General features: G+C 43.2%; 1 protein-coding gene and 1 long non-coding RNA gene across 3 annotated transcripts; one reads left to right on the top strand and one right to left on the bottom strand.

The window, feature by feature from the left end:
• Positions 1–53,772: 53,772 nt before the first annotated feature.
• Positions 53,773–257,294, bottom strand: LOC138763037 (macrophage-stimulating protein receptor-like). 2 transcript variants are annotated; one of them, XM_069936567.1, is made up of 20 exons: positions 255,864–257,294; positions 232,056–232,223; positions 203,762–203,878; positions 199,347–199,517; positions 131,561–131,721; positions 127,570–127,708; positions 121,388–121,524; positions 118,524–118,694; positions 116,182–116,275; positions 109,387–109,602; positions 105,545–105,688; positions 100,799–100,955; positions 91,002–91,094; positions 84,087–84,296; positions 81,652–81,729; positions 78,144–78,334; positions 66,818–66,927; positions 65,252–65,417; positions 59,192–59,328; positions 53,773–55,860 (listed from the first exon to the last, which is right to left on the bottom strand). In XM_069936567.1, the coding sequence occupies exons 1-20, from the start codon at positions 257,055–257,057 to the stop codon at positions 55,653–55,655; spliced, it is 4,062 nt and encodes a 1,353-aa protein (XP_069792668.1). In that variant the 5' UTR covers positions 257,058–257,294; the 3' UTR covers positions 53,773–55,652. The 2 variants fall into 2 exon arrangements, with proteins under 2 accessions (XP_069792668.1, XP_069792669.1); XM_069936568.1 differs by having other exon boundaries at positions 78,144–78,325.
• Positions 214,267–214,879, top strand: LOC138763039 (uncharacterized). The gene is made up of 2 exons (XR_011357294.1): positions 214,267–214,463; positions 214,576–214,879. It is a non-coding gene; the product is annotated as an uncharacterized lncRNA (long non-coding RNA).
• Positions 257,295–288,358: the final 31,064 nt, after the last annotated feature.

Here is a 288,358-nt window from a genome sequence, read left to right as displayed (position 1 = left end):
TAAAACACCTTTTTTTGGTCTTCCACCGGTGCAAAATTTACGAGTCAATCCCTAGACGGCTCCGGAAGACATCACCCAGATCTTCGCCAGTGGGTCTCGCAAGTAATTCACCGGCCTGCTTCAGAGCCAAGGTAGGCCCAGCTTCTTTCTTTCTCTTTTCTCCCGATCTTGTCCTCATGGTCGACGTAGACATTTTTTCTTTTCTTTCAGCGACGTGCATAAAAAGTAGTTAATCACTTTATACCTATTTTAATTTATAAAGCTTTTCTAATTAGGTACTTTTTTTAAATTAAATCTCATGGGAGTGGTGAGACTGCGTGGGCTGATGGTGGGTGGTTTGGGAGGGGGTAGGGAGGGAGTTAGATTGTTGTTTTTTTTCTATATAAAATGAACATATATCTAAATTTTTGTAACATTGTGATATACAAAAACTGTATTTTTACGTGTTTATTTATAAATAGAATATTCAAAAAAAACACTTTTTAAAAGTTATTTATTTATTATTAATTATTATTTTATAAATAATATAAAAATAAATAATAATTTGTAGCTAGCTGCTACAAGCTATGGCTCTGTGGAGCCTATAGTGTAGGAGAGGTTATAAGTGTCTGCAGGTTAGCTCAGAAAGAATGACACAAACCCCAGTTGAGTGTAGTTAACACTGAGCTTTATTGGGCTTACATTCTTGCTTTTATTCTCAAGCTGATGGGCGTGGTCAAAGCCCCCTCAGCGCTGATTGATGCATTTGCGATCTGCTTTCCTTGATAGGCCAGTTAGGCTCCTTTAGTTGAGGCCAATTGGAGGGCAACGCTGTGGGCCTCATGCACCCTGCTCGATCGTTGCGTTGATCCTTCATTTTGTGCGGCACCCCGAGGGGACTGTGTGGTGATACGCCCGCCAGCCTACTGCAGGAAGACCACCTAAGGGGCTGACTCCACCTGGCCAGCTATCAATCAGCCAACCTGAATATAAACCTGAGCCAGCCCCTCCTGAGCGAGTCACAGGGGGAGCCACCAAGGCTTGAACTGGTGTTCAGACTTTTACTGGAATAAAGCCTGTTATACAGTCTTTTGAGTTTTGCGCTTGCTTGCTGCTCCCTCAGCGCGCCACAGGCTGCAACGGGCCAAGACAAATGACTATTTTATTGATTATTAATGAAGATCAAGATTGTTTGGATGGAATGACTTGAAAAGCCTAAAGTTACAAGCCCCTTTTAAAGCCCTTTTCTTACATTTAATTCCTTCTTTAATTTCGTCTCTAATCCATATTTGAACTATGCTTTAAAGAATTATACTTTTTTTTAACATTGCATTGACTTCCTTAACCTCCTATCCTCTACCATTCTCTTTGATAAAGCTTCTTAATGTGCTTATCGCCTCGTACCTCTTTAAGTTGAAAACTTATCAGGTTGAACTACATTTCATATTGTTATTCCCCTTTCCCTTTGACTTCAACATTATTGATTAACTATTTCCTTTGTGCAGCTGCGTGACTAAAATAACCTCTCTGTAGTCAATTAATGTTAATCTAGAAATCTATCTTCTCAACATTCATCTTCCACATTGTCAGTATTAATTTGGCTTCCCCAGTCTATATGCAGATAAAGAGCTCCTTTGATTATTATATTGTCCCTGTGAAATGCATTTCCAATTTCCTCATTTTTTACCAGAGTCTGCATTGCTGTTGTTTTGTTTCCTCCCATCCAGTGGTTCTCAACTTTTTCTTTCCACTCACACCCCACCTTAAATACTCCCTAGGCCATTGGTGCTCTGTGACCAGTAAGGGATTGCTTCAGGTGGGATGTGGGTGGAAAGAAAAATGTTTGAAAACCACTGCTTTAATTGTACTTAATTGACTCATTATGTGCACAGTTTCATAGCTCCAAAGGAAATTAACCAATGACCATTTTTCTCAAGCAAATTATTTCAGTCACAATTGGGTCTAGAGCAGTGATTCTCAACCTTCCCTTCCCACTCACAACCCACCTTAAGCCATCCCTGACTAATCACAGAGCACCGATGGCACAGGGATTACTTAAAGTGGGATGCGAGTGGAAAGAAAAAGGTTGAGAACCCCTGCAAGTCACATTAATACTTTCAGTCCCTTCTGATTCCAGTTACCTCAATCTGACAATCCCAGTTTTATTATCAGTCTGCCATTGCTTCAAGAAATGTCCTATCTCCTCTATTCTTCTCAAAGGGCATCGTACCTAAATCTTCACCATTCCTTTTGGTTTCTTGATGATAATGAAAAATCAAGAGACAGAATTCATTTAAATCTTTCAATCCAATGATGGAAGTTAATGATTAAAAACAGTTCCAACTTTCTGACTATCAACTTGTCCCTGTGTGAACATTGCACTTTGATTAACATGCAGGATGATTCGCTTCGCTTTTAACTGTTTTAGGGCTGCAAGGTTAGGGTAGCGATTAGCACAACGCTGTTACAGCGCCAGTGGCCTGGATTCAAATCTGGCGCTGTCTGTAAGAAATTTGTACTTTCTCCCCATGTCTGCGTGGTTTTCCTGTGAATGCTCTGGTTTCCTCCAACCCTTTGAAAACCTACCTGGGGTGTAGGTCAATTGGAGTATTTGGGCATCACGGGCTTCCTGCAGGGCATTAGAATCATAATGCAGATGATCTTAAACTTAAGATACAGCTTTGCATGTGCTCAAACTGAAAACAATCCAGCAAAAATTTACAGTAATGTCCTATCCAGCTCAACGGGCTCAAAGCTCATTAAAACTATTTCACTCTTCATCTTTCTGGTTTGTTCGAAAGCAAGAGGAATTTTAAAGAGCAATGAGAGTTCACCTTTCATTTCTAATGTTTCGATGTCGTGGAGACTGCAAAGACATGACAAAAGCAGTGAGCATGAAACAGCAAGGCAATACAGATCGCATTGCTCCAGCATTTTACAGAACAGTAATGGAGAAAATGTGCAAAGAGAGTGGAGACTTTGGAAACAAGTGGCTGTGGCAAAGAACTGTTTCTAAAGTGCTCCATCCTAGCCAAAATGTAAAATATTTCCGATTACTCCTACAGTTGATGATGATCCAATAGTTAATATGTTTCTCTGTGGGAGCTCATGCTTCTGCCTTTCCATCCCATAGGATGATGATGGTTCCTTTCAGTTAGTTTGTGGGGCTTGATATGAAGACACCCCATTCCCCAAAAAGGAACAGTGTGTGCGTGAATGAACCGAGAAGGGTCCAGACCCACCCCCTTCTGGATCCAGTGGCATGGTGAGGTCCAAGACAGCTGGGGAAAGTTCTGTGGCAGTGAATGGCCAGACCAAGCTTCGATGCAAAGGATGCCCTTTCCGCGTGTTAGCTCGAGAGGGTTCGTCCGCCTTTTGACGGATCTTGCTTTTCATCCTGCAGGGTGTCGAGCGCCCTTCTCACCAGGCAGGCCTGGTGGGGGAGCCGATTGAGTCACCGACCACCCGACAGATGGTACTGGATTACATGATAGCAGTGGCACCCAGACGAGTGGCCTGACCATAGGGAGCTTATGCCACTCAAGTTGAAACCCACCTCCAGAATAGGACATGGACATTGAAAAACATCCACTTCTGGTGGTTGTGTATATATATATATATATATATATATATATATAGAACTGTATTTCTTTGGCTTGGCTTCGCGGACGAAGATTTATGGAGGGGGTAAATGTCCACGTCAGCTGCAGGCTCGTTTGTGGCTGACAAGTCCGATGCGGGACAGGCAGACACGGTTGCAGTGGTTGCAGGGGAAAATTGGTTGGTTGGGGTTGGGTGTTGGGTTTTTCCTCCTTTGCCTTTTGTCAGTGAGGTGGGCTCTGCGGTCTTCTTCAAAGGAGGTTGCTGCCCGCCGAATTGTGAGGCGCCAAGATGCACGGTTTGAGGCGATATCAGCCCACTGGCGGTGGTCAATGTGATTTCTTTAGGCAGTCCTTGTACCTTTTCTTTGGTGCACCTCTGTCACGGTGGCCAGTGGAGAGCTCGCCATATAACACGATCTTGGGAAGGCGATGGTCCTCCATTCTGGAGATGTGACCCACCCAGCGCAGCTACCCATTTCTTCTGGATTTCAGTTGTGGTGTGATTGTTTCCATGTGCCTCCTTCTCCACGGCAGAGTGCAAACAGGTTTAATTAGCTAAGAGTAAAGGCTGCAAACATCTCTCCGTGGAGAAAATGTTTTATTTCATTTTGGGGGTTCACTGCTGTTTATTAACTGAGTAAAAGGCAGTTGTCTTTGGTTATAAATGAATGCAAATGCATGGAGAGGATTGATATGGACACAAAGGGAGAGGGCGACTTACCGTCGTCCAGAGCAACAGGAGACATGAAGCTGGTCTGAACAAGGTGCTTGTACCTGGAGGGTCACCTGACCAGGAAGGTCAAATGTCACTTCCGCCAGGTCAGCCCACCGCAGGTCAGGCTCGGGTGCGCGGCTGAGCTGGTCCCAGGACGAGGCCCAGCAGGTGTGCAGCCGTTCTGTCTCATTGTATATTTACTTTGTTGGATACATTATTAATGCCTATGTACGATTGACTTGGAAAACACGACAAAAATGTTGAAAAAGGAAACAATGATAATATGTACGCTGTTGAATCCTTCTGGGAGAACCTGGGGGACATCCTGAAAAAGATTACAAAGGTGGATTCTCCACAGGATCCATAATTGTACCTTCTGGGAGACATTGGGGATGCGAGTTTTAAACTGTCTGAGGACCAAATTCAGTTTGTGGAGGTTTTCTTGTTGATAGCCAGGAAGTGTATAGCGATCATGTGGAAGTCTGACTCCCAACTAAACATTACACGATGGAATATGGAGATACACAGTTGTATTCCCCTGGAGGAAATCACGTACGATTTGAGGAAATATAACACATTCGTTAGGTTATGGCAACCCTATCTGAAACATGTGGGTGCACAGATACAATTTCACCTCCTTGGAATGAAGGAAATGAAGTAACCCATCCCAGCAGGGAAACAATAGGGATCAAAGAAGTGGGACGTGATTCAGATGGCATCCTCTTGTTTATTTGTCCCTTACCCCTTTTTATTTAAGTATCTAGGGTTTTTTGTGTTTTGCAAGGGTTGTTAACCTCAATGTTATTTTATATAACTTTATTCTCAGTTGTATTGGGGCATGGGGGATCAGGAGGGGGAAATTGACTCTATTATATATAAGAAAGTGTATTGTTTGAATCTGAGTCTTTGAAAATCTAAAATAAAATATGCAAAGAAAAATGTGCATTGTTGGGTGGACACAGTTCTCTGCAAGTTGGGATTGGAACATCCTCGAACAAGGGCACATGTTGACTTTTCCAAGGTACTTCTGCACATTTCCCATTCGCGTGTGTGCTAATATTGCCCAACAGTCACACATCCATGAAATAAACCTCCAGACCTCGCCTCAGGTAGTAAAAACGCTCAGAAATGCTGGAGGAACTCGGCCAATTTCAGAGAAATCTTAGGAGGTGCCTTCTGTGGATGTGGTGAGACCGGCTGAGTTTCTCCAGCATTTACTGGATGCTTTTACTACCATCCCAGCATCTGCAGATGTCCATGTTTTACTCCAGTTAAGAGCTAATTTTGCATCTTGAAGATATCAAAAGAGCATCATTATCAGCCACTACTGATTGGCCAGTGTCATCATCTGTTGACTAAATTTTGGAGTGCTGTATAAAGAAAAATAAATCACTTTGAGTTCTCTTTTCACAACGGATGAGATAACAGCAATTAACACTTGGCTCTTTAAAAGACAATGTCGCTTCAAATACCGACAGTAATTGGTCTTACACCAAGGAACAGTATAAAGAATTATATAAAATCTGATTAATGTTGGATCACCAGCTGTCAAGAGATCAACTGACCAGGTCAGTAGTGTTCTGCAGTCTAAGGCTTAGGGACATGTATGGGACAGAATGACATCATCTTGGCTCCAAGCTATTCACAGTACATTGTTTCTCACTGCATTTAAGTGGAATTGCAAAAATGCCTAAATAATTTACAAGCCAACATTCACACTGAGTTTCTGTCACAATAGAAAAAATTACAGATACATATAAAGAAAGTTATGTTCAAGACATTTTACATGAAACCAAACTACTGAAGATATCAGGGTGGAAGGAGATGCTAAAGGAAGCTGAAGATTTTGCATATATTGTCAGAGTACATCCATGACGTCACACTCCTTTTTCCTGCGGGTGAGGCTGAAATACCACTTATTGGTAGTGCAAAAAAAGCACAGTGTAAACAAAGGACTGTAAACAGATAACAAATGCAAACAAACTGCAACACAGAAAATAAAAAACCCAATAAAGTGCACATATAATAGTCCTTAAATGAGTTACTGATTGAGTTTGTTGTTGAGGAGTCTGATGGTGGAGGGGTAGCAGCTGTCTCTGAACCTGGTGATGTGAGTCTTGTGGCACCTAGATCTCTTTCCTGATGGCAGCAGCAGTGAGAACAGAGCGGGTGGTGTGGGTCTTTGATGAATGCTGCTGCTCTCTGATGGCAGCTTTCCATGTAGATGTTCTCAATAGTGGGAGGGTTTTGCCGGTCCGTGTCCACTAACTTTTGCAGGGCTCTATGCTCTGAGGTATTGGGTCCCCATTACCAGACTGATGCAGCGGTCAGCACACTTTCCACCACACATCTGTAGAAATTTGCTGGGGTTTCTGGTGTCATACCAAACGTCTGCAAACTCCTGAGAAAGTAAAGGTGCTGACGTGTTTTCTTCACGATGCCATTAGAGTGTTGGGTCCAGGAAAGATCCTCTGAGATGGTGATTCCCAAAAACTTAAATTTGCTGACCCTCTCCACCTCTGATTTCCCCCCCACCAATGATTACTGGATTGTAAACCTCTGGTTTTCCTTTCCTAAAATCAACAATCAGCTCTTGGTTTCGGTGGCATTGTGTGTGAGGTTGTTGTTGGTGCATCATTTAGCCAAGTTTTTGATCTCCCTCCTGTATACAGACTCATCCCCTTCCTTTATACAACCCACTACCGTGGTTTTGTCAGAAAATTTGTAGACATTATTGTCGTACAGAGCCACACAGTCGTAGGCATAAAGTGATTAGAGCAGGGGGGCTAAGAATGCAGCCCTGTGGTGCTCCGGTACTGATGGAGATGTTCTTGCCCATCTTCACTGATTGTGGTCTGGAGGTAAGCAAATGCATGATCCAATTACGCAGTGGGGTTTAGTCCCAGGTCTTGAAGTTTGCTGATCAGTTTTGAGGGGATGATGGTGTAAAATGCTGAACTGTAGTTGATAAAAGAGCATCATGATATATGCATCTTTGCTGTGCAGGTGTTCCAGGTCTTGGTAGAGATAATTATGACACTTAAGAACATTTGGACAGACAAATGGAAAGGAAAGGTTTCGAGGGATATACATCAAATGGGGCTACTTCAGACAGGCAACCTGTTCAGCATGAAAGGCTTGAGTCAAAGGGCCTTTCTCCATGCTGCAATTGCTGTATTACTTGAACTCTACTAATCAACACTGTGTCTTTAACATAACTAAATGGCAGTGGACTGAATACAAATCACTATCTGGTTTATTATCATGACCATGTGTCTTAGGGTTGTTTTGTGGTAGCAGTACTGTGCATTACAGGTGAAAAATTGCTATAAATTACAATTCTGTAATTACAAGATTTAAAATAAATACATAATTGATGCAAAAGAGGAAAAACGAGTTGGTGCCCATAAGTTCATTGACTGTTCAGAAATCTGACGGAGGAAGGGAAGTAACTGTGTTTGTAATGTTGGGTATGCCTTCAGGCTCCTGTATCTCCTTCCTGATGGAGCAGTGAGAAAAGGGCATGGCCTGGATGGTGAGGGTCCTTGATGAGAAAAGCTGCTTTTTTGAGGCATCGCCTCTTATAAATGCCCTTAATGGAGTGGACTCATTCCCATGATGGTGCTGGCCGAGTTTGCAACCTTCTGTTGCCTTTTCCTGCCTGTGTATTGGCGTCTCCGCACCAGAGAGTGTTGGAACCAATCCGAATACTCTCCAGCTGGAGAAATTTGCGGGAGTCCTTTGGTGACTCCTAAAGAAATGAAGCTGCTGGAGTGCCTTCTTCATGATTGCAATGGCATGATGGCCCCAGGATAGGTCTTCAGAGATGTTTATACCCATGAATTTGAGGTTCCTTACCCTCTCCACTGCTGCACCCTTGATGAGGATTGGACTGTGTGCTCCTCTGATTTCACCATCCCGAAGTCCACAATTAGTTCCTTGGTTTTACTGACATTGAATGCAAGGTTGTTGTTGGATACCACTGATCTTTCTCACTGCTGTAGAGTTTCTCATTGCCTTGTGATTTTTGCCAATGACCATGGCGTCATCGGCAAATTTGTAGATGGCATTTAAATTGTGCCCAGCCGCACAGTCATGGGTGTAGAGAGGGCAGAGCAGTGGGCTCGGCTCGCATTCTAAAACGAAATATGGCATGAAACGGAATAAGGCTCGAAATGCAGATGAAAACTTTTGTCGGAAAGTTAGATTTTAGGGGCACCTTAAAAAGGAGGAAAGGGAGGGTCAGCAAGGTGAATCCCATTGTTCAGTGCCTAGTCTGCAGCAGATAAACTGCCAGATGGTGAGGAGATTAAATTTTTTTCTAGGGCTGAAAGCCTGTAGGACTGCAAGAGTTCAAAGGGATGGCAAGGGATATCTCCGGCATTCTTCTTCTGCTTTCAAGTTTCAGCAAGATCACTCATCTGAATTTCAGCTTTAGCTTGTTTTCTTTCTTTACAATTTGTCTCATTAACTGATTAAGGTCACCCTGGCATCTCAAGCAGAAATACAGTGAAACCCCTGGTATTTGGCATCTATGGCGTTTGGTAGATGCCAGATAGGTGAATTTGCCAGTTGGCTTGAGATTGATTGTTGCATGCTCGGCTAGGTGGTGCCAATTTAAATTTTTTTACCTATTTATTTCATGCGATTCTTTTGCCGGTTGCTTGAATTCTGGATAACAGAGATTTTACAGTATTATCTTTGTTCTATCCCTCTATCCTCTCAGAATTTGAAATTAACTTGTTTTCCTGCTTTCCATGGAGAGTGGTAAGACCACCTTTGTCTGCAAATGCTGCCTAACTTGTTGAGTGTTACAGAATTTTCCATTTATAATTCTGTACATACTGGTTTACTAACAACCTCCCTCTACAAGGGATACTGATCTCCCGTTTCTCAAACCTGTACACCTTGCCGAATCTTGAGTGAATGCAATCAAAAATTGGCAAGTGAATAGCTTGTAAATGAATGGCAAATGAAATAGATTGTCGGAAAATAGAATGCACATTCGTAGAAAAAAAACGAGCAGACAATTTTTTTAATAGGGAGAATATTGAAAATACTCAGGTGCAAAGGGACCAGGGAGTCCCTGTGCAGGATAGTTGGAAGGTACACGCGCATGTTGAAGAAACAATGCTGGCATTCATTTCAAAAGGAGTAGAAGACAAGAGTAGGGATGGGATGTTGAGGCTTTATACCAGTGCCAGTAAGACCTCACTGGGTACTGTGATTTTTGGATCCTAATTTAAGATGTGCTGATGTTGGAGACGATTCATAGGAGGTTCACAAGAATGATTGTGGGAATGGAGGAGTTATTGTATGAGGAATATTTGACAGCTCTTGGCCTATATTTGTTGGAATTTAGGAGAATGAAGGAGGAATCCCATTTAATCATTTCAAATGTTGAAAGGCATGGACAGAGTAGATGTCATTGAAAGGTTGTTTCCCTATGGTGGGAGAGTCTACAATTCCACTTCGAACAGAGATGCATAGAGATTTCTTCAGCCAGAGGGTGGAATTTATTGACGGAGATGGTTGTGGAGGGCAGGTCATCGGGTATATTTAAGGTAGAGGTTGATAGGTTGATTAAGCAGGGCATCAAAGGTTATGGGGAGAAGGCAGGACAGTGAAACTGAGTGATGGGTGAGTTTATGATTAAATAGTGGGCCAGACTCGATGGGCTGAATAGTCTATGTCACAAGTCAGAAGTAAGAGAACTCAAACCTGATAAATTTGAGAGAGAGTGGGGGGTTGGGGATAAAAACAGCTTGGGAAATGAATAGAGGCAACCGCTCGTTCATTGCTGAGCTCAACAGCCTTCCTTTATTCATCATGAATCAATAGTGTTGAATTTGGTACAGTTATTGAACCTGGGTTATAACCCTGGTAGACTATTACTATAGATCATGTAAAACATCACTGATTACTGTCATGACACTCTCAAATGCTCAACACATTCAGAAAAAAACATGAGATATTCTAATTTGATAAGATCAAGTTTATTTGTAATCAATTATCCATCAAAACTTTGAATACTGTAATGACAATAGGTAATTACCTAAAAAGAAATTAATGGAAAGTTAGATTGTTAAGTAATCAAATTGATTGAATCACTTATTCTGTTGCAAACTTTAAAGCCAGCTGGCATCAGAGATGGAAAGCTGAAACCAACTTTGCATATTGGGCCTAGAGCAGTGGTTTTCAAACATTTTTCTTCCCATGCACATACCTCCTTAAGCAATCCTTTACTAATCACAGAGCACCGATGGCATAGGGATTACTTAAAGTGGTATGTGAATGGAAAGAAAAAGTTTGAGAACCTTTACTTTAACCCATCCAGCCTGTGCTGAACGATTGCCTAGACCCATCGATCTGCACATGGACCACATCCCTCCATGCCCCACCCATCCATGTATCTGTCCAAATTTCTCTGAAATGTTGAAATCGAACCCACGCCCACCATGACCACGGCCATCCCCGTCCCACACTCTGAGTGAAGAAGTTTCCCCTAACGTTCCCTGTAAACTTTTCGCCCTGAACCAATGTCCTCTAGTTCTTGTCACCCAACATCAGTGGAAAAAGCCTGCTTGCATTTACCGTGGCATGAACCTGTCGTGAAGTCAGCTGGATGCTTGCTGAAACTCAGACCTCTTTTTCCCCCCCCACCCCCTTTGATAGTGAGCGTGGAAAATAGAAAAGGACAGTGGACCATCGGTTGGTCATTTTTCAGGGCACCCTTTCATATAATTCTTTAATATCTACATGCCACTAAAGTGTAATTAAAAACAATACAGTTCTGTCTTGTAGCATGTGGTGAATAGTTTCTCCATTCTGTTTTTGTTGGCAGAATTCTTTGAAACATCCCGAGACAAGAGACCTATTGTACCTTGTATCTGCCCTGTCGATTAACACTGGCCATATCTGGCACTTTCAGGGAATTGTTATCAATGGAATATTCAGTCATATATTTCATATTCATTTTCCTTTGTTTTTTTGAATATTTAATGTTTAGTTAAGTGGTTTCACAATCTAAATATATAATTAATCATTTACATAAATTACCACCATTATCTGAGTTTCTGATTACCAATAAGGCAGCAAAAGCTTTTATAGGCAGCTCGAGTGGATGGAACCCTTTGATACACCAAGGTCTGGTGGCGTTGTTGCTATATTTTTCATTTTTTAATTTTAATGATACAGCACCGTAAAAAGCCCTTTTGTCCCATGAAACATCCAATTATCATATCAGCCCTGTATGTTTTGAAGGGTGAAACCAGAGGACCTGAGAAAACCTTTACAGGTCATGGGGAGGACACACAAACTCCTTACAGGCCACGCCAGATTTGAACCTGGGTTGCTGGCGCTGTTATAGCGCCGCGCTAACCGTGCCGTGTGTTCAATAGCGGCGTGCTCCACTTCCAGGACGGTTTGAGGAACTGAGGGCCTGATGTGGTCAGGAGCAACATGGCTGGAAATGGTTGATCAAGATATTTTTGGCTGCTACAGAGGGCTGATCCAACCCAATAATACTTAGCATAAACATGACAGCCTTTTTACTTGTTCCTCTGAGCCCAAGCATGCAATTAACGATTTGTTACATTAAAAATAGAGCAGTGCATTGTACCCAGAGAATAAATATACCTAGGAAGCCCACCTTAGCCCATTCATCCATTTAAAAAAAAATGCTCGTCACCTGATCAAACCAGGTCCTTAAAGAAAGGTAAGCATTGCTCACTCAATATTAAAGTCATCCCCAAATCCTACTTTTAGCAGAAAAGATCTCCTATCATTATTCTATTCATGGAAGTGCATTCGCAGAAAGCCCACAGTGTAGCAGTTAGCGCAACACTCTTACAGTGCCTGTGACCTGGGTTCAAATCCGGACCTGTCTGTGAGGAGTTTGTACATCCTCCCCGTGACCTTCATGGGTTTTCTCTGGGTGCTCCAGTTTCTTCCCACCCTCTAAGAATGAACTGGAATGATAGGTCAATTGGGTGGCACTGGGTTTCATGGCCAGAAGAGCCTTCTACTGTGCTGGTCAAACAGTATCCTTTGTATAGCAAAGGTTTAAAAAAAACATAACTGATGTTTCGGGCTTGAGCCCTTCCCTGAAAAGTCAGTTATCTATTTTCACCTTTGATTTATAAAGGACGCTGTTTGACCAGGTGTTTCTCCAGCATTGTGTGTTTTTACTTCAGCCACGGTGTCTACATCAAGTTTTACTTCTACTGTGAGATATCGTCTTAAAAAAATTGTAACTTGTTTGAATTTGTGTGATGATATTAACATCGCTCCTTTGTCCATTCACATTTGGGGCATCTACATGCCCTTACTTGGTGTTACCTGTAATACATTTGTAGTCTGAGGTTAACCAGGAGCAACAGTTTGGGTTCTTTGGTGCCATTGTGGATATCATAATCCACCAGCAATGATTATTATGCACAATAAAATTTTGGGGTCTTTAAACCTTCAGCAATAATCCATTTCTGGTGTTTTGATTTTTTTTTTCACTCCTCTTACATATAGGGAAGATCTGTGTGATTCGGAATGGCATTTCTCAATGTGATATCTGTGCCCAGTTAACAAACAGTAAACCTTTCTTTATTTAAAAAAAAGATTACTATAGCAACAAATCCGGTTTCATGCTTCCACGGAGTCATCTTGAATTCAAAGAAACAACCATTAGATCTTTTATAGGTTATCACTGTCAATTTTATGAAGGAAATGCAATATCCACAGACTAGCACAAAAAAAATTAACCCTCACTGTTTCTTCCTGCAACATGCAATAATTATAGTTAATTACTCATGCTGAAGTGACCCTCTCATTAACATGCTGTGCACTAAAATCACCACCACTCACCAAAAATAATTGACTGCTCAGGCCAGTGGTTCTCGATCTTTTTCTTCCCACTCACATACCACTTGAAGTAATCCCTATGCTCTGTAATCAGTAAAGGATTGCTTAAGGTGGGATGTGGGTGGAAAGAAAAAGTTTGAAAACCACTGTCTTAATCGCCCCTCATTGACTCGTTATGTGCAGGGTTTCATGACACCACAGGAAATGGGCCAATGACAATTTTTCTCAAGTAAAATATTTCAGTCACAATTGGGTCTAGAGCAGTGATTCTCAACCTTCCCTTCCCACCCACATCCCACCTTGAGCAACCCTTACTCATCACAGAGCACCGATGGCACAGGGATTACTTGAGATGGGATGTGAGTGGGAAGGAAAAGGTTGAGGACCACTAGCTCAGGCATCCAGTCAGACAACCTTTCTTCACAGGTGTCAAATCAGACTCATCGATTGGAAAAGTAGAGGCTGATTAAATGGTTCAGTGATTTTTTTTTTAATGAGATGCGCAATCTTTAAGTGACTGCCGAGTGAATCCAGTGCACTGAAGTAATTGGAATACATGTTTGAACAAACCACACAGACAATTTTAAATGAGCTTCCTTCTAAAACTGAGGGAATGAGAAAGGCATCTAAAAATTGTGGAAAGACTTGGAAGTAATTTCCAAAAAGAACAACTTCCTGCCCAAAAATCAATCCATTGTTGGCAACCTGTGTCTTCAGCAGATAAGAAATTGTATCCCCAAAATCCGCCAAGAATTTTCTCGAAACCTAGGTCCCAGTCAGAACTTTTGCCCGCCTCCCCATTATTTTGCCACGTAGTTTGGAGGGGGATTGGAGGACACTGCCATTAGTTCTTGAGGTTTTCTTCATTTTCTTGGTTCTTGATCCTTCAAACTATTTTATATGGAATTGAAACTGGAGGTGGGGGAGGATGTGCTTAAGGAGGAGATTTTTGAAGAGCTGTCTTAAATTTAACTGGGTCTGGTTGTATGAGTATGGTAGGAGGAAGATTACTCCATGTTTTAATTGTATGGGGAAAGAATGAATTGCTGTGCACACCTGTGGAAGATGGCACTAAAATTTGGGTTGCGTCCCCTTGTCTGCTCCTAGCAGGCTTGGGTTCATTGTTGGGTTGGTAGTCTATATTGAACTGTTAGTTTAGTATTTTGTTAAAACCGGTCAGGTAATGTGCTTTCCATCTGTCTTGGGGAGAGCCCCACTTACTGAATCCAAGAGCTTCTCTTCCATATGTATTTGTGACAAATCGAGCAGCCTGTCTCTGTACTCGTTCGATGGTAATACATTTTTTGTTTGTGTATGGGTCCCAAGCAGCTACTATTCCAAATGTGGAATATAACTTGTCCTTGGCAGAAGTTGGACAGTCATGGAAGTTGCAACTCAGAAAATTTAGGTCTCCTGTTGCCTTCACCGTCTGATCACTCCAATGCAGGTCGTTCTGGATCTTGATACCAAGATACTTGGTCTGTTTGGTTTTATCAAGGGTGACACCCAGGATTATGATGTTTTGCCTGGTTTTCTTTTCCTGGTGACATGCATGGTTTTGCATTCGGAAGGATTGTACTGTATCCCCCTTTTTTTGACCATTTTACCATGCCATCAAGATTTTTTTGGAGAGTATCCTCGTTATCAGCTGACTTAATTTGACGGTGTACTAAACAGTTGTCCGTGAATAGTCTTGAGGTGCTTGTGACTTTTCCGGGAATGCTGTTGATGTAGAGTAAAAACAAATGTGAGCCCTGGGGTGGACCATTTAACACTGAGCGCCATTCAGAACTTTTTCCATTCAAGCAGACCCGCTGGGAACATTTCATCAAGAAAGTGGAAATCCATCTTTTAGTGTTGGAACGAATACCATAGTAGTCGAGCTTCTTAAGTAATCTATGGTGGGGAATGACATTGAATGCTTTGGAGAAGTCGAGCACTGCTAAATCAGTGGTGACATTGTTATCAAAGTTTATGGCCAGGTCATTTGTTGTGAGGATAAGCTGGGACTCGCATGATCTATGGTTCCTTAATGCATGCTGATTATCAACTGCTTTACACATCTCATAGATGGTTGCTGATATTCTAAGCTTGGGGTTTTGCGTTTTGAAGGAGTCCTGCCAAGGAGGAGGTTAGGAAGGTAACTGCCATGAAATTTAATGTGGCATGATATATTTTGAGATGATAAGAGGATCGATGAATGCTGATGAAAAAGATGGAGAAATGTGGAATTAAAGATAAATATTGGTGAGTTTTGAGAAGTACACAGAAGTCCCAATGTTCATTACAATTGTAATGGATCTGTGTTAATATTAATTGGTAATTTAGTGGGTTTGGAACAAGGTTACACACACCCATACAATACATTCAGAAGTGAGGTCATTTTTTGGAGTCTTAATGTCTGCAAGCCAGAGTTGTGAAGGTCACATGGTTTCTGAGAAACTGGAGCTGGCAGTAAATGATCACATGGTTTCCAGGAATTGAGACTGATGTCAATTTAAGAAATCTAATGGCAAATTCAGAGATTTTTGAGGCATTTCAGAAGTCAAGACCCCATGGAACACGTGTGTTTTTCCTAATAAAAGGGGAATACAAAAATGTGGATTTTGAAAGGGAGACAATTTCCAACTGATTTTCTTTTGAAAATAAAGAGTGCAGACTCGTATTGGAAGAAAACTGTGACTCTTAAGAAGATAAGACTGAGTTAAAGATGACTAGTGTGAGAGATTAAGAAGAAATCTCTTCCTGGAAAGTAGCTCAACAAGATTTGAGAGTTTTGGAAAATCTAAGCATTTGAATGTTATTGCTTTTAACCAACAATTTAAAGAAATTAGTGCTGCATTCTTGCTTTATAATTACTTCTGAACCATGATTTAAAAAGGATCCTCAAAGCTCAATAACATGTTTGAAACTGGACTTTAAAATTGACTTTTTCAGCGTCAACCTTAAACTGTAATGGTTTTTGACTTTAACACACACGCACACACATTTGCATTTGTGCAAATGTGGGGTTTTAAAATAGGGTTGAGAGATAAATAAGAAATGCTATGTTATTAATGGTTTAATAACTATTATTTTGAATTTACCATTGTCTGGTGAATTTTCCATTGCTGTTCCTTTGTTAGTACTAATGAGATTTTATTAGTTCATAACAATACATTGGTCTGGATCATTTATCAGGACTAGATATTCGTCAGAGATGTTGACTGGCCATGGGTGCTATGTAACCTTCTGAATTCCGCCAGCAATTCTTCATCTGTTTATTGATTTTTTTTATAATTTTTTTTCACACTGAACCATATCAACCAAAATACATACAAATGTTTCTCTTTTAAATATACACAGTGGCATTTTCTCCCTTTTTTTCCCCCCTCCCTTCCCTCCCCCCTTCTCACCCCACTCCAAACCCATTAAACGTTCAACATATACAATACAATAAACCCATTAAACAATGTCATTACACAATGAAAATAAACAAGAAAAATTGTGTCATCTACTTCTACACACTGGATCAAGTCATTTTGTCATCTTATCATTTTAGGGGGTGGAGGACCGAGGAAATTCCTCTCTGTTGTGTTCCATGTACGGTTCCCGAATTGTTCAAATAATGTGACTTGATTTTTTTAATTTATGTTATTTCTTCCAATGGAATACATTTATTCATTTCCATGTACCATTACTGTACTCTGAGGCTCTCTTCCGATTTCCAAGTTGACATTATACATTTTTTTGCTACAGCTAAGGCTATCATAATAAATCTTTTTTGTGCTTTATCCAGTTTGAGGCCGAATTCCTTACTTATATTACTTAGAAGAAAGATCTCTGGATTTTTTGGTATGTTGTTTTTTGTGATTTTATTTAATATCTGATTTAGATCTTCCCAAAACTTTCTCACATGCCCAAATTGCATGTACTGTTGTTCCCATTTCCTTCTTACAGCGAAAACATCTATCTGATAATGTTGGCAAGATGGTCTGGAGGGATCGTCCAGTGAGGCTGTTTCGATGGAATTGAGGGGTGAAGGAGACATGAGGGTGCTAATAGGGGTGTATTACAGACCACCAAATGGGTCAAGAAAACTAGAGGAACAAATGTGTAGAGAGATAACGTATATGTGTGAGAATCATAAGGTAGTGATCATGGGAGATTTTAACTTCCCTCACATTGATTGGGATACCCATACAGTTAGAGGGCTGGATGGGCTAGAGTTCGTTAAATGTGTTCAAGATTGTTTTCTGAATCATTTAGTAGAAGAACCGACTTGGGACAGTGTAATACTGGATCTCCTGTTAGGGAATGAGCTAGGTCAGGTATCAGACATTAATGTTGGAGATCCAATTGGGTCTAGTGATCATAATTCTGTTAGTTTTAAGGTAGTTTTAGGGAGGAGCAAGGAGGGGCCTAAAGTTGAGGTTCTGGATTGGAGAAGAGCAAATTTCGAAGGAATAAGAAGGGATTTGGGGAGTATTGAGTGGGACAGGATATTTTCAGGTGAGGGTGTAAATGAGAAATGGAGGATATTCAAAAAAGAAATTTTGAGGGTACAGAGTAGTTATGTCCCAGTGAGGATCAAAGGAAAGGCTGGAAGTCATAGGGAGGCTTGGTTTTTGAGGAATATTGGAAATTTGGTTAGGAGAAAAAGGGAGGTGTACAAGAGGTAAAAGAACAGAGAGCTGACAATTTGAAGGAGGACTACAAGGAGTGTAGAAGGAATCTTAAGAAAGAAATTAGAAAGGCCAAAAAAAGGCACGAAGAGGCTTTGGCAGACAGAGTAAAAATAAATCCAAAGGGTTTCTATAAGTACATTAAAAGTAAAAGATTAGTGAGGGATAAAATTGGACCCCTTGTAGATAGTGAGGGTAGGCTGAGTGAGAAGTCAGAGGAAATGGGGGAAATTTTAAATGATTTCTTTGCCTCAGTTTTCACTAGGGAAAAAAATATTGAACCAGTTGAGGTAAAGAAAAATAGTGGGGAGGTAATGAAGCATATAAAGATAACCGAGGAGGTAGTGATGGCTGTGTTGAAAAAGATAAAGGTGGATAAATCTCCGGAACCGGACAAAATATTCCCAAGGACACTCAGGGAGGCTAGTGGACAGATAGTGGGGTCATTAGCAGAGATATTTAGGATGTCACTAGCCACGGGGGTAGTGCCAAAGGATTGGAGGGTGGCGCATGTGGTTCCGCTGTTTAAATGTAAACCTGGGAATTATAGGCCTGTGAGTCTGACGTCTGTGGTGGGCAAGTTGATGGAAAGTGTTCTGAGGGATGGTATTTACAATTGGAGGTACAGGGATTGCTAGGGAGTAATCAGCATGGTTTTGTCAGGGGTAGATCATGCTTGACAAACCTGATTGAGTTTTTCGAGGGGGTTACAAAAAAGGTTGATGAAGGGAAAGCTGTGGATATTGTCTATTTAGACTTTAGTAAAGCTTTTGACAAAGTTCCCCACAGGAGGTTAGGAAAAAAGGTGGAGGAATTAGGTATAAATGAGGAGGTAGTGAAATGGATTCAGCAATGGTTGGATGGGAGGTGTCAGAGAGTAGTGGTAGAAGATTGTTTGTCCAATTGGAGGCCAGTGACTAGTGGAGTTCCTCAGGGATCGGTCCTGGGTCCACTATTGTTTGTTATATATATTAACGATCTGGAAGTAGGGGTGGAGAATTGGATAAGCAAGTTTGCGGATGATACAAAGATTGGTGGTGTTGTGGATAGTGAGGAAAATTACCGTAGATTAAAAGGTGATTTAGGAAGGCTGGAGGTGTGGGCTGAGAAATGGCTGATGGAGTTTAATACAGATAAGTGTGAGGTGTTACATTTTGGAATTAAATCTGCATTAAATGGTAGGCTATTGAGATGTGCAGAGCAACAAAGGGATTTAGGAATTGTGGTAAATAGTACCCTCAGGGCTGATGCTCAGGTAGATGCTGTGGTGAAGAAGGCATTTGGAATGTTGGCCTTCATAAATCGGAGTATTGAATTCAAGAGTAGGGAGGTTATGATGAAATTGTACAAGGCATTAGTGAGGCCAAATTTGGAGTACTGTGTACAGTTTTGGTCACCAAATTATAGGAAAGATATAAATAAAATGGAGAGAATGCAGAGAAGGTTCACGAGAATGTTGACAGGATTTCAAGGTTTGAGTTACAGGGAAAGGTTGTGCAGACTGGGGCTTTTTTCTCTGGAGCGTAGAAGATTGAGAGGGAACTTGATGGGGTGTTTAAGATTTTAAAAGGGACAGACAGAGTAAACATGGATAGGCTTTTTCAATTAAGAGTGGGGGAGATTCAAACTAGAGGGTATGGTTTAAGATTGAAGGGGGAAAATTATAAGGGGAACATGAGGGGAAATTTCTTTACGCAAAGGGTGGTGGGGATGTGGAATGAGCTTCCGACAGATGTGGTCGAGGCGGGATCATTGGTTACATTTAAGGAAAGACTAGATAGTTACATGGATAGGAGAGGACTGGAGGGGTATGGACCAGGTGCTGGTCAGTGGGACTAGGAGGTTGGGGATTTGTTACGGCATGGACTAGTAGGGCCGAACTGGCTTGTTCTGTGCTGTAAGTGGTTATATGGATCCCATTCTTTTAACTTTTGGGGTGTGATATATAACCTGTGTAACCAATTATAATGTATCATATGTAACCTTGTGTTTATTATATTCTTCATAGTTCCAGAACATAAGTTTTCCCATGTTTCATTTTTTATCTTTGTTTAAATTCTTTTCCCACTTTTGTTTGGGTTTATAGCTTATTTCATCATTTTCCTTATCTTGCAGCTTGATGTACATGTTCGTTATAAATCTTTTAATTATCTTTGTGTCTGTAATCACATATTCAAAGCTGCTTCCTTCTGGTAATCTCAGCCTGTTTCCCAAATTATCCTTTAAATAAGCTTCACTTGATGATATGCAAACATTGTACCATGAGTTATTCCATATTTGTACTTCAATTGTTCAAATGTTAATAAATTATTTCCCAAAAAAACAATTTTCTATTCTTTTAATTCCTTTTCTCTCTCATTCTATAAAGGAAATGTTATCTATTGTAAAAGAGATTAGTGGATTTTGCATCAATAGTAATTTTGGTATTTGGTCATTTGTTTTTTTTCCTTTCTAAGTGAATCTTCTTCCATATATTGAGTAAATGATGCACTACTGGTGAGCTTTTATATTGTACCAACTTTTCATCCCACTTATAAAGTACATGTTCCGGTACCTTCTCCCCTATTTTATCTAGCTCTATCTTAGTCCAGTCTGATTTTTCCCTTGTCTGGTAAGAATCTAATAAATACCTTAATTGTGCTGCTCTATAATAATTTTTAAAGTTTGGTAACTGCAAACCACCTTGGTTGTACCTCTCTGTCATTTTGTCTAACGCTATCCTCGATTTTCCCCCCTTTCCACAAGAATTTCCTTATTATTCTCTTTAGTCCATTAAAGAATTTCTCTGTTAAGGGAATTGGTAACGATTGAAATAAGTATTGTATCCTTGGGAAGATATTCATTTTAATGCAATTTACCCTCCCCATTAACGTTAGCAGTAATTCTTTCCAATATTCTAAGTCTTCCTGCAATTTTTTTATTAGTGGATGATAATTTAATTTGTACAGGTGGCTTAAATTATTATCTAACCTAATACCTAGGTATCGGATTGCTTGTGTTTGCCATTTAAATGGTGATTCTTTTTTAAATTCTGTATAATCCGCATTACTCATTGGCATCACTTCATTTTTATTTGCATTGATCTTGTACCCTGATATTTCTTCATACTCCTTCAATTTCTTATGCAATTCTTTTACTGATATTTCTGATTCTGTTAAGTATACTATGATGTCATCTGCAAATAAACTGATTTTATACTTCTTCTTTATTTTTATCACTTTTATTTTATTTTCTGTTCTTATCAGTTCTGTCAATGGTTCTATTGCTAAAGCGAACAGTGAGGGGATAATGGACATCCCTGCCTAGTTGACCTACTTAATTTAAATTGGTTCGATACATATCCATTTACTGTTACCTTCGACAATGGTCCATTATATAATACTTTAATTCAATTAATATATTTTTCTGGCAGATTGAACCTCTGTAATACTTTAAACAAGTAGTTCCACTCTACTCTGTCAAAGGCTTTTTCTGCATCGAAAGCAAAAGCTACTGTTGGCTTCTTATTTCCTTGAACTGCATGAATTAAATTAATGAATTTACAGACATTATCCGCTGTTTATCTTTCCTTAATAAATCCAGTTTGATCTTGTTTTACTATTTTTGGTACACAGTTGGCCAATCTGTTTGCTAATAATTTTGCAATGATCTTATAATCTGAATTAAATAGAGATATTGGTCTATATGATGTTGGTGTTAGTGGATCCTTCCCTGTCTTTGGTATTACTGTAATTATTGCTGTCTTACATGAATCTGACAAGTTTTGTGTTTCTTCATTCTGATTCATTACTTCCAGGAGAGGAGGAATTAATAACTCTTTAAATGTTTTCTAGAATTCTATTGGGAATCCATCCTCTCCAGGCGTTTTATTGTTTGGCAGCTTTTTTAATATATCCTGTACTTCCTCTATTTCAAATGGTTTTATCAGTTTGTTTTGTTCCTCTTGCAATTTCGGCAGTTCAATTTTAGTTAAAACTCTTCTATTTTATCATCTTTCCCCTCATTCTGAGTTTGGTATAATTGTTCATAAAATTCCTTAAAGTTCTCATTAATCTCTGTTGGATTATATGTAATTTGTTTGTCCATTTTCCTTGATGCCAATACAGTTCTTTTAGCTTGTTCTAAGTTGCCAGGCTAATATTTTGTGTGTTTTTTCTCCTAGTTTATAATACTTTTGCTTTATTTTCATTATGTACTTCTCCACCTTGTACGTTTGTAATGTTTCGTATTTTACTTTTTTTGTCCGCCAATTCTCTTCGCCAAATATCATCCCTTGTTGCTAGTTCCTTTTCTGTACTTACTATCTCCCTTTCCAACTGTTCTATTTCACAATTGTAGTCCTTTTTCATCTTAGTTACATAACTTATTATCTGCCCTCTAATGAAGGCTTTCATTGCATCCCATAATATAAATTTGTCTTTCACTGATTCCGTGTTTATTTCAAAATACGTTTTAATTTGACGTTCAATAAACTCACTAAATTCCTGCCTTTTAAGTAGCATAGAGTTTAACCTCCAACTATATGTTCTTGGTGGGATGTCCTCCAGTTCTATTGCTAATAACAGGGGTGAATGATCTGATGGTAGTCTAGCTTTATACTCAGTTTTCCTAACTTTCCCTTGAATATGGGCTGACAACAAAAACATATCAATCCTTGAATAAGTTTTGTGCCTACTCGAATAATATGAAAATTCCTTCTCTCTTGGGTGTTGCCTCCTCCATATATCTATAAGTTTCATTTCCTGCATTGATTTAACCATAAATTTGGCCACTTTATTCTTTTTGCTAGTCTTTTGTCCAGTTTTATCCAACATTGGATCCAAATTAAGGTTAAAATCCCCTCCTATCAATATATTTCCTTGCATATCTACAATCTTCAAAAAAATATCTTGCATAAACTTTTGATCCTCTTCATTAGGTGCATATATATTGAGCAAATTCCAAAATTCTGAATATATCTGACACTTTATCATTACATACCTCCCTGCTGGATCTATTATTTCCTCCTCTATTTTGATTGGTACATTTTTGTTAATTAATATAGCTACACCTCGAGCTTTTGAATTATATGATGCTGCCGCTACACGCCCTAGCCAGTCTCTCTTTAATTTATTATGTTCCACTTCAGTTAGATGCATTTCCTGCACAAATGCTATATCTGGCCCCACCCTTTACACCCATGGTTTGTGTGCCGTGGCCAAGCAAGCTGGGACGTGGCAGCGAGGTCCTTGGGTCGTAGGTTTTATATTGGAGTGGCCTTCTCCTGTGCAGGTTTCTTACCTGGGCTGGAGGGGCCTGCCTCCCCTCCTAGGTCAGACCATACTGCCCAGACAGGGGCCGGGGCCGCCGCTGCTTTCCCTGTGCCCGGTCCGGGGCCGCCGTCTCCTTCTTTCTGCCCGGACCGGGGCCACCGACTCCCCCTCGCTTCTGCCCGGACCGGGGCCTCCGCCTGCCTCACTCAACCGAGGCCGGGTGCAACCTCCTTTGAAGAAGACCGCAGAGCCCACCTCACTGACAAAAGACAAAGGAAGAAAAACCCAACACCCAACCCCAACCACCCAATTTTCCCTTGCAACCGCTGCAACCGTGTCTGCCTGTCCCGCATTGGACTTGTCAGCCACAAACAAGCCTGCAGCTGACGTGTACATTTACCCCTCCATAAATCTTTGTCTGCGAAGCCAAGCCAAAGAAAAGAAAAATCTATATTTATTTTTTCTTTTTTCAGTAAATTTAATAGCCTCTCCCGTTTAATTTGGTTATGTATTCCATTAATGTTTATAGTCATATAGTTCAACATGGCCATCTCCTATCCTGTTTATACATACCTCATTTCCACTTCCTCACCACCACCATCCCCCTTTTCCCCATTTTCATCTGTTTTTTCTTTTTAAACTCAATGCATGACAACACATTTGAAACATAAAGTACTTCATCAACTCCCACATCCAATATTCCCTTAACCCCAAATATTCTCCTTCCCCCCCCCCCCCCCCCCACTCTGAGTTGCCCCTTATCCCTTTCCGGACAATCACAACTCCCCTTTCCATTTGGATTGCAAACCCACTCGCAAGCATCAACTGATTTTGCCGTGACAGTTATTCTCTCCCCAACCCCCCCCAGAAAAGACTTTTTTTACACATATAACAAAGTTCACCCTCTTTTTTTCCCCTTACTTCCTTTCTTCCCTTTTCTTTCCCTTCTTTAGTTATTTACATATACATTATTTTTACATCTTTATATATATTTTATCACCATTCTTATTACATCTCTTTATCTCTCTTTCTATCTTACAAGTGTTCTGCAAATTCTCGTGCTTCCTCCGCATCCGAGAACAGTCTGTTTAGCTCCCCAGAGATAAATATTTTAAGCATTGCTGGATGTCTTAACATAAATTTATAATCTTTTTTCCGTAGGATAAATTTTGCTGTATGAAACTTCCTTTAAGAGTTCAAAACTTGTGTCTGGGTAAAAAAAAATATTTTTTGACCCTTGTATTCCAATGGTTCATTGTCTTCTCTAATTTTATTCCTTGCCCGCTCCAGTATATTTTCTCTTGTTGTGTATATCTCAAAAATTTTACTAAAATGGATCTTGGTTTTTGATGTGTCTGTGGTTTCGGGGCTAGTGTTCTGTGTGCCCTTTCTATTTCCATTTCTGTCATTCCCAGGACCTTTGGGATCCATTCTTTTATAAATTCCTTCATATCTGTGCCTTCTTCATCTTCCTTTAGGCCCACTATTTTTATGTTGTTTCACCTTCTATAATTTTTCAACATATCAATTTTCTGAGCTAATAAACTCTTGTGACTCTTTAACTTTTTTATCACTTTCTTCCAATTTTCCTCTTAAGTCATTTACTTCCATTTCTGTAGCTGTTTCTCGTTCTTCCACATTTTCTACTCTTTTCCCTATTTCTGTCATGACCAGCTCTAATCTTTGCACTCTCTCTTCTGTTCTTTTCATTTTTCTTTTAATTCCACTAAATTCTAATGTTAACAATTCTTTTAATGCTCTCATTTGTTCTTGAAAAAAAGCTTTATCTATATTCTGTCCATCTGTTTTACCTTCTATTTCTCTGTGCAGGTGTTGGTCGTCGTCTTCCTCTTCTGTGGCTGTACCTGTGTTTGTGTCTTCTTCTTCTTCTCTTCTTTGTATCTGTGTCTCTTCTGACTTCCTGATGAGTTGCTTGTCTCACTTTGCTGGGCTACTTTTTCCTTGGCCTTTTGCTGTTGGTCCTCTTCTTCTGAGCTGCTCATCTGAGTCTCCTGCTGCTGCTCTTCTTCTCTTTCACTCCCTTTCCTGTCGCTTTCCTCTTCTTCCAGCTGAGAGCCCTGGTGTCAGGCATCCCTCAGCTGGTCGCGCTGTGGTTGCCCGCTCCTTGGCTGAGCCCCCCTCCCGTCAGTCTTCTCCTTCTCCTTCTCCTTAGTTTGTGCACTGCACACTTTTGTTTGGCTTGGAGAGCCATTTTTGCAGTCCAGCAGTTGGGAGGTCGCGACTCTGCGGGGCTGTCACCAACTTTGGAGATCGGGCGCTCTTCTCCACGATGGCTCCCTTTTTCTTCATGCAGGTAAGGCCTTCTCCTTTCTCTTTCAGCATCTTTTTTTTCCCCATTGCTTTTACTTTTTCCTTCTTGGGTGCCAACTCCTTTATAACTTTATCTTTCATTTCTTATATTTTGTGTTTCTTTGTATTTTCTTCACTTTATTTCTTTTCTGGAGAGGGCTGGTATTCCCCTACCGGACACTACTCCATCACGTGACTCCCCTCCTCTGTTTATTAAATTTGAGCTGAGTAAGATTCTGTGGATTGTGTTGGTTAATGAGACCTCACTAAAACTGACAGGCAGTGGAGCCAGTGTGATTGTCAACCTTCTGTAAGCCAATAGGCAGTGTAATTGCAGGAGGAACTGGTTCTGTTTGCCCCCTATTGTCTCTGAGGGAAAACGTGGGTACAGAGGACCAATTTTGTACAGCAAGTCAGCAAAATTAATTTGTGTTTGACAGATTAGTTCCATTACTCTCAATTAGTGGAGATTACTGGAGCAGATGCAATAATGAGCAGATGGAGCCTGTGCAGGTCACTTCACAGTTATCAAACGCAAGTTTCAAGAACACCTCAACAGAGATGGATCTTAGTTCATGTGAATATGGCAGGACTTCAGTCTCCAGAAGCAATATTCCATTGACTAATATTCCAGAAAAAAAAATCCTCACTTCATTGAAAGTTTCCTTCAAGCAAATTGGAAAAGAATGAAAAATGGGTTGAAATGATTCATCAGTAGGAATGAAGTCATTTCGATTTGAACTGAAAGCACTGTTATTTATTCTGTTGTTCCTCTCATTCCTCTGCCTGCCCTTTCCAACAGCATCGGCTGCTTCTTGCTAGAAGTGTTCCATGCTGTAAGCTGACAAAAATAAATGCCATCTTTTACTGTTGCACCTTCCTGACGAGTGAGGAGATGTTGAGTGTCCACGATAGGTCACTAGTTTATGTGAACCATATAATATAACCATATACAGCACAGAACAGGCCAGTTTGACCCTACTAGTCCATGCCCGAACAAATCCCCACTCTCCTCGTCCCACTGACCAGCACCTGGTCCATACCCCTCCAATCCTCTCCCCTCCATGTAATTATCCAGTCTTTCCTTAAATGTAAATAACGTCCTTGCTTCAACCACCTCTGCCGGAAGCTTATTCCACATCCCAGCCACCCTTTCTGTGAAGAAATTTCCCCTCATGTTCCCCTTATAATTTTCCCCCTGCAATCTCAAACCATGGCATCTGGTTTGAATATCCCCCACTCTTGATTGAAAAAGCCTATCCATGTTGACTCTCTCCGTCCCTTTTAAAATCCTGAACACCTCCATCAAATCCCCCCCTCAATCTTCTATGCTCCAGAGAAAAAAGCCCCAGGCTGCTCAACCTTTCACTGTAACTCAAACCCTGACATCCTGTCAACATTCTCGTGAACCTTCTCTGCACTCTCTCTATTTTGTTTATATCCTTGGTGCTCTCCATTCTCTCCGCTACAGAGTTGCTGCTGTGTAGTGGAGGGTTGTCGTTTTCATTCCCCCTGGAGTTCACGATCATCTCCTTCGTCTTGTCCATGTTGACACTCAGGTTGTTCCTCTCGCACCGTATCACGAGATTTTCCACCTCTTCTCTGTAGTGCGACTCATCATTGTGGCTGATGAGCTAGGATACCAAGACACCATTTCTTGGAAAACTGGGGGAGGGGGAAGGAAGGGAAAGAGAGTTCACCTGGGTAACAGCTACCAATCGTTAGCATCAGGAATTTGAACATGTGCCTGAATTAAATGATCAGACAATCTGGCTGATGGTCGAGTGACTTAAACAATTCACTGTGGTATCCAAGCAGCATGGAAAAATACAGTTGGTGAGAAAAATGTGATAATGAAGCGAGGTCTGGTGCACATTGGAGACCAGGGGTGCTGGAGGTACAGCTCAGAAATTAATAATATAGTCAAATAATAATAACGTATTTAGAACATTTTTCAAATGGATCGTAAAGAAGGCATTTGGAACACTTTAAAAACCCAAAAATGCTGGAGGAACTCAGCAGGTCATGCCATATCCATAGGATGTAAAAATGTAAACAAACATTTTGGGCCTGAGCCCTTTTAACCATATAACCATTTACGGAGCGGAAACAGGCTATGTTGGCCTTTCGAGTCTGCACTGATTTTGTGCGCCCTCTTCAGGCAATGGTCGCAGTAGATCACGTCGATGGGGGAGGGGGTGAAGGGAGATCTAGCACTATCCTCAGTTCCCCCCCCCCTTTCCATAAGAATTTCCTTATTTTTTTTAGCTCCTTGAAGAATTTCTCTGTTAGGTGAATTGGTAACGATTGGAATAGGTATTGTATCCTTGAGAAGATATTCATTTTAATGCAATATATGTTGAACAAATTCCAAAATTCTGAATATATCTGTGACTTTATCATTACATACCTCCCTGTTGGATCTATTATTTTCTCTGTTTTAATTGGTACATTTTTGTTAACTAACATGGCTAACACCTCTAGCTTTTGAATTATAGGATGCTGCCCTCCAATTGATGTCCACCAACAACCTCTGGCTGTTGGGCTGTGCTCCTACCCCTGTCCCTTCTTCCCTCCTCCCTTGCCTTTATTTCAGGCATCTGTTTGCTCTTTGCTCATACATTGGTGAAGGGTGTATGCCCAAAACGTTAGTTACCCTGTACTTCCTATGACATACCACTTTAAGTAATCCCTATGCCATCGGTGCTCTGTGATTAGTAAGGGATTGCTTAAGGAGGGATGTGAGTGGGAAGGGAAGGTTCAGAATCACTGCTCGAGACCCAATTGTTACTGAAATATTTTGCTTGAGAAAAATTGTCATTGGCCTATTTCCTTTGGAGTTATGAAACTGTGCACATAACGAGTCGATGAGGTACAATTAAAACAGTGGTTTTCAACCTTCCCTTCCCATTAACATCCACCTTAAGCAATCCCTTACTAAACACACAGCACCGATGGCATAGGGATAACTTTTTTGACTTTAAAAGTTTTACCTGTGCAACTGGAGTAATAATTCAGGTCGAACCCATGAACATGAGGAGGTGACTGTCATTCACAGGAGGTTAGACGGTCCCAGGACTCAAGGATAACTTAAAGTGGGATGTGTGTTTTATAAAAATGGTAGCCCATCCCTAGTATAAAACCTTGGTTAGGCCAGTTCTGGTCAACACATTTCAGGACAGATATGCAGACTTTGAAGAGGGTGCAGAACAAGTTCACTAAGATTTTTGTCAGGATGAGAGAGTAAGGTCTGTAAGGAGAGGTTGGATAAATTTGGCTTGCTTTCTCTGGATCTGCTAGTGGAAAGGGGATCAATGTTGACACTGGGCCGGCAAGGTTGATGTAGCAGTTTGTGCAACACCGTTACAGTGCCACCGATTGGGACCTGGGTTTGAATCCCCTGCTGTCTGTGAGGAGTTTGTACATTCTTCCCGCATCTCAGTGAGTTTCCTCCGAGGGCTCTGGTTTCCTCCCACCCTTCAAAACATGCCAGGGGGGTGTAGGTTAATTGGGTGTATATTGGGCAGCGCTGGCTAGTGGGCTGAAATGGCCTGTTACTGTGCTGTATGTCTAAGTTTAGGCTTGAACTTAAACTTGATTCAACAAATCAGTATTCTTTCCATCGTGCTCTTGTAGAGTTTTTGGCAACATGCCAAATCTCCACAGACGACTTAGAAAGTAGAAACATTGGTCCACAGTTGTTTTGATGTGCTGGTTCCAAAAGAGATACTCCCAAGAACTTGAACTGTGATATTGGCTCGTACCCACTCTCTCCATTAGTTCTGCTTCAAGTTCCTTATGGTGATGTCGACATGCTCACCTGTTTCCCTATCCTGATTCTCTCCAAAAGCAAGCCATTCAATCACACCATGGCAAACAAGCTAGTTAAACTCTTTTTAGCAGACAGACGCATACAACACTCAAAAACACATGCACGTACAATAACTCAACAATACATATACATCAACACCGATATACATGCACGATTATCTACATACACTCACTTGCGCCTGTGCGTGCACACACTCACACCACATACGCCCCTCCAGAATGCTATCAGTGTAAACACATGGAGGTACTATCAACCCATTCCATCTGATGGAACATGACAGTACAGGCCATTCAGCCCACAGTGTTGTGCTGACTTATGTCATCCTACTCAATCTAAACCTTCCCTAACTGACACGCATAATCTATTTTTCTAAAAATCTTTGAAATTGTTCCTAGTGTTTCAGATTCAACCACTACCCCTTGGGCAATGCACTCCTAGGTACCCACCATTGGGTAAAATATAAAAAAAAACTTACCTCTAACATCTTCCTGAAACATTCCTCTATTCACCTTAAACAGATGTCCATAGTATTGGTCATTTCTGTCCACACTATCTGGACAACAATAATTGGACAACAAAGATTTGGACAACAAAGATAATTGGACAATAATTGGACAATTATAATTGGACAACAAAGATCTTCCTTCCTTAACACTTTTGTGTGTATTTTATGGATTTTGGGCTGCTGATCATGAAAAGAACTTTTAAAATTTTCCTATTGCATACAATTTTTAGATATAACCTATTGTTGTGATTTCCTGTCATGTTCTACATCCACTTCAAACATACAAACACACGACGTGCAAAATATCATCAAAAATTCACTTTCTGCATTCACACTTGGACGTCTTCCCTGCTGATCTTGGCGCAGTCAGTGACGAGCGTGGTGCAAGGTTTCACCAGGACATTGCGATCATGGAAAAGCGGTATCAGGGCAACTGGAATCCATCAGTGCTGACCGACTATTGTTGGGGACACTGACATGAGAGGCATCAGATGCTGAGTGCAAATGAAAATCAGCGGCAAAACATTTTTAGGTCAGTTGAACTAACGCAAGTGTCAGCGTCATGATGCGATTAAACACGCTAAATTCAGTAAAAGTTTTTTTTTTCTAACTTCACATATAATACAGCAGATCTGAAATGTTCATCTTGAAATTGTCTCTCATATCTTCCATTTTTTTTGTTCGGGAAGCAGACCTTTTGAAACAATGTGTTGTCCATTATAATCTTACACACCCCTACAATGTCACCTCTTATTTTCCGTTGCTGCAAAGGGAAAAATGCTAGCTCACTTAACCTTCCCTCATACGGCATGTTCTCTAATCCAGGCAACATCATGGTCAATCCCCTCTCTAAAGTTTCAATCTCCTTCCTGGAAATGAGGTGAATAGAACATGTGGCCTAACCAGAGTTTTATAGAATTGCAACATTACCTCTCAGCTCTTTAACTCAATTCCCTGACTAATGATTTAATGCCACTGTCTCTCTGTTCCTCCAAGACTTGCCAAAGAAGTTGCCGTAATTACTTTGCTCCTGAGGGAGTGTCCTTGTGCAATATCCCTGGTGTTTAATTAGCCAGGAAAGAATCCAAGTAATCCACTATCTCCATCTATTTAAACCTGGTCCTTTATTTGTCATTATATATGAATTTTCTTGGTGGGTTACAGGATAATGGAGAATTTAGATATCCTCAATCATTCTCCATTGCTCGTCAACTTAATTCATGAACACCTCCAATTAGAGGAATTGGCCGCCAAGGAGTTAAGTGCTCATTTGCCAGCAGCCCGCCCCTAAAATCCACTATTCCGCGGGGAAGGAAGAGTATTCAGTTATCTAGTCACACTTGAGACTTGTTAATTCTGTGCATGTTCCAGATCCACACTCCTCGTTAACGTTAAATGGTGTGGTACAATAGAGCTAATCAATCACAAGTGATGTGGGACAGATGGTATCTGGAAGGCTTCCACATTTAATTGTTCACTTGCCTGCAGCTTTGCTGCAAGCTCATGTCACAATTTTCAAGTTGATTATTTTTCTACTGGCTAAAGATATTAGGAATTAGCTTCAAGAAGCAGCCAAGCAGCACGTGGGATGGTGGAACTGGCACGAGGAGCAGAGGGCTGTCTGTTACTCCTGTTTTCAGTCACTGAGGCTGCATCCAAGTCAGTAGACCAGCCACGTTCACAACATTGCTGGAGAAACTCAGCTCAGCAGGTCATGCAGCGTTCTTTAAAAAGCAAAAATTCCCAACCAAAGTTTTGGGCCTGAACCCTTCGACAAGTTATGAGATGTGATTATAGTTGCGGAGCTAACCGTTGGCCAGCAGTTGTGGACATAACCGTTGAGATTCTTGATTGGAACAAGGCTAATGTTAAGGAGATGAGAAAGGATTTAGAAGGTGTGGGTTGGGATCATTTATTTTCTGGGAAGGATGCAAAGGTAAATGGAGATTATTCAAAGGGGAAATTCTGAGAGTACAGAGTTAGTCTGACCCTGTGAGGATTAAAGGTTAGAAAATATAGGGAGCCATGGTTTTCCAGGGATATTGGGAAGTTGGTTTGGAGGAAGAGGGATGTGGACAATAGGTGTAGACGGCGGGGACTAGAAGAGGTGTTTGAGGAATGCAAGGAGTGTAAAAAAAAAAATATGTTAAAGAAATTAAAAGGCTAAAAGGAGATGAGGATGCTTTGGCAGGCAAGGTTAAAAAAAAAAATCCAAAGGGTTTCTACAGGTACATTAAAAGAATAGTGAGGGATAAAATTGAGCCGCTTGAAGATCAGAGAGGGAAGCTATGTGAAGAGATGGGGAAATTTTAAATGATTTTTTTTTTCTTCAGGATTCACGAGGAAAAGAATATTGAGCCAGGTGAAGTAAGGAAAACTAGTAGTGATGTCATGAATAATGTACAGATTAAAGAGGAGGTAGTACTGGCTATTTTAAGGAGAATAAAGGTGGAGAAATCTCCAGGTCCTGACAAGATATTCCCTAGGTCCTTGAGGAAGATTAGTATTCAAATAGTGGGGGGGGGGAGATCTGACAGAAATATTTAAAATGTCACTGACCACCAGGGAGGAGCCGGAGGATTGGAGGGTAACTCATGGTGTTCCACTATTTAAAAAGGCTCCAAGAGTAAACCGGGTAATTATAGGCCTAGTCTGACATCGGTGGTCGGTAAATTAATGGAGAGTGTTCTTAGAGATGGGATATACAATTATTTGGATAGACAGGGATTTGATTAGTAGCTTTGTACGGGGCAGATCATGTTTAACGAATGTTAGAGTTTTTCAAGAAGGTTGATGAAGGGAAGGATGTTGTCTATATGGACTTCAGTAAGGCTTTCGACGAGGTTTTGCATGAGAGATTAGTTAAGAAGGTGCAATCATTAGGTATTAATGTTGAAGTAGTGAAATAGATTCACCAATGGTTGGATGAGAGATGCCAGAGAGTAGTGGTGGAAAATTGTGTGTCATATTGGAGGCCAGTGACTAGTGGAATGCCTCAGGGATTAGTACTGGGACCATTGTTGTTTGTCATATATATTAATGATCTGGATGATAGGGTAGTAAATTGGGTTAGTAACTATGCAGATTGGTGGTGTTGTGGACGGTGAAGAAGGTTTTCAAAGCTTGCAGTGGGATATCAGGCTGTTAGAAGAGTGGGCTGAAAGATGGCAGATGGAGTTTAATACTGAGAAGTGTGAGGTGCTACATTTTGGTAGGACTAATCAGCAAAAGTCATACAAGTTAAATGGTGGACAATTGAGGAGTGCAGTAGAACAAAGGGATTTAGGAATTCTGGTACATAATCCCCTGAAAGTTGAGTCACATGTAGACAGGGCAGTGAAGAAAGCTTTTGGTATGATGGCCTTCATAAATCAGAGTATTGAGTACAAGAGTTGGGATGTTGTGTTGAAATTGTATAAGGCATTGGTGAGGCCAAATTTAGAATATTGTGTGCAGTTTTGGTCACCGAATGATATAAACAAAATTGAGAGAGTGCAGAGAAGATTTACAAGAATGTGCCTGGGTTTCAGGGTTTGTTACAGGGAAAAGTTAAACAGGCTAGGACTTTATTCCTTGGGGTGTAGAAGATTGAGAGGTGATTTGATAGAGGTCTTTAAAATTATGAGAGGGACAGATAGACTAAATGTGCATGGGCTTTTTCCATTGAGAGTGGGGGAGATTCAGACAAGAGGGATGATTCAAACAAGAGGGATTGAGATTGAAGGGGGAAAGTTTAGGGGAACATGAGGGGGGAATTTCTTCACTCAGAGGGTGGTGGGAGTGTGGAATGAGCTGGCCAAAATGGTAGATGCAAGCTCGATTTTAATATTTAAGGAAACATTGGATAGGTATATGGATGAGAGAGGTGTGGAAGGTTATGGGCTGGGTGCGGATCAATGGGACTAGGTGAAAGAAAGTGTTCGGCATGGACTAGAAAGTGCTGTAATATCTGGTTATATTTTTTGAAATTGAAACTTTATATCTATAATGTTGTATCTAATTTTCTCCAAGCTTAAATGGGGCATTACATCATGTAACCACTGTGTACGAGTCATATTTCCATTTCAATAAAATTGTCCGTCTGTCTATCAACATGATTAAAGCTAAAACTTTCTCTTGAGATGCAGACACAAGTGTATCCAGTTCACGAGAAAAACTAAACAAGGCAATTAAAGGGTATGGTTTTGTTACGGAGTCCAGAGGACCCCAAAAACCAGCAACAATAGATATGCACCACAACACAGGGTTACTTAAACAAAAGTGTTTTTAATTATATTTGATCAAGAAAACAGAATTACCTTTAACTTATTACTTAACCTTCCTAACTACTTAATCCCCCTCTAATTCTAAGCGCAGGTGCGTGTAATGTATATTTAAGATTGGAAAACTTATTTGGATCACAGTCCAATCTCACTGATTGCAGGCAATTCTTCTACTGTGCACAGAAGTTAGCATTAACAAAGTTCACCAGTCTTTGGCGCTTAACAGGCAAATGGTTACCACTCAGGAGGGTTCTTGCTGGTTTTCAGAGAGAGATTCCTTTTCCAGGACATCCGCAACTGATTCCTCCTCAATCAGTCTTGCTGACAAAACTTGCCCCCTTCAGGGTTCTCCAGATGATTCTCTTTCATTTAGGTCACCTTTCACACCACCAGTCTTCTCCTTTGACCAGACAGGCTTCCAAAGTTTGCCAGCTTGTCCCTCTAGAATGGATTTCTGTCTCTTTCCTCTCTGTTTCACACCCTCACTCTCTGAGAGCAAAACCCTTCTCCTCTGCCTGCAAAGATCAATGCTCTCCCAGGTAATCTGCTGTCGACACTTTGTTGCCTCCTGCAAAAAACATTCTCCAAAAGTCCTGCAAATATTCTGTTTTTAAAATGTGTGTGTGCAAGGTGCTCCAACAATTTCTCCCAAACCACCTCTAAATACTCTGTCACAATTCTATTTAGTTCTTAAAAATTGTTGATAAAGATTGAAAAATGTTTTCCCAAATCTTCCTAAATTGGGACATTCCCAAAGCATATGGATCAATGTCTGCATAAAAATGAGATAATTCGAGTTTGGATATGTGTTCAATGTACCACCTTTAAAGTGTAATAAACAATGCCTTGCACAAAATGAGGAACCATTAATCAAACTAAGAGCAGAGAACCAGACTTCATCTGAAAAAGTTGTATTGATATCACGCTCCCAATCATTCTTAATCCCAGACATTGAGGCTGATCTTAAATCCAATGAATCGTTATAAATACATGATATTAATCTACCATAAGCAAACTATCAAAAATACATCAAGAATATTTGATTTTGCTATTTGAGGGAAACCCTGTAATTTTGACCGAACAAAATGGCTAACTTGTAAATATCTAAACAAATATCTATTAGCAAGATTAAATTTAGTTGATAATTATTCAAAGGAGGCAAAGATGTGTCAAAATAAAAAGATCTTTATAACATTTGATACGCAATCTGTACCATTCTTTAAAGCCTGACGCAGACCAACACAGACGGCTGGAAAAGATGGTTATCAGTAATGGGACTAGCCAGAGAAAAACTGTTATAACCAAAATATTTCCTAAATTGAGCCCATGTTTTCAACCTATTTCTTGTTATCAGATTATATGTCAGTTTAGAAAAGGAAAATGGTAAAACAGAACCTAAAATTGCCAACGTAGATGATATTTTTAGAAAATCTGTTTCATTTCTACCAAAGAAGGGCAGATTCACTAATTTATTGAAATGTAATAATAAAAGTAAATTACATATATTAATCGCTCAATAATAAAATCCAATATTTGCAGGTGATTACCCTGTTCCTTCGAGAGAATAATTAATTTTCCAGTGATGTCGGTGTATGATAGGAAACACAGCCCCAGTATGTTTCAAGGGTGCATGGGAAATGTGAAGAGGACCAGGGAACAGGGGTTGCAAGTGCCAGAGGGAGTTTGAGACCTCTTTCTGTTTCTCAACAGCAAAATTATGTTGCCTTTGATCCATACCAACTGATTTGACTCGGAAACCCTGCCCTTTTACACTGCGGCTTTCTTGTACTCTGCATGGGATGTCTAGCTTTGGTATGCTCGCAACACAATCCCTATCACTGCATCTTTTGTACATGCGACAATGAACCTGAACTTGTGGAAGTGTTGGATCCAGGGTCCCAATGAGTCTGAGGGAGTCAGGAGCAGGGCCCAGATTGTCAGAGGGAGTGCGGGTGTCCCAAATGTCTGCTGACTTCCCCAATGGGACATTTCCAGTGGCAGAGAAGAGTCTTCCTGCCATGTGACCTGAGGACCTGTCCTCAGCTCCTGTGTCATGTGGCATAGCTTGCACGAACACAACTATTGGGAGGAAAGAAGGCAAGTTGCAGTTTTATTGAATTCGTCAGGACATTTTAAGGTCATTTTATTTTATTGAAAACAGCTGGACAGGCTTGGCCCAATTTCATTTAGCAGAGATTTTGAATGTCACTTAGTACCACTGAGAAAATGTGACCACTTTGACAAATGGCAAGTCATTGGCTCTCAAAAGCTACGACAGTGGTTCTGTGGACGGGGTTTGCTCTTTCAAGCCTACATCAATTGATGACATCAAGCGAGCCCCTGAATGCTCCTTGACAACTGGACAATCAAGTCCGGATACTAATGGTAAAACACTTCAATCTGCAGACACCGTGGTTAAAGTAAACCACTTCATCTTTAACATCTCCCTGAGAAGCGCCGTGATCCCAATGTGCTTCAAAGCTGCCACCTTTGTCCCTGTGCTGAAGAAGTAGTCTGTGTCCTGCCTCAATGATGTCTGCCATCATGAAGTGCTTCGAGAGGCTCGTCATGGGTTACATCAAGCACCTGCTGCCCCGTCACTAGAACCCCTGCAGTTCACAGGTTGATCCAACCGTTCTATGGACGATGCCCTTGCCACTACCCTCTATCAAGCCCTCACCCAGCTGGAAAATAAGAACTTATATGTTTGAATGCTGTTTATTGGCTTCACTTTGGTACTCAACACGGTCATACCTCAGGACCTGATAAGGAAGTTGACCTGCTGGGTTTAAACGCCTCTCTCTGCAATTGGATTCTCGACTTCTTGTCGGGGAGACCTCGGGCAGTCCGGATCAGTAACAGCACTTCCAAGACCATCACACTGAACACGGGAGCACCCCCCCCCCCCCCAGGGCTTAGTCCACTGCTGTTCACTCTACTGACTCATGACTATGCAGCTAAACACAGCTTGAACCACATCATCAAGGTCGCTGAGACGCAGACAGTGGTGGGCCTGATCAATAAGAAATAGGAAGCAGCATAGAGAGAGGAAGTGCAGACACTAACGAACTAGTGCGGGGTCAACAACCTGTATCTGAACATTAAAAAAAAACAGAAGAGATAGTTGCCAACTTCAGGAGGGCCCAAGGGGGGCCATACTCCACTGACCATTGACGGGCTCTACTGTAAGAATGATGTCCATACGTCATTGTAGAAAGGGACCCGTTAAAACAGGTTCACACATGAATCTTTTTTTTCCATTTAAAAACTGCAAAACAGGTACTTGCTGAGGAACTCGGTGAAAGAAAGTGAGCCATTGGCGCCCTCAACTGGCAACTGTGTGATCTGCAGGATACCAATCAGTGTTCACTGTTCTGCACATCACATCAAGTTTGAGTTCTTTGTCACATACACCAAGGTGCAGCGATAGATGTTGTTTTACAAGCAGCCCAGCTCGACATCTCAAACACAGTGCAACAAGCAAAACACAGTACATGTGCAGACCATGGAGAAATTGGATGGTGCAGAGCGAGGGCCATGTAGTCTTACTGGAGTAAGGTTCCTTCTGTTGCCATCAACCCTTACTGACCGAAAGATCCAAGTTTGCTCAGTAAGTGTTTGTTATGGAATAACTCAAAATTCACCAATTCAACAAGGAGGCATGGCAGAAAACATTCCCACTGTAAAAAAAAAGTTGCAACACAGAAAGGTGCAGTTGTTATTTTTTACTCATTAATGTAATTCCCAGTAGTTATTTCCCAACAACAAAATTGCACCTTCATTTCAGTAGTTGTTATTCTGACTCTCCCTGTTCATGTTTCTAGCTAAGCCTGTTTAGCAATGATTTTTCATGGGAACAAAGGTAACCTGTTAAATGAACTCCGTGAAAGATCACCAGCCAAAACAACCCACTTGGTCCACGAAAGATTCAGCATTTGATCTTTCTGTTCTGTCCCTACTATACGGTAGTCCTCAATTTCCAACCTATGCGAGTCACGTCCACCCGCACATATGACCGAATTGTTTTTTTTAAATCTTTATCAAAACTACTGTACGTTCGTATTTTGCATTAAAAGTACTGAATACACTGGTCCCCACTCAAAGTCCCTGCTCCCCATTTCCCGAGGTCCCGCATTCCCCAACGCAACCAAACCCGAGTTACAACCAATCCTTCAGACCCATTAGAGTCATAAATCGGGAACTATCTGTAGTTTTCCTTAGAAAATCAAAGTACCGGCAAGCCACAAGGGATCAGTGAAAACTGGATCATTACTCTGAGGGTAAACACAAAGCTGGAGAAACTCAGCAGGTCAGATAGTGTCCTTTATATAGCAAAGATGAAGAAAAATAACCAATGTTTCAGGCTTGAGCCCTTCATATCTTGATCAAGCCCAAAATGTCATTTATGTATCTTTCCTGTATAAAGGACACTGTTTGACCTGCTGAGTTTCTCCAGCTTTGTGTTTCGACTTCGACCACAGTGTCTGCAGAGTGTCGTATCTTACTTCATATCACTGATACAGCCAAAAGTCCTGTTTGCACCTCAACTACTCTTTGGCTTCTGGCCGCTTGCTGTCAGAGTGTGACAGTACTTGGTGCTCCCCCAACATTCAAGGGTACCAGGCAATGCTAGTGGCATCCTTTTGTATGCCTTCATAGCAGTCAAAAGTTGACAAATTTTCTGTATCATTACATGACCATAAAGGAACCTTGAATCTTGGCTGCTATTTACAGTGGCCTGGGCTCGTATCACGGGCTGTGTGTAAGGAGTTTGTACGTTTTCCCCATGTCTGCATTGGTTTTCCCCAGGTGCTCTGGATTCGTTCCACATTTCAAAGAGGCACGAGGTTGTCTGGTTAATTGGTCACATGGGTATATTTAAACAGTGTGGGCTGGAAAGGCTTGTCACTGTGCTGAATCTCTACATTAAAACTTAAGTTCCACCTGCTTTGGTGCATAAATTGCACCATGAAAACAGATGTAAAACTTTTTCTCAAAGTGTGCACCCCCATTCCGGGCAGCAGTCTCGTCCATTGTGCACCTCCATTCTGGGCAGCAGTCTCATCCATTGGTGAGCAAGCTACTGGTATACGCCGCATATTTTTAAAAATTTTTAAAAACAGGCCATTTCGGCCCATGAATGCGTGCCATACAATTTGCACCCAAACTTAACATCTCCAGTACATTTTGGACGGTGGGAGGAAACTGGAGCCCCTGGGGAAAACCCATGCAGAGACAGGGAGATGGTGTAAATTCCTTACAGACAGCATGGGAAAGGAATGCCGCTGGCGCTGTAAAGGCATTGCGCTAACTGCCACACCAACCATGCCACAGTTGATTTCCTCCTTCACTGTTGATAGTAGATCTGTTATTTTCACCCATCTCTTGTGATGTTGTGATGCAGAGTTTAGTGCTGCTGTCTCTCGGGGCTTTGAAGACCCAGGCTCGATCAGTGGCGAGAGTATTTGTGGGAGTTCCCCTGGATGCTCCGACATCCTGGCACCACCCCAAGGAAAAGCTGGGATAATTATCTGCTGTAAATTTGCTCTTGGGTGGCAAGAGATGATTTATGGGGATGAGAGAGAGTAGAATATAGTACATTACTGAACATTATAGGCCATTCGCCCATTATATTGTGACGACCTATTCAAATCTACTTTATAACAATCTAATTTTTCCCAACCTCACACCCATAACCCTCTATTTCTTTCACATCCATGTGCGTCTCAAAAAGTCTTTTGAATGTCCTTATTGTACCAGCTTCTGACATCGCCTACGGCAATGTTTTCCAGGCACCCACCACTCTCTGTGGGGAAAAAAAAAACTTGCCTTTGCTCACCTTAAACCAGTGCCCTCTGGTATTCACCCCAGGTTAAAAGTAGTGGCTGTCCACCCTGTTAAAGCCTCATAGATGAATAGGATTGGTGCTTACTGGACAAAGTAGGCTGATGGGTCTGTTTCCGAGCTGAGTGGTTTCACAGATACAAGGCCATTCTATGTTCACAGCCTTGTATCTTTAACTCAATAGTTCTCAACTTTTTTCTTTCCACTCACATCCCATCTTAAGCAATCCCTGACTAATCACAGAGCACAGATGGCATAGGAATTACTTAAAGTGGTCTGTGAGTGGGAAGAAAAAGGTTGAGAACCACTGCCTTCACTAGATCTCTTACTTTATACACAGGAACACAGAACAAAATACAAAAAAAAAACAAAGCATAAACTCAAAATCAGCAGATTTAATATCAAACAACTCATTTTATTCATTTTTTAAAAATCATGTAATCATATTCACAAGGAACAGTTGTGGTGGTTACCTAAATACTGCCACACAGTGATACACCTCCATATATACAGAACATCACAAACATCCCTGTGCCCAAAGTTCAGAATTAAGTCTATTCATTTCACCAACACCAACATTTTTATTTTGTAATTCAAAACTTTTAATTAAACTTTTATCAAAAAAATGTATCTTATTTGGCATTTTATATTCTGTCAAATCTGCCAATGTTACTGAACCTGGTTTGATTTGAAATCATTTTCCTTTTTAGAAAGCAGTTCACACTATAAGAGGTAAATATATTGTCACTTAAAGGTTGTTGCATTGAAATGGGTCCTTTTTATAGTCTTTTTATGTAAATAATCCTATTTCAGTCATTACTCTTCAATTAATCTTAAATGCAGAGATGACCTGCATCATTCACAAGCCATTGAAGTGATTCCCACTCATGTCAATTCTTGTTGGAGGCACAGATCACTCATGATTGCAGGAACCTCACCCTCATAACTCTTGCTACTGGGGAAGGGATGCAGCGAAGGTTCAGTGGACTGATCTCTGGAATGGCAGGGCTGACGTATGAAGGAAAGAATGGACAGGCCAGGGTAAAAGTCATTGGAATAAAATTCTGATGGGAGTGGACAGGTTAGATGCAGGGAGAACGTTCCCGATAATGGGTGGGGGAAGAGGGGGAGCCTTTTATGACTGAGGAGAAATTTCTTTTTGAGTTGTGAACTTGTGGAACACCCTACTACAGAGAGCTGTTGAGGCCAGTTCATTTAGGCGTATTCAAAAGGGAACTGGATGTGGTCCATTGGTTAAAGGGATCAAGGGTTTTGGAGAAAAAGCAGGAATTGGGTCTCGATGTCACATGATCATCTACAATTGCATTGAATGGTGGGACAGGATCGATGGCCTTCTAGTCCTGGTCTTTGTCCAAAAGAAAAGATTTTTCTTATTCTCCATTAACATTTCTACTTATCTTGGTATACCTAGAGTAGTGGTTCTAAATTGTTTTCTTTCCACTCACATCCCACTTTAAGTAATCCCTGTTCCATCGGTGCTCTGTGATTAGTAAGGGATTGCTTAAGGTGGGATGTGAGTGGGAAGGGAAGGTTGAGAATCACTGCCCTAGATCCAATTGTTACTGAAATATTTTGCTCAAGAACAATTGTCATTGGCCCATTCCCTTTGGAGTAATGAAACCCTGCACATAACGAGTCAATTAGGGACGATTAAAAGAGAGGTTTTCAAACTTTCTTTTTACCCACATCCCACCTTAAGCAATCCCTTACTAATCACAGAGCACCTATGGTATGGGGATTACTTAACATGGGATGTGAGTGGGAAGAAAAAGGAACCACTGACCTAGAGCTTGTCATTCCCAAATATTGTGATTTAATTTTCAAACCTTCCACAGCATGAACATTTATTTTTTTAGTAAAAAGACAAAGATTAGATTCCCTCTGTAATAACTTTGCATAACTGGATTTGCTCCAGACTCTGACCGTGACTCATTCCGTGAGGACATTGCAACCCATTCTGACTGTTTCTTTGGGTATTTCTGAATGTCACCCTCTGGTCTCTCAACAACTGCTTCTCGCACAACACCATGTGACTCAACACCGTTCCTCAAATGACCAGGCCTCTGGGGGTTGGTGGGGGGGGGGGGTCGGGGGTCCTCTCTCCTACACCACTGCTACTCCTCACGAAGCATGCACTTCAGTTTGTGTGAAGTTGTGAGGGAGCAAGAGTGTATTGATAGTCCGTTCCAGATGGGAAGGTAGCAACAATTTGCCTTTAATATATAAAACCGAAAAACCCTTTGACACCACTGGAGCATTATTTGAGGTTAAAGTCCATAATTATTCAGTGAATCCATGAATTTTATACTGAGCCACACCAGGCTGATTAGAACTGGTGAAAAAAGGTGTGACAAAGAGCTGGACTCCAAAAGATGTCTGAGAGTGGGGTGCAGTGGAGTGAGGAAGGGAACTCCAAGCCTTGGATGACAAAGGCAGAATCAGCATGGTTGGCATAACGGTTAATGCAACGCCTTTACAGTGCCAACGATTAGGACCAGGGTTTGAATCCCATGCTGTCTGTAAGGAGTTTGTACACTCTTCCCCATGTCTGTCTGGGTTTTACCTGCGGGGTTCCAGTTATCTCTCCCCCTTCAAAATGTACTGGGGTGTAGGTTAATTGAGCAGTACAGACTCATGAGCTGAAAGGGCCTTTTACCATGCTGTATGTCTAAATTTTTAAAATTTAAAATCCCAACAGTGAAAATCTCAGCACAACAAATGGAAAGCAATGGAGCAGCGTAGAGTTCCCGAGGAGGTTATGGGGCAGAAGGAAGTTGACTCACATCCGGATCCTTTCACCACATGCTCACCAAGTAAGTAATGCCTCATTTTTTTAAATTCTCATTCAAATCCTTCCATCATCTCTCTCAGGACGAGCATGGGAATTTAAATTTTTGGAGAGCCACATTAAACACTTCAAACTAGACACGAGCCCCCGTCCCGCTGGCGCCCCGTCCCAGGAATTAACTGGGAATTTACTGCGGCCGGGTCCAGTGGAAAAGGAACATTGTCCGAACGCCGGCGTGAAATGACGTCATTTCATGCCGGGGATTAAGCATCTCTACCCCTACTCATATCCTTGGCGCTTGCTGATGTACTGATAAAACCAGCGGAAAAGGGACAGCAGAAAGTCACCTGTTCCCAGTTGAAGGTAGAACACTCCAATCCCTGGGATGAGTTACGTTCAGTGGAAAAGCAATTTGTGACCCAGTTAAGGGTGGCCCAGTGGAAACGGCACAAAGGGCTTCCTATCCCAGGACACTGCACGGCCAATTAACTGGAATGCCAGTGGAAAATGGGCAAGAGACATGAATAAAGACTATGGAAGGGTGAAGATTAGGGTTAAGATGCAGTAAAAGAGAAAAAAAATGGACAATAAAAAATTCTGAAACAACAACCATCAAATTAAAGGTCCAGAGAAGAAATCTTATCAATAGTTCCTAAATTCCAAATCCTTGAAACCAGGGAAGAATTTTGTTTTCAATTAAACTTGGGTATACAGCCTGGTATCTGGCCTTTCCAGCCCATGAGCTAAGGGGTTGGTAGGTGAACAGGGTGTAATTGGGCAGCATGGATTTCATAGGCTGGCATCAGCTTCAACCTCTAACCTGGGCAACTCCAGATTGTCACCCTGCACCACCTAATAAAAATTGTCATTACTGACCCAACTCAGGAGGTATATCAACCTCCGAAAATTCCTGATAAAATCATCCAATTCGATTGAAGTATTTCACAATGCCTAACATAAAATGAAGGATAACAGTGTTGCAGAATCTCTGAGCTATTTCAGCTCCAGTTTACAAACACCTATCCAATCACCCATGCAGTCTTTCCACAGTTCAATATGCAAGTCCACATATTCCTCAAAGAAGCTCATTGCAATAAAATCCAACCTGGAACCATTGATGGTCCATTTCTAGATAGTATTGAAACTGAAGGCTCTTATTCCAACACATCACGTATTGCTCACGTTGATCTCACGTTGGTTTAAAGAGGTTTAGTCATGTCTTTATGAGAATGTATCACATGATCCAAATCATTACTGAGAAGTGGGGTGATATGATTCGTACCTTCACTATCCAAATAACCACAGCAACTTTCCTTGTCTAATGAATATAATGAGGTGACCATGATATTGCATAAAGTCAGAGAAATCAAGTCGCACTCTTTCCTCTATAGCAGGGGTCGTCAAAGTGGTCTATATTGACCCCTGGGGGTCGATAAACGAATAGGCTATGGAGAAATTTATTATTGATTTGATTTGATTTATTTTACATGCTTGGGGGGTGGATGAGAGATCAAGGATTCCATGAAGAGGTCACTGGCTTAAAATGTTTGCCGACCCCTGCCCGATAGAGATCAATTCTGCGGTTAATGTCAATGGATTGCAGTGATCAGATTAAAATAGGTTGGCCACACGTCAATAAAATGTCTGACTGCACCCGTTTGGCCATTATTTTAACAATAAAACTCGGCGGTGAGGAGAGCATAGTGCTTAGCTCAACGCTGCTCCAGTGACACTGACCCAGGCTTCGAATCCAGCACCAACTGTAAGGAGTTTGTATGTTCCTCCCGCGTCTGTGTGGGTTTCCACCGGGGGACTCCGGTTACCTTGCACCGTTTCAAAATATACCGGGGGTTGTTGGTTAATAGGGTGTAGATTGGGCTGGAAGGGCCTGTTATCCTGCTGTATATCTAAATTAAAAAATTTAAATTTAAAGTAGGTTTTAGCTCATGTAATCCAATGCCTTGGTCAAATTGGCACGATATTTGGATTGCACTTGGGAATCACCCACTAAAAGTCCTTTCTGCTTGTAGTCATTCAGATTGACTGCATCTGCCAATCTTCCAGATAAATGTTGTGTACACAGCCTGGGTAAAATTGAACCAATAGAAATCTGCCTCTGATTATTGACAGTTGGCAACTTTCTTGTGTATGTCTTTCTTGGGAATAAGTCAAGCATGGCTGCTTTTAATATGATCTGTCACTATCTGCATTTCATCCAAGAGGCACAAAACTGTCCTAAATTTTAATATCAATTTTCCTGACCTTATTAGAAGTATCTTTGTTAAAGCCATCAAGAGACTCCCTGATATCACATCAACCAATTAATTTTATATTTTTAGCCTGGAACAAGTCGGAGTTAAACTTGTCTACCTCGGCCTTATCATTACCAACTTCTTGTGGAGATTTACAATGATCTTGGAAAACACCTGTTGACAATGGTTTTCAAACAACTTATTTCCACCTTAACTAAAGCCCTTTTTCCACTGGCATCCCAGTTAATTGGCCGTGCAGTGTCCCGGGATAGGAAGCCCTTTGTGCCATTCCCACTGGGCCACCCTTAGCTGGGACATAACTCAACTCCAGGGATTGGAATGCTCTACCTTCAACTGTACTTGGGTGGCACAGGCTCATGTGCCAGAATGGCCTGTTACTGTGCTGTCTGTCCAAAGTTTTATTTAAAATTCTATCACAGCTCATCACCACACAATGAGCCAATTAGCCAGGGAAATTCTTCACCACCACCCTTCCACTTCCATAATCCCAAGTGATAGGAAGGATATAATGTTGGAAGGGGCACAGAGAGGTTTATGAGGTTGTTGCCAAGATTAGGGATGTTGAGCAACCATGAGAAAATGGATAAACTAGACCTGTTTTTCTTGGAGCGCAGCAGGTCGAGAGGAGACCTTAATGAAGTCTATAAAATCATGAAGGCCATAGCTAAGGTGAATCATGTCAGTTTGTTTCCCAGTGTAAGAGAATCAAAAATGAGAGGGCATTGCAATAAGGTGAGGAGGTGGGATTTAGACGAGATGTGAAGAGACGTCTCTCAGAGGGTGGTGGCCATGTGGAATGGCCTTGTGGAATGAGATGGGTATGTTTGCTTCCCTTAAAAAACACTTGGATAATGGCGTGGATGGGAGGGGATTGGAGGGGTATGAGACTAATGGTGGCAAGTGGGACTACAGAGGAGGGCACCTTATTTGGCATGGACAGATTGTGGATCCTCGCTCTCTACCTCCAAGGGCTTGCAAGCTTTGATCTTTGTCCAAAAGGACAAAAGCTGCTATATTAGCAATGGCTTCTCCGTAGGATTATTCACCCAAAACTCTTTTGGGATCACGTTGCATTGGCTGCCTGAGCCAATATTTTAGAAGGAAATTCTAACCCACACTCAAAGCATCAGAAAGACCTTTCTGGTCCCTAGATGCTTGGAATCTCATGAGCGATATTAACCGTTGCACTTGGCACGGTGTTGCGTGGTATGTGTCAACGCTTCACGGGCATTTGCACAATCGTAGCGTGTTTCTGATCCCACTGCCCCCAACCCACGCATGCCTTCAACTGATCTCTTCCAATGTCTGTGATCTCCCTCACCTTCACAACTCTCTCATTTTTCCCCTTTCCTCTAATCCTGGCATCACCGCCTCTCTCCTCATTTAAAATGCTGCTTATAATCCATCCCAGTGGTTCTCAACCTTTATCACTCACATCCTACCTTAAGTCATCCCTAGGCCATCGGTGCTCTGTGATTAGTAAGGGATTGCTTAAGGTGGGATGTGAGGGGGAAGGGAAGGTTGAGAATCCCTGCTCTGGACCCAATTGTTACTGGAAATATTTTGTTTGAGAAAAATGGTCATTAGCCCTATTCATTTCCTTTGGAGTTATGAAACCAGGCACATAACAAGTCAATGAGGGACGAATAAAACACTGGTTTTCAAACTTCTTCCCACTCACATGCCACCTTAAGCAATCCCTTACCAATCACAGAGCACTTATGGTATAGGGATTACTTAAAGTGGAATGTGAATGGAAAGAAAAAGGTTGAGAACCACTGTTCTGCTACCCATTCTTCCAAACTTTAGAACAGACTTGTTGTATGTCTCCTTGGGACATTTTGCTGCACTAACACTGATCTTATTGGTGTTTTAAGAAAGGTGGCAAGCTTTCTGTGAAATAACTCCGGGTATGAAGGCAACTAATCACGCTGCCCAACCTGACGCCACTCCATATAAAACTGGTGCCGCTGGCGGAGCTACTGCAAGTCTCAGCCCTCCTCCGCAGGGTCCAACCACCTTCTGACTGCCATCAGGTCTGTACAGGCCAGTTAAAGGAGTCGACGGTATTTTTACTTAGAATCCCACAACTGCTGGGCCTGGGGTCAAGATGGTGGCACTTATGATCAGCGGCAGCCATGAGGGTTTGCAGACTCCGTGGAAACAGAGGACTGGACGTGCTCCTCTTCTCCCCCCCCCCCCCCAATTTGAGAAGGAGAAGCAGGGGAGATGACCCACAGAACAGTGACCATGGCAGCGAACCAGTGGGGGGCTCTGAATTTGAAGAACAGACAGACAGTGGGCTGTTTGTGACTCGAGGTGAGGAAACCCACGCGGGCTGCTGGCGACTGGTTTCCGGATTGTGTCGGAGGTTTGGATCTGGAGCTCGGGTTGGTTGATGGTTCAGACTGAAGGCTGTATGGCTACGTAGACTCTGGGAGCACTGGAGGTGAATCCATAGACACTCGGTGACACTGGGTGGGGGCTCTCTTTTGGTTCTCTTCCTCTGACTAAGGGGCACCAGGCAATTTCTGCTTTTAGTGAATGTTTGTGTGAAGGAAATTTCATGTAACATCACATTTTCTGTTTAATTACACAATAATAAAATAATCTGAAATAATAGCAGACTAACACAAACTACATTATAACAGCAGGAGAATAATACTTGTCAGAACTAGGATTTTGGACATCTCGCAGAGAACCAATAGATAATGTCTGGTTATGTGAGATAGTAAAACAAAGGTAGGATTATTTATTACCCATTGTCTGGAGAGTGTGTTGCATTAAAAATGAGGCTAGAACCTACACTTCAATCCAGCTACACTGGCATTTAGGTAACAGCCCCTTCTTGCCCATGAGCTGCTATGCCCCCCAGATAAGCCAATTAACCCACCTTCCTCGTATGTCTTGAAGGGTGGAGGAAACCCACTCAGACACGTGGAGAACGTTGCAAACTCCTTACAGGCAATGCCAGATTTGACCTCGTAATAGCTACATGAACTTTGCTGCCCTTCTTAAAATATTTCTTATTCAATCATTCACAGGATGTCAGCATCGGTAATGATGGCAGCACAGACAACTCATTTCCAAACGGGCTCGGAACTCAGAAAGCAGGTAAAAGGCAACTACAATGGGAGGTCTGGAGACACCACTTCCGGGACCATCTCCAACGAGGAGACTGCTGTGCAGCCTATTTAAAGTAGATGCTGTTCTGAAAAGAGCAGGGAATTGAGGACCTCCCACAGGAGTAAGAGGGACAGGCTCAAGGAGACGAGGGGCCTCCTATTTTCTCATGTCGTTAGGTTCACGCATAAGACAGACGAGATAAGGATGGGAATTTTCACTCACTGAAAGGAAAATGGGATTTTAACAACCAAATAAGTTTTGTAATCACTATTACCGAGTTTTGTTTAAATCCATATTTGGGTAAATGTCAACAGTCCAGAACTCTGGCTTCTAGTAACTTGATCACTATTCTACCATGTTACATTCCTATTCTCCACACCACCAGTGTTGTTAATCTTAACCTATTCATGCCCTTTCCCTTTGACAATCTCTGAAAGCAGCCGTTCTGAAGGCAATCAGCTGGTCACTGCCCTGCCACTTTCCACGCTGATAATGCCAGGTGCAGCAAGCCCTTCAAAAAGAGATGGTGGTGATGTTTCATAATTCCCCATGACACTAAGACAGTTGACTCATTCCTCAATTCCTCATTCATCCCATCAAGGTGGCCAGCTCTCAGACCAATTCCAGTCCTCTGGGCAATCTTTTCTCTCACACGGCTTTGGATGCCCCACCTGATTAGGATCTAGTATCTGCTGAGGGGGAGGGGGGGGGAAAGCACATGGACCACCCATCCCCATCAACGCGAGAACCTCAACTGGAGACACGAGAGGCTGCAGATGTTGGAATCTGGTCAGTGGAATGCTGTCAGGGTGGGATGGGTTGGAGAGAGACAGATAAGGCATTAGTGAAACAAAGAGGAGTGATGAAGGACAGTTGGGGAGGTGGAGACAGTTGATTTGGCAGGTACCAGGCAAAGGGGGAAGAGAGGCAAGATGGTAGAGGGGGTAGGGAGTCCCTCAACACTTGGCTAAATCAAAATGGCTCTGAGATTTTGAGAGTTAGGAGGAGATTCGGTGCTCAAGTCTGTTTCAAATTCTCCTATTTCCCCTGGCAGGCTAGATGCAGCTACAGTGTTAGCATAAAGGTCGTGTTCAGACACACCTTGTACTGATCAGCTCTGCAACTGTTAATCTACCATTCAGTCCAAATTAGGACGTCCTTCATAAAAGCAAACATTACAACAATTATTTGAAGTCATGGAACTCTTGTCCTTGCCAACAGGATTTCATAAACAGTTTGGAGATTGAGACAGGAAATGGTTACCTCATTTTGAAATTATTTAAAATTCCTTCTGAATGAATATCTGCAGTTCAGATTTTTTTAAACTATTTCACTTCTTCACGTCTGATTCGAGTGCCTTAAATGTAGGCTGTATTTCGTGCCCATTATTTTAGATTAATGTTAAATAGGAGATAAAGTATTTTGATACAAGTTCATTAAACGTTCAAGTAGTCCAATTTCAAAATCAATATTATAATGTAAAGATACAAAAAAATTGTACAAAAATAAATGCTGCATTATCACAGCCTGTACATATTTAACTATTAGCACAGTTTGATCACGAATTCCAACAACTACAGCTAATAATGGGCTTGGTTTCAAATATAACTCTCTTCCGTATTTATGATGTGAACAGGTCAAACTATTTCTCATTCACTCTTAATTCTGTAACTCTTTAACTCATGCAAGACATTAAATTTAAAAAAAAACACTTCCTTAGTTATCTGCATTTACAACATAAAGCAGTTCAATCAAGTTCTGGTCCAGTTCAGTCTGGAGACAGCAGCATGCCTTCGGAATAACATGCCATGGTTCGGTGTTTCTTGTACCATTTTAGTTTGCTTGCTAATTGGTTGTGTGACATGGATTAGCAAATCAAACAGTTGTACCCACAGTTCACAAAAATCCTAAGCAAAATCAAGAACGGCTCTAAGCCGAATTGAGCGGCCCTGGGGTTTTCTTTGCTTGCTTACTGAGTGAAAACATGAATCCAACAAATGGCCTGGCTCAAAAAAATATATTCATTGGAGATTATGCAGGGAAAAGTAACAAAATTAATTCCACACCAGTGAGGCCAAATCCAAAAATATAACGGCATCCTCTTCAGGCTTTAATGAAATGTACACAATATACAGACTAGAGAAATAGAAGGCTTGATTTTTTTTTTAATGGGTAACAGCAGCGCGGCAAGAAGGCAGGAGCTGCTGTAATGTCAGCGCTGCCACTGGTGTGGACCTGGGAGAGTGGAGACGCAGTGCTGCCCTACGGGGTCTAACCGCCTGATTCGAATGCCAGTGGTTCTGTACAAGCTTCCAATGGCCTGATAAAGCAGCTGCGGGATCTGTGCCCAAAGTGGCAGCACCAGTGGCCATGACAGGTTCCAAACTTCCTTGAGGAGCAGAGGAGGTGACCCCAGTGACTACGGCAGCAGACCAGCGAAGGGCTTGGTGGCTGAAGGACCCTACAGGACGGTCACCGTGCAGTGGACCAGTGAGGGGCTCAGCGGCTGAAGGACCAACACGGGCAGCAAGCGGTCAGTGACTTGCGGATGAGGGACTCGCAGAACTGGGATTCTTGAGGGTGCTGAAGGCTTCCTGATCATGTCGGAACTTTGGATCGAACAGGAGTCTATAGAGGCAAATCAATGGACACACAGTAACTCTGAAGGGACTCTCATTGGCTTCTCTCTTACTGTAAGGGGCACTGAGCAATACTAATGGCAAGTCTTTGTCTGCCTTATGGCAGTCAGAAGGAAATTTTATGTAATATTACATGTTCTGTATTATTACATGGCAATAGAGGAATCTTGAGTAGTTTTGTTTCCCATTCATTGATGCAAGCACCTCCTTGACCTTGAATGGACTTCTGGAAGTGGAATGGCTAGGTTGTCTTATAAGGTTAGATGGGAGCGACTGGAGTTCAGAAACAAAGATGATCTTTATTGGTTTTGACAGGGAGAATACAGACAGGATGTTTCCTCTTGGGGGTGAAACTGGAACTAAGCATTTCTGCTTAAAACTAAAAAGGGCCCCATTTAAGACTGCAGTGAGGCCAACATTTCTCACTGTGGGTTGTGAACCTTTCGAATGATCTTCCTTAAAAAGCAATGATAGCAGAGTCTGAATATTTTTTTGCTACAGAGGTCGACAGATTCTTGATTAGTGGAGTGATCAAAGGTTATCAGAGATTATAATCAGATCAGCAAAGGTCTCATTAACTGGTGGATCCATCTTGAAGACCTGACAGCTCTTCGTCCTTCTTCATACACTCCAAATGTCAATTACAGCTCAACCACTGGGGTGGCAGATTCTTGTCCCTGAAGACCACAATAATCACATCTTTATTAGGTCCAAAACTGGCAGTCAAGTTTGGATTTTCTCTGGTGGCTAGGCAGATGGAGGGACATTACCCTGCCTAATTATGCTCAATTAGTGACGTGACGTCATGTTTAAATCTAGGGAAGATTAAATGCTTAATTTCCGATTTGAATTCAAACACTATGGGAACCCTTCTTGAATTACTTTTATAATCATTGATTTGTTATTGAAGGTCGAATTGTTGACTAATGAGGTAATTTATCTCTCTGATAAGATTTCTGTCCTTTTTGTTGGCCAAACAGCTGCTTTCATGCAAGTGGGTTTAGATTTTTCTTTTTTATAATAATATATCAATATAATATCTGTTTGATTAAAATGTAGGGTACCTTGGATGAAATTATTTGATTTAAGGGCAATGTATCTTTTTGACTTTTAACATGTATCCATCCATCTGTATTTTTGGATGTGAAATTTCAATATTAATAAAAGGAAGAAAATAAGTTTGGATTCCATATTTATTATAGCCCACTGAGTAGGATTGGAGCTCTCTCTTCAGATAAAATGAGAATCAAATGTAGACGTTCAGGTACATTTCTTCACTCAATCAAGGGCTGTCTGCACAACAAAAGGGGAGGGGTACTGCATAATTAGGCAGGGTAATGTCCCTCCATCTGCCTAGCCACCAGAGAAAATCCAAACTTGACTGCCAGTTTTGGACCTAATAAAGATGATGTGCCTGAAATGATTTTGCAGCCTGAACCTTCAGAATGATCATTATTTATTGTTCAAGATCAGGAATTAACTGGTAAGTTGACACATTGTACCTGAGTGGTTCGTTTGATTCCCGCAGGAGGAGGTAAACTGTTGGGACGTTATGGACACACAACCTGTGAATTTGCACACGAGGGATTTATATTGGTAAAGAACTGCTTTACTTAGATGGATCTGACCTCCCTGCATAATCCTGCGATGGTCTTGGAGGTTTCATCCAGCCGGGTGTAGACATGTGCCCTAGGCCGATGGAGCAAATTCCTCTTACGGGGAGCCAAGTTTAGTTAGCTTTAGAATGGGTGCACATGGAGCTGTGAGGGCTGGGGGTTTATACTGTCTAGCCAGTGAGATCAGCCTTAGTGATCAATGGGTGTGACCAGTGTCTCTGTCAGATCACCCTGCGGTTGAGGGCGCTGCTGCTGCCTTCAAAGCGATGCGGTTACCTTGGCTGCTCGTAAAAATGGGAAAGGTGAGATTCACACAAGCCATTTCCATTTTTTTAAGTATTCATCATTTCAATCAGTAATCCTTTTTTACACTGAAAAACCATGTTATTGCCGTATACACGACCTGTCTCTGGAAGCCAGCTGGCTTGTACACACAGAAGAATAAAAGAAAAGCTGAATCAGTGAGTCCTCTTACACAGCAAGCCAGCTTGCCCAAAGCATAAGAGGTGGGACGTGTAGCACAGCTCCACTTTGCTTCTGACAATACCTTACCTTGGCGGATAAAAGCCGGGTAGGTATAGACCCCCCCCCCCCCCCAACTCCAATCCACCTTCAACACATTCTTACAGGTCGGTGAAGGGTTTGAAACGCAGATTATACCTGGTTTGAATCCTCTGAGTGAAAGAAGGGGAGTAGAATGACAAAGATCATCGGCAGAAAGAACAGAGTATGAACTAGGGCCTGGTATCAAATTGTGCAATGCATCATTTTTGCTTATTCATTTTGAAATGCAAGTTGTTGCCTGAAGTGAATGACATTCTTGAACTCTTCTGGCAAAGTCACTTCACAGAGCGAGTTCCTGGATTGAGTCCCAGTAATTGCATTAATTCCCAAACCAGGACGGTGTGGGAGTTTCGGAGGGAGGCCTGCAAATGCTGGTATTCCCCTGCGCCGCCTTGCTTTACCCTCCAGGTTTGGAAGTTCCAGTCAGGGTATCAGTGCATCAAATCACTTAGCCAACCAGGAGGAAACTTTGAAAGCAAATCCTTTACCTGTCATCGTCAGATCATTCAAACAAATAGCTTTTTATGAATGGTAGAATTTAGTATGGATGGATTTTGGACTGCTGATCATGAAAATCACCTTAAATTTTTTTTTAAGTTATAATCTATTTTTGTGATCTCCTGTCATATTTTAAGTCTACTTCAAGTGCACAAACCACGAAGTGCAATGTGTCATTGAAAATTCATTTCTGCACTCGCACTTGGACGTCTTCCCTGCTCATCTTGGTGCAGTCAGTGATGAACATGGTGAAAGGTTTCACCAGGACATTGCAACCATGGAAAAGCAGTATCAGGGCATGCTGGACGACTATTGTTAGACACAAGTCTGCAAACTAAAATCAGCGGCAAAACATTTGTAGGTCAGTTGAACTTGTAGACTACACAGGCAACGTGTCACCATCATGATCGGATTAAACAAGCTAAATTTAATAAAAGTTAATTTAATGTTTCTCCAACTTCACACGTGATACAGCAAATCTGAAATTGTGTTCAGCTTGAAGTTGTTAATTTAAACATACAGCATGGTAACAGGGCCATTTTGGCCCATGCCGCCAAATTACACCCAATTGACCTACAACCCCCAGGAAAAACCCACGCAGACACGGGGAGAATGTACAAACTCCTTACAGACAGTGCAGGATTTGAACTCTGGTTCAGATCACTGGCACCGTAAAGGCATTGCGCCAACCGTGCCGACCACATCTGTCATAATCTCCCATTTGCTTTTTGAAAAATTGTTGTCCAATGTAATTGATGCAGGCTAGGCAAAAAACCAAAAGCATGATATTGTGAACCTAAAGACATCTTAATTAACTGCGAAATGTTCCATTGAGAGAGCCGTGCCCAATCAAGATTTCATTACTATTGGTAGTTACTTTTGCCGAAGAGAGAACAAATGCAGTTGCCAAAAATTAGTGGACAGAGAACAAAGTGAAGGCTCAAGCCTTGCTAGAGTTGCACAGCACTTTTCATTAGCCTCATTGATCCGTAATCATTGGGCGTCCTTCAGTTTGAGTAAAAGGATGAGGAGCACCTTTCCTCACCTGGGTGTTCAGCGATCAGTGTGGCAGGTAAAGGATTCCACTGAAGCTCCGAATTCTCAGCAAGGACTTGTTGTGGAGCAGACACCGGGTGCATTCCCTTTCAATGCCCCCACAGGGAAACTATTACTAGAGTGCACAGATGGTGGAATCTGCAGCAAAAAAACTCCACTGGTCAAGCAGCATCCATTGGGGGAGTGGGAAGACATTGTCAGCTGATCAGGACCGGAAATGGAGAAGGATGTGAGGCTGGGGGTATGAGATGGGGGCCAAGTTGGTGATCAGTGGACCAAAGATGAAGGTACGTTCAAAAGGAGAAGGAAGGGGTGTGGAGCAGTGAGACAGAGGGGCGCTGTCAAGGAAATTAAAAACTAGGCAGATGGAACCAGAAGGGGGCAGGGCAAGGTGATGGGGAGGCCAATAAATATATGAAAGTCAGTCGGTTGCTTCCATGGGAGGGGGAGACTAGAACTAAGGAACATGGCTTCAAGATTTAGGATGGAGATGAGGAAGAATTGCTTTTCCTAGAAGGTGGTGAATCTGTGGGATTCAATGCCATTTGAAGCAGTGGAGGTGACTTCATTAAATATTTTTAAGGCAAAATTGGATAGGTTTTTACAAAGCAGGGGAATTAAGGGATACAGGGAAAAGGCCGATCATCAGATCAGCCACAATCACATTGAATGGTGGAGCAGGCTCAATGGGCAAAATGGCCTCCTCCTGCTCCTCTTGTGTTCTTATGATCTGCATGGACACAAAGGCAACCCAGGTGTGGGAATCTGTTAAGGAAGGAAGTTGGTGATGGGAACCATAAGGGAAAGGCTAATGGAACCAGATGGGCAAGGGACAAAGTGGGTGATAGGCGGGTGGAACCTGGACTAAAATAGCTGATGGAGGGACATGAAATGAAACCGAAATAGGATGACTGGAGGTGAATGGAAATGGAGAGAGACATGGGTGCACAGGTGGGGAGGGTCTCCTGAAGTTTCAAAATTCCTACCATTGTAGACTACACAGGCAGAAAAGAAGCTGTTGCTCTTAAACCATTATTGCCTGCGTTTCCAGAGGACCCCGACCACACTTCTTTACCAGGTCCTATCCTACCAGTAGGGGTGGCCACAGGAGGGAACAGTAAAGAGGGAGAGTAATGAAGTGGAGTTGTACTTTAATCAGGTGGATGGCTGCCAATGTTTAAAAACAGCATCCTCCTGAAATTCAAGTCAGTGTTCCAAACCGATTGATCAGTAAGTGCAGCAATATGTAATCAATCTGAATCCAGGTCCAGTTCATTATCAGTAGCGTCTATTGCAGGGTAAGGTTGATTGTTCTGTAAGTTGACATAATTTACTTGCAAGTTGATGTAGTGTTCTCCTTTCAATATGGACTGAATTTCTTGAATTTCGTAGATAAGTTCAGTAAATACTGGCCGCATTTCAGGCTTTGGATCCCAGCAACGCAGCATTATATCAAACCTACACCAGAAAAAGTAGTGTGAAAATAAAGTGCAGACTGTGGTCTGTGACACTGGTGCCTCATTCGGTTAAGAAGATTGCACACTAGGCCATTTGCACCACCTCTTCTTACAACTCATCCCAGACCTGTGCTCCTTCACCTTCCCATTCCCTCTTCCACTCCCAGATCTCAGCTGGAAACTCACAGACTTAGATGCAATCATTTCTGCACTCTCCCCAGAAAATCAGTTTAAAGATGACTCTTTCTCCTCTCATTCAAATACAGAAAAATTGTCTCCATGAGGAAAGAGCTTAAACGTATTTTATTTTTTTGAACAGAGGAAGACAATTAAGGTGGTAAAATTATGAGGGGTCTAGACAGAGTTATTAGGAAGGAACAAACACGTGTCTTAACTGAAGGGTTAAAACCCATGGGGCACCGATTTCAAGACATTAGTAGGATTAGCAGGGTGATATGGGGAAAACTTGAGTGTGTAAGTTTACTGCCTAAAATTCTCTTCATGTTCAAAAGTGCTGGGTTGTGTGGTTGAAGGCATGTGATCTCAGGATGAGAAGGGGGGGGGGGGGTGGTATTAGGATAAAATGTACCTAACTGAACCTTGGAAAACTGTGCTCAATGGACTACCTTAAATTGAATTAATGAATGCCTAGAACAAAGAGAAGACGAGTGAACGTGTTTCCAAACAGAATCCCATGTAGTTTTGGCAAATGGTTGTTGAAAGTCTTGTTCCCATAATTTCTTAATACCACCCAGGGAACTATCCCTAGATTTTGAGAGCAGTTCATAAAGATTAGATTTAAAATTAAATACTTCCCAAATAAGGTTGAAAGCCTCAACTCCTAAAGTTACCTCTAAGTGTGGTAAATGCATAACTGAGGAAGGCATGCTAACATAACAATTACAGCATTGAAACAGGCCATTAGGCCCTTTTAGTCCGCACCGCACCAAACACCCCTTTCTAGTCCCACCTCCCTGCACAATGCCCATAACCCTCCATCTTCTTCTCATCCATATACCTGTCCAACCTTTTCTTAAATAATACAATTGACTCCGCCGCCACTATTTCTCCCGGAAGCTCATTCCACATGGCTACCACTCTCTGAGTAAAGAAGTTCCCCCTCATGTTACCTCTAAACCTCTGCCCCTTAATTCTTAACTCATGTCCTCTTGTTTTAATTTTTCCTCCTCTTAACGGAAATAGTCTATCCACATCCACTCTGTCTATCCCTTTCATAATCTTAAATACTTCTATCAAATCCCCTCTCAACCTTCTATGCTCCAAAGAATAAAGACCTAATCTGTCCAATCTCTCCCTATACTCTAGATGCTTAAACCCAGGTAACATTCTGGTAAACCTTCTCTGCACTCTCTCCACTCTGTTTATATCCTTCCTATAATTAGGCGACCAGAACTGCACACAGAACTCCAAATTAGGCCGCACAAACGTCTTATACAATCTCAACATCACCTCCCAACTCCTATATTCCATGCAATGATTGATAAAGGCCATCATACTAAAAGCCTTCTTCACCACCCTATTCACGTGAGTTTCTACCTTCAGGGAATGATGTACCGTTACTCCTAAATCTTTCTGCTCTTCTGTATTCCTCAATGCTCTCCCATTTACCACGTATGTCCTATTCTGATTCTTCTTACCAAAATGAAGCACCTCACACTTATCAGCATTAAATTCCATCTACCATTTTTCAGCCCACTTTTCTAAGCAGCCCAAATCCCTCTGCAATCCTTGAAAACCTTCTTCATTATCCACTATTCCACCTATCTTATGCACCTGTCTGCATATTTACTAATCCAATTCACCACCCCATCATCTAGATCATTAATGTATATAACGAACAACAATGGGCCCAATACAGATCCTTGAGGCACATCACTGGTCACCGGCCTCCAACCTGACAGACAATTATCCACTACCACTCTCTGGCCTCTCCCTTTCAGCCAATGTTCAATCCATTTGACTATCTTAAAATTTATACCTAAAGACTGCACCTTCCTAACTAACCTTCCACGTGGTACCTTATCGAAGGCCTTACTGAAGTCCATATAGACAACATCCACTGCGCTACCCTCATCCACATTCCTAGTCACTTCTTCAAAAAATTCAATCAGATTGGTCAAACATGACCTTCCTCCCACAAATCCATGTTGAGTGCTCCTGATCAGACCCTGTCTATCCAGATGTTTATAAGTACTATCTCTAAGAATTTTCTCCATTAATTTACCTACCGCAGACGTCAAACTTACAGGCCGATAGTTGCCAGGCTTCCTCCTTGAACCCTTTTTAAATAACGGAACCACATGCGCAATGCGCCAATCCTCCGGCACTATCCCCATATCTAATGACATTTGGAAAATTACCGCCAGAGCCTCTGCTATTTCCTCCTTCACTTCTCTCAATGTCCTGGGGAAGATCCCGTCTGGTCCCGGAGACTTATCCACCTTATCCACCTTTATATTCTTCAAAAGCCTTAAAACTCTCATGGTTTTGGTTATGTCCTTCTCTCTTTAATTTTTTTGGCAAGGGTTATCTCTTACTTTATCGTTAGTTCTTGATATTAATTTGACTCAACCCTTTCATTGCTATTTTTGGAGTGAGTGGACCAATGGATTTAACAATCCCACACAGGGGCTGTTGCTTCCCTCATTGGATAGGGAAGGGGTCAAATATAAAATCATGAGGGGCACAGATAAAGTGAATGGTCTGTCTTTTTCCCCAGGGTAAGAGAGTCTAAAGCTGGAGAATATAGCTTTAAAGTCAGAGGTTGCGCAGAGAGGGAGATGGGAGCAAGTGCCCAGCGGAAGTGGTAGTAGTGGGTACAATTTCAGGGGCTGAAAGACATTTAGATCGGTACCAAAGATTTAGAAACAATAACAAGAAAATAGTGTTGAGGTAACCCAAATTGTTGTATAGCAGAGCAGGCTGAAGGGGCCAAATGTCTGACTTTGCTCATATTTCCTTTTGATGTCCCCGATCTACCATGTCTGTCTCTTTTAAATGAAGTTAATGGTTGATAGAACCATTAGGATAGAAAATTCCAAAGATCTGTGGTCCTCCGAGTGGAGAAATGTTTGTATTTTTAGCCATATATGGCCTACCCTGCATCTTGAGGCTGCAGGTTCCCCATTTTATTCCCTTTAGCTAGTGGATTCACATGCCTGTATCTACACTGATATGTCATGAAGGCCCTTCGGCCCAACAATTTTCTCCTATTTCTTGTTTTCCCATGATGCAAGAGAATTAATAGAGATGAACTCTGCCCTCAACGTTATGATGAAGCAAAGAGAGACCATATAAAAAGAAACACTCACAGCTCATCTGGGCAGTATTCTGGCTGAGGTAACCTTCGTCCCTTCAACAAGTATCTAGTGATGTCATATGGGTCGACCTCCGGATAGGGTGGTGCTCCCCGAGTTAGCAGCTCCCACAGCAGGACTCCAAAGGACCACTAAAGGTGACAAAGCCAACAGACATCAATGGTGCTGATTGAACCTCCAAGATAGGCCTACTAGATACACCTGACTCTTAAGCCGACGCCCCCATTCTTGCCCACCTGCCTACCCCTTGAGGAGTGGAAGGGACCAAGGGGGCAGCAGATCCTTTACCCTCAGGTGGGGCAAGTTTCCTCCTGGTGACTGGACCTCACAAGCCCCCTCTCTTTGAAGACCCAGATCCCTTGACAATTCACTACCTGTCAAAAACTTTGAACTATGTGCAAAAGGCTCAGATATTCAGAGACATTTAAGAACAGGCATTGAACATGTAGTTGGCCAGAGGCTTTTTCCCAGCACTGAAAAGGCTTACAACAGGCGGCCATAATATTCAGGTGCTTGGGAATAATTACAGGAGTGATGTAAGAGGTAAGTTCTTCTCACAGAGAGTGCATCAAATGTGCTGCAGGCAATGGTGCTGGAGGCAGATACACCAAGATATTTTAAGAGACAATTTGATAGGTACATTGAGCTGAGAAAAAAAATGGAGGGTTATGCAGTAGAGAAATTCTAGGCAGTTGTTAGAGTAGGTTATTAAGTCAACACAACACTGGGCTGAAGGGCCTGTACAATTCTGCAGATGTCTATGTTCCATTTAATAGGTCAGGTTTAAATACAGTGCATTTTTGATTATCTGAAATGTTTAGGACCGGATGTTTTTTTTTCACTTAACTGAATTTTTTTCGGATAACTGAGCAATTGCTTTAAGAGCCCAGTAGCACCAGCATGGTACTTGTATTAGTGATTAAACAACTACGGAAGGTTTTTCAAGCACGAAATGATGTTTAACTCTTACCAAAAAATGTGATCTCTGCTTACAAAATACATAGATAAATATAACAAATGATCCTTTTTTTCAACTTTCAAGATTTCAGATAACTGAGAATTTTGGTTGTGGTTTTCGGGTAATTTGGAAACGTACTGTAATACATCTAAATCAAAACCACAAAATGGTTAAAAAAAAATTATACATACAGCATGGTAACACAAGTCCAATTACAAACGATTGACTGACAATTCCTGTATATGTTTGAAAGGTAGGAGGAAACTGAAGCCCTCGGGGAAAACCCACACAGACACGGGAAGAACGTACAAACTCTTTAAAGGCAGCGCGGGTTTCTAACCTGGGTCGTTCACACTGTAACAGTGTTGCGCTAACTGCCAGGGATGGACATGAAAATTCAAACGAAGTTGCTGGATTAGAGACACTGATAGAGGCAAGGCATTGGGCCCTGACGGCGTACCTGGCAGGGGACTGAAAATCTGCGCCAACCAACTAGCCAGAGTGTTCACAGGTATTTTCAACCTCTCTTTGTTGAAGTCAGAGGTTCCCACCTGCTTCAAAATGCCATCAATCATTCTGGTACCCAAGAAGAGTAGTGTGAGCTGGCTCAACTTCTACTGTGATGAAATCCTTTGAGAGGTTGGTCCTGGTCAGAATTAACATGTACCTAAACAAAGGACTGGGCCCACTGTAATTCACCTATCTTTCCAATCACTCAACAGCAGACACAACAATATCGCTGGCTCTTCACTCAGCTCTGGATCACCTTGAAAACAGCAACTCATACATTTGGCTGCTTTTACAGCTCAGCCTTCAACACCATTATTCCCTCAGAGCTAGTTAAGAAACTCCAAACTCTGAGCCTCTGTATCCAACTCTGCAACTAGATCCTTGACTTCCCCATTGGAAGACTACAGTCATAGTAAAAACATCTCCTCACTGACTATCAACACAGGTGCACTTCAAGGATGCGTGCTTAGCCTACTTCTCTACTTGGTATACACCCATGACTGTGCCCAGGCACAATTTCAATGCTATCTACAAATTTGCCTATGACACCACAGTTGACAATGAAGAAGCGTACAGGAGGGAGATAGATCTGCTCATTGAGTGATGTCACGCCAACTACCTTGCACTCAACATTAGCAAAACCAAGGAGATGATTATAAATTTCAGAAGGAAGTCAGGGGAACACGACCCAGTCCTCATCATGAGCTTAGCAGTGGAGAGGGTCAAGAACGTCAAATTCCTGGATGTCAACAATTTGTCCTGGAGCTTCAATGTCGATGCAATCACGAAGAAGGCTATACTTTGTAAGGTGTTTGAAGAGATTCAGTATGTCAAAAAAGACTCTTGAAAACTTCTATAGGAGTTTCTGGAGATCATCCTGACTGGTTGACCACTGTCTGGTACAGAGATGCCAATGCTCAGGACAAGAATACACTCCAGATGGCTGTTAACTTGGCCTGCGACATCACAGGCACCAGACTTCACTCCATCGAGGACATCTACATTAGGAGGTGTAATAAGAAATCAGTCTCTATTATCAAGAACCCCCATCATGCTGTCTTCACTCTGCTACCATTGGGGAAAAGGTACAGGAGCCTGAAGATGAGGACTCAACGCCACACAATAAAAGCAGCACTTTTAACTGCTACATTAGAGGGAAGAAGGAGGTTTAGTCCATTTAGCAGGTAGGCCACCACTAACATCCACTGCGTTCCCCCCCACCACTGAGTGAATTGACGACTGTTGCACTGTGCCCCCCCACCCCCCCCCCCCAACACTTGTCCTGGTTCCGACTCTGGTTCTGCCCATTATTAACAACCCCTAATCTACCATCACTCCCCAACATCTGCAAATTTAAAACCTATTTCATGTCTTCAGTTAATTCTAAAACCCATGAATAGCACTTTTATAATTACTTGATTTAAAATTGGGCTAATGGTGATTGTACCCAGGTGTATTACATGCATAGGCAAAGACTTGTGTGCAGGAAAGTGAAACAAAGAAACTCCAATAGAAACTGGAGAGGAAGTAAAACATTAAAGTCTGCAGACATCGTGGTTGAAATAAAAATTGTGAATTGTATTGCACTCACGTGCACCTTCCCTCCCACACTGCCATCCCGGGCCCCAAACAAGCCTTTCGAGTGAAGCAAAATTTCACTTGTGTATCCGCCAGAGTCATCTACTGCATCTCGTGCTCCCTTTGTGGCCTTCTCTACATTGGAGAAACTGGGAAATCGCTTCACCGAATACCATCACTCTGTGTCAGTGACGGGGATCTCTCTGTGTCCCACTCGAGTCTATGGACTCGTGTCCTGTCCCATCCAGACCACCCTTGAATTGGAGGAACAACACCTGATTTTCTGTCTGGGCACTCTCCAGCCAGATAGCATTAGCATCGACCTCAGGTTACTACTAACCTGCTCTCCATTCTCTCTCCCTTCCCTTCCCCCTTGTCTTCTTTTCCTGAGCTTGTCACCCCCTTCCCTCTCTATTCCCCAAGCCATCTCTCTTCCCCCTGCTTGCCCCCTTCCCTTATCCACCTCAAGGCTTTGGGATCGTGCTCCTCCCCCACCCTTCCCCCTCCTCGCCATTTTGTCCGGACGCCTGCCGACATTTTTCCATACCTTGATGAAGGGCTGAAGCCCGAAACGTTGGTTATGTATCGTTATCTTTGCTATATAAAGGACACAGTTTGAACAGCTGAGTTTCTTCAGTGTTGTGTTTTTACTACAAACTGGAGAGGGTTGGTTTCACATCCCTTTGTGGGTTATCCGTTGGCTTGCAGAGGTGATCAAAAGAAGTCGTTTTATTTATAGCATTGAAACAAATCCCTGGAACCCCAATTCTGCAGCAACTGTCAAGCATCAAATTACACAAATCCATTTTAGATTCTGTACCTGCTCCTCAACGAGCCCCAATTCTTTTGCTCACCCCCCACCAAGGGAAATCTACAGTGACCATGTACCCTACCAACCTGCACGTGTTTGGAATGTGGCAGAATGTCAGAGCATCTCAAGCAGGGGTGGACAACCTTTCAATTTTTAATTTAGACTTACAGCATGGTTACAGGCCATTTTGGCCCACGGGTTCGTGCCGCCCAATTAACCTACACCCCCAGTACAGACTCGTGGGCCAAAATGGCCTCTTACCGTGCTGTAGGTCTAAATTAAAAATTAAACGTTTGGCCACCCCTGATCTGGAGGAATCATGCGGTCACTGGGAGAACATGCTAACCTCCACAGAGACAGGACCCGAGGTCAGGATTAGCTGTTCTACCCCGAGGAGCTCCAGGTATCCAATTTGGCAGCGAAGGAAGGCACAATCTTTGCAAAGGCAAGTAAAAGTGAATTTGAATTCTACCAGTCAATGACATGCAACCAATCTCCACATCTATGTCTAGCATCGTTGGACGTGAGGCAAACCAATGACGCTAACTACAGTAGAAGTACGAAAATCCAGAATGCTCGGGAATTGGGTCGGCACGGATTTTACAGATTCTAGGGCAGTAATTTAAAAATTCATATGTAGGGAGGAATGGAACACTTGCAGCTTCCACTGCCCCTGCTGCACGGCCTGCGACTGGGGCGCTTGAAGCTTCCACTGCCCCTGCTGCACGGCCTGCGACTGGGGCGCTTGCAGCTTCCACTGCCCCTGCTGCACGGCCTGCGACTGGGCCGCTTGCAACTTCCACTGCCCCTGCTGCATGGCCTGCGACTGGGGCACTTGCAGCTTCCACTGCTTCTGCTGCACGGCCTGCGACTGGGGCACTTCCAGCTTCCACTGCCCCTGCTGCATGGCCTTCGACTGGGGCGCTTCCAGCTTCCACTGCCCCTGCTGCATGGCCTGCGACTGGGGCACTTCCAGCTTCCACTGCCCCTGCTGCACTGATTGTCACTTCTTTTGATTCTTTTAATACTCTCGTTTTATTACCTTGAATACAATTTTGTCATTTTTTTGTGATAAGAATATTCTGCAACTTCTGCGCATGCATGAGGTATTGAAGACTGAAGCTAATGTTCTGTTCCACAACTTTATTAACCGTTTCCATAGACTTTAAAAAAAAAATTTTTAGACGTACATCACAGTAACAGGCCCTTTTGGCCCACGAGCCTGTGCCGCCCAATTACACTCGATTGATCTACAAATCCCCGGTTCATTTTTCTAAAACTTGGGAGGAAAACCTACGCAGACGTGGGGAGAACGTATAAACTCCTTACAGAAAGCACAGGATTTGAACCCTGGTCCTGATCGCTGGCACTGCATCAGCATTGTGTTAACCACTACATGACATGAAAATCCAAATGGCGTTGCTGGATCAGAGGCAATGATTTGCTGCCCTCATTTCCCTTTAATTTGTATTGCACCTTTTATGTGACTAAGTAACCCAAGGCACATCAGCTCAGGGATCTATTGTGTATAGTTAGTCACATACTCAGAAATTACAAGCAATGAAAATTCAGGAAATACTCAGCGTGTCAGGCAACCTCTGAAGAGAAACAAATGTAATATTCAAAGACACTTGTTTCCGAACATCTGTTCTGCTAGTGTGCTTCATCGCACAGAGAAGAAGAGGAGCGAAGAGAACAGAGTGTTTGTCTATGATAGGGCACACAGTTTGCCCAGGTGACAACTGTTTTTAATGGCGGAAGTCAGAGTGAGAACAATAACAAAACTGTCACCTGCAGAGTGTGACTGCAGCAGACCAGGGATGTATCTCGGGTCTGGCAGGCATGTGCCCGGAGCGCCACTTGAAGGAGGCTCCCTGTCCATCCCCCACTGAGTGCCATTGCGGCTATCCCGGACTTGCAAGTAACACACGTCTGTTTCTTCCACGCTCGGTACACCCGTCTTCCTTCCTTGTCCAAGCATTCGCTCTCAATTATACAATGCCAAATACACCAAGGCCAGCTCTCGTGAGACCCCCTTGTCGCCATTTGTTCTGGCGTGTTGGCCACCCTACCATAGGTACGCCGCTGCAGCAGACTCCATTACCAACAGATTGGCGAGGGCAGTCATCAAGGGTAATAAAAACCTTCACCTTTGCAAATAAGGAATTAACACCATAAACACCAATGACAGACCTACCACATCAGATTTAGTCGTGAACTTTTGGGTCTGAAGACTCTCAAGTGCCATCCATTTCACAGGTAGCTTGGCTTTTCGATGGTTTTGAATGCTGTAATATTCTTTGTCCAAGACATCACGTGCCATCCCAAAGTCCGCCACCTTAACCACGTAAGTCTCATCCAACCTGGAGCACCCAATTAAAACATGTCAGCAATGTGGAGGCATTCTTACTCCAGAGTGTGTGAAACTGTAGCCTTGACAAACCTAAATAATACTGCCTTTCCCCTCCCCCCAAAACAAAATGATCAACTCATAATAGTCTTATGCAAGCTACCTTGTGTGGGGAAATTGGTGGGCCAGGAAACTAATCCACGTGGATCCTGATGCTGAAAGGACATATTAATAATAAGTCGCTTGTCACTTATCTGACTCAACAAATTTTTGAGTTTGATCCCTGAAATGACTCTCAGCTGTCTTCCAACCTGTCTGCTGTTACAGGCAGTATATACATTCAGAGGGAGAGCAAACAAACTGCTTACCGACAGCATTGGATTCTAACCCTGCTCACTGGTGCTGTAATAGCATTGCATCAACCACTACGCTAACCGTGCGGCCCATTTTTCTCCCAAGCCTTTCCCCCTCCCCAATTCAAGTTCCCCTACCTGCCTCCCACCTTCAGTATCGTATCACCTGTTGGCCCCTCCCAAGCTCTCCTCATCCCCTTTGTCTGCTTGCTGACACCTCCACCCCCCCCCTCTCACATTAGTCTTGATAAAGAGGCCCAGTCCCAAGGATTGAGTGTCCATTTCTCTCCAACAGATGCTGCCTGACCCATTGAGTCTCTTCATTGTTTCCCAAGTGCCAGTAAAGTTGATTTGCAAGTTTTTGAGATACAACACAGTTACAGGCCCCTCCGGCCCATGAGCCCTTGCTGCCCAAATAGACCAATTAACCTACAAATCTCGATGTTTTTTGGAGGTTGGGAGGAAACCCACGCAGACAGACCCTCTGAGAGTGCGGCAGATTCAAACCTGGATCACTGGCATTGTGCTGACCACTACGTTAACCATGCCACAAATCCTCAACATTATCTCCAGACTACATTGAATTCCATGGTACCAGTCAAATAGGGACTGTCATATCACCTTGGAATCCTCTGACTGAATACTGTGCTTTCAAAACTAAGGAGTTTGACCCTTTTAAAAGGACTCATTTTACAGGATACTACTCAATTTTATGAACCTTCAAATTGTCACCCCACAGTCTCCAATGTTGCAGTGAGGATAAACCCAGCTGCCACTCTCCTTATAACTGCAGCCTTCTATTCCAGCCAACATCCTGGCAAATCTTTCCATCTCTCCTATGTTACTACCTGACCAGAAATGCACACAATACTCCCAAGTGTGGCCTGACCAAGGCTTTTCACATCTGCAACATAACATCTCAACACCTGCACTCAACATTATCAGCATGCCAAAAGCCTTCACCACCCCATCCAATATTGTGTCATGTCACATGATCTAGCCTAATTTTTCTGTCGCCCATATCATCAGCTTTCTGTGTTCACCAAAAGTATGTACTTACATGCAGTTTCTCGCTGCAAGATCTCGGTGAACAAATTTCCGTTGAGCAAGGTATTCCATTCCCTTGGCAACCTGGAGCCCAAAGCCTATTAAATCTTTTACCGTTGGATTCTGCAGGTGAAAAGGGAAAAGAGAAAACTGTCAAATTACAGCAATAAAGATCAATGATGGTCTTATGGAGGAAATAATCCCAATTGCTCATTTTAATCCTCTTTTTTTAAATGAATTTTAATAAGATCATCAGGCTTAGTAGCAGAATTAGACCACTTCATAGATCTTCACCAATGTTCAGGCCATGTTTTTGGACTGCCCAGGAATGAGTGACAACTTTCACTGCCCAGTACAACAAGGTTTCTTGCTCTCAATGAGGTCCAAGAAGTAGGGTCAGTGGAGGAGGAAGTAGATTGTTGAAGAACATATTATTCAAACAGTGGTCAAAGACAGTGGAATGGCTTCACCAATGATTTGGAGACAAAAGAGGACCAACATGTTTCGCTTATTGCCACATGTAGTAAAATCCCTAGTATCCAGAATTCGAGTAGCCTCAAGCAACCGACAAAAAGAGTCACAGAAAATAAATAGGTAAAAAATACAAAAAGTTTAAATTGAGGACCCCCCTCCCCCCACCCAAAAAAAAGTTCAAACACGCAATCTAAAGCAACCGAAAAATTCACTTATCTGGCCTCTACCGATTTCCATAGGTGTTGGATACCAGGGGTTTTACTGTACTTCATCATAGCCTCGGGAATGTTATTTACCATATATTTCGACATTTAAGTCAATCCCCATTTTTCAGGCTGTCTGGGCCTCCCAGGAACAACCCAATTTTTTTTTAAAACTCCCCAATTACAAGTAACAAAGGTGCAAATTAAGTAAGTAAAAAAGAATCTTCGGCCTGCTGATGGCCCACGGAGCTGGAGCAGTGACATCATGCTCCTGGCAGGAGCTGGAACCTCAGCCTGCCAGGCAGGACTGGCAATGGTGACCTCAGGGTTCCAGGTAGGAGTGGTTATGGCGGCGCCCAGCAGTGGGGAGGAGTCAGGGAGCAGCGATGCCGATGGTGGAGTGGTGCTTCCAGCATCGACTTGTATGCCGAATTGACGTCAATCTGGTTTTTTTTTTTAACTTATACGCCGAATTGGCAGGTGAATTTAAGATCTCAAAAAGTATATCTGGCATATAAGTCGAACCCCACAACCCCGAGAAATTTTAAAAGTTTTCACGACTTGACTTATGTGCCGAAATACAGTAAAACCTCGATAGAACGCAGTAGTTGGGGTCCAAGATTTCATACCACGTTACAGCCGAGTCACGGAACAGATGCATATACGTCATGATTCAGGAAGCAGTAAAACAGAACACTGTGACTCAAACCCTATAATAAGACCTTTAAACTCCACATATTAACATACACATCTTGTAAATGAGTCATATGAGATCATTTTTGAGTTTGTGGCTGTTAGCCACTGTTAGCCTGGCCTCCTAAAATCAATGTTTGGGGTCCACAGACACCCACACTATAGGCAATTCCGCGGATTAACGAATCGCGTTCTAACGAGGTTTCACTGTATATGGTATAAAACAACGTAAAACTCCAATAATCCAGCCCCATTGGGATTTCAACAGTGCCTGATCAGCAGATTTTTCGTGCTATGGAATATTATTCATATTAATATGCAAAAAAAATTGGTTTTTATTCAAAGCTATAAAGAAAAACTATTCCTGGATAGCCTTGCTAGTAATTGGAAAGAGAAACAGTCATCACTCTGGAGACTGGTACCAGCCACATATTCCTGATGCCCAGTGTTCCTGATCACCAGCCTGCCTGTCTGAATAGCCAGCTGACATTCGAGACCAGCTACAGCTTTGGACCTCTCTCTCCAACCATTACACTCTGGACCCCAGCTCACGTTCCAGAATAATGAATGAGTCAGATGCTGTTCCATCAGGATTTTCAAACAATCGGATGCCAGATGATTGCCATTTTGCCATTCTAGCATCTCATTTTTTTTTAGATCTGAAGAAAATAACTGGCTCTGCGCAGTTTAACAAAGAGGAGATGGTCAGGAAAGTGCGCTATTGCTTCGACTTTCTTGGCCAACTAAGGAATTTCTGCATGCTCCCCTGGTCCTTCAACCACATCTACAAGGGCACCATCGAAAGCAGACTTGCTAGGTGCAGCACAGCATTAGTGTGGGAGCTCCTCTGCTCAAGATCAGAAGAAGGTAGTGAATGCAACTCAACCTTCCCACCTCTCCAAGGAATCCATACACGTCTTCTGCAGCCCAAGAAAGATAACCAATGCACTTAAGGATCTATTGCACCCCTGACACAATCCAGGAGAAGGTTTAATTGTGCACCAAGAGGCTTCAAGACAGTTACTTCCTTACTGCCATGAGGCTCCATGACATGCTGCCCTTGGTTGGTGTGAATTGATCTTCCTTTTCATTGCACTCCCATACTCTGTAAATTAGGCTCTTTCTGAATATGTTAGTCTGCTCGCAGAGAAACCTTCTCACTGTATGAGGTATTTTATGAGAAATAATCTTAAATATACACTAAAGCCGTACACTTTCACTCGGGAACCTTTTCAAAAGGGTGATGGAAGACAAACTGTGTTGAAATCTTATTAACGGTTGAGGCGGTGACTGCTGCCCTTGAACACGAGGGAGAAGGAAAACTGGACATCAAGATGGGAAATTGGCCCATTTTACAGATGAGCAGAGATTTTGAGGAGGCTCTTGAAGCAGCAATCATCAAAGACCTACACCGTCCAGCACACGCTCTGTTCTCGCTGCTACCATCAAGGAAGAGGTATCGGTGCCACGAGACTCATCAGCAGGTTTGGGAACAGCTGCTACCCTCCACCATCAGACTCCTCAATAACAAACTCAATCGGGGCTCATTTAAGGACTCTTACTTGGGCACTTTATTTTTTTTAATTCTCTCTATTGCACAGTCAGTTTGTTTACATTTGTTATCTGTTTATTTGTTTACATGTATACACTGTGTACCGTTTTTTTGCACTACCAATAAGTGGTAATTTTGGCTCAGCTGCAGGAAAAGGAATCTCAGGGTTGTATGTGATGTCATGTATGTTCTGACAATAAATCTGAAATCTGAAGGAAGAAAAGATTTTGGAAGACAAAAAGTGATCAGAAAAATAACCTGGATTCCAAAATTTGACAGCTACATGTGAGAGCAATAGCTTGTCAATCCATGCTCACAATTATCCACAAGATGTGCTTCTGTCTAACTTCTCTACTGCATCTCAAACAGATCAGATCCTTTCATGGCCTGAGGGGATTAAATGCAACCAGAAGGAAATAGAGAAAAGGGAATTGAAGCCAAGTGTATATCGCCTGGTCCAATAGCAGAAAATTGCCACAACAGCCCACCTTTGCACAATGGTACTCGCTGCACCTCCCCACTCACATTGGTAAAGGGTGATTCCATTTAAGTTTTACACCACAGTAGCAAGCCCCTATTGGCCCATGAGCCCGTGCCGCCAAATGATACACAATAAACCTACAACCCCCAGTACTTTTCAAATGGCAGGAGGAAACCGGAAGCCCCCAGGGAAAACCCACACAGACACAGGGAGAGCATACAAACTCCTTAAAGACAGCATGGGATGGGGGGGGGGGGGGGGAGTCACGTGATGGAGTAGTAGCCGGTCAGAAAAACCAGCCCGCTCCAGGAAAATAGGAAAAAAGTTAAGAAAAAGTAAAGCAAAAAATAAAATATAATAAAGAGAAGAGAAAGAAGACGGCTTCCAAGAAGGAGAAAGTAAAAGCAACTGGAAAGAAAGTAGAAAAGTCGCCGGAGAAGATAAAAGAAGGCCTTACCTGCACGAAGGAATAGGACGCTGTGGTGGCGAGGAGCGCCCGACCCTCGAGGTCAGTGCCTGCCCTGTGGAGTCGCGACCCACCAGCCAGTGCACTACAAAAATGGCTCTCGGACCCAAACAAAAGTGCGCAACTGTGCAAGCAATGGAGAAAGAGGACACTGGCAGGAGGGGAGCTCAGCAGAGGATAGGGCTGTCACAGCTGAGGGACGTCTGACACCAGGGCGCTCAGCTGGAGGAAGAGGAAGTGATTAAACAGACGAGGGAGATAGACAGAGGGATGACCGACAAGAAGACCAACGTCAGGAAGCACAACAGACGAGCAGCCCAGGAGCGAAGGCCCAGCAAGAAGAGGCCCGACAAAGAGATACAAGCAGCTCATCGGGAAAAACAGAAGAGACACAGGCACAAAGAAGAGAAGACACAAACACGAATACGGACACAGAAGAAGAAAACTAAGATCTTCACAGAGAAATAGAAGGTAAAACTGATGGACAAAGAGAAATAAAAGGTAAAAATTATGAACAGAATATAGATAAAGTATTTTTTGAAGAACAAATGAGATCACTAAAAGAATGGTCATCATTAGTGATTAATGCAATTAAAAGGAAAACGAAAAGAACAAGATAAAATGCAAAGGTTAGAACTGGTAATGACAGAAATAGGGAAAAGAGTAGAGAATGTGGAAATGGCTGAAGAAATGGAAGTAAATGACAAGAGAAAAATTGGAAGAAAGTGACAAAAAAAATTAAAGAGACACAAGAGTTGTTATCTCAGAAAATTGATATGTTGGAAAATTATAGTAGGTGAAAAAACATAAAAATAGTGGGCCTGAAGGAGGGTGAAGAAGGTATAGACATGAAGGACTTTATAAAAGGATGGATCCTGAAGGTCCTGGAAATTACAGAAATGCAGGAAGAAATGGAAATAGAAAGGGCACACAGAGTACTAGCTCCAAAACCACAGGCACATCAAAAAGCAAGATCCATTTTAGTAAAATTTTTGAGATACACAACAAGAGAAAATATACTGCAACAAGCAAAGATAATAAACCATTGGAATACAAGGGTCAAAAAATATTTTTTTTTACCCAGACACAAGTTTTGAATTCTTAAAGAGGAAAGAGTTTAATACAGCAAAATCGATTCTATGGAAAAAAGGTTATAAATTCATGTTAAGACATCCAGCCGTGCTTAAAATATTTATACCCGGGGAGCAAAACAGATTGTCTCAGATCCAGAGAAAACTCAAGAATTCGCAGAACGTTTGCAGGACAGATGAAGAGATGTAACAAGAATGAAGAACGGCGATAAAGTATATATAAAGATGTAAAAACAATGTATATGTAAAGAACTAAAGAGGGAAAAGAGAAGGGAAGAAAGGGAGTAAGGGGGAAAAAAAGAAGAGAGCTTTGTTATATGTGTTTAAAAAAGTGTTTTCTAAAGAGGGCTGGGTAGAGGGGGAATAATCGTCACTGTAAAATCAGTTGACGCTGTGAACAAGATCGCAATCCAAATGTAAAGGGGAGTTGTGGTTGCCCGGCAAGGGATATGGGGCAACTCAGAGAGGTGGGGGGGACTTTTGGGGTTAAGGTATTAGTGGATGTGGGAACTGCCAGGGTACTTTATGTTTTAAATGTGTTGTCGTACATTAAGTGTAATAAGAGAAAACTAAGAGATGAAAAGGGGGATAGAGGTGGAAAAGAGGTGTATGCAAGATATAAGATGGTCATGTTGAACTATATGAGTATAAACATTAATGGAATACATAAACAAATTAAAAGGAAGAGGCTACTAAATTTATTGAAGAAGGAAAAAAATAGATAAAGCATCTGTGCAGGAAATGCATCTAACTGAAGTGGAACATAAACTAAAAAGGGACTGGGTAGGACACGTAACGGCAGCATCCTATAACTTAAAAGCTAGAGGTGTAGCCAAACTAGTTAACAAAAATGTACCAATCAAAATTGAGGAGGAAATAATATATCCGGCAGGGAGATATGCAATGATAAAGTGTCAGATATACTCAGAATTTTGGAATTTGCTCAATATATATATGCGCCTAACGAGGAGGATCAAAAGTTTATGCAGGATGTTTTTTTGAAGATTGCAGACACACAAGGAAATATATTGATAGGAGGGTTAATTTGGACCCAATGTTGGATAAAACTGGACTAAAGACAAGTAAAAAGAATAAAGTAGCCAAATTTATGGTTAAATCATTGCAGGAAATGAAACTTATAGATATATGGAGGAGGCAACACCCAAGAGAGAAGGAATTTTCATATTATTCGAGTAGGCACAAAACTTATTCAAGGATTGATATGTTTTTGTTGTCAGCCCATATTCAAGGGAGAGTTAGGAAAACTGAGTATAAATCTAGACTACTATCAGATCATTCACCCCTATTATTAGCAATAGAACTGGAGGACATCCCACCAAGAACATATAGATGGAGGTTAAACTCCATGCTACTTAAAAGGCAGGAATTTAGGGAGTTTATTTAATGCCAAATTAAAACATATTTTGAAATAAACACAGGATCAGTGAAAGACAAATTTATATTATGAGATGCAATGAAAGCCTTCATTAGAGGGCAGATAATAAGTTATGTGACTAAGATTAAAAAGGATTACAATCAGGAAATAGAGCAGTTAGAAAGGGAGAAAGTAAGTACAGAAAAGGAATTAGTAAAAAGGGATGATATAACGAAAAGGAGAGATTTGGCAGACAAAAAAATTAAATACGAAACATTACAAACAAACAAGGTGGAGTAGAACATAATGAAAACAAAGCAACAGTATTACGAACTGGGAGAAAAAACATGAAATATTAGCCTGGCAACTTAAAACAGAACAAGCTAAAAGAACAATATTGGAATTTTATGAACAATTGTATCAAACTGAGAACGAGGGGAAAGATGATAAAATAGAAGTTTTTAGCTAAAATTGAACTGCCGAAATTGCAAGAAGAGGAACAAAACAAACTAATAAAACCATTTGAAATAGAGAAAGTATAAGATATATTAAAAAAGCTGCTGAACAATAAAACACCAGGAGAGGATGGATTTCCAATAGAATTTTATAAAACATTTAAAGAGTTATTAATTCTTCCTCTCCTGGAAGTAATGAACCAGATAGAAGAAACACAAAACTTGTCAGATTCAAGTAAGACAGCAATAATTACAATAATACCAAAGACGGGGAAGGATCCATTAACACCAGCATCATACAGACCAATATCTCTACTTAATTCAGATTATAAGATAATAGCGAAATTATTAGCAAACAGATTGGCCGATTGTGTACCTAAAATAGTAAAACAAGATCAAACTGGATTTATTAAGAAAAGACAAACAGTGGATAATGTCTGAAAACTTATTAATCTAATCCACTGGAAATAAGAAACCAACAGTAGCTGTTGCTCTAGACGCAGAAAAAGCCTTTGACAAAGTAGAATGGAATTACTTATTTAAAGTATTACAGAAGTTCAATCTACCAGAAAAATATATAAATTGGATTAATGCAACCATTGGCGAAGGTAACAGTAAATAGATATGTATCGAGTCACTTTAAATTAAGTAGGTCAACTATCAGATCATTCACCCCTATTATTAGCAATAGAACTGGAGGACATCCCACCAAGAACATATAGATGGAGGTTAAACTCCATGCTACTTAAAAGGCAGGAATTTAGGGAGTTTATTTAATGCCAAATTAAAACATATTTTGAAATAAACACAGGATCAGTGAAAGACAAATTTATATTATGAGATGCAATGAAAGCCTTCATTAGAGGGCAGATAATAAGTTATGTGACTAAGATTAAAAAGGATTACAATCAGGAAATAGAGCAGTTAGAAAGGGAGAAAGTAAGTACAGAAAAGGAATTAGTAAAAAGGGATGATATAACGAAAAGGAGAGATTTGGCAGACAAAAAAATTAAATGAAAGACCTGAACAATTTATATACAGGGATGTCCACTATCCCCGTCATTGTTCACCTAGCAATAGAACCTTTGGCAGAACTGATAAGAGTAGAAAATAAAATAAAAGGGATAAAAATAAAGGAGGAGTATAAAATCAGCTTATTTGCAGATGACATCATCGTATACCTAACAGAACCAGAGGTATCAGTAAAAATTACATAAGAAATTGAAGGAATATGGAGAAATATCGGGGTACAAGATCAAAGCAAATAAAAGTGAAGTGATGCCAATGAGTAACGCAGACTAAAAGAATCACCATTTAAGTGACAAGCACGGCTGGATGTCTTACCTGGTGATCGGGTGAGATAATTGTACAAACTAAATTATTAGCCACTAATAAAGAAATTGCAGGAAGACTTAGAACATTGGAAAGAATTGCTGCCAACGTTGATAGGGAGGGTAAACTGCATTAAAATGAATGTGTTCCCAAGGATACAATACTTATTTCAAACATTACCAATTCCTTTAACAGAAAAATTCATTAAGGCACTAAAGAAAATAATAAGCAAATTCTTGTGGAAAGGGAGGAATCCAAGGATAGCGTTAGATAAATTAGCAGAGAGGTATAATCACCTTTGTTGACCTCACCAAAGCCTTCGACACCGTGAGTAGGAAAGGGCTTTGGCAAATACTAGAGCGCCTCGGATGCCCCCCAAAGTTCCTCATCATGGTTATCCAACTGCACGAAGACCAACAAGGTCAGGTCAGATACAGCAATGAGCTCTCTGAACCCTTCTCCATTAATATTAATGGCGTAAAGCAAGGCTGCGTTCTCGCACCAACCCTCTTTTCAATCTTCTTCAGCATGATGCTGAAACAAGCCATGAAAGACCTGAACAATGAAGACGCTGTTTACATCCGGTACCGCACGGATGGCAGTCTCTTCAATCTGAGGCGCCTGCAAGCTCACACCAAGACACAAGCGCAACTTGTCCGTGAACTACTCTTTGCAGACGATGCCACTTTAGTTGCCCATTCAGAGCCAGCTCTTCAGCGCTTGACGTCCTGCTTTGCGGAAACTGCCAAAATGTTTGACCTGGAAGTCAGCCTGAAGAAAACTGAAGTCCTCCATCAGCCAGCTCCCCACCATGACTACTAGCCCCCCCACATCTCCATTGGGCACACAAAACTCAAAACGGTCAACCAGTTTACCTATCTCAGCTGCACCATTTCATCAGATGCAAGGATCGACAACGAGATAGACAACAGACTCGCCAAGGCAAATAGCGCCTTTGGAAGACTACACAGAGTCTGGAAAAACAACCAATTGAAAAACCTCACAAAGATTAGCGTATACAGAGCCATTGTCATACCCACACTCCTGTTCGGCTCTGGATCATGGGTCCTCTACCGGCATCACCTACGGCTCCTAGAACGCTTCCACCAGCGTTGTCTCCGCTCCATCCTCAACATTCATTGGAGCGACTTCATCTCCAACATCGAAGTACTCGAGATGGCAAAGGCCGACAGCATCGAATCCACGCTGCTGAAGATCCAGCTGCGCTGGGTGGGTCACGTCTCCAGAATGGAGGACCATCGCCTTCCCAAGATCGTGTTATATGGCGAGCTCTCCACTGGCCACCGTGACAGAGGTGCACCAAAGAAGAGGTACAAGGACTGCCTAAAGAAATCTCTTGGTGCCTGCCACATTGACCACCGCCAGTGGGCTGATATCGCCTCAAACCGTGCATCTTGGCGCCTCACAGTTCGGCGGGCAGCAACCTCCTTTGAAGAAGACCGCAGAGCCCACCTCACTGACAAAAGACAAAAGAGGAAAAACCCAACACCCAACCCCAACCAACCAATTTTCCCTTGCAACCGCTGCAACCATGTCTGCCTGTCCCACATCGGACTTGTCAGCCACAAACGAGCTTGCAGCTGACGTGGACATTACCCCTCCATAAATCTTCGTCCGCGAAGCCAAGCCAAAGAATAATCATGGTGGTTTACAGTTACCAAATTTTAGAAATTATTATAGAGCCACACAATTAAGGTATTTATCAGATTTTTACCAGACAAGGGAAAAACCAGACTGGACTAAGATAGAACTAGACAATATAGGGGAAAAGGTACCGGAACATATACTTTATAAATGGGATGAAAAGCTGGTGCAATATAAAAACTCACTAGTACTGCATCATTTACTTAATACATGGAAGAAGATCCACTTAGAAAGGAAAAAAATGAATTACTATTGACGCAAAATCCACTAATCCCTTTTACAATAGACAACCTTTCCTTTAGAGAATGGGAGAGAAAATGAGTTAAAAGAATAGAAAATTGATTTTTGGGAAATAATTTATTAACATTTGATCAGTTGAAGTACAAATATGGAATAACTCATGGTACAATGTTTGCATATCATCAACTGAAAGCTTATTTAAAGGATAAATTGGGAAACAGCTTGAGATTACCTGAAGGAAGCAGCTTTGAATATGTGATTACAGACACAATGATAATTAAAAGATTCATAACCAACATGTACATTAAGCAGCAAGATAAGGAAAATGAAATAAACTATATACCTAAGCAGAAGTGGGAAAAGATTTAAAAAATGAAGTATGGGAAAAGTTATGTTCTGTATCTATGAAGAATACAATAAACACAAGGTTATGCATGATAGAGTATAATTGATTACACAGGGTATATTTTACTCCTCTAAAATTAAAGAAAATGGGATTCAACATTATCGGATAGATGTTTTCGCTGCAAGAAAAAAATGGGAACAACATTACATGCAACTTGGGCATGTACAAAAGTAAATATGTTTTGGGAAGAATTGAATCAGATACTAAATAAAATTTAAAAAAATTACATACCAAAATATCCAGAGATCTTTCTTTTAAGTAACATAAGAAGTCGAGAATTAGGCCTCAAATTGGATAAAGTGCAAAAAAAAATTCATGATATCCTTAGCGATAGCAAAAAAAATGTATATTGTCAACTTGGAAAATGGAAAAGAGCATGAGTATACAGCAATGGTACATGGAAATGAATAAATGTATTCCATTGGAAAAAATAACATATAATTTAAAAAATAAAGTCACAATGTTTGAACAAATTTGGGAACCATACATGGAACATATCAGACCTTGCTTGCGACCTCCATCCCCCAAAATGAGAATGAAAATTATAAGACAAAACTACTAGATTCAGTGTGTAATAAATAGATGATGCATTTTTCTTGTTTATCTTTCTTTGTGTGAAGATATTTTATGTTTTTATTGTATCGTATATGTTGAATATTTTGGGTTTTGGAGGGGGGTAGAGGGGAGGGAGGGAAAGGGGAAAAAAAAGCAGAGAAAAGACCACTGTAAATTTAATGAGAACCATTTGTATATATTTTGGTTGATATGGTTCATAGTGTGGAAAAAAAAACTATTTAAAAAAAGACAGAGTGGGATTCTAACCCCAGTCTCGATCGCTGGCGCTGTTGCAGTGCTGCGCTGGCCACCACACCAACCATGCTGTCCTAAGTATTCGTCAATACTTACTCGCTCTTCCTGACGGATGAAATGTCGAAGGTCTCCGTGCTTCATATATGGTAATACTACCAATGGCAACCCTTCCTTAGGAAGGAAAATTCCCAACAAAGATAGAACATTTTCATGGTGGAAATCCTTCATGATAATTCCTTCCCTCAAAAACTGCTCCACTTCTTCAACATCTGAAATTCCTGTTGAAACTCAATAGAGAAAACTAATTTTACAGAGATGCATATTTTATTATAACCATATAGAGCACAGAACAGGGCAGTTTGGCCCTACTAGTCCATGCCAGAACAAATCCCCACTCTCCTAGTCCCACAGACCAGCACCTGGTCCATACCCCTCCAATCCTCTCCCCTCCATGTAATTATCCTTTCTCTAACTCAAACCCTGACATCCTGTCAACATTCTCGTGAACCTTCTCTGTTTATATCCTTCCTATAATTCGGTGACCGAAACTGCACACAATATTCCAAACTTGGCCTCACCAATGCTTTGTACAATTTCATCATAACATCCCAACTCTTGAATTCAATACTCCGATTTATGAAGGCCAACATTCCAAATGCCTTCTTCACCACTCTATCTACCTGAGTATCAACTTTGAGGGTACTATTTATCATCACTCCTAAATCCCTTTGTTGCTCTGCACTCCTCAATTGTCTACCATTCAATGTATATGACCTATTTAGATTTGCTTTTCCAAAATGCAAACTTCACACTTATCCGTATTAAATTCCATTTTAATTCCATTCCAATCAGCCATTTCTCAGCCCACTCCTCTAGCTTTCCTATATCTTTTTAAGCTGCGGTAATCTTCCTCACTGTCCACAATACCACCAATCTTTGTATCATCTGCAAACTTACTTATCCAATTTACCACCCCTTCTTCCAGATCGTTAATATATATAACAAACAATAGTGGACCCAGGACCGATCCCTGAGGAACTCCACTAGTCACCGGCCCTCCAATTTGACAAACAATTTTCTACCAGTAGTCTGACACCACCCATCCAACCATTGCTGAATCCATTTCACTACCTCCTTATTTATACCTAATGCTTCCACCTTTTTTCCTAACCTCCTGTGGGGAACTTTGTCAAAAGCTTTACTAAAGTCTAAATAGACAACATCCACAGCCTTCCCTTCATCAATCTTATTTGTAACCCCCTCAAAAAACTCTGTAAGGTTTGTTAAGCATGATCTATCCCTGACAAAACCATACTGACTACTTCCTATCAATCCCTGTTCTTCCAAATATTTGTAAATGCCATCCCTCAGAACACTTTCCATCAACTTACCCACCACAGACGTCAGACTCACAGGTCTATAATTTCCTGGCTTAAATTTGGACCCTTTCTTAAACAGCGGAACAACATGAGACACCCTCCAATCCCCTGGCACTACCCCCGTGGCCAGTGACATCCTAAATATCTCTATTAATGGCCCCACTACCTGTACACTAGTCTCCCTGAGTGTCCTTGGGAATACATTGTCCGGACCCGGAGATTTGTCCACCTTTATCTTTTTTAACACTGCCATCACTATCTCCTTGGTTATCCTTATATGATTCATGACCTCCCCACTATTTTTCTTTATTTCAACTGGTACAATTTTTTTCCCTAGTGAATACCAAGGAAAAGAAATCATTTAAAATTTCCCCCATCTTCTCTGACTTTTCACATAGCCTACCCTCCCTTTTTACAAGGGGTCCAATTTTATCCCTCATCTTTTACTTTTTTTTTAATTTTTTATTTTTCACACCATAAATCACATTAGCCATGATATACACTTTTTAGTTTTCACACATATACAGTGACTTTTTCTTCCCCCCCCCCCTCCTCCCAAGCCACCCCCCCCCCACCTCTCATCCATTTTAGGTATACAATCTAGGTTTAATGTACCTATAGAAACCCTTTGGATTTTTCTTACTCTGCCTGCCAAAGCCTCTTCGTGCCTCTTTTTGACCTTTCTAATTTCTTTCTTAAGATTTTTTCTACATTCCTTGTAGTCCTCTTTCAATTTCTCAGCACCCTGCTGTTTATACCTCTTGTACACCTCCCTCTTTCTCCTAACCAAATTTCTAATATTCCTCGAAAACCAAGGCTCCCTATGACTTCCAGCCTTTCCTTTGATCCTCACTGGGACATATCTACTCTGTACTCTCAAAATTTCTTTTTTGAATATTCTCCATTTTTCATTTACATCCTTTCCTGAAAAAATCATGTCCCACTCAATACTCCCCAAAGCAACATTATTTGGAACAGGGGACCATTAACTGCAGGGAGAGGAGAACTTTTGTGTGTTTTCTTTTGCCAAGAAATAAGCTCCTGGGCTGCTGCTCTTACAGGGGCAAAGGCAGTGGAGTGGGGCTTTCATCCGATGTGGGCAATCTTAATGTCACAGGGATAAGAATGGTAAGGTGACAGCCAATATATATTCATCGTAGCAGGTTTTCCAAAGGTCCAGATAAGATGATTTTTTTAAATCTTTGGTTTTTTTTATTAATTAATATTTTTTAAAATTTAGACATACAGCACGGTGACAGGTCATTTTGGCCCACAAATCTGTGCCGCCCAATTTACCTACACCCCCACCCCCCCCCCCCGGTACATTTTTGGATGGTGGGAGTAAACCGGAGCCCCAAGGGAAAATCCACACACACAGGGTGAGGTGAGGGGGGGTAACGACGATGTACAAACTTCTCACAGACAGAGCGGGATTTGAACCCCAGTCCCGATCACGGGCTGTAAAGGCATTGCGCTAACACAATGCCAACCATGCTGCCCGGTTGGATATTTTAGAAAATCTTATATCCCTCACCCCAGCCAAGGTGATATCAAATCCCTTCAGCTGCCTGTTCTGGTCAAGATTCAGGTCTCTCAGATATATTTCAGCAATTGCCAAGAGCACAACGAGTGAGCATTTCTGACAATAGGCCAAGAATTCTCCTCAACATATCTCTGAAATAAGAATCTCCATCATGCATAGTGCACCACCCCATCTAAAGAAAGCACTCCCCATAGTCACCAACCATTTCAATAAACAAAGAAGTGGGGTGGAAAGATGGAATGAATTTGCATACAAAATTTCTTCACACATCGAGGATTACTGTCAAATGCCATCACCACCAAACATGTCAGGGGTCAAACAATCTGCTGGAGGAAATCAACGGGTCGAGAGGCATCAATGGAGAGAAGGGCTGGTCAACGTTTTGGGCCAGAACTCTCCATCAAGATTAGAAGTGCAGAGAGCAGTCCTGATGAAGGGTTCAGGCCTAAAATGTTAACCATTTTCTGCTGCTTGACCCGCTGAGTTCCTCCAGCATATTGTGCTTGACTTCAGATTCCAGAATTTGCAATCTTCTGACAGGGATCTCAGAACAAGTCAGTGCAGTAACCCCTGAATGTGAAGCAGTGGTTGGCCAGGTTAGAAGTTAACAAGATTCTAAAACAAATAACTAAGTCAGGACAAAGGGATAAGACATTCGTGCAACAATGTAGTTTGTACGTACGATTCAAAGATTTCACGGCACAATGAATTTCTTTGTCCTGATCTTTGTAAAGTCCATGGTAAACGCTCCCAAAATGCCCTACAACAAGACAAGCAATTTGAAATTTTCCTTCTGCTGTTGAGAATCTTTTAGTGCAACCTGCAACTTCATTCATAAATAAAATGAAACTCTTCTTTGTGACCAGCTGGAAAGATTACTAAATGCAAAAACACATCATGTGATGAAAACCATCCAAACATGGAATCTGCAAGGACAAGGTTGACTTTGTCTAACGAGTTTGCACTCTCATCCCATACCAAAGCCTCAGCTCAAAATACCAAAGCATTAATCTACTAGGTTCAGGCTTGGAGATTTCCAATGAAGAAGTTGATGGGTAAGAATAAATAAATTATTGCCACATGCAACAAAATATAACCAGAAGCTTTGTTTTGTGTGCATTCCAGGCAGGTTAGTGCTTATAATAAATAAGACAACAGTCCAGAAAGTAGTGTAAACATTGTCAAATAGTGCAGGGTATAAACATACAAGGTTAGTAGGTAAACTAGGTGCATGAGTATATTTGGGGGGCACAGGCTTGTGGCCTAGAGGGCCTGTTAATTCATTCAGGTGCCTTGCCTTTCGGCGTGGGCAATCATGTCTCTATCTGTCACGATCTCTCACCTTCCAAATTGTAGTTGTTGCCTCCCCTGTTCTCCTTCGGTGAAGGCTCCATCTTTGAGCTGAGACCGTAGTTGATGTTGAGTTCATGATTACACAAGGGGAAAAATACTGAAGTGGTTTCCTGTGTCCTTCTTCAGTTTTAGTGTCCGTACTGGATGGGTCACCCTGGCCCAGCGTTTTTAGTTTTACAACCATAAAATCCAAATTTGTAGAATCTGCTTGTAAAAAAACCACCCACCATCTGCAATCCATGGCTTCACATGGCCCTGATTGGGAAGCTAAACAGGTCCTACACCTTGCCCAAGGGTGACCTGTAGGCTATTGGATGGAAGGAGCACCTTCCGCCTTTTGCTGAGCAACTGTGCAGCTCTGATACTGTGGGCTAAAAAGGCCTGTTATCGTGCAGTATCTCTCTAAAAAAAAATCCATTAATATAGATCAAATAATGGATGAATCGTAACATCGATACTTGGACAAGGTGAGCTGAAACAGCCCATTCCTTGTCATATTCCTTTTTTGATTGATTTTACCTCCATGCAGGTTCAACGTCTATGAAACAAATCCACTCACCTAAAAATATGAACTGCCTTCTGAGCCTTAAGATCAAGTTACAAACATTTCTCCACGCCCAAAACGAGATAAAGTGAAGCAAAATAAGGGTAAGGGAAAATAAATTGCAGCAATAGTAGTTTCATATCTGAAATTCACTCTGACAGAAATCTCACCCTGTTTCACTGAAGCTAATATTTCTGGAAATTTTCTTTCCAATGTAAAGAAATTTTGCCTTGCTTGCAGAAAAAAAAAGAACCTCAGGGTTGTATGTGATGTCATGCATGTACCCTGACAATAAATCTGAAGTTTAAACTTTGAAGGAGAGCTGGGAATTTTGGAAATTATAAATTTTTTTCTTTTTATTCTTTTCCAAACCTCACAAACTCTGAACTCTTTGCAATGAAACAGACAAGAGTGCTGAAGACACAGCGTCTGCTGAGTTTCTCCAGCAGGTTTGTGTATGGCACTACATAACGGCACCAACAAGGAATTTTGCCACCACACGGGCAGCCTGAAAAGGAATGTGCAGGAATTGTGGGTCAATTCCTGCCCCACGATTTATCCTACAGGACCCCTACACCTTTTTGGAGGAAACCTGCAGTGTTAATTGTACCAGAAAAATTCATTGCCGATCATCCACTCTACTGCACATCCAACCCCCAGGACTTGCAGTCTAAAAAGGCGCCTAGTGCGAATGACCATGTTTTCCACAATTTTCCAGACGTTGCAGTCAAAAAACCAAGTGTCTGCAGACAACTCTTAGTACTGACCCATTTTCACTCACACAAGAGGAACAGGATATTAGCATCTGAGCTCCTTGGTTGCTTTATCTCACCCGAAGTGCAAGTCCTTTTATCTTTCTCCCTCGTGAGGAAATCCTTTTGTATTTGGGTATCAAAATATTCATTCAGGGCTGAAGCAATGGTGCAGAGCTGGAATGGCGGGAGAGAGCGGGTGAAGCCATCTCACCTAGTGTTGGTCTGGATCATCTCTACCTCCTGCAAGGACAAAGCAAGCTTTTCCCTCTGAGACACACATCATTCATGATTCAGATATATTGGCAGACAGGTGATCTATGTATGAGTGGCCAAGACAAATTTGCACGAGCACTTTTACAAGTGTTGGTGATTCAGAGAGAAAAAGAGCATTTGCAATTTTATGCCCTACTGTTCTAAAGGGTACTAAATCTGTTCCATGGAACATAATGTTTATGTCTCACTCACCTTTGCCAACCACCTGGTCCATGTATGCAGTTAAGCATTCATTTGGGATCAGAACATCTTTCACTTCTTCGAGCAGTTCTGGCCGTAGATTCTCTGCCGTAATTTCTCTGGGGCTGAGCAGTGGGACCATCGCACCATCCAAGGTGCTCTTGTAACCAGCTTCCCGAAATGTAATTCCACTTGATGCAGAGGTTGGAGTGTTAACAAAATCTAAAGAAGACATTTTTTAAGATATGTCAAGCAGCAGTACTTCCTAGAAATTATCAAATAACTAACAGTTATGATGTTCATCTCAGTCCATTTGCCATGCGTACCTTGCTTCAGTCACATGTACCTTGCTTCAATGTGTGATCATTAGAGCTGAAAGTAAGGGAGAGTACCAAATAGTTTCTTTGTGAGCTTATGTTTGTGTGTCTCAAACTTGGGTACTGCTTTTCACAGTCTCGGGATATCCCACGACACATTAGAAGAAACAGGGTCCCAAATAAATTTAATTTTTCACAAATTTAGACATACAGCACAGTAACAGGCCCCTTTGGCCCATTAGACCATGCTGCCCAATTTACACCCATTTAACCCCTGATACATTTTGAATGGTGGTAGGAAATCGGACCCCCATGGAAAACACACTCAGAAACGGGGAGAATGTACAAACACCTTACAGACAGTATGGAATTTGAGCCCTGGTCCAAATCACTGGCGCTGTGACAGCGTTGCACTAACCGCTACGCCAAGCATGCCACTGAGTTTTATTGTTAAAATAATGGCCAAACGGGCGCCATGTGTGTGGAGAGCTTTTCTGTAGATCCACCTCCAGGTCATTTTACTGCCCGTGACATGAGACGGTCCATGAGTGTGATCAAGGCAGTTACTGAAAAAGAGCCTCCAAGGCAGCACCAAGTATGAATGAAGTACCTGTCATCACTAATCACCAAGGTTCAGCCAGCCCCGAGACCAACACCACCAAAATGGAAAAGAATGGATGCCCTGCTGGACCAGCTGTAACAGCAGGGATACCGGGTGGTGCGGACCTGGGCCAGTGGGAAGCAGAGATAGAACTGCCTGGTCCTATGGTTGGTGGCTCCGTACAGGCTTTAAACGGCCTGTTAAAGGAGCCAACCATATTTTATTCAAAATCCTGCAACCGCAGGGTCTGGGCCTAAGATGGCAGCGCCTGTGCTTGGCAGCAGACATGAGGAGTTGCAAACTCCGGGGGGGGGGAGCAGCGGACCGGTGCAGGCCACTAGTTTTGGGGAAAACACTGTTGAGGAGGAGAAGCAAAGGAGACGACCCTAAGGATAGTGACCATGGTGGTGGATCAATGAGGGGCTCTGGCTGCAGGGTATGCACAGGCAGTGAACTGCTGGCGGCTTGCAGGCGAGGAACCCACACAGGCTGCGGGCCGCTGGAGACTGGCTCATAAGGACCAGGTATCGGAACCGGGATTTGAGAGGGTGCTGAGTGCAAGAAGGGCACTAGGTGCTTTAGGCCTCATCAGTGTGTCGGAGATTTGGATCGGGAGCTCGGGTTTGAACTGAATTGGACATTGGAGGAAAATCCATAGACACTCAGCGACTCTGAGGGGGACTCTCTTTTGCTTCTCCTCTGAGTGCTTCCACTGGTGCAGGCCCGAGGAGATCAAGGAGAGGAGACACAGCACTCCTCGTGGAGTCCAACCGTCCAGTCCAAATACTGATTGCTCAGCATAGGCTTTAAAAGTCCTGTTAAAGCAGCCAAGTGTGATTCATTTTAAAATCCTGTGACAGCGGGGTCTGGGCCGAAAATGCCTCGAGGGGTTACAGACTCTTTTACCTAAGAACTGGCGCAGGGCACCAGAAAATGGGGAGACCAACTCCCTTTTGAGAAGGAGGAGCAGAGGAGTCGACCTACAGGACGGTAGCCATGGCAGCAGACCAAAAAGAGGCTTTGTGGCAGTAGGCTATTGGTGACTCGAGGAGAGGAACCTGTGCAGGCTGCGGGCTGCTGGCGACTGCAGTCAAAGGAGTCGCACCGGGCTGTGGACAGCTGGACACTGGCTTGAGACAAGGAGTACCACAACCATGATGCGAGAGGGCGCAGAAGGCTTCCTGATTGTATCAGAGGTTCAGATCTGGAAATCAGGTTGCCAGTAGTTTGGACTGGAGTCTGAGTGGCTGCGAAGGCCGTGGGAGCGCTGGAGATGAATCAATCCACACTCAGTGACTCGGGGGGGGGGGGACACTCGCTTTTGCTTCTTTCTCTTACTGTAAGAGGCGCCCAGCAATTTCTGCTGGTCAGACCAAATCCAATTTTGTTTAATATTACACTTGTTTTATTAAATGACAATGAAAGAATCCTTGAATCTTGAACACTATCTGGTTTGAAAATGCAAGCAAGTTTTTAGACACACAGCACACTAACAAGCCATTTCAGATCGTGAGTCCAAGCTGCCCAATTTGCATCTAGCCTACATCCCCGGTATGTTTTGAACAGTGGGAGGAAACTGGAGCCCTCCCGGGGAAAACCCACGCAGACCCAGTGAGAATGTACAATCTCCTTAGAGACAGCGTGGGATTCTAACCCCAGTCCCGATTGCTGGTGCTGGAAAGGTGTTGCACTGACCGCCACGCCAACCGTGCTGCCCAAAAGCAATGGCAATAATGTCCAGGACATCAGTTTAATTTAAATGTAACATTGGTTGAAGGATCAAGTCTGCCATGAAAACTGAGGGACTCGTGATTTTCTCATAAGTGGTGGTAGATAAAATCAAAATAATTCGAAGAGATCATTCATCAGAATGCAAAATATCTCTGACCCATTGCACCTCATGTTGACATTGATGAATTTTCCATAGGGGCTTGTGTGGGAATGGAAAGAAACACACTTCACAAACTAAAAACTCCAGTTTCAACAGAGACAACTACTGGGGTCTGCCAGATGTCACGTTTTGTCAAAACATATATGCCCGCAAGCATTCATACCCCACAGGATTAGGAACTCCAAGACTTAACACTTATAAAGTTAATGTTTTCAAGATTCAAGATTATTTTATTGCCATGTAGTAAAACAGAAAATGTGATATAACATGTAATTTCCTTTAGTCTACCTTAAGGCAGACAAAGATTTGCTATCAGCAGAAATTTCCCAGTGCCCCTGACAGTCAGAGAAAGAAAAGCAAAAGAGAATCTCTCCCCCACCCCACCCAGAGTCACTGGGTGCTCCTCATTCCCTGCAGCCACACCTTTTCTTTCTGCACACATCCCACCTTAAGCAATCCCTAGGTCATAGGTGCTCTGTGATTAGTAAGGGATTACTTATGGTGGGAGGTGAGTGGGGGGGATAAAAAAAAAGGTTGAAGACCACTGGTCTAAACCATCAGCTCCAGATCTGAATCTCTGACACGATCTGCAATGACAAAACAAGATGCACCATATTCGCAAAAGAGATCTTTCCCCCTCCCCCATTTAATAATGGTAGCTTTGCCATAATTTTACAAGTCCAGGTGAACTCTTAGAAATGGCAGTAGATGGTCAGGACTGGAATCAAAAAGGCAGCAAGATGCTGTAAGACATGTACCCTGACTCAAGGATAAGAGCAAGAGTAGAGAGAAGGGACAAAACAAAAGCCCTGGAGGTATCCTGCTTAATAATCCAATAATCCACTTGTCTAAACAGATGAGGAACCCAAATGTTAGTATGCAATTATCTCCTTGCATAACTGCAGAGATTAAAACACACTGGGGTACATGCAAGAGACTGTGAAAGCAAATTGGGAGAGGAGAGTGAAGAAGTGTCCAAGGGCAAGAAAACTCAAATCCTCTGCACTCTCAGAGTCTAATTTAGCATTAATTACCATTGTCAGTGTTTGTTCAAAAAGATTAAGATAGAAAGCAGAAATCGAGCCCTTTGAACAAGATTCCCATTCTGCTAAATGGAACAAGACATAGAAATAAACTTCTATCTGGTATCTGCAACAATAAAGTCCAATACTCAAAAATGCTGGAGAAACTCAACAGACCACGCGTCAATCTTAGGAAGTAAAGGGTACGCAACGTTTCGGGCCTGAGCCCTTCATCAAGGTATGAGCAAAGAGGAGGCAAGCGGAGGGACAAAGGGTCAGGGGAACAGTACAGGCCAACAGGCAAGTTCATAGGTGGGAGAGTTAAAACCTTGTGCTTATTTTTTCATCTCCAGAGTAAGTTTAATGGGAGAGGAGGGAGGGGACAAATGATCGTCATGCTGCACCATCTTTCCTCCCCCTCCCTCTTTTTTAAATTTTTAAAAATTTTTCACACTGTGAACCATATCAATCAAAATACATACAAACATTTCTCTCTTGAATATACACAGTGTCATTTTCTCCCCCTTTTTCCCCCTCCCTTCCCTCCCTCCTTCCCACCCCCCCTCCAAACTCATTAAACGTTCAACAAATACAATACAATAAACCTATTAAACAACTTCATCACACAATGAAAATAAACAAGAAAATTGTGTCAGGTCATTTTGTCTTCTCATTTTATCATTTTAGGGGGTGGAGGTCCAAGGTAAGCCCTCTCTGTTGTGTTCTATGTACGGTTCCCAAATTTGTTCAAATAATGTGACTTTATTTTTTTTAATTATGTTATTTTTTTCCAATGGAACACATTTATTCATTTCCATGTACCATTGCTGTACTCTCAGACTCTCTTCCGATTTTCAAGTTGACATTATACATTTTTTTGCTACAGCTAAGGCTATCATAACAAATCTTTATTGCGCTTCATCCAGTTTGAGGCCTAGTTCTTTACTTCTTATATTACTTAGAAGAAAGATCTCTGGATTTTTTGGTATGTTGCTTTTTGTGATTCTATTTAATACCTGATTTAGATCTTCCCAAAACTTTTCCACTTTCTCACATGCTCAAATTGCATGTACTGTTGTTCCTGTTTCCTTCTTACAGCGAAAACATCTATCTGATAATGTTGGATTCCATTTATTTAACTTTTGGTGCGTGATATATAATCTGTGTAACCAATTAAACTGTATCATGTGTAACCTTGTGTTTATTATATTCTTCATAGTTCCAGAGGATAACTTTTCCCATGTTTCATTTTTTATCTTTATGTTTAAATCTTTTTCCCACTTTTGTTTGGGTTTATAACTTATTTCATAATTTTCCTTCTCTTGCAGCTTGATGTACATGTTCGTTATAAATCTTTTTATTATTGTTGTTTCTGTAATCACATATTCAAAGCTGCTTCCTTTTGGTAATCTCAGTCTGCTTCCCAATTTGTCCTTTAAGTAGGTTTTCAGTTGATGGTATGTAAACATTGTACCATGAGTTATTCCATATTTGTACTTCATTTGTTCAAAATATAATAAATTATTTCCCAAAAAACAATTTTCTATTCTTTTAATTCCTTTTCTCTCCCATTCTCTGAAGGAAAGGTTATCTATTATGAAAGAGATTAGTTGATTTTGCGTCAATAATAATTTTGGTAGTTGATCATTTGTTTTTTTTTCCTTTCTACGTGAATCTTCTTCCATATGTTGAGTAAATGGTGCAGTACTGGTGAACTTCTATATTGCACCAGCTTTTCATCCCACTTATAAAGTATATGTTCTGGTACCTTCTCCCCTATTTTATCTAGCTCTATCTTGGTCCAATCTGGTTTAAACCTTGTGCTTTTTGATTCTAGTTAATTTTGTGCCTGTCTCTTAAAGACAACTATTGTTTGTAGTGCTACCATAGTAACTATGATGTAATAAGTCGTAATATCCACCCAGCCACTAACAGATATGAAGGAAGCGTGAGCAGGAGAAATTTTTCTTTGAATTTTTGTCTATTTAAATACCTTTATGTATCTCTTTAAAGTTTAAGTATCACTATATATCTTTTTTATACAGTAAATGCTTTGTTATTCATTGTTATGAAAGTCAAAGCGAGGCTATACAAAATGTTTATCCGTTTTATCAACGAATTAAAGCCACAAAGCAGCAGTCACAGATTTGGATTTATTAGATTAAAGAGAGCTAAATTCGGGATATCGTAGCTTATGCTTTGGAAGATGATACTTTGAAATTAGGATATATTAGAAGAAGGAAAGTGTCATCTAAAAAGTGTAGAAGCAATAGTGATCCATCTCTCTCTCTGATCTCCTCAACCCGTCTGCAGTTATCGCATTGTTGTTTCAACACCAGCAATCAGGACTGGGGTTCGAATCCCATACTGTCTGTAAGGAGTTTGTACGCTCTCCTTATGTCTGCATGGGTTTTCTCCGGTGGCTCAAAACGTACCATTCAAAACGTAGCAGGGATGTAGGTTCATTGGGTCTAAATTGGACAGCACAGATGCATGGGTTAAAGTGGCCTGTCTACATTTTTTTTAATTTAAAAATTAAGGATTACAATACTGATTTTTTTAATTGCTTTTCATTTTGCACTGTCTTTTGTCTTTTAAACTGTTTATTCTTAATTCAGGTGTATTAGTTAGGCATTGTAAGGGTGAGTCTCAGGCAGCCGGAGAATGTGCAATCCCCTAGCTGCCGGACACTGTGGGTTTTACTGTACTGCTGCTCGGCAACGCCAACTAAACACTGTCAGTTTCCTCACAGTCAGTGAGATGTAGACTGGGTTGGAGCTGGGGGTGGATGGGGATGATGGCTAGATGGAGAAGTAGGGGAAGTGGAGCTGGGAGACTGCAGCAGGAGAGAGATGGGTGGTAGCCGACAAGACCGATAAAACAGCCAATAAAGCCAGGAGAGAGGAGGGGAGGGTGAAGGTGGAAATACCTGCAGAGGGAAGGAGATTGATAGAACACTATAATGGAGGGAAAGTGGCAAAATAGGAGCAACAGAGGTGGCTGTGCCACACATAAAACATTATTGAAAATGACTTGCAAATGGAGAATAAACATTGCTGTTTATGGGCACAGAACCCAACTTGAAACAGGACTTACAACTGGTCCTGTAATCACTTGACCGAGGTGGTACGGAATTGAGAGACATCATGTTAACTGAAGCTTCCAAGCGGCTCATTAAGTCTGCATGCTCTGAAATACAAGATAAATTTTTGTCAGACACCTTCTTAAGCCTTCACAATAAATTAACAGAATAAAATCCCCGTTATTGAGAATTCAAGCAACTGGCCGTCTCAAGCTAACTGGCAAAAAAAAAATTGCGGAAAATAAATGGGTAAAAAATATGAAAGTTTAAAATTGGCGCCCTCTAGCACTTAGTTGGCCAATCATACAACACGCAGTCTCAAGCAACCGGCAAGTTCACTTATCTGGCATTTACCAATCTCCATAGGTGCTGGATACCGGGGGGGGGAGGGGGGGTTTACTGAATAAACCGATACGGTGGTTCATAGTGGAGAGAATGGGTTAGTATTGCGGACGTCTCGGTGAAAAGTTTTCCCTGGCATTGCACTACCGATTATACTGGGTCCATAAAAAGGGCTTTTAACTGCCTCAGTGAACCCATCTCTTCAACCAGAGGAACGGAGACAATAATAAACAAGATATAAATGGAGGATTTTGCTTTATTTTAGCCCTACCTGTTGTACAAGTATGGGTTGACTTCCCCAGATAGCACGCAAAATAGTTTATCTTTGTATCGTGGCTCAGGAGGGCCTGTTACTGTTCTGTATCTCTGAATTAAAAATTAAGTAAAACCGAGGACAAAGAAGGTAGAAGAACAAAAGAGGATCTTTTGTTCCCAAAAGTGCTTCATAGCAAAGGAGGTATTATGGAGAGATTGTTATAGCTTGGGACATGAGGAGGCAGTTCAGACCCTTCTGGTCTCTTCTGTCATTGAATTAGCACAGAGCTGATTTGCACCTCAACTCCAACTAGTAACTTTGATTCCATAATCATTAATATATTTAATTCTACAATCTAGGGCAACATAGAAGCCATCTTTCATTTAATCGGGTCCCAAAATCAGTAATCAGATCAAAAGTTAATCTATTATTAATGGAAGATCAACGTCAGAAAAAATCTTTTTTTTCTCAAGTAAAATTGCAGAACTTTGTGAAGGACCAGACAGAACAAACAACAACTAACAAATGGTATAGAACAACACGAAAGTCTGCAGACCCCATGATTGAAGTCATCTGATACTGCCGGAGAAACTCAGCAGGTCAAACAGTGTACTTTATGCAACAAAGATAGAGATACATAAGCCACGTTTCAGGCTTGAGCCCTTCAACAAGGTATGAGCAAAATGTAGGCAAGGGCCCGAACAAAATAGTGGGGTGGAATCTTTCACAGAGCCATCCCCCTTCCCCCTGTTTGCTGGTGTGCCCTCCCTCCCTTATCCAAAATATTACCTCCTGCCCCTCCCCTCGCCATTTTGTTTGGGTGCCTGCCTACATTTTGCTTATACCTTGATGAAAGGCTCCAGCTCGAAACATTGGCTATGAACAAGACATAAAATTCACTGTTTGACCTTCTGAGTTTCTCCAGCATTGTGTTTCAACAACTGGTGTGTCTTGCGGATTTAGCTTGTAATAGTAGCCTGTTTATTTTGCCACTTTAATTCACAATCTTTGGTTCGTATCCATGAATCAAGAAGGGAAATTGGTGTGCAAAGGAAAAGAAAATTCTAAACACAGGTTCTGCAGGAAGACGAAGGGAGGAGTTTCCCCTAAGCCCTCAGTGGACAAGGAATGAGAAGCATCCAATGGACAAGATGTCGTCTTAATTTTGAGCCATCACGATTAGCTTGCTTGGAAACATGGGAAAGTATCAATCCACAAGCAACATCAAAACGCTTTCACGCAACCCATTTAACATACTAAAAACATGCTGGAAGCATCAAACAAAAATTTGGCACCATAACTAAGCACGTGGTCAAAATGCTCCATTTAAAAGCAGTTTAAACTAACTATAAATTTGTTAACTTCAGTTATTTGCGTCTTTGAGTTGTGGCAGAACGCTGACTTACGATACTCTAGCAATAAACAGAGATTAAGCTAAATCCTCTGTTCATCTGATATTTGCACTGGTGTATTTTCCAACGATGTTACTGGAATCAAAACTTTGGTTCACTCTTTATTTTGTTTTAAAATTTGTTGCCTAGTGCTGGGGCTGGTGGAACATTGATTTAGTACCAAGTGTGCTGTTTTTGATCAAGATAAACTGGCAAGGATTAGCAATGATGCAATAAAGCTGCGGCTGAGCCGCAGTGCCACCCCATAGTTGGAGACCTTAAACATCTTGCACCGATGAGACTGAAGGCTGACTCTCGTGAAGGTGAAGAGGCTGACCCACTTACTGATTGACAGCCTTATTAAACCAGCTGTCTCTGAAACCTCAGGGCATACGGTTAAAAGTGGGTTTCTGCTTTTTAGCCAGTGGCGCATCACTGAACTTTTCAAATAACTCCTGAGGAGGAATAGATTTGAGTCTTTTATGTGCGACCTCTCAGTCTCACTAACAAATGTTACATGGTATGGGAAACCCACCAGAGACAGGGGATATAATTAACTTTAATCTCTGGTTAGCCATATATTATTAATTTTCTCCTGATTTTTAAGCTGATGGAATGTTAATTCAGTATCTTAGGTGGTGTTTTGATTAAGATAAACTAGACCAGCATTGATCACATAAATAGAGCAAAAGCAAAAGTTAAAACAGAGAAACACAAGAGCAGAGGGGATAAAAGTCAAGAGGCAAATATTTTAAAAGCACAATGGGTATAAGGGCACTTTATCTGAATGCCCACAGTATTTGAAACAAGGCCAGCGAAATTGTGGCACAAATCAGTGCAAAGGAGCATGATTTAGAGGCCATTACAGAAATATCCAAGGATATCAGGTAACAAGGAAGGAGAGGCAGGAAGGTACGGGGAGGTGGGGGGAGCCCTCTCAGTTAAGGATGAGATCAGGGCAAAAGAGAGAGATGATATAAGATCTAAAGAGCAAAATGCTGAGTCCATCTGAGTAGAGATTAGGAATAGTAAAGGGGGGAAAAAATCTCTACCTGGAGCTGTCTATTGGCCACCCAATAATAACTTTACAATGGCACAGGCAATAAACCAAGAAACATCGGAGGCGTGTAAGGAAGAAACAGCATTTATCGTGGGGAACTTTAACATGCACGTAGACTGGGTGAAACAACTTGGTTGAGGTAGCCTGATAAAATGCATATGGGATGGCTTTCTTGAACAGAATGTTACTGAACCTGTAAAGGAACATTCCATCTTGGATCTGATCCCATGCAATGAGACAAAAAAAAATTGTGTCCTTGTAGTTAGGGATTCTCTTGGAAAGACTGTTCACAGAATCATTGAGTTCATCATACAAATGGAGGGTACAATATTCGGTCTAAGACAAGTGTGTGATGACTAAACAAAGGAAACTACAAGGGGACGAGGGAGGAGTTGGCCAGGGTAGACTGGGGGAACACAGGCTATATGGAAGGACGGCTGAGGAACAGTGGAGTACTTTCAAAAGAGATTTTTCACGGTGCTCAACAAAAATATATTCCAGTTAAAAGCAAGGACAGTAAGGGCGGGGACATCCAACCTTGGATAATTGAGAAAATCAAGGAAGGCCTCAAACTGCTCATGTGTTCCAAGTCCCCAAGAGCAGTGAGAAACCAGAAGATTGGGAAATCTTTAAGAAACAGCAAAGAACCATAAAGCAAACAATAAAGAAAGGGAAGGTAGACTTTGAGAAAAGATTAGCATGAAATATAAAAAGTTTGTATAATTATATAAAGCACAAAAGGGTGGCTAAAGTGAAGGTTGGTTCCTTGGAGGATGAGAAAGGGAGAATTGATGTTGGGTAATTAGGAAATGGCTGAAGCTTCAAATAACTATTTTGTGTCAATATTCACAGTGGAGGACATGTCAAACATGCCAAAGACAGATGTTATGGATGTGATGGGAGGTGAGGACCTGGATGTAATAGCTATCACTCAGAAAACATCAGGGACTAAAGATAGATAAATCCCCTGCTCCTGATGGAATGCACTCCAGGGTACTGAAAGAAATGGCAGAAGTTATAGTTGAGGCGGTAGTGATACTTTATCAAAATTCTCTGGACAGGTTCTGATGGATTGGAAGATGGTGAATATAACATCACTATTCAAAAACTGATCTCAGCAAAAGGCAGGGAACTGTAGGCCAACTACGTTTAACATCTGTAGATGGCAAAATGCTTGAAGCTCTCAATGAAAGAAGAAACAGTGAGGCATCTGGAGTGAAATGGATACATCTGGCATTCGCAGCATGGATTTAACAAAGGCAGGTCCTATTTGATAAATTTCTTTTTTTGTTTAGTTATTTCTATTGGGTTTTGTCGGAAAATAAAACAAATATATAATAAATCCATTGGATTGAGACTATTACACATTTAATAGTATTATATAGTGGCAAAGTCCTCCTCAGCGACAAGATCTCCATCCTCAACCGATGGTCAGAACACTTCCAATCTCTTTTCAGTACCAACCGCTCAGTCCAAGATTCCGCCCTGCTCCAGCTCCCTCAACAGCCCCTAAGGCTAGAGCTGGATGAGGTTCCCACCCTGGATGAGACATATAAGGCAATCGAACAACTGAAAAGTGGCAAAGCAGCAGGTATGGATGGAATCCCCCCAGAAGTCTGGAAGGCTGGCGGCAAAACTCTGCATGCCAAACTGCATGAGTTTTTCAAGCTTTGTTGGGACCAAGGTAAACTGCCTCAGGATCTTCGTGATGCCACCATCATCACCCTGTACAAAAACAAAGGCGAGAAATCAGACTGCTCAAACTACAGGGGAATCACGTTGCTCTCCATTGCAGGCAAAATCTTCGCTAGGATTCTACTAAATAGAATAATACCTAGTGTCGCTGAGAATATTCTCCCAGAATCACAGTGCGGCTTTCGCGCAAACAGAGGAACCACTGACATGGTCTTTGCCCTCAGACAGCTCCAAGAAAAGTGCAGAGAACAAAACAAAGGACTCTACATCACCTTTGTTGACCTCACCAAAGCCTTCGACACCGTGAGCAGGAAAGGGCTTTGGCAAATACTAGAGCGCATCGGATGTCCCCCAAAGTTCCTCAACATGATTATCCAACTGCACGAAAACCAACAAGGTCGGGTCAGATACAGCAATGAGCTCTCTGAACCCTTCTCCATTAACAATGGCGTGAAACAAGGCTGTGTTCTCGCACCAACCCTCTTTTCAATCTTCTTCAGCATGATGCTGAACCAAGCCATGAAAGACCCCAACAATGAAGACGCTGTTTACATCCGGTACCGCACGGATGGCAGTCTCTTCAATCTGAGGCGCCTGCAAGCTCACACCAAGACACAAGAGAAACTTGTCCGTGAACTACTCTTTGCAGATGATGCCGCTTTAGTTGCCCATTCAGAGCCAGCTCTTCAGCGCTTGACGTCCTGCTTTGCGGAAACTGCCAAAATGTTTGGCCTGGAAGTCAGCCTGAAGAAAACTGAGGTCCTCCATCAGCCAGCTCCCCACCATGACTACCAGCCCCCCCACATCTCCATCGGGCACACAAAACTCAAAACGGTCAACCAGTTTACCTATCTCGGCTGCACCATTTCATCAGATGCAAGGATCGACAATGAGATAGACAACAGACTCGCCAAGGCAAATAGCGCCTTTGGAAGACTACACAAAAGAGTCTGGAAAAACAACCAACTGAAAAACCTCACAAAGATAAGCGTATACAGAGCCGTTGTCATACCCACACTCCTGTTCGGCTCCGAATCATGGGTCCTCTACCGGCACCACCTACGGCTCCTAGAACGCTTCCACCAGCGTTGTCTCCGCTCCATCCTCAACATCCATTGGAGCGCTCACACCCCTAACGTCGAGGTACTCGAGATGGCAGAGGTCGACAGCATCGAGTCCACGCTGCTGAAGATCCAGCTGCGCTGGATGGGTCACGTCTCCAGAATGGAGGACCATCGCCTTCCCAAGATCGTATTATATGGCGAGCTCTCCACTGGCCACCGTGACAGAGGTGCACCAAAGAAAAGGTACAAGGACTGCCTAAAGAAATCTCTTGGTGCCTGCCACATTGACCACCGCCAGTGGGCTGATAACGCCTCAAGCCGTGCATCTTGGCGCCTCACAGTTTGGCGGGCAGCAGCCTCCTTTGAAGAAGACCGCAGAGCCCACCTCACGAACAAAAGGCAAAGGAGGAAAAACCCAACACCCAACCCCAACCAACCAATTTTCCCTTGCAACCGCTGCAATCGTGTCTGCCTGTCCCGCATCGGACTGGTCAGCCACAAATGAGCCTGCAGCTGACGTGGACTTTTTTACCCCCTCCATAAATCTTCGTCCGCGAAGCCAAGCCAAAGAAAGAAGATAGTGGCAATAGTACTTGGACTTAAATCCCAATCCAATATGCATTTATACATTGAGTTGTATAAGTAAAGAAAGAGAAAAAAGGAAAAGGAAAAGAAAAAAAAATCTAACCCAATGCCAATCAAAGTTGTAATTCATATTGTAACTAGAGATAACATCAAGCGAGATCTGAACAAAGACCACCCAATAACAACCTTCATCCCACCTAATTAGTCCAATTGTGAAAGTAAGCCATTTGCACTAATTCCCAACAATTAAAAGTTTTTAAATTACATCGAGGCATGAGACAGGGCTGACCCCTTAGCCCACTGCTTCTCGACTTAGGGCTTAGGGTTAAACTTAGGGTTTTGCGGGCACATGCTTCAAGGACCTATGGGAACATAAGCCATCCCTATAGGCGGATGGCCTTCTACTTTTTATTTCTGCCCCTGAGATAACTATACTTAGCATATTGTTGTTATTTTCACACTTTAGCAGACTCACAGGTTATAAACTTAATCTACATAAGAGCATACCACTACCATTGCAGGGCCCACTAGTTTTCTATTCTAACTGTCCATTCAAAATAGTGAATAAACAATTTAAATAATTACGTACTACAATAACCAAGAACTTTAAAAATCTTTTCAAAGAAAATTTTACAGTCTTAGTTAATTAAACCAAATTAATTCTTACCAGATGGTCACCACTTTCTTTAACTATGATTGGTCGCAATAATTTGGTTAAAATGAATATTTTACCAAAATTTTTATATTTATTCCAATCACTGCCAATATTTTTTTCTAAGTCCTTTTACTATAGCAAAAGAAAGAAACCTACACTGAATAAAAGGTATCTCCAGAATACAAGAAATAATGAGGGCTGGCATTACCCAATTTTAGATTTTGTTACTGGGCTATGAACTTGAGGAATATGTTATCGTTGTTGCAATGGGAAAAGACAGATAACTGCCCTAAATGGATTGAGATAGGATTGAAATCCCTTAAAAACACTTCTCTATGGGCAATATTGGGTTCATCTATATCTCTCTGTATTTGAAAACTGACATGTATCATTTAATAATGATACATAGACTGAAGATTTGGAGTCAAGTTATAACATTTTTTGAAATAACGGGATTGATAAGCATAAGTCCTATCCTATCTAATCATTTATTTCAACCTTCTATTTTAAACGCAGGTTTTCAAGAATGGAACCTTTCAGGAATTAAAGTTTCAAGGATCTTTTTACACATCAAAACTTCATATCTCTACAACAATTGATGATCAAATTTAATCTATCAAATAGACACTTTTTCAGGTGTTAACAAATTGAATATTTTGCTCATTCCAAGTTTTCAAAATGTCCAATTTTTCCACACCAAATTTTACTGATGAACTTTTTGAATTACAGCTCACTCATAAAAATATAGTATCTGCCTTATATTATAAATTATTGAATATGAAAACAATTTCGCTAATTGAGATTAAAACTGAATGGGAGAACGATCTTAATATCTCTTTTTCAGACAAAGACTGGATGTCAATTTTGGGCTTGATTTACAACTTACACTAGGCACCATCTGATTCAGTTCAAAGTGGTGCATCTGTTTGACAAACTTACTGGAGTTCTTTGAGGATAAACAAGCATGGTAGATAGAGGGGAGCATATGGACACTGTTTACCTGAATTATCAGAAGGCGTTCGATAAGACTTATACAGAAGATAAGGATGTTTTAGCATGGATAGAGGATTGGTTAACCAATTCAAAGCAGAGAGTTGGGGCGCAGGAGTGTTTTACTGGTTGGCAATCGGTGGTGAGCGGGGTGCTGCGGGAGTCAGTGCTGGGCCCGTAACTGTTCACAGTACACACGAATGATCTGGGAGGGAACAGAGTGTCGTGTATCTAAGTTTGCTGATGACACTAAATTGAGTGAAAAGGCAAATTGTGCAGAGGAAACGGAGAGTTTGCAGAGAGATATAGATAGGTTAAGTGAGTGGGCAAGGGCCTGGCAGACAGAGTACAATGTTGGCAAGTGTGAGGTTATCCACCTTGGAAGGAAGAATGGAATGTCAGAATATTATTTAAATGGCCACTGATTGCAGCATGCTGCCATGCTGAAGGACTTGGGAGAGCTTGTGCATGAATTGCAAAAAGGTTGGTTTGCATGTGTAGCAGGCTATCAAGAAGGCAAATGGAATGTTGACCTTCATTGCTAGAGAGATTGAATTTAAGTGAAGGATGCTGCAACTGTACACAGTATTGGTAAAACCACTTCTGGAGTACTGCGTCTCCTTACTTGATGAACAATGTAATGGCTTTGGAAACAGTGCAGAGGAGGTTCACAAGGTTGATTCCAGGAATGAAGGGGGAGAGATTGAGTTGACTGGGACAGTACTCACTGGAATTTAGAAGAATGAAAGGAGAATCTTTGAGAAACATATAAAATTATGAAAGGCATAGAGATAAGATAGAGTTAGGTAAATTGTTTTCATGGTTGGGGAGACTAGAACTAGGGGACATAACCTCAAGATTCAGGGTAGTAAATTTAGGATGCAGATGAGGAGGGTGTGAATCTATGGAATTCGCTGCGCATTAAAGCAGTGGAGGTGACCTCAGTAAATATATTTAAGATAAGATTGGATAGATCTCTGCATAGTAAGGGATATGGGGAAAAGGCGGGTGGGTGGAGATGGGCCCATCATCAGAACAGACATGATCTCGTTGAATGACAAAGTCGGCTCGACGGGCCGGATGGCCGACTCCTGCTCCTATTTCTTACGTTCTTATCACATTCAGTCATTGTATAATCCCATCCCAATTCAAGCCACCAGAAGGTGCTCTCTTTTTTCCCACCTTCAATCAGGAGAATATATGAACTTGAAAATTTGGACTGCTAGACTCAAGGACAGTTTCTTTCCTACTGTTTCAGACTCTTGAATGCATCTCTCCTTGGCACTCTCCATTATAATTGTACTTTTCTCTTTTCAATACCCTTATGTTTTAGTATTTTCTCGCCACCCCACTCACCACACTATAGCTTTATTTACTTCTTATTAATGCATGACCAGCAATATGAGTTGACTTACCTGGAAAGCACACAAAACAAAGCTTTTTAAATGAATTTCAGTACCCTGACAAAAAAAACCAATTCATATATTCTCTGTTTCCATCTATTCTCTCTCAGTAGCCATGATTTTGACCACCCAAGTTCACTGTTGTGAAAGGTCCACTCAATGTGGGTCATCTGTTTGCCAATATAGAAAGATTTATTCTTTCATTCTTCAGCTTCCCCTCTCCCGACTCAGCCAATCCAGCTTGATGAACAAATTATTTCTCAGCCCCAGCACTCCTCTTCAATCACCCAACCTGCCAGAGTTTGGCTGGCAACCCAGAACTGCTGTCATGGTAGAATCAGGCATCAAACCAAGGGAAAAAAGCCATTACCTTTGCTTTTCTTCTTGTATATCACAAGCACAACGGCCAGAATCACAGTCACCAGCACGAAGACAAGGGCGCCGATGATAATCCCCACAATGGTGCTGATACTTTCATCAACGTAGATGACATAGCCAATGAAATACTCCACGTGATTCACCCAGAGCTTGCAGAGCGGATGAAAAATATAAAGGGCAAGTTGAGAATCATCATGGCTAAATTTTCCCACGATTGACTGCAATCTCACTCAAAACCCTGGCAGGTAATCTACCAACAACAAAAACATCAGGGCAACTGGGACTACCATGCTACACTTTCACAGAAACACGCAAAAGTCTAGCACTGGTGTGTTCATGCCCCATAGGAGCCATCAATCACTTCCCTTTGTCCAAATCTATCTCCATGGGCTGCAACAGAGAATGCCAGAAAACACACAGCAAGTATGGCAATAGAAGGAGAAACAGAGATCATGTTTCATGCTGAAGACTCTCAATCAGTTCTGGTCATCTCATTATAGGAAGGATATGGAAGCTATAGAGAGGGCAGAAAGGAGATTTACCAGGATGTTGCCTGGATTAGAAAATAAGTCTTTAGAGACAAGGTTAGCAGAGCTGGGACTTTTCTCTTTGGAGCGAGAATTTTCTCTTCGAGGCTTAATAGAGGTCCACAAGATGATGAAAGGCCTTTTTCCCAGAGCAGGAATAGCAAACACCAGAGGGCATATGTACAAAGTGAAGGGAGGGAAGTTATGGGGAGACATCACGGTTAAGATTTTTTTTTTTTTTTTTACGCAGAGAGTTGTGGGTGCCCGGAATGTCTTGCCTGGGATGATGGTGGAGGCTGAAACACTAAGGTCACATGAATGGAAGAAAAATAGAGAGTTACAGGGTAGGGAGGGTCTAGTACTTTTTAAGGAAGAGATGGGTCGGGACAACATCGAAGGCCGAAGGGCCTGTACTGTGTTTTATGTTCTATGTTATGAAATGGGGAAGAGAGAAAACAAGTTAATTTTTTTTGTGAAACAAGAAAGTGTACAGGCACTGTGATTGTACTAAATATGCAAAAGCTCTGGAGGAACTCAGGAAGATATTTAACCAGCGTTTCGGGCCTGAACCCTTCTTCAAGATATGAGCAAAGGCAGGCATAAAAAGGCTGGGGGAGGAGGGAAGAAAAGACTGGATGGGGAGTAGTAATTTTTTCTCTCTCTCATTCCCACTTCTAATGAAAGGACTTCACCCTGAAACATTCCACTTCTTGTGGGTGTGCCTCTCCTAAAGATTGCTTCTGTCATTCATTGATCCATAGATAATGGTTGGCAATTTAATTACATGCTTCATATGACCTCACCCACTCAGGGATCAAACTTAAATTTAAATTTTTAAAATTGAGACATACAGCATGGTAATGGGTCCTTTCGGCCCAAAAGCCCATGCTGCCCATTTACATCCAATTAACCTATAACCCCCAGAACATTTTGAAAGATGGTAGGAAACCAGAGCCACCAGGAAAAACCCACAGAGACATGGGGAGAACGTACCAACTCCTTAGAGACAGCGCAGGATTCAAACCCCGGTCCCAATCGCTGGTGCTGTAATAGCATCTCACTAACTGCTACGCCAACCACATTGCCAAATAGGATGAGGGCTCAGCTTCCACAACTCTTTCAAATGTTGAATTCTGGACTTGCTATATTTAAAAAAATATATTTCCTAAACTCAAATCTGAGTCTTATTTCCTAACCTCATTGCTGAGAGATCCAACCTTTTCATCCCATCAATAGGTCTCATGATCTTACATAACTCAGTTCAGTTGCCAAGGAATGGAAATCCTCACCCTTGTGACTTACCCTCATTACTAAAACTCTCTGCTTCCGCCAATATCCCTCTTTGCCCACCCCATTCCCATGCCGACGTGCACTGCCACACTGAGACCACCTGCAAATTATAGGAACAAAGCCTCATATTCCAGATGGCATTAATATTGACTTCTCTGGTTTTCATTAGCTACCCACCCCATGTCTCTCCCCTTCCTCGATCCCCATTTCCCCTTTCCTCTAGATCTGTGTTCAGAGAGCCAACCCCTTCCCTCAATCAATTCTTACCTTTCTGTCCTCCTATCCATGACCAGTTATTGCCTTTTCCCTGTCGGCCTGTCCTCCACACCCCCCCCCACCTCCCCCCCTCACCCTTTCTTCCCTCCTCCACCTGCCTTTATCTTTAGCTGCTTGAATATATTCTTACAGGGGCAGCAAGCTTGGCGTAGCGATTAGTGATTGGAACCGGACCAGGGTTTGAATTCCATGCTGTCTGTACGTTCTCCCTGTGTCTGTGGGGGATTTTCCTGGAGGCTCCGATTTCCTCCCACCATTTGAAACATAGGTAAATTGGGCGGCACAGACTTGTGGGCTGAAATGGCTTGTTACCGTGCTATATGTCTAAATTCTTTTAAACATTGAAGAAGGGCTCAGGCCCGAAACATTGGTTTTATATATCTTTATTTCCTACAGACCCTGCGAGACCAGCTGAGCTCCTCCAGCATCTCTGTGCTTTTACTACAATCACAGCGCCTTGCAGACTTTCATGTTTCACTCCTTCCTGGTCCTCTTTTCACCGTCACCATTGCCTCTCTGTGCTGGAGTAGCCATTTCATTTGATGTCCTTAATTTGGATAGCACTACTCAGAGCATCAATTTTAAAATATATAGCCTTCTCTTGGCAATCAAAAGACCTTCTTTATAGATAACATAGAGCAAGGTATGAGAAATATGGGCAGCAGTTCTCCCTTAAGCCCTCAAGCCTACTGTGCTTTTCAATAAGATCGCAGCTAATCTTAAACCTCAAATACCATTTTCCTGCCCTACCTCCATGTCCTTTGAGTTTTTAAGTATCCAGAATCTATCAACACCCCCCACCACCCAAGGCAGAAAATCCCAAAGACATGCCCACATCCTCAGAGCAACAAATAAAATAGTAGAGGAACTCAGCGGGACAGGTTGCATTCATGGAAGGCAATAGGCAGGCAACGTTTCAAGCTGCAACCCTTCAGCCGGAATAGGAAGAGGACAAAAGCCCTAATGAAATGGAAGAGGGAAGGGGTAGGAACTCGAGCTGGCAGGTGATAGGTGAATACAGGTGGGAGGGGGGCAAAACCTGAACGTCAACAAGACAAAGGAGATGACTTCGGGAGAGCCCAGGGGGACCATTCTCCCTTGACCATCGAGGTAGTCAAGAGCACCAAATTCCTTGGCGTGCACCTGGCAGAGAATCTCTCCTGGACCCCCAACACCTGTTACATTGCCAAGAAGGCTCAACAATGCCTTTACTTCCTGTGGTCATTGCGTGAAGTTCAGCCTCTACAGGGGCTACACTGAGAGCATCTAATGTGACTGCTTCACTGCCTGGTTCAGGAACTGCACCATCCCAGGATGCATGTCTCTGCAGTGGATAGTAAAGACTGCTGAGGGGGATTATTGGGGTCTCTCTCCGTGCCATGATGGACATTTATAATGGCCGTTGTTTGTGGAAAGCCATAAACATCGTGAAGGACTCCATACACTGCCTCCTGCAATCTGTTCTCCCTCCTGCCTTTCAGGAAGAGGTACCGAAGTGTTTGGGCCCTCATAACCAGATTATAAGACATCCTTACCCCCAAACTGTGAGGCTTCTGAACTCCAGGGACACAGGGCTAGCATATGTAACATGATATTTAATGAATGATATGTTATTGATAAAAATTGTTTCTGGGATAATTTAGCCATATAAATAACCAGCTCCACAGTCCAGAGAAACGCTATCTCATTTTCACTGTACACTACAAGGTTTATGGTATGAACGACAAATAAACGCAGCTTGACTTGACTTGAAATGGGGAAAATAAGAAGCCAGGAGGTGCCAGGTGGAAAGGGCAGAGGGTGGAGGAGTGAAGGGAAGGGGGCAGGGATGGGAGAGGAAAGAGAAGGAATGGGGCTAGAAGAATCAGGGAAAGCAAATATGGTTGAGTAACCAAGGGGGGAGGTTACTAGAAATAGTAAATGTCGATGTTGATGGTGTCTGGTTGGAGATGGAAGGTGTTGCACAAGAAAATATGCAAATACCGGGGTCGAGAGCAATTCCAAAAAAAGGTGCTGGAGATCACATAGCATCCAGAAGAAGTAAAATGCAATCAACAGGTATAGCGCAGGCCCAAAATGTTGGTTATCCTTTACTTCCTATGGATGCTGCGTGACCTGCTAGGTTACTCCAGCACTTTTGTGCACTGCCTCAGGTGTTGTACTTTGGATCTGTGCAAGGCCTAAACTTGGCGGTGCAATAAACTACGGGCAAACCATGTCAGTTTGCCTTCATGATTCTCCAAGGGAATTTCCAATACAAAAAAAATAGTCGACCTCTTACTGTGAGGTTCCTCCATTCCAGGTTCTTAGCCAGGAAAATATCTGCCCCCCCCTATCTACCCTAGCAAATCCTCTTTCCATATTTGAATCAGTGATTCTGCGAGTTAAGAGCCCCCATGTACTCAGAGCCTCGCCACTGCTCAAGCGCTCCCTCATCTTGCAGGGAGAGGCAAGAAGAACTAGAGATTACAAAGCTCTCACCCCTGAAGATGAAATATTGAAACATACAAGAGGGAGATCCTTCCTGGTGCTCTTTACAAATGGAAATCATTAACCAATCTTACAAGAGAATACTTAAAATTTTTGCCAATAAGTTATCAGCAGAAAACATTTATCCCGCAGAGAGTTAAGTTTAAATTGTAAACCTTAACGGGAAGTCCTTCGCTGGGAATCAGTTCGGTTTGGATTCGACAGGTGATCTCTTGCATCAGTATTATTGCATCGCAGATGGCGTCTCCCACCACAAGAGTCACATTCAAGCAATCCTTCAGCTTAAGAAGCATGACATGCTGTCTCCATTGGAAGAAAAGAACATCTCATATTAGACAGGCAACCTCTCCCCAACCACACACCCAAAACAAGGGGAACGGGCAATTTTGAAAATATGTGCCTGCCACTCGCATCTCACAACGTCTGGGACCTCCACCTGTGTGGGGTGATCCCAGGTAACAGAAGGCCAATCATCAGTTTGTTGGACTGTCCACTTGGTCACCACTGACTCCAAAGATGCTCTGGCCTGCTACATCTTAGCTCCATGTTAGGGAGGAACAGTTATCCCATTCATTTAAATTTTAAAAAGTATCTATTTTACATAACTTCATTTTCCTAATTATTTACCATTGTTCTTAAACATCTAATTTTTTTGTTTGAATTTGATGAATTATTTAATGGCTTTTAAATGTTTCCAACTGTCAGACATTTAAATCTGCTAATAACACTTGGTGTTGGTGTTGCGCAATTGTTCAGCAAAAGGAGGTGTATAGGTCACACTTGGGCAAGGTGTAGGACTTGTTTAGCCTCCTAATCAGGGCCACATGAAGCCATGGGTTGCAGATGGTGGATGTTTTTTTTTACAAGCAGATTCTACAAATTGGAATTTATGGTTGTAAAACTAAAAACGCTGGGCAGGTAAATCTGCTGATCAATGGGCAGGGTGACCCGTCCGGTATGGACACTGCAACTAAAGAAGGCAACGGGAAATCACTTTAGTATTTTTCACTTGTATAATTGTGAACTCGGCATCGACTACGGTCTCAGCTCAAAGATGGAGCCTTCACCAAAGGAGAACAGGGGAGGCAACAACTACAATTCGGAGGGTCAGAAATCGTGACGGACGGAGAGACATGATCGCCTACGTCAATCGGCAAAGCACCTGAATGAATAAAGCTTTGACAGCTGACTGCAGCTTCATTGCCATTTGTAACCCCCCCCCCCCCCACACAGCTCTCTGGGCCCTTCTCAAATGGTCAGTATCAGTTCATTTGGGTCTCCGGAAATGGCCAGTGCATGCTTAGGAGAAGTCATTGGTAGAATGGCTGGAAAAAGTGCAGGGTCCAGACTGATCTTGCCCACTGTTTTCACCAAGACGAAAATTGACTTGTTGGTCCCATGTTTGAACCAGTCACTCTTGGAGCAGCAAATCAGCACCTGGGCCACTGGCAAACACTTTTCCTCCCTCTGTTGGAGACATCATCGTGTTTCAGAAAGGACAATCGAGGGGTGCCCATTTTGAAACGTTTGTGATGATCAAGGGAGTCACCAGGCAGATGGAGGGAGGAGTACGACGTTTTACAGGTGCATGATTAAGAGTGCACTGTCTGGCTGCATCACTGCGTGATACAGTCGCTGCAAAGAGCCGAGAAGATCACTGGAGACTCCCTTTCCTTCAGTGACAACATTCATCAGGAGCCTCAGAAAATTATTGAAGATCCCCAACGTCCATCACACAATATCTTTGACCTACTACCATTAGGAAGGAGGTACAGGAGCATCAAAATCAGGACATCCAGGCTGGGAAATAGCTTCTTCTCTCAGGCTGTGAGATTGGTGAAGAGCCTCCTGTAAACTTGGGTCTCTTAAAAATGAAACTGAGCATATGGTCCAGAATATCTATACATATTGATTTTGTGTTCTATTTTGGGTATGTGATTATTATGAGCTGTGTGAAAAATGTGTTATCTATGCATGTAAATTCAGAGAGCAGGTTGCATCTGTACAGTCAGATAATAATGAACTTGAACTTTTGGGTGAATCTGGAGGGAGAGAGGATCAGAACCAGGCCACATTACCAGAACACTCTCCTCCATCAAGGATAATGTTGCAGGGAAATCATTACAGACACAGATTCACATGTTCAGGCAACCCTCTGTGCAACATCTGTTAAGCCTCATGATGGGAGATGTGCCCCAGGCAACAAGGCAAATACATACAAGTATAAAACTCACATTTTGTAGTCCATATTTTAATATTAAATGTATGGTATCAACTACACTGATACTACTTTTGAGGGGCTAAAATTCACCCTAGAAACTACATCAGTAGCAGGTCCAAATTATCTCTAGACGAATAAAAACCAAAAGCACCAAGAATTATGAAATAATAGAGTCTGAACTGTACAGCACTAGAATACACATGTCCTACCATGGGGGAGGTTGGGACCGCGGTAAATACACGCGTCACCGGAGGCGTCAGAGTTCTGATTGGCAGGTGGCCAGGGCCAAGGTGAGGGACTAGGGACAACTTTTACATGAGATATATGGAAAACTCTGGAACTTTTTGGCCAAAAATAGGGGGTCAACTTTTCCATGAGATCAACTTTTACACAAGATTCATTTGCTCTTGTGGGCCTGTTGGTATGCTCAAAATGGAGAAATCCATTCCAATTTAACCTGAAAATATTTACAATACAAAAAGCATGTTTACTGTTTCTCGTGAGAACTGTACAATCGAAGTAGGAGAATCAGGATGGGTCATTCTGCCCTTAAATTTGATTGGTCATACAATGAGATCTTTCCAATAGAGTCGCTTTTATCCTAGAATTTCTTAATAGTTTTGGTGAATTTTACACCTGAAATTGGCAAGATGTAATTACTGATTCATGGCATTTCACTTGAGACACCTCCACAAGCCCATTGGAGTACATGGTTAATGGCAGAATTCTAACTGTGTGGAAGAACAGAGGGACATTAAGGTCCAAATCCATACATCTCTCAAGGTTGCCTCGCTAGATGGTCGGATAGTTAAGAACACTTCTGGTATGCTGGCCTTCATTAGTCGGGGAATTGAGGTCAAGAGTTATTAGGTAATGTGGCAGCTCTATAAAACTCTGGTTAGACCACATTTTGAATATTGTGTTCAGTTCTGGTCACTTAATAACAGGAAGGGTGTGGAAACTTTAGAGAGGGTTAGAGATTTGCCACGACGTGACCTCGATTGGATATGTGTCTTAAGAGGCAAGGTTAACAGTGCGAGTATTTTTCTCTTTGGAACGAAGTAGGATGAGAGGTGACTTAATAGAGGTCTACAAGATTATGAGAGGCATAGATAGGGTGGTCAACCAGCACCTGTTTCTTGGGGCGACTGTAGCAAATACCAGAGGACATCTAAATAAGGTGATGGGAGGAAAGTTCAGGGGAGGTGTCAGGGGTAAGTGCTTTAGGCAGAGAGCAGCGGGTGCTTGGAATGCATTGCTGGGGGTAGTGATGGAGACGGGTACAATAGGGAAGTCTCTTAGGCACATGGAGGCAAGAAAAACTGAGAGTTATGGGTGTGAGATAGGGAAGATTTAGATTGTTGAGTAGGTTTATATAGGTCGGCACAACATCGTGGGCTGAAGGGCCCATACCATGCTGTAAGTTCTACAGCTAACTCAAGAGGAAAATGACCCAGAGGAAGACCAGGTTGAGCTCCATCTCAAGAAGCAAATAGTTTCCACTGATGGTAGGGAGACTCTGCCACATCGTGGTCTTCAGGGGTTGGGCTGAGCTTGTTACTTCAGAGAGTGGCAGAAGGCCCCAACCAAGCATTACAGGCATATCAGGAGACAGAGCCAGCTCCAGATTCAAGATGGAAAGGCTTGCTTCTCAGAACCAAGCATCTCTCACTGCTCTCCAAACACCTCTGTTCAACTGTCACTATGCTGGACAGCCCTACCTGATATGTACTGCCATTTACGGAAGAAAATACTTTGCATATAAAATCAACTCACATGTAACTCAATTTCATCTTCACCCCTGGTTAACTTGCAAACCTTCTCCTCGTTTTCAAATGGGATAACCTTGTAGTTCTCCATGTATTCTATATCAAAGGTCTTTAGGTTTGGTACGCCATCCATGATCACGGTAAGCGTCCCCTCCTCTTCATCTTCCTCAATCGCAGGAGTCTGGCAGACCATCATCTCATTCGAGTCCGGCTCTTTGCAGGTCTATAGGTAACAGAAAGGGCATTTGCAAATGGAGATATTCTGACACATTGATTGGACTCACACAGATGTTTCTTAGAATGCACACAAATCCTGGGCAGTGGAAGCAAGGAGAAAGAGGCTGGTGTTGGAGATATCATCCCATTTAATGATCCTGCAAGAACTGGATTCACCAAGCATTTTCGAATCAAAGGATGGTGCCAAGGTGAGGGAACCATTATACTGTAGGCTTGTGAGAAATTTTCAAACAATCAATATATCTAATTCACAAAAAACTCAGAAAAGCTGACAATGAGTACCTTATTTAAAGAAAGAGACAGCATTGGAGTCAGTGTAACACATCAGGAAGTAGCTTGAACATGTGGATTAAGCATGAATTGAGGTGCTTCTGAGAAAAGCTGTACGGATCATTAAAAGAAAATGTAGGAGCTCGACTGAATGACAGATTGTGAATTCATGATTTGGAGGAGGTGAGAGACACCTATATAACCAGATACCATATAGGTACAAGTCCACTGAGATTGCACACAGTGCCTGCCAGACTTGGTTTCCTCCCTGAACACTGTGCGTCTTCCCCTGCATATTCGAAAATGAAGCTGATCAGGCCAATTCTCAGGATTTGGCCATCACTAAGAAGCCAGATGGACTGCCATGTCTGATTTCCCTTAATGGCAAGTACCAACTTGAACCACTAACATCCATCAATGGAGATACGATGTGCTATCTCCCTTCACTTTCCTGAAAAACTAGAATTTAACCTCTGATTCATTGTATGTCGGGGTGCAGTAGTTCTTAAAGCATTCAAGAACTTCTTCCATTGTCTTATTAGTGAGTCTGATTATTCAATAGAGCCTCAGTTAAAGATAGTTCTGTCATCCTGTCGAGGGAGGAGTTCCAGGATTTATGAACAATGATTTATTTTGAAGTCAGGATAGCAACTTGGGAAGGACCATGCAGGTGATGGTGTCTGCATGATGCAGACACCTGTAGGTGTCTCATCCATGTTTTGGAAATGACTGCCCGAGCAACCCAGGAGAGTGACTGTAGTGGGAAGAGCACAATGAAGTGCCAAAAAAGTGGAGAATCAGGAGACTCATTGGAGCTGTGCTCATCCAAGCAAGGCACACACCCATGTGTTGCAATGACACTCCAGGATGAAGACTCATCAATGGCGGAAAGGCTTTGAGGTGTCAGGGGGTGAGCCAGTCCTGACACTGCTTTGTGTTGGCCCAATTGAGATCCTGCTTCATGGTGCTGCTGTATTGATGGTGGGGGAATCAAAGAAGGTAGTGTGTCTGTAGGTCAAGGGTTGGTACAGAGTTGGGAAGCAAGTAAAATACCAAATAAGTGGGTGTAAAGGAAGGAGAAATCTTCCCTTTTCATCAATTCATGAAGAAATGGAAGCACCAGCTGAACCCTGAGGCTGAGGAATGGGGCACCGGTAGAAGATCCCATGGCCTTTCAGAACCTCTGCAAGGCTCCACTCAATGTGTCCGAGACATTCAAGCTTATCAAAGAAATGGGGAGAACTTTTGCATGTACTTGGTTGAAGTGAAGTTGCTGGCTCCAGATTGCAACTTCAGAAACCTACTGATCCACAAAAAGATCTTGGGTGTCATTTAAAATGCAAAACTGAGCAAGCATCTGTTAAGAAAAAAACAGACCAAAACCTGATAATGCATGTCAAAACCTACAAGCCTCAGAGTTGTGTAACCAGAGGGAAGGCGGACAAGCAGGTAACACAGTTCTGTCGATGTATCTATTTATTTATTTAAATTTAGACATACAGCATGGTAACAGGTCATTTCGGCCCATGAGTCCGTGCCACCTAATATTCTTCATTAACCTATGTTTTAAACAGTGAGAGGAAACCAGAGAACCCAGGGAAAACACATACAAACACGGGGAGAATGTACAAACCCCTTACAGACAGCGCAGGATTTGAACCCCGGACCCGATCACTGGCACTGGAAAGGCATTGCGCTAACCGCTACGCCAACCGTGCCATCCTACAGAACAGAAGCAGAGAAAAAAAAACAGTAAAAATTGAATTTTGGAGCTTGAGGTGAGACAAGAGCTAGAGGACAAGGGTTGAGGGTGAAAGTTGAAATGTTTCATTAGGGTGATCTTCAGAGAGAGTGGTGGGATTGCAGATGAGCTGCCAGCTGAAGTGGTGTATGCGGGCTCAATTTCGACATTTAAGAAAATTGGGATTGGCGCATGGATGGAGGGGATATGGAAAGCACCAGAAGAAGATGTCATGGCCTTTCAGAACCTCTGCAAGACTTCACACAATGTGTCTGAGACATTCAAGTTTTTCAAAGAAATGGGGAGATCTTTTGCATGTACTTGGTTCTCCAGGTGCAGGTCAATAGGGCTAGGGAGAATAATAGTTTGGCTCAGACTAGATGGGGCAATGGGCCTGTCTCTGTGCTGTTTGGCAAATACCAAGGGAGAAACACCAAGATCATGGGAAGGAATGGTGCAAACTCAATCAATTCATTTTTATCGAAGTGCAGGGGGACAAGACTGGTACCAAGCAGAAAAGTAAAGGGACACAGTGTGAGCATGAAGGGACAAAGTACATTGAGATCAGTCATGAGGTGAACCAGGGCAGAGAAGATGGGGAGATGCAAAATGACCCATCACAATTGGACAAATGCAAACTCAGCTGCAACAAGAACAGAAAGAGGAACGGGAGGAAAATGGCATCTCAGAAGAGAGACGAGACAAGTTGGGGTTGTCGTCCTCTGAGTGCAGGAGGCAGAGAAGGCACCATGGCAGTAGATCATAGGGAAGTTCCCCATCAGAACAATATCTAAAACAGAGATATTACATCAGGGTTTGTGGGAGGAGGGGGGTGGGAGAGATTAATAGGTGATCTGAGGAAGATATTTTTAACCGTGGTTGGTTGAAATGAGGAACACTTCGATGAAGGACCCACAACAGTTAAGTAGCTCAACGATGACTTGAATCATCAGGTGCAAGACATGAGATTAGCATTACTGTTTCAGGGTCAGCGTGGATGAGGTGCTCGCCATGATTGCTTCTGCACTTTTGTGACTCTGTACCGATCCTTGGTAACCAAGCTGCCCAGTCGAGGAACACAGACACCTGTTTCGGCAGATCGTGGGCCACCTTTTCAATCCACAAGCAGCAGCTGTTCATTGAATCTCTGTATGTGTGCCTGCTAGCTGGATGAAAAATAACTTCTGGAGCTGGAAGAGAGAGGGCAGCTGGGTGCACATCCTCTGGAACATGTTCCAGGGGCTATCAAAGAGAAGCAGAAAGCCGAGCTTGAAAGACTGAAGGAGCCAGAGGTGGTCATGTCAGTGAGCACACCTTGTGGAGGAGCCAGACATGCTGAGTGGAGTTAAGCAAGAAAGTCTGCAGATGCTCCGATTGTGGCAAGAGCGCGAGAGGAAATCCACAGGTCACGCAGCATCCATAGAAGGTAAAGATATATAATTAATGCTTTAGGCCTGAGTTATTCATCAAGGTATGAGCAAAAAGCAGGCAGGCACCTGAATCAAATGGTGGGGGGATTGTTTGAATTCATATCATAACAGCATAAGAAATAGGAGCAGGAGTAGGATTCAGCCTGTCGAGCTGCTCCGCCATTCATGGCCGAGCTGATGATCGGCTCATCTCCCCGACCTGCCTTTTCTCCAAATCCCTCAATTGCTCTACTTTGTAAAAATCTATCCAACCTTGTCGTAAATATACTTTCTGAGGCAGCTTCCATTGCTTCAATGGGCAGCAAATTCCACAGATTCACCACCCTCTGGGAAAAGCAGTTCCTCCTCATTTCTGTTCTAAATCTACTACACTGAATCTTGAGGCTACATCCCCTAGTTTTAGTCTCCCCTACCAATGGGAACAACTTACCTACCTCTATCTTATCTATGTCCTTCGTAATTTTATAGATTTTTATAAGATCCCCTCTCATTCTTCTAAATTCCAGCAAGTTCAGTCCCAAACGACTCAATCTCCCCTCATAGGCTAACGCCTTCATCTCTGGAATCAACCTGGTGAACCTCCTCCACACGCCTCCAAAGCCAGTAGATCATTCCTCGAGTGAGGAGACCAGAATTTTGCACAGTGCTGCAGATGTGGACTGACCAGGACCTTGTACAGTTGCAGCAGAGCCTCCCTGCTCCTAAACTCAATCCCTCTAGCAATGAAGCCCAACATTCCCTATTGCCAGATCTGAGTAGAGTTAAATCCTTCAATATGCTGGGTCACAAACTTTTTAGAGTGATATCACTGGCTGACTAAACAATTTAGGATCAAAAACATCTGTGAAGAGTTTCACAAAAGGATGCATCAGATGCTTGATAAATTTGATCAGATTCCTGCACTCTTGGTCTCCATACATCACTCTACATCACTCTGTGACTCATCTTCCACCTCCTGAGCCCCCTATTTATCTTGCCTTTCCCCCTTTGTCTGGCACCTGCCAATCAACTACCTCTCTCCATCATCCTTCACCCCTCCCTAGTTCATCCATCTGCTCTGGGCCCCCATCCAACCCCTCCCATCCTGTCCACATTATACTGGCTATCTCCCATCTCTACTCTCAGTCTCGATGAATGGTTTCGGCCAGAAACGTCGACCATTCTTTTCCCCCCACAGATTCTGCTCAGCCCTCCGAGTACCTCCAGCAGATTGTGCTCTGTTTGATAGACTAGCTGGCTTTGAAGTCCATAAGTGACCATCTGCAACTGGGTGCTGCAACCAAGATAAACCAAGACAAAAAGTTGGCCGCAATGGACAGTTGCAGAGCGAAGCTGTTGAAGTGAAGCCTGCAGAAAGCAAAACTCATATGGCAAAAGGCTCCACGAGCCTTCTGATCAGCAATCACGGTGATCAGTACACCATAGGAGCAGACTCTTTAGTCCATGATGTCCACGTTGACCATGATCCCAATTTAAACGAATCCCATCTGCCTGTGTATGGTCAGTATCCCTCCATTCTCTGCCCGTTTACATCTCTACATAAATGCCTCTCAAGCACTGCGGTCATATCTGCTTCCAATATTTCCGCTGGCACCCAAGTCCAGGCACCTCTCTGAGACGTGGAGTCACAGAGCTCGACAGCAAGAAAACAGGCTCTTGATCCTCCTGTCCATAGCGACCCAACTAGCCCTATTTACCTGCGAAAGGCCCATATCCTTCCAAATCTTTACAATGCAGGTACCTGTCAAAACACCTTTTGAATATTACAATTATCCCTGCTTCTACCACCTCCTCCAGGCAGCTCATTTCACCCTCTTCAGGCCCCATTTAAACCTCCCCTCTCTCACCCAAAATCTGTGCTCTCTTGTGATCGATTCACCTACTCTGGAAAAAGGGAACTAATATTTACTTTATTTGCACCTGTCATTATATTATAAACTTCTCCTACACTCCAGGGAGACATGTCCCAGCCTCTCCTTATAATTCAATTGTCCCATTCCTCCCCCCCCCCCCAACCCAACCTTCTTATTCGGGGCATCTGCCTGATTTTCCGCACACCCAAACTTCCTGTTGCTCTCCATGGATGCCGCATGGCCAGCTGAGTTCCTCCAACACTCTTGTGCATGGTACATTTTTGTGTGTCCTTCCTGCACCCCTTCCAACTTTCTGGTACCCAGGGACCTAAAGCTGGGCATAACACACCAACTGTGGCTTCACCATCATCCGATATAGTTCCATCTTGATCTCCTTGTTCCTGCACTCAGAGCCCTCACCAACTGAAGGCAAGCATGCCAAACACCTTCTTCACCACCCTACCTAACTACGTGGCTGTTTTCTTGAAACCCTGCCCCAATACTGCCTGCTTCTTTCTTCCACAACACTCCCCAGGGCCTTACCATTCACCATGCAGATGAATACTACTGAATTTTAAGAAAACAAAAGTAGTTCCTTTGTAGATCAGATGCGAATATATCAGTGCAGAATTCTGGCTGAGATCAGCAGATTGGTGTCCTGAGGGTCCCAAAGATAAACTATTATTGATCATAATAGTTGGGAATTATTTTTTTTGTTCTGATGTTATTACAATCTAGGGCGTATGAGAAAATTATAACATCATGTAGATTAACAGGATTCATATAATTTTCAACAGTAACCACCTAAAATTATTCCTCCCTGAATTTATTATCTCACAGAAGTAACCATCCAGTCAGAAACTTGGGATGTACAATGAACTCATCAAACAACTGCAGCACAGAAACAGGCCCAACTTCCCTGTGCCAAACTATTATTCTACCTCATCCTAATGGCCTGCTCCTGGACCATAGCCTCCACACCCCTCCTATCCATGTACATATCCAAATTTTTCTTAAATATCAATATAGAGCCCGCATTCACCACTTCATCTGGCATCTCATTCCACACTCGCACCACTCTGCATGAAGAAATTTCCCCCAATAGTCTCTTTAAATATTTATCTTTTACCCTTAACCCATGTCCTCCAGTTCCCTTCAATTTCGTATGATCTTTTCACATTGACAACAGAAAATTGTATTTCGGAGTCGGGTTACCAGAAGAGGTGCAGAACAGGAAATAAAGATGAGATATTTGCAACCCAATGGCCTACCTTTTCAAACACGTTATTATTTCTGCCAGTAAATACAAGCTTTGGCTGATACACAGAGTTCAGATTGGTCCCATATATTGTGACGTTGAGGCCTCTGTGGAAAATAGTAGCATTTAGGGTTGGGAAATGTAAGTGGTATACAAATGTGCACACATTCAATCAAGTTGATTCTCTAACTCAGTGGTTCTCAACCTTTTTCTTTCCACTCACATCCCACTTTAAGTATTCCCTATGCCAACGGTGCTCTGTGAGTGGAAAGAAAAAGTTTGAAAACCACTGTTTTAATTGTACCTAATTGACTCGTTATGTTCACGGTTTCATAACTCTAAAGGAAATGGGCCAATTACCATTTTTCCCAAGCAAAATATTTCAGTAACAATTGGGTCTAGAGCAGTGATTCTCAACCTTTCCTTCCCACTCACATTCCACCTTAAGCAATCCCTTACTAATCACAGAGCATTGATGGCACAGGGATTATTTAAAGTGGGATGCGAGTTGAAAGAAAAAGGTTAAGAACCACTGCTCTAGCTTGTCCATTTTTATTCTGTTTGCGAGAAGATGATTGTAATTTCCCACAGTGTGCAGAACATTGAAAAATGCTTCACCAGGAACCCAAACATTGACCCTTGACTCCATTGAGATGATGTGACAAGTTTTCCTATCGGGCGGCACAGTTGGTATAGTGGTTAATGCAACGCCTTTACAGCGCCAACGTCAGGACCAGGGTTCGAATCCAGTACTGTCCGTAAGGAGTTTGTACGTTCTCCCCGTCTCTGCGTGGGTTTTCCCCGGTGGCTCCGGTTTCCTTCCACCATTCAAAACATACAGGGGTGTGTAGGTTAATTGGGTGTAAATTGGGCAGCATGGATTTGTGGCTGAAATGGCCTGTTACCATGCTGTATGTCTTCATTTAAAATTCACAGATTCCATGTAGGAGCCAAAGGCTGAGGGACAGGCCAAACAATGGCTCAGCTGGAGGACAAGCAACCTCCTCATCTGCCATGGTTTGAGAACCAACATTGAGAAAGGGGTCTGATACATGGGCAAAGTGGCATTGCCAACAAAAGCTTTGTTATTACCGCAACTCAAACAATCAAGCAAAGGAAGAGAAAACCAGACGTGTACAATCCAGTGACCATGAGGGGATTGGGGTGGAGGTAAGTTCTTGGGAGTCACTATCTTGGAAGATCTTTCCTTGAACCCAAAACACTAATGGCAACGTGAAGAAAGCACCTCAACTTCCTCAGGAGTTTGCTGCGGAGGTTTGGTGAGACATCGGAAACCCTGGCAAATTTCTACAGATGTGTGGCGGAAAGCATGCTGACTGGCAGCATCACAGTCTGGTATGGGGAAACCAATACACCTAACACAGACGACTATCAAGGGTGCATTCAAACACCAACTGGTTACAGTCGATGTACTGATGGGGTAAAAGATCATACCCAAAAGTCCCAACTAATCACATCAGTCATTCAGTTTCAAGAGACAGTATACTTTGGTAAAGCGCAGCTGGTACATTACAATCCTTGTGCTTCAATCCTCATGCAAAAAACATCATTTTACAACACGGGGAGCAGAGGCAGACTTTGCTCAAAGTGATTGTTTTCTTTCAAATTCATAACGTGCTCACATCATGGAACAAGGGAAGGTCAGCACTTAATGTCAGGCATCAACCACACACATTCTTGAAGGAACAGACGCACTGCATAAAGTTTGATTGACATCTCCAACCAAATGCCTTTTTTAGATAATCTGGTGATGTCACAGTTACCATTATTGCTACCAACTTTTTTTTTAAACTATGAATTGTATTAACTAGATTTAAATTTTCCAACGTGTCTTGTGACTGAACCTAACTAATTCCCATATTCCTCCCCACTTGAAATTATCACATGAAAATCCAACTTCCTTTTCTTCAGTGCATCAAAACCTTTCATTAAAAGGACAAGGCAGCAGGCACCATCTAGCTGGAAGCAAGAAGGGATTTAAAAGGCTCCTACTTTCCACTCAAGTATTATTTCTCAGCCATTTTTTAAAATTTAGACACACAGCACGGTAGCAGGCCATTTCGGCCCACAAGTCCATACCATCCAATTTATACCCATTACCTACGTTTTGAACAGTGAGAGGAAACAGAGACCCCAGAGAAAACTCACACAGACACGGCAAGAACATGCAAACTCCTTATAGACAGCATGGGATTCAAACCTTGGTCCAGTCCCGATCACTACGCCAATTATGCCACCCTGTGACACTATTAGTGTCTTATGACGCTAACTGCAATGAAGCCTCTGGTCGCCTCACTACCCCACCTGGCCATGAGCTAGATGATTACAGCTTACCTTGTGATGCTGCATTGTGGCGTGATGTCATGGATGACTGGGTTCTTTCGATATTGGAACTTGAAATCGCCGTTAATCGGTACATTTGCCAAGTCTATCGTCAAAACAGGAAATTCCTCCTTCAACTTGTCCATTTTGGGAGTTATGCATTTTATAAAAGTATCATTTTGGCTAAGATTATATGGGCACAAAAGAAAGGGCGAAATATTACATCAGTATATGTTGCTCAAAAACATTTTCCCCAGTTACAATGCACCTTTGTACAAGTTCAAAAAGGTTTACAGAAGATCTTTTTATCCCCCGCCCTCCCCCCCCAGAAGATCCTTTTCTCAGAGGGATATCTTATTTGCAACCTACTGAAAAGTCTTTTGCTGGTTCAGCAACAAATTGGAAAACCCAATGACACACTAGCTTTTGCTGCAAGATCTTTTGAGCACAAGAGTATCTTGTTCCCAGGCTCCAGTGAGACCATATCTGGATCACTGTGTTCAGGTGTGATCTTCCTACCTACAGAAAGATACACTTGTAATATAGGAGTTGCAATAAAGGTTAACCAGACGGATTCCTGGGATGGAAGATATGTTATATAAGAGATTTAAATTGAATTGAGAAACAGTGGGGGGGGGAAAAAACTTTTTTTTTGCATGCTAATCAGGCACATCCACCTGAGTTCAAGAGGTCATGCTTAAAAACAACAAAAGTGTAGTGTATAGTAAGAAAAAGTACAAATAAAACAGTGCAAGGGCAGGATAATTTCACTAATGAGAGATCCACTCAGTCATCAGATAGCCGTGGGGAAGAAGATTAAAGAGACTGAACCAACTTTCTTAAGTTCAGAAGAATAAAAGGTGATCCCATTAAAATGTACAAAATCCTGACGGGACTTGACGGGATAGTCATATGCAAGGCAGTTCTTCTGGCTCAGAGGGTCACACTCTTTAAACGAGCCATTCTGGTCAGAGATGAGAAGAAATTTCTTCAACCGGAGGGTGGTGACACTTATTGAATGGTAGAGCGGGCATGAGGGGGAAGGAAAGAATTTTTTCCTGCTTCCGATCGTTCCTTTGTCACAGGCGATGTTCACCAAAGAATACAGGAAGCAGCTGCTTCACCTCCAGTGACCGAAAGGCCTTCACCCTTCTTGTACCTGGAAATGCCGTTGAGGCTGGGGTTCAACTGAAAAAAAAATTCACAGGACTACTTGTAGTCAATGGTGTTTGGGAGGGTGGAAGCAAAGACCAGGTTCTTCCCTGTTATTGAGAGGGACCGCCACGCCCACAGACCCAATATCTGGTGGACCTTTAGGATACACTGTGGCCAATTCCTCTCGCATGCCGTTGCTGCTCCAAACCAGATCCCCAATACCTTCAGGTAGTCAGATCTCAGAGGGGTGGTAGATAGGTCAGACCAGCTTCCAAAGAAAATTGCCTCTGTTTATCCTCGCACCGTTTCTACCCTCAAATTGCCCATAGATGCAATTTGACTGGATGTCTGAACAGAAGACGGTGACATTGTCCATGAACAGGGTGGCCTTGACCTGAGTGCCTCCACTGCCTGGCAACATCACTCCTTGTGCCCTCACATTTCCTGATGGATTCAGCAAAGTGCTCTATGCAGCACACAAAAATAGACTGGAGAGAGCAGGCAACCCTGCCTGACTCCAACTTGATGGGGAAACTAGCGTTGATTTGGAGTGGGCTACGAATGTCAGTGTAGAGCAGTTTCATCTAATTTCATATTCCCTCCCCAAAGCCCATTTTGGAGAGTGCATCCATGTTCATGTACTTGTGCGAGTTGAAAGCCTTCTCCTGGTCGAAGTTCCACCACCACCCCCCAACCTAGCATTGTAGTGTGGATTGTTGGTGGGGGGGGGGGTGTCATATGACCTCCTCATATGGAACCTGGCAGGAATATGGATTATGGAGGGTCCTGTGACCTCTCAGGATGCAAACTAATCAAAAATCACTTCATCTGCTAATAAAGGGTTAGATCTGCCCACTTGCGAGGTTGACCTGATTGGTCCGAGGAGGTCACGACCAGATTCTGAGCCTGCTCGATGCTGGAAATCAGGTTGTATTTGTTAATTGTAATTAATTTACTATTCATTAGTGTGCTGTGCCTGTGTGTTAACCCTTGCATTCCTATTTGGGAGTTGAAAATGTTTTGCAATGATATATTTGCACTCGATGTATAGTTATTTGTGTATTATTCCAGGTTTGTCTGTTAGTGTGCCCTTTTGTGAATTCCCCTGTGTGTAAATAAAGACTACTGTTTGTTTAACACATGTCCAGCTTTGATTCTCTTTGAACCCATCAAACTTATTCTGAACACAACATGCAGGTAGGCAATGGTATCCCCGAGCAGCATGAGGCTGCCAGAGAAGTCTTTCGACCAGATATCGCTCTCAAACGTGGATATGGATGCACCCGTCTGTGAGGATGTGGTTGAGCCATCCTCTTCCTGAAGGCTGTGGATCACAGAACTCCCTCTGTGAACCTTTTGGAAAAAGAAGTTTGAGCACGTCTCATCCTGCTCCACTGTGCAAAAGATGATCTTGGAGGACTCTGAAGTGAATAGCGAGGCTGGCCGGCTCTTCACCTAATGGAGTTCCCCCCTCACATTCACCACTCTCAACGACAGAAGGATGAGTTGCTGCAGGTCAGTCTGGAGTTGTCTCAATTCCCTCTGTCTTGTTCATGGTCCACATAATTCCTGGAATTTGCACCTTGACCAGGATTGAGGATCTCATGCAAAACAATGGCAACAGCCAGTGCCGTTAAACAACAATGCTGGAAGCCAAGTCACGTGTTTTAAAGATCAAAGGTTTAGAAATCTTACTCTATTTTCTATCCCTAAAACCTCACCTCTGTATGAGACAGTCCTTCCCTCCAATGGCCACCTTCTGGGCATTGCCAGCTGTCAGATGTTGCCCCAGTAATGTAATCAAAGTCCCGCCATCCAAGGGGCCGTACGTTGGTACCACGTGGGTTATAACAGGTTTCTAAGAGAAATATTGCAGAGGTTCAGCATTTGTACAAAGAACACACTACCTCCAATATTCAAATATATTCCATTGATTCCCATAGCACTTGATGGTCTGAGAAGGTGATGTTCAGGGAGGTTCTAAGCAAGCACTTGAAATTTCAATGCAGAGAAGAATATAGCCCAAGTGCTGATGAATGAAATGGGTATTTAATGGTCAGCATTGATGTGGTAGGGTGAAGGGACTGTCTGTGTGCTGGACTGGCCTGACCTTGTGAGAGGGTCTTGCACCAAGGATGGATTATGGACATATGTGGAATATGGCTGCTTCTGCACCAGAGCGAATTAGAGGGCCAGGAGATATGGACTTATCCCAAGGATACAAGACCATTTCATCCAGTGAGACAAATTCTAAGGAGGTGGAAATCATTTTGTGATTAGCCTTTCCTGAAGGGTGCATCTCCTCCCCACCTTGTTCTTTGATCTACGTTCCCGCTGCTCCTGCACTTATGTCTTAGTCAGAGCAGTGACATCAATGGTAGGTTATGTGCTGTGTGTAAAATGTATAATGTGTGAGAGGCATAGTGAAGATGGACAGCCAGTGCCTATTTCCCAGGGCAGGAGTAGCCAACACTAATCTATACAAAGTGAAAGAAGAAAAATTTAGGGGAGACATCAGGGGTAGGTATTTTTACACAGAGAGTTGTGGGTGCCGAGAATGCCTTACCGGAGATGATGGTGGAGGCTGGAACATTAGGGGCATTGAAGAGACTCTTAGATAGGCACAAGGTTGAATGAAAAATTCAGGTTTATGAGGTAGGGTTTAGGTTTTTTTTGGTAGGAATATATAGGTTGGCAAAACATCAGGGGCCAAAGGGCCTGTACTATGCTGTAGTTTTATATGTTCTAGGTGTATGGGTGTCTACCATTGTCTAGAGCAGTGGTTCACAACCTTTTTCTTCCCACTCACATCTGACTTTTAAGTAATCCCTATGCCATAGGAGCTCTGGATTAGTAAGGAATTGCTTAAGGTGGTATGTGAGTGGGAAGAGAAGGTTGAGATCCACTGCTCTAGACCCAATTGTTACTGAAATATTTTGCTTGAGAAAAATTGTCATTAGCCCATTTCCTTTGGAGTTATGAAACCGTGCACATAACGAGTCCATGAGGGACAATTAAAACAGTGGTTCTCAACCTTCCCTTCCCACTCACATCCCACTTTAAGCCATCCCTTACTAATCACAGAGCACCGATGGCATAGGGATGACTTAAAATGGGATGTGAGTGAAAAGGAAAAGGTTGAGAACCACTGGTCTGGAGAATTGCTGTTTTGTCTAGTTGTCTATGTACTGTCAGATGATAACAAACAAGGGAATAGTAGGACAGTCTCTTTTCCCAAAATGTCCACCCAACTGCCCCACCTCAAACATCCTTCACTACATGGGCAAGAGGCTGCAGGATACATGAACCACCTCAAAACCAGCAGATCTGGAGTGGAAGGAAATCATTCTCAATCCCAAGTAGGTGCCTATAAGTGTGAGAGAGAGTCAGATGTATTCCTTGCTCAGTGAGGATGGCAACAATGAAAATTAGTTTACTTTCAACCTGAAAGGTGCTGGAGCATGGGGTGGGGAGGAGACTGTACCTCAATGTGGATGCAATGTATACCTGAAACTAACCTCATCTCAATGAACAGATGTTTGCAGCCTCATTCAAAAATGAGATGGAATGCCTCAAGAATTTGTGGTCAACCACCTTGAGACCAAGGCAGCAATTAAAGTCAGAGTTAAACAAAACATAAGTAGGCCATTTGGTCCAGAAAATCTATGGCAACCATCAAGCATCCATCCACATCATTTCAGATTTAGAGTACATACATGATATCACATACAACCCTGAGATTCCTTTCTCCTGTGTTGTGGCAGAATTACCACTAATTGGTAGTGCAAAAATAAACTGTACACAGTGTAAACATATAAACAAATAAAAGAACTGTAAACTGATAACAAATGTAGACAAGCTGACTGTGCAATACAGAGAGAATAAAAGAAAATCAATAAAGTGCAAAAGTAAGAGTCCTCAAATGAGTCCCTGATTGAGTTTGCTGTTGAGGAGTCTATTGGTGGAGGGGTAGCAGCTGTTCCTGAACCTGGTGGTGCGAGTCTTGTGGCACTGAAACCTCCTTCCCGATGGCAGCAGTGAGAACAGAGCATGTGCTGGGTGGTGAGGGTCTTTGATGATTGCTGCTGCCCTCCAACAGGAACAGGAACGTTCCCTGTAAATGTTCTCAATAGTGGGGAGAGTTTTGCCTGCGATGTCCTTGGCTGTATCCACCACCTTTTGGAGGGTTTTGTCCCCAAACTAGACCGGAATGCAGCCTGTCAACACACTTTCCACCACACCTCTTTAGAAATTTGCCAAGGTTTCCGGTGTCATACCAAACTTCTGCAAACTCCTGAGGAAGTAGAGGTGCTGATGTGCTTTCTTCACAAGGCCATTGAAGTATTGGGTCCAGGAAAGATCCTCTGAAATAGTGACTCCCAAGGACCTGAATTTTCTCACCCTCTCCACCCCTGATGCCCCCAAAGATCACAAAGTCCGATACTAATCACAGCTTTTATTCTTCTCACATTCCCATCCATTCTTCCTAGATTTTACCACTCACCTATGTGCTGGGGGTGGGGGGGCACAACTTAACAGTGGTTATTTTTGGATGTGGGAGGAAACCGAAGCATCTGGAGGAAACCTGAATCATTGCAGAGAGAATGTTGAAACTCTGCTCAAATAGTATCAGGAGTCAGAATTGAATCTTGGCAGCTAGAGTTATGAGAAAGCAGCTCTACTCATTGCATCACTCTCCTTCCTCAAGTCGTCACATTTATTTATCATTCATATCTTGCTTTCACAGTAAAGACGAGATTGAGTTTCTCCAGGACCACGGAGCATATTTACAGAAATATAAATTAGAATAGAAGTTAAACACATTAAAATGTTAAGACGTATCCAGTAAAAGTCCATGGTACACTATCCACATGTGTTCTTGAAATTCAGGAGCTTGATAGCTTGGGGTAAAAAACTGTTTCCCACTCTGGATGTAAGGATCCGAGTGCAACGGTACCTCCTACCAGATGGTAGAAGGGAGAACAGTTTACATGAGGGGCGTGTGGAGTCCTTCACAATTTTTATTGCCTTTCACCTGTATTGAGTGTTGTGGATCTCCTTCCTGGTTGGAAGAGAGCCCCCAATGGTCTTTTCCGCTGACTTCACTATCCTCTGCGTCTTGCGGTGCGAGAAGGTGCAGATTCCAAACCAGGCAGTGATGTAGTTAGGATGGTGGGGGGGTGGGGGGGGTGCCATAGATGAACATTCCTCCACCTTCGCAGGAAGTAGAGGCACTGCTGGCATTCTTGGTACCAAGTGAGATTCTCCACCAAGTGCACCCCAAGGAACTAGTTAGTCGACGACCTAAACGGTCAAGCCATCAATGGTCTGTGGAGCGTGGTCCTCCCGGGCCCTCCTAATGAAGTGCATCAATAATGTATGTTCAACACCTCACACATCACTGTGATCAATTAGCAGCAATAAGTTCTTGCAGTGTGTAGTAGATCCCAGAGATGAGATAGAGACAACCACTCAAGGGAACAATTTTTCCCCTGATATTTAGCTTAGGATTCCACTATCTAAGCAAAAACAGGCTGCTGAAGGGTACAGCAGGATGAACTGCACGTGTGGAGACAAGGCAATTTTAGCAGAGACACTGATTTCAAGTCCGATGGCGAGTCTCGATGCAGGGTCTCGTCCATCCCTTTGGCTCCATAGATGTTGCCTGACCTGCTGAGATCCCCTAGCATCTTGTTATCTGCTCCGGCTAGTGAGGTAGTGCGACGTTATTACAGAGCCCGCGACCCGGGTTCGTATCCTCCTATAAGGAGTTTGTACGTTCTCCCTGCGTCTGCATGAGTTTTCTCCGGTTGCCTCCCACCGTTCAAAATGTACCAGGGTTGTAGGGCAATTTGGCAGCACGGGCTCATGGACCAGAAAGGCCTGTTACTAAAAGAAAATTGAGTATCTCCCTCTGGCCAAACAATTGGCCACCTTTTCTAACACCTCTCTGTGTGTGTCAATGTTATTTAGTCTTCGACCAATATGAAAGAGCTCAGTTGGTTTATGTCATGGTAGTGCTATCTTTACAGCCAGTAGAGTTGTGTAGTGCAGCCCTGCCTGCTGGTGGTGCATCTGTCCTACTCCAATCTCCAAGGGAGCAAGAACTGCCTCACAACGCACCTCTGGAGGTGGGGCGGCCAGGTTCGCTTTCATTGGTTGGGAAATATCAGGGAAACTGGATGATCATTTACAGAAACAGAGACCACAACTACTTCAGCTGTAATTATATGGAGTTGGAAAGCCAGGCCAAGAAGAAATGCAATGCATCCTTTTGTCAGTCGCCTGGAGAGGGTTCAGTCAGGTCACTGCAAGATGCAAGGGCTGGCAACACAGCAGAAATACTAAGTAGCAGATGGGAAACCAACCCGGAGCTGGTCATTGAGGAATGGCAATGGGAAAGGCCAGGGAGTTTGTGTGTGGAAAGGCTCAGGGCAAGTGGAGATAAACGAATCAGATTCATTAGCTACAGAGGAGCCTACTGCAAGATGTAAGAGGCGCTTCAGGCAATTCCTGCCGCTGGCGAATCTGTCTGCCTCGCAGCAGGCAAGAAGAAATTTCATGTAACAAGACACTCTTTTATTACTATGACAATAAAATTAATCTTGAATCATGTTCCGACTGGGCACCCTCCAACCAGATGGCATTAATATTGATTTCTCTGGCTTTCATTAAGCTCCGCCCCCCCACCCCGCTTGCCTTCTCTGAGCTCTGTCTCCCTGCCTCCTTTTGCACAGACATGATAAATTCTGATCTCTCCTTTATCCTATGCAATTGCCACCTTTTGGTCAGGATTCCTCTCCCAGCCGGCGCTGTCTGAATTCTGAGACTTTCTGAGATTTCCTGCTTCTGGCTTATTCCTTGAAGAAGGGCTCAGGCCTGAAACATCGGCGATGTATCTTTGCTTTTTGTGGATACTGAAAAGACCGGCTGAGTTCCTCCACCAATTCGGTCTGTTTTTATTGTAATCACATCGTCTGCAGACTTTAATGTTTCACTCAGCACAGCTCCAAGGACCCAGATTCTTTCTGCATGGCCTCTGCATTTCACCCCGTGACCCCAAAGATTCCTACCAGATGGTCTGCCATTCCCTCCCCCATTCCCAACTGGCAATTGTCTATTGTATAGGTGGGTAGTGGGAGAATTAAAGGAGCGTTCATGGGCACACAAAAGAGAATGGGTCACAGTGAAATAAAGTGGGGGAATATGGCCGATGGGAACATAGTGGAGTCATGAACTGCCACGAGAGTCACTGTTGTGGAGGTGAAATCGTGGCACTCCCTTGGCTGAAAGACATGGAGCGCGGGGGTAGGGGGTGCAGAGGACACAGTCGCCCAGCCTCAGTGTCACGTCATTTTACTGCTAAATAAGAAACTTGCAAAGAAGGATGATTGACTGCAGAGGAATGAAATTACATTTAACACTGCAGAAGCAGACAAGCTCAAAACCCGAGAGAGAAAAAAAGCTAGCACTGGCTCAAACAGAATGTACTGTCAGCAGCTTCTAGCGGCCAAGACACATTTCAAGATTGTACGAGAATAAGGACCATACTTATTGATTATATTGAAATGGATCACAACTCTTTTTAAACACATGGGGCAACACTTTTAATACCTAAACAGTCACTATTTTAAACACTGTTGACTGAGACCAATTGGGAGAAAAAGGATACAAGTGTCCCATGCTGCTCTTTGGCACAATTGTTATTTCATTACTACTAGTGCAATGGCTTAATATTTAAAAAGACACAGCCCACAGGGGTTCATTAATTATGGCTTACAATGTCAGGTTGCATAGCTACAGTACCCTTGGAGGTACTTAAGGTGAATGGGTATATTTCATCATCAATACAGCATTTTTTTAAATCAGGTATGTTTAAGATGGCAATGCAGCAGAAACTCACCACAAACTCAAATCCAGCAATTGAGGTGGATCCAACAATGGAGAACTCTCCGCTGCGTTTGGTCTCTTGGATTGTGATGATAATCTCAGTTGAACCAATGGGCGGAGGCTCTCCGGTAATTTCCAGCTTACACACCAACCTGCCGGAAGACAGACCCCCTTTTGTTTAAACCCTCAACACAGAAGTAAATTAGGCAGAACTTTCCACACAACTTTCTGACAGGCTGAACACCCTCTATGCGCGGTTCAATTTGGAAAACAACACGATGAAAAAGAAAGTCCCGTTCCCCACCGACAATGGGCCTGCTCCAGTTCGCCTGTCAGCCAAACCAATCCAGAGACGAGGCAATAGTCCTGTTTGACAAACTTGCTAGGATTCTTTGAGGATATAATGGGTGCGGTGGATAGAGGGGAACAGGTTGATGTTGTATATTTGGATTTCCAGAAAGCGTTTGATAAGGTGCCACACGAGACTTATGAGTAAGTTACAGGAAAGTGGAGTCCGGAGAAGTATATTGGCCTGGACTGAAAATTGGTTGTCTGACAGGAGGCAGAGAGTCGGGATAAATAGGAGTTTTTCAGGTTGGCAGAGAGTGGTAAATGGGGTGCTGCAGGGGTCAGTGTTAGGCCCACAACTGTTCATCATTTACATTGATGACTTGGAGGAGGGGACAAAATGTGGTGTAGCCAAATTCGCGGATGACACCAAATTGAGTGGAAGAGCAAATTGTAATGAGGATGTGGAGAGTCTGCAGAGGGATATAGTTAAGCTGGATGAGTGGGCAAAGGTCTGGCAGATGGAGTACAATGTTAGTAAGTGTGAGGTTATCCACTTTGGCAAGAAAAATAAAAGAGCTGAATATTATTTAAAGGGTGAAAAACTACATCATGCTGTTGTGCAGAGGGACTTGGGAGTGCTTGTGTATGAATCGCAAAAAGTTAGGTTGCAGGTGCAGCAGGTTATTAAGAAGGCAAATGGAATGTTGGCCTTCATCGCTAGAGGAATTGAATTCAGGAGTAGGGAGGTAATGTTGCAACTGTGTAAGGTACTGATGAGACCGCACCTGGAGTACCGTGTCCAGTTCTGGTCTCCATATTTGAGGAAGGATATACTGGCTTTGGAGACGGTCCAGAGGAGGTTTACTAGGTTGATCCCTGGGATGAAAGATTAAATCATCTAGGATTGTATTTGCTCGAGTTCAGAAGAATGAGAGGAGATCTTATAGAAACATATAGGATTATGAAGGGTATGGATAGGATAGATGTAGGAAGGTTTTTTGAGCTGGCCGGGGAAACTAAAACAAGAGGACACGGTCTCAAGATTCGGGGGAATAGATTTAGGACAGAGATGAGGAAAAATAGTTTTTCCCAGAGAGTAGTGAATGTTTGGAATTCTCTAACCAGGGAAGTGGTTGAGGCTGCCTCATTAAACATATTTAAAATTCGGTTAGATAAATTTTTACATGATAGAGGAATTAGGGGATATGGGGAGAAGGCAGGTAGGTGGAGTTAGGTCATAAATTAGATCAGCCATGATCGTATTGAATGGCGGAGCAGGCTCGATGGGCCATTTTTGGCCTACTCCTGTTCCTACTTCCTATGTTCCTATGTTCCTCTCTGTCCTGACCCACCTAGAGAACAACCCCTCATACTTCATTGACTTCAGCTTGGCATCTGAGACCATCATACCTCAGAGGCCGGTGTATAAACTGTCCTTGCTGGAACTTAGCACCCCTCTCTGCAAATGGATCCTGAAATTCTTGATTGAAAGGCTGCAGTCTGTCTGGGTTGGCAGCAAAATCTCAAGCCCCATCACTATGAGTGCTGGCGCACCACATGGATGTGTGTTCAGTTCACTGCTATTCACACTACTAACTCACAAATGTACCGCCAGGATCAGCTCCGACCAAATCATCAGCTTGCGGATGACACAACGGTCGTTGGCCTCATCAGCCACAATGATGAGTCATCTTTCAGAGAGGAGGTTGAAAGACTTGCACTGAGGTGCAAGAACAACAACCAGAGTCTCAATGTGGACAAGACAAAGGGGATGATTGTGGATTTCAGGAGGACGAAGGTCCACTTCCCACCTCATATCACTCCGTCGCAGTGAGAGAGTGTGGAGCACAATGTTCCTTGGTGTCCAGTTAAGGGATGAACGATCCTGGACCCACAACTCTTCCTAATTAATCAGGAAGGCGCAGCAGTGCGTACATTTCTTAAGGAGGTTGAAGAGGACAACACCACCCTAACAACAATCTACAGGCGCACAATAGAGAGGGCCTGGCTGACTGTATAGTAGTGAGTTATAGTAGCTCCAAAGCATCAGATTGGAGATCAGTTCGAAAGGTGATATAACAGTGTTTAGAAGATCACTGGGGTCTCCCTTCTCTCTTTCAAAGGGATCTACAGGAGTGGTACTTAAAGTGGGCTCAGGGAATCATTGAGGACCCTTAAGATCCAGGCCGCAATATCTTTGAGGTACTAACTTCCATGGAGGAGGTGCAGGAGCATAAAATGCAGGACCTGGCAAGCTGGGAGACACTTCTTCCCCCAGGCAATGAGACTGGTAATCAATTGTAGAGGCCCATAAAGTAAGTGTGTGTGTGTGTGTGTGTGTGTGTGTGTGTGTGTGTGTGTGTGTGTGTGTGTGTGTGTGTTCGCATCTGGAGATCTGTTTCAAAAATAAAAGTATCATCACAATGGCAATAAAAGTTTACTTGAACAAGAACCACAGCCTATAACGTGAACTCTTTTTCTATTGGAGTTACTTGTAGTGGTTTTCCTTTCTGATCTTGATAAACACAAGAGCAAAGTCTAAATTCTCCTCACAGCTACTGGAAGCCAGCTTGCTCTCACCCAGACCAGATCCGCCAGTGGAATCGGTGAGATGGGGAGTAGCTCACCCAATTCCACCAAATTTAAAGATGAACTACAGACCCTTCTGACTATGGCAAGATTCCAGGCTCTGTGGAACCCGTAGCTCGGCAAAAGGTTCAGTGTGTACCTCGGTTCCTTGCAATATGCAAATGAGCTGGAGAAACTCAGCAGGTCCCATAGCACGCAGGAGTGAAGGGCGACCCATGTTTTAGACCTGAGCTCCTTATTGGGTATAAGAAAGGTACCGGTTGATGCTTGAATAAAAAGGAGGGAGGAAGGGGAGGGGGAGGAGGGAGGAAGGGGAGGGGGATGAGTATGCTAACAGCTAAGATTTCATAGTTGGATACATGTGGGGGGGGTAAAAGATTTTTAAAAAGCTGAGATGTGATGGGGAGAGGCCATCTGACACAAAGGGAAGGGCGTGGGGAGTTGGAGGGATAGGGAAAGATAGGGAGACACAGGAAGGAGTTAGTGGAAATTGGAGAAGTCGATGTTAATGCTCTGGTTGGAGTCACAGGATGGAATATGAGAAGTTGTTCCTCCAATTTGTGAGTGGCCTTGGTTGGCAGTGCATGAGGCAATGGTGTATGGAATTAAAATGGTTGGTCACTGCGAGGGTTTCTTTTTCTTCTACTTGATGAAAGGCCCAGGTCCAACATGTTAGTTACCCTTTACTTCCTAACCTGTAGAGTTTCTCCAGCACACTTGGGAATTGCGCTCGACCCCAGCATCTGTAGATTTTCTTGTTCAACCCTCATTCAATTGATTCGCTGGGTTCATCATTTGAAAATCTCCCCATGGGAGCCGTTATTGTGTGCTGGAGAAAATTCCTGACATGGGCTCAACCATGGCCTACAAGCTCAGTGAGCTCACTTTAGACACTCCACGATGGAAGTACTGGAGATCCCAGGTGATTAGAACTCCCGTGACTTTTCCTTTATTCACATTGACATAAATAAACACAAGGAATAATTGACCACATTCCTGAATCTCTGCTACCTCCACTTGCATTGCTTTCAATAGCTCCAAGGGACTTGTTGCACCTTTGTAAAGAGAACCCTGTCAAAGGGACATTGACTTTAAACAAAGAATAGAAAATTGTGAAGTCGTACCTTTTGGCATTGCTGCTCTCAGGAATAACTCGGCAAGGTCGGGTTCCCACTGTCACCACGTGAGAAGAAGGTGTTATCGCTGGGCCAGTGGGAGATTTGAAGTCCCAGCCACACAAGGTTAACTTAGTCTTCCCATTAACAGGAGCGCTTTTGGGAAGAAACTGAAATGATGGAACAGGGAGAAGATGTTAAAATCTAGCATATTGTTCAGAGTTCGGCTTCACCTTTAAATTATAAAACCTACATTCGGGGAGGTAGAAGGGCCGGGGGGAGATCAACATAGCTTTTTCCCCTTTTCAAATCCAAATTTTTTTTTGTTTATTCACAAAATGTGAGATAGGAACATAGGAAGTAGGAACAGGAGTAGGCCAAAAATGGCCCATCAAGCCTGCTCTGCCATTCAATACGATCATGGCTGATCTAATTTATGACCTAACTCCACCTACCTGCCTTCTCCCCATATCCCCTAATTCCTCTATGTAAAAATTTATCTAACCGAATTTTAAATATGTTTAATGAGGCAGCCTCAACCACTCCCCTGGTTAGAGAATTCCAAACAGTAGAACTCCGAAAATCTGGACTGCTCAGCGATTGTGTCAGTCCAGAATTTTGGATTTTCCGGATTCTCGAGCAGTACTTTTAAAATTCATATTTAGTTTTCTTTATAATTTTAAATGTAGACATACAGCACGGTAACAGGCCATTTCGGCCCATGAGTCCGTGCTCAGACACAGGAGAACGTACAAACTCCTTACAGGCAGCGCAGGATTTGAAGGACTGTCCAGTCCCGATAGTTGGCGCTGTAAAGGAGCTACGCTACGCCAAAGGAGGAATAAAGAAGAGATGAACAGGTAAATTTTGATAGGTTATTCATTAGCAAAAGATCATGCTTCATTTATCAAAACGAGCAGCTTTAAAGAAAAATAAGGTGTCTGTTTGTTGCCACAGTACATCTGTGGCGCTTCCACACGCACACATGCAGGCAAAAGCCTGCAAAATGTAAAAGGTTCTAGAGTTTGCAGAATGCCCAGATCCTCGTGTGGTCTGGATTTCTGGCATCCAGATTTTGGGGGGTTTCAACTGTACCAAACTGGCCTCATCACTATGAGTGCTATGCTGTCCTGGATGAAACCAGAAGTGTGCATTACAGACCTAGTGAATTGTCTTTATACTTTTGGGAAGGGGTGGAATCTGGCACCATAGTCACAGCCAGCATTTATTTCCCTTCCCTGACTGTTCCTTAGTGTGGTAATGACCTGCCACATACTCGTGTGATAATGATCTGCCACATACTCGTGTGGTAATGATCTGCCACATACTCGTGCGGTAATGATCTGCCACATACTAGTGCGGTAATGACCTGACACATACAAGTGTGGTAATGATCTGCCACATACTCGTGCGGTAATGATCTGCCACATACTAGTGCGGTAATGACCTGCCACATACAAGTGTGGTAATGATCTGCCACATACTCGTGCGGTAATGATCTGCCACATACTCGTGCGGTAATGATCTGCCACATACTAGTGCGGTAATGACCTGCCACATACAAGTGCGGTAATGATCTGCCACATACTCGTGCGGTAATGATCTGCCATACTAGTGCGGTAATGACCTGCCACATACAAGTGTGGTAATGATCTGCCACATACTCGTGCGGTAATGATCTGCCACATACTAGTGCGGTAATGACATGCCACATACAAGTATGGTAATGATCTGCCACATACTAGTGTGGTAATGATCTGCCACATACTAGTGCGGTAATGACCTGCCACATACAAGTGTAGTAATGATCTGCCACATACTCGTGCGGTAATGATCTGCCACATACTAGTGCGGTAATGACATGCCACATACAAGTGTGGTAATGATCTGCCACACACTCGTGCGGTAATGATCTGCCACATACTCGTGCGGTAATGACCTGCCACATACAAGTGTGGTAATGATCTGCCACATACTAGTGCTGTAATGACCTGCCACATACAAGTGTGGTAATGATCTGCCACATACTCGTGCGGTAATCATCTGCCACACACTAGTGCGGTAATGACCTGCCACATACTCGTGTGGTAATGATCTGCCACATACTAGTGTGGTAATGATCTGCCACATACTCGTGCGGTAATGATCTGCCACATACTAGTGCGGTAATGACCTGCCACATACTAGTGCGGTAATGACTTGCCACACACAAGTGTGGTAATGATCTGCCACATACTCGTGCGGTAATGATCTGCCACATACTAGAGCAGTAATGACCTGCCACAAACTAGTGTGGTAATGACCTGCCACATACTAGTGCGGTAATGATCTACCACATACTCGTGTGATAATGATCTGCCACATACTAGTGAGGTAATGATCTGCCACATACAAGTGTGGTAATGACCTGCCACATACTCGTGTGGTAATGATCTGCCATATACTCGTGTGGTAATGACCTGCCACATACTCGTGTGATAATGATCTGCCACATACTCGTGTGATAATGATCTGCCACATACTAGTGTGGTAATGACCTGCCACATACAAGTGTGGTAATGATCTGCCACATACTCGTGTGATAATGATCTGCCACATACTAGTGTGGTAATGATCTGCCACATACTCGTGTGATAATGATCTGCCACATACTAGTGTGGTAATGATCTGCCACATACTCGTGTGATAATGATCTGCCACATACTAGTGTGGTAATGATCTGCCACATACTCGTGTGATAATGATCTGCCACATACTAGTGTGGTAATGTTCTGCCACATACAAGTGTGGTAATGATCTGCCACATACTCGTGTGATAATGATCTGCCACATACTAGTGTGGTAATGATCTGCCACATACTCGTGTGATAATGATCTGCCACATACTAGTGTGGTAATGATCTGCCACATACTCGTGTGATAATGATCTGCCACATACTAGTGTGGTAATGTTCTGCCACATACAAGTGTGGTAATGATCTGCCACATACTCGTGTGATAAAGATCTGCCACATACTAGTGCGGTAATGATCTGCCACATACTCGTGTGATAATGATCTGCCACATACTCGTGTGGTAATGATCTGCCACATACTCGTGTGGTAATGACCTGCCACATACAAGTGTGGTAATGATCTGCCACATACTCGTGTGATAATGACCTGCCACATACAAGTGTGGTAATGATCTGCCACATACTAGTGTGGTAATGATCTCCCACATACTTGTGTGGTAATGATCTGCCACATACTCGTGTGATAATGATCTGCCACATACTAGTGTGGTAATGTTCCGCCACATTCTCGTGTGGTAATGTCCTGCCACATACTAGTGTGGTAATGATCTGCAACATACTCGTGTGATAATGATCTGCCACATACTCGTGTGATAATGATCTGCCACATACTAGTGTGGTAATGTTCTGCCACATTCTCGTCTGGTAATGTCCTGCCACATACTAGTGTGGTAATGATCTGCCACATACTCGTGTGATAATGATCTGCCACAAACTAGTGTGGTAATGATCTGCCACATACTCGTGTGGTAATGACCTGCCACATACAAGTGTGGTAATGTTCTGCCACATTCTCGTGTGGTAATGACCTGCCACATACTAGTGTGGTAATGACCTGCCACATACAAGTGTGGTAATGACCTGCCACATACAAGTGTGGTAATGACCTGCCACATACAAGTGTGGTAATGATCTGCCACATACTCGTGTGGTAATGACCTGCCACATACAAGTGTGGTAATGACCTGCCACATACAAGTGTGGTAAAGATCTGCCACATACTCGTGTGGTAATGACCTGCCACATACAAGTGTGGTAATGATCTGCCACATACTCGTGTGGTAATGACCTGCCACATACAAGTGTGGTAATGATCTGCCACATACTAGTGCGGTAATGATCTGCCACATACTAGTGTGGTAATGATCTGCCACATACTCGTGTGGTAATGATCTGCCACATACTAGTGTGGTAATGATCTGCCAATACTCGTGTGGTAATGACCTGCCACATACAAGTGTGGTAATGATCTGCCACATACTCGTGTGGAAATGACCTGCAACATACTCGTGTGGTAATGATCTGCCACATACTAGTGCGGTAAAAACCTGCCACATACAACTGTGGTATGATCTACCACATACTCGTGCGGTAATGATCTGCCACATAGAAGTGCGGTAATGACCTGCCACATACAAGTGTGGTAATGATCTGCCACATACTCGTGCGGTAATGATCTGCCACATACTCGTGCGGTAATGATCTGCCACATACTAGTGCGGTAATGACCTGCCACATACTCGTGCGGTAATGATCTACCACATACTCGTGCGGTAATGATCTGCCACAAACTAGTGCGGTAATGACCTGCCACATATAAGTGTGGTAATGATCTGCCACATACTCGTGTGATAATGATCTGCCACTTACTCGTGCGGTAATGATCTGCCACATACTAGTGCAGTAATGACCTGCCACATAGAAGTATGGTAATGATCTGCCACATACTAGTGTGGTAATGATCTGCCACATACTAGTGCGGTAATGACCTGCCACATACAAGTGTGGTAATGATCTACCACATACTCGTGCGGTAATGATCTACCACATACTCGTGCGGTAATGATCTGCCACATACTAGTGCGGTAATGACCTGCCACATACAAGTGTGGTAATGATCTGCCACATACTCGTGCGGTAATGATCTGCCACATACTAGTGCGGTAATGACCTGCCACATACAAGTGTGGTAATGATCTGCCACATACTCGTGCGGTAATGATCTGCCACATACTAGTGCGGTAATGACCTTCCACATACAAGTGTGGTAATGATCTGCCACATACTCGTGCGGTAATGATCTGCCACATACTAGTGCAGTAATGACCTGCCACATACAAGTGCGGTAATGATCAGCCACATACTAGTGCGGTAATGACCTGCCACATACTCGTGTGGTAATGATCTGCCACATACTAGTGTGGTAATGATCTGCCACATACTCGTGCGGTAATGATATGCCACATACTAGTGCGGTAATGACCTGCCACATACTAGTGCAGTAATGACTTGCCACATACAAGTGTAGTAATGATCTGCCACATACTCGTGCGGTAATGATCTGCCACATACTAGTGCGGTAATGACCTGCCACATATAAGTGTGGTAATGATCTGCCACATACTCGTGTGATAATGATCTGCCACATACTCGTGCGGTAATGTTCTGCCACATACTAGTGCAGTAATGACCTGCCAAATAGAAGTATGGTAATGATCTGCAACATACTAGTGTGGTAATGATCTGCCACATACTAGTGCGGTAATGACCTGCCACATACAAGTGCGGTAATGATCTGCCACATACTCGTGCGGTAATCATCTGCCACATACTAGTGCGGTAATGACCTGCCACATACAAGTGCGGTAATGATCTGCCACATACTCGTGCAATAATGATCTGCCACATACTAGTGCGTTAATGACCTGCCACATACTAGTGCGGTAATGACCTGCCACATACTCGTGTGGTAATGATCTGCCACATACTAGTGTGGTAATGATCTGCCACATACTCGTGCGGTAATGATCTGCCACATACTAGTGCGGTAATGACCTGCCACATACAAGTGTGGTAATGATCTGCTACATAATCGTGTGATAATGATCTGCCACATACTAGTGTGGTAATGATCTGCCACATACTCGTGTGGTAATGACCTGCCACATACAAGTGTGGTAATGATCTGCCACATACTCGTGTGGTAATGACCTGCCACATACAAGTGTGGTAATGATCTGCCACATACTCATGTGGTAATGATCTGCCACATACTAGTGCGGTAATGACCTGCCACATACAAGTGTGGTAATGACCTGCCACATTCCAGTGTGGTAATGACCTGCCACATTCCAGTGTGGTAATGACCTGCCACATACTCGTGTGGTAATGACCTGCCACATACTAGTGCGGTAATGATCTGCCACATACTAGTGTGGTAATGATCTGCCACATACTCGTGTGGTAATGATCTGCCACATAATAGTGCGGTAATGACATGCCACATACAAGTGTGGTAATGATCTGCCACATACTCGTGCGGTAATGATCTGCCACATACTCGTGTGGTAATGATCTGCCACATACTCGTGTGATAATGATCTGCCACATACTCGTGTGGTAATGACCTGCCACATACAAGTGTGGTAATGATCTGCCACATACTCGTGTGGTAATGACCTGCCACATACTCGTGTGGTAATGACCTGCCACATACTAGTGTGGTAATGATCTGCCATATACTCGTGTGATAATGATCTGCCACATACTAGTGTGGTAATGATCTGCCACATACTCGTGTGATAATGATCTGCCACATACTAGTGTGGTAATGATCTGCCACATACTCGTGTGGTAATGATCTGCCACATACTCTTGTGTTAATGATCTGCCACATACTAGTGTGGTAATGACCTGCCACATACAAGTGTGGTAATGATCTGCCACATACTCGTGTGGTAATGATCTGCCACATACTAGTGTGGTAATGATCTGCCACATACTCGTGTGGTAATGACCTGCCACATACTAGTGTGGTAATGACCTGCCACATACTCGTGTGGTAATGATCTGCCACATACTAGTGCGGTAATGACCTGCCACATACAAGTGTGGTAATGACCTGCCACATACAAGTGCGGTAATGATCTACCACATACTCGTGCGGTAATGATCTGCCACATACTAGTGCGGTAATGACCTGCCACATACAAGTGTGGTAATGAATTGCCACATACTCGTGTGGTAATGATCTGCCACATACTCGTGCGGTAATGATCTGCCACATACAAGTGCGGTAATGACCTGCCACATACAAGTGTGGTAATGAATTGCCACATATTTGTGTGGTAATGATCTGCCACATACTAGTGCGGTAATGACCTGCCACATACAAGTGTGGTAATGAATTGCCACATACTCGTGTGATAATGATCTGCCACATACTCGTGTGGTAATGACCTGCCACATACAAGTGTGGTAATGATCTGCCACATACTCATGTGGTAATGACCTGCCACATACTAGTGTGGTAATGATCTGCCACATACTCGTGTGATAATGATCTGCCACATACTAGTGTGGTAATGATCTGCCACATACTCGTGTGATAATGATCTGCCACATACTAGTGTGGTAATGATCTGCCACATACTCGTGTGGTAATGACCTGCCACATACTCGTGTGATAATGATCTGCCACATACTAGTGTGGTAATGACCTGCCAAATACTAGTGCGGTAATGACCTGCCACATACAAGTGTGGTAATGAATTGCCACATACTCGTGCGGTAATGATCTGCCACATACTCGTGCGGTAATGATCTGCCACATACTAGTGCGGTAATGACCTGCCACATACAAGTGTGGTAATGAATTGCCACATACTTGTGTGGTAATGATCTGCCACATACTCGTGCGGTAATGACCTGCCACATACAAGTGTGGTAATGAATTGCCACATACTCGTGTGATAATGATCTGCCACATACTCGTGTGGTAATGACCTGCCACATACAAGTGTGGTAATGATCTGCCACATACTCATGTGGTAATGACCTGCAACATACTGGTGTGGTAATGATCTGCCACATAATGGTGTGATAATGATCTGCCACATACTAGTGTGGTAATGATCTGCCACATACTCGTGTGATAATGATCTGCCACATACTCGTGTGGAAATGATCTGCCACATACACGTGTGGTAATGATCTGCCACATACTCGTGTGATAATGATCTGCCACATACTAGTGTGGTAAAGACCTGCCACATACAAGTGTGGTAATGATCTGCCACATACTCGTGTGGTAATGACCTGCCACATACTAGTGTGGTAATGATCTGCCACATACTAGTGTGGTAATGATCTGCCACATACTAGTGCGGTAATGATCTGCCACATACTAGTGTGGTAATTATCTGCCAAATACTCGTGTGGTAATGACCTGCCACATACAAGTGTGGTAATGATCTGCTACATACTCGTGTGGTAATGACCTGCCACATACAAGTGTGGTAATGATCTGCCACATACTCGTGTGGTAATGACCTGCCACATACTCGTGTGGTAATGACCTGCCATATACAAGTGTGGTAATGATCTGCCACATACTCGTGTGGTAATGACCTGCCACATACAAGTGTGGTAATGATCTGCCACATACTCGTGTGGTAATGACCTGCCACATACAAGTGTGGTAATGATCTGCCACATACTAGTGTGGTAATGATCTGCCACATACTCGTGTGGTAATGACCTGCCACATACTCGTGTGGTAATGACCTGCCATATACAAGTGTGGTAATGATCTGCCACATACTCGTGTGGTAATGACCTGCCACATACAAGTGTGGTAATGATCTGCCACATACTCGTGTGGTAATGACCTGCCACATACAAGTGTGGTAATGATCTGCCACATACTAGTGTGGTAATGATCTGCCACATACTCGTGTGGTAATGATCTGCCACATACTAGTGTGGTAATGATCTGCCACATACTAGTGTGGTAATGATCTGCCACATACTCGTGTGGTAATGACCTGCCACATACAAGTGTGGTAATGATCTGCCACATACTCGTGTGGTAATGACCTGCCACATACTAGTGTGGTAATGATCTGCCACATACCAGTGCGGTAATGACCTGCCACATACAAGTGTGGTAATGACCTGCCACATACAAGTGCGGTAATGATCTACCACATACTCGTGCGGTAATGATCTGCCACATACTAGTGCGGTAATGACCTGCCACATACAAGTGTGGTAATGAATTGCCACATACTCGTGTGGTAATGATCTGCCACATACTCGTGCGGTAATGATCTGCCACATACTAGTGCGGTAATGACCTGCCACATACAAGTGTGGTAATGAATTGCCACATACTTGTGTGGTAATGATCTGCCACATACTAGTGCGGTAATGACCTGCCACATACAAGTGTGGTAATGATCTACCAAATACTCGTGCGGTAATGATCTGCCACATACTAGTGCGGTAATGACCTGCCACATACAAGTGTGGTAATGAATTGCCACGTACTCGTGTGATAATGATCTGCCACATACTCGTGTGGTAATGACCTGCCACATACAAGTGTGGTAATGATCTGCCACATACTCGTGTGGTAATGACCTGCCACATACTAGTGTGGTAATTATCTGCCACATACTCGTGTGATAATGATCTGCCACATACTAGTGTGGTAATGATCTGCCACATACTCGTGTGATAATGATCTGCCACATACTAGTGTGGTAATGATCTGCCACATACTCGTGTGGTAATGACCTGCCACATACTAGTGTGGTAATGATCTGCCACATACTCGTGTGATAATGATCTGCCACATACTAGTGTGGTAATGATCTGCCACATACTAGTGTGGTAATGATCTGCCACATACTCGTGTGATAATGATCTGCCACATACTCGTGTGGTAATGACCTGCCATATACAAGTGTGGTAATGATCTGCCACATACTCGTGTGGTAATGACCTGCCACATACAAGTGTGGTAATGACCTGCCACATACAAGTGTGGTAATCATCTGCCACATACTCGTGTGGTAATGACCTGCCACATACTAGTGTGGTAATGATCTGCCACATACTAGTGTGGTAATGATCTGCCACATACTAGTGCGGTAATGATCTGCCACATACTATTGTGGTAATGATCTGCCACATACTCGTGTGGTAATGACCTGCCACATACAAGTGTGGTAATGATCTGCTACATAATCGTGTGGTAATGACCTGCCACATACAAGTGTGGTAATGATCTGCCACATACTCGTGTGGTAATGACCTGCCACATACTCGTGTGGTAATGATCTGCCACATACTAGTGCGGTAATGACCTGCCACATACTAGTGCGGTAATGACTTGCCACACACAAGTGTGGTAATGATCTGCCACAAACTCGTGCGGTAATGATCTGCCACATACAAGTGTGGTAATGATCTGCCACATACTCGTGTGGTAATGACCTGCCACATACAAGTGTGGTAAATGCCACATACTAGTGTGGTAATGATCTGCCACATACTCGTGTGGTAATGATCTGCCACATACTCGTGTGGTAATGATCTGCCACATACTAGTGTGGTAATGATCTGCCACATACTAGTGTGGTAATGATCTGCCACATACTCGTGTGGTAATGACATGCCACATACAAGTGTGGTAATGATCTGCCACATACTCGTGTGGTAATGACCTGCCACATACTAGTGTGGTAATGATCTGCCACATACTCGTGTGGTAATGATCTGCCACATACTAGTGCGGTAATGACCTGCCACATACAAGTGAGGTAATGACCTGCCACATACAAGTGCGGTAATGATCTACCACATACTCGTGCGGTAATGATCTGCCACATACTAGTGCGGTAATGACCTGCCACATACAAGTGTGGTAATGAATTGCCACATACTCGTGTGGTAATGATCTGCCACATACTCGTGCGGTAATGATCTGCCACATACTAGTGCGGTAATGACCTGCCACATACAAGTGTGGTAATGAATTGCCACATACTTGTGTGGTAATGATCTGCCACATACTAGTGCGGTAATGACCTGCCACATACAAGTGTGGTAATGATCTACCACATACTCGTGCGGTAATGATCTGCCACATACTAGTGCGGTAATGACCTGCCACATACAAGTGTGGTAATGAATTGCCACATACTCGTGTGGTAATGATCTGCCACATACTCGTGTGGTAATGATCTGCCACATACAAGTGTGGTAATGATCTACCACATACTAGTGCGGTAATGACCTGCTACATACAAGTGTGATAATGATATGCCACATACTCGTGCGGTAATGATCTGCCACATACTAGTGCGGTAATGACCTGCCACATACAAGTGTGGTAATGATCTGCCACATACTCGTGCGGTAATGATCTGCCACATACTAGTGCAGTAATGACCTGCCACATACAAGTGTGGTAATGACCTGCCACATACTAGTGTGGTAATGACCTGCCACATACTCGTGTGGTAATGATCTGCCACATACTAGTGTGGTAATAATCTGCCATATACAAGTGTGGTAATGATCTGCCACATACTCGTGTGGTAATGACCTGCCACATACAAGTGTGGTAATGATCTGCCACATACTCGTGTGGTAATGACCTGCCACATACAAGTGTGGTAATGACCTGCCACATACAAGTGTGGTAATGATCTGCCACATACTCGTGTGGTAATGACCTGCCACATACAAGTGTGGTAATGATCTGCCACATACTCGTGTGGTAATGACCTGCCACATACAAGTGTGGTAATGATCTGCCACATACTAGTGCGGTAATGATCTGCCACATACCAGTGTGGTAATGATCTGCCACATACTCGTGTGGTAATGATCTGCCACATACTAGTGTGGTAATGATCTGCCAATACTCGTGTGGTAATGACCTGCCACATACAAGTGTGGTAATGATCTGCCACATACTCGTGTGGAAATGACCTGCAACATACTCGTGTGGTAATGATCTGCCACATACTAGTGCGGTAAAAACCTGCCACATACAACTGTGGTATGATCTACCACATACTCGTGCGGTAATGATCTGCCACATACAAGTGCGGTAATGACCTGCCACATACAAGTGTGGTAATGATCTGCCACATACTCGTGCGGTAATGATCTGCCACATACTCGTGCGGTAATGATCTGCCACATACTCGTGCGGTAATGATCTGCCACATACTAGTGCGGTAATGACCTGCCACATACTCGTGCGGTAATGATCTACCACATACTCGTGCGGTAATGATCTGCCACAAACTAGTGCGGTAATGACCTGCCACATATAAGTGTGGTAATGATCTGCCACATACTCGTGTGATAATGATCTGCCACATACTCGTGCGGTAATGATATGCCACATACTCGTGCAGTAATGACCTGCCACATAGAAGTATGGTAATGATCTGCCACATACTAGTGTGGTAATGATCTGCCACATACTAGTGCGGTAATGACCTGCCACATACAAGTGTGGTAATGATCTGCCACATACTAGTGTGGTAATGATCTGCCACATACTCGTGTGGTAATGATCTGCCACATACTCTTGTGTTAATGATCTGCCACATACTAGTGTGGTAATGACCTGCCACATACAAGTGTGGTAATGATCTGCCACATACTCGTGTGGTAATGATCTGCCACATACTAGTGTGGTAATGATCTGCCACATACTCGTGTGGTAATGACCTGCCACATACTAGTGTGGTAATGACCTGCCACATACTCGTGTGGTAATGATCTGCCACATACTAGTGCGGTAATGACCTGCCACATACAAGTGTGGTAATGACCTGCCACATACAAGTGCGGTAATGATCTACCACATACTCGTGCGGTAATGATCTGCCACATACTAGTGCGGTAATGACCTGCCACATACAAGTGTGGTAATGAATTGCCACATACTCGTGTGGTAATGATCTGCCACATACTCGTGCGGTAATGATCTGCCACATACAAGTGCGGTAATGACCTGCCACATACAAGTGTGGTAATGAATTGCCACATATTTGTGTGGTAATGATCTGCCACATACTAGTGCGGTAATGACCTGCCACATACAAGTGTGGTAATGAATTGCCACATACTCGTGTGATAATGATCTGCCACATACTCGTGTGGTAATGACCTGCCACATACAAGTGTGGTAATGATCTGCCACATACTCATGTGGTAATGACCTGCCACATACTAGTGTGGTAATGATCTGCCACATACTCGTGTGATAATGATCTGCCACATACTAGTGTGGTAATGATCTGCCACATACTCGTGTGATAATGATCTGCCACATACTAGTGTGGTAATGATCTGCCACATACTCGTGTGGTAATGACCTGCCACATACTCGTGTGATAATGATCTGCCACATACTAGTGTGGTAATGACCTGCCAAATACTAGTGCGGTAATGACCTGCCACATACAAGTGTGGTAATGAATTGCCACATACTCGTGCGGTAATGATCTGCCACATACTCGTGCGGTAATGATCTGCCACATACTAGTGCGGTAATGACCTGCCACATACAAGTGTGGTAATGAATTGCCACATACTTGTGTGGTAATGATCTGCCACATACTCGTGCGGTAATGACCTGCCACATACAAGTGTGGTAATGAATTGCCACATACTCGTGTGATAATGATCTGCCACATACTCGTGTGGTAATGACCTGCCACATACAAGTGTGGTAATGATCTGCCACATACTCATGTGGTAATGACCTGCAACATACTGGTGTGGTAATGATCTGCCACATAATGGTGTGATAATGATCTGCCACATACTAGTGTGGTAATGATCTGCCACATACTCGTGTGATAATGATCTGCCACATACTCGTGTGGAAATGATCTGCCACATACACGTGTGGTAATGATCTGCCACATACTCGTGTGATAATGATCTGCCACATACTAGTGTGGTAAAGACCTGCCACATACAAGTGTGGTAATGATCTGCCACATACTCGTGTGGTAATGACCTGCCACATACTAGTGTGGTAATGATCTGCCACATACTAGTGTGGTAATGATCTGCCACATACTAGTGCGGTAATGATCTGCCACATACTAGTGTGGTAATTATCTGCCAAATACTCGTGTGGTAATGACCTGCCACATACAAGTGTGGTAATGATCTGCTACATACTCGTGTGGTAATGACCTGCCACATACAAGTGTGGTAATGATCTGCCACATACTCGTGTGGTAATGACCTGCCACATACTCGTGTGGTAATGACCTGCCATATACAAGTGTGGTAATGATCTGCCACATACTCGTGTGGTAATGACCTGCCACATACAAGTGTGGTAATGATCTGCCACATACTCGTGTGGTAATGACCTGCCACATACAAGTGTGGTAATGATCTGCCACATACTAGTGTGGTAATGATCTGCCACATACTCGTGTGGTAATGACCTGCCACATACTCGTGTGGTAATGACCTGCCATATACAAGTGTGGTAATGATCTGCCACATACTCGTGTGGTAATGACCTGCCACATACAAGTGTGGTAATGATCTGCCACATACTCGTGTGGTAATGACCTGCCACATACAAGTGTGGTAATGATCTGCCACATACTAGTGTGGTAATGATCTGCCACATACTCGTGTGGTAATGATCTGCCACATACTAGTGTGGTAATGATCTGCCACATACTAGTGTGGTAATGATCTGCCACATACTCGTGTGGTAATGACCTGCCACATACAAGTGTGGTAATGATCTGCCACATACTCGTGTGGTAATGACCTGCCACATACTAGTGTGGTAATGATCTGCCACATACCAGTGCGGTAATGACCTGCCACATACAAGTGTGGTAATGACCTGCCACATACAAGTGCGGTAATGATCTACCACATACTCGTGCGGTAATGATCTGCCACATACTAGTGCGGTAATGACCTGCCACATACAAGTGTGGTAATGAATTGCCACATACTCGTGTGGTAATGATCTGCCACATACTCGTGCGGTAATGATCTGCCACATACTAGTGCGGTAATGACCTGCCACATACAAGTGTGGTAATGAATTGCCACATACTTGTGTGGTAATGATCTGCCACATACTAGTGCGGTAATGACCTGCCACATACAAGTGTGGTAATGATCTACCAAATACTCGTGCGGTAATGATCTGCCACATACTAGTGCGGTAATGACCTGCCACATACAAGTGTGGTAATGAATTGCCACGTACTCGTGTGATAATGATCTGCCACATACTCGTGTGGTAATGACCTGCCACATACAAGTGTGGTAATGATCTGCCACATACTCGTGTGGTAATGACCTGCCACATACTAGTGTGGTAATTATCTGCCACATACTCGTGTGATAATGATCTGCCACATACTAGTGTGGTAATGATCTGCCACATACTCGTGTGATAATGATCTGCCACATACTAGTGTGGTAATGATCTGCCACATACTCGTGTGGTAATGACCTGCCACATACTAGTGTGGTAATGATCTGCCACATACTCGTGTGATAATGATCTGCCACATACTAGTGTGGTAATGATCTGCCACATACTAGTGTGGTAATGATCTGCCACATACTCGTGTGATAATGATCTGCCACATACTCGTGTGGTAATGACCTGCCATATACAAGTGTGGTAATGATCTGCCACATACTCGTGTGGTAATGACCTGCCACATACAAGTGTGGTAATGACCTGCCACATACAAGTGTGGTAATCATCTGCCACATACTCGTGTGGTAATGACCTGCCACATACTAGTGTGGTAATGATCTGCCACATACTAGTGTGGTAATGATCTGCCACATACTAGTGCGGTAATGATCTGCCACATACTATTGTGGTAATGATCTGCCACATACTCGTGTGGTAATGACCTGCCACATACAAGTGTGGTAATGATCTGCTACATAATCGTGTGGTAATGACCTGCCACATACAAGTGTGGTAATGATCTGCCACATACTCGTGTGGTAATGACCTGCCACATACTCGTGTGGTAATGATCTGCCACATACTAGTGCGGTAATGACCTGCCACATACTAGTGCGGTAATGACTTGCCACACACAAGTGTGGTAATGATCTGCCACAAACTCGTGCGGTAATGATCTGCCACATACAAGTGTGGTAATGATCTGCCACATACTCGTGTGGTAATGACCTGCCACATACAAGTGTGGTAAATGCCACATACTAGTGTGGTAATGATCTGCCACATACTCGTGTGGTAATGATCTGCCACATACTCGTGTGGTAATGATCTGCCACATACTAGTGTGGTAATGATCTGCCACATACTAGTGTGGTAATGATCTGCCACATACTCGTGTGGTAATGACATGCCACATACAAGTGTGGTAATGATCTGCCACATACTCGTGTGGTAATGACCTGCCACATACTAGTGTGGTAATGATCTGCCACATACTCGTGTGGTAATGATCTGCCACATACTAGTGCGGTAATGACCTGCCACATACAAGTGAGGTAATGACCTGCCACATACAAGTGCGGTAATGATCTACCACATACTCGTGCGGTAATGATCTGCCACATACTAGTGCGGTAATGACCTGCCACATACAAGTGTGGTAATGAATTGCCACATACTCGTGTGGTAATGATCTGCCACATACTCGTGCGGTAATGATCTGCCACATACTAGTGCGGTAATGACCTGCCACATACAAGTGTGGTAATGAATTGCCACATACTTGTGTGGTAATGATCTGCCACATACTAGTGCGGTAATGACCTGCCACATACAAGTGTGGTAATGATCTACCACATACTCGTGCGGTAATGATCTGCCACATACTAGTGCGGTAATGACCTGCCACATACAAGTGTGGTAATGAATTGCCACATACTCGTGTGGTAATGATCTGCCACATACTCGTGTGGTAATGATCTGCCACATACAAGTGTGGTAATGATCTACCACATACTAGTGCGGTAATGACCTGCTACATACAAGTGTGATAATGATATGCCACATACTCGTGCGGTAATGATCTGCCACATACTAGTGCGGTAATGACCTGCCACATACAAGTGTGGTAATGATCTGCCACATACTCGTGCGGTAATGATCTGCCACATACTAGTGCAGTAATGACCTGCCACATACAAGTGTGGTAATGACCTGCCACATACTAGTGTGGTAATGACCTGCCACATACTCGTGTGGTAATGATCTGCCACATACTAGTGTGGTAATAATCTGCCATATACAAGTGTGGTAATGATCTGCCACATACTCGTGTGGTAATGACCTGCCACATACAAGTGTGGTAATGATCTGCCACATACTCGTGTGGTAATGACCTGCCACATACAAGTGTGGTAATGACCTGCCACATACAAGTGTGGTAATGATCTGCCACATACTCGTGTGGTAATGACCTGCCACATACAAGTGTGGTAATGATCTGCCACATACTCGTGTGGTAATGACCTGCCACATACAAGTGTGGTAATGATCTGCCACATACTAGTGCGGTAATGATCTGCCACATACCAGTGTGGTAATGATCTGCCACATACTCGTGTGGTAATGATCTGCCACATACTAGTGTGGTAATGATCTGCCAATACTCGTGTGGTAATGACCTGCCACATACAAGTGTGGTAATGATCTGCCACATACTCGTGTGGAAATGACCTGCAACATACTCGTGTGGTAATGATCTGCCACATACTAGTGCGGTAAAAACCTGCCACATACAACTGTGGTATGATCTACCACATACTCGTGCGGTAATGATCTGCCACATACAAGTGCGGTAATGACCTGCCACATACAAGTGTGGTAATGATCTGCCACATACTCGTGCGGTAATGATCTGCCACATACTCGTGCGGTAATGATCTGCCACATACTCGTGCGGTAATGATCTGCCACATACTAGTGCGGTAATGACCTGCCACATACTCGTGCGGTAATGATCTACCACATACTCGTGCGGTAATGATCTGCCACAAACTAGTGCGGTAATGACCTGCCACATATAAGTGTGGTAATGATCTGCCACATACTCGTGTGATAATGATCTGCCACATACTCGTGCGGTAATGATATGCCACATACTCGTGCAGTAATGACCTGCCACATAGAAGTATGGTAATGATCTGCCACATACTAGTGTGGTAATGATCTGCCACATACTAGTGCGGTAATGACCTGCCACATACAAGTGTGGTAATGATCTACCACATACTCGTGCGGTAATGATCTACCACATACTCGTGCGGTAATGATCTGCCACATACTAGTGCGGTAATGACCTGCCACATACAAGTGTGGTAATGATCTGCCACATACTCGTGCGGTAATGATCTGCCACATAGTAGTGCGGTAATGACCTGCCACATACAAGTGTGGTAATGATCTGCCACATACTCGTGCGGTAATGATCTGCCACATACTAGTGCGGTAATGACCTTCCACATACAAGTGTGGTAATGATCTGCCACATACTCGTGCGGTAATGATCTGCCACATACTAGTGCAGTAATGACCTGCCACATACAAGTGCGGTAATGATCAGCCACATACTAGTGCAGTAATGACCTGCCACATACTCGTGTGGTAATGATCTGCCACATACTAGTGTGGTAATGATCTGCCACATACTCGTGCGGTAATGATCTGCCACATACTAGTGCAGTAATGACCTGCCACATACTAGTGCGGTAATGACTTACCACATACAAGTGTAGTAATGATCTGCCACATACTCATGCGGTAATGATCTGACACATACTAGTGCGGTAATGACCTGCCACATATAAGTGTGGTAATGATCTGCCACATACTCGTGTGATTATGATCTGCCACTTACTCGTGCGGTAATGATCTGCCACGTACTAGTGCAGTAATGACCTGCCACATAGAAGTATGGTAATGATCTGCCACATACTAGTGTGGTAATGATCTGCCACATACTAGTGCGGTAATGACCTGCCACATACAAGTGCGGTAATGATCTACCACATACTCGTGCGGTAATGATCTGCCACATACTAGTGCGGTAATGACCTGCCACATACAAGTGTGGTAATGATCTGCCACATACTCGTGTGATAATGATCTGCCACATACTAGTGTGGTAATGATCTGCCACATACTCGTGTGGTAATGACCTGCCACATACTCGTGTGATAATGATCTGCCACATACTCGTGCGGTAATGATCTGCCACATACTAGTGCGGTAATGACCTGCCACATACAAGTGTGGTAATGAATTGCCACATACTTGTGTGGTAATGATCTGCCACATACTCGTGCGGTAATGACCTGCCACATACAAGTGTGGTAATGAATTGCCACATACTCGTGTGATAATGATCTGCCACATACTCGTGTGGTAATGACCTGCCACATACAAGTGTGGTAATGATCTGCCACATACTCATGTGGTAATGACGTGCCACATACTAGTGTGGTAATGATCTGCCACATACTGGTGTGATAATGATCTGCCACATACTAGTGTGGTAATGACCTGCCACATACTCGTGTGATAATGATCTGCCACATACTAGTGTGGTAATGATCTGCCACATACTCGTGTGGTAATGATCTGCCACATACTCGTGTGGTAATGATCTGCCACATACTAGTGTGGTAATGACCTGCCACATACAAGTGTGGTAATGATCTGCCACATACTCGTGTGGTAATGACCTGCCACATACTAGTGTGGTAATGATCTGCCACATACTAGTGTGGTAATGATCTGCCACATACTAGTGCGGTAATGATCTGCCACATACTAGTGTGGTAATGATCTGCCAAATACTCGTGTGGTAATGACCTGCCACATACAAGTGTGGTAATGATCTGCCTCATACTCGTGTGGTAATGACCTGCCACATACAAGTGTGGTAATGATCTGCCACATACTCGTGTGGTAATGACCTGCCACATACTCGTGTGGTAATGACCTGCCATATACAAGTGTGGTAATGATCTGCCACATACTCGTGTGGTAATGACCTGCCACATACAAGTGTGGTAATGATCTGCCACATACTCGTGTGGTAATGACCTGCCACATACTAGTGTGGTAATGATCTGCCACATACTCGTGTGGTAATGACCTGCCACATACTCGTGTGGTAATGACCTGCCATATACAAGTGTGGTAATGATCTGCCACATACTCGTGTGGTAATGACCTGCCACATACAAGTGTGGTAATGATCTGCCACATACTCGTGTGGTAATGACCTGCCACATACAAGTGTGGTAATGATCTGCCACATACTAGTGTGGTAATGATCTGCCACATACTCGTGTGGTAATGATCTGCCACATACTAGTGTGGGAATGATCTGCCACATACTAGTGTGGTAATGATCTGCCACATACTCGTGTGGTAATGACCTGCCACATACAAGTGTGGTAATGATCTGCCACATACTCGTGTGGCAATGACCTGCCACATACTAGTGTGGTAATGATCTGCCACATAATCGTGTGATAATGATCTGCCACATACTAGTGTGGTAATGATCTGCCACATACTCGTGTGGTAATGACCTGCCACATACAAGTGTGGTAATGATCTGCCACATACTCGTGTGGTAATGACCTGCCACATACAAGTGTGGTAATGATCTGCCACATACTCATGTGGTAATGATCTGCCACATACTAGTGCGGTAATGATCTGACACATACTAGTGCGGTAATGATCTGACACATACTAGTGCGGTAATGATCTGCCACATATAAGTGTGGTAATGATCTGCCACATACTCGTGTGATAATGATCTGCCACTTACTCGTGCGGTAATGATCTGCCACGTACTAGTGCAGTAATGACCTGCCACATAGAAGTATGGTAATGATCTGCCACATACTAGTGTGGTAATGATCTGCCACATACTAGTGTGGTAATGATCTGCCACATACTAGTGCGGTAATGACCTGCCACATACAAGTGCGGTAATGATCTACCACATACTCGTGCGGTAATGATCTGCCACATACTAGTGCGGTAATGACCTGCCACATACAAGTGTGGTAATGATCTGCCACATACTCGTGCGGTAATCATCTGCCACATACTAGTGCGGTAATGACCTGCCACATACAAGTGCGGTAATGATCTGCCACATACTCGTGCAGTAATGATCTGCCACATACTAGTGCGGTAATGACCTGCCACATACTAGTGCGGTAATGACCTGCCACATACTCGTGTGGTAATGATCTGCCACATACTAGTGTGGTAATGATCTGCCACATACTCGTGCGGTAATGATCTGCCACATACTAGTGCAGTAATGACCTGCCACATACTAGTGTGGTAATGATCTGCCACATAATCGTGTGATAATGATCTGCCACATACTAGTGTGGTAATGATCTGCCACATACTCGTGTGGTAATGACCTGCCACATACAAGTGTGGTAATGCTCTGCCACATACTCGTGTGGTAATGACCTGCCACATACAAGTGTGGTAATGATCTGCCACATACTCATGTGGTAATGATCTGCCACATACTAGTGCGGTAATGATCTGACACATACTAGTGCGGTAATGATCTGACACATACTAGTGCGGTAATGACCTGCCACATATAAGTGTGGTAATGATCTGCCACATACTCGTGTGATAATGATCTGCCACTTACTCGTGCGGTAATGATCTGCCACGTACTAGTGCAGTAATGACCTGCCACATAGAAGTATGGTAATGATCTGCCACATACTAGTGTGGTAATGATCTGCCACATACTAGTGCGGTAATGACCTGCCACATACAAGTGCGGTAATGATCTACCACATACTCGTGCGGTAATGATCTGCCACATACAAGTGCGGTAATGACCTGTCACATACAAGTGTGGTAATGATCTGCCACATACTCGTGCGGTAATCATCTGCCACATACTAGTGCGGTAATGACCTGCCACATACAAGTGCGGTAATGATCTGCCACATACTCGTGCGGTAATGATCTGCCACATACTAGTGCGGTAATGACCTTCCACATACTAGTGCGGTAATGACCTGCCACATACTCGTGTGGTAATGATCTGCCACATACTAGTGTGGTAATGATCTGCCACATACTCGTGCGGTAATGATCTGCCACATACTAGTGCAGTAATGACCTGCCACATACTAGTGCGGTAATGACTTGCCACATACAAGTGTAGTAATGATCTGCCACATACTAGTGCGGTAATGACTTGCCACATACTCGTGTGGTAATGATCTGCCACATACTCGTGCGGTAATGATCTGCCACATACTAGTGCGGTAATGACCTGCCACATACAAGTGTGGTAATGATCTGCTACATAATCGTGTGATAATGATCTGCCACATACTAGTGTGGTAATGATCTGCCACATACTCGTGTGGTAATGACCTGCCACATACAAGTGTGGTAATGATCTGCCACATACTCGTGTGGTAATGACCTGCCACATACAAGTGTGGTAATGATCTGCCACATACTCATGTGGTAATGATCTGCCACATACTAGTGCGGTAATGACCTGCCACATACAAGTGTGGTAATGAATTGCCACATACTTGTGTGGTAATGATCTGCCACATACTCGTGCGGTAATGACCTGCCACGTACAAGTGTGGTAATGAATTGCCACATACTCGTGTGATAATGATCTGCCACATACTCGTGTGGTAATGACCTGCCACATACAAGTGTGGTAATGATCTGCCACATACTCATGTGGTAATGACGTGCCACATACTAGTGTGGTAATGATCTGCCACATACTGGTGTGATAATGATCTGCCACATACTAGTGTGGTAATGATCTGCCACATACTCGTGTGATAATGATCTGCCACATACTAGTGTGGTAATGATCTGCCACATACTCGTGTGGTAATGATCTGCCACATACTCGTGTGGTAATGATCTGCCACATACTAGTGTGGTAATGACCTGCCACATACAAGTGTGGTAATGATCTGCCACATACTCGTGTGGTAATGACCTGCCACATACTAGTGTGGTAATGATCTGCCACATACTAGTGTGGTAATGATCTGCCACATACTAGTGCGGTAATGATCTGCCACATACTAGTGTGGTAATGATCTGCCAAATACTCGTGTGGTAATGACCTGCCACATACAAGTGTGGTAATGATCTGCCTCATACTCGTGTGGTAATGACCTGCCACATACAAGTGTGGTAATGATCTGCCACATACTCGTGTGGTAATGACCTGCCACATACTCGTGTGGTAATGACCTGCCATATACAAGTGTGGTAATGATCTGCCACATACTCGTGTGGTAATGACCTGCCACATACAAGTGTGGTAATGATCTGCCACATACTCGTGTGGTAATGACCTGCCACATACTAGTGTGGTAATGATCTGCCACATACTCGTGTGGTAATGACCTGCCACATACTCGTGTGGTAATGACCTGCCACATACAAGTGTGGTAATGATCTGCCACATACTCGTGTGGTAATGACCTGCCACATACAAGTGTGGTAATGATCTGCCACATACTCGTGCGGTAATCATCTGCCACATACTAGTGCGGTAATGACCTGCCACATACAAGTGCGGTAATGATCTGCCACATACTCGTGCGGTAATGATCTGCCACATACTAGTGCGGTAATGACCTGCCACATACTAGTGCGGTAATGACCTGCCACATACTCGTGTGGTAATGATCTGCCACATACTAGTGTGGTAATGATCTGCCACATACTCTTGCGGTAATGATCTGCCACATACTAGTGCAGTAATGACCTGCCACATACTAGTGCGGTAATGACTTGCCACATACAAGTGTAGTAATGATCTGCCACATACTAGTGCGGTAATGACTTGCCACATACTCGTGTGGTAATGATCTGCCACATACTCGTGCGGTAATGATCTGCCACATACTAGTGCGGTAATGACCTGCCACATACAAGTGTGGTAATGATCTGCTACATAATCGTGTGATAATGATCTGCCACATACTAGTGTGGTAATGATCTGCCACATACTCGTGTGGTAATGACCTGCCACATACAAGTGTGGTAATGATCTGCCACATACTCGTGTGGTAATGACCTGCCACATACAAGTGTGGTAATGATCTGCCACATACTCATGTGGTAATGATCTGCCACATACTAGTGCGGTAATGACCTGCCACATACAAGTGTGGTAATGAATTGCCACATACTTGTGTGGTAATGATCTGCCACATACTCGTGCGGTAATGACCTGCCACATACAAGTGTGGTAATGAATTGCCACATACTCGTGTGATAATGATCTGCCACATACTCGTGTGGTAATGACCTGCCACATACAAGTGTGGTAATGATCTGCCACATACTCATGTGGTAATGACGTGCCACATACTAGTGTGGTAATGATCTGCCACATACTGGTGTGATAATGATCTGCCACATACTAGTGTGGTAATGATCTGCCACATACTCGTGTGATAATGATCTGCCACATACTAGTGTGGTAATGATCTGCCACATACTCGTGTGGTAATGATCTGCCACATACTCGTGTGGTAATGATCTGCCACATACTAGTGTGGTAATGACCTGCCACATACAAGTGTGGTAATGATCTGCCACATACTCGTGTGGTAATGACCTGCCACATACTAGTGTGGTAATGATCTGCCACATACTAGTGTGGTAATGATCTGCCACATACTAGTGCGGTAATGATCTGCCACATACTAGTGTGGTAATGATCTGCCAAATACTCGTGTGGTAATGACCTGCCACATACAAGTGTGGTAATGATCTGCCTCATACTCGTGTGGTAATGACCTGCCACATACAAGTGTGGTAATGATCTGCCACATACTCGTGTGGTAATGACCTGCCACATACTCGTGTGGTAATGACCTGCCATATACAAGTGTGGTAATGATCTGCCACATACTCGTGTGGTAATGACCTGCCACATACAAGTGTGGTAATGATCTGCCACATACTCGTGTGGTAATGACCTGCCACATACTAGTGTGGTAATGATCTGCCACATACTCGTGTGGTAATGACCTGCCACATACTCGTGTGGTAATGACCTGCCATATACAAGTGTGGTAATGATCTGCCACATACTCGTGTGGTAATGACCTGCCACATACAAGTGTGGTAATGATCTGCCACATACTCGTGTGGTAATGACCTGCCACATACAAGTGTGGTAATGATCTGCCACATACTAGTGTGGTAATGATCTGCCACATACTCGTGTGGTAATGATCTGCCACATACTAGTGTGGTAATGATCTGCCACATACTAGTGTGGTAATGATCTGCCACATACTCGTGTGGTAATGACCTGCCACATACAAGTGTGGTAATGATCTGCCACATACTCGTGTGGCAATGACCTGCCACATACTAGTGTGGTAATGATCTGCCACATAATCGTGTGATAATGATCTGCCACATACTAGTGTGGTAATGATCTGCCACATACTCGTGTGGTAATGACCTGCCACATACAAGTGTGGTAATGATCTGCCACATACTCGTGTGGTAATGACCTGCCACATACAAGTGTGGTAATGATCTGCCACATACTCATGTGGTAATGATCTGCCACATACTAGTGCGGTAATGATCTGACACATACTAGTGCGGTAATGATCTGACACATACTAGTGCGGTAATGACCTGCCACATATAAGTGTGGTAATGATCTGCCACATACTCGTGTGATAATGATCTGCCACTTACTCGTGCGGTAATGATCTGCCACGTACTAGTGCAGTAATGACCTGCCACATAGAAGTATGGTAATGATCTGCCACATACTAGTGTGGTAATGATCTGCCACATACTAGTGCGGTAATGACCTGCCACATACAAGTGCGGTAATGATCTACCACATACTCGTGCGGTAATGATCTGCCACATACTAGTGCGGTAATGACCTGCCACATACAAGTGTGGTAATGATCTGCCACATACTCGTGCGGTAATCATCTGCCACATACTAGTGCGGTAATGACCTGCCACATACAAGTGCGGTAATGATCTGCCACATACTCGTGCAGTAATGATCTGCCACATACTAGTGCGGTAATGACCTGCCACATACTAGTGCGGTAATGACCTGCCACATACTCGTGTGGTAATGATCTGCCACATACTAGTGTGGTAATGATCTGCCACATACTCGTGCGGTAATGATCTGCCACATACTAGTGCAGTAATGACCTGCCACATACTAGTGTGGTAATGATCTGCCACATAATCGTGTGATAATGATCTGCCACATACTAGTGTGGTAATGATCTGCCACATACTCGTGTGGTAATGACCTGCCACATACAAGTGTGGTAATGCTCTGCCACATACTCGTGTGGTAATGACCTGCCACATACAAGTGTGGTAATGATCTGCCACATACTCATGTGGTAATGATCTGCCACATACTAGTGCGGTAATGATCTGACACATATAAGTGTGGTAATGATCTGCCACATACTCGTGTGATAATGATCTGCCACTTACTCGTGCGGTAATGATCTGCCACATACTCGTGCGGTAATGATCTGCCACATACTAGTGCGGTAATGACCTGCCACATACAAGTGTGGTAATGATCTGCTACATAATCGTGTGATAATGATCTGCCACATACTAGTGTGGTAATGATCTGCCACATACTCGTGTGGTAATGACCTGCCACATACAAGTGTGGTAATGATCTGCCACATACTCGTGTGGTAATGACCTGCCACATACAAGTGTGGTAATGATCTGCCACATACTCATGTGGTAATGATCTGCCACATACTAGTGCGGTAATGACCTGCCACATACAAGTGTGGTAATGACCTGTCACATTCCAGTGTGGTAATGACCTGCCACATACTCGTGTGGTAATGACCTGCCACATACTAGTGCGGTAATGATCTGCCACATACTAGTGTGGTAATGATCTGCCACATACTCGTGTGGTAATGATCTGCCACATACTAGTGCGGTAATGACCTGCCACATACGTGTGGTAATGATCTGCCACATACTCGTGCGGTAATGATCTGCCACATACTCGTGTGGTAATGATCAGCCACATACTCGTGTGATAATGATCTGCCACATACTCGTGTGGTAATGACCTGCCACATACAAGTGTGGTAATGATCTGCCACATACTCGTGTGGTAATGACCTGCCACATACTCGTGTGGTAATGACCTGCCACATACTAGTGTGGTAATGATCTGCCACATACTCGTGTGATAATGATCTGCCACATACTAGTGTGGTAATGATCTGCCACATACTCGTGTGATAATGATCTGCCACATACTAGTGTGGTAATGATCTGCCACATACTCGTGTGGTAATGATCTGCCACATACTCGTGTGATAATGATCTGCCACATACTAGTGTGGTAATGACCTGCCACATACTAGTGTGGTAATGACCTGCCACATACTAGTGTGGTAATGACCTGCCACATACAAGTGTGGTAATGATCTGCCACATACTCGTGTGGTAATGATCTGCCACATACTAGTGTGGTAATGATCTGCCACATACTCGTGTGGTAATGACCTCCCACATACAAGTGTGGTAATGATCTGCCACATACTCGTGTGGTAATGACCTGCCACATACTAGTGTGGTAATGACCTGCCACATACTCGTGTGGTAATGATCTGCCACATACTAGTGCGGTAATGACCTGCCACATACAAGTGTGGTGACGACCTGCCACATACAAGTGCGGTAATGATCTACCACATACTCGTGCGGTAATGATCTGCCACATACTAGTGCGGTAATGACCTGCCACATACAAGTGTGGTAATGAATTGCCACATACTCGTGTGGTAATGATCTGCCACATACTCGTGCGGTAATGATCTGCCACATACTAGTGCGGTAATGACCTGCCACATACAAGTGTGGTAATGAATTGCCACATACTTGTGTGGTAATGATCTGCCACATACTAGTGCGGTAATGACCTGCCACGTACAAGTGTGGTAATGAATTGCCACATACTCGTGTGATAATGATCTGCCACATACTCGTGTGGTAATGACCTGCCACATACAAGTGTGGTAATGATCTGCCACATACTCATGTGGTAATGACCTGCCACATACTAGTGTGGTAATGATCTGCCACATACTCGTGTGATAATGATCTGCCACATACTAGTGTGGTAATGATCTGCCACATACTCGTGTGATAATGATCTGCCACATACTAGTGTGGTAATGATCTGCCACATACTCGTGTGGTAATGACCTGCCACATACTCGTGTGATAATGATCTGCCACATACTCGTGCGGTAATGATCTGCCACATACTAGTGCGGTAATGACCTGCCACATACAAGTGTGGTAATGAATTGCCACATACTTGTGTGGTAATGATCTGCCACATACTCGTGCGGTAATGACCTGCCACATACAAGTGTGGTAATGAATTGCCACATACTCGTGTGATAATGATCTGGCACATACTCGTGTGGTAATGACCTGCCACATACAAGTGTGGTAATGATCTGCCACATACTCATGTGGTAATGACCTGCCACATACTAGTGTGGTAATGATCTGCCACATACTGGTGTGATAATGATCTGCCACATACTAGTGTGGTAATGATCTGCCACATACTCGTGTGATAATGATCTGCCACATACTAGTGTGGTAATGATCTGCCACATACTCATGTGGTAATGATCTGCCACATACTCGTGTGATAATGATCTGCCACATACTAGTGTGGTAATGACCTGCCACATACAAGTGTGGTAATGATCTGCCACATACTCGTGTGGTAATGACCTGCCACATACTAGTGTGGTAATGATCTGCCACATGCTAGTGTGGTAATGATCTGCCACATACTAGTGCGGTAATGATCTGCCACATACTAGTGTGGTAATGATCTGCCACATACTCGTGTGGTAATGACCAGCCACATACGTGGTAATGATCTGCTACATACTCGTGTGGTAATGACCTGCCACATACAAGTGTGGTAATGATCTGCCACATACTCGTGTGGTAATGACCTGCCACATACTCGTGTGGTAATGACCTGCCATATACAAGTGTGGTAATGATCTGCCACATACTCGTGTGGTAATGACCTGCCACATACAAGTGTGGTAATGATCTGCCACATACTCGTGTGGTAATGACCTGCCACATACAAGTGTGGTAATGATCTGCCACATACTAGTGTGGTAATGATCTGCCACATACTCGTGTGGTAATGACCTGCCACATACTCGTGTGGTAATGACCTGCCATATACAAGTGTGGTAATGATCTGCCACATACTCGTGTGGTAATGACCTGCCACATACAAGTGTGGTAATGATCTGCCACATACTCGTGTGGTAATGACCTGCCACATACAAGTGTGGTAATGATCTGCCACATACTAGTGTGGTTATGATCTGCCACATACTCGTGTGGTAATGATCTGCCACATACTAGTGTGGTAATGATCTGCCACATACTCGTGTGGGAATGACCTGCCACATACAAGTGTGGTAATGATCTGCCACATACTCGTGTGGTAATGACCTGCCACATACAAGTGTGGTAATGATCTGCCACATACTCATGTGGTAATGATCTGCCACATACTAGTGCGGTAATGACCTGCCACATACAAGTGTGGTAATGACCTGCCACATTCCAGTGTGGTAATGACCTGCTACATACTCGTGTGGTAATGACCTGCCACATACTAGTGCGGTAATGATCTGCCACATACTAGTGTGGTAATGATCTGCCACATACTCGTGTGGTAATGATTTGCCACATACTAGTGCGGTAATGACCTGCCACATACAAGTGTGGTAATGATCTGCCACATACTCGTGCGGTAATGATCTGCCACATACTCGTGTGGTAATGATCTGCCACATACTCGTGTGATAATGATCTGCCACATACTCGTGTGGTAATGACCAGCCACATACAAGTGTGGTAATGATCTGCCACATACTCGTGTGGTAATGACCTGCCACATACTCGTGTGGTAATGACCTGCCACATACTAGTGTGGTAATGATCTGCCACATACTCGTGTGATAATGATCTGCCACATACTAGTGTGGTAATGATCTGCCACATACTCGTGTGATAATGATCTGCCACATACTAGTGTGGTAATGATCTGCCACATACTCGTGTGGTAATGATCTGCCACATACTCGTGTGATAATGATCTGCCACATACTAGTGTGGTAATGACCTGCCACATACAAGTGTGGTAATGATCTGCCACATACTCGTGTGGTAATGATCTGCCACATACTAGTGTGGTAATGATCTGCCACATACTCGTGTGGTAATGACCTCCCACATACAAGTGTGGTAATGATCTGCCACATACTCGTGTGGTAATGACCTGCCACATACTAGTGTGGTAATGACCTGCCACATACTCGTGTGGTAATGATCTGCCACATACTAGTGCGGTAATGACCTGCCACATACAAGTGTGGTGATGACCTGCCACATACAAGTGCGGTAATGATCTGCCACATACTAGTGCGGTAATGACCTGCCACATACAAGTGTGGTAATGAATTGCCACATACTCGTGTGGTAATGATCTGCCACATACTCGTGCGGTAATGATCTGCCACATACTAGTGCGGTAATGACCTGCCACATACAAGTGTGGTAATGAATTGCCACATACTAGTGTGGTAATGATCTGCCACATACTCGTGTGATAATGATCTGCCACATACTAGTGTGGTAATGATCTGCCACATACTAGTGTGATAATGATCTGCCACATACTAGTGTGGTAATGATCTGCCACATACTCGTGTGGTAATGACCTGCCACATACTCGTGTGATAATGATCTGCCACATACTCGTGCGGTAATGATCTTCCACATACTAGTGCGGTAATGACCTGCCACATACAAGTGTGGTAATGAATTGCCACATACTTGTGTGGTAATGATCTGCCACATACTCGTGCGGTAATGACCTGCCACATACAAGTGTGGTAATGAATTGCCACATACTCGTGTGATAATGATCTGCCACATACTCGTGTGGTAATGACCTGCCACATACAAGTGTGGTAATGATCTGCCACATACTCATGTGGTAATGACCTGCCACATACTAGTGTGGTAATGATCTGCCACATACTGGTGTGATAATGATCTGCCACATACTAGTGTGGTAATGATCTGCCACATACTCGTGTGATAATGATCTGCCACATACTAGTGTGGTAATGATCTGCCACACACTCGTGTGGTAATGATCTGCCACATACTCGTGTGATAATGATCTGCCACATACTCGTGTGGTAATGACCTGCCACATACAAGTGTGGTAATGATCTGCCACATACTCGTGTGGTAATGACCTGCCACATACTAGTGTGGTAATGATCTGCCACATACTAGTGTGGTAATGATCTGCCACATACTAGTGCGGTAATGATCTGCCACATACTAGTGTGGTAATGATCTGCCAAATACTCGTGTGGTAATGACCTGCCACATACAAGTGTGGTAATGATCTGCTACATACTCGTGTGGTAATGACCTGCCACATACAAGTGTGGTAATGATCTGCCACATACTCGTGTGGTAATGACCTGCCACATACTCGTGTGGTAATGACCTGCCATATACAAGTGTGGTAATGATCTGCCACATACTCGTGTGGTAATGACCTGCCACATACAAGTGTGGTAATGATCTGCCACATACTCGTGTGGTAATGACCTGCCACATACAAGTGTGGTAATGATCTGCCACATACTAGTGTGGTAATGATCTGCCACATACTCGTGTGGTAATGACCTGCCACATACTCGTGTGGTAATGACCTGCCATATACAAATGTGGTAATGATCTGCCACATACTCGTGTGGTAATGACCTGCCACATACAAGTGTGGTAATGATCTGCCACATACTCGTGTGGTAATGACCTGCCACATACAAGTGTGGTAATGATCTGCCACATACTAGTGTGGTAATGATCTGCCACATACTCGTGTGGTAATGATCTGCCACATACTAGTGTGGTAATGATCTGCCACATACTAGTGTGGTAATGATCTGCCACATACTCGTGTGGTAATGACCTGCCACATACAAGTGTGGTAATGATCTGCCACATACTCGTGTGGTAATGACCTGCCACATACTAGTGTGGTAATGATCTTCCACATACTCGTGTAGCAATGATCTGCCACATACTAGTGCGGTAATGACCTGCCACTTACAAGTGTGGTAATGACCTGCCACATAGAAGTGCGGTAATGATCTACCACATACTCGTGCGGTAATGATCTGCCACATACTAGTGCGGTAATGACCTGCCACATACAAGTGTGGTAATGAATTGCCACATACTCGTGTGGTAATGATCTGCCACATACTCGTGCGGTAATGATCTGCCACATACTAGTGCGGTAATGACCTGCCACATACAAGTGTGGTAATGAATTGCCACATACTTGTGTGGTAATGATCTGCCACATACTAGTGCGGTAATGACCTGCCACATACAAGTGTGGTAATGATCTACCACATACTCGTGCGGTAATGATCTGCCACATACTAGTGCGGTAATGACCTGCCACATACAAGTGTGGTAATGAATTGCCACGTAATCGTGTGAAAATGATCTGCCACATACTCGTGTGGTAATGACCTGCCACATACAAGTGTTGGTAATGATCTGCCACATACTCGTGTGGTAATGACCTGCCACATACTAGTGTGGTAATTATCTGCCACATACTCGTGTGATAATGATCTGCCACATACTAGTGTGGTAATGATCTGCCACATACTCGTGTGATAATGATCTGCCACATACTAGTGTGGTAATGATCTGCCACATACTCGTGTGCTAATGACCTGCCACATACTAGTGTGGTAATGATCTGCCACATACTCGTGTGATAATGATCTGCCACATACTAGTGTGGTAATGATCTGCCACATACTCGTGTGATAATGATCTGCCACATACTAGTGTGGTAATGATCTGCCACATACTCGTGTGGTAATGATCTGCCACATACTCGTGTGATAATGATCTGCCACATACTAGTGTGGTAATGACCTGCCACATACAAGTGTGGTAATGATCTGCCACATACTCGTGTGGTAATGACCTGCCACATACTAGTGTGGTAATGATCTGCCACATACTAGTGTGGTAATGATCTGCCACATACTAGTGCGGTAATGATCTGCCACATACTAGTGTGGTAATGATCTGCCACATACTCGTGTGGTAATGACCTGCCACATACAAGTGTGGTAATGATCTGCTACATACTCGTGTGGTAATGACCTGCCACATACAAGTGTAGTAATGATCTGCCACATACTCGTGTGGTAATGACCTGCCACATACTCGTGTGGTAATGACCTGCCATATACAAGTGTGGTAATGACCTGCCACATACAAGTGTGGTAATGATCTGCACATACTCGTGTGGTAATGACATGCCACATACAAGTGTGGTAATGATCTGCCACATACTAGTGTGGTAATGATCTGCCACATACTCGTGTGGTAATCATCTGCCACATACTAGTGTGGTAATGATCTGCCACATACTAGTGTGGTAATGATCTGCCACATACTCGTGTGGTAATGACCTGCCACATACAAGTGTGGTAATGATCTGCCACATACTCGTGTGGTAATGACCTGCCACATACTAGTGTGGTAATGATCTGCCACATACTCGTGTGGTAATGATCTGCCACATACTAGTGCGGTATTGACCTGCCACATACAAGTGTGGTAATGACCTGCCACATACAAGTGCGGAAATGATCTACCACGTACTTGTGCGGTAATGATCTGCCACATACTAGTGCGGTAATGACCTGCCACATACAAGTGTGGTAATGAATTGCCACATACTCGTGTGGTAATGATCTGCCACATACTCGTGCGGTAATGATCTGCCACATACTAGTGCGGTAATGACCTGCCACATACAAGTGTGGTAATGAATTGCCACATACTTGTGTGGTAATGATCTGCCACATACTAGTGCGGTAATGACCTGCCACATACAAGTGTGGTAATGATCTACCACATACTCGTGCGGTAATGATCTGCCACATACTAGTGCGTTAATGACCTGCCACATACAAGTGTGGTAATGAATTGCCACATACTCGTGTGGTAATGATCTGCCACATACTCGTGTGGTAATGATCTGCCACATACAAGTGTGGTAATGATCTACCACATACTAGTGCGGTAATGACCTGCTACATTCAAGTGTTGTAATGATCTGCCACATACTCGTGCGGTAATGATCTGCCACATACTAGTGCGGTAATGACCTGCCACATACAAGTGTGGTAATGATCTGCCACATACTCGTGCGGTAATGATCTGCCACATACTAGTGCAGTAATGACCTGCCACATACAAGTGTGGTAATGACCTGCCACATACTAGTGTGGTAATGACCTGCCACATACTCGTGTGGTAATGATCTGCCACATACTAGTGTGGTAATAATCGGCCATATACAAGTGTGGTAATGATCTGCCACATACTCGTGTGGTAATGACCTGCCACATACAAGTGTGGTAATGATCTGCCACATACTCGTGTGGTAATGACCTGCCACATACTAGTGCGGTAATGATCTGCCACATACTAGTGTGGTAATGATCTGCCACATACTCGTGTGGTAATGATCTGCCACATACTAGTGTGGTAATGACATGCCACATACAAGTGTGGTAATGATCTGCCACATACTCGTGTGGTAATGACCTGCCACATACTAGTGCGGTAATGATCTGCCACATACTAGTGTGGTAATGATCTGCCACATACTCGTGTGGTAATGATCTGCCACATACTAGTGTGGTAATGACCTGCCACATACAAGTGTGGTAATGATCTGCCACATACTCGTGTGGTAATGACCTGCCACATACAAGTGTGGTAATGATCTGCCACATACTCGTGTGGTAATGACCTGCCACATACTAGTGTGGTAATGATCTGCCACATACTCGTGTGGTAATGATCTGCCACATACTAGTGCGGTAATGACCTGCCACATACAAGTGTGGTAATGATCTGCCACTTACTCGTGCGGTAATGATCTGCCACATACTAGTGCGGTAATGACCTGCCACATACAAGTGTGGTAATGAATTGCCACATACTCGTGTGGTAATGATCTGCCACATACTCGTGTGGTAATGATCTGCCACATACAAGTGTGGTAATGATCTACCACATACTAGTGCGGTAATGACCTGCTACATACAAGAGTGGTAATGATCTGCCACATACTAGTGTGGTAATGATCTGCCACATACTCGTGTGATAATGATCTGCCACATACTAGTGTGGTAATGATCTGCCACATACTCGTGTGGTAATGACCTGCCACATACAAGTGTGGTAATGATCTGCCACATACTCGTGTGGTAATGACCTGCCACATACAAGTGTGGTAATGTTCTGCCACATACTAGTGCGGTAATGACCTGCCACATACAAGTGTGGTAATGATCTGCCACATACTAGTGCGGTAATGACCTGCCACATACAAGTGTGGTAATGATCTACCACATACTCGTGCGGTAATGATCTGCCACATACTAGTGTGGTAATGACCTGGCACATACAAGTGTGGTAATGAATTGCCACATACTCGTGTGGTAATGATCTGCCACATACTCGTGTGGTAATGATCTGCCACATACAAGTGTGGTAATGATCTACCACATACTAGTGCGGTAATGACCTGCTACATACAAGTGTGGTAATGATCTGCCACATACTCGTGCGGTAATGATCTGCCACATACTAGTGCGGTAATGACCTGCCACATACAAGTGTGGTAATGATCTGCCACATACTCGTGCGGTAATGATCTGCCACATACTAGTGCAGTAATGACCTGCCACATACAAGTGTGGTAATGACCTGCCACATACTCGTGTGGTAATGATCTGCCACATACTAGTGTGGTAATAATCTGCCATATACAAGTGTGGTAATGATCTGCCACATACTCGTGTGGTAATGACCTGTCACATACAAGTGTGGTAATTATCTGCCACATACTCGTGTGGTAATGACCTGCCACATACTAGTGCGGTAATGATCTGCCACATACTAGTGTGGTAATGATCTGCCACATACTCGTGTGGTAATGATCTGCCACATACTAGTGTGGTAATGACCTGCCACATACAAGTGTGGTAATGATCTGCCACATACTCGTGTGGTAATGACCTGCCACATACAAGTGTGGTAATGATCTGCCACATACTCGTGTGGTAATGACCTGCCACATACTAGTGCGGTAATGATCTGCCACATACTAGTGTGGTAATGATCTGCCACATACTCGTGTGGTAATGATCTGCCACATACTAGTGTGGTAATGACCTGCCACATACAAGTGTGGTAATGATCTGCCACATACTCATGTGGTAATCACCTGCCACATACAAGTGTGGTAATGATCTGCCACATACCAGTGTGGTAATGATCTGCCACATACTCGTGTGGTAATGATCTGCCACATACTAGTGCGGTAATGACCTGCCACATACAAGTGTGGTAATGATCTGCCACTTAATCGTGCTGTAATGATCTGCCACAAACTAGTGCGGTAATGACCTGCCACATACAAGTGTGGTAATGAATTGCCACATACTCGTGTGGTAATGATCTGCCACATACTCGTGTGGTAATGATCTGCCACATACAAGTTTGGTAATGATCTACCACATACTAGTGCGGTAATGACCTGCTACATACAAGTGTGGTAATGATCTGCCACATACTCGTGTGGTAATGACCTGCCACATACTCGTGTGATAATGATCTGCCACATACTCGTGCGGTAATGATCTGCCACATACTAGTGCGGTAATGACCTGCCACATACAAGTGTGGTAATGAATTGCCACATACTTGTGTGGTAATGATCTGCCACATACTCGTGCGGTAATGACCTGCCACATACAAGTGTGGTAATGAATTGCCACATACTCGTGTGATAATGATCTGCCACATACTCGTGTGGTAATGACCTGCCACATACAAGTGTGGTAATGATCTGCCACATACTCATGTGGTAATGACCTGCCACATACTAGTGTGGTAATGATCTGCCACATACTGGTGTGATAATGATCTGCCACATACTAGTGTGGTAATGATCTGCCACATACTCGTGTGATAATGATCTGCCACATACTAGTGTGGTAATGATCTGCCACATACTCGTGTGGTAATGATCTGCACATACTCGTGTGATAATGATCTGCCACATACTAGTGTGGTAATGACCTGCCACATACAAGTGTGGTAATGATCTGCCACATACTCGTGTGGTAATGACCTGCCACATACTAGTGTGGTAATGATCTGCCACATACAAGTGTGGTAATGATCTGCCACATACTAGTGCGGTAATGATCTGCCACATACTAGTGTGGTAATGATCTGCCAAATACTCGTGTGGTAATGACCTGCCACATACAAGTGTGGTAATGATCTGCTACATACTCGTGTGGTAATGACCTGCCACATACAAGTGTGGTAATGATCTGCCACATACTCGTGTGGTAATGACCTGCCACATACTCGTGTGGTAATGACCTGCCATATACAAGTGTGGTAATGATCTGCCACATACTCGTGTGGTAATGACCTGCCACATACAAGTGTGGTAATGATCTGCCACATACTCGTGTGGTAATGACCTGCCACATACAAGTGTGGTAATGATCTGCCACATACTATTGTGGTAATGATCTGCCACATACTCGTGTGGTAATGACCTGCCACATACTCGTGTGGTAATGACCTGCCATATACAAGTGTGGTAATGATCTGCCACATACTCGTGTGGTAATGACCTGCCACATACAAGTGTGGTAATGATCTGCCACATACTCGTGTGGTAATGACCTGCCACATACAAGTGTGGTAATGATCTGCCACATACTAGTGTGGTAATGATCTGCCACATACTCGTGTGGTAATGATCTGCCACATACTAGTGTGGTAATGATCTGCCACATACTAGTGTGGTAATGATCTGCCACATACTCGTGTGGTAATGACCTGCCACATACAAGTGTGGTAATGATCTGCCACATACTCGTGTGGTAATGACCTGCCACATACTAGTGTGGTAATGATCTGCCACATACTCGTGTGGTAATGATCTGCCACATACTAGTGCGGTAATGACCTGCCACATACAAGTGTGGTAATGACCTGCCACATAAAAGTGCGGTAATGATCTACCACATACTCGTGCGGTAATGATCTGCCACATACTAGTGCGGTAATGACCTGCCACATACAAGTGTGGTAATGAATTGCCACATACTCGTGTGGTAATGATCTGCCACATACTCGTGCGGTAATGATCTGCCACATACTAGTGCGGTAATGACCTGCCACATACAAGTGTGGTAATGAATTGCCACATACTTGTGTGGTAATGATCTGCCATATACTATTGCGGTAATGACCTGCCACATACAAGTGTGGTAATGATCTACCACATACTCGTGCGGTAATGATCTGCCACATACTAGTGCGGTAATGACCTGCCACATACAAGGGTGGTAATGAATTGCCACGTACTCGTGTGATAATGATCTGCCACATACTCGTGTGGTAATGACCTGCCACATACAAGTGTTGGTAATGATCTGCCACATACTCGTGTGGTAATGACCTGCCACATACTAGTGTGGTAATTATCTGCCACATACTCGTGTGATAATGATCTGCCACATACTAGTGTGGTAATGATCTGCCACATACTCGTGTGATAATGATCTTCCACATACTAGTGTGGTAATGATCTCCCACATACTCGTGTGGTAATGACCTGCCACATACTAGTGTGGTAATGATCTGCCACATACTCGTGTGATAATGATCTGCCACATACTAGTGTGGTAATGATCTGCCACATACTCGTGTGGTAATGATCTGCCACATACTCGTGTGATAATGATCTGCCACATACTAGTGTGGTAATGACCTGCCACATACAAGTGTGGTAATGATCTGCCACATACTCGTGTGGTAATGACCTGCCACATACTAGTGTGGTAATGATCTGCCACATACTAGTGTGGTAATGATCTGCCACATACTAGTGCGGTAATGATCTGCCACATACTAGTGTGGTAATGATCTGCCACATACTCGTGTGGTAATGACCTGCCACATACAAGTGTGGTAATGATCTGCTACATACTCGTGTGGTAATGACCTGCCACATACAAGTGTGGTAATGATCTGCCACATACTCGTGTGGTAATGACCTGCCACATACTCGTGTGGTAATGACCTGCCATATACAAGTGTGGTAATGACCTGCCACATACAAGTGTGGTAATGATCTGCCACATACTCGTGTGGTAATGACATGCCACATACAAGTGTGGTAATGATCTGCCACATACTAGTGTGGTAATGATCTGCCACATACTCGTGTGGTAATGATCTGCCACATACTAGTGTGGTAATGATCTGCCACATACTAGTGTGGTAATGATCTGCCACATACTCGTGTGGTAATGACCTGCCACATACAAGTGTGGTAATGATCTGCCACATACTCGTGTGGTAATGACCTGCCACATACTAGTGTGGTAATGATCTGCCACATACTCGTGTGGTAATGATCTGCCACATACTAGTGCGGTATTGACCTGCCACATACAAGTGTGGTAATGACCTGCCACATACAAGTGCGGAAATGATCTACCACGTACTTGTGCGGTAATGATCTGCCACATACTAGTGCGATAATGACCTGCCACATACAAGTGTGGTAATGAATTGCCACATACTCGTGTGGTAATGATCTGCCACATACTCGTGCGGTAATGATCTGCCACATACTAGTGCGGTAATGACCTGCCACATACAAGTGTGGTAATGAATTGCCACATACTTGTGTGGTAATGATCTGCCACATACTAGTGCGGTAATGACCTGCCACATACAAGTGTGGTAATGATCTACCACATACTCGTGCGGTAATGATCTGCCACATACTCGTGCGTTAATGACCTGCCACATACAAGTGTGGTAATGAATTGCCACATACTCGTGTGGTAATGATCTGCCACATACTCGTGTGGTAATGATCTTCCACATACAAGTGTGGTAATGATCTACCACATACTAGTGCGGTAATGACCTGCTACATTCAAGTGTGGTAATGATCTGCCACATACTCGTGCGGTAATGATCTGCCACATACTAGTGCGGTAATGACCTGCCACATACAAGTGTGGTAATGATCTGCCACATACTCGTGCGGTAATGATCTGCCACATACTAGTGCAGTAATGACCTGCCACATACAAGTGTGGTAATGACCTGCCACATACTAGTGTGGTAATGACCTGCCACATACTCGTTTGGTAATGATCTGCCACATACTAGTGTGGTAATAATTGGCCATATACAAGTGTGGTAATGATCTGCCACATACTCGTGTGGTAATGACCTGCCACATACAAGTGTGGTAATGATCTGCCACATACTCGTGTGGTAATGACCTGCCACATACTAGTGCGGTAATGATCTGCCACATACTAGTGTGGTAATGATCTGCCACATACTCGTGTGGTAATGATCTGCCACATACTAGTGTGGTAATGACCTGCCACATACAAGTGTGGTAATGATCTGCCACATACTCGTGTGCTAATGACCTGCCACATACTAGTGCGGTAATGATCTGCCACATACTAGTGTGGTAATGATCTGCCACATACTCGTGTGGTAATGATCTGCCACATACTAGTGTGGTAATGACCTGCCACATACAAGTGTGGTAATGATCTGCCACATACTCGTGTGGTAATGACCTGCCACATACAAGTGTGGTAATGATCTGCCACATACTCGTGTGGTAATGACCTGCCACATACTAGTGTGGTAATGATCTGCCACATACTCGTGTGGTAATGATCTGCCACATACTAGTGCGGTAATGACCTGCCACATACAAGTGTGGTAATGATCTGCCACTTACTCGTGCGGTAATGATCTGCCACATACTAGAGCGGTAATGACCTGCCACATACAAGTGTGGTAATGAATTGCCACATACTCGTGTGGTAATGATCTGCCACATACTCGTGTGGTAATGATCTGCCACATACAAGTGTGGTAATGATCTACCACATACTAGTGCGGTAATGACCTGCTACATACAAGTGTGGTAATGATCTGCCACATACTCGTGCGGTAATGATCTGCCACATACTAGTGCGGTAATGACCTGCCACATACAAGTGTGGTAATGATCTGCCACATACTCGTGCGGTAATGATCTGCCACATACTAGTGCGGTAATGACCTGCCACATACAAGTGTGGTAATGACCGGCCACATACTAGTGTGGTAATGACCTGCCACATACAAGTGTGGTAATGATCTGCCACATACTAGTGTGGTAATGATCTGCCACATACTAGTGCGGTAATGACCTGCCACATACAAGTGTGGTAATGAATTGCCACGTACTCGTGTGATAATGATCTGCCACATACTCGTGTGGTAATGACCTGCCACATACAAGTGTTGGTAATGATCTGCCACATACTCGTGTGGTAATGACCTGCCACATACTAGTGTGGTAATTATCTGCCACATACTCGTGTGATAATGATCTGCCACATACTAGTGTGGTAATGATCTGCCACATACTCGTGTGATAATGATCTTCCACATACTAGTGTGGTAATGATCTCCCACATACTCGTGTGGTAATGACCTGCCACATACTAGTGTGGTAATGATCTGCCACATACTCGTGTGATAATGATCTGCCACATACTAGTGTGGTAATGATCTGCCACATACTCGTGTGATAATGATCTGCCACATACTAGTGTGGTAATGATCTGCCACATACTCGTGTGGTAATGATCTGCCACATACTCGTGTGATAATGATCTGCCACATACTAGTGTGGTAATGACCTGCCACATACAAGTGTGGTAATGATCTGCCACATACTCGTGTGGTAATGACCTGCCACATACTAGTGTGGTAATGATCTGCCACATACTAGTGTGGTAATGATCTGCCACATACTAGTGCGGTAATGATCTGCCACATACTAGTGTGGTAATGATCTGCCACATACTCGTGTTGTAATGACCTGCCACATACAAGTGTGGTAATGATCTGCTACATACTCGTGTGGTAATGACCTGCCACATACAAGTGTGGTAATGATCTGCCACATACTCGTGTGGTAATGACCTGCCACATACTCGTGTGGTAATGACCTGCCATATACAAGTGTGGTAATGACCTGCCACATACAAGTGTGGTAATGATCTGCCACATACTCGTGTGGTACTGACATGCCACATACAAGTGTGGTAATGATCTGCCACATACTAGTGTGGTAATGATCTGCCACATACTCGTGTGGTAATGATCTGCCACATACTAGTGTGGTAATGATCTGCCACATACTAGTGTGGCAATGATCTGCCACATACTCGTGTGGTAATGACCTGCCACATACAAGTGTGGTAATGATCTGCCACATACTCGTGTGGTAATGACCTGCCACATACTAGTGTGGTAATGATCTGCCACATACTCGTGTGGTAATGATCTGCCACATACTAGTGCGGTATTGACCTGCCACATACAAGTGTGGTAATGACCTGCCACATACAAGTGCGGAAATGATCTACCACGTACTTGTGCGGTAATGATCTGCCACATACTAGTGCGGTAATGACCTGCCACATACAAGTGTGGTAATGTATTGCCACATACTCGTGTGGTAATGATCTGCCACATACTCGTGCGGTAATGATCTGCCACATACTAGTGCGGTAATGACCTGCCACATACAAGTGTGGTAATGAATTGCCACATACTTGTGTGGTAATGATCTGCCACATACTAGTGCGGTAATGACCTGCCACATACAAGTGTGGTAATGATCTACCACATACTCGTGCGGTAATGATCTGCCACATACTAGTGCGTTAATGACCTGCCACATACAAGTGTGGTAATGAATTGCCACATACTCGTGTGGTAATGATCTGCCACATACTCGTGTGGTAATGATCTGCCACATACAAGTGTGGTAATGATCTACCACATACTAGTGCGGTAATGACCTGCTACATTCAAGTGTGGTAATGATCTGCCACATACTCGTGCGGTAATGATCTGCCACATACTAGTGCGGTAATGACCTGCCACATACAAGTGTGGTAATGATCTGCCACATACTCGTGCGGTAATGATCTGCCACATACTAGTGCAGTAATGACCTGCCACATACAAGTGTGGTAATGACCTGCCACATACTAGTGTGGTAATGACCTGCCACATACTCGTGTGGTAATGATCTGCCACATACTAGTGTGGTAATAATCGGCCATATACAAGTGTGGTAATGATCTGCCACATACTCGTGTGGTAATGACCTGCCACATACAAGTGTGGTAATGATCTGCCACATACTCGTGTGGTAATGACCTGCCACATACTAGTGCGGTAATGATCTGCCACATACTAGTGTGGTAATGATCTGCCACATACTCGTGTGGTAATGATCTGCCACATACTAGTGTGGTAATGACCTGCCACATACAAGTGTGGTAATGATCTGCCACATACTCGTGTGGTAATGACCTGCCACATACTAGTGCGGTAATGATCTGCCAAATACTAGTGTGGTAATGATCTGCCACATACTCGTGTGGTAATGATCTGCCACATACTAGTGTGGTAATGACCTGCCACATACAAGTGTGGTAATGATCTGCCACATACTCGTGTGGTAATGACCTGCCACATACAAGTGTGGTAATGATCTGCCACATACTCGTGTGGTAATGACCTGCCACATACTAGTGTGGTAATGATCTGCCACATACTCGTGTGGTAATGATCTGCCACATACTAGTGCGGTAATGACCTGCCACATACAAGTGTGGTAATGATCTGCCACTTACTCGTGCGGTAATGATCTGCCACATACTAGTGCGGTAATGACGTGCCACATACAAGTGTGGTAATGAATTGCCACATACTCGTGTGGTAATGATCTGCCACATACTCGTGTGGTAATGATCTGCCACATACAAGTGTGGTAATGATCTACCACATACTAGTGCGGTAATGACCTGCTACATACAAGTGTGGTAATGATCTGCCACATACTCGTGCGGTAATGATCTGCCACATACTAGTGCGGTAATGACCTGCCACATACAAGTGTGGTAATGATCTGCCACATACTCGTGCGGTAATGATCTGCCACATACTAGTGCGGTAATGACCTGCCACATACAAGTGTGGTAATGACCGGCCACATACTAGTGTGGTAATGACCTGCCACATACAAGTGTGGTAATGATCTGCCACATACTAGTGTGGTAATAATCTGCCACATACTAGTGTGGTAATGATCTGCCACATACTCGTGTGATAATGATCTGCCACATACTAGTGTGGTAATGATCTGCCACATACTCGTGTGGTAATGACCTGCCACATACAAGTGTGGTAATGATCTGCCACATACTCGTGTGGTAATGACCTGCCACATACAAGTGTGGTAATGTTCTGCCACATACTAGTGCGGTAATGACCTGCCACATACAAGTGTGGTAATGATCTGCCACATACTAGTGCGGTAATGACCTGCCACATACAAGTGTGGTAATGATCTACCACATACTCGTGCGGTAATGATCTGCCACATACTAGTGTGGTAATGACCTGCCACATACAAGTGTGGTAATGAATTGCCACATACTCGTGTGGTAATGATCTGCCACATACTCGTGTGGTAATGATCTGCCACATACAAGTGTGGTAATGATCTACCACATACTAGTGCGGTAATGACCTGCTACATACAAGTGTGGTAATGATCTGCCACATACTCGTGCGGTAATGATCTGCCACATACTAGTGCGGTAATGACCTGCCACATACAAGTGTGGTAATGATCTGCCACATACTCGTGCGGTAATGATCTGCCACATACTAGTGCAGTAATGACCTGCCACATACAAGTGTGGTAATGACCTGCCACATACTAGTGTGGTAATGACCTGCCACATACTCGTGTGGTAATGATCTGCCACATACTAGTGTGGTAATAATCTGCCATATACAAGTGTGGTAATGATCTGCCACATACTCGTGTGGTAATGACCTGCCACATACAAGTGTGGTAATTATCTGCCACATACTCGTGTGGTAATGACCTGCCACATACTAGTGCGGTAATGATCTGCCACATACTAGTGTGGTAATGATCTGCCACATACTCGTGTGGTAATGATCTGCCACATACTAGTGTGGTAATGACCTGCCACATACAAGTGTGGTAATGATCTGCCACATACTCGTGTGGTAATGACCTGCCACATACAAGTGTGGTAATGATCTGCCACATACTCGTGTGGTAATGACCTGCCACATACTAGTGCGGTAATGATCTGCCACATACTAGTGTGGTAATGATCTGCCACATACTCGTGTGGTAATGATCTGCCACATACTCGTGTGGTAATGATCTGCCACATACTAGTGTGGTAATGACCTGCCACATACAAGTGTGGTAATGATCTGCCACATACTCATGTGGTAATGACCTGCCACATACAAGTGTGGTAATGATCTGCCACATACTAGTGTGGTAATGATCTGCCACATACTCGTGTGGTAATGATCTGCCACATACTAGTGCGGTAATGACCTGCCACATACAAGTGTGGTAATGATCTGCCACTTACTCGTGCGGTAATGATCTGCCACATACTAGTGCGGTAATGACCTGCCACATACAAGTGTGGTAATGAATTGCCACATACTCGTGTGGTAATGATTTGCCACATACTCGTGTGGTAATGATCTGCCACATACAAGTTTGGTAATGATCTACCACATACTAGTGCGGTAATGACCTGCTACATACAAGTGTGGTAATGATCTGCCACATACTCTTGCGGTAATGATCTGCCACATACTAGTGCGGTAATGACCTGCCACATACAAGTGTGGTAATGATCTGCCACATACTCGTGCGGTAATGATCTGCCACATACTAGTGCGGTAATGACCTGCCACATACAAGTGTGGTAATGACCTGCCACATACTAGTGCGGTAATGACCTGCCACATACAAGTGTGGTAATGATCTGCCACATACTCGTGCGGTAATGATCTGCCACATACTAGTGCGGTAATGACCTGCCACATACAAGTGTGGTAATGACCTGCCACATACTCGTGTGATAATGATCTGCCACATACTAGTGTGGTAATGATCTGCAACATACTCGTGTGGTAATGACCTGCCGCATACAAGAGTGGTAATGATCTGCCACATACTCGTGTGGTAATGACCTGCCACATACAAGTGTGGTAATGTTCTGCCACATTCTCGTGTGGTAATGACCTGCCACATACTCGTGTGGTAATGACCTGCCACATACAAGTGTGGTAATGATCTGCCACATACTCGTGTGGTAATGACCTGCCACATACAAGTGTGGTAATGATCTGCCACATACTCGTGTGGTAATGACCTGCCACATACAAGTGTGGTAATGATCTGCCACATACTCGTGTGGTAATGACCTGCCACATACTCGTGTGATAATGATCTGCCACATACTAGTGTGGTAATGATCTGCAACATACTCGTGTGGTAATGACCTGCCGCATACAAGAGTGGTAATGATCTGCCACATACTCGTGTGGTAATGACCTGCCACATACAAGTGTGGTAATGTTCTGCCACATTCTCGTGTGGTAATGACCTGCCACATACTAGTGCGGTAAAAACCTGCCACATACAAGTGTGGTAATGATCTACCACATACTCGTGCGGTAATGATCTGCCACATACAAGTGTGGTAATGATCTGCCACATACTCGTGCGGTAATGATCTGCCATATACAAGTGTGGTAATGATCTGCCACATACTCGTGTGGTAATGACCTGCCACATACAAGTGTGGTAATGATCTGCCACATACTCGTGTGGTAATGACCAGCCACATACTAGTGCGGTAATGATCTGCCACATACTAGTGTGGTAATGATCTGCCACATACTCGTGTGGTAATGATCTGCCACATACTAGTGTGGTAATGACCTGCCACATACAAGTGTGGTAATGATCTGCCACATACTCGTGTGGTAATGACCTGCCACATACAAGTGTGGTAATGATCTGCCACATACTCGTGTGGTAATGACCTGCCACATACTAGTGCGGTAATCATCTGCCACATACTAGTGTGGTAATGATCTGCCACATACTCGTGTGGTAATGATCTGCCACATACTCGTGTGGTAATGACCTGCCACATACAAGTGTGGTAATGATCTGCCACATACTCGTGTGGTAATGACCTGCCACATACAATTGTGGTAATGATCTGCCACGTACTCGTGTGGTAATGACCTGCCACATACTAGTGTGGTAATGATCTGCCACATACTCGTGTGGTAATGATCTGCCACATACTAGTGCGGTAATGACCTGCCACATACATGTGTGGTAATGATCTGCCACTTACTCGTGCGGTAATGATCTGCCACATACCAGTGCTGTAATGACCTGCCACATACAAGTGTGGTAATGAATTGCCACATACTCGTGTGGTAATGATCTGCCACACACTCGTGTGGTAATGATCTGCCACATACAAGTGTGGTAATGATCTACCACATACTAGTGCGGTAATGACCTGCTACATACAGGTGTGGTAATGATCTGCCACATACTCTTGCGGTAATGATCTGCCACATACTAGTGCGGTAATGACCTGCCACATACAAGTGTGGTAATGATCTGCCACATACTCGTGCGGTAATGATCTGCCACATACTAGTGCGGTAATGACCTGCCACATACAAGTGTGGTAATGACCTGCCGCATACTAGTGCGGTAATGACCTGCCACATACAAGTGTGGTAATGATCTGCCACATACTCGTGCGGTAATGATCTGCCACATACTAGTGCGGTAATGACCTGCCACATACAAGTGTGGTAATGACCTGCCACATACTCGTGTGATAATGATCTGCCACATACTAGTGTGGTAATGATCTGCCACATACTCGTGTGGTAATGACCTGCCGCATACAAGTGTGGTAATGATCTGCCACATACTCGTGTGGTAATGACCTGCCACATACAAGTGTGGTAATGTTCTGCCACATTCTCGTGTGGTAATGACCTGCCACATACTCGTGTGGTAATGACCTGCCACATACAAGTGTGGTAATGATCTGCCACATACTCGTGTGGTAATGACCTGCCACATACAAGTGTGGTAATGATCTGCCAGATACTCGTGTGGTAATGACCTGCCACATACAAGTGTGGTAATGATCTGCCACATACTCGTGTGGTAATGACCTGCCACATACAAGTGTGGTAATGAACTGCCACATACTAGTGCGGTAATGATCTGCCACATACTAGCGTGGTAATGATCTGCCAATACTCGTGTGGTAATGACCTGCCACATACAAGTTTGGTAATGATCTGCCACAAACTCGTGTGGTAATGACCTGCCACATACTAGTGCGGTAAAAACCTGCCACATACTAGTGCGGTAATGACCTGCCACATACAAGTGTGGTAATGACCTGCCACATACTCGTGTGATAATGATCTGCCACATACTAGTGTGGTAATGATCTGCCACAAACTCGTGTGGTAATGACCTGCCGCATACAAGTGTGGTAATGATCTGCCACATACTCGTGTGGTAATGACCTGCCACATACAAGTGTGGTAATGTTCTGCCACATTCTCGTGTGGTAATGACCTGCCACATACTCGTGTGGTAATGACCTGCCACATACAAGTGTGGTAATGATCTGCCACATACTCGTGTGGTAATGACCTGCCACATACAAGTGTGGTAATGATCTGCCAGATACTCGTGTGGTAATGACCTGCCACATACAAGTGTGGTAATGATCTGCCACATACTCGTGTGGTAATGACCTGCCACATACAAGTGTGGTAATGATCTGCCACATACTAGTGCGGTAATGATCTGCCACATACTAGCGTGGTAATGATCTGCCAATACTCGTGTGGTAATGACCTGCCACATACAAGTTTGGTAATGATCTGCCACAAACTCGTGTGGTAATGACCTGCCACATACTAGTGCGGTAAAAACCTGCCACATACAAGTGTGGTAATGATCTACCACATACTCGTGCGGTAATGATCTGCCACATACAAGTGCGGTAATGACCTGCCACTAACAAGTGTGGTAATGATCTACCACATACTCGTGCGGTAATGATCTGCCACAAACTCGTGCGGTAATGACCTGCCATATACTAGTGCGGTAATGGTCTGCAACATACTCGTGTGGTAATGATCTGCCACATACTAGTGCGGTAAAAACCTGCCACATACAAGTGTGGTAATGATCTACCACATACTCGTGCGGTAATGATCTGCCACATACAAGTGCGGTAATGACCTGCCACATACAAGTGTGGTAATGATCTGCCACATACTCGTGCGGTAATGATCTGCCACATACTCGTGCGGTAATGATCTGCCACATACTAGTGCGATAATGACCTGCCACATACTCGTGCGGTAATGATCTACCACATACTCGTGCGGTAATGATCTGTCACATACTAGTGCGGTAATGACCTGCCACATATAAGTGTGGTAATGATCTGCCACATAATCGTGTGATAATGATCTGCCACGTACTCGTGTGATAATGATCTGCCACATACTCGTGCGGTAATGATCTGCCACATACTAGTGCAGTAATGACCTGCCACATAGAAGTATGGTAATGATCTGCCACATACTAGTGTGGTAATGATCTGCCACATACTAGTGCGGTAATGACCTGCCACATACAAGTGCGGTAATGATCTACCACATACTCGTGCGGTAATGATCTGCCACATACTAGTGCGGTAATGACCTGCCACATACAAGTGTGGTATTGATCTGCCACATACTCGTGCGGTAATCATCTGCCACATACTAGTGCGGTAATGACCTGCCACATACAAGTGCGGTAATGATCTACCACATACTCGTGCGGTAATGATCTGCCACATACTAGTGCGGTAATGACCTGCCACATACAAGTGTGGTAATGATCTGCGACATACTCGTGCAGTAATGATCTGCCACATACTAGTGCGGTAATGACCTGCCACATACAAGTGTGGTAATGATCTGCCACATACTCGTGCGGTAATGATCTGCCACATACTAGTGCGGTAATGACCTTCCACATACAAGTGTGGTAATGATCTGCCACATACTCGTGCGGTAATGATCTGCCACATACTAGTGCAGTAATGACCTGCCACATACAAGTGCGGTAATGATCAGCCACATACTAGTGCGGTAATGACCTGCCACATACTCGTGTGGTAATGATCTGCCACATACTAGTGTGGTAATGATCTGCCACATACTCGTGCGGTAATGATCTGCCACATACTAGTTCAGTAATGACCTGCCACATACTAGTGCGGTAATGACCTGCCACATACTAGTGCGGTAATGACTTGCCACATACAAGTGTGGTAATGATCTGCCACATACTCGTGCGGTAATGATCTGCCACATACTAGTGCGGTAATGAACTGCCACATACTAGTGTGGTAATGACCTGCCACATACATGTGTGGTAATGATCTGCTACATAATCGTGTGATAATGATCTGCCACATACTAGTGTGGTAATGATCTGCCACATACTCGTGTGGTAATGACCTGCCACATACAAGTGTGGTAATGATCTGCCACATAGTCGTGTGGTAATGACCTGCCACATACAAGTGTGGTAATGATCTGCCACATACTCATGTGGTAATGATCTGCCACATACTAGTGCGGTAATGACCTGCCACATACAAGTGTGGTAAACACCTGCCACATTCCAGTGTGGTAATGACCTGCCACATACTCGTGTGGTAATGATCTGCCACATACTAGTGCGGTAATGATCTGCCACATACTCGTGTGGTAATGACCTGCCACATACAAGTGTGGTAATGATCTGCCACATACTCGTGTGCTCATGATCTGCCACATACTAGTGCGGTAATGACCTGCCACATACAAGTGTGGTAATGATCTGCCACTTACTCGTGCGGTAATGATCTGCCACATACTAGTGCGGTAATGACCTGCCACATACAAGTGTGGTAATGAATTACCACATACTCGTGTGGTAATGATCTGCCACATACTCGTGTGGTAATGATCTGCCACATACAAGTGTGGTAATGATCTACCACATACTAGTGCGGTAATGACCTGCTACATACAAGTGTGGTAATGATCTGCCACATACTCGTGCGGTAATGATCTGCCACATACTAGTGCGGTAGTGACCTGCCACATACAAGTGTGGTTATGATCTGCCACATGCTCGTGCAGTAATGATCTGCCACATACTAGTGCGGTAATGACCTTCCACATACAAGTGTGGTAATGATCTGCCACATACTCGTGCGGTAATGATCTGCCACATACTAGTGTGGTAATGACCTGCCACATACAAGAGCGGTAATGATCTGCCACATACTAGTGCGGTAATGACCTGCCACACACTCGTGCGGTAATGACCTGCCACATACTAGTGCGGTAATGACCTGCCACATACTAGTGCGGTAATGACCTGCCACATACAAGTGTGGTAATGATCTGCCACATACTCGTGCGGTAATGATCTGCCACATACTAGTGCGGTAATGACCTGACACATATTCGTGCGGTAAAGATCTGCCACATACTAGTGCGGTAATGATCTGCCACATACTCGTGTAGTAATGACCTGCCACATACAAGTGTGGTGTTGATCTGCCACATACTCGTGTGGTAATGACCTGCCATATACTAGTGCGGTAATGATCTGCCACATACTCGTGTGGTAATGACCTGCCACATACAAGTGTGGTAATGATCTGCCACATACTAGTGTGGTAAAGATCTGCCACATACTCGTGCGGTAATGATCTGGCACATACTAGTGCGGTAATGACCAGCCACATACTCGTGAGGTAATGATCTGCCACATACTCGTGAGGTAATGACCTGCCACATACTAGTGCGGTAATGACCTGCCACATACTAGTGTGGTAATGACCTGCCACATACTAGTGCGGTAATGACCTGCCACATACTAGTGTGGTAATGACCTGCCACATACAAGTGTGGTAATGATCTGCCACATACTCGTGTGGTAATGATCTGCCACATACAAGTGTGGTAATGATCTGCCACATACTCGTGTGATAATGATCTGCCACATACTCGTGTGGTAATGACCTGCCACATACTCGTGTGATGATGACCTGCCACATACTCGTGTGGTAATGACCTGCCACATACAAGTGTGGTAATGATCTGCCACATACTCGTGTGGTAATGACCTGCCACATACTCGTGTGATAATGACCTGCCACATACTCGTGTGATAATGATCTGCCACATACTCGTGTGGTAATGACCTGCAACATACAAGTGTGGTAATGACCTGCCACATACTCGTGTGGTAATGATCTGCCACATACTCGTGTGGTAATGGTCTGCCACATACTCGTGTGGTAATGATCTGCCACATACTCGTGTGGTAATGACCTGCCACATACAAGTGTGGTAATGACCTGCCACATACAAGTGTGATAATGATCTGCCACATACTAGTGCGGTAATGACCTGCCACATACAAGTGTGGTAATGTTCTGCCACATACTCGCGCGGTAATGATCTGCCACATACTCGTGCGGTAATGATCTGCCACATACTCGTGTGCTAATGATCTGGCACATACTAGTGCGGTAATGACCTGCCACATACAAGTGTGGGAATGACCTGCCACATACTAGTGTGGTAATGACCTGCCACATACTAGTGTGGTAATGACCTGCCACATACTCGTGTGGTAATGATCTGCCACATACTCGTGTGGTAATGATCTGCCACATACAAGTGTGGTAATGACCTACCACATACAAGTGTGGTAATGATCTGCCACATACTCGTGTGGTAATGATCTGCCACATACTCGTGTGGTAATGACCTACCACATACAAGTGTGGTAATGATCTGCCACATACTAGTGTGGTAATGATCTGCCACATACTAGTGCGGTAATGACCTGCCACATACAAGTGTGGTAATGATCTGCCACATACTAGTGTGGTAATGATCTGCCACATACTAGTGCGGTAATGACCTGCCACATACAAGTGTGGTAATGATCTGCCACATACTCGTGCGGTAATGATCTGCCACATACTAGTGCGGTAATGACCTGCCTCATACAAGTGTGGTAATGATCTGCCACATACTCGTGTGGTAATGATCTGCCACATACTCGTGTGGTAATGATCTGCCACATACTAGTGCGGTAATGACCTGCCACATACAAGTGTGGTAATGATCTGCCACATACTAGTGTGGTAATGATCTGCCACATACTAGTGTGGTAATGATCTGCCACATTCTAGTGCGGTAATGACCTGCCACATTCAAGTGTGGTAATGATCTGCCACATACTAGTGCGGTAATGACCTGCCACATACAAGTGTGGTAATGACCTGCCACATACAAGTGTGGTAATGATCTGCCACATACTAGTGTGGTAATGATCTGCCACATACTAGTGCGGTAATGACCTGCCACATACAAGTGCGGTAATGATCTGCCACATACAAGTGTGGTAATGATCTGCAACATACTCGTGCGGTAATGATCTGCCACATACTCGTGTGGTAATGATCTGCCACATACTCGTGTGGTAATGATCTACCACATACTCGTGCGGTAATGATCTGCCACATACTCGTGCGGTAATGATCTGCTACATACTCGTGTGGTATTGATCTGCCACATACAAGTGTGGTAATGATCTGCCACGTACTGATGAAGCTATGCCCAGAGGATTGTTGAGGAGGGAAGGGGAGTTGCAGGATTTAGGCCAAGCAATTGCAGGAGCATGTGGCAGGCTGCTGGTGACTTAAGACATGGATGGGAGAGGTCAGAAGGGTTATGGAATGGATGCAGGTCAGTGGGAATGATGTTTCGGCCAAATAGTGTTCAATGATTCTATATTGTACAATGACATTCTCACTGCAGCTGGACGGGTATTTTGTAAAGAAAAACCACAAAAAAAGTAAGACATACAGTACAGTAACAGGCCGTTTCGGCCCACAAGCCCGTGCCTCCCAATTAACCAACAACTCCCAGTACGTTTCGAACGGTGGGAGGAAACCTGAACCCCGGGAGGAAGCCCACAGGGAGCATGAACAAGCTCCTTACATACAGCGTGGGATTTGAACCCCGGCCCCGATCGCTGGCACTGTAATGGTGTTGTGCTAACCGCTATACTAACCGTGCTGCCCTTGTCGATGCAAATTGAATTAAAAACATCATATAAATACAAAAAAAGAGATAATAAAGTTATAGTCGTTCTCGTGCAAAAAGAAAAAGACAGCAAAAGTGCCGATAATCCTTTTGTGGTGTCGGAGCAGTCCCTGATTAATGTAACAAGGGGACGTTCGAGAGCAGTGAAATTCAAGTTTAACCTTGAAGAAGGTAAAGGTTGCATTATTATCAATATCTGTACTACATTTAGAATGTAAAATACTTGAAATTCTTTAACTTTTGCCTACCGTAAGGCAGACAGAGAGTTGCCACTTTGTCCAGCGCCCCTCACGGAAACCCATAGCAACTGGTGTTCTCTCCAATTACTGACCAGGCCTGAGCCTGCTTCGCTTCCGAGATCAGACAATCTCAGGTGTATTCAGGCTATTAGGTTCTGTGCTGGCCCAAAACGTCAGTAATATATCTTCATCTCCTATTGACGCTGCGAGACCGGCTGAGTTCTTCCAGTATCTCAAGGTTCAAGGGCCTGCTAGCTGTTGGGGGAAAAACAAACTATTCTTGACCTGGAGGTTTTCAGGCTTCTGTACCTTCTGCCCAATGGTAGCGGTGAGAAGAGATTGTGACCAGGGTGATGGGTTTCTTCTCTTTTTAACTTTTCTTACCCTCCCCACTAACTCCTACCAATTTCCCAGTGGTCTCTCCATCTCTCACACTCTCTGTCATACACTCTATCATGATACCCCCTCCCCCAGATTCTTTCCCCTTTACATAATATTACTGCTTTCCACTTTAGCCTCAAGAAAGGGTTCACACCTGAAAATTCGAACATTTGCAGTCTTTGTATTTTTCATTGAGTTACTAAAGGCTCTAATTTAATCTAACAGCCACTCCATTTGCAAACCTGCTCCAGTTACATTTTTGTTCCTGCTGTACATTTAGTCAGGTATAAAACAAGACATGAGTGAAACACGAAAGTCTGCAGACACTGTGATTGCAGTAAAAACATAGAAATGCTGGAGGAACTCAGCAGGTCTCGCACCGTCCATTGGAGGTAAAGATATATTACCAACGTTTCGGGAGGGCTCAGGCCTGAAATGTCTGCCTTCTATGGATGCTGCGAGACCGGCTGAAGTCCTCCAGCGTTTCTGTGTTGTTACATAAAACAGGACATACAATGATCACCTAAATTATATTGGAAACCAGATATGAACTAGTTGCAGTGAAACCACATGTCGAAGTTGAGAAAACGAGCAACTTCTAATTAGTTGACGTGATCTCAAAAGTAATTTATAGAAGAGGGACGCTCACACTCAAGCACACAAACATGCACAAGCACATGCATGCACACACACACAACATACACATGCACATACGCAAGCACATGCACAAGCACACATGCATGCACACACACATACACATGCAATGCCTACATGTACACGCATACACATAGACACGCACACACACGTACAGATGCAGGCACAAACATTACCTTTGGAAGGGGAGAGATATTTCTACTTGTCACAGTAAGGCTGTCTTTCAAGAATTTCTCCTGATTTGTTTTTCACCCATATGTATCCACTCTTCCATATCTTTATTTGATTTAAAAGTTAATTATTAACAGATGGTTAAGATAGCTGGTGACCAGAAAGATAACTTGTTACTGGTCACAGTGGATGTGGACAATGTTTCAAGTGAGTATCTTGCCACTTTGCGCCAACAATACCGATATTTACAAGTGTATGCAAATATAGTTGAAATCAGATAGCTGGAATCAATGCGGGGATGTTGAATGGTGTGAAGAAACAGCTTTCGCTGGAGTGTTTGTGTGCGCATATCCTTAAGCATCATAAAGTTGATTAGAACAGCGAAGGGATGCTTTTCATCAGTGGTTAACGCACAGAATATAAGAGCAGGGAGGTTGTGCTGGAAATGAATAAAACACTATATTTTTGCCAACCCCCCCCCCCACCCCCACCAGAACGTAACAACTCATTTCTCTTCTTACAACATTAATCTCACGTTGCCATGACTGTTGTTTATGAGCCAAGCTTACCCTGATTATTACCTAACTTTTTGTTCCCTTCTGTGCTTCAGCATTGCTAACGTCCTTGACTATGAACCCATACCCTTAACCCTTGGTTGTCAATAAATAACTATGAAGCCACCAAGCTTGAGAAGGAAAACCATGGCACATATGCCTCCAACATGCAAAGCGTAGGGTGCATGCCCTGATTGGCAAAGATGTACCATGAGTTGCCATTGTTTCCTTTAAAACCATACCTTCTCTGTTGAAACATGGGCAAGGCTAGTATTTCACACCTATTTAAAACTTAAGTGGCTTGCTCTTTCACGGGCCAGAATTGATGCAATGGGCCAAATGACTTCCATCTTTGCTGCGCATTTTCAAAAGCTATAATGGTCGTTACAAGCCACCTTCTCATAACATAACAACATATAACATAACAATTACAGCACGGAAACAGGCCATTAGGCCCTTCTAGTCCGCACCGAACCAAACACCCTTTTCTAGTCCCACCTCCCTGCACAATGCCCATAACCCTCCATCTTCTTCTCATCCATAGACCTGTCCAACCTTTTCTTAAATAATACAATTGACTCCGCTGCCACTATTTCTCCCGGAAGCTCATTCCACACGGCTACCACTCTCTGAGTAAAGAACTTCCCCCTCATGTTACCTCTAAACCTCTGCCCCTTAATTCTTAACTCATGTCCTCTTGTTTTAATTTTTCCTCCTCTTAACGGAAATAGTCTATCCACATCCACTCTGTCTATCCCTTTCATAATCTTAAATACTTCTATCAAATCCCCTCTCAACCTTCTACGCTCCAAAGAATAAAGACCTAATCTGTCCAATCTCTCCCTATACTCTAGATGCTTAAACCCAGGTAACATTCTGGTAAACCTTCTCTGCACTCTCTCCACTCTGTTTATATCCTTCCTATAATTAGGCGACCAGAACTGCACACAGAACTCCAAATTAGGCCGCACCAACGTCTTATACAATCTCAACATCACCTCCCAACTCCTATATTCCATGCAATGATTCATAAAGGCCAGCATACTAAAAGCCTTCTTCACCACCCTATTCACATGAGTTTCTACCTTCAGGGAACGATGTACCGTTACTCCTAAATCTTTCTGCTCTTCTGTATTCATCAATGCTCTCCCATTTACCACGCATGTCCTATTCTGATTCTTCTTACCAAAATGAAGCACCTCACACTTATCAGCATTAAATTCCATCTGCCATTTTTTTGCCCACTTTTCTAAGGAGCCCAAATCCCTCTGCAATCCTTGAAAACCTTCTTCATTATCCACTATTCCACCTATCTTAGTATCTCAAATTGCTAATCTCTTTGGATAATGTATGACGGTAGGGAAGGTTAGCATCGAGGTTAGCGCAACACTGTTTACAGTGCCAGCAATTGGGACTGTGGTTCAAATCCCATGCTGTCGGTAAGGAGTTGGTAGATTCTCCCCGGGTTTCCTCTGGGGGCTCCAGTTTCCTCCCGTCGTTCAAAACGTACCAAGAGTTGAAGTTTAATTGGGTGTCAATTGGGCAGCACAGATGGGCAGCATCAAAAGGATGGGGACACCACCACCTGAAAGTGGACTTCCAAGCCAGAACCACCATGACTTGGAAATTGATCACTGTTCCTTCACTGCTGCTGGGTCATAATCCTGGAATTCTTCCTGAAATGCACTGTGGATATGTCCACACATCAGTTCAAGGAGGCATCATTACTACCTACTCAAAGGCAATTCATCGCTACTTCAGTTTGCAAAGCCCACATTAATTGGATGAATAAAACAAAGCCGAGAAGAAAAAGAGGTTAACTTCCTGGGGCTGAAATGCAATACATCTCAACATTTTGAAAGATTATAGAACTGTTCCCACAGCTCAGAAGATTTAAGATGGACACTAGAATTTGAGAAAATTCAAGAATTTGTTACAACAGAAGTAGAAACAGGGAAGAGTAATAAAATCCTGCTGATAAAGCTGATTTTCTTAAATTACCTTAAGACCAATCCTTTGACAACTAACCCCCACCTCCCTTCTCAAGAAGCAACAGACGGTGAAAGCTTCTTGGTGTCAGAAATCTTTATAGCCTGTTTTTTTTATGTGTTTCTCAGATGTTTTCTCTTGCATTTCACTTTGCCCTCTTTCCTTCTGAACTTTGGAACATATTCACAGCCTGCTTCAGCAGCTTTATCCACCAGGCCTTGGGCACTTTTGTGACAGATTTTGTCTGGTGGAAATTGCAAATTCACAATCATTTCAAAGCAAGCCACAGAGGAATTTCTAACATGAAATTTCAATGCCATGCCTTCACCTGATCAAGGAAATCTCCAGCTGATTACTGTCTGCATTGCTACCTCAGCTAATAAACATCAAATTGATAACCACGTGGATGCAGTAGAGAATAAAGAGAAGGTTCAGTGTGTACATCATTGTCCATCACCAAGGCATGTTGATGATTGTGGTGGGCTTGGTGCCATGCTGCTTTTGCTTCTTGACATCGCTCTTTGCCAATCTAACTACTGAAGATGCACCTGCCGATTGTAGCATGGGGAGGATGTCTACTCCGACTAGGTTCTGTGGCCACCAAATCCTATCCTGTGTTGAATGCATCCTTCTATGTTGTCCCAATTGACAGTACATCCCAAACTGGTATTCTTCACCTTCTGCAAGGCTCATGGAAGCAGGCAGGTGAAAACCCTATGCCAAAATGTTATCATGGTAGACTGGTGAAATCTTTACGCCAAAATGTCTCCATGGTATACAGGTGAAAGAACTACACTGAAACATCACCATGGTAGAGAGGTGAAAAATCTACACTGAAATGTCATCATGGATGACAGGTGAAAACTCTGCACCGAAATGTCACCATGGTAGACAGGTGAAAACTCTACAGTGAAATGTCACCATGGTATACAGGTGAAAACTCTATGCCGAAATGTCACCATGGCAGACAGGTGAAAACACTACACCGAAATGTCACAATGGTAGACAGGTGAAAACTCTATGCCAAAATAGACAGCTGAAAACTCGACACCGAAATGGTAGAGGCAGGTGAAAACTCTACACTGAAATGTCATTATGGTAGACACAGGTGAAAACACCATGTCAAAATGTCACCATTGTATACAGGTGAAAACTCTACACCAAATTGTCACTATGGTAGACAGGTGAAAACACTACGCCGAAATGTCACCATGGTAGACAGGTGAAAACATCATGCCAAAATGTCACCATTGGTACATTGGTGCTAACATGTCTTAATTTTTAAAACTTAGATCTACAGCAATGTAATGTGACATGGGTTTGGATGGTGCTGCCCAAGGAGCTTTAATTAGTTGCTGCAATCCATCCAATGGATGGTACAATCTGCCTCTACTGAGTGCCAGTGGTGCATCGAGTGAATAGTTGTGAACATGAGTTACAATGTCCTGTAAGGAGATGAGCTTCTTGGGTTTAATTGAAGCTGCACTCATCCAGGCAAGTGGAAGGTGATCCATCACACAATTGTCTTGGATGGTGGGAGAGTTATCTTGCAAAACAACTAACCTTCCTATTCCCCATTCACTCCTGACCTGTTGTTCTCCATGTCCAAAAGACATATTAAGATTTCTTCCATGAAAATAGATACAAAATATTTGTTTAATATCTCCACCATTTCCTTGTTCCCCCTTGTGTTTTTGATTTGTAGTTAATTTTGTGCCTATCCCTTTAAGAAGTTATTGTTTATAGTGTTACCATAGTTACCATGACATCATATGTCATAATGTCCGAGTGGGTAGAGAGCTTGCACCTCATTCTTCAAAGAATTATGAACAGGATGCAAGCTCGAGATTGTCTTCCTTCATCTTATTTTGTCTTAATTTTTTCTATTTCTTAATGCGAAGTTATGCAGAATGTTTATCCGTTTTATCAATGGATTAAAGCTGCATCTACAAAGTTTGGGAATAAAGGGATGACAGGAAGTCACATCAGACGGAATCCACTCGACCCAACTCAGAAAGCTTTCCGAAGCAGATTTTTTTTTCCAATAATCATTGTGGTAGATTTACACAAGATTTCAATCTAGCTCTGTTTGATAAATGGGCACAACTAAAAGTAAAATTGTGTTGCTGGCTCCATGGAAAACTACGCTCGTTTATTGCAAAAAAAAAGCTGATGTGCTATACTATCATGGAAGTTTAACCAGACACACCGGTAATATCAACTCCAGCCGCAGGCAAGTCCTTCTTCAAGACATCCCTGATCACACTTCGTAACAAAAGCACAGAACTAACAACAAATCTTTGACAAACAATATCAAAGTAATAATCAATTCCAGCCCAACATCTTATTGAAGTGCAAAGTCAACCATAAGTGAGCTGGAACTTTTGAAAATGCTTTGAAGAGTAGCTGCGTGGTGAGCCACGATATGGACACCAGGAGGGCATCCCGTGTTCCATTGGAATGTCGGGGAATGGTCTGTGGGATCAGATTGGGAGATGGAGGCTCCCAGCACCAATGACGCTACTCCTGGCATCCTGCACAGGAAAGTGAAGGCAAGGTGCCAGCAGCCCCAGCATCAAGAACTTGGTTATTATCAGACACATCAGCCATGGGGTGTTCGGTAAAGAGTACGTGGCTCAGAAAAAAACACCTCAAGAATAAGGTGTAAGCAGAGTTGAAATACGACAACTGAAGATTTACTGTAATCAAGACTAAAAGAGCCACATTATGTCTTATGGTGTCCTAGTGCAGAGAGAAAGATTGTAATTTTTCTCGTGACATTTGGACATGTGTAGGTGTGCTTGATGGGAGAGAAGGAAGGGATGGGGAGGGGGTGGGTGGGTTGGGGAGGGAGGAGAGGTGGGTGAGTTGGGCAGCGAAGAGTGGAGGGGAGAGGTGGAGGAAGGATATGAAAAGAAGGGAAGAGAGAGCGAAGGGGCTGGAAAGAGAGAAGGAAGGGATGGAGGAGGGAGTGGAGAGGGAGGAGAGTGGGAGTTTGTGGGGTGGGCGGAGGGCTTAGAGTGGATGGGGCAAAGATTCCTGATGGTACCTGAGCTTTGCTAGAATGAAGCCTCGATGAAAGAGGTTGTTGTAGTTGCTTTGTTAAATACAAAATAAAAAGGTATCATGAATTTTAAATTATCTGCGTTGTGGATCTGCGCACATTAATTTCCTTTGTGCGCTGGCTGCCAAATGTGTGTGCACACGTACACGAGCACAGCCGTGGTCACGGTGCCTTTTATAGGTGCTGTCACTCCCCCTAATGTCAATATCTGGCTATACCACATGGTGCTGCCCAAGCTAGCATAAGCCTCATGCTTGAACGGTTTTCTTTGTATCCATTTGAGGAGCCTAGTTTAAGGTTGAATTAATTCTTTTATTTTGTCTTTTTTAAAGATCCATTTGATCGTAGGTCCCTTCTTTTTCTGAGGCAAACCTTTAAAATTGAGGGCAACTTGCTTCCAGTCTGGTTTATGGGTGTGGAAGTGAGAGATTAGGGCTGTTTGCAGATGGGACAAGAGATGGCTAGCAGGTGATGGTGGACAGCTTGTGCTCCTTCCTGGTAGCTCCTACTCCACTTTGAGCTGTTAAGCAATGAAGACTTCCAAGGGCCTGCTGGAACATACATTTTTTTGATGGAGGCTATAACCACAATCCAGAGAACCACAGAAACAGGCCTGATGGCCTTTCTAGTCTGTGCGCAACTATTATTCTGCCTGGTCCTACTGCCATGCACTCAGTCCATAGCCCTCCATACCCCTCCCATCCGTGTACCTGTCCAAATCTTTCTTAGATGTTAAAATTGAGCCGGCATTCGCCACTTCAGCTGGCAGCTCATCTCACACTCCCACCACTCTCTGTGAGAAAAAGTTGCACCTAAACTTTTCTACTTTCACCCTTAACCCATGTCCTCTGGTTTGTATCTCACCTAACCTCAGTGGAAAAAGCCTTCAGTGAAACCTTGTTAGGAAGTGATTCGTTAATCCGTGGAATCGCTTATAGCGCAGGTGTCTGTGGACCCCAAACATCGATTTGAGGAGGCCAGGCTAACAGTGGCTAACAGCCACAAACTCAAAAATGGACTCTTGTGGCTCATTTACATGTGGAGTTTAAAGGAGTCTTATTATAGGGTTTGAGTCAGTGTTCTGTTTTACTACTCCCTGAATCATGACGTGTATCCATCTGTTCCACAACTCGGCTATAACGCGGTATGAAATCTTGGACCCCAACTACCGCGTTCTAATGAGGTTTTACTGTACTTGCATTTACTCTATCTGCACCTCTCACAATTTTGTATACCTGTATCAACTCTCCCCTCATTCTTCTACATTCTAGGGAATAAAGTCCTTTCCCAGGAACTCACTTCCTCAAGTCCCGACAGCATCCTTATAAATGTTCTCTGCACTCTTTCAATCTTAATGATATCTTCCCATGGCAGAGTTCAGAGTATCAAATCAGCTTCAAGACGCTAGCATCAGACACATGAACAACATGCCCTGTGCAATGGAGCTGACTACATTCACCCAGAGCTCCAGTGCTGCATTTACTGGTCCAGGAGAGGACACAGACATCAATTTGTTAATCTTTCCAGTCAACTTGAAGGATTTTGTGGAGGCAGCGTTGGTGGCATCGATCCCGTGCTCAAATCCCAGAAGCAGGGTTTGTGCTGCTACTTGGAATAAAAAGATGAACACTAATAAATGGACTCAGCTGGCTCACAAGGGGTTAAAATCTGCACTAACTGAGGTGTGGGTCCTTCGTGTAACCCTTTGGTGATCTTGACCTGCTGAGTTCCTCCAGCAGTTGTGTGGGTCTCTTCACATAACCACGGTGTCAGCAGAATCCTGTGCTTTTCCTTTGATGAACAGATCTCTCAGCTCAGTGGCGAAAGGAAATGGATAGTTAGTAGCGGCCTTTCCACATGACGTCTGCAAACCACAAATGCAGTTTAAAACCTAAATGGTAAGCTCGATCCCGGGCTGCAACTGGTGCAATGGGTCAACTGACTTCCTTTTATGGCGCATGTTTCCACAGCCAGTGAGTGAACTGTCCTTTCTAAAGCAGTTAATGGGTTGCAACTTCACTGCCAATCACCTCTACTTGGAGCTTAACCAGTCTCACAAGTTCAGGTATTTTTATTCCTGAAAATTGCCATGTTACAGTGTCACGTTCCGTGATGCAGGATGCAATTTCATCCTTCCACAAAGACTTCAAATGGATTTCTGGTTCTGTCTTGTATTTGGTTTAATTATTAAACTCATTTTCCGGACCCACACTTTTTATACATGCAGAGCTTTAGGTGATTACTAAATGATCTAAGTTAAAACTTAGATCATTACAAATAGTTCCATAGTTCACTACAAATAGTTCCATAGTTCAAAATGGTAAGATGTCTTTAGTAGAGGTTACGAATGAGTTCCATTTCTCTCTTTAGTCAAATTTCTAGGCAATTCGGAAAATTCTTATTTAGACATAGTACTCAATCTTTGGCTTGGCTACGCGGACGAAGATTTATGGAGGGGTAATGTCCACGTCAGCTGCAGGCTCGTTTGTGGCTAACAAGTCCGATGCGGGACAGGCAGGCACGGTTGCAGCGGTTGCAGGGGAAAATTGGTTGGTTGGGGTTGGGTTTTTCCTCCTTTGTCTTTTGTCAGTGAGGTGGGCTCTGCGGTCTTCTTCAAAGGAGGTTGCTGCCCGCCAAACCGTGAGGCACCAAGATGCACTGTTTGAGGCGATATCAGCCCACTGGCGGTGGTCAATGTGGCAGGCACCAAGAGATTTCTTTAGGCAGTCCTTGTACTTCTTCTTTGGTGCACCTCTGTCACGGTGGCCAGTGGAGAGCTCGCCATATAACACGATCTTGGGAAGGCGATGGTCCTCCATTCTGGAGACGTGACCTACCCAGCGCAGTTGGATCTTCAGCAGCGTGGACTCGATGCTGTCAGCCTCTGTCAGCTCGAGTACTTCGATGTTAGGGATGAAGTCGCTCCAATGAATGTTGAGGATGGAGCGGAGACAACGCTGGTGGAAGCATTCTAGGAGCCGTAGGTGATGCCGGTAGAGGACCCATGATTCGGAGCCGAACAGGAGTGTGGGTATGACAACGGCTCTGTATACGCTGATATTTGTGAGGTTTTTCAGTTGGTTGTTTTTCCAGACTCTTTTGTGTAGTCTTCCAAAGGCGCTAGATACAGTACAACTCCAATTATCTGAAATCGGATTCTCCAAAATCCTCATTTATCTGAAAATTTTTAAAACTTCAGATAAATCCGAAACAAATCAGAAATTGTGGCGGCCCACCACTGCAGAGATCGAGCCGGAACATTGCGCGGTAGCAAACAGCAGCATAACACACTGTAACGTGTCCCTTAACACAGTGAATCGGCGCAGTTGAAAGCTGGAGCAGTACAAGACCAGCAGCCCTAAAATGGCGCTGGCCAAGCTGCCCATCTAACAGATCAATAACAGGCTGGGGAAGAAGGCTATTCACATGGAAGAATGTTCCTGCCCGCTACTGTTATTCATGCGGCTGATGTCAGCCAATCAAACGAACGGTGGGAACTCCAACTGCATAAAAGGAGCCTTTCCAGCCTCAAAAATAAATCTCAGAGCTTAACCTCCCACACTGCGAGTGTGTGTGTGTTCTTTGTAGAAGTTGGCTACAAAATCCTCATTTATCCAAAATTTTTCGGAGCCAAAGTGCCTGGGGATGTCTGGCTCCTGGCAGCAGTGGGGATGTCAGGTTCCCAGCACCAGCAGGGATGTTTGGCTCCTGGTGGCAGCGGGAACCTTGGGCTCCTAACAGGAGTACGGACCTCGAGCTCCCGGCAGCAGCGGGGACGTCGGGCTCCCGGGCAATTGTGGGAACCTTGGCTCCAAGCAAGAGCATGAACATTGAGCTCCCACGCAGAAGCGCAGACTTCGGGCTTCTGGGCAGGTGTGGGGACGTCAGATTAACGGCAGGAGCATGGACATCGGGCACCGAAGCAGGAGTGGGGCATCAGTGGGGAGGTGTCAGTAATTGGCAGTGGCCAGCATTTTTTTTGGTGAGAATTAAACATTATTTTAATGCTTAAAAAGCCTTCCCTTGTTGTTGTTTAAACACTGTTACCAGTGATTTGCTGTTGCCACTGGGTTGTTTTTTAAAAATGATCAGTTCTCCGAAAAAAAAAGTTTATCTGATATATGTCTGATCCCGACTATTTCAGATAATCAGAGTTCAATTGTTGTATAAACACATAATATATAGTATATATTTTCCATTTCGATGCCAAAAAAACTCATGATTAAAAGTTAACACTTACTCTCATTCCATCGATGTCTTACACACCTGAAGGGGCATTTGTGAGGTAACATTATGGGCACGTGCAAATTGGGGAGCAATTTGTTCATAAGTCCGAGTTGTCCATAAGTTGGACGCTTGTTACCCAGAGACTCCCTGTATCTGAAAAATTCTGGCATGATGTAGGTGCCAAGAGCACTGCTTTGCGATGCTTGACACACCCTAGTGACGCGGCCAGGGGCAGGTGGAGAGTCGCTCGCATGCGTCAAGCTAGATGCTAGAGACGCCAGTGGGGGCGGGTCTGATAGCGAGCAATGACCACAACTGTGGGGGGAGGTACAACACCTTGCTTGCGGGAGGGGAAATGCCTGCAGATGTCCCACCCCCCTCCCTTAGCACCAGCCCTGACTCCAGAGCTATTAAATGCTGTTAGGATAGTGGTAGCCACTTGATAAGCATAAGGGTGAAAATAGACCATGATTAAACAGGAATGCAGAGTTGAGGTGGCAATTATTTCAATCACTATCTCCTTAAATAGCACGATAGGCTCAAAAGGTTCTGCTGTTCTGATAGCGATCAGTAGAGACCAGGTATGAAAGGAAAAAAAGACACAGGGTAAAGGTTTTGACATGAAATGCTTTGCATATCTGTCATAAAGTGTTCTAGAACCAATCCAGAGTGACTACGTCACATCGCTGGCCTTAACTCACAAAGAGCAGTGGAATTTTGTTGCTGCTTTGGTGTTGTTTAAGGATTAAGTATTGCCACTCCCTAAGATAACGAGACAAGAAGACTTTATTATTACTGTCACTTGTACTGCGGCATGGTTACTGAAGCAATTAGTCCAGCCCTATTACAGCACCAGCGACTCAGATTCGAAACCCGCGCTGTCTCTAAGGAGTTTGTACATTCTCCCTGTGACCTGCACGGGTTTTCCCTGGGGGCTCCAGTTTTCTCCTCCCCTTCAAAACATATGTGGTTGTCAGGCTCAACTTCAGGATTGAAGGCCATCTGCCTAGAACAGAGATGCGTTGGAATTTCTTCAGCCAGAGGGCGGTATATCTGTGGAATTTGTGCCCACAGGCATGTGGAGGCCAGGTCAATGGGTGCATTTAAGATAGAGATTGACAGGTTCTTGATTAGTCAGGGCAGTAAATGTTATGGGGAGAAGGCCAGGCAGTGGGGCTGAATGGGAAAGTGGATTAGGTCATGATTAAATGACAGGGAAGACTCAATGGGCTGAATAGCCTATTTCTGCTCCTCTGTCTTATGAGCTTATGGTTAATTGGGCTTCAGTGGCCAGAATCAGTTTCTACCACACAGTAAATAATTTTAAATATTACTGAGATACAGGGAAAGGCATTCCTTTGCATACCATTCAAAGTCATCATTTTGCGAAAAAGAGGAGAGGAACAAAGAGAGAAAGGGACAAAGTCCCTTCAAAGACAGCGAGGGGTCAAGGATCATGCCTCCTCCTCCTCCAGCGTAGTTCACTGCCCTGAGCTCCAGCCCTCATCCCCAACTGCCTGTTGTCTACTCTGCTCTCTGTTGGCTAGTTCCCTTACAAATGGACGTCTTACATCCGCCCAAGATGAGACCAGACAAGAAACAAAAACAAAAATTGCTGGAAGAACTCAGTGGGTGAAACAGCTTCTGTGGAGGGAAATAAAATGCTTGACATTTGGGATCGAAACACTGCAAGTTTATTTTTTTTCGCTCCAGATTCCGGTGGTCTTGGGATCACAACTGTAAAATGGGACTTATAGGCATTGATGATGTATTCAGTTCTCCAGAGGGAAACTTGAACTCACCAGTGTGACTCATCATTGATGGCGTCTAAATCAACAATGGTCTGCAGAGATACATCTTCAGATAGACATCCCGATTAACAAAGATGATAAAAATACATCAAGTTGTACAGATCTGGGGCAGCACAGTTAATGAGGCAGTGAGCTCAACACTGCTACAGCACCAGCGGTTGGGACTGGACCACGGTTCGAGTGCCGTGCTGTCTATAAGGAGTTTGTACGTTCTCCCCGTGTCTGTATGGGTTTTCTCCAGGGGCTCTGGTTTCCTCCCACCCTTCAAAAACATACAGGGGTGTAGGTTAATGGGGTGTAAATTGGGCAGCACGGACTCATGGGGCTGAATTAGCCTGTCGAAATTAATTTTTCAAAAACCTGGGTTTGAATCCAGCACTGTCTGTAAAGAGTTTGTACGTTGTCCCCGTGTCTGCCCCGGTGCTCCAGTTTCCTCCCACCCTCCAAATTGTACAGGGTGTAATTTGGGTGTTATCAGGTGGCACGGGTTGAAATAGCTGGAATCCGCTTCTGCTAAGCTCTGAATAAAATTTAAATTTAAAAAGATCTAGAAACCTACATCAACAATGGCGGGTGAGCAAGTATCCGCGATCCATGCTTTACGGCATTCCACCTGCCAGGTGCATTGTCCATCGCACCATCCACACTTCATAAAGGAAGGGGCCATCTGGCATTTGTAGCAGGTGAGAAAGTGATGACATCCTGGTCCATTGATTGGCACTTGGGTCACCTGCAATGAAGAAGGAACAGGCAGATATGGGTGGGAGAAGGATAATTGTCCAACGAATCTTACTATAGTCCAAGACAAATATAGAAGGTTTTTTTTAAAATAGCATAAATGCTTTGGAGAGGGTGCAGTGGAAATTTACCAGGATGTTGCCTAGATTGGAGAACATGTTATTCAAAGCAAGACAAAAGTTAAAAAATTTCATGCATGTTACATTCTAAATGTAGTGTTACATGACAATAATGGAACTTTTATCTTTTACATACAATTAAAGGGGTGGTTCAAGCTGGATTCCAATCAGCTGCTCAAATTTCAGCAAACACTGGCCTGTTCGGTTTGGCTTTGTTGGGGCCTTGTTCCCCACCCTTCCCCCACCCTCGTACTCGGGTGCTATTCAAATCCCACCCCAGATCAGCGTCTTTAACCCTCTTCAAATCAAAGTAGATGCTGTGCTGTGGATGAGACAGGTTTTTAATCCTTTGCACCAGAGTTCATTATTATATTTCCAAATGTTTTTGTACCTTTTTTTAATGTTTTGAATTTTTCTTGATCAGTTATGCCAATTTCCTGGCTTCCTATTAACTGCAAGTGTCAGGGATGTTTAGGTTATTGACAGCTTTGGCACAAAGCAACATTCCTCCCTCAGCTTTTCCTTCTGCCAAAGTCTGTCAGGGAGGGGCCTTTGCATTGCTGAGCTATCCAGTGGGTTGAGCCCTGCTCAATTAGACCAAATTCCCATGGACTACATGGGAACATAATCCAACAAGAGGCACAGATGATATTGGAATCCATCCAGTGCATCATATTCTTGAAATACATTTCCAGCCCACATTAACATGTATGGTTGAACCTCAGAACTACAGTAAAACCCTGGCATCCGGAACCTACGGGGATTGGTAGATGCTGGGTAAACAAGTTTTCCACATGCTTCAGATTTACTCTTACAATGGCTAATACACTTGCATAAAGAATAAACAGTTTAAAAGACAAAAATTCTAAACTGTACTTACACTGAACTTAATTAGCATGAATATATAAACCTTTAAGCATTTTACTTTATTTTTAAGTCATATTCTTGAAAAACATTTAACTGTAGCTGCATCTGCAGGTTCCTCCGTTCCTCCACAGAGCCACCCGACTGACGAACAACAATATCAAGATTTGCGCCCGCACCCTCCCCCTCATCAGGTCTACAGATCTTCTCTCTTTGGCTTGGTTTCGCGGACGAAGATTTATGGAGGGGTAAATGTCCACGTCAGCTGCAGGCTCATTTGTGGCTGACAAGTCCGATGCGGGACAGGCAGACACGGTTGCAGAAAATTGGTTGGTTGGGGTTGGGTGTTGGGTTTTTCCTCCTTTGTCTTTTGTCAGTGAGGTGGGCTCTGCGGTCTTCTTCAAAGGAGGTTGCTGCCCGCCGAACTGTGAGGTGCCAAGATGTACGGTTTGAGGCGATATCAGCCCACTGGCGGTGGTCAATGTGGCAGGCACCAAGAGATTTCTTTAGGCAGTCCTTGTACCTCTTCTTTGGTGCACCTCTGTCACGGTGGCCAGTGGAGAGCTCGCCATATAACACGATCTTGGGAAGGCGATGGTCCTCCATTCTGGAGACGTGACCTAACCAGCGCAGTTGGATCTTCAGCAGCGTGGATTCGATGCTGTCGGCCTCTGCCATCTCAAGTACTTCGATGTTAGGGATGAAGTCGCTCCAATGAATGTTGAGGATGGAGGGTGACAACGCTGGTGGAAACGTTCTAGGAGCCGTAAGTGATGCCGGTAGAGGACCTATGATTTGGAGCCGAACAGGAGTGTGGGTATGACAACGGCTCTGTATACGCTAATCTTTGTGAGGTTTTTCAGTTGGTTGTTTTTCCAGACTCTTTTGTGTAGTCTTCCAAAGGCGCTATTTGCCTTGGCGAGTCTGTTGTCTATCTCGTTGTCGATCCTTGCATCCGATGAAATGGTGCAGCCGAGATAGGTAAACTGGTTGACCGTTTTGAGTTTTGTGTGCCCAATGGAGATGTGGGGGGGCTGGTAGTCATGGTGGGGAGCTGGCTGATGGAGAACCTCAGTTTTCTTCAGGCTGACTTCCAGGCCAAACATTTTGGCAGTTTCCGCAAAACAGGACGCCAAGCGCTGAAGAGCTGGCTCTGAATGGGCAACTAAAGCGGCATCGTCTGCAAAGAGTAGTTCACGGACAAGTTGCTCTTGTGTCTTGGTGTGAGCTTGCAGGCGCCTCAGATTTGAAGAGACTGCCATCCATGCGGTACCGGATGTAAACAGGGTCTTCATTGTTGAGGTCTTTCATGGCTTACTTTTTACGTGGACTTTTTACCCCCTCCATAAATCTTCGTCCGCGAAGCCAAGCCAAAGAAGAATCTACTTAATAATATACTAATAAAGGTAAAGACTCTTATTAAGCAGGGATAAGGAGACACTTTAAGAGAGTCACCCCAATAACAGGCAGCATCAACCAGCCCTTCAACCTGGGTGACACCATTTATTCAAACAACTGCTACAAGCAAAGCATGACCAAGGCACTCCTCTGGATGAATATTCGCTCCCATCTTAACGAAAGGTTCATGTGTTACTTCAGAGAACATTTACAATTTTAAAGTTTTATTTAAATCTTTATTCTTTTTTTTCCCCGGATACTTGAGGTTGCCAATTGATTGAATTCCGGATAACAGGGGTTTTACTGTATTTCATTCTAATCATTTGCACCAAGGTTCATTTTTCTTTTCTTAACTTTGAAGACACATTTACACACAGCTCTTTTCCAAATACTGCATCAACATATCAGCTACATGAACTGAATGGAATCCACAATAACACCAGCAATAATAACTTGGAATTACATCAGCCCCTTTGATGCTGTAATCTGTGGCAAGGCATTTCACAATTGCATTGTTAGTCTGCTTCTTCCATGCAACTTCCATCATTTAGAACAGTAGTTTTCAAACTTTTTCTTCCCATTCACAAACCACTTTAAGTAATCCCTATGCCATAGGTGCTCTGTGATTAGTAAGGGATTGCTTAAGGTGATATGTGAATGGAACGAAAAAGGTTGAAAACCACTGTTTTAATCGTCCCTCATTGACTCATTATGTGCACAGTTTCACAACTCCAAAGGAAATGGGCCAATGACAATTTTGCTCATACAAAATATTTCAGTAACAATTGGGCTGAGAGCAGTGATTCTCAACCTTCCCTTCCCACTCACATCCCACCTTACTAATCACAGAGCATCTATGGCATAGGGATTCGTTAAAGTGGGATGTGAGTGGAAAGAAAATGTTTGGAAACCACTGGATTAGAAGGAAAAAAATGGCGGTTAAATGGAACTGTCATTATATACGTGGCAGAGTCAACCTTGACTTGGAAAAATGCCTTTGAGTTTTCCTCAACACGTTAACACTCACAAGCGTCTTCAGCAAATGAACAGTACAGATTCAGGATGATATCACTTTCTCGAGGGAAAGAGGGATGGGCAATAAATGCTGGCATTGTCCAATTTGTAAGGGGAGGGGGGAGTTGAAGTGGTTATAGGCTTTTCTACATAAGAGGGAAAAGTTTGTGTGTATTTTGGTCAATATGGTTCATAGTGTGAAAAACAGCATTTCTACATAAGAGGGAAAAGTTTGTGTGTATTTTGGTCAATATGGTTCATAGTGTGAAAAATATTTTTTTTTAAAAGTCAGTATTTCTACATCACTGAAGCCAAAAGGTACATTTTCTTCAAACGAGTTCCAGATATAATGAATCTTGCACGATTTGTTGAATCCTCCATGGGAATGAGATGAAGTGAAAGTTTTTTGTCTTGCACAGAAATCTAATGTAGAGATATACCAAAATTCCTACTTGCTGCAGGCACACAGGTATGTAAGATACACTAACATAGTGTCCATTTGTACATAGTGTAAATTATATAGCCACAATATGCCAAGACAGATAATAAATAAAATAAGATAGATAAATAAATATTCACAGTTGCAGCTGGTAGAAGGAAAAAAAGTGGCATTTCAAAAGTGCAGAGAGGTTATCTGGAGTAGTTTCTGCTTAAGATTAGGGTAGTATGAGGAGTTTATGGAACAGATGGAGACCATTCAGCCCATTGAGCGTGTGCCAATTGGCAATCCATCAGCCTCGCTCCCCCACGGTTTCCTCAGTCCCCTTCAAATTATTTCATGGCAACGAGGGGGGTCAAGTCACAACGTGTCCGCTTTTGCCTCCTTGACCCCAGTTCCTACCTGCGTTCCAGTGACAAACAGCAGCGAGTCTTGTAAACGGGCAACCCTCTGGGAAACAGGAGCTGATGTGCTCAGGCTGAAGTTCGCATGTGGATAAAAGGACCTTTGAACAATCACCTGCAAAGAGCGAGGAGACAGAAAACATATAACCAGAGATCAGTTGCTTGTGCACCTCATACGTTTTGTTTCGAGAACCAAAACACCAGCACAGAGCAACGTGCACAGTCTACACATATTCAATACTTCAGGCTATTTATGACAATTTTTGGCTTATTCTAGTTTTGGATTGGATTCACAATGTGATGTTCCCCATGGTACCATGTTGGGTGCATTAAAAGTCTGACTGCTCCATCAGAACACAATGGCCTTGTAAAATAAAAGTTAGTGATACTAACCACTCATTGGTAATATCAGTCATTTTTCCAAAGAGAGGCAATTATGTTAAACATATTCTTAACTTCATTGTGTCTCCAACCAAAGTAATTGTTCACCAACTTCTAGTGGAGAATTGCAGTTCACATTTACTTCCTCTCATTCCATTAGAAACAGAAGCAAAAGAATTCTACTCCAACCTTGCTCTGCCATGACTGTGTGGCCAGGCACAATTCCAATGGCATCTACAAATTTGCTGTTGACACCACGGTCGTCGGCAGAATCGCGATGAGGAAGCATAGAGGAGAGGAGTCACGCGATGGAGTAGTGGCCGGACGGTGAACTCCAGCCCTCTCCAGAAAAGTCGGGAAAAACAAGAGAAAACACAAAGGCACAGAAATAAAAGTTACAGAAAAGTGAGTATAAAGGTGGAAAGAAGATGGCGACAAAAAAAGAAAAATCGAAAGCAACGGTAAGAAGAGAGGAAGAGAAGACAAAGGAGGAAAAAGGTGAAGGCCTTACCTGTCCGAAGAGGCCCGCTGCGGAGAGAGAAACCCGCTCCCTCAGGTCGGTAAATAATGGACTACAAAAATGGCTCGCAGAGCCGAACAAAAGTGCGCAAACGCGCATGCGCGAAGTTTCGCGCATGCGCGATGCGAATGAAAAAAAACACACCGACGGGAGGGGGGACCAGCTGGGGAGTCGATCTCCACAGCCGGCAACGACAGCTGCAGAACACCTGCAGCAAGAAGAGACCACAGAAGACAATAGAAACAAGATAGAAGAGGAGGAAAGGGCAACAAAGAAACAACAGATGGTCAACTCAGAGGAAGAAGAAGAGGAAGAGTATGGTGAAATAGAAGAAGAAAAGAGAGGCAAGGTAAAGGATATACTTGCTCTTATTAGAGGATACATGGAATCATTTAAAGAATGGCAAACACAGGAATTTAAGGATTTAAGAAAAAGAATAAACAACACAGAGGAGAAAATAATTAAAATGGAGATGACCTTAACAGAAATGGGAAAAAAAATGGACAAGATGGAAGAGCGGGCAGTAGCAGCAGAAATGGAGGTAGAAGACTTAAAAAAGAAATTGGAGAAATCTAATAAAAAAACTAAAGAGACACAAGAACTACTAGCTCAAAAAATAGATACAATGGAAAACCATAACAGAAGAAATAACATAAAGATAGTGGGCCTTAAGGAAGATGAAGAAGGCAAGAATATGATGGAGTTTATAAAAGAGTGGATCCCTAAGACCCTAGGATGTCCAGAACTACAGCATGAAATGGAAATAGAAAGGGCACATAGAGTATTGGCCTCTAAACCACAACCACAACAAAAACCAAGATCTATTGTAGTAAAATTCCTAAGATATACTACAAGAGAAAAGGTACTGGAGAAGACAATGGAAAAAGTAAGAGAGGGCAACAAACCACTGGAGTATAAAGGGCAAAAAATCTTCATTTATCCAGATATAAGTTTTGAACTCCTAAAGAAGAGAAAAGAGTTCAATACAGCAAAGGCGATTTTATGGAAGAAAGGGTATAAATTTATACTAAAGCATCCAGCGGTATTGAAAATATTTATTCCAGGACAGCAAAACAGACTATTCTCGGATCCAGAAGAAGCACGAAAATTTGCAGAACAATTACAAAATAGACTGAGGGAGGAAGACGGGTAATGAGAGTTTAAATGATCACGACTGATATGTATGTGGGTAAAGACAAAAATAGACTGAGGGAAGAAGACGGGTAATGAGAGTAAAAATGATCACGATTGATATGTATGCAGGTAAAGAGGTATAAGAGTGAATAGAGACAATGAGCATACATGAATGTATCTGTACTTAGAGGAAAATATAGATAGTATAGACAAGAATTAATAAGGGAAGGTAATGGAATAGAGAGAATAAGGAGGGAATTAAAAGAGGGACCTTTGTGACATATGAAAAGTGAAATCTTTTCTGGGGGAGGCGGGGTGGGGGGAAATAGCGGTCACTGCACAATCAGTTGACGCTTGCGAGTGGATTCGCAAATCCAAATGGAGAGGGGAGATGTGGTTGTCCGACAAGGGATAAAGGACAACTCAGGAGGTGAAGGGGAGATTGGGGATAAATAAGATAGAAATAGGAGAATAAGGAAAATGTTAGATGTTGTAGGAATGTTGTCTTATGAAGAGTTGAAAATAAGAAAACAGAAATGGAAAAGGAGGAAAGGTAATGATGGAAAAACGGAAAGAGAAGATAAACAAAATATAAAAGGGCTACGCTGAACTATATGTCTTTAAATATTAATGGAATACATAACCAAATTAAAAGGAAGAAACTACCAAATTTAAATGAATAAATGTATTCCATTAGAAAAAAAAAATAACATATTGGTTAAGAAATAATATTGAAATATTCGAACAAGTATAGGAGCCTTACATTAAATACAATAGCGAAAACCTACCGGGGACAAACATTACCTAAGTTGATAGAAGGAGAAGGAAAGAAAAGAATGGACTCAGTAGAATTTCTGGTGTAATTTTGTTGAATGACAACATTGTCTGACTGGATTAATGCAACCTAGATTGTATACCTAAAATGGATGAGAGGGGGGGGTGGGGGGGTGGTTTGGGAGGAAAGGGGGGGGGGGAGAAAAAGTCACTGTATATGTGTGAAAAGAAATAGTGTATATCATGGCTAATGTGATTTATGGTGTGAAAAATAAAAAAATTTAAAAAAAAAAAAAAAAAAAGGATCCACACCACCGCATATGCAATTAAGTTTGACTTAAATATGTTTTTAAGTGTGATATTTTAGATTTGATTATTTTTTTCATTATTATTTTTCTTGTAGGTGAGTGTTTTTTTATATATATATATAATTTTATTAATTTTACTAACTATTCACTCTTTATTTTGGGGGGAAGGGTGGGTTTTTTTTATATAGATTTTATTTTTTCTTAGTGGCCGTATTGGGGGGGTTAGTTGGATTTAAGTTAGGTTACTAATGTTGTATTGTAATCTTATTATTTTATTTTTTATCTTTTCTTTAAATGTAATTTTTCTTTTTATTCTTGTGATAAAATCTTTAAATAAAGTTTTTAAAAAAAAAAAAGGATCCACACCACCCAGCACACGCTCTGTTCTCACTGCTGCCATCAGGAAAGAGGAATAGGTGCCGCAAGACTCGCACCACCAGGTTCATGGACAGCTGCAACCCCTCCACTATCAGACTCTTCAACAACAAAATCAATCAGGGACTCATTTAAGAACTCTTATTTGTGCACTTTATTGATTTTTTAAAAATTCTCTCTGCATTGCACACTTCGTTTGCATTAATTATTTATTTGCAGTTCTTTATTTGTTCACCTGTATACATTGTATATAGTTTTTTTTTTGCACTACTAGAAAATGGTAATTCTGCCTTGCCTGCAGAAAAAGAATCTCAGGGTTGTATGCAATGTCATGACTGTACTCTGACAATAAATCTGATCTGAAATCTTAAAAAAAAAAAAAAAAAAAAAAAAGGAAGCATAGAGGAGAGAGATAGATTACCTGGTTGAGTGGTGTCACAACACAACCTTGCATTCAACGTTAGCAAAATCAAGGAGCTGATTGTCGACCAGGAAGAAATCAGGAGAACATGAACCAGTCTTCATCAAAGGGTCAGTAGTGGGGAGGGTCCAGAACTTCAAATTGAATGCCAGCATCTCTGAGGATCTGTCCTGGGGGCCTCCATGTTGATGCAATCACGAAGAAGGCTCAACAGCGGCTATACTTCGTGAGGAACTTGGCATGTCCCCAGTGACTCCCAAAAATTTCTACAGGTTTTCTGTGGAGAGCATTCTGTCTGCTTGCATCAGTGTCTGGTACAGAGGTGCCAATGCACAAGATAGGAAAAAAACTCCAAAGGGTTGTTAACTCGCCATGTGACATCAGAGGCACCAGACTTCACTCCTTCGAGGACATCTACAATAGGCGGTCTCTTAAGAAGGCAGCCTCTGTCCTCAAGGACCCCCACCACCTAGGCTAGGCCCTCTTTGAACGGCTTCCATTGGGGAAAAAAAAGATACAGGAGCCTGAAGACAAATACCCAGAGGCCCAAGGACAGCTTCTTCCCCTCTGCCATCAGATTCCTGAATGGACAATGAACCACAGACAGCATCTAAATTTCTCCTTTTTTTGCACTATTCATTTATTTATTCTAGAAATGTAATTCATAGCAATATCTGCCCAGTGTCGCTGCTGCAAAACAATGACTGTGTGACATGTTCATGACAATAAATTCTGATTCTGATCATGGTTCATTACCTGTGACACTATTTTCCTTCACTAACACCCTTAATAATACTCAGCAACTGAGTTTTCAGATAGGGAATTACAAAGATTCACTGTCCCCTTTGTGAAGTAATTTCCTCCTTTCTCAGGCCTGATTGGCCAAATTTTTCCTTTGAGTAGACCAAAAGCAAGCAAAAACCTACAACCATTGACCTCTTGATACATTTAATAAATTAGCTGTGAAAGTACAGGAAGCAGATTGAGGAAATTGCTCCTGTTCTCCCGTGCTGACCGGGCAGGAGATGAGGAAGTGCCAATTTACAAGGAAGAATTAGGAGTGGCAAGGACAAGATTAGTTAGTCCCTGTTCAAAAAAAAAGTTAACAATGTACATTTATACCTGATAACGAGCTCAAACCTGGAACCCGTTGGTTATGTTTATCTTTGCAATTTAATGTCTGCTGTTTGACCTGCTGAGTTTCCCCAACATTGTGTGTTCAATCACTTTGTGCTTTACTCCTAACAATGTGCATCACCCAGATCTACGAGATGATTAAAACCAGCCACATAACTGATGAAAGATTTTGCAAAGGAAAGTCATGAAGAGGCTGCGAGGGGGGTGGGGGGGTGAGATCAACAGGGGTCAATCTTACGATTGAATTGGTACAGAAGAGAAAGTTTGCAGGCAGATTTCTGACAAGGGCTAAAACAACTGGGCGGGAATTGTGGGGAATTACCCTGATACCAATTGAGATCCTTACACGGTAAATGGAGTTAAGCAAGGATAGTCTGCAGACACTGGGATGGTACTGCAATGCACAAAAGTGCTGGAGAAACTCAGCAGGCCACGCAGCAAAGGGATATAACCAACTTTAGCCCCTCTCCAAGGCATGAGCAAAAAGCAGGCAAGCACCTGAATAAATAAGTGGGAGGAGGAAAGGGGGAGGAGAGAAGAAGGGGCAGGGGGAGGTGCATAGGCCAACAGGTAAGAGGTCAGAGGTGGATGTCAAGTTGATTGCAATCCAATAGTAGCACAGCGTTCTCTGATCCTCGGTGCAAAACGTGCAGGCACACAACCAGATATAGGCTCAAATAAAGACAGACAATACACATGCAGGACAAGTATTTCATCTATACAAATAAATAAATAAATTTTGTTTTGTACATATGAGGGTCTAGGATGGTTAGTGTGAGCAGTTCCTTTGGTCGTTCAGCATTCTCACTACCCGTGGGAAGAAGCTGTTCCTCAGCCTGGTGGTGCTGGCTCTCTTCCCCAACGGGAGCAGCTGAAAGATGCCGTATGCAGAGTGAAAGGGGTCCTCAATGATTTTGCACACCCTCTTCAAACAACGATCCTGGTAGTTCACTTTTGATGGATGAGAGGGAGACTCTCTGCCACTTTTATGGTACTGTGGATTGGCCTTCAGTCCTTTTCTCTGCAGCAACCGTACCACATTGGTCAATAGAGTTCCTGTGGAAGGATGTCATGATGGTGGCCGGTCGCCTTGCCCACTTCAGTCTTCTCAGGGAAATGCAGTCGCTTTGCGCCTTCCTGACAAGTGAGGAGATGTTGAGTGTCCACGATAGGTCACTAGTTAAGTGAACTCCAAGGAAATTGGTGCTCTCCACTCTCTCTCCTACAGCATTGTTGATGTTTAGTGAAGGATGGCCGTTCCTGGACCACAATTATCAACTTCGTCTTGTCTCAGGTTGTTCCTCTCGCATCATATCACAAGATTCTCCGCCTCTTCTCTGTAGTGCAACTCATCGTTGTTGCTGATCAGGCCAATGGCTGATGGGTCATTTGCCAACTTGATGACACTGTTGGAGCTGGATTTGGCAATGCAGTCGTAGGTCAGTAGAGTGAATGGGTGAGGCGAGGTGATAGGTGGATGAGGTAGCTCTCTGAAAGGAAGGGGGTTGGGGAGCTGGAGGAAAGAAGATAGAGGGTTGGGAAAAGGGAGATAGAGTTGGGAAGAGCCTAACAGAATTGGTGGCAGAGTGTCCAAACTGAATATTAGGTGTGGTTCCTCCAATTTGTGGGTAACTTCAGTTTGGCAGTGCATGGATAGACTTGACGGTGTGGGAATGAGGTGTGGAATCAAAGTTGTTGGACACCAGGGGGTCCCCATTATTGCAGCAGATAAAGCGAAGGTGCTCAAAGAAATTATATCTCAGTCTACATCCAGTCTCTCCAATGTGTTGACACTGTAAATGGCTTTGCTTCAGAATTTCTTAACTGTATTAATGAGAATGCTTACAGCCATTATGCAAGAAGACTAACGAGGCAGGGTGATGTAGCTACAGTATAATCCAATTCTCTTATGACTTTAAACAATTACCAGCAAATGTTTTACACTGACTTCACATTAACCAAAATCTGCTTGAGGAACTTAGCACGTCCAGCAGCATCAGTGGATCAAACCATCAAGCTAAGCCCTTTAGACTGGAGAAGTGGAGAGAAGCCAGTATACAGGGTGGGACAAGGGCGTCCATGTGGGATTGGTAGGCCAGGTGGAGGTGAAACATGATAGACATAGACAGATACCAAACACAGGGAGGGAGAGGCAGGTGGAGGAAGACGAGTTGCACAAGGTGGAGGGTGATTAGAAAACAAAGGCTGCCTGCCAGTGATGGAATCTGATGAGAAGGGGAGGTGAGATGACCATGTCACAAAGGGCTGCTGCCTGGATTCTCAGACACAGGTTTCGATGGTTTGATGATTGTCTCATGTCCCTCCATGACCTTACAGCTTGTCGCCTAGTCTCTGCATTTCACCTTTCTTCCCAGCTAGTCTTGTCCTCCGAAAGGATGCGGTCTTCTTTGATAAGAACGATGCTCCCAGTGTGCTTTAGGAGAGTGTGGCCAAGCTGGCACTGTATGCAATGGGCTTTTAAGTAATGTCACCTAAATTTGCTCACCCCTCAGCTCACCATTCACCACCACCAAGCCCAGCCGGTACCTGATAGCCAGGTCCTGAGTAATCACAGCCAGAACATGCATTCATAACAGCAGCAATTGGAAATGAAGCGACTTTGAAGCATCTACACTGGTCTCTCAAAGGAAGTTCGGCAAGTTGCCTTCATTGGTCACTATTCAACTGAACCCAACAAGTTGGGGCAGCACAGATAACGTAGCAGTTGGCGGAACGCCTTTAAAGAGCCAGCGATCGGGATGGGACCAGGGTTTGAATTCTGCATTGTCTGTAGGACCTTGTACATTCCCTCGTGTTTGTGTGGGTTTTCCCTGGGGGCTCCAGTTTCCTCTCACTGTTCAAAACATACCAGGGGTGTAGGTTAATGGGGTGTAAATTGGGCAGCATGGACTTGTGGGCCAAATGGCCTATTACTGTGCTGTATGTCTAAAAATTTTTAAACTGTAAATAAAGCATCATAGAACACTAAGGCAAGGTACAGGCCATTAGGCCCTCGATGTTGTGCTGACCTATATATTCCTACCAAAAAGTACCTACTAAACACTTCCTACCTCGTAACCCTCTCTTTTTCTTTCATCCATGTGCTTGTCTAAGAGTCTCTTAAATGCCCCTAAAGTTTCAGCCTCCACCACCACCCCTGAAAATGTATTTCAGGTCTTCACAACTCTGTGTAAAAAAAACTTACCCCTGTTGTCTCCCCTAAACCTTTCTCCCATCACTTTATAGTGATGACCACCCCCACTGGTGGTTGCCCTGGGGAAAATGAGCTGGCTGTCCACTTTACCAATGCCTCTCAGAATCTTGTAGACCTCTATTAAGTCTCCTTTCATCCATCTTTACTCCAAAGGGATGCTGCATGGCCTAGCTCCACAACTTCACTGATTTTATTCTCACAGACCGGTCCAAACTGGGAACCCCATCAAATCCACTCTTTTCCTCAAGATCAAGTTTGTCCCATTATATCTGCTTCAGCAAGAATGATCATTTCAAGAGCAGTCCAACAAGTCAACTCTACCCTGAATACAGCTGTACAAAGTGGAAGAGCAAGAGCATATTCAAATCCAGTGTTCCCATTGTGGTGTCCTCTAATCGGAGAGTCTGGATGCAGACTGGGAGATCACTTCGTTGAGCACCTCGACTCAGTCTGCCGCATTAGTGTGGATCTCCCAGTGGCCCCCCATTTCAGTTCCCCATCTCATTCCCTTGCTGACATGTCTGTCCATGATGTCATGCACTGCCGGACTGAAACCACCCACACCCACAAATTGGAGGAACACCTCATCTACCGAGGGTACCCTCCAAATGGATGGCATTAATATTGACCTCTGGCTTTCATTAAACTGTCCCTCGCCCCCACTTCATCCCTTGTCGCCTTCCCCCAGCTCTGACTCTCACCCTTTTCCCTGTCTCCTTTTGCACAAACATGATAAATTCTTACCTCATCCATTATCATATACAATTAACACCTTTTGTTGGTTTGGATTCCGATTCCTTCCCCAGCCGGCACTGTCTGTATTCTGAAATTTCCTGCTTTTGACTCATTCTGCGAAGAAGGGCTCAGGTCCGAAGCGTCAGCAATACATCTTTGTCTTTTATAGAAAGACTGGCTGTGCTCCTCCAGCATTTCGGTGGGTTTTTACATATTCCAATGTGCAGTGTTACTGTGAAAGGATCAACGATTGTATAGCAGAAGCATCGTGGGAATACTATTGTGAGGTTCATTCACCAGCTCAACGGCTGCGGGGAAGGAAGCGTCTTTCAACCTGTGACTCCATGGTCATAAACTTTCTCCGCGGCGGGAGAAGAGGTTTTGGCTGGGACGCAGTGGGTCCTTCAACATTCTGGCTGCCTTTCTGAGGCAGTGAGAAGTGTGGTGGAGTTGATGGCAGGGAGGGTGCTTCTTCCAATCTGGGCGGAGCAGCTCCTGTGCCACACTGTGATGCATCCAGCTCAGATGCTTTCGAGGGTACACCTGTAGAAGTTGTTAAGGGATGGGGGAAGCGTGCCAAAAATAGAAGTGCTGGCTCTGGTGTTTCAGAAGGAAAATCATGTTGCACTTCCTTATAAAGCTACTTCATTGCGTATAGCCATTTCAGAGGAATGGCTAAGCCAAACCTTTGTTCAGGAACGAGGAAAAAAGTCCTCCTGGGAGACCAGCTGCCTTCCTGACATTGTTTCATTCCATTTCACCTTGGCTTCCCATGCATTAACCTCTAGCTTGTGTTTACTCTCTTTCCGTCTGACTTCCATCCCAACTGCATCAGCACCCAGCACATCCCTCCCTTGTCGTCTGATCTTGTTTTGCCATTGCCTGCACAGCTGTCCTGTGCTGCCAGTCAGTCAAACTGGTTGAATCTTTTACCCTGACAACCCCCTCTCCAATTACTTCTCGTCACACCCGAGAACTCTCAGTTAATCACGTACTCCAGCCCTATGGGTGCGTCACTGGTTCCACTTTGTTTTTGCGTTTGCTTTCCAATGTAGCCACTCATTAATGCATTTTCTGTTGTAAAAAACATCTAAAAATAGCACCAAGTGAAACTGATGCATTTTAAATAGCGGGAAATAGAATGCAAAATGTTTAACTCCTATTCACAGATCACCTCTGGTCAAAAAACAGTAAAACCCCTCGTATTCAGTATCCATGGGTATTGGTAGATGCCAGATAAGTGTATTTTCTGGTTGCTTGACCATTACAATGCCAAACTAATACATCTGCATTAAGAGTAAACAGTTTAAAAGACAAACATACTGTACTGTATTTACACTGAACAAACTTCACTTGCATGAATATATAAACCTTAAAGCATTTTACTTTATTTAACCATCACTGCATCTGCAGGTTCCTCCCCCTCCACGGAGCAATCCGAAAGACAAACAATAATATTATACGTAATTAATTCCCCGTCCCTCCATGTTTACAGATAAAACCTCTGACCAGGGTGACTCTTACTAAGCAGGGATAAGGATACACTTTAAGAGAGACACCCCAACGATAAGCAGCATCAACCAGCTCTTCATCCTGGGCGAGGCCATTGCTGTTTCACACAACTTTATTCAAACAGCTGCTACAAGCAAAGCCCGAAAAGGAGCTCCGCTGGCTTAATATTTGCTCCCACCTTCACCAAAGGTTGATGTGTTACTTCAAAGAATATTTACTTTTATAAATTTAAACATTTACAAATTTAAACTTATATAATTTTACCTATTATTTATTCTTATTTATTCCTTTTTTTCTTCAGTTTTTTTTGCCGGTTGCCTGAATTCTGGTTTCAAAATAAAAATATGCTTCAGCCAGTCTTGTGATTACATCCTGAACACAAGAGCATTGGAGCCACCTGGCATCTTAAACCTTGATGCAGCTAAACAAGGTGCTGGTGAGACTACACTTGGAGGTATCTGGTCATCCAGCTAAAGGAAGGATGCCAATCAGTAGGAAGTGGTGCAGAGGAGATGCACCAGGATGTTGTCAGGAGAGGCTGGACAAGCTGGAGGCTGAGGTGTGACCTTATAGATGTTTATAAAACCATGAGGGGTATGGATAAAGTGAATGCTTGGTCTTTTTCTTTACCCCAGGGTAGACAACTCCAAAACAAGAGGGCAGAGGGCCTAAGATGAGAGGGGAGGGATTTAAGAGGGACCTGAGGAGTAACTTTTTCACTCAGACAGTGATCTGTATCTAGGATGCAGATTACATCATTTAAGAGGCATTTGCACAAATATGTGGATAGCAAAGGTGTTGACAAAATGCAGGCAAATGGATTAACTCAGAATGACATTTTAGTTAGTATGGATGAGTTGGGCTGAGGAGTCTGGTCCACGCGGTCTGACTTTACCACACATGTTATGACCATGGCTGATCTGCCTCAGATCTCATCTCTTTCATACCAGTTCCCTATCATTTTTAAATATTTTTATTTGTTTTATAATTGAACAGCACAAATATACAACGTGCTACTAGATTTTAAAAAAACATTTAAAGGATTGTAATAATAAGGAAATTCAGAGCACAGAGCACAGTCAGAACAATAAAATTTAACAACAAAATCCAAAAAGAAAATTTTCAAAACCCCTTCCTCTAAGCCATGTCGAAAGTCGACATGGATGGATTAAGTGAGACTGGCTTTGAGAGGGACAACACAGTGCCGAAATTCCAGAACCGTACTAAATCTTAAGGATTTAACATTTGAATCATTGATAGCATATTGTAGCGTGCGTGCTGCGTGAAGTGTGGAGTAAGAGCGACACCCACGCAGTCGAGTCGAGGTTGAGGGCTGATTTATTGCACTGTATATATTCACTCCCTTCCTCTGACAACAGAAGAGATGTCATCGCAGCGTCAGCCTCCGACTGGCCGGCGTTTCCGCCTGTTTTCCATTGTGCGGAAGTCACGCGGGACGACGGCCGTTGGTCCCTGCAGGGCCGTCACCATCGCCATATTCACCAGCCATTTTGTGCGCTGGGTCGCGACTTGGTTTGCGGTCTGCTACATGACTTCCCCCCTGCCCAGAACTGACGATCTGAGTGTTCGCTGCCATTTTGGGTGGCCTACCTCTACACTGTGGGGGCTGAGTCTCGACTGGCTAAAGTCTACATGGGCCAGTTTCAGGCGATCGAGGGTGAAGGTTTCCTCTTTGCCAGCAATGTCCAATACACATGTCAACCCATTGTGCCTGACGACCCCTCATACGGCCATTGGAGGGGCGATTAGTGTGCTCCCCTTTGCATAAAAACATATTCACAGGTGTGCAAATTCTTGGGGATGAAACATTTGGGCTGGCTGTGCAGCAGGCACGATGGAGGGGCTAGGGTACCCAGTCTTTCCCTCAGCTGTTTCAGTGCCATTGTGGAGGTGCCTGGATCCTTGACAGCGGCCAAGAGCTCCCTCAGCATTCCCAATGGTGCACTGTAAACTATTTCTGCTGTGGAGGCATTAAAGTCATCTTTTGGCGCGATGCGTATCCCCAGGAGGACCCAAGGCAGTTCATCTGCTCAGTTGGGCCCCTTGAGCCAGGCCATCAGGGCTACCTGTTGGCCTGCGGGTGATATGCTGTGGTATGATGGAGTTGGGTTCCCAACAGTTTGGCCACTGCTGTCCAGAGCCCAAGGTAAACTGCACACTCCTGTTGGAGGTAAGATGTTCCGGGACTCCAAACATGATTAGTGCCCTGGTGCAGGTGTCCGTGGTCATGTCGGCCATCAGGACTGTCTCCGGCCACCTCGTGGAGCAGTCAACCATAGTGAGGAGGTATCTTATCCCATGGGAAACCCATAGCATGGACATGGCTGAACCTATGCTGCTCTGGCTCAAAAGTCTGGGGAGGTGCTCTAGTGTGAGTTTGCATCTTGGACGCCTGGCAGAACAGCAGGTCTTGGCCCAATGACTGACCTACTTGCAGAGCCTGTGCCAGACAAACCTGCTAGCCAGCATCTTTACTGTAGTTCTGATGGCTGGATGCGCCCAGTTGTGCACTACGTCAAAGACCTGCCAACACCATGCTGCCAGCACAATCGGGTGGGGTTTGCCAGTAGAGACATTGCAGAGGGTTGCCAGGGGTGATGATGACATTCTCCAGCTGCAGCCTGGAAAGCACCATCCTGTACACCGGGATCTCAGGGTGGTTGTGTTGTGCCCTGGCTAGGGATGAATAGTCTATGCCCTGGAATAGGGCGTGGATGGATTCGATGATGCAACGGGAGAGTGCATCGGCCATCACGTTGCTCTTGTTGGCAATGTGTTGAATGTCCGTGGTGAATTCGGACACGTAGGATACGTGCCTCTGCTGCCTGGACAACCACAGGTCTGACACTTTGTAGAAGGCGAAAGTCAGTGGTTTGTGGTCTGTGAAGACCTTGAATTGTCTCCGAAGACCTTGAATTGTCTCCCTTCCAGAAAGTATCAGAAGTGCCCAACTGCCAGGTACAGTGCCAATAGCTCCCAGTCAAAGGCACTGTATTTAAGTTCAGGTGGCCGGAGGTGCAAAGAAGGCCAAGGACTGCCAATGCCTGTCGATCAGCTGTTCGAGGATCCCTCCGACCGCTGTGCTGGAGGTGTCCACCGTGACCCCGAAGAGTGGTGCTGGCCAGAGCATCCTTTGCCTTCTGGAACGCCTCCAAGGCCTCCTGCTCCCAACAATGTTTTGATTTTTTTTCCCACCAAGAGCACAAACAGGGGGCAAGATCCGAGCTGCTGTAGCCCCTTCATGGTGTGAGGTTTTGTGAATCACCGAATGGCCTCCATCTTCTCGGGCAGTGGTTTTACCCCATACCTGTCGATACGATGCCCCAGGAAGTCGATCGTCTCTCGCCCAAACATACAATTGGTGGGGTTGATGGCCAGCCTGAACCCCTGCAAGTGGGTGAATAGTTGTCTGAGGTAGGCTGTGTGCTCTTTATGGTGGCGGCTGGCAATAAGGATATCGTCCAAGTAGATGAATGCGAATGGGAGGACCCAGCCCACCACATCCATTAGCCACTGAAAAGTCTGAGCAGCGTCCTTAAACCTGAAGGGCATCCTCATGAATTTGAACAGGCCGAAGGGGATGATTATGGTGGTTTTGGGTATGTCCTTGGGGTGCACAGGAATTTGATGATAATCCCTGATTAAATCGACCCGTTCCCCTTTTAAGTCGGCTGTGAAATCTTGGGTATGGGGCATGGGATATCTGTCAGGTGTGGTGGCCTTGTTGAGGCATCAGTATCACCACATGGCCTCTACCCTCCTGCTGCCTTCAGGACCATGTGCGGGGTGGGGAGGCCCATAAGCTGTCCGACTGCTGCACTAACCCCAACTACTCTATTTTCTGAAAATTCCTCTCTGGCAAGGGCAAGCTTCTCGAGGGGAAGGAAGTGCACCCTGGCATGGAGTGGGGAGACCTCGGTGAGGATGTGGTGCCTTACCTTATGCTTTGGTTCTGCAGAGGAGAATTGTGGTGCCACGATTGCGGGAAACTCCACCAGGATGCGAGTATAGGTGTTGACGGACAGCGTGATGGAGTTGAGGTGGGGGCTGGTTTGGCTTCCCCCAGGGGCATGGTCTGAAAAGTTCTGGCATGCACCAAATGCCGCCCTTTCAAGTTTACCAGCAAGTAGTGGGCATGCAGGAAATCGGCTCCCAGGAGTGGTTGTGCCACTGCCATGACAGTAAATGTCCACTAAAATCGGTGGCCAACAAATCATAGGGGTACGATGCGGGTGGCCTAGCTTCATACAGAGGTGCTGTTCGCTGCCCTCACCACCAGGTCCAGCTTGGTGTTCTGGGTTTCATAGACCATGGGGGGGGGGGGAGGACACTTATTTCAGCACCAATATCCATGAGGAACCACCTTCCCAACAGAGTCCCACATGTGGAGGAGGCTGTCATATTGGCTAACCGCCGCAAACATTAACGATGGTTGGCCATGGCGTTTCCCACAAATGTGCAGGGTGGGGGGCATCGACAGTCCCCCACATCCCACTGTTGATGGTAATAACAATATGGCTGGGTACAGAGTCCACTTGCTTCTCCATTTGCTGTGGCTTTCTTGCTGGCTGGGGTCAGGGCTCAGCGATCTGTTCCACTGAGGCACCTTTTTCTTTCTTCGTTCTCCAGAGCGTGTCCGCCCGGACTGCAACTTTCCTCAGGTCGCTGAAGTCTTCATCAGCGAGCAAGAGTCAGATATCCTCTGGCAGCTGCTCCAGGAAAATCTGCTCAAAGAGCAAGCAAAGCCTGTGCCCCTTGGCAAGTGTGAGAATCTCACCCATGAGGGTCGATGGGGCCTTGTCCCCCAAACCATCCAGGTGCAGCAGACGGGTAGGGTTCACGCACCGTGATAACCCGAAAGCGAGATTAACAGCTCTTTGAGGGCAACGTATTTGCCTTCCTCCAGAGGCTGTCGTAGGAAGTTGACGACCCTCACTGCCATGTTCTCGTCGAGCGAGCTCACTGTGTAGTAGTAGTGGGTGTTGTCAGCGGCGATCTGTCATAAGTGGAACTGTGTCTTCTTTCCTCTACAAGTTTCAAACTACAGCCCAGAAGCTATAACTATGAGCTATAACCTGGCTGTAGCAGTAGCGATCCCGCTACAGTGGTGACTCCGGCCAGTCCAAATGGTATTTTGGACCCGACAATTGAGCAACAACCCGAGATCAACGCCATAGTGTGGTTCCAGCAAGCCGAGACGCAGTTCGCCATTCGAAGGATCTCCGAGGATGACATGTGCTACTACTATATGATCAGCGGCGTCGACCAGGACACGGCAGCCCGGATTACCGATTTCCTCCAGCAGCCCCCGGAACAAGGAAGGTATGTGGCCATCAAAGAGCTGTTAACCCGTACTTTTGGGCTCTCAAAGCGCATCTGCTGCATATTGACCGTTTGAGGGACCGCTTTCATGAGTAACATGCTCGCACTTCCTGCCCGCTGTTCCAGCGGATCTTCCTGGAGAGGCTGCCCGAGGACAACCGGCTGCTCATCGCAAAGGAGGACTTTGAAGACCCCTGAAAGGTGACCACCCGAACAGACGTTCTATGGGCGGCAAAGAGGGGCACCTGGGCTTCGATTGAGCAGGTGGCGACACCATGTCAACAGCGCCAGGCCACGAGGAACACCGACTGTCTAACTGACCGAGCAACTGAACGAGACACCCCACTGGTGAGCTATACAGTTATTATCACCAACAGTCAGGCTTCGATGCCACTCCCCCTGTGCATTCCAGGGAAACGCCCAGGCTGTCGTTAATGGTTGCGATGACTGGCCAACTGTAAAGCCTCTTACATATCTAGGACTTGCTGCCAGGTCAATGCTTCTTAGTGGATACTGAAGCTCTATAGAGCATAATCCAACCCCCCACCACCCCCCCCCCCACATCACAAGCCTCGAGGCTCGCTGCGGTAAAATGGGCTGAGAACTCCAGGCGGCAAACAGCTCCAGTATCCAGACTTTTGGCACCCGTTCCATGCCCCTCCACTTTGGGCACCACCAGTTTATCTGGAAGTTCACCGTGGTAGCCGTCCAGCAACCACTTTTAGGTGCCCACTTCCTGAGGGCCCTCTCCCTCCTGCTGGACATCAAAGGGCATCGACTGGTACACGCCTGGACATTCCAATCACTTGCCCTTAATGGCACCAAGCTCACCAACCCCCACCTGCCACCAATGAACTCATCAAGATCCTGACAGATTTCCCTATCATCAACATGCTTCACTTCCATTCAGCAGAACCCAAACATGGAGTGACACACCAGATCACGACTGAGGGCCCTCCACTCCACGCCAGGGCGTGCCGCCTTCCCCCCCTCAAACACTTAACTTGGCCAGGGACAAATTTTAAAGAATGGAGGAACTGGGCATCGTGCAGCGCTCCGATAGCTCCTGGGCCTCACCCCCTCCACATGATCCCCAAGTCAGTGGGTGGCTAGAGGCCATGTGGTGACTCTTGCTGCCTCAACGAGGCCACCATTCAGGACAGGTATCCCGTGCCCCATATTCAAGACTTTACTGCAAACTTACAGGGGGCATGGATATTTTCAAAGGTGGGCCTCATCAGGGGCTATTACCAGATCCCAGTTCACCCATTGGACAAGCCAAAAACCTCCATCATAACCCCCTTTGGATTGTTTGAATTCCTCCACATGCCCTTTGGATTAAAAAAAAAGCACGGCTCAGACTTTCCAGACGCTGATGGGCGCAGTGGGTCAGGATCTGCCTTTTGCATTTGTCTACCTCGATAACATTGTAATTGCCAGTCACACCCACGCCAAGCATGCCGTCCACTTATGGCAACTGTTCTCAAGGCTGAGCAATTTTGGCCTCACCGTCAACCCAGTCAAGTGCCAATTTGGCCAAGAGACGGTCGACTTCCTGGGCCATTGAATCGATTGTCACGGGGCCAGACTGTTACCAGCGAAGGTGGAGGCCATCCGCGTTTTCCCCATGCCTTCAATGGTGAAAGGGCTACAGGAGTTTGCAGGTATGGCCAACTTCTATCACCGGTTCATATCTGCAGTGGCATGCATCATGAGCCCACTCTTTCCCCTCATAGCAGGGACCAATAAAACAATGGACCCAAGAGGCCACTGAGGCCTTCCAGGCCACTAAGAATGCCCTAGCTAATGCCGCCTTCCTCATACACCCCAGGAAAGATGCCCCGACCATCTTCACCACATACACCTCCAGCAAAGCGGTTGGGGGTGTTCTTGAGCAGCTCATTGATGGACATTGGCAACCACTGGTCTTTTTCAGTAAGCACCTCAGGCCACCAGAGCTCAAGTACAGTGCCTTTGTTAGCGAACTGTTAGCCTTATACTTGGCAATTTGGCACTTTAGTTACTTCCTGGAGGGCAGGATATTCAAAATTTACACAGACCACAAACCCCTTAAATTCGCCTTCCGTAAGGTATCCGACCCGTGGTCAGCCAGGCAACAGTGGCACCTGTCCTACATCTCTAAATTTACTACAGACATTGAGCACATAGCCGGTAAATCCAACATAGTGACCGACGCCCTATCCCAGCCGGTGATCTCAGTAGTGCACGACCCTAACACTGGCATCGACTATATGGCCTTGCAGAGGTGCAGCAGGCAGACCCTGACATTCTGGCGTACCGAACAGCGCTCACCGGCCTACACCTGGAGGACGTCCAGATCACCCCTGACAATCGCATGTTGCTCTCTGACACCTCGATGGGTAAACCTCGCCCTGTTGTTCCAGCTGCATGATGGAGGTGAGTGTTCGACTCAGTCCATAATTTAGCTCACCCTGCCATCAGGACTTCTGTTAAGATGATGGCGAGCAGGTACGTCTAGCATGGCTTCCGCAAAGAGGTTGTGCTATGGGCCAGGACTTGTACAGACCCACACCAAGGCCACCCCCTACAGACATTTGAGCCCGCATGTCGACAGTTCAACCACGTGACATTGTGGGGCCCATACTTGTGTCCAGAGGTGCACGCTACCTCCTCACACTGGTCGGCCAGGTGGTGAGATGGCCTGAGGTGGTGCCATTATTGGAGACTTCCACAGAGGCATGTGCACAGGCCCTACTCAACACTCGGGTAGCACGTTTCGACATCCCTGAACACCTCACCGGACAGGGGGGGGGGGGGGGGGGGGGGCAAATTCACTTCTAGGCTGTGGACCATCTTAGTCCATGACCTGGGGACCCAACTCCACCACACCACAGCGTATCACTCTCAGGCCAACGGGTTGGTGGAGAGGTTCCAAAGATACCTCTAAGTGGATTTAATGGCAAGGTTGACTGGACCTAACTGGGCTGACAAGCTTCCCTGGGTCCTGTTGGGAATTTGAGCTGCACCCAAGGAGGACCTCGAGGCATCCTCTGCTGAGTTGCTCTACAGCGCATCCCTGGTCATACCGGGCAAGTTTGTTACAAGCCCTGAGGATTTAGGGGAGTCCCCAGTGACCCCACTGTTCCAGCTTCGTGAGCATTTAGGCACCCTGGCCCTCATCAAGCCCAGACCCTATGGCCAGCCCCACACATACATCCCCAAGGACTTGGCCAATTTAAATATGTATTTGTTCAGCACGGGGCATACCGCCCACCTCTCCAGATACCGTCTCATAAGAAACAATGGCTCCACCTGTGTTTGAAGATTAGTGGCAGAGAGGAGACTTTTACCATCGTCCAGTTGAAACTGGCCTACTTAGACTCTGACCAGCCCATCACCCATTCAACCCCACGGCGCAGGGGTCGGCCTCCTAGGAACACTGCCCCAATCACCGGTTCTGAGGTTGGGGGTCACGTAGCTGCCCTTGGCCCATGCCTCAGACCAACACCAGAAATGGCCAACGAATGCGGCAACCGGCAAGATCTCGCACCGGGCTGAGTCATCCATTTCCATAGGCTGCCAGTGGATTGCAGGGGGCCCAACTGGGGCCCAGATGCTGCAATCAACCAATCAGTGGCCGGCCCGCTCAAGCCATGCCCCGCTGGTGACACGGCGCTCACTATAAAAGGCAGAGCTGCCCCTGAATAAACTCAGTGTCGAATACACTCTACTGGCATGAGTGTCTTCTTTCCTCTGCAAGTTCCGAGCTACAGACCAAGGGCTACAACCGTGAAGTACAATTCCGCTATAGTAGATCAAAAAAGGTGTCAAGAACAGGGATTCATAGAAAATCAGGGATCTGAGATTTAACAAAGTGTCTAATTTGTAAATAACTAAAGAGTTTTGGATAAATTAAATTTCACCACCAATTGTTCAAAAGATGCCAAATTGTTACCAATGAAAAGGTCTTTAAAACATTTATTACCCAGTCTATGCCACTCTCATTGAAGGCAGTGTCTTATAAAGAAGGTAGAAAAAGGTGACAGGAGATAATAGGGCAAGCAAGAGAAAAACTTGAAATCCAAAAATTGTGCCCATATTCTCAAACTATGTTTAATTATCAGGTTATCAGTTCCCTATTACCAGCTCTTCTCCACAAATTTCCGGGTCAGGAAGTTCCAGAGATTCACCACCAAGGGAGTCGCCCTCCCCGTTCCTTGTGGTCCCACCTCCCAGCAGTCTTCCTCACACAACATTTAGCCCCTCCCCACTGCGTCAGATCGCAAGCCTCTTCAACGCCATTTAAGAGCCAGCAGATTCAAGGAAAAGCCCCTTTTCTGGAACAGAGGGCTGACTCCTAACTCACACCATGACTCACCTTCCCAGAACTGGCCCAGTACAAACACCGGACCCCATTCAGATCTGGTATAGTTGTGACTAATGCAACACTCCCTCTTTTGGATGAGGCCATTTCCTGCCTCTCTCAATTCCTGTTCCTAACTCTAGTTACTTTATGTTTCATTGCCTGAGAATCCAGGTGTGCTGATGAGTAAGTCTGCAGATGCCAGTAAAATTTGTGGCAGAGTCGAAGTACAAAAGATCAACTGAGAAAGTGGCCAAAGGATGGCAGAAGGATTCAGACAAGTGTGAAGTTAAACTAGGAATGGTCATACTCGATGAATGGCAGGACCCTGGGGAGTGTTGTGGAACAAAGGAACCTTGAGTTACAAGTAAATCGTTCCCTGAAAAAGGGATGCATGTAGACAAAGTGATGAAGTGTTAAAGCCTGTGTGGGCTGAGGTTTTGCACAAGACACAATTACAGCTGGACAACCAGTTGATCAGATTCCACCTGCTACATTTTGAGCACTCCTGGTTGCCACATTTAAAAAGGATTTTTAATTTTAATTGTTTTTTGAATATTTTATTTTGATTTTCATGGACTTGCAAAACTCAAACAGTATAATCTTCCAACATTCAGACAATATGCAGAGTCTGTGTTCATTTTACCCCCCCCCCCCACCCCACCCCTTACCCTACTGAAAAAAAGTCAATTAAATTGTTCAGAAACCAATTCCAGTGGGGTCATAGGGGAAAAAAAACAACCAGGATGGCTAAATAACAAAGGCTAAAGGAAAAAAAAATAAAATTAATAAAAACTTAAAACTAATTTTTTTTAAAAAGCACTTTGCCTGCACCACGACCCACTTTCTTGGTCATTTTTGTTTCCCTGCTGGGATGGATTGCTATCATACCCCTGTTTCGAAGGGGGTGGGGTCTAATCAATCTGTGTGCCAATATACTTCAAGTAAGGTTGCTACACTCTTTTAACGACTGTGTCAAGTTTCCTCATTAGATTGCACGTGATTTTCTCCAGGGGAATGCAACTCTGCATTTCCACATTCCATCATGTGGTATTTAGTAGGGAATCAGACTTCCAAGAAACCGCTATACTCTTCCTGGCTACTGCCATGGTGGCCTTCGCAAACAAAATTTGGTATTTGGACAGTCTAAAATTCACGCCCCCAATATCTCCCTGAAGGTACAACTCTGTATCCTGTGGAAAATCCACTTCTGTCATTTTTTTCAGAATGTTCCCCCATTTCTTCCCGGGAGGGTCTCACTTTTGTTCATAGCCAGGTGGAGTACAGATTAAAGTTCCAACCTCCACACCACATCTACAGCACATTTCTGAAATTTTTGTGGTGCAAGGTACACCTGGTGCAAGAAATTCTACTGCACCAACCTATACCTGGCGTTGACCACCCCATTACATGCTCAGACACAGGTCTTGGCACCATTCTTCATTGATTGTTGTGCCCAAGTCTGACTCCCATCTCTCCTTCGACCTTTGTAAGCCCGGCTTTGAGACCTCACTTTTGAATATGTAATACATCTCAGAAATAAATTTACACACATTCCTCTTTCGAATTAGAATCTCCATGTTGCCACATTTAGGTAGTGCCATAGCTGGTCCCAATTTTTCCCTTAAGAAGGATCTAAAGCAGAGGAATGGAATGTTTAGTTTTAATTTTTAATTTAGTTTAGACAAACATCACAGAAACAGGCCATTTCTGCCCATGGGTCTGGGCCGCTCAATTTACACCCAATTATCCTACACTCCTGGTAAGTTTTGAGCGGTGGGAGGAAAGTGGAGTCCCCAGAGGAAACCCACACAGACACAGGGATTCAAACCCCCCTTCAATTGCAGGCACTGTAAAGGCTAAACGCTACACCAACTCTGGAGAGGATGTGGAAAAGGTTCACAGGGATGTATCCTGGATTGGGGGGCTGGTGTTGAAAGGAGTAGGTTGGTTTTCACTGGAGCAAAGGAGCCTGAAAGGTGACAAAGATTGTGGGAAATAAAATTATGGGAGAAAAAGAGAGGGTAGGCAATGTCAGTTTATTGTGGTAAGAATGTCTAAGAGAGCATAGGTTTAAGGTGAGACGGGGGAGATTTAAAGGGGATGAGATAGGTTAGTATCTGGATCAGGTGCCGGGGGAGATGGTAGAGGGAGGAACAGTAACAACACTTGAGAGGTGCTTGAATGAGCAGAGTGCAGAGGAATATTGAAGTAATTCAGGGCAGAGGGATAATAGAGTCTTTAAAAACAGGAATAATGATCAGCTGAAGGGGCTGCTTCTATGCTGCACAGCTTTTTGACTGCACAGTCTTTATGGTGAAATAAAACAAACAGGTCATTCCCTAAATGGCAAAGAAAAATTGCAATAAATACTAACTACAATATAACTGTCACCCAGGGCTCCTAATTCGTGCGCGAAAAAAAAATTAACGGTTGCCCTTTGATGCAAAATGTTTTATTTCTGCTGTAGAAGTCAGTCTATGTTCTTCTTTGTTGTTAAGCCTGGGCCTTTTCCTCTTGCTCCAGCTGTTTAGCTCTGTCACTTTTAATACAGTACGAAAGTTCCTTGATCAAACAGTCCAGTTGATTTAAGTCTCCAGTGTCCCAAAAGCTACTTCCCCTCAAAACAGTTTTTGCCAACACTCCTTTAATTGATTCCAGTTGTGAATAACAACACAAACCCTTGGAACAGGGACAGCTGATCTTTAGATTTGACTTAAAGAGCCCACACATGATAAGGTTAGACAAAATCAAAGCAGTTGCCCCCTCAAGTTTTCTCAGGTTACAGGGTTACAGTCAATCTGATGTGGCCTCAACTCCACATTCTTCTCAGATCGAGCGATGCAGTCATTCCGGGTGTTTGGAGCAACACTGTGGCACAGACATTTCCTACATGCTCCTGGAGTCCAGCTTCAATCCTGACCTCCATTGGTTTCCACCAGACATTTTCATTTCTTCCCACATGCCAAAGAATAGTGTTGTTGCCAGATTAACTGATCAGTGCATCTTGGCCCTACAATTGTAAGCAAGTGGTAAAATCTGGACGTAACTGAAGAGAGTCTTCAGAGACCGGCCCCAACCAAGTCAAGATCCAATGAGTGACTCAATAATAAGAATATGCAACAAGGATCATTAGATCACATAAACTACTTAACTCCAGACAGCTCAGACCACCCTGCACCTCTCAAGTTCCACTGAAATCTTTTGGCATGTTTAGATTTTTTTTTACAGTGGTAGATATTCAAAACAAGTTGAGCAGATAATCTTGGGGCTCAATTAAAGCCTTTTAAAAAGACAGCTGTTTATCGTGGCAGGATTGATAATGTAGACAGCACAGAGGAGACAGCAGAGTCTGGAATCTGATGCTGAACGCAATCTACTGGAGGTACTCAGTGGGTCAAGCAGCGTCAGCTACTCCGTATTCTCGACATCTACTATGTCCATCCTTCACAACATTCAAAATGTTTCAATAAGATTGCCCCCCCCCCATTCTCCTAAATTCCAACAAGCACAGGCCGAGACTTATCAAGCACTCCTCATGAAGCACCCTTTCATTCCCAGAATCATCCTCATGAAGCACCCTTTCATTCCCAGAATCATCCTTGTGAACCTCATATGAACCCTCTCCAATTTCAGCATTTCTTTTCTGAAATGAGGAGCCCAAAACTGCTCACACTGCTCCAAGTGGGGTCTCACCAATGCATTATAAAGCCTCAACATCACATCCCTGCTCTTATATTCTATTCCTCTTGAAATGAATGCCAGTATTGCATTTGCCGTCTTTACCATGTGATCCTGCATGAGAGCTCCCAGGTCCTGACATAAAGGATGGCGATACATCCGAAGGCCCTTTCAGGTGGCCTGAACACCCCAGAGTAAAGCCGCATGATCTCCCCCCTTATGGCTAAAGACATACTCATCTGAATGCAGCAGCAGCGCCTCCGAGATGCTGACGCCAACCCTCCTTGGTAAGTGGCTGCCTGGAGGCGGGCTGATGACTCCATCAGCCAGCGACCCAACTCCCCACTGCCTAACAGCCGCCCCTCGCCCCACTGGGGTTGGGAGAACGGCGGGGGCATCAGGCCAGGGGCAGCCGTCAGGGCACATCAGGGCAGAGGCGATCGGCGGGGGGTGGCCAGTGCAGGCTGTCACCGGGGCCACTCTCTGCGGCTCAAAACGCAATGGTGGTCTTCCCTACCCCATAATCCCTCATACAGCCGGAACTGTTCTGGGAAACACAGAGTGGGTCCACCTGCATGGGGGATTATGCGTAGGGAAGACGGCCATTGCTATGCCACATATTTATGACAGGTGGCGCTGTGGCAACAGTCACCCCCACCTCCATCAGTTCCGGAGGCGCGCCTCTGAATATGAATAGGCCCTTTCAGGTGGATTAGGTAACGCTGCAGCAGCCTTTTAGGGCTACCACTTGAAAGGTGAGTCCGCAAGTGGCTCTTGCCACTGTCTTCAAGACGGAGGGTCCACCTGAAAGGACCTAGAGCCTCTTGCACTTGGATTTGGCTAATCTAACTAGAACATGATTGTATTCCAAGCAGAACAAAACTAAATCACCCACACCTTCACAAGTCACTTTGCATTCTTTTTGTTCAGGCTTGGTCCCAGGCCACCATCCCCCTCACAGTCAAAACTTTCCACATGTACTCAGTGACAATAAGGGCAGTGTTCTAACATCAAGGTAGTAAAATTAATTAGCGTGACAAAAATAACCACAATACTGTGAAAAATCATGTTTGTTGAAGGTGCATTTCAAAAGTTACCATCACTGCACAGGATGCCCTAAAGCAGTGGTTTTTCAAACTGAACCTTAAAGGATTGCTTAAGGTAGGATGTGAGTGGAAAGGGAAGATTGAGAACCACTGCTCCACACCCAAATGTTACTGAAATATTTTGCTCGAATACTTTATTTAAAATTTTAAAACCACAACTCATTCAAATAGAATGAATTATAAAAAATGGATTATAAAAAAGAACACATGGTATATATACCAATCCCCCCCTTCCACACCCCTCCAACTGTATTACTCCCTCCCTCTCCCTCCCAACCCAAACCCAAAGAAAGAAAAAGGATATTCAAACCATCACTAACTAGATGCCATGGATCAAAGTAACACCATCAACAAGACGCCGTAGGGAATTCAACATTTTAAACCCATATGATCCAAATAAGGGCTCCATATCTTCCAAAAAAAGAGATTATTATCACGTAAATTATAAGTTATTTTTTCCACTGGAAAACATGATGTCAATTCTATATGCCATCATTGCAAACCCAAGTCAGTCTCATTTTTCCAAGTGATCACTAAACATTTTCTTGCTACAGCCATTGCTAATCTTAAAAACACAATTTTATATGTGGTTAACCTCAATTTCAAACTCAACATTTTAACATAACCTAATAAGAATAATGTTGGGTCCATTGGTAAATGAATCTTTAAAACGTTCTCTAAAAATTCCTTAAGTCGTGTCCAAAAGGATTTAACAGTATCACATAACCAGGTTGAATGTAAAAGAGAACCTACTTCCTTACAACATCTAAAACATAAATCTGAAGATAAATTTTGTCTCTTTAGTTTTTGCGCAGTTAAATACAACTGATTCATAAAATTATAATGAACTAATCTATACCTCATATTAACAATCTTAATCATACTCTCTTTACATAAATTTCTCCAATCTTCTTGATCAATTAATATTCCCAAATCTTTTTCCCACTTTATCTTGATTTATGTATATCCAACCTAGGCATCTTACTCTGGAATAACAAATACATTTCAGATCCATATCTTTTCTTTCCACCTTCCGTAAGCAAAATTTCAAATTTTAACTGCATCGGCAACCTTAGAGTCTATCCAAAATTATCCAATAGCAAAGATCTAACTTGATAATAACAAAGAGTGTTTTGTGGAATTTCATATTTTTCTTTCATTCTTTGAAAAGAAACAAAATATCCAGCTTCATAACAATCTTGTACAGTTTTAATCCCTTTCTGGTCCCATATTTTCAGAAACTGATTATTAAGAGTAAAATTAAAAAGTTTATTCTGATATAAAGGTGTTTTACCTGAGATTTTCCCCTGTGTACCTATTACTTCATTTATCGTATTCCATAACTCAGTTAAATGTCTCAAAATAGGTAGATTATGACTAGACAATAACTTAAAATTCCTTTTATAAATAAATTGCTCCATTATTTCCTCTCCAATTTTAGTTAACTCAATTTTAGCCCACATCAACGGATTTTCCAACTCAAAATTCTATTAACAAACCTCAGCTGTGCCGCTTGATAATAATTTTGAACATTCGGAAGCTGTAAATCTCCCAATTCATATTTCCAAGTTAATTTATGTAAAGATACTCTTATCATTTTACCTTGCCACATAAATTTCCTAACTACGGAATTCAAATCTTTAAGATACTTTTGAGGAACTTTGCAAGGAATAAATTGAAAAAGATATCGTATTCGAGGAAAAATATTCACCTTAATACAATTAACTCTACCTATTAATGTTTATTCAGGCACCTGCCTGCTTTATGCTCACACCTTGATGAAGGGCTCAGGCCGAAAATGTTGGTTAAACATCTTTATTTCTTTACCTCCTATGAACATTGTGACACCTGCTGAGTTTTATAAATTTTGACATCCAGCAGGGTAACAGGCCATTTTGGCCCACGAGCCCAATTACACCCAATTAACCTACAATTCCCAGTACATTTCAAATAGTGGGAGGAAACCGGAGCCCCCAGGGAAAACCCACGCAGACAGAGAGAGAACGTACAAATTTCTTACAGACAGGACAGGATTCGAACCCCGGTCCTAATCGCTAGCGCTGTAGCAGCATTGCGCTAACTGCTACGCTAACCGTTTCGCCATTTCCAGTACTTTTATGTATTTATGGTAATTAATTTGTGGACATCTGAAGGGTTCTTGTCCCAGAATGACACAGGTCACTTTACTTCTAGTTGAAATATCCTTCCTTTCCTACTTTAGTCTTGATAAAAGGTCCCAAAACATTAACTGACCATTTCTCCCCATGGATGCGGCCTGATCAGCTTCTCTGTTCACTCACAGGGGAAATTAAATATACGTCTCAAGCAGGAGCCAAAGGTCATGTGCCACTCAGGAGAAAGCACAGTACCACAGTTCATGAAGCTGCTGCCTCACAGGTCCAGCAATCCAGGGACAAGCCTGACCTCCAACAACCTCTGCGGACCACATGGATTTCTTCCAGATGCTCCAGTTTCCTCCCACATTGCAAAGACATGGTTAAATGATTACCACTATTGTTCAGCCAGGAGGCGCTCCCTTGGGGGGGGTTGATGAGAATGTGGAAGGAATAAAAGGAATAAAATGGGATTCATAAAGATTAGGTGGCACAGTTTGTGTAGCAGTTAGCACCATGCCTTTACAGCGCTAGTGATCAGAAATCGGGTTCGAATCCCGAGCTGTCTGTAAGGAGTTTGTAGGTTCTCCCTGTGAATGTGGGGATTTCCGCAGGAGCTCCAGTTTCCTACCACCATTCAAAATGACAGGGGTTGTAGGTCATTCGGGTGTAAATTGGGCGGCATGGACTCGTGGCCCAAAATGGCCCGTTACCGTGCTGTATGTCTAAATTTTTTTTTTAATTAAAATTAAATGGGCAGTGGCTACAGGGCCTGTTTATGTGTTACTATCAGAGAGCTCCCTGCCCCCCCCATCACTTCTCAGCTTATTTCTCTTCTACCCTCCCACCTGTGACGTCTTACCTGTTCCCTGTGCTCCACCCCCTGCCCTTTACTCCCTCCTCTCCTCACCCCCCCCCCACCTTTTTATTCAGACGCCTACCTGATTTTTACTCATAGCTTGATGAAGGGCTCAGGCCCAACATGTTGGTTACCCTTTACTTCCTACAGATGTTCAAGACCTGCTGAGTTTCTCCAGCAATTTTGTACATGGCACTTGACCCCAGCATCTGCAAGCTCTCTTGTTTAATTGTCTCTTTGTTGTTCAATGCTTTGTGACAAACATACCCATTCAACCAGTCACACCCCTCAGCAAAAGGCGCCGGAGAGGGGCATTTGTTCAATATCTTTTACCTGTAAAATCCTCCCATCGGATGTTCCAAGATGGGCAACTGTGTAATTTCCTAGAACAGTGACGAAGATGGATGTCAGTTTGGTCCCATCTAATTCACCATCAAATCGATCCATGCGGATAAAAGCATTCCAGACCCTGGTCGGCTTGTTCATGCAGTTGTTCCTATCCTGGAAGAGGAAAGATGAGGCAATAATCAATCAGTACATGTTTGGACATGGACCTGCTCTTCAATGTGGGCCGAAGAACAAGCAGAGGAAAACCAGTGGGTGTTTTGGAAGGACTAGCTGATTTCCCATGACGTTTTAAATTTTAGACATACAGCACACTAACAAGCCATTTCGGCCCACGAGTCCGTGCTGCCCAATTTGCACCCAATTAACCTACAGCCACCCCCCTCCCCCCACCAGTAGGTTTTGAATGGTGAGAGAAAACTGGAGCCCCCGGGGAAAACCAAACACAGGGACGGGGATAATGTACAAACTTCTCGCAGACAGCGCAGGATTAGAACCCCAGTCCCAATCGCTGGTGCTGTAAAGGTGTAGCACTAACCGTGCTGCCCACTGAGCCATAGAGATATCTAGCTACACCATCAACTATCCATTTTAACCAATCCCACATTAAACATGAGGTAAAGGGAATGAAGTCTGGGGTTGTTGAAGGATAGATATCAGGAAGGCAAGACCCATCGATATTTAAAAAACTAGTGTCATTGATGAGCAATGAGTCATACAGTTATTTCCTCAGTGTTATGGTAATACTTATGAACGCGTGGTTGGCACACAGAATTGGCTCAAGAGAGATAATTCTGGCATAAACACAAGATGGTTTTTTTTCCCGTGAAGAACAACTGCTGAGAAATTCACCTGCTACCCTTATTCATCATTTTGAGTTGAAAAATAAAACAATTTTATTTTTCTCCCCAATACGTTCCAACCACAAGGGTGGCACCGTTGGAGTAGCTATTGGCGCAACGCCTTTAAAACGCCAGTGATCGGGACCGGGGTTCAAATCCCACGCTGTCTGTAAAGGAGTTTGTACATTCTCCCCGTGTCTGCGTGCGTTTTCTCCGGGGGTTCCTCCCACTTTTCAAAACGTGTTGGGGCTGTAGGTTAATTGGATGGCATTGCCTCATGGCCTGAAATAACCAGTTATCGTGCTGTATGTCTAAAAAAATGCAAATGTTCACATCTGACCTGACAATGCCACAAATCATTCCCAGGCACCAGTTCCCTGTACACACAGCACAGTCCTATATTGACCACTGCAGATTCAATTCATGCATACTCTTTAGAGAGTGATCCCCATGCTTGTATGGACTGGGGAAAACATAGTCTAATTCCGTGACAAGCTGGTTTGCCTGACAGGTTAACTAAGTACATTTCTACATCTTTGGCCCTCACTTCTGCAGGGACAGGGTGATGAGTGGAGAGGAGGGAGGAAGGGGCAGGGGAGGAGCGCAGGCTAACTGGCAAGGGGAAGGTGGAAAGATAAAAAAAAGCAGAGGAAGAGGACAGCTCTCTGAATGTTCAGCTGCATCAAATAAGAATTTAAACACGCACACACACATACATGCACATACACACATTGCACGATATGCATGGCAATAAAACGTTGGCTATGTATTTTTACCTTAACTATATAAAGTACCCAGCACCATCGCCTTCTCAAGATCGTGTTATATGGCGAGCTCTCCACTGGCCACCGAGACAGAGGTGCACCAAAGAAGAGGTACAAGGACTGCCTAAAGAAATCTCTTGGTGCCTGCCACATTGACCACTGCCAGTGGGCTAATATCGCCTCAAACCGTGCATCTTGGTGCCTCACAGTTCGGCGGGCAGCAACCTCCTTTGAAGAAGACCGCAGAGCCCACCTCACTGACAAGACAAAGGAGGAAAAACCCAACACCCAACCCCAACCAACCAATTTTCCCTTGCAACCACTGCAACCGTGTCTGCCTGTCCCGCATCGGACTTGTCAGCCACAAACGAGCCTGCAGCTGACGTGGACATTACCCCTCCATAAATCTTCGTCCACGAAGCCAAGCCAAAGAAGAAGAATAAAGTACACTGTTTGACCTACTGAGTTTCTCAACCATTGTGCTTTTACTTCCTTCACGGTGTCTACAGACTTTGGTGTTTTATTCCAATTAACACACTAACATACTCATAAATCTCCCCTCCAGTGAAGTCAATCCTTTTTGAAGTGTTGTCACGAGAACAACACGCAGTCATCTCGCTGTGGTCTGATTGCTTTATCCAGGTAAAAGCAGACCACTTGATTAACACCACATCAACGCTCTGACTTTTCATTCATTTCCCTCACTCCCACACTGTGACTGCAGTGTACACCACAGAGCCAGAGAAAATTATTCAGGGTTTTCATTCAGATCATCCAGGGTTTTCCCCAGCCAGAAGCTCTGGATGAACAGTGAAATCCAGAACATGCTGAGAGCCAGATCACAGGCATTTAAGTCCAGAGATCGAGATCAGTACAGCAGGAGCAGGTATGAGCTGCAGAAACCCATCTCCCAGGTAAACTGGAGATTCTGGATGAAGATGGAAACAACAAGGGGCACTGACAGCTGTGGCAGGGGCTAAGTGCCATAATCTGTTACAAAACCAAATCCGGTGAAGTAGCAGACGGCAAAGCCTTCTACGCCCGATTTGATGACAGTAACAACGAAGAACCACCCTTCTGCACCCCCCCGTGTCCCCTGATGATCTCACCCTATCTGTAACTGAGGATGACGTGTGTGCTACCTTCAGGAGAGTGAATCTGAGGAAAGCATCCGGCCCAGATGGAGAACCTGGCTGAGTATTAAAATTCTGTGCTGACAAACTTACCAAGGTATTCAATATCTCATTCCAGCAGGGCACAGTACCCACCTGTTTCAAACAGGCATCAATTATACCGGTGTGCCCAAGAAGAGTCAAGTAACCTGCCATAATGACTATTGACCAGTAGCATTTACATCAACAGTGATGAAGTGTTTTGAAAAGCTGGTGATGAAGCAAATCAACTCCTGCCTGAGTGACGACATAGATCTATTCCAGTTCGCCTATCGTAGGAACAGGTCTACAGCTGATACCATCTCACTGGTTCTACACAAAGCCCTGGAACACCTGGACAGCAAAGATGCATACATCAGGATGGTCTTTATCGACAACAGTTCAGCATTTAACACCATCCCCCTCAAAACTGATCAGTAAACTCCAAAACCTGGGCCTCAACGCCCCACTGAGTAATTGGATCATGGATTTCCTCACCTCCAGACCACAAATCAGTGAAGATTGGTAAGAACTTCTCCTCCACAATCTCCATCTGTACTGGTGCACCATAGGGCTGTGTTCTTAGCCCCTGCTCTACTCACTTTACACCTATGACTGTGTGGCTCAGTACAACAACATCTACAAATTTGCTGACAATACCACAGTAGTGGGTTGTATAAAGGAAGGGGATGAGTCAACAAATAGGAGGGAGATTGAAAACTTGGCTGAATGGGGCACCAACAACAACCTTGCACTCAATGTCACCAAAACTAAGGAAAACCAGAGATATACAATCCAGGGATCATTGGGGGATCAGAGGTGGAGAGGGTGAGCAAATTTAAATTCTTGGGAATCACTATCTCTGAGGATCTTTCCTGGACCCAACACACTAATGGCATCATGAAGAAAGCCCGTCACCGCCTCCACTTTCTCAGGAGTTTGCAGAGGTTTATTATGACACCAGAAACTCAGGAAAATTTCTGAAGAGGTATCAGAATCAGAATTTATTGCCATGAATGGGTTATGAAATTCAGTGTTTTTGCAACAGCGTCACTGTGCAAACATTCATATTATAACCATCTCAAGATATTATATAAAAAATAAAACTAATAGTGCTTGAAAAGTGAGGCAGTGTCTTTGGTTCATTGATCATTCAGGAATCTGATGGCAGCAGGGAAGAAGCTGTCCTTGTGCCGCTGGGAGCTCGTCTTCAGGCTCCTGTACCTTTTCCCCGACGGTGGCAGAGTGAAGAGGGCATGGCCTGGGTGGTGGGGGACTTGAGGATAGAGGCTGTTTTTTTAAGACACCGTCTGATGTAGATGTCCTCGATGGAGTGAAGTCTGATGCCTGTGATGTCACAGGCTGAATTAACAACCCTCTGGAGTTTATTCTTGTCCTGAGAGTTGGTGCCTCCATACCAGGCAGTGATGCAACCAGCCAGAATGCTCTCCACAACACACCTGTAGGAAGTCGTGGAAAGTGTGCTGACCAGCTGCATCAGAGTTTAGTTTGGGGACACCAATAACCCTGAGCATAAAACCCTCCAAAAGGTAGTGGACACAGTCCAGGACATCGCAGGCAAAACCCTCCCCACTATTGAGTTCATCTACAGGGAACGCTGCCGTTGGAGAGCAGCAGCAATCATCAAGGATCCACACCACCCAGCACACGCTCTTCTTAATGCTGCCATCAGGAAAGAGGTGTAAGTGCCACAAGACTCGCACCACCAGGTTCAGGAACAGCTGCTCCCCCTCCACCATCAGACTCCTCAATGACAAACTCAATCAGGGACTCATTCAAGGGCTCTAATTTCTGCACTTCATTGATTTTCTTTTTTATTCTCTCTATATTGCACAGTCAGTTTGTTTACATTCATTATCTATTTACAGTTCCTTGTTTGTTTATATGTTTACACTATGTACAGTATTTTTTGCACTACCAATTACTCGTAATTCTTGCGCCATCGCAGGACAAAGAATCTCAAGGTTGTATGTGATGTCACGTATATACTCTGAGAGTAAATCTGAAAATTCCAACACAGAATCAGGCCCTTTGCCCACCTAGTCTGTGCCAAACTATTATTCTACCTAGTCACATTGACCTGCACCCGATCATAGCCTTCCACAACCCTCCCATTAATGTTCCTAGCTGAGTTTTTCATAAATGTCAAAATTGCTGGCAGCTCATTCCACACTCTCACCGTTCTTTGTGAAGAAGTCGTCCCCCACCCCCCCCCCCCCCCCCAATGTTCCCTCTCAACCTTACACCTTTCCATATTTTTACCAGAGGACATCCGACTAAGGTGAGTGGCGGAAATTTTAGGGGAGATGTCAGAGGCAAGATTTTTTGTTTTAAACACTGGAAGTAGTGGAATGCATTGCCAGGGATGGTGGTAACTACAATTGGAACATTGAAAAGACTCTTAGATGGGCAAATGGAGACAAGAAAATTAGAGGGTTATGGGTGTGAGGCAGGGAAGGCTGAAGCTGTTGGGTACATTTATGGGCTGCAGGGCATGTCCTGTGCTCTTTCACCCTGAACACCTGTCCTCTAGTACTTGACCCATCTACAAAAGTGGCTGCCGTTACTTAGTCAGGCTACTTCAACTCCATCTCACAAACCCACAACCTTTACAAGTGAGAAAGGTGAGGGCAGAGTGCGGTTCTCAGAATCAGAATTTATTGTTATGAACAAGTGTCTAAATTCATTGTTTTGCGCAGCAGCGTCTAAGTGCAAACATTCACATAAAACACCTTACAAAAATAAAAATAGGGTGCGAAAAGTCGAAGTCAGGCAGTGTTTTTGGTTCATTGATCATTCGGGAATCTGATGGCAGCAGGGAAGAAGCTGTCTCAGGCACAGGTTTGAAAGGTTTAGGGAAATGCAGCTAGTGTGGCGATTAGCCCAACGCTATTAAAGCACCAGTGACTCTTGTTCGAATCTAGAGCTTTCTTTTAAGAAATTTGTATGTTCTCCCCTTGTCTGCATAGGTTTCTTCCGGGTGCTCCAGTTTCCTCCCACATTCCAAAGACATAAGTTGGGGGGGTTCAGGTTAATTGGTCGCATGGGTATATTTGGCAGCGCGGCTTGTGGGCTTCAAGGGCCAGTTCCCGTACTGTATTCCTAAATTTAAAAAAATAAATACAAGGAGTTTTAAAGGGATTAGAGTGGGGTTTTTTTTATACACAGAGAAGAGGAGGCATGGAGTTAAATGTTAATGTGCTGTTTTGAGAGAGATTTAAATTGGCAACGCAGAGTGGGATACAGTCCCAATATTGGGATTTGGCTCTATGTGCAAAAATAGGTCAACACAGATGTGGTGAGCCAAAAAAAGGCCTGTTTCTGTGCTGTACAATCACTGACGCTCCATTACCGTGGTCTACTGGTCTCCCTCCAAGGTGTTCACCATCTTAGAAACATTCCGAGGTCTAAATCCTGGAAACTCTGACTCAATAATACTGTTGAAGTATCTTTATTCACAGTTCAAGGAAGCAATTCACCACCTGACCATGTCTGACCATGGCCTCGTATACTATGCCAGCAAGATCATTCATAAATTGGACGAACTATACCTGATTTTCCGTCTGGGCACTCTCCAACCAGATGGCATTAACATCGACTTCTCTAGTTTCTGCTAACCTGCTCTCCTCTTCCCCTTCCTTTCCCTTCACCCTGTCAGCTCCTCATCACCATCCCTCCTCCACCTGCTTGCTGCTGCGCCGTCCCACCCTTCTCCACGCTCCTTCCCCTTCCTTACCCTTTAATTTGGACGCCGGCCGACATTTTGTCCATACCTTGATGAAGGCCTCAAGCCCAAAACGTCAGTTATGTATTTTTTTTTTCTTTACTATTGTAGCGGAACGTCTTTATAGCGCTGGTAATCAGAACTGGACATGGATTTGAATCCCGTGCGGTCTATAAGGACCCTGTACGTTCTCCCCGTGTCTGCGTGGGTTTTCCCAGGAGCTTTGGTTTCCTCCCACTGTTCAAAATGTACTGGGATGTAGGTTAATAGGGTGTAAATTGGGCGGCACAGACTCGAGGGCCAAAATGGCCTGATACCACGCTGCATGTCTAAATTTAAAATGTTTTAAAAATATATAAAAGATAAAGTTTGACCTGCTGAGTTTCTCCAGCATTTTGTTTTACTTCTTGCACTGCATGGAACCAGGTCTGAAAGCCACCAGTTCACATTGGTCATGAACCACCCACTTAGACTAATGCCACATCATTTATATGCTCAACCCCACCCCAATTCAACCACTCACTTACCTACCGGGGAAATTTAAGGTCTGACGGACCCACATTGGCAACGTCAGCCACCTTAAAACCCACAGACCTGGAGTACCAGCATGTCATCCTTGACTCCAGACCTCCATTCCTCAACCTTCTCCCGCTTACTATCTGGAAGCAAAATGTTCTCCGCTGCGGACCAGCTTGCAAGACAAACACCATGCAACTCTGCCTCAAGAAAGTTGTGGAGCTAAAGAAGAAAGTCTTCAGACACTCTGATGGTAGTTCAATACAAAAAAGTGCTGGAGAAACTCAGTAGGTCCCGCAGCATTCTTGATTACTATCCCCTCCTCTTATCACTTCTCAGCTTTTTTCTCTTCTGACCTCCCACCCAAATCCATCTATGACCCTTTGTCTCTGGGCCTGTGCAACTCTCCCTCCACACACCTCCCCCCCACCCCCGAGATTTTGTACAAGTGCCTGTCTGATTTTTTTTCATACCCTGATGAAAGGCTTGGGCCCAAAAGATTGGTTACATATCTTTTCTACATAAAGAATGTTGAGTGACCTGCTGAGTTCGTCCGGCATTTTTGTGTATTCAGCCTTGAGAAAATCCTTTCCCATCAGAAGTTAAGGAGCATTTTTCCATTACCAATCTCCTTGCACACTGGCCAACTTCCCAGAAACACCCACCATTTTATAATTTAACCTCCTTAAAAGCCAATCTGCTCATGCATCCCTCCCCCTCCCCCGCAAACTAATTGCTCAACTCGCCATCCCTTCAAACAGTCATCAGCCTCCCCAATCTTCTCTTCAACCTCATCTTCCCAACACCATCTCCATCTTCCATACACTTTGCCTTCCTCCCTTGTCCTTCTACGTAGCACACAGCTCAGAGACCATTGCTCTAAATTACAGTCAAGATTATTTATTGCTGTTAACGTGCTAGTCTCTACAAGATCAAGTCCTTGCAATAACACAAGGCATTAAACCAAACAGACCGTATGCAAAATGTAAATATGTTTTAATGGTTTATAGCAAAAGAATGTGGCAGGTTGAGCGCACCCTTCACCACATTTCCCAGCATTAATGTACTCCGAAATTGCTGATAAAAAGCAGGAATTTCAAGAATTTCACAAGATAAAACAGAGAATACATCAGCTTCTGGAGTTAGGTCAGAGGCCTACAGGCTAGGACCAGGCCCTTTGGCCCACCAAGTCTGTGCTAGCAAACAAAATACCCACTTCCAATGTGTGGCATGATTAGAATGACGATTAGCGCAACACTATTACTGCTCCAACGACCTGAGTTAGAATCTGGCACTCGTAAGGAGTTGGTGCATTTTTCCTGTGCTGCAAAGGTTTTCCCCGGTACACCCTTCAAAAGCATATGGGGGTTGTAGGTAAGTTAGTTTGTACTTGGGTGGCACCGGGTCATGGGCCAAAAGGACCTGTTACTGTGCTCTATGTCTAATTCTTTTTAAATTCACCTGCATTCCATCAACAACCCCCCACACATCCCCAGCATCTATCACTCACTGGGAGCAGTTTACAGTGGCTGATTAACTTCCCAGCCAACTCGTCTTTAGGATGTGCGAGAAAACTCACACGGAAAGAGAATGCAAACTCCACCACGGACAGCAGCCAATGTCAAGGTTGAACCTGGGTCACTGGATCTGTGAGGCAACAGCTCTACCAGTTGCACTAGTGTATCACTGAAGTGCCAGTTGATGAAGTAGACAAAGACGATGTGGTCAAACGAATCATGGCTTTTATTAGCAGAAACTAACGGTACAATAATGAAAGACAATGGGTGCAAACACAGTTATATGAGGAGTGTCCTTAACAGTAGAGATAATGCACAGCCAATGTTAGTACAGCCAAAGGGAAGACAGACTGCTGAGCAGAGATTCACCACCATCACCCACTTCAGCCCCAAGGAATGTCAGGCCCTCACATTAAAGGAGGGCTGCTTCCTAGAAAGAGATCCAAGTTGCAATTTTCCAGAGATGCACCACCTGCACACATGTCAGGAAACTGGAAGGTGAAGAGAAAAATCTTGTGTGATTCATTTACTTTTCCTCCACCTAAATTCTATAGGAGTGAAATTTAATTCTGCATCTCATATTTTTTGGATAGTGAACTGTGAATCAGCTCCCTAACCAGAACAGCCGTAAAGCAGAGATTGCCTCTAGTCTGATATTCTTCCTCAAGTGGAAAGATAATAGGAATTCTAAAGCAGCTATTCTCAACCTTTCTTCAACTGTGCCCCCCCCCCCCCACCCCTTAGACTCTGCTCAAAGTTGATGGGCCTCCTTTCCCTGTAAAGCGGTCACGTACTTTACCGACTACATTAAAAAAAACACCAAAAAAAATCATGTTTCGCGAGGTCAAAGCAAGGCTTTTACTTAAATGTGCCGTAGGGCCTCCATTGACAATGGCTACTGTACAGACACTGAACTGTTTCTGTATGTGGGATCAATTGACCTTCACAGAAACTTGAAGAAAGCTGAGAGCACGACTGTCCTTGTTGGAACACAGACGGGAAATTGGCTTGCAACCTTGACCATTAGATACAGTAGAATCCCCATTATCCGGAATTCAATGCACCCAGCAAAAAAAAAAAAATCAGGGAAATAAATAAATTCCAATAAATAAGACAGGGTGGATGGACCCTGCAGGGGAAGCGCTGAGTCTTTGTTAGGCGCACGCAGGTTTGCCCCACTGAACTAGCAATGCCCCTCAATGCGTGCACAATCTTTTCGCCGTCGCCATTTGCGTCAGGGACTGGGGGTTCAAATTTAAATGTTGTAAGTTGGAGGAATTACCTGATTAAAAGCAAACTTTACATAATTAAGGACTGCAATTCTGATTTTTTTTCCAAACTATTTTACATTTTGCACATCTTTAAACGGTGTGTTCTTACTGCAGCTGTATTAGTTAGGCATTGGAAGAGTGAATCTCAGTTAACCGGAAAATTTGCACATTCGACATTCACAATCCCTGTCGGTGCCAAATAATGGGGATTCTGCTGTCCCTGGGATTACACATTGTACTTTTGACAATGGTGTTAAATAACTGCACAAATTCAGAATTATGTCACAATTTAAATGACTGATTTCTCCGTCCTTCATAAACCTGGTTTGCATCTCCCCAAGTTCAATGATTGAACTCTGGTCAATCACTATAAAGTGCCCAGACCAACCATTACTTAATCGAATGGTGCAAACCTGCATGGTCTGGTACTGTGCCTGTATTAAAACTTACAAGAGCATGGTGGCCTCACAGGGAACAGCAAAATAAGTTCTCAGATTTCATGACATTGGCTGAGCTGAGCTGGAGGAGCTGAAAAAATTGCCCACTAGGACCCTGCCTTTAGTCAATACATCAATCGCCCTTGTTGGCAAATAGAAGAGAAAACTGTCTGGAAGGTGGATTAACCAGAGTTTTTATGCCCAAGATGATTCCCTTGGAAAGAAACATCAATTGCAATGAAAAGCTTTGGGAGCACAGGGAGTGGTACAGTGTTCTGCATGCATTTGGTAGACTGATAGAGGAACTGCGAGAAGTGGTGTAGGAGCAAGGCTCCCAATCTACAGTTGGGCCGCTGATGTCTGTCCTACCCAAGTAGTGACCATGCCACCAGGCACATCTTACCCCACATGAATCCCAGATCTTCTGCTCAACAGCTCTTTCCAATCCCTGGCTGCTGACGACCATCTCCCCACTCAAAAAACCAATATCCAGATCTGTTTCCCAGACGACTGCACTACCAACCCACTCCAATCCAAAGCAGTTTCAGCATGGATCTCCTGTGCTCCTGAATGTTGCAACCAACCTCAATGGCTCACTATGCATGCCAAATTAACCCACATCATCTGAGGCTGTTCAATCTGCATGGCAAGAAGGGGACAAATTATGAACCCTAGCTGCTTTATAGATGTGGAGAAGAGAATTCCTCTTGGGTATGAATTGAGAACTAGAGCTCTTAATTTAGAAAAAAAGAGATTAAGAGAAATTTAAGGGAGATTGAGCTATTTTCTTTCCCCTTCAGAATGGTATCTGTATTTGGAACTCTCTTCCTGGTAGAATAGAATCAGACAGAGGAAGATGACCAAGGGATCCAAGGTTACTGGGCTTAGGCAAGGACACAGAGTTAACATGACATCATGACAACCCTGTAATATAGTGCAGGACCAAGAAGTCAAGTGGCTTATTCCTGATTCATATGCTCGTACATAATAATTCAGTTATTGTCATTTGCTAAAAATGAAAATGACCTTACTTAAAAATAGAAATTAAGTGATGGAATTATAAAAGAGGTCTGAAGATACATTCAAATGCTTGCTCCAGATTTAACGGCTTGTTGAAAAGTGGGGTCAAAATTGGTTGGAGTAGGTTTGCGCGTGCACGTGTCTATGTTCGTATGTGGCGCACGAGTGTTTCTGTGGTCGGGGGTGGGGGAATTGAATCAGTTCCGATTCTGCTCATCAACAAAGTAAAACAAACCAGCAAATAATATTTCTAAATTTTTAGAAAACCCTCACCCAAATATCTAAATTGTGAAATATACATTGTGGATAAACTAATGATTTCCAAATGTATCATGCCACAGAATTTCACGAATGAACAACAGAGGCAGGGTAAAGAGAGATCCTTGGATAAAGTTATTACTCACAACCATTCCACTGAAATGGTACATCATTTGCCTTGGCTCTGCAATCTGGAATTCCCTCTCTAAACAACTCCATCTCTCTCTGTCGTCAGAGATTAAAACTAACAATTTGATCAGACATTTGGCAATTTGTGACAGCATTTTCTCTCATAGCTCAGTATTAAATTGTGTTCAAGGATGCCCTTGTGAAATACCAAAAAAAATTATAATTGTGAAACAAACCGAGTATCGAAAAGGACTCAATAAAGATTAGGTTAAAAAGCCATCTACCACAAAAACGACTTAAAATTCAATTGGTTGGACATGGGCTCATTACGAATAATACACCAACAACAATCTTCCTATGAACATTTTGAAGATTTTTCCACTGGGTATTTGCAGGAGTTCCGGGAATAGTTAGGGGAGGAGGTGATAAAGTGAAAAATCATAGCAAAAAAGAAAAATGGATGCTCGAGAGAAAAATTGAAGGAACAGAACGAGAGCAAGATTAAATGAAAAATCACAAATACTGGGGTGAAGGCAGAATAGCCTGCAGTCAGCACGGAACACTTTGTCTGCCAAAGGAATTGCAGAAATTGCTGGATCATTTGTCCTACTGCCAAGCCAAATATATACTTATAAGTAATGGCCATGTGGTTCCCAACTCTCTTTTGCAAATAGTTTGCCTTTTCTTGCTTGCATCACTAGGACTCCCAAAAGAGACCATTTCCATACCAAGATCTGGGCTGAGAAAGGCTCAGGAGAGCGGACATAACTAGCCTAAAGCCGCTATTCTTTTGTTGATGCATAACAGCAGATTTTTATTTGCTTTGGAAGATAGGAGGCATAAAATTACAATCCTGCCACAAATTACCTCATGTCCATCCATAATTTACATTGCTTTATTTAAAATATCAGGGTGTAAATGTGCTTCCTTATACATGTCCACTATTGCTTTGATATCCAGTATCATTTTTATATAAAAATATTGCAACGTTTAAGATTTTTAAAAATTGGACAGATACATGCATGTGATGGGTTGAGAGGGATATGGATGAAAGCATATGGGAGTTGCGTGAGTGGATCATTCTAGTCAGCATGGGCAAGTTGGGCCAAAGGGCCTGTTTGATTCCAATGTTCAGATGCACCAAAAGTCTTACCTTCTTCAGCCGCACAGGTATATAGGATACACCAATTAAGTTTGGCAGTGAAACTGGACATGTTATCCAGCAAACTCTCATGTTCCTTTGATAGAGGAAGTATGCCATTGCTGGTCCTTTTGGGTTGAGAGTCAAGTCCACAAGGAAATTTCTCCTCCTTTCAATCCCAAGTGGCTGCCCTTTATTCTGAGACAGTGCATCCACTTTACCGAAGCAAGTACCCGATTTGACCTGCTAAGTTTTTCCAGCATTGCGTTTTTACTTCATTTGCTGCATCTGTCCTCCTCTCTTGCCTTCCAAATTGTTTGTTTCTTGCTTGGGTTGGTTTTTAATGACCGTATAAAGACACCTTAGTCCCTTTGAACCTTAACATCACTCGAATTTTTTTTTAAATTCTGCTCTTCTCTTTTTTTGTACTAAAGTAGAGAATTTTACGTTTGTCTAAATTACGTTACATGCCATGTTCTTGCTCATACCTTTGCTATCCCTTTATATCCTCTTCCCTGCTCTCAACTGTAACTACATTTGTACATTTTGAGTAATTATTTGAGGCAGAGCCTTTTTTCTCCAATTATAATCCTCCAGCTCCCCACACTCTTCTTCTCTCAGAGAGCATCTTTCTGAGCCATCTTGCCCCACCCTGATTCTCATTTCCCCCTTCCACCTGATTCTACCTGTCACCTGCAAGTCTATTCCCCCCTCCCCTCCCCACTTTCTTATTCAGGTGTCTGCTCATTTTGTGGCAATCTTGAAGAAGGCCTGAGGCCCAAGCCATCGACAGCCTGTAGCTTTCCATGGATGTTGTATGACCTGCTGAGTTCCTGCACCCCTTTGTGTAGAGTTCTAATTAGGAAGGACCCTGGTGATACCATTTCCGAATATTGTGCAGAGGGTCTTTCAACAATGCACGTGCTTGCAGCAGAGGAAATGCAGCAAAAATTCACCAGCTTGATTCCCATTACTAGGGTTAATATGATTAGGGTTATACTCAAGAGTTTTACAAATACCCTATTACTGGATTTTCCATTTGTAAATCCATCAGATTTAGTTGATGATATTTTTCAATTAAATCCCTCTCAGAAAGTGTATATGATAGATTATTAAAATTATACTTAATGATAAGATTTAAAAGGAATTGGAACTAACAAGACCCTTATCTGAGGATCTATGAGACAAGATTTTTAAACTGGCCTGTGCCACCCAATTAACCTACAACCCTTGGATGTTTTCGAAGGGTGGGAGGAAACCTAAGGCCCCAGGGAAAACCCACAGAAGCACTGGGGGAAATGTACAAACTCCTTATAGACAGTGTCGGATTCAAACCTTGGTCAATGGTGTTGTTACAGCATTGTATTAACATCTATGTTAACTGTGCCGACCTAAAGAGGGGAGTTTTGTCAGTGGTGGGTATGTGGATTGATTTGCCAGATGAAGAGATAAAGGTGCGTACAATTAAGTCTTAAAAAGACTTTTAGACAAGCACATGGATAGGGAAGGTTTAGAGGGATACAGGTCGAATGTAGGCAAATGGACAACTCAGGTTCACAACTTGGTCAGCGCAGGCAAGTTAGACTAGTTTCCAGATTGCTTGACGCTTTTGTTTTTCTCTTTGTATTTTAGTCTTTCTATCTACTTTCTATTTCCTTTTCAGATTTTTTGTCAGAGTACATAAATAACATCACACACCATCCTGAGATTATTTTCCCTGCGGGCCAGGCCGAATTACCATTTATTGGTAGTGCAAAAAAGAAACTGTACATAGCGTAAAAATGTAAACAAATGAAGAACTGTAAACAGATAACAAATGTCAACAAACTGACTGCAAGACAGAGAAAATTTTAAAAATCAATAATGTGCAGTCTTAAATGAGTCTGGACTGAGTTTGTTGTTGAGGAACCTGATAGTGGAGGGGTAACCACAGTCAGAGGTTGTCTTGGGTGGGAATTAAATTGCTCTCGAGGATCTGAGTGATTTTTCAGGATGGCAATGCCCGGGCAAAGAGGCGGGAAGTCCTGTCCGACTGATGAATCATGATAAGATTGGCTTCAGAATGGGAAAGAAACAGCCTTTCCTACACCCTCTACATGTTAGGGTGCAAAGTGCCTGAGTCAGAGAGTCTCTTCTCTTCTCTTTGGCTTGGCTTCGCGGACGAAGATTTATGGAGGGGGTAAATGTCCACGTCAGTTGCAGGCTCGTTTGTGGCTGACAAGTCCGATGCAGGACAGGCAGACATGGTTGCAGCGGTTGCAGGGGAAAATTGGTTGGTTGGGGTTTGGTGTTGGGTTTTTCCTCCTTTGTCTTTTGTCAGTGAGGTGGGCTCTACGGTCTTCTTCAAAGGAGGTTGCTGCCTGCCGAACTGTGAGGCGCCAAGATGCACGGTTTGAGGCGATATCAGCCCACTGGCGGTGGTCAATTTGGAAGGCACCAAGAGATTTCTTTAGGCAGTCCTTGTACATCTTCTTTGGTGCACCTGTCACGGTGGCCAGTGGAGAGCTCGCCATATAACACGATCTTGGGAAGGCGATGGTCCTCCATTCTGGAGATGTGACCCACCCAGCGCAGCTGGATCTTCAGCAGCGTGGACTCGATGCTGTCGGCCTCTGCCATCTCGAGTACTTCGATGTTAGGGATGAAGGCGCTCCAATGAATGTTGAGGATGGAGCGGAGACAACGCTGGTGGAAGTGTTCTAGGAGCCGTAGGTGATGCCGGTAAAGGACCCATGATTCGGAGCCGAATAGGAGTGTGGGTATGACAACGGCTCTGTATATGCTAATCTTTGTGAGGTTTTTCAGTTGGTTGTTTTTCCAGACTCTTTTGTATAGTCTTCCAAAGGCGCTATTTGCCTTGGCGAATTCGCCAAGGCAAATAGAGTCAGAGAGTATGTGGTTAGTAAAGGAGCAATTGGGCAATGGATAGAAGCAAGAACCAACCTACAAATTACTTCCATCCAATGTTCACATTGTGATGAAGAACCAGAAACTTTTATTGATGCTATAACAAACCATAGGCAAATAATACTTCTCACCATGAAGACAACAGCTGCCAGGTATTAACATTCCAAGTAGCCACTCAAAATCTTCATAGCTTGTGCTGGAAACTCACCAATATCTTCATAGCAAATAATTTAGTTACTTTACAACATATGTTGGAATCTAGGGGTTAAAACATCATGGAATATATGACTATTTAACAATCTTATATTTACTTCCTGTTTACAATATATACAGGGTGATGATGGTGGCATCACGAAGATCCTGAGGCAGTTTACCTTGGTCCCAACAAAGCTTGAAAAACTCATGCAGTTTGGCATGCAGAGTTTTGCCGCCAGCCTTCCAGACTTCTGGGGGGATTCCATCCATACCTGCTGCTTTGCCACTTTTCAGTTGTTCGATTGCCTTATATGTCTCATCCAGGGTGGGAACCTCATCCAGCTCTAGCCTTAGGGGCTGTTGAGGGAGCTGGAGCAGGGCGGAATCTTGGACTTGGACTGAGCGGTTGGCACTGAAAAGAGATTGGAAGTGTTCTGACCATCGGTTGAGGATGGAGATCTTGTCGCTGAGGAGGACTTTGCCGTCTGAGCTGCGCAGCGGGCTTTGGACTTGGGGTGAGGGGCCATACACAGCCTTTAGAGCCTCGTAGAAACCCCTGAAGTCGCCAATGTCCGCGCTGAGCTGTGTTCGTTTGGCGAGGCTAGTCCACCACTCATTTTGGATCTCCCGGAGTTTGCGCTGAAGATGGCTGCATGCGCGACGGAAGGCTTGTTTCTTCTCTGGACAGGACGGCTTTGTAAGGTGAGCCTGGTGGGCAGCTCGCTTCTTTGCCAGCAGCTCCTGGATTTCCTGGCTGTTTTCGTCAAACCAGTCCTTGTTTTTCCTGGAGGAGAAGCCCAGTACCTCTTCAGTGGATTGCAGTATGGTAGTCTTCAACTGATCCCAGAGGGTTTCAGGGGACGGGTCCGTGAGGCGGGTTGCAACGTCGAGCTTTGCTTTGAGGTTTGCCTGGAAGTTTCCTCTCGCTTCGTCTGACTGCAGTTTTCCAACATTGAACCTCTTTCTGGGGGCTTTATTGTTCCTGGGCTTTGGCTTGAAGTGAAGGTTGAGCTTGCAGCGAACCAGCCGGTGGTCAGTGTGGCATTCCGCGCTAGGCATGACCCTGGTGTGGAGCACATCTTGTTTGTCACTTTCTCGCACCAGGATGTAGTCCAGGAGGTGCCAGTGTTTGGATCGGGGATGCATCCAGGTGGTCTTAAGGCTGTCCCTCTGCTGAAAAAGGGTGTTTGTAATGACAAGCCGCTGTTCTGCGCAGAGCTCCAACAGGAGGCGCCCATTGTCGTTGCACTTGCCGACGCCATGCTTGCCCAGGATTCCTGGCCAGGTTTCTGAGTCTTTGCCGACACGAGCGTTGAAGTCGCCCAGGATGACAACCTTGTCGGCTGTAGGGGTACGCTGGATGAGGTTGCGCAGGTCGGTGTAGAACTTGTTCTTTTCTGCTGGTTCCGCCTGGAGGGTTGGAGCATAGACACTGATGAGGGTGATGTGACGCTTGTTTTGAAGTGGGAGTCGCATGGACATGATTCGGTCCGAGAGGCCTGTCGGAAGGTTTTCGAGTTTGGAGGCAATGAAGCTCTTGACCATGAAGCCTACACCAGATAGGCGTCGTTCATCCGAAGGCTTGCCAGACCAGTAGAGTGTGTAGCCCGCGCCGCGTTCTTGGAGGCTGCCTACATCTGCCAGGCGGACTTCACTGAGAGCGGCTATGTCGATGTCAAGTCTGAGGAGTTCATGTGCAATGAGGGCAGACCGACGTTCAGGTCGGTGGCTGTCAGCCTTGTCTAGCATGGTTCTGATGTTCCAGCATGCTAGCTTGAGTTTGTGAGCATCTTTTGAGGGGGAGGACGTGGAGGGGGAGGACGTTGAGGGGGAGGACGTGGACCTGTCCTCAGGCCTGCGCAAAGGAGCTTTTAGGTGGAGTGCAGTGCGCGCAGTACTGGCCCCACCCTTTACTCTCCATTGCAGGCAAAATCTTCGCTAGGATTCTACTAAATAGAATAATACCTAGTGTCGCCGAGAATATTCTCCCAGAATCACAGTGCGGCTTTCGCGCAAACAGAGGAACCACTGACATGGTCTTTGCCCTCAGACAGCTCCAAGAAAAGTGCAGAGAACAAAACAAAGGACTCTACATCACCTTTGTTGACCTCACCAAAGCCTTCGACACCGTGAGCAGGAAAGGGCTTTGGCAAATACTAGAGCGCATCGGATGTCCCCCAAAGTTCCTCAACATGATTATCCAACTGCACGAAAACCAACAAGGTCGGGTCAGATACAGCAATGAGCTCTCTGAACCCTTCTCCATTAACAATGGCGTGAAGCAAGGCTGTGTTCTCGCACCAACCCTCTTTTCAATCTTCTTCAGCATGATGCTGAACCAAGCCATGAAAGACCCCAACAATGAAGACGCTGTTTACATCCGGTACCGCACGGATGGCAGTCTCTTCAATCTGAGGCGCCTGCAAGCTCACACCAAGACACAAGAGAAACTTGTCCGTGAACTACTCTTTGCAGACGATGCCGCTTTAGTTGCCCATTCAGAGCCAGCTCTTCAGCGCTTGACGTCCTGCTTTGCGGAAACTGCCAAAATGTTTGGCCTGGAAGTCAGCCTGAAGAAAACTGAGGTCCTCCATCAGCCAGCTCCCCACCATGACTACCAGCCCCCCCACATCTCCATCGGGCACACAAAACTCAAAACGGTCAACCAGTTTACCTATCTCGGCTGCACCATTTCATCAGATGCAAGGATCGACAATGAGATAGACAACAGACTCGCCAAGGCAAATAGCGCCTTTGGAAGACTACACAAAAGAGTCTGGAAAAACAACCAACTGAAAAACCTCACAAAGATAAGCGTATACAGAGCCGTTGTCATACCCACACTCATGTTCGGCTCCGAATCATGGGTCCTCTACCGGCACCACCTACGGCTCCTAGAGCGCTTCCACCAGCGTTGTCTCCGCTCCATCCTCAACATCCATTGGAGCGCTTACACCCCTAACGTCGAAGTACTCGAGATGGCAGAGGTCGACAGCATCGAGTCCACGCTGCTGAAGATCCAGCTGCGCTGGATAGGTCACGTCTCCAGAATGGAGGACCATCGCCTTCCCAAGATCGTATTATATGGCGAGCTCTCCACTGGCCACCGTGACAGAGGTGCACCAAAGAAAAGGTACAAGGACTGCCTAAAGAAATCTCTTGGTGCCTGCCACATTGACCACCGCCAGTGGGCTGATAACGCCTCAAACCGTGCATCTTGGCGCCTCACAGTTTGGCGGGCAGCAACCTCCTTTGAAGAAGACCGCAGAGCCCACCTCACTGACAAAAGGCAAAGGAGGAAAAACCCAACACCCAACCCCAACCCACCAATTTTCCCTTGCAACCGCTGCAATCGTGTCTGCCTGTCCCGCATCGGACTTTTCAGCCACAAACGAGCCTGCAGCTGACGTGGACTTTTTACCCCCTCCATAAATCTTCGTCCGCGAAGCCAAGCCAAAGAAAGAAGACAATATATATGACTATGTAACCATACTATATTTACTTCATGGTTAAGGGAAAAGAGTAATGTAATTAAGTGGCAATCACATGATGGAGCAAAGTTGGCTGAGTACAGTAGGGGTAGAATGGTCTGCTCCCAAACTACAGGGAGAGGAAATGGATGAAACGATTTAGGAGGAATGCTCAACTGAAGGAGGTGTTGAGTAGCGTAGGAGACACAGGGCAGACCAGAACAAAGAGTATCCTGTAAGAAACAAAGGGAATGGAAAGCCAGTCTAGGAAGAAGATTAAGGCATGAGGAGGTGTTAAGGAGAACAGAAGAAATTGGCCAGACAGGAACAGAACGATGATTGGAAATATATCTGGGGTAGGAATTGATTTCTGTTCAAAACAATAGGATGGTCTGATCTTGAGGATTTAAGATAAGAGGTCTACACCCGAGATAAACTGTAGAATAAGGAAATTGCTGGTGATATACTTTATGTAAAAAATCTAGCAAAGGAAGCCAACTTTTGTTCTGTATGGTAATTTGGATCTATATAAACTGAGCAGACTGGACAATAGGGGTCAGTCTTGGGGAATAGCTCACTGTGCAGGTGACCTATGAACTAACGACTGACCCAGAGCTCTGTTAAGCTTTATTCTTGTGCTGTGTAATAAATTGACTGTTGAACCGAATACCTTCTCCTATCACTTCATTCAAAGAACACGCTGGACTCAGACCACACATAGACTAAATTAAGAGTAAGGTAAAGCCAGAGTCCGACACATACAACACGGTAACTGGCCATTTCTGCCAACATGTCCGTGCTGCCCAATTTACCCCCCAATTAACCTACACCCCCTGTACAATGGCAGGAAACCAGAGGCCCCAGATAACCGAAGAACATACAAACTCTTTACATATAGCATGGGATTCAAACCCTGATCGCTGACACTGTAAAGGCGTCACGCTGACTGAACCGCTCTATAGAGATAGGTAAGTTGTCTCTGCTTCCTTAATAATGACTGCTTCCTGATCATACAAGAAGGTAATACTGGGACAAATTGAACTGGCAAGCTGTCCACAGAACATGCCGTTCGAAGATTAGGACCTCAACACTAGCACCAAGCTAGTGATCCGCCAGGGTCTAATGATCTATCTTCCTGTAGAGTTTGGAGAAATTGACCAACAACAGCACTCAGGAGCAGAGAAAATTGAGTTTAATGTGGGTATGTGTAGTGTGTAGACTCAATGGGCAAATGGGCCTGTTCCATGCTGTGATTCAGGGTACTCAGACTTTTACCTGTTCTCCTTCAACGGATGACTCATTAGTACAAGGCAATATCCTGAACTGTTTTACTTGCCTCTTTCACACCACACCCAGCATTTTGGTATTGTGTGACACTATCCCCTACACTTTTGGTTGACTGTAACACAATGTATTGATTATTATGCTACCTACTGAACTATGCAGAGGCTAACTTCCCTGGATAGCACACAATCAATGTCTTTCAGTACACATGACTAGAAAAAAAATTCAATTCATAGCCGCAGTGTTTGTGCAGTTGAATTGCCCCATCAACAGTGACTTGACAGTGGAAGATTTGGTGATATTGTGAAGGCAATGACTCAATCGTCTCTCCTTTTCCCTGTCTCCTTTCACACAGACATATAAATTCTACCTAATCCCTTATCACATTCAATTAACACCTTTTGTTAGTCTGGATTCCTCCCCCATTGTTTGATTTCAGAGACTTTCTGATTTTTCCTTGAAGAAGGGCTCAGGCCCGAAACATCGGCAACATATCTTTGTCAAAAAGATCTTAGATGCTGAATAAACCAGCTGAGTTCCTCCAGCATTTTGGTGATTTTAACTGCAATCACAGTGTCTGCAGCCAATCATGTTTCTCTTGACTGTTGAGGACAGGTCAGAGATGGTTGTTGCCTGTAAAAGTTCCGTGAATCAATCCACACCTTAACATTGTCTAGGTCTGGCTGTTGGCTACTTTGTTTACTGAAAAGTTGTAAATGGAATCATCTCTGAATAAACTACTCAGAAATTAGGACAGAATGAGGGGCACAACTTACTCAGCTCAGATGGTCGCTTCTCCGCTGCCCTGAGGCATTTCTGGATGACCGCTGTCTCACAACCATTTATGGAGCTGTGTGACGATTGTTCAGGGATTCAGATTTCAGATTTATTGTCAGATTTAATGACATCATATACAACCCTGAGATTATTTTTTCCTACAAGCCAGGGAGAATTGCCACTAATTGCTAGGGCTAAAAAAAAAACTACACAAACTAAACATGTAAAAAAAAGAAATGTAAACAACCTTTCTGTGCAATACAGAGAAAAAAATAAATTTTAAAGAGTGCACAAGTAAGAGTCCTTAAATGAATCCCTGACTGAGTTTGTCATTGAGGAGTCTGACGGTGGAGGGGTAGCAGCTGTTCCTGAACCTGGGGGTGCGAGTCTTGTGGCACCTACACCTCTTTCCTGATGGCAGCAGCGAGAACAGAGCACGTGCTGGGTGGTGTGGATCCCTGATGATTGCTGCTGCTCTACGACGGCAACATTCCCCTGTAAATGTTTATCCCAAGGTGAGGAGGGTTTTGCCTGTGATGTGTCCAATACCTTTTGGAGAGGTTTACGCTCAGAGGTATTGGTGTCCCCATACCAGACCGTGGTGCAGCTGGTCAGCACAATTTGCACCAGACTTCTGTAGAAATTTGCCAGGGTCACACCAAACCTCCGCAAAGTCCCGAGGAAGTAGTGGTGTCGACATGTTTTCCTCACTGTATCATTAATGATGGTTCCGGGAAAGATCCTCTGAGAGAGTGACTTCCAAGAATTTAATGTTCACCCTTTCCACTTCTGATTCCCCAGTGATCATTAATTGTACACCTCTGGTTTTCCCTGCAGAGGTACTGAAAACCTTCCTTACAACAGCAAGCGGGTGCTGCCTTGTGTGATTCCATCATTACCTCATTGATAACACATAGCCTTTCTGCAGTGTAATTCATGCAACTGGCCTAACCCTGCCCATATTTGTCTTCTTTGTTACCTTAGCAACTAGACTGAAAATATCTTTCACTCACATTATTAAACAAAATACAATTATTTTTGCTTCACAGCATTCCCCAATTCCAACAACACGTAAGATTTCATCCAAATCAAAGGGTGAGGTCTATTACCTCAACAGGACAGTACTTTGGATTTAAATGGACCAGATTAAATCCAACACATCAGAAACACCCACCACCTTGCACTCAGACCCAGGCAGGGTGTTGTTCCCAAAAAGTTAAAAATCGCATGACGTTATGTAGTCTGCTGATCTGGGCTGCAAGTCCGGACGGAGGCAAGCACTGAATTGTTTCACAGTTTGCAAGGCATGAGCTAAGCTCTTCGGGATGTAGGCAGAATGCAAAACAAAGTGTGGGAAACTAGTGTAGTTTCAGAAAGAACACACAAACTCAGCACAGACAGAAGCTGAGATCAGGATCGAACCCGGGCTCCAGGAGCAGTGAGGTGGCAACTCTGGTCACTGGGCCATTCTGGCTGCACATTTGAAGGTGCACCATTCCAGAGAGTCATTAAACCATCATGCTAGCTGGTCTCTCAAGTGGAAACAAAACATTGCAGGGCAAGTTGCGTTCTTGCTCATGACCTGGCCAAGCATCATCACACTGTAACATCATTTATTCTATTGCAGCTTATAGAACCTTCATGCAGACATTTTGTTGATAACAATTGGTCACAGCTGCTTTAAGAGTTCCAGCGTTCTTTCCTGAAAGTTTCAATTTCAAACATCTTTTTAAATCAAGGGGAGAAAAATGTCGAACCCTTTGGAAAGGACGCTGCAGCATACGTTCAAAGCATTACTTTCAGCTCCTGTTCCATTTCCTTGCGCACAAGCCGTGAACAGCCCGGCAGTGACTGCCAGGGAGGTACTTCCTTTCATTACTTCTTGAAACGGGAGAAAAATAAAGAAAAATGACAGTTTTCAGGAACTTAAGCACCAGGGAATCTTCAGAGGCCTATTCCAACACTCAGCGGGGGCAAGTTTTTACTTCTTACACAGAGACCTGTGGGTGCCTGGAATGGTGATGGAGGTTGGTACAACAGGGACATTTAAAAGACTCTTGGACAGGCACATGGATGCATGAAAAATAGCGAGTTATGGGTGAGAGTTAGGGAAGGTTTATATTGTTCAATATAGGGCCAGCACAACATTGCAGGCCAAAAGGCCAGGACTGTACAGGAATGTTCTTAAGTTCTATGAAACAAGTCAGAACTGTTGTATTTCCCTATTATTCTACTCCACTGCGAACTGCACACTTAATTCAAGACCAAAATAAAGACAAATTTCTATTTGCAGAAAAAGACACTTGTTAATGCATCTCAAAAGTTGGCAGAAAGGTGAGGATAGAACAGCAAAAAAAAAAACAAGTACTCACAGCATGAGGGCAATACTCCAACTCCTGATAAAATACCAGACCTCTTTCCTGGGATTCTAGTGATGGCATACAACAGGTCGTCATCCCATGTTCAATTATCTCGGCAATGGTTTTGACGGGGAAGGTGCACAACGCCGATTTTCTGAGCAAGGTTTTGCTGCGGGGCTCGCTTTCCGCAAAAACGCCAAACAGTACATCGTCATCTTCTGAAACGTCGAGCTCCTTGGCTAGGTCCAAGCCTGGCTTGGCTAGATGAGCTGCTTGTAGCACATTGTACAGGGTGTCGTCATCCCCGGGTGCCCTTTTTCTCCGTCTCGGCTCGTATTGGCATTCCAGAACAAGCTCGCGATAGTTCTTGACTTCGTACTCTCCGGCCTTCAACTGTGCGATTCTCGTGTGGTAGATATCGGAATCAGTCTCTTCCTTCTGAACCGTTAGAAAGTATACATGTTCACCAGAGTGGAAGGAATAAACATAATCAATAGGATAAGAGTCTAGGAATTCATCCAACACAGTTAAAGATGAATTGCTGGATGTGAACGTGAATCCATCCAGTGATCCTAATAGTCTCTTAATTGACACGGATTTTGGACTGTAAGTTTTTGCAACTGTACTGTTGACTGTGGCACCAATAAACAAATAGGTGGAATAAGCTTCTTCGTGAACGAACACTTGTGTGCCTAATGGGCTAGCTATACAGTCAGGGCAGAAGTTAGCATTATTATTTTCTTTATCAAATAAGCACAGGTTATCAGATCTACTTTGGACATTATGACGGTAACAGAGACCATGTTGAGAGCTTCCACAGATATACAAGAATGGGTCAAAAGGATCAAACATCAGGAGCACATTGTCATTATCCTCCAGGCCAGTGACTGGCTCCCAGTTGGTCTCACAGAGTTTGCAGATTGCACACTCTGGGCTACCAACTGGACCAGTCTGTAGATCATAGTTCTTCCAGAGGGAAAAGTTGAGAGCGTATACATGGTTCCGTACTGCAAGATAGATCCCTTGATACTCAGTGTTCACCAATATATTTTGGATGGGCTGCCCTGCATTGAAACTTTTCAGTTTGTACTTGACATCAAAGTTGAAGTGTTTGGGCTCCCTCCAGCACTCGAGACCGCCGCAGAATGAAATGTTTCCCAATATCCATACGCTTAGCCAGAGGACGATTTCTGACCCAGAAGTCATCTCGTTGCACGCGTCTCTTCAACAGGTAGAGGATGTGAGGGGATGAGGTTAGTAACTTAAAAACAATCACAATAAAACACTTGATACTTGAGCGTTCTCGTTTAAAGTCAGTACCATGACGCTGTTGCCCAAGGAAACGAGGCCAAAACTCAACGAAGGACAAATGTTCCGTATTTAAGATGAGGTAGAGGATTATACCCTTCGAACGCAGGACTCTTCTTCATTGAAACTTTCCTTCTGCATAAAACCACACCAGAAGAAATTTTTAATAAGTTAGCTTGTCACCAATCACATCTCCCTTGTCAAATGTAGTCATCATCACATTGTAACATGGACAAGAGATTTCAACAAATACACCATTTGCTGAAGGATGTTTGAAAGAAGTGTGTGCATTTTAAATATTCTGCACATTCTGATCACTTCAGGGTTATTAAAAAGGCACTTTTTAAACTTGATCATTTCCTTTTGACCAAAGGTTAATATTACACCCACCCCCAGTGCTTCGCATCCCTCAAACCCTTGCACATAGGCTTTTTCCTTTGCACCCTGCCTTTCCCAAGCTGAGAGTTCATCCAATATTCAAACACTGAACTCGTTTATTAAACAGTTCTATCCTTCAGTGGTGATGGAATTGCTAGCTTGTTATTAGAAGGAAGACAAATTACAGTCAGGGTAATGTTCAATGCACAGCACTGATTTCATGAACGTAGCAAGTCACTCCCGTTTGTGAATCGCTCACTGTGAGGGTCTTATTGATGATCATGTATCCATCCTACCACACAATGATGACACTAAATTAGAAAGCACTCCCGCCCTTACAAGATCTAGCTTTTCAACCTCAGAGGTACACAATAAACAAGCGTGCTTGTTAAGCAGCATCTATGGGAAATAAACGGTAACCAACGTTTGGGGCCTGGGCCTTTTGTCAAATACCCAATCCAGAGGTGCCTAATTTCCTTTTATTGAAGAAGCTGGAAGCATAACAATATCAGAATACAGACAGACCAGTGTTTGGTACAATTGGCTTCGTTCTTTGAAAAACTGAAAACAAAAACAACATGAAATAAGCCACAGTTACTTGAAAAAATATGTATGGCCAAAAGTTAAGGAAATCTATCCAGCATGTTTTTCAATGGAGCTTCAATTACCCATTTTATCTATTTTATTTTCTTCAGTTACCATGTTCTCATGGATTTTAGCAGAGAAGGGGATTATACACATCAAATATAGATGATGTTTAATCAAGACACGTGTGAGATGAAATGTTTTGGGAGCATAATGAAGCTTGGACAGACACCATGAACGGTAGGGTTTTAAAAGAGCATTGAGTACATTCATTAATCTTGACAGTGGGAACATAATGAAATAACATGGTTAGGAAGACAAAGTGGCTACTGTCTGTCGTGAGTAGTGTTGTCAAATATAGAAGTTTACATGTCATGCTCCAACTTTATAAAACCCGAGTCAGAATTTAGCTGGATTCTGCGTGTAGTTCCATTCACCGAGGTACAAGAGGGAGGGTGCAGAGGAGAATTGCCAATATGTTGCCCAGGATGAAGCAGTTCATTTGGGAGGAGATGCTAGAGAAGCTAGGTCTGTTCTCTCTGGAGTGGTGGAGGTCATGGGGACATGAATGAGATGTACAAAGCTCTTAGGAGTAATAGATAGGGTAGATTGCAAGATCCTTCCCCCCCCCCCCCCACCACCAACAACATCGAAGGGTAGACAAAAGAAGAGGATAGAGATTTTGACTGAGTTGGGGGTGGGGAGAGTTGGGGGAATGAATTTGGAGGGAATATCAGGGACACCCAGAGAAATGCAATGAGAAAGAGGTTGAAGCTGGGTTGCTGAGAGCATTTAAGAAGCTCGTTGATGAGTATTTGAATTGCTTAGAAAGGTATGAACCAAGGGTTGAGCAATGGGATTGTTAAGAATGGGTTCCTACAAGTCAGCATGTGGTATCAAATGCTATCTGGTTCCCATGTTATAGGATTCCATAACTATGATACGAAAAGAACATTTCTTAGAATTATTCCCATTTTTTAAAAAAAATCATAAGGTAACTATCTCAAATAGCAGAAATAGTCTAATATCCAAGGGCAGGACAGATGCTGATTACTCTCAGCATGTCAATCCTAAAAATTTTGCAAATATCTTCCAAGCCATGGCTCTAGATTATTAATTAGGCCTTTGGGGCTTTAACTATTTGATACTGTTACAAGATCAAACCAGCAACTACAAAGAAGGCATATCACACAGGGGGAAAGATGAACAATTACTTTATTAACAAAAACTTCACCTTCAAACTTTAATTCAAAATCCTCCCCTTTTTTAACAATGCCCACTGGTTACTATGCAAATTTCTATAACAGTGTAAAACTAATACCCCAGCCTAAATATAACACGTAATTAAAGTCTAAGCTATATTTCCAACCAGCTCACAGAAAAACTTAGACACAAAACAAACACAAAACACACAAGACTCACAAAACTTCGATCTCAACCGAAGCAAAGATCATAAACAAAATTCAGTTTGCTTGATAAACTGAAGCCAAAAGATCTTTGAGAGAGAGAGAGCACAAAATTCGAAGTTGTCTTGTGTTGTTTGCAGAGAGAGGAACCACTGGCTTGGTCCGGATCCTTCTGGCTACCTTCGGAATCTTCATCCCTTTTGAAATCCCAACATTCTAAACTGTCCTCCAGACCATGACTCATTCTCTGGGCCTTCTTCCACTCCACAGCACCACCCAGTGGTGGTTCATCATCCAAGTCCAGAAATTTTTAGATCATTGGTACATGCTCAGTCTGTCTCCCACTCTCTCAGCAGTCCACCTTCACTTTGGCTCTCTAAGGCAAACTGTCACTTTTCAACAAAAAAAAAAAGACCACACATAGGCCAATACACAACACAGAACTCTGTAACAATACGTCTTCAGTAAATTTCAACCAAATGCATTGCCATTGGCTTCCTCCTAGTTTGTAACATTCTCTCTCTTCACACAACCCTCCCCTCCCATCAGGCAATTATTACAATGATTCATGCACAGATGTCACTTGAATGCTAATGCAATTCATTTTGGGGAATAAAGTCAGAGTGAGAAACAACAAAGAACACCTGAGCCCATAGCAAATCCACACCAACCTTCAACCGTTCAAGTTCAAGTTCAGATTTATTGTCAGAATACATACATGTCATCACATACAACCCTGAGATTCTTTTTCCTGCAGGCCAGGCAAAATTTGTACTTAGCGGTAGAGCAAAGAACCATGCTGAAGAAAAAGATAATGTGCACAAAAGAGAGAAACGTAAACAAAGAAAGAAATGAAGACATATTGACTACAAAAATACAGAAAAAATATTGAGTAATCAATAATGTGCAAAATAAGAATCCTTAAACAAGTCCCTGATCGAGTTTGCCATTGAGGAGTCTGATGGTGGAGGGGTTGCAGCTATTCCTGAACCTGGTGGTACGAGTCTTGTGGCACATAGACCTCTTTCCTGGTGGCAGCAGTGAGAACAGAGTGTGCGCAGGGTCCTTGATGATCGCTGCTGCTCTGCGACAGCAGCATTCCCTGTATATATTCTCGATGGTGGGGAGAGGTTTACCCATTATGTCTTGGGCTGTGTCCATTACCTTTTAGAGGGATTTACACTCAGGGGTATTGGCCATAATGGAGATGGTCAGCACACTTTTTACCACACATCAGTAAAAGTTTGCCAAGTTTCTAATGTCATGTCAAACCTTCGCCATCTCCTGAGGTAGTAGAGGTGCTGATGTACTTTTGTTATGATGAACTTAGAATGTTAGGTCCAGGATGATGGTGTTAAATGCCAAATTGTAGTCAACTTAGAATGTTAGGTCCAGGAAAGATCCTCCAATGTCTTCCAGGAATTTAAATTTGCTCACTCTCTCCACCTCTGATCCCCCAATGATCACTAGATCATACACCTCTGGTTTTCCCTTCCTGAAGACTGCAATCAGCTCCTTGATTTTGGAGACATTAAGTGAGAGGTTGTTGTTGGTGCACCATTCAGCCAGGTTTTCAATCTCCATCCTATTTGCTAACTCATCCCCCTTCCTTTATACAACTCACTACTGTGGTATCATCAGTAGATTCGTAGATGATGTTATTATCATTCTGAACCACACAGTTGTAGGTGTAAGTCAAGTAGAGCAGGGGGCAAAGCATGTAGCCCTCCGGTACTGATGGAGATTGTGAAAGAGATGTTCTTACTAATCCTCATTGATTGTGGTGTGGAGGTGAGGAAATCCAGGGTCCAATTATACAGTGGGGAGTTGAGACCCAGGTCTTGGACTTTCCTGATCAGTTTTGAGGGGATGATGGTGTTAAATGCCAAATTGTAGTCAATATAGAGCATCTTTGCTGTCCAAGTGTTCCAGGGCTTTGTGTAGGACCAGTGAGATGGCAACTGCTGCAGACCTGTTGCTATGATAGGCAACTTGATATGGATTTATGTCACCACTCAGACAGGAGTTGATCTGCTTCAACACCAGCCTCTCAAAACTCTTCCATTATACTAATCCTGTTTTTTTTTTTAATTCTCATAAACTCAGCTCAGAATCTCCAAACATCTATACATTGGGTGCAATGATTAACAGCAGTCAACTAACCCATTAACCAGCAAGCCTCTGGGATGTGGGCAGAAACCACAATATTGAGGATACAGGGAGGACTGACAAACTTCACAGCTCTCGTATAAATCTTGGTCACTGGTGCAAAGAGAGCAGCAACTCTACATAGACGCCCCCTCACTGAGCTGCCCCAAAATGATCACCTGGTCACCTCAGGTTTTGGATTCAAACTCCTGCAGCCAATCCTGTTGCAGGAACACATTTTCTTTGCAATGGGCTGAGAAACTAACAACACTGAACACTGCTTGGAGACCCCTGAAAATACAGTAAAAGCACTGGTATCTGGGACTCAAGCAGCCAGGAACCTCAAGCAACTGGTAAAGAAGAAAAAGAAATCAAGGAGAATGAATAAAAAAAACCTAAATAAATAAGAATAAAATAGAAAGTAAAAAATACTTAAGTTTAAAATCGTAAAAGTAAATGTTCTGTGAAGTAACACATAAATCTTTGGTGAAGAAGGGAGGAAATATTCAGACAGCAGAGCACCTTCAGCATGCTTTGCTCAAGGCAGCTGTTTGAATAAAGTTGTGTGAAGTCGCCCAAGATGAAGAGCTGGTTGATGCCACACACTGTTGGGGAGATTCTCTTAATCCCTGCTCAGTAAGAGTCGCCCTGGTCAGAGACTTTATTTGTAAACTTGAGAGAGGGTTGTTAATTATATAGAATGATATTGTTGGTCATTCAGGTGGCTCCGTGGAGGGGGAGAAACCTGCAGATGCAGCGACGGTTAAACGTTTACAAAGAATGTGACTGAAAATACAGTAAAAGGCTTTAAGGTTTATGTATTTACACAAGTGAAGTTTGTTCAGTGCAAGTCTTTTGTCATTTGAACTGTTTATTCTTAATACATTCATATTAGTTAGGCATTTTTGTGATAGCAAGTTTCAAGCAACCGGAAAATACACTTATCCTGCATCTACCAATCGCCATAAGGGTTTTACTGCATCAACACCACCACTTGGAGGAAGTCACTTGATGGAGTAGTGGCCGGACGGTGAACTCCAGCCCTCTCCAGAAAAGTCGAAAAAAATAAAGGAAAACACAAAGGCACAAAAATAAAAATTAAAGTAAAGTGAGTATAAAGGTGGAAAGAAGATGGCGACGAAAAAAGAAAAATCGAAACCAACAGTAAGAAGAGAGGAAGAGAAGACAACGGAAGAAGAAGGAGAAGGCCTTACCTGTTCGAAGAGGCCCGCGGTGGAGAGAGAAACCCGCTCCCTCAGGTCGGTAGAAAGTGGACTACAAAAATGGCTCGCTGAGCCGAGTAAAAGTGCGCAACCGCGCATGCAAAAAAACACACCGACAGGAGGGGCGACCAGCTGGGGAGTCGATCTCCACAGCCGGCAATGACAGCTGCAGAACAGCTGCAGCAAGAGGAGAACATAGACGACAACGAAAACAAGAAAGAAGAGAAGAAAAGGACAACAAAGAAACAACAGATGGTCAATCCAGAGGAAGAAGAGGAAGAGGAAGAGTACAGTGAAATAGAAGAAGAAGGGAAAGGCAAGATAAAGGATATACTTTCTCTTATTAAAGGATACATGGAATCATTTAAAGAATGGCAAACACAAGAATTTAGTGATTTAAGAAGAAGAAGAATAAACATTACAGAAGAGAAAGTGAATAAAATAGATATGAGCTTCTCAGAAATGGGAAAAAGAATGGACAAGGATGAAGAACGAGAAGCAGCAGTAGAAATGGAGGTAGAGGACTTAAAAAAGAAATTAGAGGAATCAAATAAAAAAGTTAAAGAGACACAAGAACTGTTAGCTCAGAAAACAGATATAATGGAAAATTATAACAGAAGAAATAACATAAAGATAGTGGGCCTTAAGGAAGATGAAGAAGGCAAGAATATGAGAGAGTTTATAAAAGACTGGATCCCCAGGATCTTAGGATGTCCAGAAGTACTGGAGAAAACAATGGAGAAAGTAAGAGAGGACAACAAGCCACTGGAGTATAAAGGGCGAAAAATATTTATTTATCCAGATATAAGTTTTGAACTCCTGAAGAAGAGAAAGGAGTTCAATACAGCAAAGGCGATTTTTATGGAAGAAAGGGTATAAATTTATACTAAAGCATCCAGCGGTATTGAAAATATTTATTCCAGGACAGCAAAACAGACTATTCTCGGATCCAGAGGAAGCACGAAAATTTGCAGAACAATTACAAAATAGACTGAGAGATGAAGACGTGTAACGAGAGTACAAAAGACTGCGAACTAAAAAGACACATAAGTTTTGAACTCCTGAAGAAGAGGAAGGAGTTCAATACAGTGAAAACGATCTTATGGAAAAAGACTATTCTCGGATCCAGAGGAAGCAAGGAAATTTGCAGAACAACTACAAAACAAGCAGAGAGATGAAGACATGTAATAAGAGTAAAAATAACCACGATCTATATGTATGTGGGTAAAGAGGTATATGTGTGTATATATATATATACAATGTGCATACATGAATGTATCCATATTTAGAGGAAAATATATAGAGTATAGACAAGAATTAATGAAATAGAGGGAATAAGGAGGGAATTAAAAGAGTGACCTTTGTTACATATGAAAATTGAAATCTTTTCTGGGGGGGGCTGGGTGGGGAGGAGTTACGGTCACTGCAAAATCAGCAGACATTTGCGAGTGAATTCGCAAATCCAAATGGAGAGGGGAGATGTGGTTGTCCGACAAGGGATAAAGGACAACTCAGGAGGGGAAGGGGAGATTGGGGCTAAAGAAGTTTTAAATAGGAGAATAAGGAAAATGTTTGATGTTTTAGAAATGTTGTCTTATAAAAAGTTCAAAACAAGAAAGCAGAAATGGATAAGAAGGAAAGGTGATGATGGAGAAATGGAAAGGAAAGATAAACAAAGTATAAAATGGCTACGCTGAACGATATGACTTTAAATATTAACGGAATACATAACCAAATTAAAAGGAAGAAACTGCTAAATTTACTAAAAAAAGAAAAAATTGATATAGCATTTGTGCAAGAAACACATTTAACTGAATTGGAGCACAAGAAATTAAAGAGAGATTGGGTAGGACATGTAACAGCAGCGTCGTATAATTCAAAAGCAAGAGGAGTAGCTATATTAATTAGTAAAAATGTGCCATTTAAAATAGAAGAGGAAATAATAGATCCAGCAGGGAGATATGTAATGATAAAATGTCAGATATATTCGGAGTTTTGGAATCTACTCAATGTATATTCACCTAACGAAGAAGATCAAAAGTTTATGCAAGATATTTTTTTGAAGATAGCAGATACGCAAGGGAACATATTAATAGGAGGGGATTTCAACCTGAATTTGGATTCAAATATGGACAAAACTGGGATAAAAATTAAATGAAAGAACAAAGTAACCAAATTTATAATTAAATCGATGGAAGAAATACAACTTTTGGATATATGGAGGAAACAACACCCAAAGGAAAAGGAATATTCATATTACTCGGCTAGACATAAAACATACTCAAGAATAGACCTATTTTTGTTATCAGCTCGTATGCAAAATAGAGTAAGAAAAACAGAATATAAAGCTAGAATACTATCGGAACATTCACCCTTAATATTGACAATAAAGTTAGAGGACATCCCTCCAAGAATGTATAGATGGAGATTAAACCCCATGTTACTTAAAAGGCAGGATTTTAGAGAATTTATTGAAAGACAAATTAAAATGTATTTTGAAATAAATACGAAATCAGTGAAAGATAAGTTTATACTATGGGATGCAATAAAAGCATTCATTAGAGGGCAAATAATAAGTTATGTAACCAAGATGAAAAAGGACTATAATCAGGAAACAGAGCAGTTGGAAAGGGAAATAGTAAATATAGAAAAAGAATTAGCAATGAAGGAAGATACAACCAAAAGAAGAGAATTGGCGGATAAAAAAATAAAATATGAAACACTACAAACATATAAGGTGGAGAAGAATATAATGAAGACAAAACAGAAATATTACGAACTTGGTGAAAAAACGCACAAAATTCTTTGGCATCAAGGAAAAAAGACAAACAAATTACCAAAAGAGATCAAGGAAAACTTTAGAGAATTCTATGAACAATTATACCGAACTGAAAACGAAGGGAAAGAAGGGAAAATAGATGAATTTCTAACTAAAATTGAACTACCAAAACTACAAATAGAGGAACAAAATAAATTAACAGAGCCATTTGGAATAGTAGAAATACAAGAGATAATAAAAAAAATTACCAAATAATAAGACACCAGGAGAGGATGGATTCCCAATAGAATTCTATAAAACATTTAAAGATTTATTAATTCCGCCCCTCCTGGAAGTAATCAACCAGATTGATAAAACACAAAGCTTACCAGATTCATGTAAAACAGCAATAATTACAGTAATACTAAAGCAAGGGAAAGATCCACTCACACCAGCGTCATATAGACCAATATCTTTACTTAACACAGATTATAAGATAATAGCTAAACTATTAGCAAACAGATTAGCAGAGTTTGTACCGAAAATGGTAAATCTAGACCAAACTGGATTTATCAAAAAAAGACGCACAACAGACAATATTTGTAAATTTATTAACTTAATTCATGCAGTAGAAGGGAATAAAGCGCCAACAGTAGCAGTTGCTTTAGATGCAGAGAAGGCCTTTGACAGAGTAGAATGCAATTATTTGTTCAAAGTATTGCAAAAATTCAGTTTACCAGAGAAGTATATTAATTGGATTAAAGCATTATATAAGGGACCATTGGCGAAAGTGACAGTAAATGGATATGTATCAAAGCAATTTAACTTAAGCAGGTCAACACGGCAGGGATGCCCACTATCACCTTTATTGTTCGCGTTAGCTATAGAACCACTAGCAGAATTGATAAGAACAGAAAATAATATAAAAGGGATAAAAATAAAAGACAAGGAATATAAAATCAGTTTATTTGCGGATGATCTTATAGTATACTTAACAGAACCAGAACTATCAATAAAAGAATTATATAAGAAATTGAAGGAATATGGAGAAGTGTCGGGTTACAAGATCAACGTAAATAAAAGTGAAGCAATGCCTATGAATAATGCGGATTTCTCAAAATTTAAGAAGGAATCACCATTTAGATGGCAAATGCAAGCAATAAGATACCTAAGTGTACAAATAAATAAAAATCTCGGCCAACTATATAAACTCAATTATTATCCACTAATGAAAAAATTACAGGACGATTTAGAGCATTGGAAAGATTTACCACTAACACTAATAGGAAGGATAAACTGTATTAAAATGAACATTTTTCCAAGGATATTATACCTATTTCAGGCATTGCCAATACAACTGACAGAGAAATTCTTCAAGGAGTTAAAGAAAATAATAAGGAAATTTTTATGGAAAGGGGGGAAACCGAGGATAGCACTAGATAAATTAACAGAATGGTATAAACAAGGAGGCTTACAACTGCCAAACTTTAAAAATTATTATAGAGCTGCACAATTAAGATACCTATCAGATTTTTATCAAACAAGGGAAAAGCCAGATTGGACCAGATTAGAATTAGATAAAATAGGGGAAAAGATACCTGAACACATATTATATAAATGGGATGAAAAATTGGTACAACATAGAAGTTCTCCAGTATTACATCATCTACTCAATATTTGGAAGAAGATTCATGTAGAAAGAAATAAAACAAATTATCAATTACCAAAACTAATATTGACGCAAAACAAGTTACTCCCTTTTACAATAGATAACCTTTCCTTTAGAGAATGGGAGAAAAAAGGGATCAAAAGAATAGAAAATTGTTTTTCAGGAAATAGATTATTATCCTTTGAACAAATGAAAGATAAATACAATATAACTCAAGATACAGCGCTGGCATATTACCAATTGAGATCCTACTTGAAGGACAAATTAGGAAGCAGTCTGAGTTTACCAGAGGGAAGTAACTTTGAATATGTGATTACAGATACAATGATAATCAAAAGATTTGTAACAAATATGTATATTAAACTGCAAGAAAAGGAGAATGAGGAAACAAATGGTAAAACTAAACAAAAATGGGAACAAGATTTAAATATAAAGATAAAAAAGGAAACATGGGAGAAGTTATGTTCTGGAACGATGAGAAATACAATAAATACGAGGTTACGTATGATACAATATAACTGGATACACAGGCTATACATTACACCTCAAAAGTTAAATAAATGGGACCCAACAGTATCTGATAGATGTTTTCGATGTAAAAAAGAAATGGGAACAACAATTCATGCAATCTGGACATGTGAGAAAGTAGAAAAATTTTGGGAAGATCTAAATCAGATATTAAATAAAATTACAGAAAACAATATACCAAAGAATCCAGAGATCTTCCTCCTAAGTAACATAAAAAACAAAGAATTTGGAATTGATTTGGAGGATGCACAAAAAAGATTTGTTAAGATAGCTCTAGCCGTAGCAAAAAAATGTATTATGTCAACCTGGAAATTGGAAGATAATTTGAAAATACAACAATGGTATATAGAAATGAATAAATGTATTCCATTAGAAAAAATAACATATAGTTTAAGAAATAATACTGAAATATTTGAACAAATATGGGAGCCTTACATGAAACACAATAGCGAAAACCTACCGGGGACATTCACTACCTAAATTAACGGAAGGAGAAGGAAATGAAAAGAATTGACTCAGTGGAATTTCTTGTGTATTTTTATTGAATGACAACATTGCTTGACTGGTTTAATGTATCCTAGATTTTGTACTTTAAATGGATGGGAGGGGGGAGGTAGGGAGGGTGGGATGGGAGGAGGGGGGGGGGAGAAAATGGCACTGTATATGTTTGAAAAGGAAATAGCGTGTATCATGGTTAATGTGGTTTATGGTGTGAAAAATAAAAAAAATTTAAAAAAAACACCACCACTTCATTGGCTATACAGCAAAGGATATGATCAGTACTATACAAGTGCAACTCAAATTTCAGATTTAAATTTATTGTCAGAAGTCATACACGTCATCACATACAACCCAGAGATTCCCTTTCCCAGTGGGCACAGCAGAATTACCACTAATTGGTAGTGTAAAAAAACCATATACAGTGTGAACATGTAAACAAATAAAAGAAGTGCAAAGAGATAATGAATGTAAACAAACTGACTGTTCAGTAGAAAGAGAACAAAGAAAATCAATCAAGAGTCCTTAAATGAGTCCCTGAATTATGGTTTTTAGACTGCAAGCACGTAACAGCACAATTGAGGAATTTTGCCGCTACACGAGCAGTCTAAAAAGGAACATGCAAGAATTATGAGTTAATTCCTGCCCGTGATTTACCCTGCAGGACCCCTACAGCTTTTTGGAGGAAGCCTGCAGTGTAAATCAAACTGGAAAAATTCATTGCCAGTCATCCATTTTATTGCATGTCCAACCAGGACTGTTGCACTCAGGGACTTGAAGTCTAAAAAGGCACATAGTGTGAATAACCACACAGGCAGTAATTATGTAAATTTTTTCAGCGATTTTCCCAACAAATGCAGTCTAAAAACCATATCTGATTGACTTTGTCATTGAGGATTCTGATGGTACAGGGGTAGCAGCTGTTCCTGAACCCAGTGGTGTGAGCCTTGTGGCACCTACATCTCCTTCCTGAGGGCAGCAGTGAGAACAGAGCATGTGCTGGGTGGTGTGGGTCTTTGGTGATTGCTGCTGCTCTCTGACGGCAGCATTCCCTGTAAATGTAATCAATAGTGGGGAGGGTTTTGTCTGTAATGTTCTGGGGTGAATCCACTACCTTTTGAAGGGCTTTACACTCAGGGAAATTGGTCTCCCCATACCAGACCTGTGATGCAGCTGGTCAGCATACTTTCCACCACACATCTGTAGAAATTTGACAGAATTTCTGGTGCCCTACCAAACCTCCGCAAACTCCTGAGGAAGTAGAGGCGCTGACGATGTAATTGGAGGTGTTTGGTCCAGGAAAGATCCTCTGAGATAGTGACTCCCAAGAACCTAAATTTTCTCATCCGCTCCACCTCTGATCCCTCAATGATCATTGCATTGTACATCTCTGCCTTTCCTTTCCTGGTCAATAATCAGCTCCTTAGTTTTAATTTTGGGTGAGTTTTAAATGCATTTCTTCCACATGTTAGAGAAAGATCAATGAAGAATTGAACCCGGAGTGATTCACAGCACTGCAGCACCCACCAACACCAACTCACTTCTGAAGGACTGTACCCCACTAAACCCTCTCCTCACCACCCCCACTACCCCCCACTTCTCCCACCCCCCCCCCTCCATTTTCTGCAGGCTGCTGCTAAAATTACAGGGGGGGAAAATGAAAGCTTAACATTTAATTCCTTCGAACGATTTTCAAAGGATTCATGTCAGCAGGATTCAAATTTGCCAGAATTTCAATTGATCTTCAAGGGGAATTTTTGTTTGTTTGTTTTTTTTAATCATTTGTAACCTTTGGCTGCCAACGAGATTTCATGAAAAGTGTTTTGTTTGGGTTTTGGTGTCCCCATCTGACAGGACTAGACAGGTTAGACATAGAAAGAATATTCCTGCTGTTAAGGAAGTCCAGAACAAGAGGGTCACCATCAAACAATAAGGAGGAAGCCATTCAAGACTGAGATGAGCAGAAACTTCTTCACTGCCATAAGCCGTTGAGGCCAGTTTATTGGAAATATTTAAAAGGGAGTTGGATGTGGCCTCATTGGCTAAGGGATGAAGGGGAATGGAAAGCAGGAATGGGGCACTGAGGTCACAAGATCAGCCATATTGTATTGAATGGTGGGACAGGCCTTTTCCAGATCCTATGTTCAGTTTATCCAGGTTCACAAAAAAAACTCAAACCACAAAGATTCCATTGGAAAATTACACTGAAATGCTGTTTAACCCTCACTTAACACAAGACTCCGATTTCGTGAGCAAGTCAGAGTTTGCATGTGAGATGGTTCAAATGATCTGCGCCCAGCTGGCTGCCAGTGTACGATTGGTACTTGGGACACACTACTGAAACTGCAGCGCCCTCCCCTGCACCAGCAGCTGATGGGGAGTCAATCAGTTGCCAAGAACAAAATACAACTTGAAGGGTATAAGTCTAGTGGAAATTTCAAAGAGCGTTTGCAAAACATATCATTAGTCTTTTAGACAGAGTCTTACATCTGCATCTCTCACAATATTCCTTTAGGTAATCGGAAGATGTCAGCGAAATAACATGCGTGTTGCGCTGCTCTATAGAAGGTGCCAAGGGAAAGAGATTGCTTGAGTATCGTACAGTAGCGCTGGCTCGCAGTGCCCGAGACCCAGGTTCAATCCTGACGTCTGGGTACTGTTTGCATGGAGTTTGCACGCTCTCCCTGTGACCTCGCCGGTTTCTTCTGACAAAGTCATCCGGTGCTCCTATTATGGCCTTCTCTACATCAGAAGGACTGGTCACAGACTGGGAGATCGCTTCGCTGAGCACCTTTGCCCTGTCCGCATCAGCGACAGGGATCTCCCAGTGGCCAACCATTTCAATTCTGTGCCCCACTCCTGCGCTGACATGTCTGTCCATGGCCTCGTGCACCGTCAAACCCAAATCACCCGTACACTGGAGAAGGAATGCTTAATTTTCTATCTGGACACTCTCCAACTAGAATGCATTAACATCGGCTTCTCTGGTTTCTGCTAGCCTACTCCACATTCTCCCTCTCTTCTCCATTCCTCGGTGTTCTTCCTTTCAGTTCACCAACCCCTTCCGTTTCCATTCACAGAGCCATCCCCCCCACCCCATTTGTTGGTATGCTCTCCCTCCCTGATCATACCCTGATGAAGGGCTCAAGCCCGAAACGCCAGTTATGTAACTTTATCTTTGTTATATGAAGTACGCTGTTCCTACTTTCTTCTGGTTTCCTACCCTGCCCGACGATGACCTGCAAGGTGAATGGGGTCACCGAGTGTGTGGAGGAGTGGAAGAACCAGAGGAATCCATGTAAATGGGAGCTGGGTGATCACTGCAGCCACACCGTGCCCTTTACTATGCTGAATGGCTATCGCCTGACCACTGTCCCTTCGCTTTGGAGGTCCTTTTGCTTCGAGGCTTACTGGAAGAAGGGCATCAGGTTTAATTGTACCTAATCAGGAAGTGACTCCTAAACCTGCTGCTGTTCAATTTAGCGCCTCCAGGACAAAATCAACAGAAAAATGTGCGTGTTGAACAGAGACTCTAAAATATTCCTATTACCAGCAACCATAAACAGCCTGCTTTCTCATTCGTAAAATTAAAGGGTAGCCATCAACACTGAGAATTTATTTGGAAGAGTTCCAAGTACACATTTCCTCTTAACTCAACTGTCAAGTTTCACTACATCAGTGAATTATTAAACACCACCAGAGAGAAATTAATACATTAAACAAAATCTCCATGCTTAGTTTGGCAACTTCTGCACTTTAAAAAAAAAAGAAACTTACAGAAACAATTTTGCAAATTCAGTAGTTATCACTGCAAATATTCAGCTGAGGAACTGAAACTGAGGAAAAACGCCTTAGTAAAAAAGTCATGCTTGGCTCCTTGTACAGATGTTTAGGCAAAAAACAAATGTACATTCCATTCTTAGAGTGAAGAGTAATGGCAGCGTTCATTTCAATCAGGGATTCTAATCTGTCAGCATTTGGATTCAAAGTCATTCGATCATTCAGGAGGAACACTTTTATTGAAATAATAATCCTCAGTCAACATTTGTTTAAGTTCCAGCATGCACCAGAAACCAGAGGCCTTTGAAGTAAATTTTTCGAACTGGCTAGAAATCTACATTTTGCAAGAGAGTGAAGCAACACTTCACTTGTGAATCTGCGGGGGCCATCTACTGCGCAAGGTGATCTCCTCTATGTCAGAGAGTCTGGATGCAGACTGTGAAATCACTTTGTTGAGCACCTTTGCTCTTGTCCACTGCAATCTACCAGCGGCCACCCATTTCAAATCCCCACCCTATTCCCATGCCGACTGTCTGTTCAATGTCTCAGGTACTGCCAGGTTGACCGCAAACTGGAAAAACTACGCCGCTTATTCTGACTGAACAACCTCCGATCAGATGGCATTTACATCGGCTTCTCAGGTTTCACCCACCACCTCCTCTCTGCCCGTCTCTCTCCTTCCCCTATCCCTATGTCTCCTTTCCTGTAGCTGTCACTCTCTCCCTTTCTGTCACCTTTACTCCAGCTCCGCATTCAGAGCAACTCCTTATCTAATCAATTCTCGCCATTCCTCTCCTGTCCTGTTGGGTGATTCCATTTCGGTTTTCTCCCACGCTCCAAACACGGGCGGGGTTTGGGGGTTAAGTGGTCGCATGTGTGCGCAGGTTCAGATGGTGCATGAAGGGCCAATCAACCCAACTGCTTCAATGGTGTACCCAAGAACTCCTGATGGTGAGGTTATTGATTAAGAAGTTTACATCAAAGAGAACTTTTACCCAAGTGTTTTTTGATTGATTCCTGGAACCACAATCTCTCACTGACATAAGTAAAAACATAGAATCTTCCCAAAAGATTGCAAATAACTTGCCTGATGAAAATCCAACTTTACATAAATTCTCCCATACAATTTTTTTTAAACTACTTTTTCAAGCTTGTGGAAGTTTCATAGTTCTGTATTCCTTAATAATTGGATACAATATATTTTCTATGAGTTTAATTATGGGCAGTATTAGGGAGATCATTCAATGAAATAAACAAATTTTAGTAGCGAAATACAATATTGGTTACCACAGAAAATGGATTCTGACTTGAAGAAATCAGCTTACAGATAGTTCTCATGAACACATCCCTGACGTAACCTAGGAACTGTTTGCGTTCAAATTTAAATACACTCAGGGCATTATCTTGTTAATAGCAGAAGATTTTGTGTATACTCCCACTCCAGAAACAAACAACGTTCTTACAGCACCAGCGACCCGGGTTGGAGTCTGGCACAGTCTGTAAGGAGTTCGTACAACTCCCCGTGATGTGCGTGGGTTTCCTCCGGGTGCCCCAGTTTCCCCTCACCCATCAAAAACATACTGGATTAGTAGATTAATTGGTCACGTGGGTGTATGTAGGTGACGCGGGCCTATAGGCGTACTCCATCTCTAAAAACAATACGGGCAACCAATCTCGGGCAGCATAAGAAGAGGGGCAGCTGGCTTTTTTTTGTTTTAGATTAGAAATTGATGTATTTTTCTTAAAAGAAAGACTGCTTCTTTTCTTCGAGAGAGAGGGGAGGGGTGTTTCTGTTTTGTTTCAGTGAACACTTATCCCTAACCTATACCACAAAAACATGTTGGTTAGTCATTGTCACATTTCCATGTGGCAAATTTGACTCAATGTAACTTAGCAGCTGGATTTGTACATTACCACAGTGCCTTTACCCCAAAACTATAATGATGAGGTTATTATCATATACACAAGTACATATGCACCAAAATTCTGACTTGCTGCAGTCAAACAGGTACACTCGGTATGCCAACGACACTACTGTACATTAAATGACTTCTCCGTGGATTGTCATTTAATATTTTACTTCAAATTTTTGGACCACACATGTAGTCAAATAAAAAATTAAAAAATACCAATACCTACTGGTAAGTAGACAAATTTATGCTGCGTGATGGTTGTAACCCAAACCCAACCCCCCCACCCAAAAGACCCCAAAAAAAAGTGCGCGAGGAAAGAAGAAAGATAGATAGTGGAAAAATAAGAAAGGTGGCTGGAAAGCACCCTTCAACTCACAGATTCCAATTCATTATTTAACTTGACTTCTTCTTTGGAAAAGGTTAACATGGACTTGGAGAATGGAAGAAACTCAGCTAAAGATTTACACCTGAGATTCTGTAAATAGGGTCTCCATATTTGCAGAAATAAGTCATACTTATTTCTTAGGCTGTAAGAATTTTTTTTAAAGGGGAACACAGCGATGCATTTCTGCATTCCAGCATGCCCATACCTCGATGGGAGTCAGACTTCCAAGTAACTGCAATACACTTTCTGGCCACTGCCAATGCAATTTTAATAAATTCAACTTGATATTTAGCTCATTCCCCAATATAATGGGGATTATATTTCTCAGTAAAAACAATTCTGGGTTTTGTGGAAATGGAATTCCAAATATCTGTTCTAAAACATTTTTTACTAAATCCACCCAAAAGGGTCTCACTTTGGAACAGGACCAAGAAAGTTCCTGTCTGCTCGCCACATCTAAAACATTGATCTGATTCGTCTGACTTTAACTTCTTTAATTTCTGTAGCGTGAGTTTGAACTGATAGAAAAAACTGCATTATGCTGTATTATCTTAGTTATTGTATTTGTCACCCTGTCCTGACATAAATCAGACCAGTTTGCTCATCAATACTTACATTTAAGTCTGATTCTCATCTTTTCTAGACTTATGAACCCCTTGTTTAGGGGATCCTGTTTGAAGTAAGAAATACATTGCTGAAGTGAATTTATTTGTGTTTCCCTTTCAAATCAGAGTCTTTATGTCACTACACTTTGATAATTTTTTCTCTTATGTATGGTCTTAATTGAAAATAGCAGAAAATTGTGTTGTTAAGTATACCATATTTATTTTGTAATTGTTCAAATGACATAAGTTGCCCCTACTCATAGCAAACCTCAATATATCTGATCCCTTTACGAGAGTGGATTGTCACCTTTGTGTGGTCCTGAGGCCGATGCCATCCAGTAAGGTAGAGGGGGAGGTCCCCGACAAAGAACAATCCAAAAAAGTCCTCAACGGTGGAACAGGCGGACGAAGTGACTCTAAACTCAACTGCTGGGAAGGCTGCAACAAATCTATCAGCTCCAATTGTCGTGGTTTCCATGCCATTGGAACTGGTTGGTTAATTTATGAAGTATCATGTGCATCTTGGAGTGCAATATCAAGTACACGTTGAACAAATACATACACAGGCACTTTTGCTCTGTCAGAATAAAGGACATCATCCTCAACTACGAGGGATGTCACGACGACTAGTGTCCAAGATTAAAAGGATCATTCGTAGTTACAGTTAATGCAAAGGAAGAAAATAGTGTTTCAATCATGCAGGCAGGTCTTTTTGGTGGTCCCAGAGTAGTTTATGGTTAGAGTAGTCACGCGAGGTTCAAGAGCCTGATAGCCATTGGACAAAAACTGTTGGTGAACCGAGAGGTGCTGGATTTCAGGTAAACAAGAAAATCTACAGATGTGCACAAAAGTGCTGGTCCATCACATGTTGAACCTCTTCAGACTTTGTCAAAAGGAGAGGCACCGGCATGCCTTCTTCACAGTTGCCTCGACGTGCTGGCTCCAGGAGCAATCCCTTGATTTCCGAACTCCAAGGATCTAGAAGGCAATAAACTTTTTCACTGCTGTCCCGTCAACAAAGACGAGTGCATGGTCCCTCATCCTCTCCCTTCCTAAACCACTCAGTAAAATCCTCGACCTTGTTGAGATTGAGAGCACCGTTGTTGTCCTGGCACCAGCCGGATCTCAATCCTGAATTCTGACTCGTACTTTCCCATTATTCGGCCAGCAATGGTGGTCTCGCCAGCAAATTTCTCAATTATCATGGAGTTGAATTTGGCAACGTAATCATAGGTGAACAGGCAACTAAGCATGCTGCCCTGAGGTGCCTGCGTTGTTGGTCAGCCAGAAGGAGGGGAGGCTGCCAATTCACACTCTCTAGGATCAGCCAGTGAGGATGTCATGATCTGGTTGCAGGGAAATGAACAGAGTCCCAAATACCTTCATTTTGATTTTAATTTATAAATAAATTAATTATTTAATATATTCTGGGCTATATTAAGATTTTTTAATCATAACAAAGGTAAAATCATTGCCATTGTCACTGGCATGCAATACATCTCACCATATTTCTCCAACACCATCAAAGTTTCTGGGTGACCCAGTACAACTACAATACTTGCATCCACCTGATATTATGGAAAGGTCAGGAGCATTCCTTCATGCTCCACTCTTTCCTGAAGAGATGCAATTCCCACAATTCACAAGAAATTCAACAACATCCCTTTTGATAGTCATTCTGTCAAACCCACACCGCCCTTCATTTGATCCACGGCTGCAATGTGTACCATCTGGAGATATTCCCCTGGACTGATGAGTGTCCACCTTACCAACCCACTTTGGAGGATGTGAGTCACTGGCCCTACAAGATGTGCCCCATCCTGATCTGAAAATATATCTGTGGTCCTTCATCCTTAATGGGTCTAAATCCCCAAACTGCCACTACAGCACTGCGGATACAGCTTCACCAGAAACACTGCAGTGGTTAACAGCATTATTGCCTCCTCAAGGGCAATTGGGGAAGGATGTAGTGCAAATCCCAACTCCTGTTAAAATGAATTTCCAAACCCCACCTGTTTTCTAACCTCTCTATGACCTTGCATGCTCACTTTCTGACTTGAGGTGTTCCCTCAACATTAACACCCACAAACCTCCGCACTATCGAGAACATCTACAGGGAACGCTGCCGTCGGAGAGCAGCAGCAATCAACAAGGATCCACACCACCCAGCACGTGCTCTGTTCTCGCTGCTGCCATCAGGAAAGAGGTGTAGGTGCCACAAGTCTCGCACCTCCAGGTTCAGGAACAGCTGCTCCCCCTCCACCATCAGACTCCTCAATAACAAACTCAATCAGGGACTCATTTAAGGACTCTTACTTGTGCACTTCATTGATTTTTTAATCTCTCTATATTGCACATTTTGTTTACATTTGTTATCTGTTTACATTTCTTTATATGCATATGCTGTGTATAGCTTCTTTTTGCATTACCAATAAGTGGTAATTCTGCCGCACCCCAGGAAAAAGAATCTCAGGGTTTATGTGACGTCATGTCTCTGACAATAAATCTGAAATCTCAGTCAGAACTCTGTGGGTGGTCATTTTGTATCATTGTCTCCTCAGCCAAGCTCGTGGGCCAAAAACCCAAACTTTCAATTGCTCTCGTACTAAGCAGGGTTTCTTCTCGTCAGCAGTGTAAAACTAACCTGCCTTATGTCAAGTTTATTGTTACCTGACTGCACAAATACAACCTGACAAAACAGCATTCTCTGGAAAACGGTGAAAAACACGCAGACGTACAACCAGATGTAACACACACAGACAAACAATACATATGCAGGACAAGTATTCACATGTATAAATAAGTATTGTTTCATAAATATGAGAGTCTTGGATGGTTAGTGTGAGCAGTTCCATTGGTCGTTCAACATCTCACTGCCTGTGGGAAGAAGCTGTTCCTTAGCCTGGTGGTGCTGGCTCTGATACTCCTGGATCTCTTCCTCGACGGGAGCAGCTGAAAGATCCTGCATATGGAGTGGAAGGGGTCCTCAACAATTTTCCGTGCCATCTTCAGACAACAATCCTGGTAGATCATGTTGATTGGGGTGGGTGGGGGCAGGTGGGAGGGAGACTTTGATGATCCTCTCTGCATGGTCCTGTGAGTTGACCTCTTCTCCACTTCAATTCACTTCTCTGCAGCTACTGTGCCACACTGTGAAGCATCCAGCCAGGACACTCTCGATAGAGCTCCTGTGGCAGGTTGGCATAATCCCAGCTCATATCCCCCATTATTGGCTGAACAATTCAACGTTTGGGTGAATTCTGAACTCTCTAGACTTTCAACTCATCCCTGCGCCACAAATTCTGGTTTCTTAATCAGCTCTGAAATTAATCATTTTACCATTAACACTTTTCAGTTTGTGGGCCTTGGAATTCCATTCTGAAAACCTTTCAGCTTCTTTACCTCAGTTTCCTCCATTGAGATGTCTTCAAAACCAGCCTCTCTGACCCAATATTTCACCTGGCCTAAAACATCAGGTCCGAGTCTCCACTTAACTTGCCCAGAACCAGAGGGTTAATCTCACTGGCTTGCCCAGAGGCAGAGGGTTAATCTCACTGGTTTGCCGAGAACCAGAGGGTTAATCTCACTGGTTTGCTCAGAGGCAGAGGGTTAATCTCACTGGTTTGCCCAGAGGCAGAGGGTTAATCTCACTGGTTTGCCCAGAGGCAGAGGGTTAATCTCACTGGCTTGACTCATGGTCTGATGAGTGACAAGACTCCACCCCCAACAGCCTTTGACAGCAAAGATGCAAGTATGTACTTGCTGGTCACAATATCTGAAATTTATTTTAATAGCTTAAGTACCTTTGACATTGGGGACAATTATTATTTTGATTTCACAGTGAAAGATTGAATTTTTAGAAATTATCCAAAAATTCACACAATTGAAAGTATTGAAGCATGACAACTTGAAAGAAGCAACTTACTTTTCTTCTTGGTGCCTGAATGCAAACCCCATTGAAACCCCACAGGTACGGAGCGAGTGCAGGAGTACCCCAGGATCAGTGGTCCAATAGCCAGCGAGATCCAATCCAGTCCTCTCTTGGAGAGCTCACTCTCAAATCATGTTTAATGACATGCCTTGCTTTTATTCTCCCTGCATTATTTATGCTGCATTAATATAAAATGCAGCTTATTAAAAGCTCTGAGACAGTGATTTCAATCCCCCATTCCATTACCTATCTTGCTCTTCCCGTTAACAAATGTGGATAATCTGCTGTGCCAGATGTTGTTTAGTTTCACTTTAGTGCTTGCACTCCGGAAATTTCACTTTGTTGGGTTCTATCACAACCTCGATAAAATGGAGTCATTCTGCAGATGCATCACTGAGGAAAAGCTAAATCACCAACCCAAACTCTGCTGTTACAAACAGCCACATCCTAATCAAGTTAAAGGCCAGTCCTTTGAAAGTCAAGTGAAATAATTGCCCCAGAGTAATAAAGAGAAAGTAGAGCCACATTTTTTTAAAATTTAGACGTACAGTGCAGTAACAGGTCATTTTGGCTCATGAGCCAGTGGCTGCCTAATTCACACTCAATTAACCTACATCCATGGTACATATCAAACGGTGGGAGGAAACTGGAGCCCCTGGGGAAAACTCACGCAAACACGGGGAAAATGAATTAAAGACCGTGGAATTCAAACTCCAGTCCCAATCGATGGCACTGTAAAGGCGTTGCGCAAACCACTACACCAACCGTACCACCCAAAAAGAGATGTTAGTTTCAGTCATGGAACAAAAAATCCTGAGGAACAAGGTAGAGTAAAATTCCTGTTATTGGGGGCGTGGCCATGCGAATGATCTAGTCAGTCATGGGTTAGAAAACTCTCCATAAAGAGTGATTAAAATTCTGTCTAAACCCCAAAGATCGCCTGTGGGGGCTGGAAAAAAAATCTATTGCTCACTAAATGAAGGATGGTGCTGGAATTATCTGTTCTCCAGAAGAAGGTGCGTGTTCCCAAGAAGTGGACCCCGATTTGGCAAGCCTTTCGATTTCAACGGAGGGAGCACGCAGGAAGACGACCCCATCGTTGGAAATGCATCAGGTAGCATTTCAATCTGAAGAAATCGTTTTTCTTCATGAATTGATGAAAAAACAACGAGATACAGGGGGAAACCAGCGGCGACCCCCTGAGGAAGTCGGGGTGCCGTTGCTGGGAGTCCAGACTCGCAGTAAAAATTTTTAAATGCCTTCTGTTGAGTTGCAGCAGGAGCTGCAGTTACCTTGTTCTGCCACCATGTCAGAGAGAGCAGAGCTGAGCTTTACTGAATCACAGTGTATGCAATTGAATGCAATTATTCAAGCTGTTATAAAACCTTTGTTGACATCTCAAATGAATGAAATGGTTCATATGAATGCTGGTATAAGTCAGAATTAGATATGGTTAAGATGTGGATCCATCTTATGAAGAATTTAAAAAATTTCAGACTGCTTTTTTGGACTGTAAACAACAAGTGACGTCTAACACAGAAAAAGTATTGAAGGTAGAAAAATCAGTCATGGAATTAGGAGAACATGAGAAGGAGCTAGAAAGAAAAATAGATTATTTGGAGAATCAAAGCAGAAGAAATAATGTGAAAATTGTTGGTTTGCCAGAAGGTATAGAAGGACAAGATCCTCTTTGTTTCTTTAAAGACTGTATTCCGCAAATATTAGGGCAAGAATTTTTCTCTGGGGATTGGCACTGGAAAGAGCCCATAGAGCTTTAAGATGAACACCCTCAGCTGGTCAACCACCAAGACTGGTAATAATTCGATGTATGAGTTATTTGGATAGAGAAGCAATATTTCGACTTGCAGTACAAAATGCGAGACGACAAACCCCGTTATTGATTCAGAATAGCAGAGTCTTTCTTTATCCTGATCTGAGTCAAGACGTCATTCAACGTTGACGTTGATTCAATCCAGTTAAAGAAGTTTTGTGGCGTAAAGATTATAAGTCTACTTTTCGTTACCCTGCAGAGTTGAAGGTGTTTTATGGAGACTATCAATTTCGGTTTTTTGAAGCTGATCGTGAAGCAATGATTTTTGCTGATTCATTGTCAGATATAAGAGGACAAAGACATAGTCCACCATTATCTCCTAAAGAAAAATCTGGTTGTTCTGGAAATGGAAGAAATGGCAGAAATGGCAGAAATGGGAAAAACAGGAATGGAAAGAGTCTACCTCCTTCTGAAATGGGATCTTCGAGATTGCAATCTTCTGGATGAAAAGAAGAATTTTCTTTTTTTTTGTTATTATGATATTTTGATGTTATTGATTGTTTGGCTGGGGAGGGAGAGATTTGCACTAAGTTCTTTACTAGTTATCAGCCACTGGTGGGTGACCCACACCCAATTTTTGTTTAGGGGATTACTACCTTTTGTTAGTTTTTTTTGGGGGGGGGCGGGATTTTCTTTTTTTTTTCTTTTTTTTTTAGTTTTTAATTTGTGATTTTTTTTATTGGAGGGCCTATATACATTGATTTGAGTTTTTATATAAAGATATTATTGGTATTTAGTAATAATAGCAGATATGTCAAAGTTGAGGCTTGCTACTTTTAATGTTTGAGAATTAAATAGCCTGATTAAATGTAAGTGAGTCTTGGCGTATATTAAGAAAATTAAAATTGATATTGCCTTTTTACAAGAAACACATTTGAATGTGAAGGAAAGCATGAAATTAAAAAGGGACTGGGTTGGGCATTTAATTCTTCATTTAATTCTAGAGCTAAAGGTGTAGCAATTTTGATATCTTTTGAATTTAAATCAATGGAGGAAAAGGCAGGATGTTTCTTAAATTGAATTGTAAGATTTTTAGTGAATTTTGGACTTTACTTAATATTTATGCTCCAAATACAGATGATGAAGCATTTATTTCGGATACATTTTTATGTTTGGGTAAGGCTAATGATAATATTTTAGTTGGTGGTGATTTTAATTGTGTTTTGGAACCTTTATTAGATAAATTTCCGAAGTTAAAAGAAATCCAAGATGGCCATTCAGGTCCAAGCGTTGATGAAAGATCTTAATTTAGTAGATATTTGGAGACGTCTTAATCTGACAGAGAAGGATTTTTCCTTTTATTCATCTAGACATGAATCGTTTTCAAGGATTGACTTCTTTTTAGTATCAGCACATTTACAAAGGAAAATACAACAAGCGGAATATAAAAGTAGGGTGATTTCAGATAATTCTCTGTTATATTTCACATATGAAACTTCTGAGAAAATTCAAATAGCTTAACAATGTTAAAAAATATGGAATTTATTGATTTTTTGAAAAAACAAATTAATTTTTTTAAAGAAAATTCTAATTCTGTTCAAAGTAAGTTTGTATTATGGGATGCTATGAAAGCCTATTTGAGAGGACAAATAATTAGTTATCCTTCTAAAATAAAAGAATCGATTAAATCAGAGTCTTGAATTAGAGAAACAGATCGATGAGTTAAAGGAATTTCAAAAAAATGCTACAGAAGATCAGAAAATAAGAACTATCTAGGCTGAAATTGAAATATAATAATTTGCAATTTGATAATAATAATTATCAATTTGAATGTGTGATTAATAGGACTAAACAACGGTATTACAAATGGGGAGAGAAAGCACATAAGGTATTGGCGTGGCAAAGAAAAAACAGATATCGAGGACTATTAATGCTGTTAGACAGAATTCTCTTATTACTTATAAACCTTGTGAGATTAATGAAGAGTTATTCATTTTATAAGAAGTTATATACATCTGAAGGAAAACAGGAAACTTTTTTTTAAATCACAGTTGAATTTACCGATATTAGAGGATGGAGATATACAGGAGTTAGAAGAACCATTTACTGATTCGGAAATTAAAATGGCTATGCTGGAAATGCCGAATGGTAAATTGCCTGGTTATGATGGATTTTCGGTTGAATTTTATAAAATGTTTTATGATGATTTATCTACAGTGTTTGGGGATGTATTACGTCAAGTTGGAGAACATTATGCATTACCTGTGTCTTGTTCTAGTGCTTTAATTACAGTAATTCTTAAAAAAGATAGAGATCCTTTGAAAGTATCTTCATATAGACCAATTTCATTGTTAAATGTAGATTATAAAATAATAGCTAAAATATTAGTGAATGGATTTGCTAAATTTTTACCAAAGTTGATTCATATTGATCAAGCAGGTTTTATAAAGAATAGACATGCTTCAGATAACATTTTGCGCTTGATTAGTTTGATTAATAGATTTCGACAATTTTTTGGTCCTTCTTTTATTGGTTGGATTAGGGCTCTATATAGTAAACTGGTGGCTAGAGTATTGATGAATGGTTTGATTTCGGAATCTTTAAGTTAACTCGATCAACTTGCCAAGGTTGTCCTTTATCACCAGCTTTGTTTGCGTTAGTGATTGAACCTTTAGCACAGTTGATAAGACAAAAAACACAGACACAAGGTATGAAAGTTTGCGATGAGGAGTATAAAATTAATTTATTTGCTGATGACGTATTGGTGTATTTAACAAACCCAGCTCCGTCACTTTTGCATTTGAAGGAATGTTTAATACAATATGGATGTCTTTCTGGATATAAAGTTAATTGGGAAAAAAGTGAAATATTACCGGTAAGTGAAGGAGATTATTCAGTTTATAAGAATATTATTAATTTCAAGTGGACTTTTTTTCTTTTTTTCTATATATATTTTAAAAATTCATGTTCATGTTTAATTGCTGTATATGTCATATTATTTGTTTTTTGAACGAATAAATAAATTTTAAAAAAAGACAATTCAAAGTTACCAGACAAAAGATTTTATGTGCTAAAAGTAGAAAATGACTGGGTGGGGCAAGTCATTTTGTCTTCTTTAAACTCCAAAGCAGTGAGGGGGGGGGGGGGCTGAAATTTTAATTAACAAATTGGTTGAGGACATCTCCATTGATTCACCGGGAAGGTTTGTAATGGTATATCTTCGGATATACGCAGAATTCAGGATAGTTCTGAATATTTGCACCCAAATTTTGATAATGAATCCTTCATGCAGAATGCCTTCTTAAATACAGTGGAAGCAAGACAAAATGTATTGGTTGGAGGAGATTTTAATTTTTGCTTGGACCCCAACCTTGATAAATCAGTAAAAGACAGTGACAAAAGCAAAAGCTGCGAAAGTTACTTCATCTTTTCTGAAGGATTTAAATCTGATAGATGCATGAAGTCACATCCCAGGGTGAGAGATTATTCATTCTATTCAAAGGTTCATGACTCTGCACAAATAACAGAGTAGTCGAAATAGAGTATCCGACTAGATTGCTAGCTGATCATGCACCGCTGACCTAAACGATGCTGATGCCAGAGAAACAAGAGAGTATTTATAAATGGGATCTTAATTCTACACTGTTGAAAAGGACAAATTTCTGTAATTTTATTAGGGGACAAATATAATTGTTTTGTGATACAAATTGCCCCTCAACTTATGATAGCTTTTTAATATGGGACACACTCAAGGCTTATTTAAGGGGACAGATAATTTCATATACCAAAAAGGAACACAAGGTAGAGCTTAATGGTCTGGAAAAAGAGTATCAGATATAGGGTTCAAAAGATAAGACATTGGAAAATAAAAAATTAAAATTTACATTGCAAACATATAAAATGGAAAGAATTATTTTAACATCAAAACAGAAATATTATGAATTGGGTGATAGAGAGCATAAAGTTCAAACAGAACCTGATAAATTAACATATCTCAGAAGTTAATGACAATTTTAAACAATATTATACAAAACTGCACAAGTCAGAAATGCTAGGTGACTCTGGTGAAATTGATGAATTTCTCTTAATGATTGAATTGCCAAAAGAGGAAATCAAAAATCAGATGGAATTGGACGCCCCCTTTACTAGAGAAGAGATCGAAAAATCCTTGAATACATTACAGGTGAATAAATCACCAAGGGAGGATGGTTTTCCACCTGAGTTTTACAGACATGTTAAAGATCTTTTGATGCCTCTCATCATGGACATGGTAGGCCAGGCAGCAGAGACTCTCCTGGAATCCTCCTCAATAGCTATAATCATGGTGCTAAGGAAAAAGAACAGATATCCGCTGAAACTTTCCTCATATAGACCTATTTCTTTATTAAATGAGGATTACAAGATTCTGGCTAAAGTGCTAGCTAATAGACAATAGTCTCACCTTCAAGTAATGAAGTAGAAGGGATGCTTCAGCTGGGAAATGCACCTACCTTTATAACTAGAATGCATTTTGTTCGCCAAGGCCAAAGTGCTAAGCCGGGCCTACAAACGTCGAGAGAGAGAGGTGGGAGTCGGGCCTGGGGGGTGTTAGTCTGATTGGTGTTTGGACAGTATGACATCAACGATCAATGTGAGATATGGACTGGTTCAATACAATTTTTTTTTTACATCACGTATCTCATGCCACAAAAACTACATAAATCTAAATCTGAAATATCTGAATTGTGCTTTGGATGTGGCACTGAAATTGGAACCTTTTTATATTCTACCTGGTCTTGTGCAAAGGTATGACCATTCTGGTAGGATATCGTTAAAACACTAACAAGAGTGAAAGGGGTGTCCTTTCCATATGACCCAGAGCTGTACCTTATGGACATGAGCTACAAATTGACTAAATTTCAAATTTGCTTTGTTAAAGTAGCTCTGACTGTGGCCAAGAAGTGCATAGCAATCACCTGAAAATCCGACTTAACCCTACTTATTGCTCGATGGCATAATGTATACCCAATGGAGAAATGTACTTATAACGAAGAATAAATATGACACATTCATTAAGATATGGCAACCATACTTACATACTTACATTTTGTGGGGGTCCAATTATAAATTTGACCCTTCAATGTATATAACAATGTGATATCCCAAAAAAGAATTGTGAAAAATAAGAACACTGATAGTACGTGAAATTATATTTTTGTATTTATGGGAGGGGGAGGGTGGGATCTTGTACATATTCAATATACTTGATGTGTATAAAAGTTTAAAGGTTGTGTGAATATATTTATTGAAAATGAAAAATAAAATATATTTTTTTAAAATCCCTGTTATCCAAAATTCAAGCAACCGGCAAAAAAAAATTGCAGAAAATTAATTGGTAAAAAATACAAAAGTTTCAAACTGGCACCACCACCCCCCCCCCCCCCCCCGCCCCCCACCACCTTCTCCTCTCCAGCGGTCAATTCACTGAACCATGCAACGCACAATCTCAAGTCACCGGAAAATTCCCATAGGTATCGGATAACGAAGGTTTTACTGCAGTATTTTAAATGGAGCTGAATCAATGCAAGGAAACCGAATCCAGAAGCAGAGACCCAAGAAACAAGAGGCAAGAAATTTCAATGGTGGAGCAAAGGAAATCAAAGATCTACAAGTGGCAATATCTGGAGCAATGCTGGGAGCTGTAAATAAGCCATTTGACCCATTGAATGGATGCTGACCATTTCTGCTTAATTTATAATACAAATTGAGATACTGACAAGCACTGAAACTGGTGAGCAGCTGTACCAGCCTCCCACCATTAGCCATATCTTCTCCTCATCTCCCCTTTCTTGGATCCACTGTACCAACGTCATTGTAAAGAAAGCAAGTCAGTGGCTCTACTTACCCAGGAGTTTGCCGAGGTTCAGTATGACATTGAAAATCTTCCAAAACTTCTACAGATGTAGAGTGGAACTGCTGTCCGGCTGCATCATGGCCTGGTATGGGGCACCAATACCTCCGACCAGAAAGCCCCTCTAAGGAGAGTAGACATATCCCAGCAGAACCCATGCAAAACTCTCCCCAGCATTGAGAACATGGAACACTGCCGTCGGAGAGCAGCAGCAATTAAGGATCCACACCACCCAGCACGCGCTCTTTCTCAGGAACACTCAGACCACCAGGTTCCGAAATAGTTGACACGCCTCAACGATTAGAATCCTAAACAAACTCAGAGGCTTGTTTAAGGACTCTTACTTTTTATATTATTTACTGAATTTTTTTTCTGTATTTACAGTTTCCTTACATTTATTTTGAATACATTTCTTTTTTTTGAGTACAGTTAATGGTAATTAGAAATTCTGCCCTCTGGGATCAACCTGGTGAATCTCCTCTGGACTGCCTCCAAGGCCAGTAGCCTTCCTCAAGTACAGAGACCAGAACTGCACACATTACCCCAAGTGCGGCCTCACCAGTACCTTGTCCAGTTGCAGCATGACCTCCTTGCTCTTGAATTCAATTCCTCTAACAATGAAGGCCAACATTCCATTTGCCTTCTTAATAACCTGTTGTACCTGCAACTTTTTGTGATTCATGAACAAGAACTCGCAAGTCCTTTTGTACAACAGCATGCTGTGGTCCTTAACCTTTTAAATAATAATCTGCTCTTCTATTTTTCCTACAAAAATGGATGACCTTGCATTTACTAACATTCTACTCTATCTGCCAGACCTTTGTGCACTCATCTAACTTAATTATATCCTTCTGCAGCCTCTCCACATCCTCTGTACAATTTGCTTTTCCACTCAATTTAGTATTATCTGCAAACTTGGCTACACTACACTCTGTCCCCTCTTCCAAATCATCAATATAAATGGTGAACAGCTGCAGGCCCAGCACTGACCACTGCAGCACCCCACTTACCACTGTCTGCCAATCAGAAAAACACCCATTTATCCCAACTCTCTGCCTTCTGTCAGTTAACCAATCATCAATCCATGTCAATATACTTCCCCCAACTCCATTCATCTGTATCTTATTGATAAGTCTCTTGTGTGGCACCTTATCAAATGCCTTCTGGAAATCCAAATATACAACATCAACTGTTCCCCAACATCTACCTGTTGTGAGTGAGGAAACAGGTTTGGTAGATCTCAAAGGCATGGTCTCTGGACACAATTTTGATGGGGAAGGATTTTACTTACAGGAAGCAAGTGTGGGAAATGGTAACAGATGCAGCATGCGCGCGCACACACACACACTTTACAGCAGCTGTGGGAAAGTAATAATGGAAAATTAATGATAAACGTGGGGAAAATAGTGTGGGAACAAAATACACAGACACATACAATGAATTGTTGCATACAATGATCAAGGAAAAATCGCTATGATGCCCCACCACCTCTCGTCTCAGTGCAGGCACAGGCGGCACTAATTAAATGCTCCCATCCCTTTTAACAGTGCACATCTTACCAACAGTTTCTCTAGCACCCTTCCACATTTCTAGGCCTAGAGTGAAGCAGGGTGATTCCAAGAACAAAGAACACATGGCACCTTTATAATGCTGTAGGGTCCATCCCAGGTTGTTAGCAAGAGCCAATGGCTCGGTGCCAGGAGGGTTAATCCAATTATAACAGCAAGTGGT

Source organism: Narcine bancroftii, chromosome 5, assembly GCF_036971445.1.
Source record: "Narcine bancroftii isolate sNarBan1 chromosome 5, sNarBan1.hap1, whole genome shotgun sequence".
NCBI lineage: Eukaryota > Metazoa > Chordata > Chondrichthyes > Torpediniformes > Narcinidae > Narcine > Narcine bancroftii.
The sequence above is the reverse complement of the archived record's forward strand: the minus strand, read 5'-3'. Positions and strand labels throughout refer to the sequence as shown.

Coding starts and splice junctions, on each gene's coding strand:
- LOC138763037 (XM_069936567.1), bottom strand. CDS start 257,057: ATGACTTCTGGGTCAGAAATCGTCCTCTGGCTAAGCGTATGGATATTG. Junction 131,722..199,346: donor GCTCACCCGCCATTGTTGAT/GTAGGTTTCTAG, acceptor CCATCATTTCAG/TTTCTTCCCAAAAGCGCTCC. Junction 121,525..127,569: donor TTGCTGGATTTGAGTTTGTG/GTGAGTTTCTGC, acceptor TATTTCTCTTAG/AAACCTGTTATAACCCACGT.